Source organism: Paralichthys olivaceus, chromosome 8 (genome assembly GCF_024713975.1).
Source record: "Paralichthys olivaceus isolate ysfri-2021 chromosome 8, ASM2471397v2, whole genome shotgun sequence".
Classification (NCBI taxonomy): domain Eukaryota; kingdom Metazoa; phylum Chordata; class Actinopteri; order Pleuronectiformes; family Paralichthyidae; genus Paralichthys; species Paralichthys olivaceus.
This window is the reverse complement of record NC_091100.1, coordinates 16,450,001-16,685,886: the sequence shown is the minus strand read 5'-3', so window position 1 is coordinate 16,685,886 and position 235,886 is coordinate 16,450,001. Positions and strand designations below refer to the sequence as shown.

Sequence of the window (235,886 nt, the reverse complement as noted above, 5' to 3'; positions counted from 1 at the left end):
CATCAAGGTTGAAAATGGGTGTGGCTGCATAGAATAGGAAACTCCCACCCTGGGTTCTCACCACGATTGGCTGATAAGAGGCAGTGGAAGTTAAAGAGAGTGAGTGAGATATAGAGACAAACCTGATTAAAGTTAATTTAATACCGTATGGCTTAAATATTAATTAGACAGAGATTTGGACACCGACATAAGTCCAGTCTCTACCTTCACCAAGGACAGATTTGGTGAGAGATTTCAAAGCATGCAAATCCAGATTTTATTTTTGTGTCGGTGAACTAGGGGCCAGACTTGTCAGAGGTATGTGTTCTTTGTGCACTTTTAAATGAATATTTTATGATTTAAATATTAAGCGCTTTCCTTTGACCCAAATATGTTGTTTCCGTGTGTCTCCATCCCTGTAAACTTGTGCTGCAAATAGTTAATAGCTTCCAGCTGAATATAAACTTAATAAAACTTAAAACAGTAGGATATTATTAACACTCGCCTCGTTGCGAGTATGTAACTTTTCTTGCAGAGTGTGAGAAGCAGAGGTCATTTAGAGAATATATACATTTCTAATTCTTTCACCTGTGGGCTGCCCACTGACACATTGCGTGGGCCGGAGCGTCAAAACCATTTATGTAACCTGCTGTGTGTGTGTGTGTGTGTGTGTGTGTGTGTGTGTGTGTGTGTGTGTGTGTGTGTGTGTGTGTGTGTGTGTGTGTGTGTGTGTGTGTGGGCAGACACAGGAATGGTGCTTCACACTTGGACAAATGTGATAAAAATATTCCCTCTCAGACTTCCCCATTCTTTTTCTATTTTTGTCTGACATTGTAGAAAAAGGCATTTTCTGTGTATGTGCAAGATAAATATATTTCCAGGACTGAAGCTCTCAATAAGTAAATGTATTGATGCTGCACCTCACTTTCAGATTTTCTTCCTTCCCCTTATTTTTCTGTATAGTCAGTATGAGAAGTATATAACTTCTATAGAATGAGTAGAATAAGCGCAGTAATAACCAGAGTTTTCATGGAGGTAAGGTTATTTTTTGTGGCTTGTGCTGAGAGATTCTTAATTGTAACAGTGGAACAATGTTGGTTGTCAGAGAACAGAATTTATCTTTCTGAATTGTGTTTCTCCTCAACTGTTGGCCTTTACGTTGTGGAAATAAGCCGAGGAAATGTCACCTTCATGGGGGGTGTAAGTATTGGCCAATGGAGCGAAATCAATGTGGGTATTAGACAGAGGGCAGTTGTAGAACAAATAATATAATTACGTATATAGAACAATTTCTCCCCTGTAGTCTCCACACAGCCTTCTAAAATTAGCCATAAATCCTTGACAATTATCTTTAATTTTCTGAATTTGAATTAAAGTCTTTTCACTGCTAATGTGCAAATTGTAAAAGATCAGGTCAGTCAAACTTTGTCCTGTGTGATCTGAGAAACTGAAGATGGATCCCATAGGATGAAGTTACAGAAATAATCACATCCACAGTCTGAGAAAATCATTGTTTGCTGGTTATGTAATAAGCATAATGTACTTGTACTGAAATGTACAATATACATGCACCAGATCTGTGACTTGAGATCATGAATTCTTACCCTAATGTGGCTTAATTACGTAATTAATATTAATTTAAAAGGGAAACCAAGTGGCTCGTATATTGTTACTTTATTGAAAAGTTGCACAAGTGTTGTACAAAGTGAAGTGGGTTTGACAGAGGGTTGAACTTCACTCAAACAAACCTGAGGCTTATTTCTCACCAAACAAAAAACAGACAAGCTTCATTTTTAGTTCAACTTTTGACATTTTTACCTCTTGAAACAAAACTGAAGATGATGGAAGTTTAACCCCAGATAAATTCCCTGTTTTAGCTTCTCTGAATAAACTGTTAGACAAGTCAAATAACATAAACCCAAAATAGACTGATCTGAGGTGTGGAGGTGTAGTTCTCTCTAAATATTACTGTCAGATCATATTACAGAGAGCGTATGTAAACCCACTGTGTGTAGCTCTGTTTTCGTCTGTGTTCGGTATTTAGCGGGATTATGCAAAAAAACACTCATCTGATTTCCATGAAATGGTGAGGAGGGGTGCGCTTGGTGCGGATCCAGCATTTCTTTTTTCACTTTCTTCAACTTCTCCTTGATTTCTCATAAAAACAATTCATGGATCTTGATAAAAGAAATCCAACATGTTTAGGGGACTGATGTTTATGTGTGAGTGATATGGTTGTGCACATCAAAATAAAAATCAGGATCTAGTGAATTTGAATGTGGTTTCATAAGGGGACTGTATGCGCTCCATGTTTTACAGCTGGAGACAAACAAAAGTAAGGTGTTATCTTCCTAGCAGACACATGGACGATAACATCAGTTCAAAATCTTATTAATATAGTATTTAATTCTCATTAGGGACAAATGGATGAGGTTTCCAGAACTTGAACTAGAGGGTTAACCAAATTCTAAAAAGGAAAATGCTACAAGATAAGAATATTACTGAAATAGGTGAGAAGGAATGATTGTTGGTGCACTGGTGACACTGAGGAAGCAGTTGTTTCCAGGTTTTAAATGATGAAATGGCATGTCATCAGGTGGGTTTCTCAGTAGGTGTGAGTAAGCAGGATTGCTTGTCTCATTCCCTGTGATGTTCTCGCAGCCCACTCAGTGTACATTTCGGCCCAGTGCATGCTGGGATTGGCTTCTGCCGCCGCTGCTAGAGATTGTACATACATTTAATGGAAATGTGCTGTATGATTCAAAGGCTTCACATGTCCCGCAGCACAATAATATCCTCGGGATAAATTGGTTTTCTGAACACATTGATTTGAAAAGCCCTTTTAAAAATACATGTATTTACATATTGTTGTGGTGTTGATTCTCCTGGATAAAAAAAATCCAAGAATTGCATCCATAGCAACAAGACAGATGCAGGTTGGTTCTTTAAAACAGGCAGATAGCTCGGGCACGTATATAAATCAACATAGTGCAAAGCATCTCAATAAAATATGAGGCACAAGGCATGAATACAAAATAAAAGCAAATCTTAAATGATGTTCAGCCCTGACATAAAACCAAAGGACATTTTACAGATTGAATAAAAACCATATTAGACTTTTGTCGTGAAAAGGTTTAAAGTTCTGCAGAAAGTCCATTAACTGACTGAAAGGTCTCTCCTGTCTTCTGCAGACTTAGTAAAAGTCATCCACGCCTCCATTTCTTCCAGGCTCAACTATTGCATTGCACTTAATTCTGGTATCAGTGAGCGAAACATTAAACGAGTTTTAGATTTTACTGGTTGTTTTCAAAGCCTTGCTTCAGTCTATATATGTCATTTGCTAACTATCTTTGAGTCTGAACGCTGCCGACAGGGCCCCACTAACGGTTCCAAAATCTCAACTGATCATTAAAGGGGACCAGGCCTCTGCTCTCTGGGCCCCACAACCTTTCCTCACCTGGAGGTCTCAGTATCTTCTCTCATTAAGACTTACTTTTATTCCCTGGCCTATTTCTAACTTTTGGTATATGCCTTTAATTTTAAATGATCTTATCTTGCTTATTATGTTAAAAATCTAAATTTGGATCTGTTTTATTGAAAGGTGCTATATAAATAAAGTAGCTACTATTAGTTCAGCACAAGAAATGAACAATAAAGACTAAGTAATGCTGATGTCAATACAACATTTTAATCATTTGTGATCTTTTTATCTGTTACACACCAAGTTCTGATTTGTCATTTCAACCTTACACCAAATGAATCATTTGTTTTTTGGATTATTTACTCTGAGGAATGTAGCTTGAGAATTATTTATCTATGTATCAAGAACTCACAGCATTTACAGCAAGGATGGCGAGGATTTGAAATTTACGGCAGGCATTATGGACTAATTCATCTTTTTTTAATTCGCTTCCATGTCAGTTTTCATCTTTGACACTTCCTCCTGCAGAGGCAGACTGCTCTGTCACAGCATCTGTTCACCACCTCTTTATTGTTGCCCTAAGCAGAGTATCTCGGTGCACTCGGCAATTTGCAACCTTGACAAGCTCTACAAAGCATCACTTGTTCTTGAGTTCTGCCATTCACCACTTGAGTTGTAGTCACTCAACCAAACCTCACACAACTTTTCTTTCTTTCTTTGTCTGAAGCTTTCTTCTGCAGTTTCGTTCAACTGTTCCGTTTCCTATCAGCTTCTCTAACTTTATATATTACAATTAGGTCTAAATAAATTCACAGGTCACGGTGTGTGTGTGACTATCGGCGGCCGTGCTGAAACCCGCCGTCTGATTCCTCTCTCTGTTGTGTACCGGCCTTGTCTGACCTCTGCGCCACAGCAAACTTTGAAGAAACTTTATTGCTCCTCGTCTGTTCAGGGGATGATGCCACCTTGCTGCGGACCAACCTCTCCTCTCATCTGCAGTCCACAAACACTTTCTCCAGGCGTCCACACCACAGCCACAGTAATTATCATCAGAGCTGGGCTTCAGTTATTGCTGTTTTGTTGCATCAGGATCTGTGTTTGTGTGTGTGTGTGTGTGTGTGTGTGTGTGTGTGTGAGAGAGAGAGTATGGACATGCTGTTTTTGAATTAGTTGTTTAAGTTGGTTTGTGATAAGGAAGAAGTCTGAGGATTTTAGAGGGAGGAGTCTAAGAACAGAACCATGGTTGAATATCTGTGTCTCATCTCAGTTTGAAGAAGTTCTCTGAAAAATACTCTGCATGTTTTTTCAAGACAGGAAGAGACAGAAAATGACAGAGTGGAATATATTGAAAACAACTCAAATAGTATCGTCCCTAAAATAAATGATATATAAAATATTGCTGTTTTATTTCTCTTCTTTTCTGATGATGCCTCCACTCAACTGTTACGTGTATAGAGTTGTGTGTGTGGGTCACTCTCTCTCTCTCTCTCTCGCTCTCTCATCCCTTTGTCCTGCAGATGAGAAGTGGAAGATGGGCTGCCACCTGTGAGCTCCACAAGAGCTGTGGATTGGCTCACACTCCAGCCAATTAGCCAATTAGCTTTGTTCTGCCCCTCTATGTTGCTTTGCCCCTCTAGGTTTGTGGTGTGGAGGTAGAACTGAGGTAAGGCTGGGGTACCCTATACATTCACGCACTTATGAAGAAATTGTTATTACACCAGGTTCTGGGTTGTTGCCACTGTTGTACTTTGTTTATTTTGTTCGGCACAAACCCCACAGTTCCTCCTTCCCCCACATTTTTCAAACCTACGTTTGTTGTTTACCTTCGTTTAAATATTGTAAACAAACCTTATTTCTTTGACCGCCTCACGTCCGCTCTGAGTTCTTTCTTTGTTGGTTGTCAGCGTTATTGTTTCTATCAACCTGAACACAAGAGGGGTTAGTTGTTTTGTTTTCTTTGTGTTTTTTGAGCAACGCTTTAAAAGCCTTGCAAGAACAAGTCAAAGAAATCTCTAAAAGTGTCCTCACATTTCTTCCATAAATTATGTTTCAAAAAATACTTCACATGAAATTCTCCATTAGCCTTTAACAAATGAAGATCTGTATTTGTTTCCAGCACGAGGCTTTGCACAAACTTACTATCGTTATGCATCATGTATGACATTAATCCCCCAACGTGTGCGAAAACTCATTTATTTTCATTTGGCTCAATCTCTGCAACGTCTTCGAGGGCCTGCGAACACCCTCTACCACTTCCTGCAGTAATCGCTCCTCTGATGAGAAAAAATACTTCAAGAAACTCATTGCAGGGAAGATAATTCAGCAAAATGTTGCGTGATTCCGCCCCCAAATCTATACCCACCTCTGGCGGCGTCATCGCCATCACTGCTCCCAGCAGCTCCTGCCCGGAGATAAGCCTGGATCTGCCTCAAAACATAATCACTGAGATTTACAGCAATTACAGCAGCATTATCTAAGAGAGAGATACAGAGAAAGAGAAAAGATGAAGTCTGATGAGGGAGCAAAGAAAAAGCATAAATAAAATGAAGTTTAGATAAGGTCTACTGATGATACTGGTTGATACTGTGATGTGACAGCGTCTGAGGTGTAAGATTCAGAAGGACCAAACACCACATATGATATTAGCTCCTCTGTTTGCAGGGGAACTCATTTTGAGGAGAGATTTCACCTCTGATCTATTTTCTGATGAAAAACAGATAATCACAAACAGTAAGAAAAAATCTGTAAGTGCACAGTACGTGTGTGTGTGTGTGTGTGTGTGTGTAGGAAGAGATGTAACGTTATCTTTTTTGTGAAAGCTCTTATCTTTCTTTGCTAAACATCTCCTCGTTGCATTGAAACTTACCAAAACAAACTTCTTCTGAAAAAGTTCTTGTACAACTCACTTTAACTTTTGTCAGGTAAAAGTAACATTTATTTACTTTTATGCTTAACTTATAATGTATAATATCAATTTACAATGTCTTTATCGTTTCTGCCTCTAAATATATCTCAAGGAATTTTTTTTATCTTCTATGCTGGAGATATCTAGTCTTTTACTTTTTGTCAAAAAGACTAAAATTTACTATGTGCTCATCTGAGCTGCAATACTTTCTAACCTCCCTCTGTTTCTCCGGAGCCTTTTCACTCTTTCTAAAGAATATGATCCTTAAAGTTATTAATTATTAAGTCAAACTTCCTTTATGTGCCGTAATTCAATCTTCTGTAGTGTTTTTGGTATTTGGTCTTTACGTGTGTTAAAATCTGTGCGTGTGCATCTACCACTGTGAAACCACAGCTGCTTTTATAAAGAGACAATGACAGTGACTTTTTACACACCTTGAAAGTGAGATGGCAAAGTGCATCAAGAAGCATTCAGGTGTTGGGACCAGAGTTAATACTGGCCTGGCTTTTTCTGTTAACTGCTTTTCTAGTGTGTTGTGAAGGTACTTCCTGTCAGTTCTCCCTCCAGTTTGCTGTTACACCTGTGTCTCACTCAGCCTTCACTGTATTTATACCTTTGTGTTTCCACCTCTCACTTGTTGAGTTGTTGCTCATCTGTTTCCTCCACATGTTTTCCTACTGCTCCCTCGACTTCTGGGCTGTTTCTTTGGACTTTCTTCTTTGGTTTCTGCTCACTCCATTTTGGATTTGTTTGGTTACTGTTTCCTGCCTCCATCGACCGTAAGAGTCGGTGGAATTGAATAAATTCTGTGGAAAACTCTGGCAGTACTTGTCATTTCTAATTCAAGCATCATCATATCCTCTTGTTACGATATCCTATTGTTAGTTCTTTATAATGAATGTTAGCTTGAAGCAGGTGTGGGTGACACATCATTTGTTTTGGTTTGAGATGCTTAATACTTAATGCTTCAGAGTCATGCTGGCACAATGGCTCTTTGGATGGCAATCTCACACTGTTGGTCAATTCAGCACTTGCATCCAGACCCTAACATGCATCAAATATTGATTGTGGTAAAGTTGTACAGACATTACTGCAAAGGATTAATCTTTTTAACTTTGGTTATACTCATCTAGCAACCAAAATTCACATTAGTGGTTTTTACTAATGCCAGTTGGATATGCCATTTACTTGGGTTCAGACATCCATCAGGTAATATTGTAGTCATGTTTAAGGCTTGGTATTTTCCAGGAACATCTGTGGATTCGAACAACACTCAAACAGGGGCAATTGCTAAAGGGACCATTTTAATTGTGAGTTTATATTCCATCGTTTGTTGCGTAAAATTAGAATTCTTGGAAATTAAAGGTCAAAAAACATTGCACAGCATCTGCCAGAGTTCAGTTTAGCAGAGGAACATTCATTCATTAGAGATTCTAAAAAAGGAAAAAAAGGGGAGGGTAAAACATGAGTCAGTAAGCTGGCAACACTCACTGTTGTTGTAGAGAATTACATTCTTGGGTTTCCTGCCTAATAGAGAATTAAGGCAGACTGGGGCATAAATAGGGGTTTGAATTAGAAATTACTTGCACTATTGCTATGCATTTCCTATTCCTACTATATATGGGACACAGGTTGAAGACAAAGTAGAGCACAGAACATGCATTGGGCCCGAGCTCGTCCATTTTATGCTGATCTGAAACCAGCTTTTCTCTGGATTTCTTCACCAAACACCATCCAGAGTCTGTCCAGAGGCTGCAGTCAACTTCGTCAACAAGTCCGAATTTTCCTCTCTCAGAGATAAAAAAAAAACAGTCAGCTGTGATCCTCCATCCTACAACACCACAACACTGTCTCCATGGCAACCGGTGCCCTCAGACCTATATGAAGTGCACTTACACCAGAGTAAGAGAGTATTTCTGGTATTATTAAGTGAGGGACTCAGAGAGAAAGTTAGAGGGAAGACAAAGTAGTTACACAAGCTGCCCGACCAAAACACGATTAGCAATTTCTTTTCATGGCCGTTTATTACAACTTTTACAACTTTTAATTATGTTGCATTTAAACTGGATTTTTCTGTATTTTTTCTGTTTATTTGTTGTCTTTTTTTTGTTCTCTTTTATTAAATTGTTTTCCCCTTGACATTTTTAAAAAGCTAGGAAGCTGTTGGCCTGCAGAGGGTAAATGCAAGATTTTCTTTCTCTGGCAGTAAAGCTGTAATTTGTAACACACATACAGACACCTACATAGTTATTTTCACACACACTGCACCATTCAGACTCTAATTACATGCTGTTACCATGATGTCCCCTTGCCGTTTGCTTCAATACCTTAAGTAGGTTCACTTTATTGCTGAGAAATACAGTCTCACACACACACACACTCACACACACACACACACACACACACACCCACCCACACAGACAGGCTCAGTGATCCAGCTGTTGCAGGAAAGTTTCTAACTGGTGGCTCTTGACAGATCCGATTTATTCTTTCTGAAGTGCACTTGTTGTACAGCAACATGTAATATGCAGCAATTGTCACTCTACCCCTCTTCAATTTCCGTTTCCCACTGTATCATCACGGTCTCCCTCACTTTGTCTTTCAATCTACTTGTGTGGAGAAAGACATCAATCCCAACTCATCAAGTCACCATCAGCTCACAATTAAGGATTTAAATGTGCCTAATTGATGAATCTATCAAAGAGCGTTGGCAGAAGCAGACCCAACCCTTTGTCTAATAGAGGGCTGTCAGTGGTGAAACCTCCCTCCCCAACCCGACACACAAACAAACGCCTCCCGCCATGACTTCAAAGGCAGGAATTAGATAAGTCAGTGGCCGTCCTGCGAGGGAGCAGCGAGCTAATTTTCTTCACAAACAAACTGTCAAAACACACGAATCAAATGACGACCGGAGGGCCTGAGATCATCATCGATGTAACAACTTTGAAGAGACTTGTTATGTTTTATTTGGGGGCTGTGCAGTGGTTGGGTGTTGAGAAAAGACCCCTTCAAAGGGAAGCCTTCAAAGAGGGTTTTAATTATTACATGGAGATTCTAGGTCTCTGTTGTCATCTCCCTCTCTTTTGCTCTCGCTCTCTCTTTATATATATATTTTCCTGTCTCTCACCCAGCAACAACCTGCCAACTTTTGATGAAATCAGGTGAAAAGTAATAACCCTCAGAATTAGTTTTTAATTATATCAACACTCTAACTCTTGTCAGCCGCCACAACCGACTTCTCCAAAACCTGCCACATTCACTAACAAGGTGGAGAAAGTATAGTGACACTTAGTTAAATATATCAACACACACACACACACACACACACACACACACACACACACACACTCACAGTCTCTCTTGTTCAGAACCAACCCTGTGCAATAACTGCTGTTCTGCTGAATCATCCTCCAGAAAAAGGACCATAGTGGTTATTTGTCTTTTGAGAGCGTCTTCTTAGGGGCAAACACCCAAAGTCTTCCTGTTGTCATCAAGCATGATCCATCCATTCCCACCTCTTCAAGATCAGCTCATGTTTGCAGCAGGCTAAGCAGGCACCTAGCACTCCAGCAAGGCTTTCCAGGTCTTCCTGATCCCAAGGTGTTTTGAGGGTAGAATATAAAAGTAAAACATAGAAAGCAGATGTAAAGCATCTCATTAATGTTGATGTATAGGAGTTCTCCTGCTGATCAATGATTCTTTATGATGAATTATGGAAACATATAGAAATAGAAATTGAGGTTTTGGATTGTGCAAGATCTGTCATCTGCTTTATTTCCAAACTTTGCTAATTTACACAATCTTTATGTGGAGGAGGTGAGGATGTGCCAGGTGAGGTGACTGCAGGTGGCTGAGTGTCTCCAGTTTGCTCCCTGAACCTGACAGCACAGGTATGCTCACTGCAGCAGTTTGACAAATTGCAACATATAGTTTTACCCCAAAATATATGGAAATTAAATATGTATTTTATAAGATATTATGACAAACAACAGTGAAACTCTGTTCTGCAAGTTTTAAATGCTATTTAATGCCATCTTCAACCAATACTGATCATTTGATCAGGTAGCCTACTGTATATGGTGAAGGGGAAAAAAGACCATTCTCACTCGATGTCAGAGAAAGGCTGAAGCTAGACTCTCCTGAATCTAAAGTAGACAGTGTGTGTTGTTATTATACTTCATTCATCTTTCAATGCAAAACAGTTTACGGATGTGGATAGTTAAATGGAAATATAGATGATGAATGTCACCATGTTCCAAGAATTAATTTCAGAACTACCAATTAACAATCATGGCCACACTCAAGAAGATAAACTTACTAATTAACTATGTGATTTGTTGACTTGTGTCAATTCCTTTATGGCACAAAGCAGGAGCAAGAAGCTCTGCTGGTTTTCCCCATCTAACTTTCATTGACTGATAGAACATTTCATATGCCCTTTTTGTATTTTTCCCATTTCTATATAAATATTTATAAATAACACCAAACAATGTATCGTTTTTGCCTCTGTACTGTCTACCTGAGCTTTTCGCCTCATCTGATTCACTTTTAGAAAACATCTCTGAACTCTCAAGGACCCCGCTCTCACTCTTCCCCAGCTCCCTCCTTCCGTTTCCTTAGAGATGCTTCCTTAACAATCCTTTGAGGCGCTGGTAACTGAGTGGTTACAGTGACAGAGACAGACAGACAAAATACACAAGGTAGCACTTATGGTGTGTTTTTCCAAATCAACAAAAAACACACAGACTAACCCATAACCAATGTGGAGGTGGGCAGCGTTTAATCTAAACTGAAACAGATAGAAACTAAAGCTGCACAGTGACCAGTGTTTCAAAAAGAAAGTTGTCTGGGTTACCATAGTTACAGAAGTGTCAGGCATAATTTACATATTTGTAATTTTCATATCCCCTCATTTGAAACTGTCTCCATGGCTTTTAACTGCTTGAAACACACACACAGTCGATGTGTATTTCAATCAGAAAAGAGGAACCAATAAGAATATTTTAAGTAAAATTTGATTTATTGATAACATGACAAATAGACTTTGGCTCTTGCACAAACACGCAAACATCCACAAAATAAACACTGGCTGACAACATCACACTAAAAACCTAAAGATAAAAAAATAAAACGTACTGTAGCTTTGCACACACACACACTGGCATACGTACACGCAGACTCATTACAGAGTGAATACAGCCTCATCTTCCGACTTTATCTTCTGACTATATCGTCCTCATTAGTTCAAATATCAGCTCGGTGAACAGAATGGTAATGGAGGAGCAAGCGAGGAGGTGAATGTCAGATGAGAGGGAAGTGGGAGTGAGGATAGAAAGTAATGGGTGATGGGGCCTCGAGAGGAGGGGAAAGGGTGGCAGATGACTGCCCCAAATGGTGATTCAACAACTGTAGTCAGCCATGTTCCTAAAGGAACGGGTGGCTGAGAAGGGCTGGTTCTATTGCTCCTGCATGTGCATGGAGCTGAACAATACAGCAACATTTCAACTTCTGCATGGTATTAATCCTATTTTAGACATAATCAACAAAATGATGTCTTTCATCTCACACTTTTTATCCATCCATCCATCTGTCTGTCTATTTATTCTTCATTCATTTTCACATTTATTCAGTCATTCATTCTTTCAGCTACCGGGTTTCCAATGGGGTGATTACTTGTATACCCTGTTTTCCAAAAATCTAAAATTATTGCCATGTTTCTCAGTAAATTCCTAAATGAAATAACTCATTTTTCATCTGTGGCCTGAAATAATCTCTAAAGCTGTGGTGAATTTCTTTGAAATTCTCTTCAGAAGCCTGAAGCAGGCAACAGTGTCTGGTATTTGAATGAGTTATGGGATTTTCTGTCTTAATCAGGTTGGGCAGGTTGTCTCTCTGCGGTAAGATTCTGTGATTTTACTGAAACTCTCATATACAGTCAAGTATTTAAACCTGTCGAGAGATCATTTTACTTAAGAGAACGCCTGAAGAAAGAAGAATGAACTGGCTTGGTTGAGATGTTATGTTTGTTTGTGTGGAAGCAAAATAGCATAAAAAACCACTGAACAGATTGCAGTGAAACCTGGTGGAAGGATGTGGTTTGTGTCAGGGAAGAATCATTAAATTCTGATGAGGATCCAAATCAGGGGGTAGATCCAGAAAGATTTTATCACTTTCCTTAACATTATGTGTGTTTTTCAAAACCATTTCCCAGAGAATAATTCATGGATCTTGCAAATTTAAAAGACTGATGTCTATGACTGTGCGAAATGTGGTGCAGCTTGATTGAATTTAAGTGGACAATTGGGCCTTGGTGGAGGTATGTGCTCTACTGAGTGCATATTTTTGTTTTCCACTATTCCACCAAAGTCATATTATTTTATGTAGCTAATGTGTCATTATGTAATTATTGATTAAAATAATAAATCTACATTTTACATTTTTAATTTTTTTCTTTTGCTTATTAACTCAACTGCTCTGTCAGTAAACACAAACAGTATTATCTATGCTGGTATGAGTTTTCATATTACGAGTGACTTACAGCTCAGTGTGGTTTTAAAATGGATCGCTATTGCTTTCAAATTAACTTTAGATAACAGATGAACAATCATTTCATACATTTGATAAATATTCTGATAAATATTAATAAACACTGTTTTCATTCAAGCTACATTTGAATCTGTCTTTTTTAATATTTTCATTTCACTGAATTCCATTTGACACCACAGCCAACCCTGCTCTCCAGTCACCTCTGAACTTTGGTAATAATGGACTTCCCATTTGGAATTCCCATTTCTAAGTGTCAGTGTTTTTATTCCTCTCACTTATCCTTCTCAAATATTTTTCTTTTCTTCTGTTTGGTCTTCCTCACCTCTCGTCCAGCCCTGTGGCCTCTGTGGTCATGGTCTCTCTTTGTTAATATTCTGAGGATCCCATCAGGTTTGACCTCAGGGCAGCCCTTTGAAAAGATCTCATTTTGACTGGAAGCTACCAATAATGCCACAATAAAGTTGTAAAGTAGGGCCAGTAATAAAACAGTGGCGCACACAATATCTGCACACAGTGCAAGAAAACATCTTTACATATACATTTTGCGTGTGCACACACATTCATATACTGATCCTGTGAAATTGAATGATTATTCTTAATCTCAGGAACAGTAAATGCAATATGCTGGGCTATTTACAGGAAATGCAATGCAAACTGAGCTATTTGCAGTAAATGCAATGCATGGTTGCGAGCACAGTTTATTCAACAATATAGCTGAACCATTATCCCTTTCTGTTTCTTGCTGTCTTGGTTTGGTCTGCATGAGGAATGAAGACCAATGACTTCAAACAAGATGAATGATTCCCTCTGAGTTCCTGTGGTTATTGCTCTGCTCAAATACAAACAGGAAGCTCTCTACAAATATTTATAGACACACAGTACAAATATCTTTAGTATTCAAAATACGATATGCGAAAACTGATGCAAGACATTTGTGGATCAGATTGCACAATATTTTCAATTATGATTTGACAGCTACAATCAATTATGTCTCGTGTACTCAATATGTGTCTGTGATGATACTGCATGTGTGTGGGTGGATGCAGGTTGTTGTAATTATAGGAGCTGTAAGCTTCAGTACCCTACATTATCAAGCTGTGGTGTTGCCAGGTTACGAAGCCTGACGTTTAAGCCTGCAGGTTTTGTTATTGGTAGTTATCAAAGTGATTTTTACCACCTCCTCCTGAACTGGACAGAACCATACACTGGACTTGTAAATGAAAGTGTCTCTTCTTTTAGTTTATAGAAAATTGATTATTTCACAATCTTGTCAGCCACAGTTTAAATGATGTCAATCTTGTCTGCAACATCCAATGCTGCGTAATCTGGAGCGAGGCGACATTGATGTCTTACATCTTCTTGACATCATGTCTGATCTGGTGTCTGTTTGATTTGAAGTCCACAATGAACACAAGTGTGTTTTTGTCTTCAGTCTTTTTCATGGCGGACTCTGTCGTCAAGGGCAACTTGATGATGGCATAGTGATCTAAGTTGTTCCTGCGAGGTGCATACCGAGGATACTTGGGCCGACTGCTACTTTTCTTTCTTCTTTTTCTGCCTTCAGAGCTTTTAACCTCAGTCTTGTCAGAGACTTCTTCCTTCATCTTCGGTGCCATGACGAGGGTTGAAAGTGTTGAAATGACAAGTATAAAAGGGACGGATTGATTTTTCCGTGGATTTAGTGGTCGTGCTTATTTCTCAAATTACTTTAATTTCTCCCACTATATTTGGGCAGCCAAGCAAGCTGGTTTTAGTTTAAATATCAGGTTTTTTTGTATAGTCCCTTATTTTACTTAATTAATCTGTGAAATTCCAGATTTGAATATTAATTAAATGTTTTTGCTAAATTTCATTTTCTCTCTGTGAATTTAAGATTATTCATTGATATTAATGTGATCACACCATATTCAAGCAATGATTAGATTTCATGTTCATATCTTGATGTTTAATTTATTTCTTTTGTATTACTTACAAGGGGGAAACTGAATCACGGTTGAAAGGTTGTTAGGTTCAGAGCTGGGACCTTCTGCTCAGAGTTTGAAGGGGGGTCTCCTTGCTCTTCTAAGATAGCCCTTTTTATTTGCATTTACAAGTTGGGCTTGTCTTGCTCTCACTTTTCTGCTTTTAACTTATTGACCATATATTGGCGCTTAGCAATGGTAGCTTGATTCTTAGAGATGATAAAATCTTTCTGTGACATGTTTCCTTTCCCCTCTGCATCTGATGAGGCTGGTTTTTGCCTCACAAATCTTTTAAATAGGTGCATGTTATCGGCTTTCTCCTTGTTCACTTCTTCTGCAAGTCTGCTGCTAGCTTCTCTATCTCTCCGGCTCTGCCTTCGAGTAAGGTCTTTCTGAAGTATAGCATTCTGAAGTTAACTCTGCAGCCTCTTGTTCTCAGGAACCAGTTCTTGACTTTGTAAAACAGATGGTGCAGTTTACATGAGTCCTTCTGCTGCTGGGAGATGGCAGCCTGATGAGCAAGGTCTTTCTCATGTAGAGCATCCTCAAGTTTATCTTGTTGCTCCTGGTTCTCAGAAGCCAGTTGGTTATTTCCCAGAGTCAGATTGTCAGATTCTGTTTCCTTCTGCTGCTGGGAGATGGTAGTCTCTTTAGCAAGCTCTAGAGCGTCCTCAAGTTCACCTTGTAGCCTCTCATTCTCAGAAGCCGGTTGGTGATTTTCCAGAGTCAGATTGTCAGATTCTGTTTCCTTCACTGTCATGATGATGGTAGCCTCTCTAGCAAGCTCTGGAGCATCATCAACTTCATCTTGTAGCCCCTTGTTCTTAGAAACCAGTTTGAGATTATCCTGAGTCAGCTGGTCCAGTTTTTCTGTGTCCCTATGCTGCTGGAAGATGACAGCCTGATGAGCAAGGTCTTTCTCACGTAGAATATCCTCAAGTTCATCTTGTAGCCTCTTGTTCTCAGAAGCCAGCTGGTGATTTTCCAGAGTCAGATTGTCAGATTCTGTTTCCTTCACTGTCATGACCATGGTAGCCTCTTTAGCAAGCTCTAGAGCATCCTCAAGTTCATCTTGTCGCTTCTTGTTCTCACAAGTCAGTTTGAGATTTTCCGAGTCAGAGAGTCCTGTTTATATGTGTCCTTATGATGCTGGGACATGACAACGTAACGTGCAAGGTCTTTCTCATGTAGAGCTTTCAAGGCAGTAGTGATAGATGGAGCAGCAGTAACAAGGTCACACCCAGTACACCTGACCGATCATAAGTCATCGATCTACCAAGTTTTATAAAATCAAATAACTTATTAAAACACTTCCATACATACGTGTGATATGAACTATATGAAATGATAGGGACTATCTATGAGATGAACATTTGTGACGTTTTAGTTTGGTCTCAGTCCAAAATGTATGATCTATACTGCAGCCACCCACCTGGTGGCTATCTAGACGCTTTATTTTTGGGGAGCTGTCATGTGGTCATCTCGATATATAGTCCTCGCTCATGACTGACCCGGTGGCTGGGTCGGTCAATGACTCATTTCGGACCCCAGCAGCCCTCAGGGTGTAAAAAAGCATTCCTGGACTCCCCACCAGTCATTTAGAAATGAAGCTAGCATCTTTGGATGAGGGGTCTTTAAAAATCCTCAGGCAGGTCCAGTTGCCTGCTGGAGCACTTATAAATACAATGACCGGGATGACTGAGAATCTTCACAGACTCGAGTCTCAGTTTAATGGTCACAGATGCAATGGCAAGATGGAATGTGTGTCTGTGTGTGTATGTGGGCGTTCAGTATCACTGTAGGCTATGAAGGCTGTGGCCGTTTATTTAAACTGCCTCTATAAATGTTGAAGCAGTGATAATGGCCGCGGGGCCTAGGGATGACATTTTGACAAACACGGCTTATTATATGAATGGTTTTATCAATGTGTTTATAGCACCATCCAAGTTGCAGATTGTGGGGTTGTGTACGTGTGAAAATGTATGTCCTGAAGTGTGTATCTCTGTGTGTGTGTGTGTGTGTGTGTGTGTGTGTGTGTGTGTGTGTGTGTGTAGCCCGTTGAATTGCTGCAACTCGAGAGTGCCACTAAAAGCCAGGCCAAAATGTGCTTGTTTTCTCTCATTTATTTTCCGAAGTGGGAAGATGGAGGGGGAGGAGATGGAGAGAATAATCTAACAGCTAAAAAACAAAAGATCAGAGGAGGGAGGGTCGGAGGAACAGAGGAGGAGGGAAGGCCAATTGAAGTATAATAACTTTTATACATCTTGTTTTCCTTCCTACTGGCAACATTTAAAGTCTTGGTTTTGTGAACGAGGAGGCATCGATTGCTCAGACACAGTCCTCCACATCACACAAACCCTGCTTGGCAACTTAGCTACAGTTAGCAAGTGTCTCATCAGTTTAATATCGTCTGCACTCTGTGTGTGTTTATGGGTGGTGAGGCAGCATTAGTATTATTATAGTCACATTACTGAGGCATCATTGCCAATTATAACACTGCCATGTCCAGGCTTTGCACACTGTGTTTGTGTGTGTGTGAGTGCACACGCTTGAATTAGTCTCCATCCCTGTGGAATAGCTGATCGTTCATTTGTGTTGTTACTGTCACGATGTCCCCTGTTGGCCTGTCAAATAATGTCAGACACAGTCAGTCACAGGTGTTTGGGTTCCTAACGCTGACAGTGTTCGGTGTCGGGCCTTTCGTGGGCCATTAATCTGTCTGGATCTCTGTTGATCTCTCTCTGTCACGGTTTCCCCTCCATCTGCATTCACTCCTGATGCGTCCTCAGAAAAAGAGGTTTAATCCTTAGTCAACACTCACTGGGTAAGTTCATTATTGAATGAGTGGTGGCAGACAGACACATTTCAGCAATTTAGAAAAAGGCCATTCTGCAGTGTCAGGGGTTTGATGAGAGCAACCAAAACTATCGGCCCGGAGAGCTTAAGTGCATCATCAACACAAATATGCGCACAGCCCCTTTTATACACCAGTGATTCCTTGAGGGCTATCTCAAACTACATAATTCACCCAGCCTTGAAGGAAATGGAATAGTGTGCCGCTTTGATTATAAAGAAAAGTCATCGGTATCATTTCCTTTCAACACCTTGATTGTGGTCCCATGACCTTTTCCATTCCATTTGTAGTTGTGCAACAAATCTTTTTGGGTATGAAATTTCATTACCAATGAAAATTAAATAGGGGAAGCTTGACAACTACATCAATTTGGCTTATCCGCCCTTTGAGATAAGACTGTCAGAGTGTGCAGAAGATGTGGCAGCAAATTGATGTTGAAAGAACAATACACAGACATTAAGGGTTGTGTGATGCAGCAAAGAATGAGGTGTCTTAAAGGGATAGTTCCCCCAAAATAGAAAATCCCCTCATTATCTACTTCCCACTATGCTGAGGGAGGGGGATGAAGTGTTTGAGTCCACAAAACACTTTTGGAGTTTCAGGAATAAACAGCGTTGCAGCCAAATCCAATACAATTGAAGTAAAGGGTGACTACTTATTCAAGCGTAAAAAAAACATTTAGTGCCTCCATACTGCTCCTTGGGTGTCATCCAAGTGTCTGTAAGCTCTGACATTCAAATTCGACTTGAAAATTGCATCAGTTACTTCATGTTATTAGCCTAAATGTCCTCTAGGGAGGGGCCTGCTCATGCCTGGATTGAAGTCATTGAAAAAAATCAATTCTTAATATAAACAGACAGCCAGTGCACGGATGCTCAAAGAGGGATGAGATGTTTACATTTGTTGAGACCTCACAAGACGTCTAAATATTTATTATGCCTCACAAATGTTTGAGGATTGGTGGAAAGAATATACTATGTACTTAATAATGATTTTAACATTACTTAAAACCTCAACCTGATACTGATGATTTATAAGTAAAGTCCATGTTGAGAGATTCGCCAATGCAAACTAAGTAATGTCATTGATTCACTGAAGTCATTGAACATTTTTAGAAAGTTACATTCTTATATAGACAATTGTTAGCAGTTTACATTGAAATATATACCTATCAACCATAACACATGCATGTAACTTACCACCGTACTCCAATAATAAATTATGACATCTTATTAAAGCAGTATTACTCAATAGTAAGCTGGTATGCATTGTATTTTATCTTCAGGGGACCATGGATAGGCTCATTACATTTGACATAAATGTTAGTTTTACTAGGTTCTGCTAGAAAAGTGTCAGGGATTCCCAAAACTAATTTGAACCATTCTATGGATAACAAATGCGATCAGTTCTTCCTGAGATATCCTCTTGAGAACCTGCATTGGCTTTAATGGGTGTTGTTAAACATTTATTTTGAGATCATCTCTGAATGTATGTCTCACTGCCTCTCTCCTCCTCTACCTTCCAATCTGTCATGCAAATACAAACAGTAGAGGAACGATTACCTGTCAATTCTTCTTCTCCCATAAGATTATTCAAAATGCCTTCCCTGCAGACCACTTCCTGTCATGCTATCCCACTGCAGTAACAAGACAGTGGTTTGATCTGAATCGACTGTACCTTACAATAGCTCTTTTGGCATATGTGCTTGACATCAGTGCGTCGCGCTTCTGTTTGACATGTCGCTTTTTCTGGCAGGGTCTCACCTCATCAACGTACCCATGGTTCTCCAGTGCCTTTGCCAGATGCGACATGAAAAGTATCCCCAGTACAGCAAAATCACAGCTTCATATATTTGTCACAGCTGGAGGCACAAATGTTGTTTAACTAAAAACTAGAAATATGCCACTCATGTGAGAAAATAATTCAGTTATTTGCCTTGTTCTGTGGAAACACAAAAATGAATCACTACATTGGCCTTTCAGAAGAAGGGGGAAACAAAATGATATTTTTTTTTTAATGAGACGCACAAATGCAGAATGACACATCATTGGTCAACAGCAAGCTTTAATTTGACTGTTTAATGCTGCATTGGCCACTGATATTTAAAAGTAAAATACGACTGACTGTGCTGCTTTATTCGTCTGTAGGTTCAATTATAAGATAGTTAGGGAGCTGCAAGGTAAGATGGTCAATTCAATTATGCTGCAATTATACCCTGTTAATTACTGCAGGATATTAGTGATAATCAGATTCATTTTACAGATGTCTTACTTTTGGGAGACAGCCTCTGTTTTCCACTTACCTCCCTTCACAAACACCACGTTGACTCAGTGATTAAACTCAGGTTGTTGAAGGGCTCTGGATAATTATAGAAAATCCATGGACAACATGTATTTAATTGGAGAAAACAAGGTTGTGTTATGAATGCATTAAGCCAATGGCAATCAAGCCGGGGAAACATTTGGGTTGTTTCAGGATTTAATGCTGTGAAAAACAACTTTAAAGACCACAGTAAAGCTATAAGCTTTTACTAAAAGAGTGTGTATTTTGTGTTGTCTGCCAGCACTGGTTGCAATGTGGGCCAGTTAGCTACACAAACATCTGGATCTGTTGTGGGACTGATCTGCCAACGTGGTCCCACAGTGACCCAGTAGTAGTAACAAGATGGCAGAACAAAGCTTGCAGGCCTGAAGAGGTCCATAGTGGTAATCTACTTGGATAAAACTAAGACGTCTGGATCCAAGTTTCCAATTCTGCACGGTACTTTGAAGCAAACTAAATCCTTTGCTGGGTAAAATTTAGCTGAAGAGGATTTAGTGTTTATGCTGAATCAAAGTGTGTTTACCCATTTGTGTCGTTGCAAGCCTGCAACCCGCCTGTTTGCCTGAAAAAATAGTGCACTTGCTAATGCATTTTCTTTTAAACTAAGTATATCTAAGTGCTCTGTGTTAAATCTGACTATTCACTGAGCTCCACTGTGAGGTTGAAATTTGTGGTTTGGAATAAAATGGGACTGGGGACTGATTACCATTAACTTTGGTACACACATCTATGCCACTTTCAGATTGTACAATTATATGATCCATTGATCAGCAGACCTTTCATCTGTAATGGGGGGGCTGTGGCTGATGGGGTAGAGCAGTTGTCCTCCAACCAGCAGCTCGAATCCCAGCACATGCCGAAGTGTCCTTGAGCAAGATGCTGTACCCCAAAAAATGGCCCCTCATAGATGCTGAATGCGCTAATTGTAATTGTAAGTAATAAAATCGTCAGCTAAATGACATGTAATGTAATAGTGCCACCATGAGCTGTACTTTGTATGTATGGCTAATATGCTAAACTAAGACACAACCTGGTAAACACCCGCATATTAGAATTGTTATTGTAAGCTCAACATAGACTGTAAATAAAGATGGATGATATCACGGCTCCCGCGGAGTTGAATCCAAAGTGCTTTGATCATCACCTTGTGGCTGGTTGCAGTATATGTCATATATCCTGCCTACTCCATGTTAGTGGATGGGACATGGACTAAACTAAATAGTCAAAGTAAAGTATGCAGCACACTAGCCTCCTGATATTACCTCAATACAACACCAAGCCTAAGCACAGCCTCGCACAGCTGTGTGTAGTGTGTCTAGTGTATATGGAAGTATTTTTGATCAAGAGCTTACCTTGACACTCACTTTGCCGTTAATGAATAGTGTTTGAGTTCCATCAGACACAAAACACTGAAATGTTCATTTCAACAACTCTACAAAACTATAATTATATCACTGACAGTTATTCATCTTTTTTCTTTACTTTCCAGTGCAGCAGCAATTGCCAGTCAAAAGATTCTTCTGGAAAAAAAAAAAAACGTATAAAAGCATTGCGTTAGTGACTGATCAATTCAGCATTTGTTGTTTAGGAGTCCCATTATCGAACATGTGCACTCTAATCCCAGACAAGGCAATGGATCACTGTCTTTAGCAAATAGCAGCAAGGTGGAGAAACAGATAGAGCGAGAGAATAGAGAGAGAGAGAAAGAAAGTGTCTGTTTTGTTTCACGGGTGACTGCGGTTCCCCTCTTTGTTTCCTGCTTAAAGCCTGGTGGACCGGAAACACATTTTTACCCAAAGTCAGCCTCCAGTCCCTGAAGGCTCACACACAAACACACCCACTCACTTGCATGCTCACATGCACAGGCTGAGACACACACGTACACACACAATAGGAAAACAGAGAGAAATTCACTTGACACTTTTCCTTACTCTCACTCACACACACACACTTCCTACTTGTCCTTCCTGTTCCACACAAACAGTAAAGGCCAGTGGTAAACATCCATTTGCATTGGCTGGTCGTCCTGATAATCAACCTCTAATCAAGGGCTTATAGGATCATTAAGGCTCGTCAGGGCTCGTTAAGTGCTGATTTATACCCTGTGTATGGATCATTCAAACCCACTGCCTTATATTCATGATGACATTAAGAGACGGACATTGGCATTTACATTGATATATTGGTCTTGAATCCTCTAACCCCTTCATTTGGTCTGTATTTTAAATCCGTGTGTGTGTTTCTGTCTTTTTTTCCTCAACAGCTGTGTGTGAAATAGTTATCTTGATCTTATCATGTAATTTGCTAATTACCATAATCATGCATGACATTGTGAGGGTAATCAGACACACTCAACTTCTAACACTCTCACATAAAGACGTGCGCACACTGTGAAATGTCAACACTTTCACAGAGGTGTACCTGTCTCCAGCCAGTTGATGGGAGTCATCAAAACTTAATATCCCTTTGAGATCTGAGATCACACACTTATACTTATACTCATACTTGAGTGCATGTACATGAACAGGTGAATTAACTACATATGTTTGGCGAATTAACAACATCGACCTCTCATCCAATGTCTCCTGATGTTGGCTCTAAACTCAACCATTTTGCTGATTACAGCCACATGAAGTGTAAAACATGAAGCAGATAGCGGGACCCCAAACCTGAGCCCAAATATCATTTTACATTTTTTTTCCGTACAACACTCTAGTATGTCTATCATTGAATACCTGAGACTTAATTACAGCTGAACATGAAGTTATAGCAAATGCATTTTTTAACAAATCAAATTTTATTGAAGCATAAGAGATAAAAATAAATAAATAGATGTTGTGGCTTTGACTTAAAGTCTTGAGCCATTGATTGATAACAATTTTGCATGGTAATTCATTTGCATCTTACGGTGTTCACCTTCACATCACATATATGACAAGTGTCAAAAAGCAGAGGTCAACCAACAAACAGAGGTCGGTGAAGGACATGATGATAAACATTATGGCGTAAAATAAATAGCAATAAAAAGACAATAATTAAATAATAAATAGAGATTTGTTACATGTGTTATCATGTTAAAAAGCACAGTCATAAAAGATGTCATTTAAAATCACTACTGTCTGAGATTAGTAGCCTGACAGCAGAATTAGTGCAGTTTTAAGGTCAAACTCTACAAGATATTATGGCAACCACAATCTTTGTCACTGTTAAACATCTACAGAACTGTAGCACACAGGTTATATACCTGTACCAGTGAAACCTTAAAGTATTAAAAGTTTAAGCTTACATGTAATTCCATGTGTGACTAAACACCTTTTTCAAGGTTTGAACAAAATTAAGCAGAGGCACTTGCTTTGGTCCCTAAACATCAACTCTTGGTTCACTTCAGGATTCCACGTTACCTTGAACTGAAATTAAGCCTGTAAGTGCATTTTGCTTGTGTTCTCAGTCAACACCATTAGTGAGTCAGACAAATGCACTTAATGCAATCACACAAACTCTCTCATTAAAATCAATTTGTTAATTTGATCACTGTGAGTAACAATAGTGTTTCCCCCATCCTGAACCATGTGATGCAACAGACAGTCAATTAAATCATTATGCTAAATACAGATGCATATTAACCTATGTGCAACCTTCAACAATCTGGAAAGAGACAGAGCTTTAAAGAGTCCAGATGTTGTAGCCCATAGGACAACAAGGTTCAATCATGCATCAATGGCAAAAAAATAAATCATGCACATAAATACAAATATACATTCTTACATGCACACATATACAGTACTGTATATTGTTGTAGTGCTGCATATATATGCTTTTATGAATCTCTTTTATACATGCTAGTTGAAATTGGTGTAAAATAAAACATAAAGCACTTCTTTTTGATTATTACTGTGACCCAAACATTAAACAACTGCTTTTTGTGAACTTTACGAAAATCCTTGTTGGCTCTTTATTAGGATTAGCCCACCCAGACTTAATGTTACCTGATGTGTATCACATTGAGGCCTGGGCAGTGCACTCAGGGGTGTTGGACTAATGGCCTTTTAAGCTTAATGACCTAAGCCAATGATAACTGAATGTTTTTATAAACCTCTCATTTATCAGTTGAGCTTATTCAGGCGATCCTAATGGCTGTCTTCTAAAGCCATGCTAAATGAGGTGGTTGTTGCTTCAATCTAGTGAGGGGGGGGGGGGGTTTAATTTGTTCTGTTTGTTTCTCGCCCGTTCATTTATCAGCGTATTAAGGTTGTGAGTAAACGGGAGATAATATTATATAACAGTGCTGTGACAGCCATGAAAATAAACTTTTTAGGTGTGAAAGAGCCCCAACTCTGCATGCTTGCAATCGTTATATCATTTCTGAGTGGGCAATGCAAATCGTACCCAACTCTCTCCCTAAGGACCAGATCACCTGTTCATTCATCAAGAAAAATAGAAAAGAACACAATGTTTTAATATAACAAAAAGAAGAACAGCCTTTTATTCCCAAAAGTTTCATGGTGACAGACTTAACAGGATTGCATTGATTTCGGGCCACTCTCTGTGAGGTGCAGTCACGGCAATGAGCTACACACAAGTTACTTTCTTTCTTTTCTTTTTAATAGAGGTTCTAAGGGTAAACAGGTAAATCAAATGGGGGGAAAAAACTATCGAATAAATAAAGCATTTGGGGAAAAATAGCAAGCTTAATTGGCTGGAAGATTCATTTTTCGTTTTGTAAGCCGATATTTCACTTTTTGTTGCTCTCTGTTTCTTTCTGTCTCCCATACAGGATAAACAGAAACAGAGCTGCAGACACATGTATGGGGAGTTATGTAAGAAAAACTGTAGGACTCCAGCCTGTAATGAGCTGTAAAAGCTCCCTGACTGTGCCGTCTCTGTCTCCATCTCTGCCGCTGTCAAAGTGTTACAGTCAATCAGTTGGTGAAAGATTGTTCTCTTTTTGCTAAGGGTTGGACAGAGAAGACTATTCACTATAGAAAAGATAATATGGCTTATGATGCAGATCAAAAGATGGAAGCTTAATAAAAATAGGTTATCCATTGTTTGAAATCCCATGTAGTGTGATAAATAGGCCATTGAGGTAATTTCAGGAAATATAAATGCTAAGAGTTGAGACATCAGTTTTAAATCAATTTTAATTTAATATTGGTGGTACAAAAACCTCTAATGGGGAGAATGTGATATTGGCCATTGCCACAATGCTCCTGGAACACCTGAAATTGCACAATACAACCTTGCACTACTGTGCTGGAACATTTGCAATATGCTTAACAGTAAACGTTACACAACAACATTTGCAAAAACCCGACCCAGCGATATGAGCATGGTACTCAGTATGTGCATCATGGCAGAGCCAGCAAAGACACAGATAATGCATTGCTGGAGGAAAGGAAGATAACGAAAAGGGGAAGTGACTAAGAAAGTAGACCATGAAAACCGAAAAGGGCATTTCTTGTTGGTTAGCGCTAGAAGGATGTATGACAGATATTGACTTGGGTGATCATTTTGAGCTGATCGTGCCAAGAGAAGACACAAATGTCCAGAATCCTGACTGCTTGCAGATGCAGAGGAGAAAAAACATTATGAATGTTTAATGGACAGACCTCACGTGTCCTAGTACCTGATATTTTTCTATGTTATCAAGTACACTCGTACCTTTGTCCATAGTGAGGCTCTAACTGAGAGTAGGCTATGTATTAACGACATAGATAAAAACGTGAACTATGCCTCCCACCTGTAGGGGGACCCAGGTTGGACCCAAGAGAAATTCTTACGTGATGTGTCACTCCTGTTTTTACCAAGCCAATAGATTTTCTTAGAAAAGCCTCTAAAAAAGACATTGCATAGATGTTCTGGATGTATTCATTGACATCTGTGATGTGGTGGCTGAAACTGCCATTGTAATGTTGTGTGGTGCTAAAGTACTTTAAAGCCTCAGCGTGCATTGCCTTCCCTCTGACGCTGTCTGGGGAGTGTGCTCTCTCTCTCTATAGGTGCACTAATGATGAGGTTCTGAGGTCAAGCTTGGACTGCAGCATCCCATGAAGTGGGTAATGGTGGAGTTCATATTTTCTATGAAGTATTGCAGGAATGACAGTGTTTGTGAGAGATGTGTTTGGCTCGACCAGTAGAACATAAACAAGCTGTTTATTTTGTCACATCTTGTTCACTACAAGCTGTTATGTACAATGTGTTTTTTCCCTCAGTGAAAGACGCTGAGTTTATGTGGGTGTATTTCACTGTGAGCTTCATGAATATTTTCAACAGCTCCTCAAACATTTTCATAGATCACTGGTCTCTCAACCTTGGAGGCTTGCGACCCTTAAAATAAAACGATAGTCACTTATACACACACCATCACCCATGCCATATGTCTGTTGGTTATAACCAATTAATACTTTTTTTCCTGTTTTATGTGAATAAATCTAGAGGCCTGAAAAACTACTGAACAATACAGGGCTGTTCTGCAAAAGTCATTTATTTATACATTGAAATTTAAAGTACCAACTGTGAATTAATGCAATTAGTAATGCATGTTTCCTGCATTTTCAATTACAAGATTAGTCAGCCGGTCAATATCAGTATGTGCCTCATGATATTTATTTGAATGATATCGTCTAACTGCTCCATCACTATTGATATACAGCAGTTTAGCTAGTTGCTCTGTCATTGCAGGCAACATGTCAAGTAAGAACCGTGTCTTGCTTTAATCCCATGTTACACACTGTCTTTCAATAATTAGCTAATGATTGAATACCAGTAAAACAGGGTTCCAGGCTATTGCCTAGGCTGCCATTAAAAAAAACCTTTCAGTTGAACACAAGTTACAAAATACCTTCCATTTATTTGACAAGAAAAAAACATTGTGGGCACTTGCACTGACAAATATAACACACTCTTTTACGGTTTGTTTTTCTACTTTGGTCCTTCACAGTTCAGTGACGATGGTGGTGTATGTGTCACCATAAGAGCATGAACACACCACACAAGTGTTCAACAAACATCTGAACATTAGGACTGACACATCTTTTAGTGCAATCGTGTAACATGTTCTAGTTCACAGCACCACTAGAAATATATTAGATTTTTTTACCCACGTTGATCCTATTTCTAGAAACATGAGTCTACAATGCCAGTCTGCACCTCCGTCCTATGGAAATGGTCCTTAAAGCACCTAAGGGTCTCGTAGTTTCAGACCTTAAGCAGCGACCCATTTAAACTAGTCTTTGACCTGACAATATATCATGGTATAGCCATATGAAGAGATCGTACTTTCAATGGATGTTGCCAAATGTTAGTTTATTGCAGGAACTGTAAGGTTTCTTTTTTTCAAATGTTAAGGTCTCTTAAAGTGCCTTGAGATGCATTATTGCTATACAAATAGAACGAAATTTAAATCAGTCAGTTTTATGCGATTTCTGCGTTTCCAAAAGTGTCGGCTTTAGGAGCTTGATAGCTCTGCTGACACATGTGTAAATGTAACAAATGTGATGCCTTTTAAAACTAAAACATATTAGTGTGGGTGTAGCCAGAGAGTCTGTCACACTGAGGGAGAAGAGGCACTTTATACTCAGCTGTCAGCTCCAGACCTGACTGTGATGAAGGAGGTAGATGCACCTAGGACGGCCTTTCTCTCTTGCTGATTCTCTGCACCTCTTTCCCCTGTATTAAATCAGAAGCTATAACATTCTCTAGATAATCCTGAAAAATGCTCTACATGGCTTAGCAACACCTCAGGTATCTGCCACGGACCAGCTCCGAGCCATCCATTCACAACACGGGGTGTGAGGCAGAGAAGCAATAGGATTTATTATCATTCAACTGTTTAACAGCCTGGAAACACTGTAATAGTTGTGTTTGTGTGTGTGTGTTACAGCTGGATATGGGCCATAAAAATCTAATCTCAATTTTAAGAGAAAGCTTTTTTTTAATTTGAAACTTCATCTGTAAGAGGTTGAAAATCTCAAAATCACTGATGACCAGACAGACACTCCTCCATCTTATGAAATGGTCAAAAATATCCACAGCCGCAGTCTTCACATCATCACTCCCCCTGTATGACTGAAAAGCAAACGGTGAGATGAAACATGTTCTGAATGACATTGGGGTCATTGGTCATGTTTATGTACTTTGGGTTAGAATCTGTGTTGAAGTCCCGAAGGAGACTGAAATGGCTATCTTCAGCCAAAACCAACTACACTTCCACCCCATAAAACTAGGGTCCCCCTTAAATTCAATCAAGCTGCACCAAATTTCACACATTAATCAAAATTCCATGAATTACTCCCCGGCAAATTGGTAAAAATGTCCAGATCTACCTCAAATTATGCATTACGTCCTTTCACTAAGTTTCGTTAAAATCATAACCCTGCAGAGAAACAAACAACAAACGGACAAATGTAACCTCCTTGGTGATGGAAATTAAACCACTGAAGAGATACATATTTTCTTCAGGAGCTGGTGCGGACCAAAGTGGAGCAAAAAATGTGAAATATAATAAGAGTTCAATTTAGTTAGATGAAAAAAACTACAGCTTCAATTGTATTGTATTGTTGTGTACCTGCTGAATGTATAAATTGACCAGGTTTTGGACACAATGACCCATTCAGGTCATAAAGTTATAATATCACTTGCTTACTTGGTTAATTCTACAGAATGAACACCAAAGATTTATTTGAGACGTGTTTCTCTGGGAGCTGAAATCTCGTTTGTTGAAGTGAAAGCTGGTAAGTTGACCTGACAGGTTCACATGTGTCACACAGAAGTGTACGTGAGGTAGCTCCCCCCTTGATCCTCTGAGAATGAAAAATAGAAGTCATCAGCACTGGAAACCTCAGGCAAATGAAATGCTATATGTAGGTTAATAATGCAGTGAACTCTGTTGGCCAATTACAACATGTCAGTAGTGTGAAAAATTGTGTCTTTCTCCTGATCCATTGAGGCTAAATCCAATGACTGACATTAATTCTGTCTCCAGAGCAGCTCTGCCTCCAAAATAGTGAAATTAGTATATGAGGTACGATGCAGCAAAAATGAACAGCTCCACGTCTTCTCCCTTGGTGAGGCAGACGAGTCAGCACTAGAGCTCAAATCCAAAATGTGCTAAAACACCCTCAGCAAAAAGTATCTGCTGTAACCAGAGAGAGAAGTGGGGATGTGATATCGTTATCACTGGAGATGTGAATGAGAGCCTGATATTAAAGGAACCCTAAAGGAGAATGGACAAGTGCAGGAATTTAGCAGGCATGCAGGTAGAGAGGTATCTACTTGGTGATATGTGAAAGGAAATGATGTGGTGATTGGCTGTTTCCTGTCCGGGGAATGAAAAAGGTTTGGAGTTGTGCGCGCACGACTGTGCGGTGAGTAGATAAGTCGAATATCAGAATCTGTCATCCTGCACTTTTGTCAAGAACACATAGTAGCAAGAGTCTGCTTTTTCACCTTGCATACACACAAACACACAAAATCACACATTGTACCACACCAAAGTTTACCTAGATTTTCAAATACAGTAGATACAGAGATTGCTCACACATACTGACACGTTTCACACATGTACACATGCACATTTTTTGTTGCCAAAGTCCCAGCATGTTTTCATACTGAAGAAAACACTTCCAACAAATTAATACAATAATGGTAATGGTAAAACATTAACTGTGGTTTGGACTGACTTGCGTACCCATTGTGATCGATCACAATGTTCTGTCATGCCGCTATCTGCCATTCTCTGTGTTATCAGAGAAGTCATACATTTTCTCCCTGAGCCAGAAGTGGAGAAAAATGGAGTGGTATATTGAAACATATGAGTAAGAAGGGATGTGAGGGGGGTGCTGGGTAAACAAGTGAACTTGGACAAGAGGATGAGCTGTTTGTTGTCACTGAAAATTTTAGGGAAATTAGCATTTAATTTCAGACGCTACATTGGAACAATTACTCATTGAGTATGAAGGATGTAGGTATTTGGCAAATGGTGAACATATTGTAGGCTTCATCGAAGGCTAAGCAGGATGGCTTGTAGGGAAAGGTACGCAGAAATCACATTGTCCACATTGTTTGCAGAGAGTCACCCTGCCTGTACTGACAATGTCACCCACTGTGGAGAACACTCACGCTAGGGACACCTATGTGATGTATGGGTAGCGGCCATCTAGCCCTTCAAACATGCCTTCAGCTGTACTCCAGCAATGGGCGCTTCATATCTAGGGTGGGGCCAAGGGAGAGGAATTGGGACGTGGCCTTAAAGATACCGAACTTCAACCCGAGGACCCACAGGTATCGGCCAACATCCATTCAGCGCTGCAGATCATTGTCACAGATGGGAGCTGTGACATCAAGTTATTATAAATTGGGAAAGTAGGTCTGAGAGTCAAAAGAGCTGCATGTTATTTTCTAAGAATCCTTCAACCCTCTGCTCCAACACACACTGACAAGCCAAAGACTGGAAACCGCTCAGTGATGAAAGAGGCAAAAGCAAGCTGGCTCAAATTGTGCCAAGCAACAGATGTCAGCTGGCAGGTCACCACAACAGTGATTATAAAACAGCCATGGAGGAATCCGTGGCATGCCCTGACAGAAATGTGGTCGGCCACCAGGATTCTTGCTGAACTTCCAGTTCACTCAGCAAAAACACACGGCTACAGTGGGTAAAAGGAGTAAAACATCAGGTAATGGAGGATCCCATGGCATTCTGTATCCAGGTCTTTGGTGACTTGTGTTTGGTGTATGCTACACTGCTACACTTCACTTATCTGAGGTTGTGTCACAGGGGCAACACACAGATCAGATCTCAACAGCAAAACAAAGAATGTTAAAGCTGCTCTCAGTGAGATTTTCACCAACAATGGATTTCAATAAAAAAAAGTGTGATTATAACTATAAGAACTATTATAACTATTATGAACTTATAGTTAGAGCAATGAGAATGATCACTGACATCTGCAGTTTTATCCTCTTACTGCTCTACTGTTTCCAGCAAACAGTATTTCCCCCAAGGATTAGAAAGGTTCTTCCCTTGGAGCAGAAGTGCTTTGTTCCAGGAATTACTTTAGTGAATGTCGAAACTCACTGGTAATATTTCAAGCAACACTACACGCAACAAGGAGAAATATGCATAAACCTGTGGAGACCTATCCTACCACTTGTGAGTGTTATCTGGTGGTGACATCATTATTAAGGTAAATAAAACACAATTACGTTAACAGATATTAAAAAGAACATGGCATGCTGCTCAAACTTCGCTACAGCTGCAAGGGGGAATATGGAAATCATGATCTTCAGTGCTGCTCTGTGATGTATTATATAAGCTATGAATCCAGTGTTCTTTCTCACTTTGGTGATCTTTCACCTTCAGCAATTTAGTCTGGACGGGATGAGACGCAGATGTTAGAAAACGATAACATAGACACTCACAACTGCTTCTTGATTGGCTCTTTTCAGCCTCCACGTAACTTTCACTGATTCACCAGGCTCCAGTCACATGACCCTCCTCTAGAAGAAAACAACCAGCATTAGCCTGGGCTAACAGTGTAGAAAGCAACATGGACAATCAATTAGCAGCATTGCTGACCCTGTTGTCTTTAATAACAGCTGTTGTGCAGTTATATTCTGCATTTTCACTGCTTACGAGACAAGCTTGGAGCAATCTGCAACAATTCTGAAACCAGCAACCAAATGCTTATGGCTTTGGTTGCGATTTTAGCGGTCGCTTAATATGCATTTTCACGCGTGTTTGTATCGACATGGGTTAAAACTTAACGGGAGCCAAAACGTTTGTGTGGACAGAGATTGTTTCAGATCAAGATTAATGCGTAATGTAATTTGGGTTTATCAGTCCATCTGGAGTGTAACTATTTTTTTTGTGCCAGTTTCCAGGTTTACCTTTCTTGTGAAACAGGAAATAGGTTGGGCGTGGATTTCTGGTGAATACTGTTTACTGGGTTCAAACACAGTCAGAGAGAATGTTGTTGTTGATCCGTTTCTGCTGGATGTGAAGATAAGCAGCAGTTCACACAACAACGTCATAAGGCGATGACATCACAGTGTTGTGTGGGCAGCTTGTTCAACTGCCTGTGAGTGGCCAGAGATCAATAAACACACTTCTAATTTTGTTCTTGATTAATACTCTGAAAGTTAATGTTATTCTGCTACTTTATGATTTAATCCTTACCCACTGCAGCTATTAGTGTTACCTATTGATTCAGTTTTATAATGTCACATATTGTGTTCTTAACTCTATACAGAGTGATGATTGTGCTCATGTGCTGCACAGTGCAGCAGGACATACTTGTAATTGCAAGACAACCCATAGTTAGCCTCTGGCCATCTCTCCCCTCCCTGCCTCTCAGGGCGGAGAGAGGATTTATCAAATGGTGTCATCTACAGAAGCACTGTGGTGCTGTGTTTATTCGTGTGTTTGTGGGTCTGAGACATGTTTACTTTCCGCCAGGCAGACAGAGCAGAACCCCTGCAGACCCATATGGTCTGGCATATGGCTCACCCTCTGAACCACCCCTTTACATGCAATACACACACACACACGCACAGTTTGCAGAGAAATTACGCAGTCGTAATGTCGCCTCACAGCACACCAGGGCATGATGCAAACAGGTTGGGTCTGCCTCTAAAACCTGCCCTGAATCCACCTGCAGTATCTTAGTAGGTGTTCAGAACAGAATCAGACACAAGTTCATTCCTTCTCCCTGTTTTTCTGTCAGAGATGAAACATTCATCCATTTCATCCCTCTCATTGATTCAGGTAGATCTATCACTCACTCCGGTTTGATCTCCGCAGTTGCCTTTTCTTCTAGTTCTGTATAAACAGTGAGTCTGCCGGACTTTGATGAATCTTTGGCTGCCTTGTAGGCATCGTAACTACTATGAGTTTTACTTGGAGGGAAAGTACTGACACACACACACATATATATATATAAAGTTCACATACACAAATGTGTTCAGATAAGATGTTTTGCCTCATTAGGACCACGTTTTAGCTTGGTACTTTTACCAGAAAACGTCCCAAGGAGGTACCAAAAAAGCTCACACGCACACACACACAAACTCATACATGAACACTTAAAACTTTCTCACTTCAATCCATTACTCTGCAGGGGGTAAATGCTTTCTCAGCTGCAGTTTGCTAAATGTGTGAAATGTATGTGTGTGACAGAGAGTGTGTCTGTGTGCTTCTAAATACACGTTTTGTTACCTCGTTGGGACCTTATCTGTTCGAAAAAATAATATTAACTAACAACACTAATTAATATGCAGCTATCTAGCCGTCAACACTAAGCCCTCAATCACACTCAGGTTTGCACAGCTATCCATATTATGATATTGACTTCCATTCATTGTTGACAGCCTAACCAAACTGCACACATACACACACAGTGATCTTTCATTTGGCTTCTTTTTAACTGTGAATGAGCATAATTACTGAGTAACACATTAATTACAATGCACCTTGCAGGTACCTTCTATTCATCATAAATGGCTCATAGGGAGAGAGCCCTTCAGCTGAGCTGTATCACCTGAATCCTGTGAGAATGACTAATAATTAGAACAAGTCAGTGATGCTCTTTAGTGTCTGATGTGTTCTCTTCCAGCCCGCTCATCCTTGATGTCACTCTGTTACTGGTTGATACTGTTTGCTGCCTCATGCTGCTGTTACTGATTATCCTGATGTCTCCCTCCACGTTCGCAGCTTCCTCTCGTTTTGGGCCATCATTAATCATACTTGATGACATTTCTTGCCTTGAGCACAGTGTATTTTTCACATCTCAGGAATAAGTGTTTGCTGTTTTTCTGTTCTCAACACCTCTGTGTGGTCTCCACCTCTCTCCCTGCTGAATCTCACTCTGATGCTTCGATTCCTCTGATGTAGCAGCGTCTTTTCCAGCTGTTTAATGATTAGTAGATGTGAAAGGTTGGATCTCCTTTAAGGTAGCTTTCACACCCACCTTGTTTGATCCATACAAGACCTCTCAGCTTCATTTGAACCAAAATAGCATATATGAAAGGTGTCCCCAGATCAATGGACCAAACTTAAGTCCCTCCGAAAGAGGAAGTCTCTGTCTGGATCAAACTGAACCATGGTTTGGTTCATTTGCAGTTGGGTAGTTTGGATTCTTTGCCTCCAATGATAATGCCTTTCACAATATGCTTGAATGACAAGGATTTTGATTAAATGCTTGAACTTGTAGATGCTCGTAGTAATACCATAATTATATTACAGTGGCAATCAAATGAGGGAAATGAATGAGTTCATTCACTTTCTCCATTTAAACAGAAAGATGACAACACTCCATAGTCAAACACACGCCTGTCTTCAAACCAGTCAACGTCTGTAGGTGGACACAGCCCACGTAGATGAAGATAACAGGACATAATTATGCAAACAAAATCCATGGAAATTGAAATATTTAGCATGAATTGTATTTGTGATATCAGATCAAGGCAAACATATGCAGCCTGTTAAAGATGTGGATCACACAGTACTGGGCTGTACTTTCTGTCCATCCTCTGAACTCCGCAGCATGGGCTTCATCCTGGACTCCACGCTCTTGTTTAAATACCACATCAAGTCTGTGACCATAAACAGCCTTCCATCACCTCAAAAACATCTCCAGACTCTAACCCACACCCTCAGACTCTGTTGCTGAGACAATCATCCATGTCTTCATCACCTCCTGCCTTGAGAAAACCAATGGATTCCTGTCCGGGGTGCCTAACAAAGCTGTGGACTAGCCCCAGCATGGTCAGATCTCAGCAGCAAGGCTTCTAAGCCCTGGCAGCACTTTATCCAGACCCTCATCCATCTTCACTGGCTCCCTGTTAAATATCAGATCACCCACAAACTCCTTCTCGCCTACAAATTCCTCATGGCCTCGCTCCACAGTACATATCCCATCTACTTTGACATTACATCCCATCCAGGAATCTGCCATCCACCACCCGGAGTCTTCTCACCATCCCCAACACCAGATTGCAGACCTTTGGGGACAGAGCGTGGCGGCCCTACCTTCTGGAATGCTCAGCCAACAGATATTTGCAGAGCCACATCCATCTGGACATTCAAAACTCCCAATTCTGTGCACTACCTCGTCTTTGTCTCCTTGAATATGCCCTTGTCCCCTAAATATGAAAAGTGTCCTTTGGTCCCTTGAAAGAATCCATAAAAATGTTATTATTAGTAGTATTATTATTGCATCACTGCTATAAACCCTCATGAAGGAATTAGTTGTATGAGGTGTGCATTAGGGCAGAAAGGGAAACAATTATAATTATTACACATTATGATGAAAATCATTGTCTGATAAAGACCTGCAGGGAACCATATGTTACTTTGATATGCTGATACACTACATAACTTGATAGTAACTTCAGTGTGCGTGTGTTGGAATCTCTCTTCCCTACAAGGTGAAAAAAATGTCTCGATGGTAGTGGTGGTAAAATGTCTTACTTATAATACAGCAAACTATATATTATATAATACTGAAAGTATTATAAAAATAGACTTAAAATATTAAAAGTACTTGTCATGCAGATCATGTGATCAAATGATGTTCAATGATAAATGTCAAGAATGGATTAATGGGGTCGTGGTTTTACAAATTGGAATTGTTCTTAACAACTATATAATTAACTAAAATAACATTCACTAGTGTTGTGGATATTCAATCAGTTATTTTTGAGTACAGGTAGAACAAGAGCAGTTATGTAAATATATACATCAGCAAAAAGACATGGTTCCTTCTGTGTAGAGGGGTTAAAATATACAGTAGTACAAAATGGAAATACTTAAGATGTTCAAATACCTCAAAATTGTACATAAGCACAGTACACAAGTAAATGTACTTTCCCACCTCATCAATCATCAGGAATCATCAGGAAGTACGAGGTGATTATTTTAATGTCCTTGATGTCCTTGATTGATACTAAAACTTTTGCTCGGGTTATATCTTCTTCATTATCTTCTTAATTAAGAAGAAGAAGTAGGCAATATTATTCAAGATATAAATCAAGAGGTACAATGCTGAACTTTATTCAAGATTAAAGAATTAAAGAAGTCTTACACATTTTGACTTGGACCCAGATGAGGGAATAGAGAAAACGTTGAGGAACACATTGAATAAAACAGAGCACAGTGTTACATAAAGGGTGGTCTAGGTGTTGTATCCGGGAGATTTGCCAAACTAAACAAGCACCGACATGACATGTATTTTTACAAATTTCAAAAATCTTTAAATAATGTTGCATCAATCACAGTGTACCTGCAGACGGAGAGAGTGGGAGGATGAGGAGTGAAGGAAGAAGAAGACAGAGAGTGATTGGTGAGAAATTGAGTTGGTTTGGCAAGTGAGCAGCTGTGATGCATGTCATTATTGGGTATTGGAGGTTTTTTTTATTGTTAATGAACTGGCCCCACATATTCGACTTGCTATAACGATTGGAGACGGACTGAGTCACAGAAGAGCTTCTACCAAGGAAGCATCAAATTAGCTTCTGTGGCTGCAGAGCAGAATGGAGAGATGATGCATCAGTGGGTCATCAGGGTAAAAAAGAAAGTTAAACAGTTTGATTTCCATTGTTTGCTCTTGTTTCACTAATACTGAAGGAAACATACTTTGTACAATGACTTTCTGCTGATCGATGGATGTTTTTATAAATACATGACCGCCAAACAGAAATGACTATTTTCTGTTGCCATGGTAAAATGAACATCAAATATATGGTTGTGTTGAGTGCAAAATCAAGGACTGCGGGTAAATAAGTTATACATCTACTCCAAATTAATTGAAGTTAAAAAAAACACACACAATAATTATATTCATCAAGCCTTTCAAAATAATTCTAGTGATGTTTTCATTTGTGTGTTTCATCTAAATTGTACAAATTGTAGTTTTCTTTATACTTAAATATTTTATATTTACATTGGGAGGGGGTCCTCTCTGGAGACATTAGTCTAAACTGGAACACCTAAACCCCTTTTGAGTTTTTATGGCTCTCATATTTGGAAGAGGAGGATGAGGTGAGGAGTATTCAGCTGCAACATGCATCCTCACAACTAGATGTCAGTGAATTCTACACACTGAACCTTTATGGTAACTGTCTGGCCTTGGTAAATGGATGTGCTCTACTGGGTTCCATTCTAGATCTCTGTTTTAGAAGTTAAAGAATCACATTAAGTATGTGTTTCAAAGTCCAACCCGCCTGGACTGAGTATTTGTAGAGTAGGTCTCACTCATTAGTGGTCACACACTATCAACACATCATCATTTTCCAGGCCAGTTGGCTGCAGGGTCAACAATAATTCCCCCTACTTCACCATACGGGCCCAGTCACACAAATTGTGAATTGTGAAGTGAAAATCACAGGTCAAAATCCATCGAAGTAGAAGCTTCATTGCGATTTGTCTTGGCAGGAAGCAAACGTTTCATCCGCCCTCTCGCTTGCACTGATTGGAAGTGAACCAGGGGGCAAAAGTTTGAAATTGATACATTAACCTATGTGTGACCGGGATTTCACAGGACGCTGCAATGCCACATACTAGAATTTTTAGAATTTTTTTATTATTCCAACAAACTTGCTTCTGACTTACAAATGAAAAACTACCTTCTTTAAAAGAGAATCTGCAAATCATGTGGACTTGTCAATATGAATAATTGCTTTCAAGAATTGATATTAGCTGAAATAACCTTTTGATAAACACATAGTGACTAGAGAGTATTATTACAGCAGAGAGGTGTACAGTATAGTGTGAATAATCCCATCGGTGGGTGAGTTGACCTTTAAGTGGCCTTTTATAATGACAGGATCATATACTGTATATGACTCAGGTAATGGGTGTTCTCAACTATGCTCTGGGTCTTCTTGTCCTGTCATCACATCCAGTTCTCTTCATCTTTCTTTTTTTCTCTGTGCTGGGGTGTTGTTACTGAGAGCAATCGTATGGAATTTTCTTTTTGCAGACACATTAATAAGCTTTCTGGCATCATCACATCATAAAATGGTTGGTTATTCTCTAACAGTTGATTTTATCAGTTTCTCTTCAGAATATCGTAGTTCGGCTTATTCAGGAGATTCTTTTATGGGTCATACTTTATCGTGACAAATGAGCTATATGATCATTTGGGTTGATTCAGAAACACCCTCCAGCTTATTGGCTTCATTAGAATGTCCCACCTTTCACCAAGAGTTAGATTTACTGATTTTTCCAGAGCTCGGGTAGTTTATACCAGGGGCGAACTCCACCTTTTTTCTGCCGACCTGTCAAAGTTCCACTTAAAGCTCAGACTTACTTTCTGCATCAGTGGACAGCTGCAGTCTTGTCTTCAGTCACACAGATGTGCACACGGGTCCATTGCTGCTACAACTGAGGGTCTCCGACATCTGTCCACTGAACAAACAACACAGGCTGCAGCCAACAACCTCCCCAACCTCACTTATTTTCATTCAGCCAACTGTGGGACGTGTACCATGGGCAAGAGGCAACAGTCAGCAGAGGTCAGAGAAACGAATGAACCATATTAACATCAAAACAAGAATCCGTATTGTTATCTGAAGAATTAACAGCCTGCCCGTTTGTTATGCTTACAGTTTCCACTGCCGCAAATCTTTGGACTGCACCAAGACGTCCACATAGGGATCCATGCAGACCGTCATGGACACAATAACGACATTCACGTCAAACATGTCGCCTCATTTCATTCTGGGTTCGAACCTGATGGCCTCTCTGTATGCAGTTTGCATGTTCTCACTGTGTCTGTGTGGGTTTTATCTGAGGGACTCCTCCAACAGTGCAAGTACATGTAGCTTAGGTCACTTGAAGAATCTGAATTGCCTGTAAGTGTTAATCTGACTGTGAGTGGTTTTTGTCCAGCCCTGTGATACAACCTGTCCATTGCACCCCCACCTGCCTCTTGCCCAGTGTCAGCTCTAACCCCCCTTGACCCTCAAGGGTATGCAGTATAGATAATGGATGGATGGATGGATAGATGTCACACAGACACAGAGAGAATCGCCACATGAATGACTCAGACTATATTTGCTTGTTTTTCACAAACAACCCTGCCTTAATAAAAAAATGCTTCAATTACCATAGTTTATATTTAGCGAGTGCTGTAAGTCGTGACTCAGATATTGCTCAGTATGAGTAAGAGTACACTGCATGTAGCTAAGGAGCATTGATAACATTGTGCTTCTTAACTCAGAATAACTGTTAACACTTTGGATGGCCTTCATAATCCTGTGTAACTATCCAGAATTGGATTGACTTTAACTGTTGTATGAAAGTAAGAGGTTTAATTCAATATTGAACTATTTTCAAAACTGTGTTGAAGATCCTTTGGTCACTGTCACCGTATCAACTTTTCACCTATTATTCCAGGGTAGATTTAAAATGTTTTAAAAAATGAATATGAAGCCAATATAATTTCAGGGCCCTGACTGAGTGACATGTTTCAATTGGCATCAATTTGATGAATACTTGACAGAGAAAATGTAATGCATATGAAATGAATTGACCAAGGAACAAAGTACACTCAAAGCAAAATTACTAACTTCATCCTTGATGGAAAAAAGAATTTATTCCATCATTTCTTATGCAGATTGCATTTATATGAAAATGTCCTCAAAATATTGGACTCGCAGTTAATGGCACTTAAACACCATGGGCCCTCTTTCTTACTTCGCAATTTCAGAAATGTAAGAGTCATTTCTTTAATTAATGACAATCCCTTCATGAAGAGGCTGTTGGTGGCGTTCAGTGTTTTGCTTAGTGTCAAGCATTTCTTCTTCCATCCTACAATTTTGCCTCTTTTCTTGCAGCTTTTCGAGTGGCAAATTAATGCAACTCTTATGAGCAAGGTGATAAAAATGTATTATGAATGGCCTGCACTTTTGAACCTCACAGTGTGTGAAAATGCATTACATTTACCAGGATTAGAAGAAGATTGACTGAAAGAAAGAGGAGGTAAAATAGGAGGAAACTTCATAATAGCGCGTCGTCAGCAAAAGAACTGTTGTAATTTATACTGATGTGTGTGTGTGTGTGTGTTTATGAAAGCTATATATCAGGTACAAGGTTGACTAGCAGGGGAGAAGATGATGAGAGGATACACATGCAGCAGGTAATAACATTCAGGACACTGTTAGTGTCAGTGTGTGTATAATATAATGATATAGGCTATTCACACACACACACACGCACACTCTCAAACACTTTGTTTCTATGTTGGTCCCACAAACATATCTAAAATAAGCACATTTATACTATTAACACACACACTGAATGTAACTATAATTTAGTGTTGGTCATCACTTCAACGCCGTCTTCACTTCTACTGTGACGAGCTACTTCATCCTTTGCTCTTTCTCTCCCCAAACTCATCTTCCACACCTGATTTTCACCATTGATTCCCCACGTCTTTCATTTCGTCACTCTCTAAAATGTTTTATCAAGGTGCTGCTGCTCTCCTTCACTCTGCTCTTTCATTTAACTTCATCAGGCATCAATCCCAACTGATAAATTCTTCAGTTAATTGCTTGAAAGACTCATCACGGGGCAAACAGTGAAATAGTTTCAGTTGTATCAGTAGTAAAGGGTTATTGTGATTCCTCAGAATAAGAAAATAATTGCATTATTAATATATTTATTAATACATATTTCCCCTGCAAAATGTGTTTTGCAATGTCCATCTCCTTTTCCATTTCTCTGCTTTTGTCCCACAGTTTGGCAGTTTTCATTTATATTTCAATTCATGTACATTCTTCAGAAATTAATAAAATGACAATTTTCTGTCAAATGAAATGGTTGATTTGTGCTGATATTTACCAGTTATGTGAAAATGCAGAAACCACCAGAGAGGCCTGACATTAATCTGTATTTAAGACAAATTTATTATGGAAAAAAAAGTTTCCTTGAATAACATTCTGTTTTGTGCCTCTGTCCCTGATCTTTGATGATAGAAAATGTTACACAAGCACTGAATAACTCAATAAAAAATTCAAGACATACAGTTTTTCTGGAGTTTGGTAAAAAAAATTTAAATACTAATTATGTCATCAACCTTGAAGCCCCCTTATTCCCCCATTTAACCATTTCACCATTTAACCATGTTAATAGTTAAAGAGAAAAACGGCTTCTTTCTCACACTGTCCTGGGATAAAGCCATTTGTTGTTGTGTAATACATTTTTACAAATATCAATCGGCAGTCCTTCACATATGAATATCATTAATTCACATTACTTATGCAAATGTGTGTTTGTGTTTGTGTGAGCAGGCTTACCACAATAGGTTTGTGAGTGGGTGCATGTTGGTATGCAAGGGCATTTGTGGGTGATTTCTGGGTAATGTTTATGAATAAATGCACTCATGTGTGAGTATCGCTTTTCAAAAGTGATGCTCCGCAGGCCCATAATCAAAATTCATCCTCCCGGAGATTTGAGCACGGAGTGGTGGAGTCATCTCAAAGACAATTAGAGAGAGAGTGAGCCTGTGCTCAGGTCTGTGCATTAATGTTTGTTACTGTGTGTTATTGTTTCTCTGACACTGCTGGTATGTGCTTGAGGGTCGGGTATGGATTTGGGGTATGAGGCAGCAGATTAGTGGAGGCTTTGCAGTTTCTTATCGTCTATCTCTTTAGACCAGCTTCTTCATCAGCTCTTGTTCCAAAGTGAGAGTCATGCAACATACTGCTCTTCGATGAAAATCAATACTCCATTTTCTGAACTTGGTAACTCCATTCAGTTTCCTGCCGTTTATCCAGAGTTGGGTCACTGTGGCAGCAGGTTGAATGAGGTGGTTCAGACGCCCTGCTCAACTGAAAACTCTTTCCAGTTCCAATACAGGGAACCACGAGGTGTCCCCAGGTCAGCTGTGACATGTAGGCCTCTGTTTCAATGAAAGTGCATGAGATTAAGTGCATAACACAAGTATAACACTCTGTAACCTTGTTTAAATAAGTGCTATGCAAATAAAGTTATTATTATTATTACGACAAGTATATTAAGAGCATGTTCAAATGGACTTTTTCTAGTTTAATGGAAAAAGTAGAGGCTCATTGTTCAACAGGTTGTACAAATTGCATTGCATCTCCCATTCTCTTTAAAAGTCACATGTATTTGCACCTTGGTGGATTGCTATTATAAGAGTGTATCTACCAGGTAGTAAAAGAGAATGCTGCAGAGGAAAAGTTTTGTGTGTGTGTGTGTGTGTTGTTCAACCGCCTGTGTAGGTGCATAATACTGTCTTGATAATCTGCCCTTAAACTAGCAGAGAAATACTGCGCCTCTGACTTTAGACCAGGTTTTTGTTTGTCAGAAGTGCATTGATTTTTCTCTGCCTTACGATAGCAATACACCAACAATGCGCCTGAGTCCTCCTCATGCTGGAGGTCACAGTTTGATGACACCAACAGAACAGGACCACATCGTCTGCAATTGCAAAAGCTGCTGCGCCAGTTATGTGTAGTAAAAAAAACAAGACAACTCACATGATTGCACACCATTAAGAATGAAATAACAAAACAATGATATTCTAGTCTCAGAACTCAGTGGCAAGCAGAAAGAACATATTACTCCTTCCTCCGCTACCACTGGAATATCCAATCTGCCTGCTGAGAATACAGCCTGACTGCTTGTGACAGGGAATGACCTGGAAAGCTTGCTCCTCTGCTCAATGTCCAGTGATTTTCCTTCACTCCTCATTGTTCAAGCTACACAAGTTCACTTCCAACACACACACACACACACACACACAAACACACACACACATACACATCAAAACAAGACTTAGCTCGCAGTGGTGTATAAATGCCATTATTCACATGTACTTTCCAAGTCTCCCTTCATTACTTGCTACTCTCAAAGTTACAGATGGACATGTTATTTCTCTGCCATCTCATCGCACAATGTAGACATTTCTTTTTACCATTTGAAGATTCTGAAGTTGGAACTATGAATATATATAAAGTGCAAACATGGAGTGTTCTCTGGTATGAGCACTACACGACCTGTGTGTGTGTGTGTGTGTGTCACACTCCATGACGTGACAGGTTGCAGTACAGCGAACATATCCCTGCTGAGCCATGAGCCCCTGTCATTTAGTTGTGTAGATGTGTACTTGGGTGCATGCAGGTGTCTATCTGTGAGTGTGGTCTGGCAGCGCTACATCTCCGTGACGACTGTTACCGTGGGCTGCTTGATTGACAGCAGCAACGCCTCAGCAATGTGAAATCAATCACAGTATGAGAGTACAGCATGTCTGATAAAAGGGAACATGGAGAGAGCGTGCAGTTACAGTTCGACTGGAACCGGCTCCGTCTTCTTACCTCAACACAATGTCATCATTTTTAATTAGTATATTGTTTTCAGACCAAGCAGCAAAAGCTTTTCTGTTTCCACTGGTTGTTTTTCCTTTTTCCAATATGTGTTAATGACTCTGCTCTGGGGCCACATTTATAAAACTCTCTCTGTGTGTGTGTGTGTGTGTGTGTGTGTGTGTGTGTGTGTGTGTGTGTGTGTGTGTGTGATGAGATCACTCTGGTGCAACAAATTTGATTTCTGTATAAAATATCCAGATTAGATTCAGAGGCGCTCTCTGTCATGTATTCTTGAACTCACTCATCACTACCAACACCTTGGGTCAGCTACTAATGCCCTATTATGGAGCGCCCTCTGCTGACACTTCTCTGTAGGAGCCTCATCTCTGTTGAAGACCTAATAACAGACCAAGATACATTCTTTCTTTACTGTAGGGAAATTGATTTGCAGCAGAGATCACTGTGACATTTCCCACACACCAGCATAACAAAAAACACCAACAGACGCACCACTGACACTGCTCCTTCAGCATCTCTTGATTGACATGGGTAGACAATATTTAAAAACTTAACAGCTTGTGGAATAAAGGACATACAGTGTATCTGTAAACACAGGAGGAGCAATAACGGGGTCCAGAGGGGAGCAGATGAAATGAGGAGGTGAGGGGATGCCTCTCATCACGCACAATGATCCTTACCCTATTTGTAATGTTTCAGATGTTAACTTCATAGAATCAAAAATAAATTATAGGTGAGCTCTCATTTCCACCACACAGTGCCACGTATGCACACAGCTAAGGTTGCACATGCACTCTTTGCATCAGATTCATGATAGTGTGTGCACAAGCCTCATTACTGCTCCTGCAGTCGACCCCACATTGATGTAGGCGCGCCGTTTGTCGGCTGTTTGCATATTAATACCTTGTGTGCTCCACTAGAAAGCAAGAAAGCTGGTAGAGTCCTTCACTAATGCTGGAGCAGTGCTGTGGCTGTCAATAATAATAAGAAAATAAAAATGATTTTTTATTATGGGCATATAGGAATGTGTGTGCATATGCATGTGTAAACAGATAATACTGTCTGTATGTATATGTATGGGTTGTGTATGTGTCTGAATATCAGCATATATAGGCTTTTTAACTTTTGAAGCATTTTCTTATGTAATGAAAGGATCTGTGTATCTAATAACACCAGTGTTCATGTAAACCATCATCATGTCGTCCTTATCAAACCGACATTTCAATAAAAGATAAAGTCTATAAAAGTGCCTTTCATCAGAATTATCAATCATATGAATCAAACATCATTACTGAAGGACGTTTTATTAGGGTTTTCATTTTGTTTTTAATTTCTATCTATCTATCTAAATATCTAGTTTTTTGTATGTGTGTTTTGTAATCATGTCATTTTGGTCCCTGGTCTCAGGACTGATGTTTCTCTGCAGGATGGCTGCCCTCACTCTCTCTCACATGGGAGAGAGACTCTGGGAGGCCTCTGAAGTGAAAGGTACCACAGTTCCTGCAGAAAACATCTTTATCAGCCATCTGAACCACCTTTGGATTCACACGTCCTCTTTGAGGATGTGCTGGACAGAGTCACAGAATAGAACACAAACCATCTGATGTGTCTGGCCTGCCACCCTGAATATCTGAGAATGACCAGTCAATACCGGTGTCCCTCTGAAGAATGAGCTTCAGACAGAAAACAAACAAGTGAATTCGTTGAGATACATGTTTTTCTTCAGTCTGAACTGGGCCCTGAGTTGATTGCTTGCTCCATCAGCTAAAGGTGAGAACCAAGTATTAATTTTACCATCTGCTCAGCTGGCTGTTGACTATTGTTCACACAGCTCTGTGTCCTGTGCTGTGGTCTGCGGCGTGCCCCTGTCTCTGTAACAATCCTGACTTTATAAGTTCATATTCCTAGTTACTTAACAGGAGCTGACAGGAAGGATGAAGGTTGCAGGACAGATTCAAGCCAATTATGTTGTCAGCATTTTCTTTTCTCTGATCTTTTATTCACGATGAAAGACTGTGAAATGACTGTACTTTGTTTGACATTTCCCAACGTCCAACACTGAGCTCGCCCACGGAGACGAAAGACACTCCAAGGTTGTCACAGAGAGGGGCCGAAAGTTCAAAAGGGGAAATGAGGGAGAGAGCGACAGGGACAGAAAAACAGAGGGAAGGGCAGATGTCCACCACGTTGGAGCCACTCAGCAGTCGCTCTCATTAACACACAGTAAGCTGAAAACAAGGCACATATGGACGCTCACCCACTCACACACAGCATCTTGCTGACCTGCAGCTGCGATGATTGCTGGTCATCTTTGTTATTGTGTAATTACGCCTGTAAGGAAATACTACCCGCTATAATCGAGCAGTAATTAGTTTTTTTTTTACCATGTTAAACCCTTAACATCTATAAATATGTCAATCTTAATGGCAACTTTTGTTCTTATTTTAACTTTTTTATGATGATTAGGGCCAAACTTAAGAAAAAACTATTGAGAATTTGTGAATGATGTTGTAATACTATGACAATAAAGTCATACTTAAATAACAAAAAAGTCTTATTATATATTATCCATAATAATAAAGAAGAAAACATTTTACTGCCACGTAATAAGCAGGAAGGAGAACCTGTGCTTGCCAGAGTTCCACTTTTTCTAGATCTGTTTGAATATCATGCAGATGGAATAGCGTCAGTGTCTGTGTGATTCTTTCTTCAGAATTGACAGTTTCTTACTCAGTCTGTTCAAGGTCCCAATACTTATGATAACATGGTGCTGAGGAGCCAAAAGATGAACCATGTTATTACTTTTTAAACCTTTACAAAAGCCTGGTTCAACAAGATGCCCCACACTTATTTTCTCTTCGGATATTCCCTTTCTTAAATGACAAGACTTAATTCTTATATTACAACTTTATTATTGTAAATGTTTGACTTTTTCTCACAATATTAAGACTGATTTCTTGTAATATTACAACTTATTTCTCTTAAATTTAGACTTTATCTCATAAAATTACAACTTAACTCTTGAAATATCAAGACTTTTATCTAATAATATTATGATTTTATTCTTGTATTATGACTTTTTTTGTGAAATCTCTAATTTTTTCCTTGAAGTACCATTATACTTTGTTGTATAAAATGACCATTTTTACATTTATTGTACTTTAACTTAACCTTTTTAACTTGTTTTAAACTGAAAACTCATCCAGGTGAAGGGGAAATAATTAAACATTAGCTCACAACATGCTGAGCTGCATTAATTCATCATTTACAAAGGATCCCTCTCTCTGTCTCGCTCACTCTACCTGGTGTGATGAACGCACAAAGTAATTAACTCAACAAGAAGTGAGCTGACGAGAGGTGAAGGAACAAGGGATCAGGTAAACGAGCAAACCTTACAAATGAGCATGTCTGAGGTTTTATTTTTTATGTATGACTTAATGTTCTCATTTGGCTTTAATGGACAGCTGCATCATTATGTGCATGACAAACTTAGTCAGGAGTTTGCTCGTCTCTCTCCTGGACAGAATTCCCTTCAGTCCCGTCCTCCCACACATCAGCCAAATCTGGGGCAGAGAGAGGAGCCAGCTCTAATGTTCTTATAATGTGATGAGCATTGACTAGTAAAGACCCTGAGAAGTGAAAAATGATTTCTGTAGGAGTTAAACCACTCACATCACCCTAATCATCACCAAGGAGATGGTACAGGGTGAAAGTTTCACTAAAAGTTTACCTGTTAGAAATTTGCACTAAAAGAAAATCATATTCTTCAGCAGTCTGGGAAATGTAGTGTAAAGGTCTGATGTGATGAGCTCTGCTGCTCATCAACTTGCAAAACCCCAACCTATTTCCTTTTCTTTTATCAGGTCCGCTTGTCACAAAGTCAGTTCCAATCTCCATTTCATGGGTTCTTTAACAAGGCATATTGTTTTGAATTCTTCCCGAGCCACTGGAAAGTCATTTTTTATTCATGTGTTCCCAACTTCAACTCAATTTCAGTCTCCAGACGTCCCCACTATCCACATTAGATTAGGATGCTTCATATTTTAGAATAGATACATTATTTAGTAATTACAACATTTCAATACAAACTTCAAAGATCACATTTAAACACAGACTTGGGGATGGGAACGGTTTTGCAATTTGATTGGCAGATGATGCAAAATCCTCAAATTTAACCAGGCAATGCAAAGTCTGAGTTGATGGGATGATCCACTGATGGCTGACTGCAAACTCTGCTACTGACCCCAGTCGAGGGAAGGCCCCTGTGGAAGATGATTCTTACCAGTACTACCAAGGATCCAACCAGCCTCCACCTCACTGTTGTACTGGAATGCTTAAGAAAACAGAAAGCAGTTTGTTGACATAAAACAGACTTTGTTTTTGATGTTTTTGTTAAAGCTAGGGTTGGTAATCCTGGAACAAGCAGTAAGAGCAGGCTTCACCTTGGACAAATGCAACTGATCCATCCCGCCCCCTCCAGTCAGCCCTTGTGTGTGGATCTGTATCTGGGGGCAGATTTTAGCACTTTAGCATTAAGAGATATGCATTTTGCAACATTTTCCTTGATTTCTTTGACAATACATCATGGATCTTGATGAAAAAAAACCTGACATGTTTAGAGGACTGATATTGATATTTGTCCATTTTGGTGCAGATCCAAATGTAAATCTGGATCAAGTTAATTTGAATGTTTCTTCATAATGACTCTAGATAGGTAGTCTCTGACATTCTGGTTTTCTATTGTATTTGACTGAATTGGTCTTGTGGCTCATTACTGTTTGGTCAATGGGATCAATGTTGTTAAGATTTTCGAGCTCATGCAGAATCAGAGTGATGAAGAGGAGGAGGAGGTTTGTTTTTGACACTCATGGGAGCACAACAAACACAATCACCCAAAGACAAGTGTGTTTTTTTTTCTGCTATTGAAGAACAGAACAGAACATGACAATCTGTGGCCTTCATATATTAACATCTTTGGGAGATCAGTTAATTATTTTATATGTATGCCACGTTTTGATCTTTCATTTATTCTCAATTTGGCAATTTCAGGGAAGTTGTCAGGGAATATCAAAATGTTAATTCTTAACATGTGTCATTCTTAAATTAACATGTTCTTCAATGCAGTTATGAGACATGTACTGCTGAATATGTCCGTATGTCACGATATCCAGAAACATCTACTCAAGGATTTCTGCTTTTCATGAAAACAGCTACAGTCATGCTTCTCTTACTGTGTTGCCCTATAATGGAATTAGCATTTCCTGGAAGCCAAGCATCTGGGCTTTGTGCATACCCAGTGCTTCTATTTTTACATGCTGCTTATTATGAGCCTGTCTACACTAGTGTTGCTTTGTCAGAAATTAGAAGCAGCGAAATGAGCACAAGCGAATGTGGTTGCGTGCATGTGTAGGAAAATGTGAGTATCTGCAGTGTTATTACTCATCCCCGACTGAATTTACATTGTCCTCTAAGTCAGCAGGATAGCGCAATAAAGGTATGTATGTGTGTGTATGTGTGTGTGGGTATATGTGGAAACACACAGTGTGTTTGCACATGCTGTATTATGCAGATTGACCATACGCTTTCTCGCTGCTGTGTGTCAGTGTGTGTGCTTCGCTGTGGTCTACTTGACCTCTTCTCCACCTCTTCCCTGGTCCTACCGCCTTCATTACCATAAGCACGCTTCACACTGCTGCTGTCTGCCCACACAATGATGCATCTACAGGATACACACACACAGACACACAAACACACAGACACACACAGTGGAACGTCAAAGGACACCTCTTTCCTACTGATCACATTGTCCTCTGAGGATAGTCAGACCAATAGCCTGCAGGGCTGCTGTCTAAATAATCACCCACAAACTGAGAACAAGGGAAGGAGTGAAGATAAGCAGCAGAGAGAGGAGATGCAATGAGACAGTATGAAAAAGGATGGAGGGATAAGCTTCTTTCAGTCATGCAATAAACTCTGGAGATCCTCCAGACCTTCTCCAGAGGAGGTGTATGCGGGAAGGCAAATGTCCGAGTGAGAGCCTGCAGACTTACTTCGGCCGTTCCTCCAAAGGACTCACAGTGAGCGAATGGGGTATTTGATGATGTTTCTAACAGAACAATTTAGATAAATCCAAAAATACAGAGTTATATGATATCACTGGATGAAAAAGTAGTGCCATACACATAAAACATACAGAGGAAGAGAGAGAGTTTTTGCAACAAGGGCAGAGGTCAGTGTCAATATGAAAAACATGCCCAGACATAAATTATACATGAATATCCTAGTATTCAAAAATGTTCTGATGTGTTGACTTAATAATTTTCAGTCAGAAACTGGTACACAGGAACAGACACATGTTAAGTCTGAATATACTGGTCTTTTTGATACCTGTGTATAGCAATAGACCTTGATAACTAAATGTGAAATGTACATACAAGTGCATTGCCCTGAGCATATTTTGTAACCTTTATTTAATTAAGTACTCTAGTCCATGTATGAGATCAAGGGTGTTTTTAGAAATAGAGATCTAAAGTGGAAGCAAAATAAATAGTAATTAAAAATTAAAAATACAGCCAGTGACACACAAAGGTGTATAAGACTGTTGACGAATCTATGGAGAAGTGTTCAAAATTATCCCTAAGCCATTTCATCTTACTGCTAAGCTTAGAGGTGAGTAGAACTCTTTACTGTAAGTGAGTGGATTTTTTTGTTATTTTTTAAAATGACTATTCAAGCCTTATTTATCACTGCAGCACTAACACAAATCAGCTGCACACATAAAAACATTCCATTAAAGATTATCTGACAAACTCATTCCCCATCAAGAGCCTAAAGATTCAATTCAAAACACAACATATATCATCTTCAGGCATTTCTCATATCAAGGTCGAGCCCTTACAAAATTATAGAGAAACCCAACAGTTCCCACAATAAGCAAACATTTGGCGACTGTGGAAATAAAATTTAAAAAAGACTTCTCTGTCAGAATCATAATGACGTTGGGCGGCCTCGACCTGACTCACCGGCTGTCATGGGAAGAAAGAGGGAGGAGAGGGGGAGAAAAGGAACAGATGTATCACTGTATTTAAATACTGTCAGATAATAATAATAATATTTATATATTTATTATATTCTCCCTTTCAGTGTGCTGACTGTATTATCATATGCTGCAAACTAGCTAGTAACAGATACCAGCTGTTTCACATATCTCTTCATGAATATGTGTGTGTGTGTGTGTGTGTGTGTGTGTGTGTGTGTGTGTGTGTGTGTGTGTGTGTGTGTGTCTGTGTGTGTGTGTGTGTGTGTGTGTGTGTGTGTGTCTGTGTGTGTGTGTGTGTGTGTCTGTGTGTAATTGTGGGTGAAGAGATCCTTGACGTTATTGTCCCAAAATAGTTACTGAAAGCAATAGTCTGTTAAAAGGGTCTCACTGTGTTGAACCCTTTATAAAAACTGGACCTTAGACCCTGAACTCGTCCTCATCCATCACATGAGTGTGTGATGTGTGTAGTTGTGTGTTTTCCTTTTGTCCCTTCATTATGAAAACTCTTTTAAAGGTCCAGGGTGTAAGATTAAGGTGAAAGGGAACTATTGGCAGAAATTGAATGTAGAATAATCCTCATGATGTTCTCACTGGTTCTTTCATCTAAATTGTATGAATTGTAGTTTTCTTTACCCCAGAAAAGGCCCTTTATATTTAAATATTTTATATTTACATTGAGGGGGTCCTCTCTATGGAGGCCGCCATGTGTTTTACATTAGTCCAGACTGGACAAAATAAACACCTTTTGAGTTTTTATGACAACTGAAGCTACCACAGGTTCATGTTCGGAAGGAGAGGGTGAGGTGAGGGGTGTTCAGCTGTAACATGCAATTTCAACACTAAATATCACAGAATTCTGCCTTTAATTCTAATCCTTATTTGCCTTGTCTATGTGTGAGTGTATGTGTGCTACTGATTATTGCACTTTGTGGACTGTGAAACGACAGGTTAATGGAAGACTCTGTCCCCACCTCATCTATTCGCATTAAAACAATGTGTGCGTGCACACACAAACACACACGCACATGCTTTGAACACATTGGAAAAGTGTAGGAGGTGATTGCTGTGACTACACCTGTAATCAAACCACTTTAAAGGGCTGCAAAGGCCTTACCCACGCACACACAGTGAAAACCACATAATCTTTCCCTCTGGATGGTGTCAATATGTCACATTAGTCTGTTGCCAGAATGTAGTGAGCAAGAAAAGTGTGTTAGTCCATTTTTAAATGATTGACAAACATGCTGTACATGCAGGAAGTGAGCAGACATGCAGCAGCCATCCTGCGTAAAAAGCCTGTTATTCAAAACTCTACTCTCAGTTCAGTCACTGGACACAAAATAATGATGCTCATGTAGGACATTGGAAACCAATTGGCAAGACTTCTGAATGATTATTCCAGTCCAGCACTGCCAACCCTATTATGCCATATTAATTAATTACAACTGTAGTCTTCCCTCGATGGTTGGAAACTCTGTGACTCCAAAGCAGCCGTCGTCCACCAGTGTAGGTGCAGTCAACAACTTATATAGATGTCAATATAGTTACTTTGACAATTGCATTTGTTTTATTGTCTCTCTTGTATATTACACAAGCTTTAGGTGTTCAACAATTTTATCTGAATTATGAGAATAACCTTTCTTGAATTCCTTACTTGAAGAAAAAAATGACAAGATTAACTAAAAAACATTTACGTTCAAAACCTTGTCATGTCCACATAGAGTAAAAGGAAAAGATGTTTATTTTCTTTTGACCAAGGTTTCCCTCATTACACAAATATCTTAGCAGACTTTTTGCTTTTCTCAGATGACAGAGCAGCAGTTTATGTTTCAACCTTCTTCATCTTATGGAGCAGCAGTTCAGCAATTTTTTATTATTTTTTAAAAATCAGTATAAATAAAACAATGATCAATTTGACTCAGTCAAATCACTCTGAGTTTCTGGGTCAACGTTCATGCATATAGCCTGCACTTCCTCCTACTTTTCGCCTTCAGTGGAGAACTGTGCTGGTATTAATTGCCCTTTCGTGGCTAAAGGATTTCCCCGACCCCTTTACTTGTGTGAAAGAAAGCGAGAGAGATAGAAAGAGAAAGACTGTGTAAGAAAGAGAAGACGAATTAACAAAAAAAGGATGAAAAAGAGAGCGTCAGTCGTTGGAGAAAATAGAGAAAGATGTGCTGGCTGAGAGCGATGAGAGGTGATGTCAGGGATTCTGCTGGAAGCCAACGCCTCAGCACTATACAAGATATCTGTCAGCAAATTTTACACACATTGGGACACGTTCCAGACCCAGCATTACACTCTCTCTCAAGGGAGACACCACAAACATTACAGATCATGTTCCAACATGGCCGAGATGTACACTTCAATATTTTTTTTCTTTTGCCTGCATCCAGCAGACACATTACATTATTTATAACTGGTTTTGGCAGAGATTAAACCTTTTTATGACAATCAAACCAGAATTTTTTTCCCTAATTAGATAACCATGTAAATGTTAGAGACGTTATATGTCCCTGTGAATAAATAATTGAAAGCATTCTGGAACATGTCCCACTCCCTCCGCCTCCACAAGAACAACAAGCAGATACAACCTGCCACTCACGAGTCCATTTTAATGATGTGGAAACAAACACCACTGGTAGATATAGCAGAAATAACACATGACAACTGCTACCCAGACTGATGGGGCACTTATATTATAAAATATAAAAATACACATGTTTACCTTTGCTCCGTTGAAGGGTAGTCTGTTCACTATTGCACTTCCATAAAGTTGGAGTGGCTTGTGAGATGCATCAGCACAGTCCAGTGGAGGATATGGGCTGTGAAGCTAAACACAAAACCAATTCAAAGTCAATCCTCTGGACTCTTTAAATGAAACTACAAATCCCAGTGGAAGTCACTGTTGAGAAAAGTGTGCCGACAGTGGGACCGATTTCAAATTAAAAATAAGTCGATAAAACTAAATTGTTAAAAAAAAAAAACCTTTACCTCTTGTGAGCAGATTTTCCAGCCTCCTCTCCGCCTCACTGTGCTGCCTCTCTCAGAATTCAGAAGAATTACATGATGAACTTTATGGTTTTAATTGTTATTGAGTAAAGCACATCACTTTACATAACAGCACCTGCCAAATGTAAATTTAAATGCAAGCCAGTGGATCAGCAGCAGACCAACATCACTTGAGCTGGTTGACATGCCCACATACTGGTGGATTGATGGCACTTAGGTGGTCTGCTCCTCTTTGCCAGATATGTGCCACAAGCCATAACAATACTGCATGTCAACCCAAGGTGGCCAGAATTTGTTTTGTATTATTTGAGCCATATTCATCATTTTCCATGTGGGCAACTTAAGATTCATATTCAGATTACACCTCACTTAGAGCACCATGTTTACCCAATTTTGTTTAAGGATGTTTGGGCCACATTTGATATTTTACAAGTGAGCAATTTTAGGCTCACATCCAATTTCTCCAGGCCACAAGATAGCCAGAAGTGCTGCATCATTGCCGTAAGTGGGCCACATCTGTATGCTGCACACTTTACCAGAAACCACTGGTTTAAAGCAAAGAGGCCATGAGAAGAATTAGTTATAGCTTTTTTTAATAGCACATATGCTTTAAGCTCTTTATTAGATCTACTGTATCTATGAACAAAAACATAGTTTTGTAATTACAGGAACTCATTTTGTAGTAAAACTAAAAGATTTAATCAGACAGCAATAAGGAACATAAAGATTTTGGCTGTGTTGTCGTACGTGGTCAGAATCTACCTCCAGCTGGGAACGAGCCTGTAACACACTGGGGGCAGCTTCCAGTTTAATACAAAACTAAAGCATATCACAGTGTATGTACACACATATAAGCACATTTATAATGTATGCATACATGCAAACACACACATGTAAAAAACTGTGGTATAGAAAGGTCAGTGCCAGTTTCAGAAAGTAGAGTAGCTCTGTACTGTCATAACCTGAGGACTTTTTATAAATCAAAATAAAGAGAAAGAGTTGACAAAACCAATGTAATTTAGATTAATTACGGCAGATTAAAGATATGAAACCATAAACAAGCACAAAGAGTTAGGAAGTAATGTACTGTAACAGGCCCATAATGTTCAAATGGGTTTAGTTGATTTGCTAATGATGGAAATAAAAAAAAACATAATTGAAAAAGTTATTTCATAGTTTTGAAGATCTGAAATGTAGATATGAGGGTGTATGATCTGTGGAGCATTTCAGAAAGTACTCTACGTGGATGAGACTCAACTCCCAAAACAAAACACTGGCAACATTTCAACCTCTGTGCTTTAGTCAGTGCTATTATCTTCCTCAAACACAAGCACTGGTCAGAGGGTTTGGGTCCTGTTCAATAATTATGAATTGATGGGTTTGAAAAGTTTTTTTCAGTTGTTGTGAATTTTTTTTTTTCCAGCTCCAGCCCTGATGTATAGAGTAAGGGCTTATTTTTGCTGCCTATAGTACAAAAAGAGAGCAATGCACTCACTAAAGGGCAGTACAGAGTCAAGGTATATTGACAACAACATGATGATGGTGGAGAACTTGAACTATGGGCTACACTGCCTCCCCATGATTTCCTGTGGTGCTCCTTCTTTTTGTTTTCATCTATACGTCAGCTTTCAGTTTGGACTCAAGGCTCAGTCCATATCCATATGTATCTAACATTAAGGCAGAGTGGATCAAGGGGCAGACCCCCAGCTAAAATCTAATAGGCCCCGATAGTTCCCCTGTCCTGTCAGTGGTCTTGATAAATTATAACAATAATAGTTTTCCAAGCTTTTTTTAAGTACACAAGGAACAACTTTCAAAATATATTCAGTGATGTGTGGTTTTGCTCGATACAGAGCCAACAGTAAACAAGGAATGACTTCAATCTGCACCTTACTGAATCATGAATCATGTGTGCATGTTGGACACATAATGGGCCCCTCTGTGTGAATTGTGGCCTCTTTATGGCACCTGATTTAGAAAAATCTCTGCACTGAAGTACATTGTGCCTTAAGATATGTGGAAATGATGAAGCAACAAATCCTTACAAAGAAAACATCAATATCACATCAATAATAATTTCACTGGCACAACTCTCCACTCTATTTTTTCTGTTTTCCTTTATACTTAAGTCAAAAAGACACCCATATAATCACAAATGTGTGATAAATTTAAAGAGGCACCAGGAAGAAGGTGAGCTCATTGCAACACCCAAATACTATATGCCAGCCTGATGATTTACTGAATACCAAGGGGAAGAGAGACCCGGGGTTTATGTATATTGAGTCCATGCTTTCCCTGGACAGAGTGCTCACAAACAATTTTAGGAGTCAGGACTGTTCAGTAAGATTTGCCACTTCCTGCTGGTTCAGAATATCTCCCCACAGAGTCTGTACCCAGCAGAGAAATTTCATTTGGGTAAATAGGCCAAATCTACTGGGTCTGCATTACTGGAGATGGGATGCTGTTTTCTGCTGAATCTCACCTTCAAGATTATAAAATGTATTCCTGTTTTTTTTTTACACTCTTGCCTATTGCAGTTAGAACCATGGCTTATGTCATATGTCAGCATCCACCACGCTTTTATTGGTGGGAGCAAAACACCTCATGCTTTTTCAGGAGTTTTGAAATTATTGTAACCACGTCTCATCTATTTGTTCTGTCAATCATCATCTGTCTGTGGCATGTCCTGGTGTCATTTTTCATCAGCCTCAAAACCTGTATTTTTCTGTTTGCACTTGCTGTTCTATCAATCTGTACCTGTGTGTTTGGAAAAATGAACCAGCATGACCACACACCACATACACACTCCAGTGTCTTGATTATTATTTCGGGAAACTTCCGTCAGACTGCTGACTCCCGACCACTGCTACCTTCAGAGCAGTTCATTTGAAGTGCAGCAGGAAGTGAGAGTGATAGCACGGCACTGGGGACTCCTGCCGCTGCCGCTGTGTCCAACCTCATAGTAGTGAGAGTAAAAGAATGGCAAAGAGACAGAGGGACAGAAGTCAAAAAGCAGACGAGGAAAAGGGTTAATGTGATGCAAGCGTCCCAATTACTCTCACCTTGGATGTCAAAGTCTTCAAGGTGCTTTGTATGGGGGGGGGGTAGGTTTTACAGGAGGAGGTCAACTACTTTTAACTTTAATTTAAAGGGTGCATGATGATTAGCCCTGCCAAGGAGGCGATCCATCTGTGTTTGTTTGTTAGCAGCACTACACTGAACTTGATGGGTGGATGGTATGTGTCAGGGAAGAACCTGTTAAATGTTGATGCTTGTCCAGATAATGAGACAGATTAGTAATACAATTTTTTTATGTTTGAATAAAAGTCATTGATTAAAAACGGATTGACCTCAGCCCTGAATGGAAAAAATGCATCCTCATTCTTTTAAATGTATGCGACTAAGGGCTTGGCATTGCACAGTTGTATTCATGATAATAAATATGTGCATTTATAATTTAGGGTTAATTCAGTTTCCTTAATGTTGCAAAATAGCATGAGTCATATTCCAAAAGAGCATGAAAAAGTGTGGGTGGGAGGAGAAGATAGAGGGAAGTGTTTGCACTGATGAAAAAAAAAGAATTAGAGAAGGAGAAGGAACAATCTGTCCTCACCTGCTGCAGCATCTGTGTCCTGTCAATGCTGCTTGACTTAGTATAATATGCACACACACACACACACACACACACACACACACACACACACACACACACACACACGTTCAAACTATGTAAAAGAGAGAGAAACAATGGAAAGTAATGTACACACTCACACACATATACGATGCCGTGCTGCCAGGTATGATTAATGTCTGTTTTTACAGCCCTCTGTGACCCACTTGACGAGGATCCTTTCTGCTGCACTAACTCACTGACACATATTACCTATAGGCCTCTTTCATTGCCCTCTTTCTCCACTGCCCTTTCTCCCCACCCATTCATCCCTCTATTCTCAGTTCATCTGCTGGATCTGATCCACTGACAGAAAAACACTTGCTTCCACTATTTTTTCATTTTTCCTCCCTCCATCCTTAGATCTCCTGTCCATCCCAACATCCTTTTTTACTTCTCTCCTGACCTTATTTTGGCTCCAGCCCCATGCCTCTTATTGCATTGCCATGATGATGTCTTCAGGGAAGTCACTGAAACTCTCAATCTAACTACAGCTACATCAAAATCTAATCACAATGCACTGCAACTTTAATATACACAGCAAACATGTTATAGATTTTCAAAAAAATGAAATACAGCACTGCAGTGGAATGCTTCCACCAACCACTGCAGTTTTCCATCTATACTTTTTTTTTCTTATTCATTTAAGGTCACGTCACCTTGACCTTTGACTGTCAAATTCTTATCAGGTCATCCTGAAGACCAAGTGAGTGTTTGTGCCTGATGTGATGAAATTCCCTTTGGGCATTCCTGATATATTGCAATCTCAAAAACATGAGGTCACATGACCTTGACCTTTGGACCTTCAACCACCAAAATCAGTTCATCTTTGAGTCCTAGTGAATCTCTTTATATAATTTGAAAACAATCTCTCAGCCTGATCTTGAGATATCATGTTCAAGAACAACAAAGACATATTTAGAGAGGTCACCTTGACCTTTGGCTATCAAAATCAAATCAGTTATTTCTTGAATCCAAGTGAATGTTTATACCGAATGTGAAAGGATTCCCTCAAGCTGTTTCGGACTATCACAGTCAGACGTCAAAGAAATGTACTTTTTGAGTTCAAAGTGATCTCGACCTTTGAACGACAAACTCTCATCGGTTCTTCTTTGAGTTCACGTGAATCTTTGAACCAAATTTGAAGAAATTATCTTAAGTCGCTCTTGAGATATCACATTCACAAGAATGAGATGGACGGACAAACGTACGTACCTATTGACGGATGGCTGTACGTACAGATGGGCTGACAATCTGAAAACATAGTGGCTCTGGCCACCAGCTGTTAACCAGCAGAGGGATAAAGAACAACAGTTTATCTAAAAACTGAATGCTGCCTTCTCACATCAGCATGTCTGCATCTTTCTTTCTCCACTATACGTCTCCCTGTGCTCCCTTCCTTTTAATCCTTGCTGATATCATCTGGGGCACATCCATTCCAGATATATTTAAAAATATTCATCTTCCAGCCCCATCCAGCCATCCTCAGCAGATGGCGACTCACAGTCATCTCTTTCATACACATCTCCTATGTAATGCGTTGGTTTGTTTGCACCCTTCTTTATTCACCCAGCACTGCATTCCTTCCACATTACCTGCCCCTCCTCCTCAACCATCATCTCTTTCAGTTTGTTCATGCTTCCGATCAGAGGTGAAAACAATCAGTAAACCACTTTGTTTCAGTTATGATTCTGAAGCTGCAGATATCTTATCACTAGCCATAGTTTTCCTAGTGTGTGTCCGGCTTTGACCTTGACTGTGACTTTCTATGACAGGATGTCCTTTCCCATCCCGGCTTTATCCACCAGAGCTAACTCAGTGAAATACCTCCTCCAGAGAAAGTGAAATCTGTGAATTGTATTACTTCTAATTATACAAAACTCTCTGATTGGAATTTCAGTCCAGTATTTTAGGATTAGTGACCATATTGGATGATTTCACACTATGTGATTTTGGTCTAAAGCCAAAATTCAGTGCGTATGCTGGACAGGAGTTTGCAACCTGCTGCAGTCCCTTTTATGCAAAGTATAACCACAATCTTTTCATAATTTCACAAACCTATATAACATCAAACTGAGAAAAAGAATAAGTAACAAGTTGTAAAAAGGTTGCCATTGGACTCCAATAATCGAATTCCACTTTCCTGTATGTCATGTACATTTTCTTTTCTTTACCCTGGTGTAACCCTTTCTAATGTTTATCATCTTTTTCCCATCCCCATTACACCTCATCCTGATGTCTTCAATCACCTGTCCTTTCCTTTCTTCTTTTCTTTGCAGTCTCCATCCCTCCAACTCTAATTTTCCCTGAAACACGATTTATTCACCTCCCTTTATAACTCCTCTTCATCTTTTACACTTTTTCCTCATTACTCACACCAAATCCTCATTAGTCCTCCCCTTTCTCACACATTTCTTTTCCTCCCCCTTGATTTTCTTTATCTTTCTTCTTTCTCCTTTCCAAACAATTTCTCTTACTCTCTCTCTTAAAGGTGGGGTAAGCAATTTTTTTTCAAATTCTCGCCTCGAGGTCCACTACCTGTATGATTTGTGAGTGCATTGGAAAATATTTTTGAATCCAAAGCCCTGGCTCTGTACACACAGAGAGTTGAAAAGTAGTAAATGAAGAGGCTGTTGTCTAAGAGAACCAACGTACGTCAGTATTATATGCGGGGGCTAATTACAACTTTTTGAGATTAACAAAGGATCTTGTCTGTGTTTAGCAAGTTGTGCTCTAGACGCTGCCTTCGGACTGACCTTTGGGCCTCGGTAACCACACACTGATAACGCCCCCTGAGCCGGCAGCAGCCATTCATGTGACACCAATAGTAGCTTCACTTTTTGTTTTTTAGCTGCATTCTTTTCTTTTCTTTCGTCAACTGAACACTACACCAGCGCACACATATACACACACACTCCTACCTTGCTGTGTTTGCACAGCTCCCATTCTCCCTGCTGGGTCTTCTCTTATTCTACCTCTCTCTCTCTTTGCTGCAGACCTGTGTTCCTCTCATGCTCTCCAAGGTATGCTACAGCTAAGCCAAATATCTATACTCAGTCGATCCCTCATCCTCTCACAAGCTTCACATTCCCTGTTTGCTTGCACTCTTCTCTCTCTGCTCCTGTCTTCTCACAAACCCCAAACTTGGCTCTCATCTGTCCACTGGGTCTGCAGGAGACTGATAGCTATTGTCTGTTCCTTCCGATCTCTGTTTATTTTTCTATCCTGACGTCCTGAAAGATCAACCTCTGCCCCCTGTCTTTAATCAGCTCACAAAGCACTGTCTCCACTCCCTTCTTTTCATACACACATACACGTACACACACAAACACACACACACACACACACAGCACGATTCAAAGACAGGGGCCAAACGGTTGCATAATGCTGCCATCTGCTGGGGAGCTATTGAATCATCATCAATCAAAGTGGGAAAAGTGCAGTTATAAATAGCTAAATAAATGGAGATTTTCAGGGTTGTGGGTTGACTCTTTCACTCTGTGGCTCTCTTGAAAAGAACAGAGCCTTTGTTAATGATGTTTGTGATACCTGTGCTTTTCCCTGCAGAGATAAAGATGGACAACATGACAGATCCCCCAAAGTGAGGCGAAAGCTTTACGATAGCCATCTATAGCATAGGTCATAAACCCTGCCTCCACCATGTTGGTGTATTTGACATGCACCAAAACTAAACATTCAAAATTCTTAAAGATGGTTTCTAACCCACAGCAATGTTTGTTCAAGTGCATATTTTTCTTACAAATGGGGTGAGATGTAATGATTGACAGCGGGACCTCGCCACCATGGCTCCACCCACTGATTGCTACTGTACAACATTAAGGTGGGGAGGCATCATCCATCTTTACTTACAGTCGATGACACTAACTAACTGAATCCCTAGAATTACCCTTCCAAGCAAGATAAGCTTTGTTGGCCTTCAGGTTATGTCTGAACCAGAACCTAGACATCAAATATAAATGCTGTGCATCTTCTTTTCTTGATGAATGAATGATGATCCCTTACTTTATCACATATGCTGCTGGTCAACGTTACATGTTCCACAGTTTTACCTGGAGGAACTTTTGGATCCCTTGTTCCTTTTGTTAATGACAGAAACAAATTAACTTGAATAAACAAATGTTGCATTGTTGAAATTTTTACAAACTGTTTGAAAACACAAAAAGGAAACTGGCATTAAAATGAACATGGATTACAGGCTGTCTGATTTTCCTCTGATCAAACTGATCTAATTGATTGATACACTGCTGTTGATCAGTGTTATGTTCACAAACTGAGTTTCGGTTCACTTGAGCAGGTCTGTCCTTTGTATGTGAAAATAAAAAACCACACGTCCCTTGAGACAAGCAGACATGCATTTCTAAAACCAAAAACCGACCATCACAATAACACCACAAACGTGTGTGACGTGTGAGAGGGGGTTTTCGTATGTGTATCCAGGAAATCTCAAAGCATTGTGCATTGTTCCCTCATAACTTTGATCAGACACATTCTCCTCTGAAAGGTGAGTTGATTACATTTTTTTTCTCGATCATATATAAATATTTAATACAACCCCTGTCCAGACACATTATGTATTAGCCTGTACCTGTACATTATCAAATTTTGTCTGATTGCAGTGATGGCGAGTAAAATGCTTATTTCTGTTCCACTGCATTTGCTCCTTTGCTGGATGCTCCTTGTAGCCTCCAAGACGGTAAGTGGTTCATACCACAGTTTGGCTGGCAACATATTGTGAGTGGGGTTAAATTACTATTTATTGTAACAGAATGTACAGAGATTATGTACTTTAATACATCTTCATCATTAAAAGTTTTAAATTAGGCCAGATTTTGAGACACTTGTCCACAAAGCTGGAGATGATACTTTACTTTTACACTTGTTTGACTGAACTTTATTGTTGTAACTGAGGAAATCTTATTTCCCCTTAAGTAAGCTATCTGAAGACTTCTTACACCACAGCACAATGGTTTGTATTACATCTAACTCGTAACTTTTCTTCTCATCTTTTTCTTTCCCCTGAAGATCACCATCATCACTTTACAAGATGCCATCCTGTCCATTCCATTGAACATGTCTCCAGATTCTGTTGATGACATGTACTCTGGCTGCAGGTCGAGGATGGAGCGAATCGTCAACACCAAATACTTTGAAAAAGAGAACAAGGGGATATTTGCAGATGTCTGGGAAAAAGCAAATGAATGTGCAACTGTTAAATTCCGAGCTAAAAATAACAAATATGGGAATTTGACCAAGAATCACATTCAAGCAATCTGTGTTTTTACATCTAATTATGAAAAGTTTTACATGACATTCAACGATGCAGTCCGAACAAACAGAGCAATATATGGCACCTCCTTTCCGTTTCACTTTTTACATTTCTGGCTGACAACTGCCGTACAGATCCTTGGTGAAAGAACAGGCTGTAAGACCACTTACCGCAAAACTACGGCTGTGTTCACTGGGGAAGTCAAACAGAAAATTCGCTTTGGTTCTTTTAGCTCCACCTCCGCAAGTCCAAACCTGAAAGTTTTTGGAAACAAGACATGCTTTCAAATCAGGACCTGTTATGGTGCTCCCTTGAAGAAGTATTCAGTCTTTAGTTTTGAGGAAGAGGTGCTTATCCCCCCTTATGAGATCTTTCAAATAACCAAGAAAATTAAGAAAAATTATAGAAAGCTGCCTGACTGTGAGAACGTGTATATCCTAAAGAGTGTACGATTTCACAGCAATCTGAACTGCAAAAATGCATAGGCAAGAAAGACCAGGTGGAGCAAAGTGAGCATTTAGTCTTGTGTAGCAAACCGAATGATTCTTCAAAAATCCAAGCTCATTACAGTATGTCTATGCATTCACCTCAACCGCTCACCTTATGCTGGAGTCCGCATGCTTCTGCAACAATTTGTTCAACCACATGCATGTGCTTAAACGTGTTTGCTTTCATCAGCTTTTCAACATTAGTATTTTTCTACTTGGATTCAATAAATTGGTGAAACAGCATTGGGTGTTTTGTTTTTTTTTCCTTTGTGAACAGCAGAGCTTTATCCACCATTATGTTGTTTGAGGTGGTTTTCATATAATGTCTTTGGGGCTTTTTCAGTATAATAGTGAGGTAGATAACAATCTTGGTTTGTCTTAATCAAAATGAATGAGTGCACTTATATTATATTGGGTGTCAATGCCACTTACCAAGGGATACATGAGAAACTAACATATAACACAAGTGGATCAACCATTACTGACTTATAACATTTAATCAAACTTGGAATACTAAAACGATGAATGAACAGATGTTGGTCTATTATCTTTGCATATCCAGTTAAAAAGCTACGCTTTTCTTTTTTGTCCACCGTGACACTACATCCTCCACAATGATCGTACAAATCGTGATTATTCTTCTTTAAAATGATATGGTGGATATCAGAGTATCTAAGTCTAGACTGTGATAAAGTCTGGGACATTGGTCTTTGTTAAATGTCGCCTAAATTCAGGCTCATGCAGCAAAATCCACAGTTCAGACTGTCCTACCCGGTCAAAGATTTACAAACATTGCTCGCTGGCATTAAACATTTTAGTTTTGTTTTCTTTGTTTGTGTTTAAAAAAAACTGGCATGTGTTGGAGTGGTGGCAAATATTTCAACTTTACAAAAACTATTGTATGTATCAGCTTTAATGTTGAGAGTCAAAGATGTAAGCTTGACATATTGTAATAGAAGTAGTCGTAGAGTGCGTGTGTATGAATATTTTTGCAGCTGCTCTCTGGCTGTATGCACACTGCATCAACAGGGGAATGGTCAGCACATTGTGGTCAATGAGTGCATTCGAGCTGAAAGATAAACCCACTGAAGAAAGAGGAGGTGTTGTTCTGGTAAAAAACATATTTCCAACCACATTGAACAGCCACAGAGCACTCATAGTGTTGATGAAACAGCCGACTAGCACTCTGTAGCAGACAGTGGGGGCGGGGAGTGTCAGTATGCAGCCTGAGTTGGGTCTTCTTCTACTTCTTCAGATAAACTAAAGCAACATTTCACTGTATTGGACTGACATAGACATTAATTTGTGTTGGGGTGCTGATATTCGTCATGACAACAATACTCAGATAATCCTTTCACTTTAAAGAAAGTTTTGTGAGTGTAATCTTTTATATCGAGCTGAATTACACAGCTTTTATTTTGAAAGATTCTGCTGAACAGACAAGCTATGTATGAAAAAATAACACCAGTTTAGTAAAGTACTCAGACTTATATAAAAACAACACACATGAACAGACATAAAAAACATACAGTTTCATTTTATGAAAAACATTCACAACTAAATCTTAATTGCAGATAAACCAGAGAGGATGAATACAAGGTTTTCTAACTTCATTCTGCACTATAGACTGTTACATTAAACTATAATGCTTGCAGATTACACTGTGAAAAGTGATGTATATTTTTTGACTTCATTTGCAAAGTCTCATTCTACACAATCAAGTATGGCAAAAAAGACAAACTTTCCCTTTGCAAAGTGGGATAAACTTTCTTCTCTCATTGCTTTGTTCTTTCAAATTCTTAATCAACTAATTAAACTTTGGGACAGTTGACTTTGAATTCATCTTATACTCTCAAGATATTATGAATTTGATCCTCTGTAGTTTAGACACTCAGTGTTACCTCGACAATAAGTACACAGTAAGTGCATGTAGGAAATGCACAGTTGGCTTTGAAAGGAAAATGTTCTCACGCAGAAGACAGATAAAAAGAGCAGACATGTTGCACACTATCTTTTGTGACCACAAAGGGCGACGCCAAGCTGAAGAAACCTGTTGGTGTGGTCAGGGTATGTGAGAGACTGAAAATGTGTGAAGCTGTTTGTGGAGGACAGGTTGATTCAGCAAATCCATGTGATCATGCAGAGCAGACATTCTGAATTAACTGCTTATGAAAAACATCTGAGTGTGACTTACAGAATCAAACATTTTTCCCCCTTTTCACTATTATGAAATAAAATGACATATTGAAGCATACAACAAAGTATCTGCTTTAAAAATAATTTGTGGATGATTGTGTTATTTGTCTTCATCTTTCAGGCTGTGGTTTTTTTAACACTAACTAAAAAATGTTTCGCTTATCAGGTAAATACACAAAACCACAAACACTTATTCATCCTTTTCACCCACAAACTTAACACATGTAGATCTGGGAGGGGTCTAATGATATGTTTCACCATAAGGACAACGCAAATATAAAGTGGAACATGGGCACCTGGAGCACAAGCTTTGGGCTGCTTGACACATCTTTGACCTGAGGGGCTCACATAGTGCTCAACATTCAAAAGACTGGTGAGTTGAAATCAACTTCTGAGAACACTTACTTTGTTAATTGCAGAAAGATTTTCAATGTCTTTCCATTTACCATTTCAATTAATTTATAACTATAATACAACTTAATGGCTTTTCCTTCGCTCCTACCACACCGTTTTACTAAGTTTCAATAATATCAATTTTGTTATTTCTGCATAATCCTGCTAACAGAAAAACAGCAGGAAAAAACTTCCTTGGCAGAAGTAAATATACAGTTGCTGTGATAATGGTATACAATGTGATCCAGTTGATTGTTGTTGACTTGTTTTGTGTCTGTCTGTAATTTAGAAATACTTGTTCTGACCACAATGATGAAGTGTAACATGCTGATCTTTGCGTCACTGTGTGGGTTGCTTTACTGGAACCATGTAGACTCCATGAGGGTGAGTGGAACCCATGTTATCTCATAGAATTTACATTTATATACAACTGACATGCAACACTAAATATGGTCAGGAGAAAACAATGTCATAAAATATTTACATGCATAGACATAGGTAGTTCATTGGTTAAAGTTTGTCAAAGACTGTGGTCTGGTTTCATACAGAAAGATTTCTTAGGGGTTTCAGACAACATTTCTTTTGTTAACCAAAACTACAATCTTTACATAACAGAACCCAAGTGCTTTTAGTCGTCTAAACCTAACACACAGTTGGGAATCAGGATGCAAACCCAAGGCTCTGCTGCTACAACTGGCTGATTTATATACTGAAGTTCACAGTGTTAAAGTTATTAAAACATATATTGCATATGAAAATGATCCAACCAGTGATTGTTGCCACAAATTAAGAAAAATAAATAGTTGCATTGTGCAAATTTTAGCTTACATACTAGAGCTTCAGTGTTTTTTACTAAACAAGTGATATGGACACTCAAAATAATTATGAAAATATGGAAATAATAAGTACATTTCTACTCTGTTAAATCACCTTTCCCTTTTTCACTTGTTTTACTTTAGATCCGTATCAAGTCTGTACCAATGGAGGTCAACCAGGGCCGTGACAACATCATACTGAAGGATGTTGACCTGGGCAATGACAGAAGCATCCCATTGAACATGGTTGAAGAGTCGGTTGATGACATGTACTTTGGCTGCAGTGAAGTAATGATGAAAATTGCCAAGAGCAAATTCCCTGAAGAAAACTATGTGAACAAAACATTTGCAAATGCCTGGAAGAACACAGAAGAGTGTGCAGAGGAGAAACTAGCTCTTCTAGAGGATGAGGGTCTAACCAAAGATCATCTGCATGCCATCTGTCTTTACACATCTGATGAGATTTACTCATTGTTCAATGATGATGTCCGTAACCAAAAGAGCATCTATAGATCCTCATTTAAGTTCCACTATTTACATTTCATGCTGACATCCGCTGTACAGATTCTGAATAACAACCATTACTGCCACACTGCTTATAGACGAACCCAAACAACATTTACTGGTGAAATAAACCAAATAATTCGATTTGGGGGCTTTGCCTCTAGCTCCTACAGGCCAAACCTGGTACAATTTGGTAATGGCACCTGCTTCAAAATCAAGACCTGCTCAGGTGCTTTTTTGAAACATTATACATTTTTTGATTATGAGGTAGAACTAGAGGTGCTCATCCCTCCTTATGAAATGTTCAACATAACTGGGATAGTTAAAGATGATACTGAAATAGAATATATGGGTCTAACGTCATGTAAAGTTGTGTACGTCTTGAAGAGTGCAGGGATTAAGAGCAATCTGAACTGCAAGGTTTTGTATGAATAAAAGTACAGTAGTTGTAGTTTTTTGATTGAGAAATAAAACCTGAAACTATCAGTTAACAAGTATTTTCATGTGTTACGTGCTGTGTTTTGTCTTCTCTCTCTCTCTCTGTTTCAGTTTCCTGTCATGGGGAGATTGTTTTTCAGTTAGTTGGTCGATGGTGATTTATATTCCTCTTCAGTTTATTAAAAGCTTTGTTTTGTGTAGATCCTACGTTCAGTAATAAATATCTTGTGCATTTCTTTAACGCATCCTGGTTGGTCAATTGTTTGTTTTTTTTCGCCCAGTTTATTCATAATTGTTGGTCCCACATCCGCTAGGCGTCTTAGGGACGTAACAGATGCTTTTTATTTTAGACAGTCATTTGTCACTTTAATAACTGCACAGTGAAAGTATTTCATATTTTCTTACGTGGAAGACGGATTAAAAGAATACCAACATGTTCCAGATCATCCTTTGTGACAGCAAAGGAGGAAGTTGAGTGGAAAAACATTGACCTTGTCTTCAGGGTGTTAAAATGTTTGAATTTAAAAAATTTGAATGTTCAGAGCATTGTAGTGGTTTATACTTTCTTTCTTAACTTTGACAAAGCTTTTGTTTTTTGCCTTCTGAAAACACACATCAATAAACGTTTCTGAACATCCTTTGTATGAGATATACTTCAAGCATTAAAGAAGAATCTTGTCATGAATGATACGAATATAAAAAGATAGAGGCCTTTATTTACAGGATCTCTGCTTTCCATATGCATCTCAAAAAATAGAAAACCAGAGTAGTCAAAAGTAGATAATTTCACAGACATCTCAGTCTCAGCCTGGTACTGGAACAAATTATATATTTTGAATCTTCCAATTTTAATCTATCTCTATTTTTAAGGAGCTACAATTTACATGACAGACCTACATAATAAATGACTTAAAAATACCAAACGTCTCATCCAACATTTCAAATTAATGTTAATACGTAGGGAATGAGTTCTCTGATAACATAACAGAAACAGGATTGGCTTTTATCCTCAATTTCCCCTTCCTTTTGAACCAAAAGGTCCCAAAAAGCAATAATTAAATCGTCATAAAACATACTTATTACCAACAATATGCTTTTGTTCCCACTGTTTCAGCAATCATCAATTCTGGTTTGTTCAAAGTTTGATGCTTTTGGCAAGCATGACGTAGAGGGGCTCTCTCTGGTAAAAGAAGGAAAAGGATCATAAAAAAAAAAAAAGGTCTACCCAATCTTCTGCTGGCTTACATTAACTTTGCTTTGAAATTCAACACACAATGACTGCTTTTATGGTGAAAAGAGAATTCCCATTTAGTAATTACATGCAAATCCTGGATTGTCAAATTACGTAACATCAGGTGGTGGTCTCGCAAGAATGCTAACTAATAACAGTAGTTTCATCAAAATGCTGCTCATAAACACTGATCCGTATTTTTCCAAGTTTAAACTTTGGTCAAAATCCAATGCAACAATTATTGAACTGACACAGCCCAGCATCCGGGCCACCCTGCCTGAGTGAGGTCTCGTCTATTTTGTCTGGGTACCAGGCACCGGTTCACAGCGAGTTTTAAAATGCTCCGTTACTAAAAGATTCACCAGCGCAGGATGTGTCTATAGATCCTCATTCCAGTTCCACTATTTACATTTCATACTGACATCTGCTGTACAGATTCTGAATAACAACAACAACTGCCACACTGCTTATAGACGAACCCAAACAAGATTTACTGGTCAAATAAACCAAATAATTAGATTTGGGTCCTTTACCTCTAGCTCCTAGTCATAGATAGTCATGCATAGGTCATGGATATCTTGGAGAGTGCAGGGTTTAAGAGCAATTTAACCTGCAAATTTGTGTACACAGTTCTGTAGTCTTGTTCTGTCAACCCACTTCATATCTTATCACAACTGACATTTGCTATGTGTTGTTGGCTTTTCATAAAAATCCCCACCCTGGAAAAAAATTACACAATTTCCTGCTTTTGCTATTTGAATGGTTTGCTATCAAAATGGTCCAATATACTAAATAGTTTTTGTGTAACCTCAAATAATAGTAAGTAGCATTACTATATGATTACTTCGCCACTGTTTCATGTTTTTGTGCAGCCTGAAGAAATGTTAAAGACTGCATTACTTCCTGTTTTATATTCTACGTACTAAACTACAGCAGTGGCCAGAAACTGGGTATAACCGTGGGTCAAAATCACTGCCATTTTTATTATTTCTTCAACATATTTTTTTATTTCACCATATTGGACGGAGACAGGAATTTATGGAAACTGATCTCCAAAATGACAACATTTATAGAATCACTTCCTGTTTGGCAATTGTTCAAGGAGTATTCCTGCATAGCTGCAGAGCAATAACACGCCAAGAGAAGAGAACATTCCAAACGAGGACTGCACTAGCACCATATCATTTTAATGAAGATTTAAGTTTTAACTGTGGATCTGTGTGGAAAGGTGAACAAACTAAAAGAACATCTTCTGAACCTATTTTTTATTTAAGCTCTAAACAAAATGCCCACACTGCAATGAAACAGTGTTACATGCTCCTCCCTTTTTTTGTTTTCTCCTCCTCTTTTCTCACTCTCTCCTCTCAGGTGCCTGTGATGAGTGTGATTAGTGGAGGGGGTTTAAGAGAAGCTCTGTCAGCAGCCTGTGTCATTGTGGCACTGTGTTAATTGTTTGTTTTCTTTGTGAGTTGGGGGTCTGGTCGTCCTCTCTTTGCTTGTTGTTTTATTTAGATACTGTTTCTTAGGTAGGCAGGTGGGGAAGTATCTGGATCTGACGGCCCATTGTGTGGCTGGTCCAGATCTTCCTGTGTTTTCTGTTCTTTTTGGTCAGGCCTTCACACTCCTCAGATTAATTTAACATTTGTTTATTCTTTGGCTTTGTGAATAAAATATTTGTTTAATCGTGACTGTGGAGCGGTGTCCTCTTTATAGGTTGCAGTCATTGGCTTGAGCCAATTTAAAATGTATGTTCTTATAACCATAACACACAGGATTAATTAAATTATACAGTTTGCATTAGTCTTTATTTTCATGTGATATTTTCCTCTTTACTGAGAAAATAATAAATCAACCCACAGTGATATAATTCAGGCCTGAGTGGGATAAATCAAGGAGCCAGAGAAGGTGTTGAGGCCCATGACGTTCCCACACAGCTGCCGGCCGCTCTGTAGCTCCACGTAGACCTGGTCTCCCTGCTGCAGTGGCAGCAGCACTGTCTGGGAGCTGCTGTCTTCTGAGTCCTCCCTGTTGTCTTCCCAGGTGGCAGCCACCGCCTCACTGTTTCTCATGAGCTGCACCCTGTAGTACAGCCGCTTCCCTGCCATGCCCACATTGCAGTAGACGGAAAACGAGAAGGAGTACACTCCGGGACGATGTGCAGTGAATACACCTGAAAGATTACAGGAACCTTTTTTTCATTCCGTTTGCATGCGGCGCTGCTGCAGTTGCATGGTCTCAAGGGTTTGGTAGAAGTAAACTGAATATCAAACAAGAAATAATACATTTTTATTTATTTTTATTTTTTAATGTGTTTAAAGGTTTTGTTGGATGTTTATATGGGAAAGAAGCATGATGACATCACGCTCTGTGCTTTTGAAAAACATTTGAAAGAGTATAAACTGAATATCATTTAAAAAATGTTTCTCAAACCACATTCACATGATACAAGCAGTTGCAGAAGTCCAACCTTTACTGGCTGAACCCACAGTTGAATCTGATTATTACTGGATGGGTTCTCACCCTGTTCAATCTCCTGCCAAATACTAAAGCTGCATGTTTCAACGTTAGTCTTTGCTTTAAATTTCTCTCGGATCACTCGGACAGAAATCACATGAGTCATGTTGAAATTGCTGCTTTCGAGCACTCACCCAGAGCTGGGTTGTATCCACTTCCTTGGTTGAGGGTGATGACATCATAAGGAATGGGCGTATTTCTGGTGAAAGGTCCAAAGCAGTTTTCTCTGGGGCTCATGTAGGCAGTGAACGCAATCTGTAGCCCTCCTGAAAAAGCAAGCACATCCTTATAAAACTTAGGGAGACGTATTCTGCTCATCAGGTTAAAATTTTAAATTTGGGTATGAAGCCCAGTCTCCTCTGATTGGACAACTGCTTGCAGTTTATAGGAAAAGTTTGCCTCCACTCTCGCTTTACCTGGCTTTGTTAGGGGGCGTCAGACTAGATGCTAGGAGTGCATCATATATTGTGTATCATGACAATAACTTTAGTTAACTGTCTTCATTGCAGTCTTTGAATGTTTCTCCTTCCCTTTTCACGGAGTGCAGTGGAGAGGGCTCATGATGGGCTTTTTAACTTTGCAGACCTTTCACCTACACAAACAACTTACTGAAAATAAAGCATGATTTGTCTTCCTGAAAAAAGTAATTAATTATTTTCATTTTGTAACATTGGTGAACATTTTTCAGGTTCAAAGTTTATTCTTGTCCTTGAACACATTACAGGATCTTTAGTTGTAATGGTATTGCAGATCCTATCTCAGCACTTCGAAGGACTTCCAGATGTGAAATGGATAAAAAAAGGCATCACCTCACCTTTATAGTCATGAAAAATAATGTCAGAGAAATGATGAGATTTACAATTCTAAAATTAAGTCAACTGATAAAGGTAACAACTCTTAAATCAATACATTTCTTTAAACACTGTGGAAAAACTAAATTAAATTATCTTATACTGTCTAACTATCTTCTGCTGATAAGTGAGAGCAAATCAAAAATAAATAATTACCCCTCTTAACCAGAATTAGAGAAATATGAAGAAAGTATCTGGACTCAAATGAGCCATATATCAATGTAGTGAGGCTGTTTTTCCAAGATCACAATCTGCTTCAGTCTGGAGTAAAAACAGCTAGAGACTCAAAACACTATACATAGTTTTATCAACACCAAATTATGAGTGTATATATGGACTTTTCTACAAGTGATCACGCTTCAGAGTACCGATGGCTTCAAGTGCGCTGTCACTCAGCTGGGACACTCTCATCCACAAGTCCTTTACTGTCACATAAAGTTGGTCCTCTGCCTCCTGGAGCTCATGGGTGGCACAGCAGCAGCCCCGATGGTGCCTGAGCGCACACTCGCAGTCCCACTTTCTGCACGGCAGGTCCCCTGTCCACGCAACTACAAATGCAAAAGGAGAGAAAGAGAAAGAGTGGCATCTTATTTTGAAATCAGCTGATGTTCTGTAAGCGCCTGTTTAAAATCCGGTCCACAAACACTCCACAGAGAGGGTTAAATATGCAATGTTAAATATACAAACATTTTAATTAAACAAACATTTATACAACACATGCGTGAAACACATTATTGAAATAGTCAGACAGTAAAAAATTAACCTGCTGCCGCTTTCAGGCTGTTAATGGGGATCTCTGCTCTCACACTGTCCCACAGCAGGCCCAAGACAATCAGAGTGCAGACTGTAGCTCTCATCTCTCAAGGAAATACCTGCAGACAGAAAAGAGTGTGGGAATAAATTGATGATTACAGACCATGTTCTTCAGTTTTTTGGGCTGTAAATGAAAAATGCCAAATACAATTAAAAGTTTTCAATTAGCACATATGTTTCTGATTCATAATAACATGTATAAAAATAAAAAAAACACTATTTTGTATTCATCCTTTTTTAGTTTATGCCAGAAATGTACTTTTCCTGGACAAAGCTTTGCCAAATTATGTAAAGAAAGCTGAAAAAAGAGCAAAGTTTAGTTGGTTTTAATACAACAATAAAAGCACAACACGACTGCCATAGGAAACATCAAGAGAGATGAGATTTGGCCTAATAATTTTGTGAAAAAAAATACTTAACTCACTTAAGTCCAGCAGGGAATCTCCTCTCAAATGTGTTTTTAAGGTATAATCTTACAGTCCAGAATTTAAAACCAAAGTATTCCTGGTAACCAATAACACTGGAATATTTTTTTTTAATGAAGCTGTCCTGTTAAGTGCACAAAGATGCATTTCTTTGCAACACTATCTTGTCACGTCTGTTTTATTTCCAGATTGGTGGATCTCTGTGACAACTCAACTGGCCGCCCACGCTCTCCAGTAAACGGTCCCTATAACATCCCCCACCCACTGGTTCCACATTCCTCACCCTGAGCTGTTCAGGCTATAGGTGTGACCCATGGGAGCAGGTTCCAGTGGGATCATCCTGATCAGCTCCCCAGTGTATATCATAATTTCCTGGATTGCATCTCAAAGTGTGTAGGAACGCAGGGTCAGAGGTGTCTGGTTTCACTGATATGATCTCTCAGTTTGTTGTTTATGAAAACCCTGCTGCATTATCCCTCTGCACCTGTCACTCTGTTGGAAACTGATGATCAAAGAATGGCCTAGTTTAGCCAAGACTGTTGTTCATGGTCGGACCATGAGGGAGCAGTTTGAAATGGAAAGTGTGGACCTGAACATTGACACTAATGTTATTTAACTAACTCCAACAACTGTTTTAATGATCAACCAAGACTTTAATGTTTAAAACCTTGTTGGTCAAAGAATGATCCTTCCTTTCAACAATGAGCTCATACAGTTCTGTCATATCAAAGTGTTAAGCGTGAGATCTGTGAAGCTGCACATTAACCTCACCTGTTTCACAACGTGTATAGCTGGTTAGAATTATGGTTTCCAAAGGTAAGTCTACCACATAAAGATTTTCCTTGTTAATGAAGAGTAATGATCCTAACAATGCAAAAACCATTCTTCTCTATAATTTGAATTGTACTGAACATTTTGTCCAACTTGTCCTTTGTCAAAGTACAAAATGAATCTATAAATCTATATGTTTATAAATGTCGGCAAATCAATATTTTATAATAGCAACATCTTAAATTATTGTAAAAGTTGCTCACCCTCAGTCTTTACTGTGCAGATTATCATCTTTTATTTCAGAAAGTCAGTATTACATCACTCGACATGAATAAATGTGTCTCTTTGAATCTGTTGGATTCCTACCTAAATAATTTGCCATATTAAATTCATGAGGCGATTCCATGGTAGTGTTGTTGTGCATGTCTTTGTTTCAGGTCCAGTAATGGGCTTTAAACATTATTCCTCTACAAACGGTTTGGTTCCTATGTGTTGACAGGTCAGTGATAATAGTGATTCATGACTCGAGCATTATATTACACAGAACACAGGGTCTGCACGATGAAATTCAACTCTAGTATTCACACAAAACCCAACTGATGCTTATCAGGTTCTGCATGTAATGGTTTAGGAGAGTTATCTTTAAACATAATCACCACATGATAATCTACGTTCAATGCTTCAGATGAACCCTCCCTAAATACCTCCGGCATCACGTTGCAAGGAAGGTCCAGGTTAGCTGGATGTGTGTTAAATGTTCTCCATGAACTCTTTATGTTGTGAAATTGTATCCGGGCTATTTCTGGAAATCAAATGTAATGTGTATCTTTCTTTTGAGTGGCTATAAATTGAAAATACAAACTTGAGATATTTATTGGGAATACTGAGAATTTTTACGTAGCCTTTTACAGTATAATCTTATTCAGCAAAAAGTCTGCATATATCACATACAGTTATGGATAGCATTGCTGTTAAACAGAATATATATATATTTATAAATATATATCCCTAACTACTGTTTATTCTGAAAGGATTTTCTTCTTTCATCTCACATTGCAATATGCCTCCACTATTACTAAAATCTGAAATAAATCAGTAAAGCAAATTATGATAAAAGATATAAGGATGCAAATATATGGATGTGTATATAAGACAATTGTGTAGATGCATTTTCAAATATTTATTCAAGCTTTTACATGTATTCACCTTAGCCTTTCATTCAGGCAGTGAAGGAATGATCTTTATTCATTTAAACAAAATTACATGATTTTATCAATAGGGAAAAGACAGGATACTCTTATACCATTTTTATTTCTTATCTTAAATTTTTTCCAGTAGAGTCAAAATCTGTCTTCTTCACTTCTTGTTACATTTGTTCACAAAACATAGTTTGATTCACTTATATGAATGAATCCAGTAACTAGAACAATAAAGGGCTCTGATTGGCAATGTAGCAAAAGGCACTGAGACATAAAGCTTAGCAAGTGAAGCACTGAGTACAGACAGCATCATTTCTTGAAACCAGCTACATTTTCACCCATTGCATCGATTTAGCTGAGAAAAGCAGCTCATTATATTAATGCATTCACACGCATATAAATCAATATATAGGGATAGTGTTAAGCTACGGTGTAAAGCATTTAGAAGATTGCTCAGCCACAAGTGCAGTTTTATCTCTTGGTAAAATAACTGAAAATATTTTCAGAACACTCTCAGTTGTTATTGTCGGTCAATATATTAATTTCTTTTAAATATAAATTTAGGAAATATTGTCTCCAGGTTTCCCATCCTGGTTGTAACTTAAGAAAACCTTGAAGCTCCAATTGTATTTTCTTTTTTGTGTTGAGTGTTATGAATCCGCCCATAGTACATTCAATATGTATATTTCTTTCATCTTTAAAAATACAATTGCCAATTATTTATTTTACCCCTGATTCAAGTTTTCCTAAACTTTCAGAATTATGCGTCTTTAACTTTGTCATCATAAGTGCCGCTGCCCTTGTACGCGGACACGTAGCCACTCGTGTCCGGGATGTCCTCGCGCCCGGACTTCCCTTTTCCTTTGCCGGAATCATCGAACCGGCCCTTGTGCGATCCAGTGTACTTGGTGCTATCAGTCAGTCTGTCCACTGCTGCTGCCTTTGCTACTTTCTAAATCCAATGAAAGATTAAAAAAAATACAGTGAAAACTGAAATAAACAAACATGTTCAGGTACAGATAAGAGCACACACACACACACAAAAAGCTTTCTCCGATCATAACTTACATTACTTTCAAACCTTTAACCTAACCTTCAGCTCCCTAACCTTAAACTAAGTCTTCACTCTGACTTATCTTCTGCGGACGCACAATCATTGTGGGTCAAGTCCCCACAATGTGACTGTTGAAACAGGTTGAGGTCCCTACAACACAATGAGTACTTCTCTGAATACTTTGATTAGATGTGTCACTATCAAGCTATAGGATATGAAACTTCTTTGTTGCCATCTGGTGGTATAATCAAAAATGACACTACAGCTGACAAAAACTCACAGTCAAATATTTGGGCTAAACAGTATCTGTGAACAAAATATTATGACTCTCACTCAAACAGAGATTAAAGTGCCTCCAGATTCCTCCTTAACCCATTTCAACTTTGATATATTAACACAATCTGATGCATGTTCTTCACTTCATACCAAAGCTTATCCAATTAGACGTGTAACATGATGAATTATCAGTTGTGTTGTGGTGGTTTAATCCAAAAACTTTGTTTTAATTTGAAGGAACCCGTAAATACAGTCTCTGGATGTTACCTTGTTGAGGAGGGGTGAAGGATGAAGCTGTTATGATTCATGAAACACTCACAGTGATTCCGACATTGGTCGGCTCCCTCCCAACAATGAGACCATAGAGCTGTTGCTGCGCCTCCTCCTTGCTTTTGCCTTTAAAACGCTTGGGAGCCAGTTCCGTCAGGGCCTGGTTGAATTGCTCAAATGTGATTACACGAGCTGACTTCGCCCTGAGGAAACAGAGTATGTTGACCAATAAGGAAAATAAGAAGGGATGACTCTTTATTGGTATAACTTTGGGATTATTAGATTTGCTAGGGAGTAAAAAGTGAACACTGAAAAAATGCAATAAGCTGTGATTACATTTACAACAATTAATTCATCTAGAAAAAGGTGAAATAAACATGTGAAACCTAATGTCACAGTAATGCACACAGTTAAATACAGTCCGGGTCATGGACTTCCTCCATGTGGTCCAGACTTAATATATCATATGAACTATTACATCCACCTCTATCTACAACTGTAACTGAACATTTGTACTGTACATTAGAACTTCTTGGATATTAATACCAATTACAGACTAAATGAATAACCCAACTCTCCATGGACTGGACTGCTAATATATATGTTTGTACCAGCTGGGTGTATGACTGTGATAGGGTTGCTGTGGAAGGTGGAGCCTGAGTGAACTCTTACTTGACTTTGCTGAAAACTATGTCCACGTCTATGGTGGTGACGTTCTTTCCGTCGATGACGTGGCAGTCTTTGCAGAGCTTTGCAAAGTTCTTGCCGTTCATCTCCTTCCCCGTGGCCTTGGTGTCCCCGTGGACTGCAAACTTCTGGAAGGCGGTCTCCACCTCCGCTGCACTCACTGAGCCCTCGGCCATGCTGACAGATGCACGTGCAGTAAACATGCATTTACCATCAGTGTGCAGTCACACACAGAGATTTTGTTGACAGACTCACACACACAGACAAATTGATGATGTTAATAAAGAAGCATAACGGCTGCATTCCGTTCCATTGTCCTTACCCTAAAACTAAAGTGATGACGTCCTTATTGGACTTTGGGTGATGTTCCTTTACTCTCTATCCCTGTGAGGACACTTTGTGGAATGGAAGAACATTCTAATTCATGACTCCATTAGCTGATTAATGTCCTGTCTGCCAAGAAATGACTGTCCTGGTCAGCGTAAGTGGAGGTGCACACACACACACACACACAGGCATATAGATCATACAGATACACACTTATACACACTTTCACATCCATCTCTGTTGTGTTAGTGTTACTCAAGCTATTCTGAGGCCAATGTAATTCAATCAACTCAAATTACAAATGGCTGCACTGCTGTTCAGTGAATGAAGAAACAGGCTCCTTCTCTCCTCCTTCTCTCTCTCTCTCTCTCTGGGCATGATCATTCAGTAAGGCTGGTAAATAAATTGTGAATTAAGAATGTGATTTATGCAGAGAAATTCAAATGTAAGCCTCCAAGTTGTTTCATAGTTAAAATATTGTGCTCTTCTTAATTCCACAGAGAGCTTCTAAATACAGTTTTCTTGCTCGCTGCAACTACCAGCGTATTAAGTTTTATGGGTGAGAACCGTCAAATGCATCAAACCATAGAAAACAAATAGTAAAGCAGATAAAAGCATGCGACAGTGTTGCAATAATACTGAATCTGTTTAAGATATTAAAGTGTACTGGTGAATTAAAAAATGTCCTCATAAATATTTCAAATTAGTCGTCATTATTGGAGCATAAACAGATATGCCTGTATTGTCTATTTGCTGTATCACTTTAGCTCCTGCTACATGAACAGCGATGCCGAAAATCCCCAGAAAGTAAAATGTACCTGCTGCTGTAAATGGAAGGATGCTCTGGCGATAATGAGGAAAATCCTGATTCGTGTAGAGCTGGTCGACCTCTTTGTCCTACTCCTCCTCCTCTTTCTTCTTTGCTCTCCTCTGGCTCTCCTCCTTCCGGCCACTCCCAGGCTTTCTCCCTCTGATGACGAAGAGACACAGAGAGGCAGGAGGAGAGAGAGGACCAGGGAGGGAGGAGGGAGAGGGTACCAACTGGCACAGTCAATGACATCATGGCTATACTCAGCCTCTCATGTGTTTTTCCAGCTTCTTGCCTGTACATATTCACTTCTGTGGAAACATTATTTATGTCATATTGGTATTGTTTTATTTCAGTTCATTTATTTTCAGTTTCTCATCTTTTTTTTCTCTTAAACACTAAACTCAGCTCACAGCGGTTTGCCATTCCTCCTCTCCTTCACTCTCCTTCACTCTCCCAGCCACTCGCTTTCTCTCTTTATCTCTCTGAGTGTCATTGTCACAAGAGCACTGTTGTCTGGACAAAGAGGAGAGTGGGTCCTTCAGAGTACAAAGAGAGTTAACAATACAAGGCTGACACATTACTGGAAACATAATCCCATGTCCCAGCTTCATATTCAAGCTGAATATCATGGAACAAGCTATATAATCACACTTTAAACTCTGATGAGATCATCTTTGTGGATCATCCACGTGCAACCACAGGGGTCAAACATTTATCTTCTGCTGGGGTTAGGTACTGTATCATATCAAAGCTAATTGTGTAGCAAATTCAACACTGGCTGAAATTTGTTAAAGTCACAAATTGAGAATTTCATTATTTTCACAGTTTTTCAAATTTGCACATTTGGGGAACTGATATGTTAAAGTATGTGGAATTTGACTGTTGGGCCCTTTGACCAATGAAATCTAATCAATGAGTACAAGTGAGCAGGAGTACAAATTTGAAAAAAATCCCTTTGAGGATTACATTCACATAAATGTATGTTTTGAGAAGTCACAGTGACTTTGACCTTTGACCATGAAATTCCCTACAGGCAGTCCTGCAATATCATATTAACAGGAACATGAGATAACTCTATACATTTTTGTGCCAAATGTACATGTCTGTGGAATGCCATTCCAGAGATATCACATACACAAGGCTTCATTTACTAGGCGCCTTTTGTATTTGTTATATTACCTATGTGTGCAACCACTTTTGAGCTTCTGCAAATAAAACTAAGAAAATGATATTCATGACTTCTATTAGTTACTTTTTCCAAATCAATTTTAGTTTTGTCGCTGCAAACTACAAATTTGCTAATTCCGACTTTCTTTTGCCTTAAATACTGTACTTAAACTTAAGCTACAAACGGTGATAAAACATTTTACAGAAAAAGCCTCCTCAGATTTAATAACTGGGATATAGTATGTTTGTAATGTTATTGTTTGATGAACAACATGTCAATAAATTAATCTGAGTACTGACAAATCCAAAACTTTTTTTTAATTTAATCATTTAACAGCATATTTGTGTTACATCGAATTAAATGCTTTTATAAATGGTCCACTGCATTCCTTTTACTTTTTATTGTTTTCAGGTGTCAAATGTTCTCCTGTGGGAACCCACATGCTGTAACTGATGCGCTGCATTTTGTTCACAGGATAAACAGAAGTTGTTTTGACACCATGCACCATCATGAAACTCACTGCTCAGTCAAATGGAAAGCTACAGCACTTCATGTAATTAACTGCTCTGCCATGATAAGTGAAGGTTTGAGGTTGATATCAATGGAAAGCAACGTCAGACAGCTCTGACGGATTTCTGAGTCCTGCGTGTTGTTAACATTACACATCATGGTGAAACATGTTCTGTGCTAAAATACAATAATGCAAACAAAGACAGCAAACAGTATCAACACAGTATCAGCCGCATCAAGTGGATACTTCTTTGAATGAGACTCATTCATCTGTTGTTCTCGGTCATTAACATCGGCTGTTATTAAACAACTTGACCTTGCATTGTGAGATGAGCTGAATTTCCTGCTTTGTAAGCAGACTGGTTGCAGACGTCAGTACTTTCACTCAGGCGTGGGGAAAAGGAGCTCTGTGGAAACACATCACCTGTTTGCTTACAGTAGAAACAAACTTTCCTTTAAATGTCAACAGAAAACAGGGTTGTGTCTGGTTTGACAAGAAGGTGCAGGATCAGGACCCAGTGGTTGGGCTCTCTCTGGACAGACAGGCAGCACTTGACTTATCATTGGGTCTATTTCAGAGACTTTCTTCGATAAGTAGCACGAAGGAACTAGAGTCTGTTCTGATTCAGAGTTTTTCTGATATTTGTATCATCCAGCAACATCATGGCCGACTCTGATTTCCCTTTACCACCTGAGGCCTACTGTCCACTGTGTGTGAATGTGATGACAGACCCAGTCACCATCCCCTGTGGTGACACCTATTGCCTGGAGTGCATCAAAATCTACTGGGACCAGTTCGACCACATGGGTGTATACAGCTGCCTGCAGTGCCGTGCAACCTTCACGCCGCGGCCCGTGCTGAGACGTAACCTCCCGGACGTCAGTAACGAGCCCCGGCGCCAGCTCCCGGAGCTCACGCCATTCCCTTACATGCACCGCGAATCTTTCTGCGATTTCTGCGTGGGCCGCCGCAGCAAGGCTGTCAAGTCGTGCCTCATGTGCCTGGCTTACTACTGCGAAACCCACGTCAAGCCTCATTATGAGTCATCCACGTTCAAGAGACACAAGCTGGTGGACGAGACGGGCCACCTGGACAGGAAGATCTGCCCCCAGCATGAGAAGGGCCTGGAGCTGTTCTGTCGCACCGACCAGATGTGTATCTGCGTGCTGTGTACTGTCAGAGAACACCGCAGCCACAACATCACCTCAGCAGAAGAAGAGCGCATAGAGAAACAAGTGAGTCTGACCCCAAGTGATAGATTTCCTTTTGCAATGAAATCCTGTCAGTTCAGTTTTGAATTCAGTTCTGATTTTAGGCCTCTAGACTTTGAGTCTAATGCAGAAGCTGCAGCTTCTCCTGCGTGATTTTATGAAGGCCTGTCTTGTTACCTCTGTGTTCCTCCATCAGAAAGTCCTGGTGGTCACTCAGTCTGAAGTCCAGTACATCATTCAGGAGAGGATGAAGGAGCTGCAGGAGCTCAAGCATAATACGGATGTTCTCAAAGTAAGATCCGACAAACACATATGCATGGATTTTTGCTTGTTAAGATGCTGTTGACATTGTCTGTATGTGACAAGATACAGTCTAGTGGTATAGTATGATGGAGTATTAAGGCCACATTGAAGGAAAAAAACTATTCAGATATTTAGAGAATTAAGTCATAATATTATGAGAATAAAGTTGTAATTTTTCAAGAAAAAATATCAATATTATGAGGATAAAGCTGTAATGTTATGTAAATAATCATAATATTATGAGTGTGAAATTGTAGATTTCAATATTGGAAATATTATGACTTTATTCTCATAATAAAATGACTATATTTTCAAAATGTCAGATTACTTCTTTCTTCAATGTGGCCCTAATATGCCGTTGCAGGGCTCAGAGTGGGTCTTATTGTATATAAAAGTTCTGCATAAACTGACTTTGCATTTTAGAGCTGTGCCCAGCGAGCACAGGCAGAAAGCGACAAGACCTTTCACGAAATGCTCCAGGCAGTGGAGCGCTGGAAGGCTGAAATTAACCAGATGATAACGGCCAACATGCAGTCAGCCATGTCGCAGGCTGAGGGCTACTTGGATCGTCTGGAGCAGGAGATTCTGGAGCTGCAGCGCAGAGACGCAGAGCTGCGGCAGATCCTCGAGACGGAGGACAACATTCACTTTCTGCAGGTGCTGATCGCACAGAGATAAATCTGCATAATATCTAAATACTAAAATAATCTTCCTGAAAATTAGCTCAAACCATGCGTGTCTGTTGCAAATTAAAACATGTTAGCAGAAGCAACAGATCTTATTAAAGGTTACTCAAGTTTTTTCATGCAGAATATTATTTATTTATGTTTTTACATATAACAGAGGGATGTTTACAGTTAATTTGACTTGTTATAAAGCTAAAGACAGAGGCGTTCACACATGACACAAGATCTATGAGGCTGACTTTACATACACTGGAACATTAGCCTTAGTTATCTCAAATTGAAGACCAGACACATTATAATTATTCAATTCATTTATTAGATTTTTAAAGTCATGAATATAATGTTTGCAGCAAAATTTACAATGCAAAAAATATTTTCTAAATTCAAGTACTATGTTTGGTTCTTTTCTGTTTACTTTTAATACAAATTCATGATAAAGTCGGTTTCTTTTTGATTATATATACATATGTAGAATTGTTATTGGTCCACAAAAATCCATATTGGTGGGGCATAAAACCAACTGTTCAACAATTCTTGATGATTATTAAATTCATATCTTGTTGTCGGACAGAATTTCCCAACCCTATGCGTTCCCCCTGAGGCCATGGTGCCCAAAGTGCTCATCAACCCTCAGTTCTCCTTTGGGGAGATGAGCAAGTCAGCCACAGAGATGAAGGAACATCTGGATGACATCTGCAAGAAGGAATTAAGCAAAATATCCAAGACAGGTTTGCTCTCATTGATAATATTCACTGAATATCTTTTCGATTTGAAAATCTGAAAGTTGGCCAGTAACTCGTCAACCCAACGCTGCATCATCTTTACAGTTAGCGAGACTCCTGTGTACATTCTTTTACCAAGAAATGGAGAAAAACGACTGAAAGGTACGTGTCTATCAACTGGAATGAACGTACTTTAACTGTCATGTACCTGTGAATATTGATGAGATGGATTGATTTTATCTTTTGGAAGAGAACAAGGAACAAAAAGTAACGTGGATATTTCTAAATCCAAACAGTTCCAGGAAGAGTAGATTTTCAGGAGCCAAAAGCAAGATCGGACTTCTTGAGATGTGAGTGAACCTTTTATGAGTAAATCATTGTGAATACTTGCATATTTATTAATAACCTGCAGTGAGATGAATAAATGTATGACCTTTTCTCCCTGGATGCTCATCGTCTAAACATAAATAATGAAATATGAACTGTGGCTGTTTTTTCTCAGATTTCTGTAAGATGTCCTTCGATCCCAATACAGTCTATAAAGAGTTGGTTTTGTCCGACGGGAATCAGAGAGTCACACGGAAGAAAACAGTTCAGTTTCACCAGGATCACCCAGAGCGCTTTGATGGCTTCTCCCAGGTGATGTGCAAGGAGCCTCTGACCGGTTTCAGATTTTACTGGGAGGCGGAGTGGAGCGGAGAGTTTTCCATCGGGGTGGCCTACAAGAGCATCAGTCGCAAAGGGAAGAACTCACACAGCCTGCTTGGCTACAACGACAAGTCCTGGAGTCTCCTGTGCTCAGACTCGGGCTACTCCGCCTGGCACAACAAAACAGACCGAGACCTTCCTGAAGCTCCACGAGCTTCAAGGATCGGTGTCTACCTGGACTACGCAGGCCACACTCTGGCCTTTTACTCTGTGTCAGAGACCATGGAGCTGATCCACCGTTTCAAAGCTCAGTTCAGTGAACCTCTGTATGCTGGCTTTGGTGTGGGCTCCTCAGTGACTCTCTGCCAACTCAGGCAAAATCCCACATCTTATTAAGAATTAGAAACTAGAGAAGTCTTAGAAGCCCATGGTGAGCTCTGTTTGTTGTAAATATCTACTGTACAATTCAGGTTAAAGTTGTTTTCTGCACTGATTTTCATTGTTGTGTCAATACTCTGCATAGTCTTGATAGATAGATAGATAGATAGATAGATCAGCAATATGTCAAAAATATAAAAATAACAACAATTACTGTAACTGAACATATATATGTATGTATGTATGTGTGTGTGTTTGTGTGTGAATGACTACAACACATGTATTATTGTTACAACATTATTTTGGAGCTACATGCTGATGTCTTTCTTTCAAGCAGGTTTGTGTTTGGAAAAATATAAAATGATTTAATACTTAGCTAAAAAGTTAATTTAAATTAATATTCTGTTGATGATACATGTGGATGTATAAAACAATAAAAGCTACATGCTCTTTTAAAGTTGTTAAGCTTTTGTTTTATGAATTTATATGAAAAACAGATTTAAAACATGTTGTTTTAGTATGCATTACTTTCATAGTGACCATTAGTTTTCCCCATTACTCATTCTTCTCTGAGTTCACACGATTTGCAAAAGAAATGACTCAGAGGTACAACACTGATTTACATGATTTTCCCTTGACAGACAGAGCACAGCCATTGCTGGAAATGCAAATGTGCAGGTGTTGGGTGGGTCAACCAGCTACAATACAGAAATATAAGCTACTGCTATGTTGTAGTTTAATAGAGAATAGTACAATGACATTTGTATCCATTACTACCATCCTATGTGTTTTGTAAATTAAACACATACTTTATACTTTTCAACATAAAAATATCCCATATAAGGTGAAGAAAATATTAATTTGTGCTTCTCTGAGGCTGAATATTTATTACCAATGCAATGAATTTTAAACAAAAAGGAATATCAATAAATGGCCATCAACTATATGTAAATGTTCTGTTTCATCATATTCATCATAATTTGAATTAAAATACGATAAGAACCATTTCTTTTGAAAAACTTCTAAAGAGCCATTTAAAAGACGTTCCTCATTGAACCACTTGGGTCCACAAAGGACCTTCTTTAAATGGTTCATTAAACAACCAATTTTTGCTCATGTTCTTTGGAGCGTCCACTATGGTGCCTCAAAGAGCCATCAAGTAATGGTTCTTTGAGATCTTCATCTTACTAGATAATCCTTGTGGAATTAAAAATTCTTCTTCTATGGCATCACTCCAAAGAACCATGTTTGGTTCCAGTTAGCACCTTGATGTTTCTGTGTGTATCCCAGTAAACAGATGTTAAAAGGCAGGACATATCTTGGAAACACATATATTCATGTCAATGGGCCCTATTTGAGACCTCCCTTTGTTATTTGATAACACGTCCACCACCGCTGCTTGTTGTTTTTGGAGCGTGTCTATTTCAACAGTAATCAGGTATTTGCATCTCCACTCAAATCATCACTTCACTGCTGCTGGACCAGAACTGTAGAGGATCACCAGTGAGCGTCACACCAGGTTTGATTCCACAACTGTAGCTTTAGATTTAAAGTGTTTTTATGATTTTATATGTTTACTTGTGTTTCCTCCTTCTTTGCAGACACAAAATGAACACCACCTTCAATGGTCCCTCCATTGCTCAATCGCATCATGTGGGTTTAACCATGTCCTCTATTTCTGTCAACATCATCCTGGGTCTTCCTCTGAATGGTTACATCATGTGGTTGATTTTGGCAGGAGACTCAGGCACTTTGACCTCAGACTTCTTTTCTCTCAACCTGGCTATATCTGAGATTCTTTTCTCCTTATTCAGTGTGTGCTATATTGTTTATGTCCAGCTGGATTATTTTCTCTGTTTTGAAGTCTTCATGTTTTCATGCGGTCTTCTCCTCACTGCCCGACCTCTCTTCCTGTGCTGCATCTGTGCCGAGTGCTACATTGGTGTCGTCCACCCTGTGTTTTTTCTCCGGTATAAACCCCTGAGGTACAGGGTGGCCTGTGGTTGTGTTGCCTGGACTTTTACCTTAATTTCCTGTATCTACACCAAGTACACATATTCAAACACTCTGTATCTGTATGGGTTTTTCATCCAGAATTTGCTCACCTTCTTTGTGATGCTCTTCTGCTGTCTCTCAGTGCTCCGGGCTCTAAAATGCCCTGGGCCTGGGGAAGAAGGCACAGGGAGGAAGAAGAAGATCAATCCAATGAAGAGAAGGGCCTTTAAAATCATTTTGATTATCACTACTGTCCATGTTGTTAATTTCTTTCTCTATACGACTGCTGTTCCACTGCAGTGTTGCCTCAGTTCTGTGGATTTTTTCACTGCCTTAACCATCTCCAAAAGCTTAGCTTTAACAACTGGGTTTGTGCAACCCCTCCTCTACCTCCATAGGGCTGGAAAACTGGTGTACTGAGGAGATTTCTGATCATCACCATCATTGTCAATAAACCATGTGTATATGTTTATGTGTACTTTATATTGTGTTATAGAGTAGACCAGAGTAGAGATGTTGCATTGTTTTCTAGTTGCATGTGATTCATATTTACATTACAAAGCAGAGGTTTTTGTTTTATTCTGTTCTTTCTGCTGGATTAAAACTGCTGTAATGTCAATCAGCAATTCATCATGTTTCTTTTTTTCTCTTGTGGTACATGAATTTAATTTCTTTAACAACATTGCACTACTTTGATATTTAAATGTTATTTAATGTATTTGCTAGCCAATGCGTTGACCATAACAGCAAAACCCCATTTTATTCAAGTTTAATTAGTGTTAGGGATTATTCACAATGGATGGTTCTCACTGAGTTTTTAAACCTGGGGTCATTACAATAGTCCTGTTGCAAAAACTACCCTTTGTAATTTTAAGTTTACACTTAAAACTTTTCTCTCTGATAAAGCTTAAAGGTCTGTTAGTGTTAGTTGGCTGAGATGAGTTCTGAATCAATTTGTCACATATATATATATTATCATCATTATTACCACTTGTATTATTCGGTGCTCATGTCATTGCTGCTGTTATTGATAACATAACATCTATAAGTAAACTTGAGTGAAATCAAAAAATGACATTCCACAACACGTTCTTTTTATTTCCTTCACTTCTCCCCCGCCACCACAGATCAGATGTAAATAATAGTGTAAACATGCACTGATCAGCCACAATGATAAGAATTAGCTGGTGTTAATGTTGTGGCTGATGTGGCAACAGATTTCCTGCCTGTTACGTATGTATGTCTGACATCAGCCACAGGTTTCTGTCAGAAAGTCGTCCTCTAAATATCTGTGAATATCCCTTTTAATTTGTTACTCAAAATCCCCATGAAGATACACAGTAAATGAAATAATAACACTCTTATTATTAAATATATTATTTGTAAGAGGTAGGTTGGATGACTGAGTTTAGTTTCATTGACTTCCACACACAGTTATGATGGCCACAACAAATATACAAACTACTAAGAATATATATAACATACAAAGTAACTTTTGAATATTTTTATACTTTCAAAGTCATTTAAAATCAGTGTTGAATCAAAAGATTGAATTTAATCTTATGAAAGAATAGAACCTTACTCTGGATGTTTGGGATTGATGCTTATTTAATTTTTTGGGAGTAAAGAAATGTGGATATCAATATAAATGTTAGAGGTCAATTAACCTGACTGACTGATATATTGTCAGGGTTATATTAAAGAGTATTGGCTATTTATTACTTCCAAAGGAGAGAAACTGCAGCAGTGAGCCATAGACAACGAGACATGCTCAAAGTGTGCCCCCCTGTGGATGTTGTGTTAACTGCAGCTGTGGTTACAGGTGCGGCTGTGGTTGATTCCCGAGCCTGGCCGACACAGGTGCCCACATTCCCCACGTTGTCCACAGCGGTCAGCTCCACGTTCTGTGCACAGCAGGAGGCGCTGTAGTTAATCACCGTAATGTTTTCACCCCCCACTCCAGCCACTGTGCTGGTGTTGAGGGTACCGTTCCCCTGGCGGACAGTGATGCTGTCAATGCCGGTTCCGTTGACACCGTCTGTGAAATTAGCGACGAATTCCCACTTGGAAGAAGAACAGAGCGGGGAAGAGGACGAACAGTTGGTCGATGTGCTGATGACCTGGCACACAGGGCGGGTAGTATCTGTCACCTGGACACAACAAGAAAATTGTACAAATCATGAAGAAAACGTTGATTTCAGACAGAAGCTAAACCCAACATCTCTCCTCTGATGTCGAATTTGTATTTGACAATAATATATTAATGTTCTCTCATACCTTGGCAATTACAGACAGCCTGAGGACAGCGTAGTTGACGTCGCTGGCGGCTGCGTTTTCTGCCTCGATGGTGAGGGTCACATCTGTTCCTGACACGGCGCTGCCCGGTACTGTCAAGGTCACGGTACCGTTGGCTGTGCCTCCGCTTCCTGCCGCTGCGGTGACCGTGCTCGGTGAAGAGGAAGTGTAGTCGCGGTCGTTGTTGGCACGGACCGTGAAGGTCCCAGTTGCAGAGGTGTTAACAAACCCGCTGGTGGTGGTGGCGACCGTGAAGGGGATGGAGATGGTGGAGCCCGGCTCTACGTTGGTGTTGTTGGCTTGAGCCTGGAAAAGTGGAGGAGGAGGAATATAAAACAGAAGCAAGTTATACAGTATAGAATTTATTTTTTGTATCTATAATGATTTAACTATATGTGTTTTATGGAAATTTTCTGCGTAATTGCCTAAATTAAGGCTTGGTGTCATGAAAACCCATTCAACCTTTCACTTTATAAATGTGCACAGCGCTCACAGTAACAGAGATGCTGGAGGTCCTGATCTGAGTGGAGGCCTGTCTCTGGAAACTGCTATGTGAGGACCTGGAGGTGGCACTGCTGTCCTCTCCTTTCAGACGAACCACGAAGTTCCCTGCTGGGACTCCGCTGAACGTCACCAGGAAGTTACCACTTCCAATCGACTGTGGGGGACAGAAAGAGAAGAAACACTTTGTCACAGAGAAGATCGTAGCCAATCCAGCACTGCGTTGTTAACTAGGGAATAAAACAATTAATGTTCCATAATTCCTAACTTCTTGCATCATTACACAGCACATATAACAACATCCTCTGAAATCAGTTTAAATAAATAGCTATATTTTAGGTTTTGTGGTTTCTCATTAATAACATATTCTCGATTATCCAAAACATACTCAAAGTCAAAATAAATTGAAAACATCCCAAAAAAAATTCCAAACCTTTTGATGCTGCCTGAGAATCAGTGTTTGGACTTTAATTGTGTAAAGTAAATACATATCAGTATATCTGACGTGCCTGTACTGATCCATTGACCTCTGTCGGCCCTGAGCTGTCAAACAGAGTGACCTCTGACACTGTCAACGTGTTGCTTCCTGTCACAGAGACCAAGAGGCTGACGTTGCCACCTGCAGGTTGTGACAAGACAGAGGAAAATTAGATGTGTGTTATTGGGACATGGGACATTATATAGAGTGAGGGGCTCCGACATGCACAGAAGAGGTCTGACCTGAAAGAGGACGTCCCTCCTTGAGGCTGAAATCTCCGTGGGCTCCTTCATGTGCTTCCACGAGGTTGAAAATGAAGTTCACTGAACTCTGACCTGATGTTCACACACAGAGAGAGCAGATTTACAAATGCAAACACAGTGATAGACAAAGACCCAAAATAACCTCTCCACAGGTCTTCCTCTCATTCCCTATAGGTGAGCTACTATTCTGTATAAACCTCCTTGATCATATTACTGACCTGTGACCTTAACAGAATAAGGACTGTTAGAGTCAACACTGATTTGCCATGATCCTGTTTGATTGTCAGTGTTGAGGCTTAAGCGACGTAGGTTTCCTGCTGTAGTGGAAGATGCCAGAGGACCACTGGACTGACTGGAGCTCTGAGATAAACCTGGAGGAGACAGACACGTGTTTAAATCACCGCAACCATAAGATAAGATATCTGTGATGGAACAATCATGAACTGAATTTAGACACCTGAGGAGCTGGTGAGATTGAAGGTGAGAGATGAGGCTCCTGTGACGTATGCAGTCATGTTCCTCAAAGAACCATCAACAGTGAATGTAAAATTATCAGGTCTTCCAGGATTCCTCACCACCTGAAAAACTGTCACCTCAAAGAGAAAGGAACAGAAACCTTTTATAGACACATTGTACACATTTACTCAAAACACTGTACACACTGTAAACATTTACACATGTACTGTACATATTTATACTGGTACTACATGCATTTATACAAATGTACACACATACTGTACACATTTACACACATCCTGTACATATTCACATATTGCACACATTTATACAAACTTCAAAACATTATAAACAAATACTGTGCATATTTATTCACATACTGCACATATTATATGCACATGTTGAACACATTTTAACCCAGTGATACACATGGTTTTCTGGTTGAATGTCTTACCACAGCACTGGCTGATGAATCCTCTATAACACTTGTAGCCACAGAGAGGTCTGACTTCGTGACTTCAATGGCCTGACCTCCAGAGGCTTGGGCTAGGTCACGGTACAGCTGAGCATCCATTTGATTCATTGCACGTGAACTCAGGCGGTCACTATTTCTACGTCGCCGTCGACTGGCCAGGACATCTGTCAACATGAAAGTAACCTAAAAAAAAAGGTTACATTAGACCTTCACACATACACTCACACTTACACAATATTTGATTATTTTCTAATTGATTTGGTTCAAAACATTGTTTAAACAACACATCAGTGAACACTAGATTGCAATACGCAGAAATGACCTGGATCTTCCTGTTGCTGTGAACTTTAATGCACAGAAACACAACATTTCTTCTATACATTTCTATGGTATAGAGAGGGTTAAGACAGCACCTAAAGGTGGGGACCACGATATATTACTTAAGAGACGTGAAGCCTTTTGGATTCTCACATTACAGACACCATCTCCAAAAGGCCTTAATGATGAATTGTTACTTGATGTTATGAATAGCATCTTTGTATAGGATCAGTCAGGACCTTTGATTCTTAGACATATCTATTAATGTCAATTGTTCCACTGTCCATTCATTAAAGGTTTTATTGTAAGACTTTTTCCCCATTAGGTAAATTTTTTTCTTATTATGTAGATCTAATGGATTTTATAGTGACACTATATCTCTCTAAAATGTATTTACCTTATTTCTAATTGTGTTTTTTACACATTATAGTGGGATAACTTCCAACATTGTTGATTATCTTCTCAGAGTCATCCACTAATGTTTTCATGTTTCTACTCACCCAGGTATTGAAGCCTTGAGTTAATTACCTTTGGGGGCGTTTAGTCTTTTCTAATCAGTTAAATGGAAACAGACAGTGGGTCTGAGAGCCTGATAATTTCTTCTCTCTGATTGGTCATTCTCAAGGAGGTGTAGTCTATATATGTGTTTGAATGTCTTTTGTCCCACCGTTTACCTCAAGGACCCAAATGTTGTACACTTAAAGGTTCAGTGTGTAAGATTTAGGTGAAAGGGATCTATTGACAGAAATTTAATACACAATAATCCTATTGATGTTTTCACAAGTGTGTATTAATCATCTAAATTGTATGAATTGTTTTCTTTACCCACAAATGGACACCGTATATTTTAATACTTTACATTAACATTGGGAGCAGGTCCTCTCTACTGAGGCCGCCATGTTTTTTACGTTTGCCCAGACTGGACAAACTGAACACATTTTGAGTTTTTATGACAACAGAAGGCTGCAGGTTCTTTTTTATGTTTAGAAGGGGAGGGTGAGGGGTTTTCAGCTGCAACATGCAACTTCCCCACTAGATTTCACTAAATTCTACACACTGAACCTTTAATAAAGTTTTTTAGTAAGTACAGGACAGTGTGCAGGATTCCTCTATTGGATTGAGTTGGTGTTTAAAGAGTGAGGCTGATAAAGGTGGACTCCTACCACAGACTTGGTGCTCTCGATAAGAGCAGTGATGGTGCTTTTCAGATGAGCATCTTTAGCTGGAGCATCAGTGAAGACAAAGATCTCCGAGGAGGGCGGAGCCGCAGTCAGGGCGAGCTGTCAGTTATATACAGTGTTATTCATGAGAGACCAAAAATAATCAAGAATGAAAACTTTTCAATTTGGATTTAGAGGAGACATTGTGAATTAATTGTTAAGAATGAAGTCTGGTTAGGCAATGACTATATTTTATTGACTATAATTGAATGGGATGATATTGTGTTGATGCTTTACAAAACAAATAAAAGGCTTTAATTGCAATTATTGCTTAACAACAGACAAATGCTCATTGTCAGCACCTGAAGTCCAGACAAACACTTCTCTGGGATGTCTCCTCCTCCACTTGCAGACAGCTTGTTGATGTTGTCTTTAAATACATCTGCATTGGTTGTAATGATCAGAGGTCCAAATCCTGGATATACAATAGACGACTGGATTCAATCACTTGTTTACTTTACACACAGTTTACAAACTCGGATGAGCAGGTAATGAACTACTAATTCCTCCTTGTGTGTTACCCACCTGGGTCATTGAAGGGCACCAGTATGTAGGCAGAGGGCTCCTGCTGGGTTCCCCTCTTACTATCGATGATGTTGAAGGAAACTCTCTTTGCCTCGGCGATGTCATCACTCATACTGCCTGTGGTGTCGATGACAAAACACAGCACAGAGGACTGAGAGAGGCCCATCAGTCTGTAGGAACAAGAAGGACAAAGGACACATCCACATGCTTATAGTGTTACTTGCATGGGTTATGTTGGCAATCATCGGTAATTTATTCAATTTGTTTCCTGTTTCATTTGGAAATCACTCATCTTTTGGTGTAGATGGTTGTTTTACGTTTCATGTCTAAGCTTTGTTTTTGTTTATATATGCCTGGTTATATTGAAAGTTTCCACTCTACATCAACCTCTGTCTATGTGAATCCAGATTTGGGTCATTTCCCTGCAAAGGTTCAGTGTGTAGGATTTAGGTGAAATGGATCCATTGGCAGAAATTAAATATAAAATAGTCCCTGGGATGTTTTCACTAGTGTGTATTAATCATCTAAACTGTACAAAATGTTGTTTTCTATACCCTAGAATGGGCCCTTTATATTTAAATACTTTAAATTTACATCGGTACTTGGTCCTCTCAATGAAGGCTGCCATGTTTTTTACAGTAGACCCTCTTTATCTATGCTTTTATTTGGTGTTTCAGCTCCACCCACTAAACATCTAAAAGTGGTCATGTTTTTATTCCTCTGGCTGAGGGTCCCAGAGTGGCTCAGATAAAGACGTCTCCTACCGCAGGAAGTTCTTGTCCCCGACAGCTGCTCTGATGTCCTCCAGTAGCTCCATTGTGGCATTCACAGCCAAATCGGCCGCTGTGTGGTGAAGTGAGCCGTGACTGGACCCAATGTCATCCTTACTGATGCCCCCCACTGGATCCTGTCTGCTTGTCTGGTCAAATGAACCACCATGGCTGCATTTACCTGAGCAGAGAGAAATGTTGTCTGTTACTCATAGAAATGCTCACAGAATACCAACAGTGCAACATGTAAATATGTAGATGTAAAGTTACCAGCAGGTTTTGCTGAGGAGAAGATGTTGAAGTAGCCTGAGGTGAGAAGCCCCTGCTGCAGCAGATCAGGCAGCAGGTTGTTATCACAGTTCCCTCCTGTACAGTTTCTACAGGTTGGCGTACTCACGTCTGCAATACATTTAATAAATAAAGTAGAAATAATAAATAATAGAACAGGGGATTCATTTACAAATATATTTTAACACATCTGATATAAAATAAAATGAAATGCTCACATTAATTTACACATTACTCTACTTTAAGCAAGAGTGAAATATGTGTATAATATATATATATACATATATATATATACTATATAAATATAATTTAATGATGAATGATTTTAATCAGTGATACATTATGTTTGAAATGGAAATGTGCAATGCATGTATTGACTTATGCCATTGACATTGTGCAACAATGCAACATAGCTCTTCAAGTAACAGCAGGGTGGGTGTTTGTCCACTGACTGCTGACAGATAAGATGACAATAGGACTTGTTATTTCTCAGTGATGTGCATGACTGAACATCCAGTTTGCCATTGAGTAGTTGCTGTTAAAAAAGACACCCTGTCAGCAGTGTCCTACCTGCCAGGTTCTCAAGAGGCTGGTCTGGTCTGATCAGAGCACTGTAAGGAGCTTTGTTCCCCAGCTCCACCCAGTTACTGTGGCTGTAGAAGTCCTGAATACAGAACACATTACGAAACATTACGCACAGATTAATAAACACTACACAAATTATTAACTCCGCAAACAAGGTTATGTTTTTGTTTGCTATTGTTAGTTTTCTTTTAGTTTTTTTTGCAGAATTATGCAAAAACTATAGATTTCTATGAAACTTTGGGGCAGATCTAACAATTAGTTTCTATTTTCTTTAACGTTTTTATTTTTCTGTATTTCTAGTGATTTCTCCTAATGATAAAAATCCATGGATCTTCATGAAAAACATCAGTCATACTAAGGGGACTTATATTCATGAAATTCAGGGACGATCCAAGTAATCTAAATTTAACCATGGATTTATAATGGGACTGTTGGGCCCTGGCGAAGTTATCCGCTCTACTGAGTTGTTTTAATTGTTCTTTCCAAAGGGCACAATCCACACTAAACATTAATGACAAAGTCATCATAGAACTCACCTGTAGGGTGTGACAGACTCGTCCGAGAGTCCATCTCCCTGCAACAAAGTTCTCCAGCTTCACACTGGCCTTAACAGCAGCCACACCTCGACAGCAGAACGACACAAACAGAGTTCAGTGCAAACTGAGGCTGTAGTTGGCAAAATACAAATTTTTTTGTTGCTTATGATACTGGTGTCACAGGGGGTGGGGGGTCCGAGTCAATCCCCGGTGACATATGGGGCGAGAGGCGGAGTACACTTTCAATCATACATACAGAGACAAGCAACCATTCCACTCACATTCACACCTGAGGTCAATGTAAAGTGCCTCATCTACCTAACCCCAATATGCATGTCTTTGGACTGTGGCAGGAAGCAGAGCAGCTGGAGAACACCCACACAGACTATGTTAATTAATAACCTTTCCTTCCTCCTGAGCCGCAGCTGCCCAATTCTGTCTTTCACAGTTTGAATATTCTGACAATAAATTCAAATGTCTAATCTTTTGCTTGATGTGAGTTCATTTGAACCATATAAACATTTTATTCATGAAGATATTTACTGTATATTTTTAAAAGGTATATTTGATGTGAACCTGCAGTGATTACATCACGTCCTCCCTGGAAGGTTTCATCGTCAAAATGGTGCTCCTCACTCAGGGCAAACACCACGTCCACCTTTGCGTTGCTGAAGTACATGTTGGCGATGGACGTTTGGAATATGACACTGGAGAGGAGAGATGTTGAAGTTCCAGTGGAGGAACAGGCCTCTTGCACCTTGCCAGCTGACAGGCTGTCGTCAATCTGGGAAGGAGGACATGACAATTAAGCAACTGTGTGATAAGAAGAATATGAATTTCAAACACAAACAGCTATCATGTCCTCAACTAAATACAAAACATATTAAGTGTAATAGATACATCAATGCACCACAGTCTCTCTGCTTCAGTGTAGCTTCTCAACTCACAGTCAGGCTGAAGTCCCGTCCCTCAGAGGCAGCGATATCTCGACAGACCTCAGCCGTCTTTCTAAGAACCGCCCTTTGTGTGATGTCACGGTGAGTGGTGGAATTCCCATTGAATGAGAAGAGAGGTTGGAAGCAGTGAACGAGGCCTGGTAGGGAGAGTCCCGCCGCCATCATGAGCACGACTGTCATCCCGGCAGTCATGACGGAGGAGGACGTTGAGGAGGGTGAAGTTCAAAGAGGAAGAAATGTGGATGGATGCTGTCTTCAAACTTGTTTCTAGTAATTTAAATTGGCACAAACCAGATGAGCAGAATTTAGTTTATGTGTTCCGCTGTGTGCAGGAATTCCACAGAGGGTTTCTACGAGCAGAAAACCATGTGGTCAAACAGAGAGAGAGGTGAAGCTGGTGTGACGAGACAACAAGTGGCAAATGAAAACACCTGAGGACAAAAAGTGAAGAGCAAAATAACCACAGACACGAAAGCAGAGAAAAATAATAACATTAAACAAATTTTTTTTTTAAAGGTGCTACAGGACCATTAGACTGAAGGATTTTAAATGCAATACACATTTTAGTTGGAAAAAACACGATGATCTTTATAATATAATTAACCCAATAAAAAAACCTTGGTTCAGAATAAATGCCCACTTTCAGATGAACATTTAGCATAAATTGATAAATGGAAAAACTCTCTATTAGAATATAAAATGCCAATATTACCACAAAAACATATCCCACTAGTTTCAACCAATATTCTCAAAAATGGCCAGAGATGTGTAGTATTACTACTCATACATTTCAATATAAACCAAAGATATTACTCATTTTTGAGCTTCTTAATATTAAGATATGATTTGCAGGCTCTTACCTTGGTGAGCTCTTTAACTTTCCAGTCGCATTCAGGTGTTTTCCATTGCTTCAGTCTCACTATGTCAGATTTCCAGGTTTACCACACGTCGATAAAATTGTGTGTAGATCAACTGTGTGTTAACTCTTCACTCTTGGAGAGTGTGTGTGTCTGAGTGTGTGCTCTCATTCCTTTCCTTTTATACTTAACGTCCGTCTCGAATGACTGAGCTTATGAAACGAATTCCACGGAATGCACTCCACACACCCTTCTTCTTGATTGAGTGGGATCATGGGTGTGAGGCTCTGATGTATCTTTTCCAGTTAAAAGGATAGATGCAACATATCTGTGTCTGTACACGTTTGTAAATCTTTGGTCTACAATGGCCTCCATTTGAGACATAATGGAAATAGTTAGAGCTCATAACCTTCTTCAAAACCAAAAATGGTTTTCTTTACATTTGCGTTGTTGGTACCTTGGAGTACCAAGGTAGAGGGGCTGAGCAACCCCGAGGGCTATTTTTTATTAACGCACAGACATGAGATCAAAAAGAGATTTCCCACAATGCTGAGCATCTGCCTTGAAACTGTCCTGCAAGTGACCTTTGTCCTCCTGCAGCCTCAGACACTCCCTTTCTGACTTGAGGATGTGATGAGGAAACACATGTCTTTGAGCAGCAACACAAGATTTCACAATAAGCTACAGCACAATGGAGAAACATTTTTTTCCACCCACATATGAATAATGTAACTCTGCACATCACAAATTAACCTGCTGGTCCAATTTTACCTCTTTGTTTAAAGCCATTGTTTATATTTTGGGGTGTTTGAACAATTATTGGTGCAGATTAATGTCACTGCCAGTGGCTGCTCTTAACAGTTGGATGCCAGACTAAACCCAGTCTACATGAACCCTAACCCACAGGACAAAAACGAAATTGGATTTGTTTTCGCCCACCATTGTCATTACTTCTTCATGGTTGTAGATTGGACAGCAAAATAAATAAAATTCAAAAGCATAGTCCCTCCAGTTGATCCAGTCCAGCACCAACCATGAAGTTGATATCAAATCCATGTAAAAGTAGCTCATACTATATGCAAGCAGTGATAGTTGTTCTCTGTAAAATGCAAAATAGGCACCTACTGTATGCATAAAATCTTTCAAATTGATCTGAAGGTATAAGTTTTCTTTTTTTAAACACAAAAAAAATAAAGTTGATGTAATATTACATCAATGTTCTGTCTCATGATGGTGCTAAACAGATTAGAACATAACATCTTACATTAAAGACCCGGGAAAATTCATGTCATTAGAGACTCAGCATTTCTGTATAGTAGCACCACTGTTTTTTCCAGGTGAGGACGTTGTGGGTGAGGTGTCCCAATGCAAACCTCCATAATCTTGCTCAGCGGCATATTTTCTGTGAAAGCTTTGCTTGACATATATTCAGTGTGTGTGAGTCACTGTGCACTAAGTAAGACAACACAGTTAAGAAAACAATCCCAACTGAGTGGCGGACATACTTTCACCTCTTCACTCCCTCAGTAAGCTTGTTAACACTTTACAAGGGCTGGAATTTCTCAGCAGTGTCACAGTACATCAATGGGCGATTGTAACATTTCAGAGAAGAATCTGTGAGTATGATTAAATTGTACTGTGACATACCTACATTATCAACACACAGTGAAATGTGCCACAAGCTGAATGAGCATCAGAAGCCCAGTATTCAAGGTAAATGATACTTTATGTGTCATTAGGCTTTGCAGTGAGGTTGTATCAATATAAAGCATTTGCGCCCTCTGACAAGCTGCCTTTAAATCCCACTGTCCTCAGCTTATCTGATGGCTTATCTGATGGCTTGGTGAATTTTAATATTTCGCCATGAAAAGGGACATTTTTGTCACATATAAATTGTCCAATCATACCACCCCAGCTTTTTATTCTGAAGGAGTGAGTCTTTTCATGTGCGCACAGAAGCCTAGCTTTCAATAATAAAATGAATTACAGTTTGATTCTGTTTAGTTGCAAGGTCCTGTCTCATGTTACATGTCATATCACATGTTAAAATGTCACCAGTTATTGTTCAGTCAAATGCTGCTCTCCAAAGGGAGGAGTATAAACACATCTGAATCAGATACACGTTGCACAACATCAGGAGAATACCTCTCCTTCTCACTCAGAAGGCGGCACAGGTTCTGGTCCAGGCTCTGGTCATCTCTTACCAGTGGCTGCCAGAATCCGTTTCAAAACACTAATACTTTCATACCGTGCTGTGAATGGATTGGGTCCAGTCTACATCCAGGACATGGTCAAACCTTACACCCCAGCCCTTCCATTCCGCTCTGCATCTGCCAATCAGCTTGCTGCTCCCTCACTGCGAACTAACCACTTAACAAAATCATGACTGCTGGCTCCCCATTGACCCCAGGACAGCAGGAAGCCTACATACCGTGCATATTCCGCCGCAGACTAAAGACACAACTCTTCTGATTACAACTTGGCTAAAAAAAATTGATAAATAAATAAAAAAAGTGTTGCATCTATATGGCACTTACATGTAGCTCTTTGTAGTTTGGCTTTTTTTTTAAAGCAGATTGTACTTACTTGATTCTTGCTGTTCTGGGTTTGTACCCTCATGGTTAATGCACTTATTGTACGTCGCTTTGGATAAAAGCGTCAGCTAAATGAAATGTGATGTAATGTAACCAAGTTCACACCTGATGATACATGTGAATCACACATGGACACAGTTTTTATTGGACATTTACTGATCAACTGTTAAAAAAATTACTCTAGCTTAATCATATGTTCTATTACTTATGTAAGGATTCTCAAGTGTGTTTTCCAAAAACCTTGTGTAAAATAAAGCACTGTATATGTGTTTATTTTCACTAATATTTTGATATGAAAATATGAAATCTGAAACTAATGAAAACAAGACCTCAATATCAAAATATGTATGAAAGTAAAAAATGAAAATAATAGTTTAATAATTGAATCCAAAATAAAATCTAAATAAAAATTTTAAAAAAACTTTTCCTACACTGTTTTTTTCTAATTTTAAAATTAACAGATTTATTGACCCTGATTTGGCTCCATGGTTGTGGTGTCATTCATCTTTATGTAAAGTCATATCTGTTGGTATTCAGTAAAGAGTTACAGTTCAGTCCCCCTGGTGGCCAGCCTGCGGCTCAGCATGTGGGCAGCTGGCTCGTCTGGCCTTCTTGTTACTCTAGATATGTGACTCAATGACTCACCTTTATGTTCGACTGAGAATCTGAGAAAGCTGCCAAACAGGATCTACAAGTTACGAGCATGTGTAAAATCTCACTCAAATACCTACACACAACATCCGAAAAAGCTTTAAACTACAAAACTACACAAACTTTATTAGTAAAAGATATTTTTTTATCAGTTAAACAGTTTCTTATCCAACATTTAATTCAGTTTAAACAATACATGCAAAATCAGATCTGGATTCCCTTGTGGCATTTTTGAGTGAAAGTGCAGAGCAACGTCTGCGCTGTGTGGTTGTACCTGTAAATCCTGTGAGAGGAGACTTTCCTGCTGACACTGCATCCGCACTCTCCCTGTTATTAGTCAGAACATCATGCTGCTATTGAGAGCACTTTGCAGAGGAGAGGTAAGAGAAAACAGATATCATGTGTTGTTAGAGGAGATTAGGAAGGATCGGAGTTATGTATTTTAAATTTCAGCCACAAGGAATTGATTCTTACTTGCAGATTTAATCATACAAATTGTGCATGTAAATCAAAGTAAAGTTGATTCTTTTGTTTCCCAGATTGTAAGATGAAATCACTGAGAAAGTGGGCTCCTCTCTGTGTGTTGTTGGCGCTGCTGCTCATGTTGTATCATGACCCATATCTGATTCTCTGGTGGCCTCAGCAACCTGCCGAGGTGGGATGACATTATTTATGATTTTATCTATGTTTAAGAGCAGAAATCTCACATCACAAACCGTCTGTAGCTTTCCATTGTGCTCATGCAGTTATTTCTTATCAGGCCCTGCAGAAAACCAAGACTTTACCTCTGGATATGGCAACAGATTCTATTGACGACATGTCACCGACACGGCTGCCGATCTGAAGCGGCCTCCCTGGTCAACCTGTTCCACTCGTTTGAGCGAGACTCCAACAGTAAGTTCAGTGTTGCCAGGGCCTCAGCTGAAAGACATGCAGAGAAACCTGCGCACGAGGGCCTGAAGAAAGACCACGCGCTCACCCTGTACATGTACACGGAAGGGAAACACATACAGCAGGACTTCAACACACCTGTGAGAACAGAGAAACTGAAGTACAGCACGCATGGATTCAAGTACCAATACTTCTACTTTTACCTGACTGACGCCATCCAAGTGCTGCATCACAATCAAACATTGTGCAGAAGCGCCTTTCACAGGACATGGAAGCAGTTCAACCATGATGTCATCAACACGAACATGCGTTTTGGTGCTTTCACTTTGGCAGCTTCAGCGAAGTCATTTGGTGCTAATGGCAACGTGTCTTGTTTTGAGATCTTTACATGCTTCTGTGCTGATGTGACATATTACTCAGCAAGATCAAGCTCACCGACGTCCTGACGGATGACCCGAGGTGCACCTGTCTACAAGCTCGTCAGCACCAAAACGCCAAGGAGAGAGCTCAACTGCAAACTTAATCAAAGACAACAGAGACGTATTTTGATTCAACACACTGGTACACAAGCAGAGCTGCAATGATGTTAGCGTGTGTAATACTGATGGTTATTATTTCTTCAGGCCTTATGAAATGCAGGCACAAGGGTTTTGTGGTTGCAGCGCTCTGCTGGAGCTGATGGTTATCACAGGGATGCTGAGAATAGTCAGTGAAACAATGTCAGTGCTGATGTGAGACGTTCCCCAAAAAATCCCACAAAGCAATAATACTGCCAGTTTATTATTTTAATTATTATTAATGATAAGAGTAATATTAATAAGAACTGTTTCAATCTCTTTGAAGAGTGTTTTTAGTTGAGTCAAGTCGAGTCAAAAGCTCATTTAAAACAACCAGACTTCCAGAGCTGGAGAATGAATAAAAACAAAGAGAAGAAAAAGTAGAATACAAAAAATAAAGTAGAACAGATAAGATTGTTTATTTTTAAAAATAAGGAACTGAAAGTGCAGTTTTAATACATACATTATATGAACCAGGGTTTTTTTCTGTATATGTGACATATAAAGATATTTTCGTATATTCAGGGATGCAGAAAGGCTTGTTAAAGGTTACATATCCATCTGTAGAGAAATGATCCTGTGACCTCTCTTGTGCTGTCTGGCCACACTGTAAATCTGTAGCTCTTTGTACTGCATATATATATATATATATATATATATATATATATTTGTATTTTTAGTATATTTTGTTGTGTTTTCTTCTTTAGCTCTTTTGAATGTCTTCTTTGCTGTTGAAATATTTCGTACAGCAAATTTCCCTGTAGTGGGACTAATAAAGGATTGTCTCATCTCATCTTATTCTTATCTTATCTTATCTTATCTTAGACTAATGTTATGCCTTTAAACACTTAAACCTAAAATTCACAGTCTCTGAAAACTTCTCTACCTGATATTCTTAACACTCTTCACAGACTTTGGCTACTGTTTCTCTATCAAACGCACAGACCTTTATTTTCCATGACAATGAAAAGGGAGTGTCTTGAATGTGTCTCACCCTGATTGGAATGAGCTGCAGCAGGTGAGAGAGACGTCTCCAAGTGTCACTACAGCATGTGAGTAGTGAACTGTGTTAAGTGAACAGAAGTCTTTATTTCTGTCCTTGATATTATTAAAACCAAGCCTGTGAAATATTTGCCTCGACCCTATTTAGCTATCAACAACAAAAACAGGTATTTTGTATGTGCAGATTTCTTTGCTGGAGGGAGATAAACGACCATGATGGGAGTTTGGGCTTCTTTACTAATGATGTATGGATTCTCTATAGCTTTTTCAAAGGTAGTGTATATATAGTCTGGTGCCTTGCTTTAGTGTGGTTGCTGTGTCCGGACCCTCATTATGTGTTTTTGCAGAACTCTGCAGAATTTGGATTAAAAGGACAACCTCCACTGGATCTGGCTCCGAACGCTGTTGACGACATGTACGCAGGTTGCAGAGACAAGATGGAGAACAGAGTAAAGAAGCAGTATCTGGCAAAAGAGAAAAACAAAGACAAAAATTTCATGCTGGCCTGGGGTGAAGCAGAGAAATATTACAACAAGAAATGGAAGCGTAAGGGGAAGAGGCCGTCCACGGTACTGGGCAAAGAACAGATCATGGCTCTTTATGTTTACAGCCTCGACAAGCCGAATGTTTATCTGGAATTTAACAATGCAGTTCGAACTAATAAATCTGTGTACATGACCACATTCAAGTATCACGCACTTCACTTTTTCCTGACCGATGCTCTTCAGACGCTCAGTGCTCGTAAACCTGAAGTGGAAAGATGTCTGACTGGCTACAGGAGAGTCAACAGCTACTTCAGTCAGGACGTCCTAAACAAGCTGATTCGCTTTGGCTCTTTCACCTCCAGCTCAATGGGATGGTACCCCAGCTCTGAGAGGTTTGGTGACAAGTCGTGCTTTGAGATTGTGACGTGCTCCGGAGTGGACATCTCGCTGTACTCGAAGCTCGGGGAGGCAGAGAGAGAAGCGCTCATTCCTCCCTATGAGGTCTTTAAAGTGGCAAAGATAGAGAGGAGATCTGACCTCAAGAGTCTGCCCTGTGAGGTGGTGTATAAACTGAAGAGTGCACGCAAACCTCTCTCCAGATTGAACTGTTCTCTTTTTAAAAATCATCAACCCCACATGTTCTCTTTTCTGCGTGTGAAGGGATCCACAAAGCAATGACGACTATTATTTAAGTTGGTTCTTGGGTAACACATCACTTTTTAAATCAACAGTTTGGGAGCCTGGTGAAGCACCTGCAAAACACATAACCCACTTTTCTAGTTGCATAAAAAATGTAATGAATATTAAAAGCATGTGGTTGTATACAGTCATTAATACAATAATTGTACAGAGTTGCATTAAATTGAATTGTATCCAAAGTAATAAAACTAATTGTTTATTTCAAAATTGTGCATTTATGTCTGTGTTTATATTGTTTGTTTTCAGAATGTTCTTTTGTCTTATTAGCACGGCTGAAGAAGCCACATAACAAATGTTTTTTGCAGTAATCAGGGGCATTTCTCTTTTGGTGATGGATCTAAGATTTTTCTAAATCAGGGGCCATAAACATCCATGCACAATTCCGGATTCAGTAAGGTGCCTATTTAAGTCATTCCTTGTTTACTGCTGGCTCTATAGCTTTGTGCAAATTTATTTTGAAAATTGTGGACTTCAAAAAAGCTTAAACTGCTCACAGGACAGGAGCACTTCAAGGGCCAATCAGATGGGGCCACTGCCCCCTGGATCCACTCCTCCCTTTCCAAAACCAATTGTGATTTTTCACAGTTCCAGTGTGACACATTTACTGAATAAACCCCTCACTGTTCAATCGTCAGTTCAAATGAGATAAGATCTGTGTTAATAGTTTATTTTGAGTCACATCAAGTTTTAGAGTAGTAGCAAGTTATTCCCAGAGGCTTTTTGTTTGTTTAGGCCCTGAGCATCACTGCTGAGGCCTCATAGCTGCTGCCTCAGGCTCCTGGAGGAATTCATTGGTGCAGTGTGCTGCCTTTTGAGGAAGATTCCACACTGAAAAAACTCCTTCCACCCTGTTTACAGTGCATGTTTGCCTATTTAGAATTTGTCATGCTGTACAATGTCTTACTTGAAGTTCAGTACCACCACGTGATGTTGGTTAATGGAGAAAGGAATGTAAATGGGTGGGAATCTGAATAATGCTTGTTTGAGTTAAATCATGTATCTGTTTGCAGCGGTCAGTGTTTTTAATGATCTGGTTGGCTTCACAGGCCCAATGCAACATTTATCTGGTAAATGTGTGTCCACAGGAGGATCCCCTTTGAGTCTGTCACAATGTCTCTGGATCAGTGTTGTGGTTTCGCTGCTGTGGAAGTTACACAGTTAATGTGAGAAGCATTGTAACACATGGATCAAGTGTAATTTGAAAAAATAGCATATTTAATTTTCTTGAATGAAATCATTAACTCGAGCATCTCTTATCTTCTCATTGCAGAAGAGCTGTTTCTTTCAACTTGCCTTGATGTTTACATGTTCACAAGAATGGCTCAACAACACACCAGAGAAAGTACCTTGGTACTATATGTAGGTGGAGAGTGAAATAATTAACACTAGTAGACACTGTGGCAACGATAGAGCAAAATGTTCTCCATCTACTATCTGGGTATTTTGATTTGAGAGAAAAATATTCATCTTATTCCACTTCTTTAAATCTGTAATTTTAAGAACTTTGTTCTTTGTGTATAATCAGCTTCTGAAATATGATTGTATTGTATGAATATTTTCCTTGTTAAATAATAAACTACCAAACAGTACAAGTGGTTGTAATTAGCTTCACCGTGGGCAGCTGCCTGCATATAATAATAATATCTCTCCAAGAGGCTTTAATCTGCTACAAAATGACTGCTTTTAATTTTAAACACAGGGTTCTTTCATAAAAATGTCAGGCTAGGGCCAGTTATGCTTTAGCAATATACTGTTGTAAGCTGCCGTTTTCTGAAATACGACATGCATATGAGATTATATGAAACATGTGGTGAGAAGATCAACAAAGAAAGAATAACACAGTTGCAATAGCTAGTAAAGTTTATTTGTCTATTTCAGAAAAAAAGTAAAACGATAATTACAACAAAGAACTGAATGAACCTCAAAGGGCAGTAAAAATATACCAAATACAATAATAGTAGAAGAGGAAGAACTACGAGCGACTTCCAGCAGCCGATCAACAATGGCACTTCTGGGGACTGTTTCACAAAACAGGATTAATGAAGACGGCTGGATGATTCTCCAGCTAACTCAGTGACCCTGGATGGTGAGACAGGTCCCAGTTATCAGAAGACAGCACAACAGCCTGGCCGAATGCAAAGAGCATCAGGGGGAGGAGGAGTGAAGAGCTTGGTCCTTTTATAAAAAAAAGAATTAAAAAAAAAGATAAACTAATTAAGATTTTTCCTTCATATGATACAGCAACCACAAAATCAAAGTACAGCAGGTTTACTACAAACAAAAAGAAACAACAAAATAGCCAGTCACCTCTTAATCAATATGGCAACTAAACGTCAAAGCTGCCACCCCACTAAAGAAAAGGAAATGCTTCAATTGGTTTTACAACTTGCACAAATAATTTTGCCCAGCAGGGGGCATTGAAAAGCAACCGCAGCCAAAAGTACTCCACTACGATGAGGAGCCTCGACACTCGGTGGAGGAGAGTAAAGTTATCCTCAATAATGACACTGACTTCATAGATACAGACACATCACTCCTAGATAAAACAAAGCTTTAACTCATGTTGCGCTAAATAACATCCTTCATCATTCATCTCCCATCATCAGCGATGCAACAGACTAAATGTAAGAAACCTACTCCATAAGTCATTGACAACTGTATTTACAATAACTACTATGTTACTCTTTTAAACAGAGCAGAGCTTAATGGTGCACGATTGGATATTTTGCATTATCTTTAATAGCCCGTGGGAGATCACACGTATTCCTGGATCTCTGTGTTCCTGACAAGAGAGATGAGCAATACCAGAGTCATCAGTGTGTGTATAATCTATAAGTTATAGATCAATACAGACGGGCCATTGACTGGTGTATAATAACATTTGTATGCTCAAAAGGCAAAGACAAAAGCTACAGTTACAGATAAATGGCTACAGTTTGTTTTGTTTCATTTTTTTTTTTAACAAAAGCGAGTGAGAAACTGTACACAATATTAACAACATTTTTATGGCAAGACCACTGAGGCCACTCTCTGACCTTCTCTCTTCAAAGTCACTTTACGCTGTATTACAGGACTTTGGTCCGACAAACCCAACAAGACTGTATTGTAACACATTCCTTCATTGTCAAATAAGGTGTCAAAGACTGGAAAGTGCAAAATGCGTTTGCGCTGTGAAGGTAGAAGTAATGGGCATGAACAGGGAAAATAGTTTTACTTCTTTCCAAAAAAACTAAAACTAACAACAACTTAGTCCCGTTACAATAAAGTCTGACGATGTTTGATATGATTTGATCTGATTGTGTTGTTCAGATGAGTGTGTGCGGCTGGAGCCTATTTTTATTCCAGGTTAAATTTGAAATAGAAAACAGGCAAAGAAATTAAATTTAAGTTTTCTCTAGACATGAAATATAGAAGAGATTTTGGTTTGCACGAATGGAGGTGACGTTACAACTGTTGCATGCAGAGGCACTGAGTTGAGAGAGTTTGTAGTCCTACGGATTTTTCTCTGGACATGCTTACATTTCCACCCATAATCTGCTTTTTTTCTATTATACAAAAATTAGTACAGAGCTTCCAAAGTTAGCATTCACTTTTTTCATACTGTTGCATTGACAAATGTACTGAACCAATCCAGCCATCTACAGTATATACACATATACTGTATACTTGACTTTGTGTGTATACATGTTGTGATCATTCCATGCAGCATATAAAAACCTTTCTTTGAATTATATCGTTGAATAGAAAGAGTTTTTTCCCTCAAAGAATAGCTTCACCGTTCTTTCTGTGTAGGTGTTTCTCCTTTATTGTTCAGATGGAAATTACAGGCCCAGCCAAACAATGGGTCACTGCAAAGGACGTTCCCGTTCTTACAATCGCTTTTAATAGCACAGCCAGCGATGGTCTGGGCAAAAGCATCAATACTTCTGCAAATGCTATGCTGCTAAAGCACATACTCAAGTCAGCTTGACGCACGTGCCCCTTTTCTCGAATCAACCTTTGGGTTCTCATTACCTCCACTGTGCACAGAGATCTGTCACTGCTTTGAAAAAACTCCTCAAGATGGCCTTGTTCCTACATGTGACATCAAAGTAACTTTCTGATTTGACAAAAGTTGATTACATTTATGTCACATGAGATTTCCAGCATTATTATCAGGCAACATTTGACTTGTAAGTTTTTTTTGTTATATATATACTGACCTCTCAGTCAACTTAAGTAAGATATATGCAGTAATAAACTTGAACAAACTCGATTTAAGTGTCATGCTAAAACCACAAGTGCATATATAACAACAGCTTAACCTAAAATACGCGAACGCTCCGAGGTTTCTGATGTGTAAACAATCTAAGGGTTAAGTAGGCGGGTATAGTACATACAATAGTTGTATTGTAAGTTCTGTGGAGGTATAAAATGTGGCTGTTTGGCAATAAGCAGGGAGAGAAAGGTTCAGTAATATCCCTGCCTTTGGAGTGTGAGTCAGGTAGAGTCAGGGAGACCTGAGGTGTAAACTCTATGATTGTACGGATCCTGCATCTGTCGTTTATTCGAGTCTGGGATGGAAAAGGATGAAATCTGATCCACGCTCTGGACACAGTTTCCATGTGGTAGTTTCATGAGGGTACTTTGCTTTCGTTCTCTGTGTGTGTTAGTCTAACATATTAGGTCTACTGTGCTACTCCACTTTGTGTCATTGATTGTATTCCTAACGGGATAATATATGTCATTCATTTGCACATGTCAAAACTCATAAACACCACTGGCTCTGTGGTGCTAAGGCAACTACTTGATAGTTCAATAGTTTGAAAGCACTCAGCTCGTCTGATTGAAGAAAACATAACTGAGGAAACAATGAGAATATTTTATTCATATAACATAAGGACCTGCTGCTCAACTGAAGCAATTATGGATTCTCTCTGTTTTCATTCAACATCACCGGTGATTGTTGTAATAGCTGAGACGTGTAGTTGACTCGACTCAGAGCAAGAGGAAGTCAGCCACCTCAGGGTGGCTGAGCCAACAGCTGCTCGGGTGGTAGCAGTGATACTGATGAAGACTTCGAGAGCGATTGCTGCATGTCCAGGGTTATGGAAATTTGTTGGATATGGCTTGAGAACTTGGATGTCTGGGCACTGGTGTTTAGAGTTTAGGCTATTTTCATTGGGCTACTAAGACAATGGGGTTGTAGGAACAAGTTAATAAAGGGGTATGACATCCCAAGTTCCCACTACTATTTGTTCATCTCCGCAAGATCAGAGTTGGAGGTGGGCGGTGTGGATGACTGGAGGTGGTTCGAAATGGGAAGTGGGCTCAAAGTAGAGCCCTGGGGGACGCCACTCTGGACAGGGTCTGGAAGGGTCAGGGTTTCCGGAGCAGACTTTTTGCGGGGTCGGTCCTTTGGGACAGAGAGGGACTCTGGCGCATCAGTGCACATGGGTGTGGAGGGGGCGCTGGCAGGGCCGTTGAGGGCACAGGAGGACAGGGGTGTCTCGCTGATTGAGATGGACGGGGGAAACATTCCGATCTTCTCATTGGTGGCCTCCTGAATGGCTCGCTCAAACTCTCTCACCTCATCCATTGTCATGTCTGGATTGGAAAAGAGATCGATTAAAACAGTCAGAGCAGGAATTAAGAGAAGTGGCTTTGACAGTTAAAGAGAAAAAAGGCTGGAACTGAAGATTTCTGTCATTATTACAGTAACAAGCACACACAGAAAGACACATATCATAGTCAGTACAATGCTGTAAATATAACAGATTCAAAAACCAAGAACAAGTATTATTTATACATGTTATCTTTGTGAGAAAGTTACTCTTTCACATCCTCACAAGTAAAATGTGATACAGAGGAGGGACAATGGCGTAAAGAAACAATGAAAAAGACACATACACTTGCTTTGTCATGGATCTCTATGTCATCCAGTGAAGATGGGTTTGTTGTGGAATGTTCTTGCTGCTCATGGCAAACTTTAATGTTGGTTTGCTCATGCATTTGACTCTCGTAATCCCGCACGTCATCCAAAGTCATATCTGGAAGAAGGGGTGGAACGAGGGTCGAAATGTTGGTAACTACTCTACAATGGCACTCCAGTTGAGAGACAGGTTAGGGGGGAGGAGGATTAGGCAGCAAAACGTGCATTCCGTGGGTGAATATAGAGGGATTTCTTTAAGTCCAAGCTTTATAGAATTACGCTTCCCATGACTCTGAGAATTTACAGCAGACAACTAGAAAAATCTGAGCCACAGCAGGAGGGAGGAAGGGAGGGATGAGGTCAGAGATTGAGAAAAATCACCCGAAGAAGAGGTTGGATCATTGGATGTGCGAGAGAGCAAGGTTTCGCTCACTAAGCGGATTGAATCATGTCACAGGTGAGAAGATTTAGGAAGAACTTCAAAAAGCATCCAGGTTGTAGGGCGTTGTGGTAAAGAGGTTAGAGAGGAGAGGAAGATGTTTCATGACAAAGATAATGGGTTTGTTATCTGTGAGCCCAACAGCTATGGGGAAAAACTCAACAGGGCATAGTGAGTAAATGTGTTGCAGCCACTTGTCAATGCTGCCTTTTGTGCAAACAGCCTCTCAGAGAGACAGACAGAGGCAGCTTTCATGTTTCAGTGAGTCCAATATTCTTTGCAGATGTAAATTTCCTTCATGTAATTGGCTGTACCATACAAACAGTTCTGATTAACATGTTCCCTGCTATTATATTTAACTTCAATATGATTCAATATGAAAAATATTGAAAAATCAACACAAATATCAGCCCTGTGTCTACCTTTAATGATATGTAAGAATTTCTCTATCATGAAACATGAAAGGTTACAGTTTAAGAGTTGTTTTTATCGTGCAGGTTACATTTGAAACAAACAGTGACCATGACTGGAAACTAGAGCAGAGTGTTATTAGTGGGTTAGTGCCGACACCAAGAGGAGGATCCATGCTGCAGGACTTAGATGCAGGTAGAGTGATTTTGCATGCACAGTTGCACACTGGTAAATAGACAGTAATCACACAATAGCAATTTATATAATCAGTGAAGCTATGTAGCTATTTAAATATTAAATTGTGACAGTAATATAACAGTGGGCTTATAAAGTACAGTTTTATGAACTATGCTTGTGAACATTTATGTTAGAAACAATTCCCAATAATAATAATAATTCATTTGAATAAGTGTCTATGGTTTAATTTAATTGAAAGATAAAAATCTGCCATTAGCTGTGAGGTAGTAGTGTGTAGACAGCAGGTCTGTAGACAGTCTTACCAATCCACTCATCCACCCAGGCAAACGCCTGTCTGTGTCCCAGCAGCAGCACATCACGGACCACCTGTAACACAAAGATGAAGAGTTACTCATGTGTCCTCTTCTATGCTTCTTGTTCTTGACCTGTGGGTCACAGGGGGAGCTGGAGTCAATCCCAGCTGACGTAGGGCGAGAGGTGGGGTAAACCCCTGATAGGTCAGCAGCGTATCGCAGGACCAACATACAGAGACAAACAACCATTCACACTCGCATTCACACCTTCAGTCAAATTAGAGTTTCCCATTAACCTCACTCCAACCTGCATGCCTTTGGTTGGAGAAACAGAGAGAAGCCCATGCAAACACGGACAGAACATGTAAACTCCACACAGAAAAGTGCAAATGCTAACCACCACACCACCATGCTGCCCACTGTTATTACGTGTAAAAGATTCATCAATAGATTCACCCTTTGTAAAATACTGATGTCTTTGGTAATATCATGTGTGTCAAACAGCGCAAGGAAGACAGAAACGTTTTGAGAGTCAAACTAACAAATTGTTGATATTGGTCTTTTGAACTAAACAGAATATTGCATAACTTATCTTTTGAATATAAGTTCAATAACTGTTTGAAAAGGAATGAACTCAGCCATACAAAGCAGGAAAAGCTAGAGCGTTCATCCCGTCGTTGACCTCTCACCTTGTGTACGAACTGCTCCACTCGTGTCTGCAGACCCCACACCTCAAACTTGACAGTGACCAGTTTGTACGAGCACATGATGGGATCCTGGGTGTCCCTCCAGCCCTCCTGCAGCATCCCCCGCGATGTCTTCTCCGATTTGAAATATCGCAAGTCCTGCAACACGGGAGCATGAACACACACACACGCACACACACGCACACACACGCACGCACGCACACACACATTCAATATTACCATAATTAATCCCAACCTTCAGGCATCAATGTTTCTGCACCCAAGTGGAGACAGACTTAAGGGACTGTCTAAAATTAGGTGCATGACTGAACACCACTATTAAATACCATTTGCATTTACCCCTCTGGTCCTCGGAGAATCTCTATCCAAGCTCATTAGATCCCAGGCAATCTGTTATCAAACAGCTATGAAGACAATTACCAGCTCCCTCACTTCACAGACTCTTAGGTATGAAAAGGCTTTCAGACTGCAGATGAACGCTGGATGAGATGGGAGAGGCATATTAAGCGAGCGCAGCTGCAACACGAGTGGCACTGAGGATTTCAAGTCCCTGAAGCTTGTGTAAGAGCAATTGATTGGGCTTCAACACCAAATTCAACAGATGATGATGATGATGATGATAATAATAATAATAATAATAATACAAGTGCATTATTATTACCTCCACCAGGGAGGTTATGTTTTCATTGCAGTTTCATCTGTTCACAGGTAACGCAAAATTACTCAAACAATTTATTGAAACTTGGTAGAAGGGTGGGATATGGGCTGAGGAAGAACAGTTTAACTTTCGGAGTGGACTTGATTAAGCTGGCAGATCCAGGATTTTTTTTATTTATTTGCTTTAATATTGCATTAATTTTGTAAAATATGGTGTGGATACAGATCATTTTGTGAATAAAACCAAGTATTTTCAAGGTGTGATCTCTATCATTTACCGTTACAAATAGAGCAAGGAACCTGTCTGTTAATTCCAGTTTTCAATATTTTCTAATGTGTCATTTACTCGTTTTTTTCATTTTCAAGTTAGTTGTTTGATATTTTGAGATAAATAAACTAAATCAATGTTCTTGTTATCTGGTCATATATTATTATTATATCATATACTGGTTACATCTCAGAGTTTAATCTGAGCAGCTTGCAGAATACATCTGTGTCCATGGTCTATGTCTCTCAATACATGAGATATGGTAATGAAATAAATAAATAAAGACAGAGGAACTTCCTCACATTTCTGTCTGTGCTGTTAAGTAATTATCCAGTGATGAAGACCATGACATGCCAGAAACTGACATCATACTGTTTCTTCAATCACATCGTTTCACAGCAGCATTCACAGATTCAACAATCCTGTTTGAACAACTTTCTGGTGTAGCATCTTTCCCCACATGCACACACAAGCTGACCTCAGAGTCTTTATAGTAGCGCTCAGGGATCTCATCGTAGGCGATGTCGACGAAGCACACCTCCCTCTCCTGCTCCTTCAGCTCGGTGTCGAAGATCTGAAAGCAAAACAGAGAGTTGGTTTGCCAGCACTCACATAAAATATACTTTCAGGGATACATCATTAGATGTGCTGAGAAAATTTACTATTAGTGACTAATAGTGATTGTTACTAAGAGTCCATCATCTGCTATAAAAACATATACTGTAATTATTTACACTAACATTAGGAGGCGCTCCATGCCATGTCTTCAGTTGGTTACTGTGCCAAATGATATACAGTAGTGCTGAATGCTATTACTACTTCACACATGTTGTAAAACCCTCGACTGCAATAAATCCAGTATGAGTGTATATACTTATACACTACTGCATCTATTAATTAATCCATTCATAGTCATGCATGTATTTATAAGAACGAACACACACATACTCACACACTATCTCTCCACAGTGGACCAGTACAGTACCTGCCATATCGATGCAGGGGAATCTTTTTGATGTGGAAGGTTAAAAGCCATGTGCTTCATTTAAAAGATTTATTTTCAATTAAACTATAGGCCTGTTACTGGAAGAATAAACGTGGTGATAAAAAAATGGGAAAAAAAGCTTGCTCGTGCAAGGTGTTGCTTAACATTTTTTTTTTATGGACCTAATGTTGTTTTATTGAAATCTAACTAATCATATTACCTCGTCAGAGGAGGTTATGTTTTTATTCCCTCCATTTGTCTGTTGGTTGGTTTGTTTGGTTCTAAACGAAATTACACAAAAAATTACAGAGCGGATTTACACAAAATTTGATGGAAGGATGTGGTATGAGTCTGGTAGAACTATTACAACTATTACTATTACATTTACGACACAACATAAATGGATCTGTATTAGGTGCAATCCTGATCCAGATTTTCTTTCCACATTTTCACCGTTTTCCTTGGGAATAATTAATGGATTCCCCAAAAAAGTGGGGAACTGATATCTATGAGTGTGCGTAATATAGTACAGATTTATTGAATTAAAGGAGATGTTCTAGTTTTATCTATTTAATCTGATTATTAATCCCTGGGAGAGGGGCTTTTCTATTTTAGCCTTTTCTATTCTATTCTTCTCTTTGGTAAAATCCTCTTCAGGTCCCAAATGCCATTAATTAATAAGGTCATCTATGACCCTCGCAGGTCTGTAATAAACACGACCAAAGAAGTTAGCCAGCAGTTAGCGAGTGGGTCACAGTTGTCAGTCAGCGCACATTTATGTGGGCATAGCTTTGACGAGAGAGCCAATAGGAGGAGGTGGGATGTATCTGTTGTAGGCTGCTTTTTCTTGCTTTTCCAGGATTACCAACCCTGGCTTTAAGTTGAAGGGTTCAGCTGTCATCGGTGAGACCACTTTTTCTTTCTTGCTTTTCAAAATCCAAAATGAAAATGTAATTCCCCAGCAGGCAGGAGCCGCTCTCCAGCAGCTGACAGCTAGTTGAAGTAATTATGTGACTCTACAGGGTGTCATTCTTTTCTCTGCAAGTATTTCACATGAACATCCTGACTATAATGCAGCCTCCATTTTTATCATTTATCGCATCACCATTACTTGCCATCATTTTAGAGCTTTGCCACTCAACTGCACGTGAACTTTCCCTCTTTGCAGATAAACACAACTTTTTTTTTAATCCACTCTCTGTTTTTCTCTTCCTTTCCCTCTCTCTCAGTACATTCTGTCTTTGTGGATGAACACTGCTGGCACAAACAGGGCGATATGTCAGCGTGCATGAGTGCAACCGAGCGACAGGAGATGGGGACTGGGATAGAGAGAGGCAGAGATGGATGAAAGGAGAAATGAATGAGGTAAACAATGAAAAAGAGATGGGGGTAGGAGAAAAGGAGAGAGACATGGAAACGCATGTGAGGGAGAGGGAGGACAGGAGATAAAATGTGTAATCAGAGAATGAGAAGGAAAAGTACAAATGTCTGCATCAATTTTTAAATTTGACTACATGAGTGCACTAATTAATTAGAAGGATTATTGGTCAGTTTCATTAATTTTCAAACAGTCAAAATGGAAAAAGCTGGAAATAAAAGGTGCAAAACTATTTTGTGTGTGTCAGAGCTGAGGAAACATTCTTTAATGATTTTTCCAATGATATTTATAGGCTCCCTAATGATGTTAACAGTGGCTGGCAGAGTGACAGAGTGGAAAATAGATGTGATAAAAAAGAGAAGAAAAAAAAGTCAATTCCACAGCTGGTCAGACTGGCGGGTGCACTTGCATGGCAACGTGACAGTTTTTTTGGGTTGGGGTAAGGCCAAGTTAACAAGAACATAAAGGAAATTAATAAATGGTGTGAAAGAGTAGAGACTGACTGAAAAGAGGTAAATAGATGCTCCTCATCCTGCCTGTGTAGTTCACAAGTCCTTGGAGATTAGTAGAGCAACATATGCCTCAGGACACGTTAAAGCTTAATATGTGAGTATGAGTAAGTGTACACTGGTGTGTGTGTGTTTCTGAGCAGTGTAGTATGAGCATCAGTACATTCACTGATGCAAATGTGTGATTTTTGGCAGCACAAATACACATCTACTGTCATGACATAACACATCTGTGCTGTTTCTGAACTTCAGTTTCTTGTTCCCTAGGAGAAGAAATGTACGAATACATATGCATATACATGTTATTAAGCTCAGAGTATAACAGCTTGTAGTTCCAGTCAGTGAATCAGTCAGGCTGTGACTAGTTCACTGACTCCCACACATCTCTCTTAATTTAACGTATCACTGCTGCCTGCCCCCTCTCCTACTTGTACAGAATTATATATATCTAACGCAAAACAGGCCAATTAAAAGCACAAAGTATCACATAGCAGACATATGATGGGAAACAAGCCCTCTGCAAACACCACATGACTAACGTCCTCTAGGCACATTTGGCAACTCAGACTCTTGCATGCAATCCCAACATATCAATCAATCAAATTATATTTGTATAGCCCATATTCACAAATAACAATGTGTCTCATAGGGCTCAACAAAGTGTGACATCATCTGTCCTTAACCCTCAGCAAGAGTGAGGAAAACTACCAAAAGAAACATAGAAACCTGAGAGAGAGCCGCATGTGAGGGATCCCTCTGGACAAAAGTACAATAGATGCCACGTGTGAACTGAACGCATCGAAATAACAACATTGATTAAAAGACACAGTTTGTAATATAATGCAGAAGTCTGTCAATGTCTTTATGCGAGTACTGAGTAGGCGTATTGTATATCAAGCAGTGTTGTTGTAACCATGATCAGCTCAATGCTGATCTCAATGCCAGCTACACATGAGCCTTGAGAGTCTGCCAAAAAGTGCTCCACTCGTTAGATAGCAAGCTCTGTTTGGGCCGTTGCTCTATACTTGCTGTTTTTCTCTCTGTAGTTTACTCCACTCTCCAGATTGCGCAGATCAAATGAAAGGCTGCCAGTGAAGAAATGATGAAGAAATATGGCAGAGTGGTGTGCGACAGACAATTGCATGAAATACATAACGGTGGTGATCATGATCTTATCATAATTTGAATCATATTTTGTTTCAGATTGTCAGGAAGTTAGTTAGTGGTTGTATATTGGAGGCTGTGGTCGGCTTTAGTGGCTTTTTGATGTCAGAGAAGTTTACGTTGACCCATTAAGTGCAGAGGCAGACAGAAATGGACAGACTGTCAGTGTGCATTAAGCGTGTTGTGACATTTCAGACTGATGCTTCTTTGGTTTGACAAGACGAGGCGACAGATCAGAGACGTTGTTATCAAATTTAGAGAACAGAAATCTCCTTCAGCGACCACGCCTCAGAGATGACAACAGAAAGATGAAGCGTGTGTTTGTATGCATTTGATTGCACACACACACACACACACACACACACACACACACACACACACACACACACACTGTACTCACATTGTCGTTGCATCCTTTATTGTCTTCATATTTTGTCTCTATGTGGATGGAGAACTTCGGCAGGAATGAGCACTGTGGATAAAGATGAGGAAACTAAACATTTTAAGCGACCAGGCTGTGACAGCATTTCAATCTCTTTGTCAAACAGTGACAAATGCCGAAACTGGCTAAAAACAACTATTCTTGACATGAGTGTATCGACCCTGAATCATACATGAACGGAAAACGCTCCCACACATAAACAGGAACAATATTAAGCATTCTTCTCTTGTCACAACATCTTGTCCTTGTTCCCCACTTATCCCCTCACCCTAAAGCGGCGTGACTCACATAACTGGCATTTCTCACTCTGCTCAACAGAAGCCCTGCAGCTAAGCCTCATTTTAAAAAATGTGTCAGCTAGTTCTGCTAAAGCTTGATGTGTATGCTGGGGTTAATCTGGTGTCATGAAGGCAGTTCTGCTCATTAACAAAGACCACACCCACCAGTGTGTGTGTGTGTGTGTGTGTGTGTGTGTGTGTGTGTGTGTGTGTGTGTGTGTGTGTGTGTGTGTGTGTGTGTGTGTGTGTGTGTGTGAGTTTAAGGGCTTGACAGAGTTATATTGATCATTACAGACATGAAATCCTGCCGCTTTACTTCAAGAATACAAACAGCGGCACACTGCATGAAGTCACTTCTGTAAACAGACATTAATGCTTCTAAATGGAGTCAGTGAACAGTACAAATTTAAAACTCAAAAATGTTGGTTCTTACAGCTGCACTCATCAGTGTTTTTCTATATGAATATAGTTTATTATTATTATTTTACCTCCACCAATGAGATCATGTTTTTTCCCCCTCTGTTGTTTCTTTCTTACACAAAAGCAAGATTTCACACAGATTTCCATGAATTGTTTTTTGACATTTCCCAGAGAATAATTCATGAATCTTGATGAAAAAAAATCAGGCACATTTACAGGAATGATTACGTCAAGTGTTTGCAATCTGTTGCAGCGTGATTGAATATAAGGGGACTGTTGGGTCTTGGCGGGGGTGTGCGCTCTACTGAGTGCCATTCGAGTTACATTTGCAGTGCCTACATGTAAAGGATTCCCTCACTGTGACAAACCCACAGGGAGCTAACTCAAATGTATTTTCCAAGAAGCACAAATGCAGTGAAATAGTGTGTATGTAGAGGATACTTACAGTATATTCTATAGGCAGAGGCGTATGGTGACACAGACATCAGGTCGGAGCAGAGAGAGAACACAAAAGAGACAAGGTTAGAATAAAAGGAAACAACGGGGCCACAATGTAGAACATGTGTGAGACATATAGGACCTGTTTGCATAAAATCGTGACTCTCACATCCTCCTCCTCCTCCTCTGCTTTCTCTAATTTGCTCTCATCAAAAAGAAATTCTCTTTTATCTGTGTTCCTCTGCTTGTAACACTTCTCCCTCAGATCAGCATCATTAGAGCATCACAGAAGCATGTCGTGGCCACTGCAGCTCTGATCGCCCCACTCCCGACTTCAGTGGTCTGGAACGTTGGCAGTTTACAAAGTGAGGCTGACTCAAGTCCAGCCCCCACAGTGAGTCAGTGTGGATAAAAAAAAAAAAAGGTAAACATGTAGAAAAATACATGTCAATAACATGCTTTCTCACGTCGCGTGGTCCTGGCTAACAGACACAGTGACAGACAGAAAGCTGTAGATGAAGTGTTATCAGTTTGTCATCATCGCATTCGAACTGAGATCTATTTGAATAATGTGTGTTAGTGTTGAGAGTGTGAATCTGTGGCTCCATCCACACGCATTGAAAAATCGGTTTGTCTTCAGAGGTCCCTGACATTTTGCTAAAAAGCTCATAAAGCTGCCTCGTTCCAATGTTTCTGCGTCAACATCCCCGTCTCCATTCTAAGCATGTATGTGGCATTAGTATGTCCTTCACAGTATCTGAAAAAAACTCGGCATCAGAGCTTCCTGAATTATGCAACACATGTTTGAAGTTGTACAGTGACATATGTTGGAAAAATACTTTCCTGGAGGCGTGTTTCTTTAATATATTAAAAAGGAAGTGGAGATAAGCAACCTTGTGTAAGAAAGAGCTTTTTTCTTTTCAGTGCTCTTGGAAAACCCATCCTATGTTTTCACACTTCCCCAACTCCCTTCAACAGCCAGTAAAAATAGCAAATGGCGAGAGCTTTAATTTATATTTTAACAACAAGACAACTTTATGTGAAAACAAATTGAGAAGCTGACCTTTAATAAAAAGGTATTCTGCTTAATGTGACTGCAGCGCAAATTTACTCAGGTCTCAGGCTCAATTGCTACACCAGGGAAACATTAGAGTTACAGCTCTTACTGTTACAGCAGCTAAAGCCTAGTTCACACTTCATGATTATCATTCTGACTTGCTAATCACCAACGAGTTTTGAAAGTGGCTGTCAAAAGCCCCCGACTGGTGCTCGGTCGGCAGTCACCAATCGTTCACCGTCAACTATGAAAATGTAGTTACGTCAGTGACAACTCCAACCAATCAGAGCACAGGACAGGGAGGAGGTGGTGAAGGTAGATGTAGTGGTGTGGTGCCCCCACATTTGTAATCGGGTAAATGATGGTATAGCCATGTGTGACAGAGTAACACATTTAGTGCAGCTTTATATCAGGTCAGCGCAGGGGCCGGATTAAACAGAATGCAGTTAGCTTTCTGTCAGACTCGGACAGGTTTGGGCAGAAAAAGAACTGTGATGTCCACTGAAGTGTTTCACCTCCTCCAGCCCGATGTAGCAGGAGACACAGAGGACGAGGAGGATCACTCGGTTCACTGTGTCAGTTCTCGCATGCATGTTTCCGTGATTAAATGTAGTTTGGAGACCAGTTGGGGGTTTCTCCTGAGCTGCTTTCAGACATGCCCTGACATCCTGAGAACCAGCAGACATGCTATGGAGGGGCTGTATGTGTGAACTCAAATCTCACAAGTGAGGGAAAAGTAATTCCCCGGCAAGTCCCCTGATAAAGTCCTCCCGATAAAGTCCTTCCAAAGTCCGGACGAGCTCATGTGAGAACACAGCAGGAGATCCTCTGCATACTCCACCGTGAGCGTATAGAGCCATACATGTAGAGGACACCGATGACAAGGTCAAGAGAGCTTCTGGTGATAAGGACTGAGTGCAAATGTGTGATTTGATCTGAGTTGTCAATGTGTGCAAACAAGGGATCATCGCAGCAGGAATTATATGTTACGTCCTGCCTCTGCTGATGAATCTCCCGCTGCATTGTTCATATGTGAAAGTCCAGACCCAATTCTCTGGACATCCTCCGGAGTCCACGTCTGAAAACTGCTTTCATGAGATCATGTTGTCTGTGACCCCCCCATCACCAGTCAGACGTGTAGTATGAACAACTGAAAGACTCCTGATCACAAGACAGCAAGCTGTGTGGTGTGAAGTGCACAACAAATCCACAGACATGTCGTGCGAACTTGGCTTAACTGAATTGGACAATAATTGTGTGTATGTGTGTGGAACTGGCTAATACCTGGTCATATAGAGATCATTAAACTACATAAGACAAATTTGGCTGACTTCTCAGGAAACACATTTACTCAGCGAGCTTACCTGTTATGGTGTAAGGGTAGTAATTCCATGCTTTCTCCGTCACATAGAAGATTTTGGGAACCACTGCTCGAGCCCAGCTGGGTAATTTACTGCAGAGACACATTGAGGGGGGAAGAAACAGAAGAGGAGAGACACTGTGAGGATTAAGTAGCAAAGCAGGGGTGGAGGGTGAAATTGCTTCCGTTATCGCAGCAATCATCAAAAACTTGTTCCATTTGAGAAAGATAGAAACTGAGGGATGTTGTAAAAGGAAATCTGCTCCAAAAAGCTTTAATTCAGGGAAGATGATACAGAAGCCCAATCACATAGGGTTACTACTGTGCATCCATAAAGGCTTTTTAAACCTTCCACGAACTACAGACCAAAACCCAACAGGAGGACACAAATCCTATAATCATACATTTTGTTTGTCTCAGTGTTAAATGTAATTTATCCAGGATGTGTTGGCTAAGAGTGATGACATCTTTCAAGAACACCCTGGTCACATACAGGAAGTTTCCCATGCAGTTCAACCACAGACTGTTCTGTTGGCCACTGAGCAGCCTCACTACAGTGGTTGCAGGTTCTGGCTTTTGCTCAAGTGTACTTCAGTGGCAGTAACGAGGGAGAGAGGCACATGGTACTTTTTCACTTTCCCCATCCATTAGCGCTTTGTATTGATTCGACAGTGCCAGTAATACGTGGAAAACATATTCATTTAAACTTGGTTTCAGCAAGTTGAAATTAATATTTTGTTTAAGACCATGATGAGTGAATTCTAAGACCTATATGTCAAGAACAACAGAAATGAAGGAATACTGGAGTCACCCTCGAAATGCCACGTTATCCCATAAACCACAGACAGAAACAGTGGGTATCCATAGTCTTTCCCACAGCCAAGACAAGTGTACTGAGATAAAATTCAGGTGACAGTTGGTCTTGTAGTTTTATTACAGCGTGCTAATATCAGTATTGTCGAAAAAGAACAACACACAGATATTACATACTATTTATCTTTAAAAAAGAAAGAGAACTTTTTTTTTTTTTACAGTGCACCGGTAGTTGTGTAAAATAAACGTTCACGTAATCAAGACCTACATACACTTGTTTAAGACCTCTGAAATATTTTCTATTTTCAATCCATCAAGTAAATAAAAATTGGATTCATTTGGTAGTTTTTCCTCAGACTAGTCCAGGATTAAGGGGTAATTGTGATTTGTGAATGTGGGCTATAGAAATAAGATTTTATTGTTTGATTGATTGATCCTCTGGCTTCAATATGAAACTTCAGTATGAAGTTACAGTCAGTGGTGGGTTAGCTCAAGTTTGGCTTAGCACAAAGACTGGAAACAGGGGGAGGCAGCTAGCCTCAGTCCAAAGGTGACCAAAAACACCAACCAGTGCATCTAATGTTCGACAATGAACTTGTTTTAACTTGTTCCTTTAATCTGGACAGAAATAAGAGTGAAAATGTCTCACTGTGGTTTCAGGGGGGTGTAAAATGAAACTGTTCTGTCATATTATCCACCATATCTGTTGATAGAATTGAAGCTCGCTGTGCACCCAGGGGGCTTAGTGTGCGAGAATGAATGCTTGACCTTCTCTGATGGTGACCTCTGATCTTTGGTTAGACAGTGATTGAGGCTGCTTTGAGAATGTATTTATGAGTCAAATGTGCAGCAGCTTTAATGAGGCTGCCTTCAGCTCCACTTGCTTTGATTGACATGTAAACAGTTTTTTAAAGGAGGACAAAAAAAATGGCGCCCACTGCATCGTGACGGCTTTGAATAAAAACAGCCTTCGCCTCTCAAATTGTATGAATGTTGGCAGGCTCGCTCATACTCTCTCCCTCTCTTTCTTTCGTTCCCCATTTCGCTCTCCCAACAAAAGAGACTGACACTCCCACACCTCCATCTGTTGATTTCTCCCATTCCCTCCTTCTTTTAAAAGATCTTTGCCAAAAGCTGCTGTGACGGAGCCCACATCGCCAAGCCTGCATGCTCGGTGGGTGGCTGCTCAGAGTTTTCACGCCAAAGCCGCCATTTGCACGTAGAAGAGAAAAAGAAAATACTTGTTTCATTGAACATATCCCCTTCATAAAATCAACAATTACCCCCCTCTGCTTTTAAGGAAGGTTTATTGATGGAACAAGCATGGAGTCAGTAGCCAGGTCGGAGAGGGTGGTGCCAAGTCATGGGGTACAGTGCGAGGCAGATTTTGAGAGTTAATGGGGCGGTTGAAGCTTGACAGATTGAGTCCAGATTGAATTCCCTGCTGCTCGGTGAGAGCTAAATGTTTAGTTGTTGCAGAGACAACTATGGAAAGCCATTTGAATGGGGGGAAACGAGTGGTTAGTTATGGTAAAATAAGATTTCATATTTCAACATAACATTTCGTCATATAACATTACTCGATGTACCATTACAAATATTAGTTCAATTTACTGAACCTCTGTGACCTGAAGTCACTTAGCGTTTGCTTATTCTCTCGTCGTACACTGCAGATGTTTGCCTTTTTCTGTTTCTTTTGTTTATGTGTTTTTCTTCCTTTTTCATTCAGGAGGGAGTACTTTTGATTTACAGCACAGATGGATAAACAAAGATCTCATTAGACTGTCTCATTACATGTTTATCAGCGGTAACATCAGATAGGGAAGCAGAGTAATCTATAATAAATCCCCTTTTCATGACCCAACTTAAAACGTACTGTCAGCAAGTGTGTGTGTGTGTGTGTGTGTGTGTGCATGTGTTCCTGTGTGTGAGAATGAGAGAGCCAAAACAGGCTTGTGATTTTATATCAGGTACTCTGGAAAGGTCATTGCTTTGTTTTTTTTTTCTTCATCTGAGCTGCAGATGTAAATGGACGTTAACGCTGAGCATTTGGTTTCATTAAATTCTCTCCTGAGCCTGGCAGAGCCAGCCTGAGCCTCCTCCATTAAAAAAACAACTTAGCAATTCAAACACTTATTTCCTCAGTCCAAACAAAGTTTAGAGCAAGCAAAAAAATGCTTTTGTGAATAACAGCAACTTCTTAATAATAGGCTCTGTTTTAGTAACTTGACTCATTTATTACAGAGCAACAAGAATGTAAAATACCTGCTTGGAAGCCCAACTATCTCTGTCTGCTTCCTCCGCCTCTTTTCTCGTTCTCCTCTGCAGAGCAGAGCAGTGCTGACTCGACATAATTAGTTCCCCAGCATAGCAAAATGCTGACACAGGTATTTGTGTTCAAACAAATGGCACACAGAAACCCCCACCCTTTTCTCTCCCTCTCTTTCTTGCCCTTATTCTCTTTCTTTCCTTTTTCACGTATTCTCCATCCTGTTATCTGGGGTCACACATGACAACATTCACAGATAGGTGCACAAAGACGATCACATGACACAGTGAGATGCATCAGTGAGTAACTCAATGGGAATATTGCAGTCGGTGGTGTGTGTGAGTATATCTGTGTGTGTCTCATCAAATTACTGAGAGTAATTTTAACCAATTAATAATATATATACACACATTTAAAGCAGTAAATATTACTCAGCTAATTACTGCAGAGCTTCCGTTCTGCACAACCTGTCAGCCAACCAGTGTGGGCGAATTTATAGTTTCTGTGGGTTGTACGTTTCATAAACTGTTCAACCATAGAAGCTAATGTTGATTTTTCTACCTCCTCAGTCCGTCCTCTATTATTTCTACAAACAAAACACGTCCTGTGGGCCGGAGGAGTCTGCCTAAGAAAAACTTTCAACTTCAATGGAAATACTACAGCCTCACTCAACTGGCAGCAGAGCGAAATAGGAACTCATAGGGAATATAATTGGTGTTAACAGGAGCCAAACAATATATACAATCAGAGACATCTTTCACTGACCTGTTGAGGTAGACTCGTTTCTCTGTGAACTGTCCTTGGCCGTGCGCCGGGTCCTCATATGGTTCGTTCTGGACGACCTCCACCCCTTCCCCTCGATCACTCTGCTCATGGCTGTGTTTGCTGATCATGTACAGCTGCCCAATCCGGTACTGGAAGATAAAACATGGAGAGAGGAGAAGTTAACACACCACTTAAGAAACCTGAGCTTAAAACATTAGTACATAGTGTATCAACTAGGGTAGTGGTTCCCAATTGCGCTACATCATAGGATGATAGCAAAATGGTTTCCAGAAGTTAAATATAATTCAAAAACAATTCTCAATGTCATATTGTATCCATATTTATTTCAAAAGTTAAAAAGTAATAGTCATGGTGTAAATAAAACGATGTAAGTATTGATCATTTGTCTTGGGGCGGCTGTGACTGAGGGGTTGTCCTCTAACCAGAAGGTCAGTGGTTTGATCCCTGTCTTCCCCATGCCGCATGTCATAGTGTCCTTGGGCAAGATACTGAGCCCCATTCACTTCTGATTTCCTATGTCTCTGGATTGACGGATGGATGGATAAAATACCCATCTAACTACAAGCACCTACATTTTCTCACTCCTTTATTATCATCAAAATGTGACTTTCTTCATACTTTTGCCATGAAACAGTGTGAACATTTTGTGTGTGACCATAATTATGGTGGTTATCAGTATTATTGTGGCATTGCAAGTTTTACATAGCTACTAGCTAACTGTAAGTTTACATGCTGTCAGAGTCATGTAGTCAGGGTGTATTCATCAGGGTTAAGTCCTGTGGTGATGTTTAAGTTGACTGTAAGCAGATCATTTCAGTACAGAGCTCAAACACTAAAAAGAGGCACCAAAATCTACGTCGTGATTCGGTCTGGATGGAGCAGGCCTGTTAAGGCTACCAGATTTCGTTCACCCAACCCTTGTTACAGTATCACCATGGTAATCATGGCAATTAAAGATTGAAATGGTACAACTAATCATCAGAACATCTACCACGGTTTACCGGTAACTATTTCATCCCTAATCTTCTCCATCACTCTAGAGCCTGAGTTAAGCCTTATGAGCAGAGCCCCAGTAATGAAGGGGAGCAAATTCTACTGTGTTCCCCTGGATTCCCACACACTCTCTCTGACCTTTACCTGTCACTGAGCTGGGCTGGGCTGAGCTGTGAAACACTGTCAGAGAACAAATGTAAGGTGCTCATCCAAAACAGCTCCCAGGGAGGCTGAAAATGGTGTCAGGACCTCACTGCTGTTGCAAATCTCTGGTGGTGACATGTTTGGGGTATTTCTTTTACAGGCGTGTGATAAAATGAACAAAACAATTATGTAAAGGCTCATAAGTCAATAGACCAGGCAGGGATTTGCATCTTTAGGGCATCTGCGGCTTCCAGAAAATACATTTTAACACTTGAAACATCCAAAATGAAGGAACTACTAAAGATAAAAACAGATTATTTTAAAATGTATTATTATTATTGAAAAAAATTATGAGAGTATAATGTTGAGCAACATTTTTGAAGCCATACTCCAAAAGCAACTTATCTGGTCTTCTTATAGCATGTGAATACTATACTTATTTCACAGTGTGAAATGGGTCCAGTGGGCTGATGGTGAATGGTCTGTATTGATATATCATATTTCTAGTCTCTAATCGATCATCCAAAGCGTTTTACACAACAAAAGTCACATCCATCCATTCACACATGCATTTATACAGCAGTTTATATATGTAGTTTATACAACTATACCCAACAATTTTCCTATCAAAGAGTCAAGGACAGATTGGAGGTACCATGGATCAAACCACTGACCTTCTGGTTGGTAGATGACCTGCTGAGGCACAGCTGCCCAAGATCCATACACCAACATAAGAACATTACATTTAAAATCATCTCTTGGATAAATCTCTGTATCAAATAGTCTTAGTTTAGTTGAGGTGTGGAGATGCTCAATGTTTTCAGTGGCCAATTCTACGCCAGGGACAAGAGTCTAATCTGAAAGACATTCTCACCAGCGTAAAGAGGTTTTAACAAACTGTGGGACCAGGGTGATGATTTATATTGATTTGATTAATTCTGATTTAGTGCCCTCCTTTGCATTATGATTGATGTCTGCTCATTTAATGAATGGAAGATTCTGCAGATAAAATTTTTTGTGGAAATTAGAAACAACAGTTAATCATGGATACACAAAACCTGGGTCAGGAGGTAGTTGGAAATACTTTTGTCATCATAGACTGTATATAAAGATATTCATATTCATACAGTAACCAACTGGTGGTGTGGTATATTTATGGTAAACAAAAGGGATGACTTCTGGGGGCGGCTGTGGCTGAGGGGTAGAGTAGTCGTCCTCCACCCAGAAGGTCCACAGTCTTCCCCATCTGCATGCCAAAATGTCCTTGGGCAAGATGCTGAACCCCGAATTGCCCCTCATAGAACAAAAAGAAAAGTGCTGCTTCATCAAGACTAGAAAAGCACTGTATATTTACCAACCATTTACCCAGATGTAACTTGCATGTATGTAATGTATCCATCCATCCATAAGCTATCGTGTACAACCCATCCTGTGAGGGTGAGAGGCAGGGAACATTCTGCTCGTCAGTCTGTCTGACAAATAAGCTGCTCTCACATACAAATAGGATGAAAACGAGGTACTAAACACAGAGGACGCCGACAAAGATGTCCACTTGAAAAGACAATGAGGGTGTTAAGGGCAGACACGGGTGTCTATGTGCTGTACATAAAAACATGTGATTTCTGAAGTGGAATTTTTATGTCATGTCCTGCCTCCTGCATGCTCTACCCAGGGGACACGCTTCACCTGAAATGAGGACATTTTCCTGTTGTTCTGAACATGTCTGACCCGGACAATCTCCTGCTGCGTTCTTCATATGTGAAAGGCAAACACTGGAAAATGTCTGGACCCAATTTTCCAGAGTTCATGTCTAAAATACGACTATGGAGACAATACATTCACGCTCACATTGACACCAACGGATACTCAAGAGCTGTGACGTAACCTGTCTTTGCAGGAAACCAGGGGAGGAAAACACATGCAAACATAGTAACCACTCATCTATGCAGTGCTCCTGTATATTAAAATCAATATGTAGTTGCATCTTGCACAAAATACCACCCTTTAAACTGTGTTTCCATCCCTCAGCTATACAGTACATCATCAAATCTCTTCCTCAGCTCCATTAACAATCTGTGCATTAGAGATCCCACACCCAGCCACTGCAGCACCTTGGCTCTGTGTTCTCTGCGGTGCTGTATAGTGACAGCACACTGCATTACTTTTAAAGGGCGGCAGCACTATGACTCACTTCTTCTATATTAGTTTCACTGCAAGACCCCCAGTCTCTAGAAAATAGTACATATACGAGATTACATGTCAGAAAAGGACACACATAATAATAATTTTAAAAAAAACTTCACACAATATCCAAGTCGTATGAAAACAAAATTCCCCGACTAGTAAGCCAGACATAGCAGCAGGTCACGACCAGAGGCGAACAGTGATTAAGGCACATGGTGTTTGGCCGACCTCTGCCACAGCAAGGATGTGTTATATAAAAAATGTCCTTTCGTTTTCTTTTTAGACAGTTTCTCCACTCTGCAGCATGTTTAGAAAATGTCTACCACGGCAAATTTTTACACAGTGAAAAAGCAACAAAGAGCTACATCACTAAAGAGACATCTAGTTTGTGGGTTTTAGCTTACATGCAAAAAGCAGTTAATTGATTAATCATTTGAGAGAATCCAACAAATGAAATGCTTTTATATAAAATAACTGTATGTCTCTAGCTTTTTGGATGTGAAGATTTGTTGTTTTTTTGTAGTTTCATTTCATGGTAAAGTGATTGTTTTTGATGGATGATGAGACAGAAAAGCAATTTCAAAACACACTGTAACCTTGGGCTGAAATTGTGGCAGACATTTTTCACCACTTTCTTTTGTGTTGTAGATAAAACGATGGACTGAGATAAAATGATCAACAATCATGACTGAATGCCAAACACCTCAATGAACTTTGAAACCCCAAATGTGCAACATCACTCATTAATAAAGGAAGAGTCCAAAAGTTTGGACTGAACCTCCCTTTTCTAAGCAGTATATGAGGAGACTGACACCACCCTCGTGACTGTTGTTAAGTACATCAGTAATTAGTTTGCCATAAGAAGGCGGGAACAGCTAGCTTGGCTCAAGTTAAAAATACATTTAACAAATTAACAACTTCTAAGACCTACTAGATTAATGTCTTATATCTTGTTTACAAAAATGGACAGACAACAATTTGAGGTTTTATCTGATGTAGGTGTACAACGACACCATATGAACTTCTGTTGCCAAATTGGTGCAGCACTCACCCCTAAAATCATTTAGCATTTTTATATTTACAGAACATGTTAATAATGGAACTTATTATTATGTGCCATAGACCTGTTTCTAAACTTAGGCTCAAACCAGGCTAGCTGTTTCCTCTTGCCTCCAATCTCTAAGCTAAACAAAGACAAATCGCCCACCAGCTTTGGTTCCATACTCAAGACACTGTCATGAGAGTGATGTTCTCATCTCACAGTTTGGAAAGAAAGCTAAAACTGCATTTCCCAAAATGCTTCAAATTTCAACTTTTTCAGAGGTCATCAGAAATCAGCTGTGGACATTAGTTCACCATTTACAAAAAGTGAACAGCAGATCTTTGTGGAGTGTTTGTCACGGTGAACAGAATAGAAAATCAAACCATTGACCTGAAAGATGCTCTGTTCAGACCTGGTACTAACATCTGTCTCAAGTGAGCTGATCAAAAGTGGAAAGCCTCAACTTTAAGTGTGAACGTGTCAAAGACGGACTTTAAATTACTCACACCACATTCATAGGTGGTCTTGGATGCATGTAGCCACATTCTTATAGCTGGGAAAACCCAAATGCATACTGGGCCACTTTCAAGCACCGCCTACTCAGCTTGCATCCTCTGAACCACTACAGTTTCATAACAAAACATAAGTTTTTTTTTTTTACATTTCTCAGCATTTCACACACATTGATTTATTTGAGGCCACTGCCACAATATTAACAATGACTGCAACATATTGATTTTCATAGTAGAGCTGCGCACAGCACATTGATTCGCTCAGTCACACTTGGCTTCTCTCTCTCTCCCTCTTACGCTGACACACACACAAACACTCGGCCCATCTGTCATAGTCACACTGGCTAAAACAACATCATTCGGTCTTTGCAAACAGAAATGACGTGTGTGTTTATTTGCATTTGAAGTGAGATTTGATCACAAGTGGTCACAGGAGACATGTGGAGAAGTAAGGTGTGAACTGATGTACTCAGAGCTGTCCACTTATGATCGGATCACTCGAGGACAGGACTGAACAGGGCCTATCAAGTGTTGTAGGGGAAATCGCAGTGTATGGTTATAATTCTCAAAGGTTCATCCATCACTACACGCAACAGAGCCACTCAAAGTTCACTTAAAGTTCAGAAGAGTTTAATTGAAGCGACATGTCACAAGATTATAGAATGCATCATGAATAAGGTCATATCCTGCACTCACAGCTTTGAGACTGTGTGATGTTCTGTGGTACAGCAGTCTGCTCTGAAGAAAATGAGCATGATTAATAACCTTCATGTGTGTTTTATTACTGAGCCCAATCCAACTATATGTATCAGCAGTGGTATGTTTATTTAATATAGATGAGGTCCAGTTGTGTTTCAGTCGTCATGCAGCAACATGTTCATTTCGGAGACAGTTTATAGTCGCTCGCAATAAATTAATTACAGAAAATGTCAAAAAGATCAGCGCCGAAATATGTACGACTCCAAACATGGTGGTGCTGTGTCAGAGAGGCTTATGCAATCCTGTGTTTCAATGTGTTTAAATTGCTCATTTGTGTTCATTTCTTAACACAGCAAATAAGATATTAAATGAAAGATTACCTTTTTATTGCGTTTCTAAAAACAGCTCTCTGGGCTGTGGTGAGCCGGGTTAAGTGCTACTGTAAATAATGCAGGGCACTGTCCATCCTTCTACTACATGTCAGATGCAAAATGACAGAGGTGAGAGGTGTGGATTGAAAGACAGGCAGAGGGAGAAAGGGAAGACTAAGATGAGATGGGAGCTTTTCTAAGTCCTTTGTTTATTAGCGCGAAAAAAGCTGCGAAAAATAAGATGGAGGTGCAGGCGTAGAGAAGTCAAAGCCTGGGGCACAGGATGGCAGTGGCAGTAAAGTCTGATATTAGCCTAATTAATTCCCCGTCTAGACAAGAGATGTCCTTTTCCATTCACTTCATCCTCAGTGAGCTGTCGTGATCATCAACTAATATCAAGGATGTGCAAACGTGAAGTAGGCCTCTTGTGATTTGAATTGTTTGAGGACCCCATGATGAATACGCTTGACCATGGACAGGCCATAACAGACCGTTCCATATTAGGGAAGGTTTGCACAACAACAAATAAAAGCTTGTACTGCCTGGTTGAATAGCTCTATTATTTTCCTCTACTGAAGCACAACAGGCAATCACTTCAGAGAACGCTGCAGCGATGAGGTACGACTTACTCCGTCTCTCATGTCTGGAATCTTCACAGCGTGATCGATCATTTAGCTCCGTGATGCAGCCACCACAAAGAGGCCAGTACTTGGCCCGTCTTTATTCGATTTGCCTGATGACAAGGCACTTTGGTTTGTTGTTGCTCATTAATCAATCCTAAATAAACTACAGTGTGTTGCCATCATCACCGCTTATTGCAGGGCTCTGGTTAAGGTCTTTGAAACCTTAATCCTCAAACTAAAATGGCTGCATTCACACAGGTGGAAAATCACAACCTACCACAGTACCATGTCCTTTTGCCAAAACTCTGGCTGTAGTTTTGTGAATACTGTCCAGACGACACAGGCTTTTAACATACACCTGGGCCTATAAGCTCAGATGCCATTACTAAAACCTTTTTCACTATTTTCTGTGAAGATTTTACACAGCTCAACTACAAAAAATGACATTGGAACGCAGTGCTGGGGAGACAATTTCACATCAATATCTCCTGATACTTTTAAACAAAATAAATAATTACAATTATTCTAGAGAGATGATTGATTGGAGGTTTCTAATCATGGAAATAGTGGAGAAAACCATTCAGCACTTATTTTAATTCAGCATGTCTGGGGTTCATCCTTAGGAAAACATAACACCGCACTCAATTAGTTGCATCCAACTATCCAACTATAAATTCAATTATTCACACCTCAACCATTTTTCAATTCCTCTATCTAATTCATTTCCACCTGAATTGTTTTGGTGCCATTTGTCTCAGCCATCCAGTGATAAAGTGTTTATTTGAATGCATCCTCAATAAAATCATGAAAAAAAATTCTTCCATTCATTACAAGTATAAAACTGTGTTACTACTGCTCACATTTATAGATGCTCCAACAGGTCTAGACTAGCTGTTAGAAGCCCAGACACAACGCTGCACCTGATATACATGGAATGAATAAACAACATAGCTCCATGCGTCACTCAATACAGCACGTGGTCTGTCTGGACTCCCTCAGCATTTCTTGAGCAGTCGATAATGCTACAGCACCATCATCAAGAAAGTGGAGTATGGAAAGCGAGGGAGGAGAAGGACTTGGCAACAGCTAAGGTGTGTTGTGGGGGGTGGAGAAGGTCAGAGGATGAAGGAGAAAAAAAGAGGAAGTGAAAAAAAGAAGGGATAAGGGAAAGATTGGCCAGGAGGAAGATCGGAGGAAGGAAGAGTAGAATGAGAGGAGTAATGATCAGGTCACTGTAGATCAGTGTTTTTTGGTGCATAAGGATGAGGAGAGGGAAATCAAAAGAGTGAGAGCGATAAACCACAACAGGCAACAGAGCATGGAGAAAAGAGAGGAATCTGTTTATTGAGAGATGATCTTCCTCCTCATTCTGATTCTCATTGAGATATGGAGGCTTTTAGTATTCTGACTTCACTGGCACATAAACATTGATGGAAGCTTTTCACCTCGGCTTTAATTGAGTGTGGGACCTTGGCTGGGCAGACACAGTACAGTCCGTAGCCTTGATTTAAATCTATTGTTGCAGAGGATCAGTTTTAATAATACTGCACTATAGGTACAGGCAGGCCCACCATCAGAGGGTACAGCTGACCCCGGTCCAAGGCCCAGGAGGGGCTGATGCAAAGGTCTACGGCTGGCCTTGAAAAAGGATTATATTACTCACAATATAATATATGTGTATTTACCATAGGCTGTATATAAATGTATTTACATGTAAATAATATCTAAATATGTATGGGACTTATATGTATTTGATTTGTCATCCATCCATCTATTCATCCATCTCTCTCTCTCTCTCTCTCTCTCTCTCTCTCTCTCTCTCTACCTCTCCCTCACTCTACCACTTCTGAAAATCTGAAATCATTAACATATCCCCTTTGTGTCTCCAATATGACAAAAGACATTTTGAGCAAAATAAGCAGTTAATGCCATGTCTGAGTATTTTTACTCTAACACTGGAGTCAACAAAAGTCAGTCTGAAAAAAAACATTAAATTAAAAAAACCAGGGTTTGTGATGTCACAAACCTAAGAAACCATTCCTTTAATTCTGGGTGGAGACCATTAGCTGGAAAAGGCTCCTCAACAGTAGGTGGTGCTATGAGGGTGGGAAGACAGGGTGCAGTGGCAGGCCCATATTAGCATATTAACAGATTCCAGTCACCAAATGAGGAAGATGAAGAATTATATTGAAACCATAAGGGGGATTTTTCCATGACAGTCCTTTGGAGAGTGTAGTTTTGATGAACAAAGAACAGTTATGTGGGTGTGATAAGCTGCTGGAGTGGGATTCTAACGTTAATTGTTCAACTCTGATACTGAATGTTTTCTCTCTCAATCCAGACAAGCACAGAAAATAATGGCCCCTAGAAACTTATGAAGACGTTTGGGAAACGTGAACAGTACGACCACTAAGCTACACAACAGGTTCAGAATATTCCCTTTCCATCAGAAGGTATAGCAAAATCTAAGAGATGTATATAAAAAGAGAGATGTAGGAGGAGAGGAGGAGACGAGGACAGTCAGCTTGGTCGGGAGCACCTGGTGAAATTGACACCAAACACAGAGACAGAGTTGAATTATTGTTCACTTATTTGTTTGTCACAAAGTACTATTGCTGGTGTTTGGACTAGAAAAATAAATACTGCATTCAACAAGTTACATTGTTCAGACAATTCAGAATTTTCAACAGTACACTTCACTGATATTCCTTCAGGTATCTAGAATCTACCAGATCCAACTACAGTAACCACACAATTTGGTGGAGGTTAGAGACAATGTAATGTATGCACATTTTACTATTGCTATTTACTATTGCTACTATTGGTATTTTCAATTGCTATTAACATTAAAAGGCGTTATTCAATTAAGCTGCGTGTATTAGTAGCTTGAAGTACAATCGGCTTTAAGAAAATAAGCTAATAGGTTAATTTGAATGGGCGGGAATCAAATTTGCATTTACAAATGAGCCACACTGTGATCCATCATGGGCTGAGGAAGACATCTATTAACGATATGAATATGAAACCATCATGAGCATAAGGTTCTTATCAGAGGAAAGCAAAAAATCCTAAATAAACTAACAAATGAATAACAAAGATTTCTATTCAGTTTGTGTTACTATATTCCAGTAATCTATGATAGATCACCTTGTAAACACGACCAGAACAAATGACCGTCTGCACTCAGAAGTCCTCGACATCAGCCAGAGACTCTGATGGAAAACCAAAGTATCAGTGAGGACATAATTGACCTCCAGTCACACAGCAATGCCAGGTCAGCGCACCTCTCTGTTAAAATGTCAATGGGAAGTAAAAGCTCCACTAATAGCTCCACTAATCACTGTGTTCCACTTGTAGAGGGCCACATTAACGCCCTGAGGGAACCGGCCCAACAGAAACACCATTCTGTGCTTGGCAGGAACTGAAACACTGATGACTTGTATGAGCAGCTTTGGTTGGTGTTACACGCCAGGCTTGTTTATGTGTTTCTCTTGCCTCGCCGATTTTCTCTCCAGGTGTTAACAAGCCTGAATGAAGCCACCTGTTAAGTCTGGCATCTGCTGCCGATTGGCTCCGCAGACTCTCAGCAAGCCAATCAACATCCAGGGCCCTCAATATAAGGAGCACACCACAGTTCGTTCACTTGTAATCTGACTGTTGGTCTGACCTGTTGTATTTTGAAAGAGAATTTGTAAAGTAATTGATAATGCAATTGTGGTGAGAGGTCACTTTTACATTTTGTATTCACATAATTACCTTTTTTTTTTAAAGAAACACTAGGTTTGTTGATTGGTGCCACTCTTTGCCTTTTGTTTGCATTTTGTTTCTAGTGGTAAAATCAGTTATTCTTTCTTTAGTTATATAGATTTCAGTTTATTTGGAATTCAATCACTTTGTCCCTTCCTCACCCACATTCTGAGAACATTTTGTTCTATTCTGTGAGTCATGATAGTAAATAAATCACATCTTCCTCTGACTCATTTACTTCTTGATTGTTGTGTTATTGTCTGTTTAATTTTAACAGTGGACGTAATAGTTAGAGAATAAAGACAAGAGAGGGCTCATGTGAATTTAATTGCTCCATTTCTGTTGAAAAGCATAAAATGGCTCCAGAGATGAAAATGAAGGCAAAGGAATGATCCTGGACACAGCGCTTGTATAATTTAGCTCAGTGTGCTCTCCTTGGTTACCGGGTGCTATGAGCCTGTGTGGGAGACACGTATGTGCATAGTGCTGCACACGCCAAGGACCTGTGAAAGTAGAGAGATGGGCTATTCTTATACTAATCACTATATTAAAAACTTCAGCTGAGAAGAGTTTTCTATAGAAAACCATGTGGTAGCCACCAGAACTTTGAAAGTGCTGCACAAACCCTTTTTCGAAACGTTTTTAATAGTCTCAACTAGGGATGCACCGATCCGATATTTGTATCGGTATCAATATTGAAGAAAATTCTAGATATCGTGACAATGGGCTGATCCATATCGTCCGATCTATTCAGTCTAATTCTATGCTGCACGCAAGCACCACCCCGTGCGGAAGCCCACAGTTTTCAAAATGGAGCGAACGAAAGGATCGGCTATCTGGAGCTATTACACATAACATCAGTCAACAAAATCCACGGCTACGTGCAATATCTGCAAAGTGAATGTTTCGAGGGGCGGTACTAAAATGTCAGGTTATAATACAACAAACCTTATAAAGCACTTACAGAAATTTCACACGAGAGAGCACGCAGAGTTCGTTGAACAGAATAAACAGAAAGGAGGCGGCATGAAGCAGCTAACCTTAAAGGAAATGTAGGAAAGAGGAGACTAATTTCCAATGAATGGTTTGCAGGCAACCAAAATCACCGAAAGGATTTTGAACTTTATCGTAATGGATGGGCAACCGCTGTCAGTTGTTGGGGACAAGGGATTTCGGCTGCTAATTAGCCACCTGGAGCCACGGTATGACATGGTAAGCCGAAAATATTTGTCCGAGACGGCTCTACCTGAACTGCATGGTAAAGTGTACAAACACATATTAGAGAAGATAAAGGATGTCAAAGCTCTGAGTTTCACAACAGATATCTGGAGCTCTGACGTTTCCCCCGTGTCACTTTTAAGTTTAACAGCACACTGGCTGGATTAGAAGTACGTGCCACACAATTTTTATGGTTAAGATTGTTTTACTGGTGCACAATTATTAAATAAATAAGTAATTCAGTACATTTATATCTGTTTATTTGTTTTTTAAAAAATAGGAAAGAAATGTTTAAGTCAAGTCTGATGTTGCCTTGCACAAAAGAATGATCCCAGTCTTTTCCAAACAATGAAACTTATCGTTTGTTACCATAATTCCGCGCTGTTTTTCTGTATCGGTATCGGCCGACACTAAACCTCAGATATCGGTATTGGTATCGGAGGTGAAAAAAGCGGATCAGTGCATCCCTATAGTCTCAACCCAAACAACCTTAATCTTAACAACCCAAAGTTACAAGTGTTTTGGACGGAGGTGAAGAAAGAGCTAGACACTCTGATTGGGCATAACTTGGACTTAACACCTCTTCAGTGTGTTTTAGCAGCCAAAGTGCCGAACGAGAGAAATCATCATAATGCAAAACTCATCGGAATACTCTTGTATATGGCAAGAAAGACTATTCTCAAGTTTTGGATTCATAAGGACATTCCTACACTGGACGATTGGTACAAGGAGGTAATGAGCATAGTCCCTCTGGAAAAACTGACTTATACCCTTCATGACAACATGGGAGCTTTCGCAAGGGTATGGCAACCTGTTTTAGATGTTGTGGACCCCTCTGGTCTGAGCTTTAATGTTCCTCAATAAGTGATGCAACATGGATTTCGCTGACATAGCTTAGAACTGGGTGTCAATCTGGTGGTGTGTTTATGTGTGTGTATGTTTATATGTAAGCTTTCTTTTGTTGTATAAAAAAGTATGGTTCTGCAGGAACTATATGTAAAGGACAATATGTGGACTGCTGAACCTCAATAAAAAAAGATTAAATTTTTTAGACATAAACAATATACACTAAAAATGCATATATGAAAAAGAAATCTGCAGTTTTTCAACACATCCATCCATACACACGAACACAACAAACTTAAATGTATACATACACAGCCACATACTGCTGGGCGCACCACTTAACAATTTCATTACCCATGATGGCAAAGACACACACACACACAATCTTCCTCCCCTGTTCTGTGCACATTTAATCAACTGGGCAGCAGTGTGCAGTGGGCTGCTCTCTCCAGATAAGATTATCCTTCAGCTGTAGGCTTGACAGTCAATAGGTAGAACATGACTGTAATTAGTGTGTGCGCGAAGGCAAAGGAGAGACGGGAGAGAAAGGGCAAATGACAGAGAAAGATAGTTAAGATAGTGATTAAGTTAGTAAGAGAGAGAGAAAAAGACAATAAGCAAGTTATCGATGTTGCCCAATCTATCTAATCACAGCAACATAAATACGAGAAATAGGGTTGCAGCCTTGCAGGATGGAGAATCATCTGCAGTACAACTCTCTCCTTTCCTACACAAGAAGCCGCTCGCTTCTTCCACCTTCCCTGCTGCCTTCCCCATGATGGTTCCCTTTCCCATCAATGCAGGTTGTACAAGATTTAGCCTTTGCTCCAATGTTTGTGTTGAAGGAAAGCTGTTATTTGGGGTTGTCAGAAAATGTGCTCTCCCTGCAGAAATCAGCTTTTATTGTGGTGACTATAAACACAAGACAGCAACTGTCATTCTTTTAATGCTACAATATAATGCAAAATTTACCCCAACCAAAACCCATTTGAATTGCAGACAAACCCAATTATTTGTTTCCTCTTTCTAAACCCATACCCAACTAACCTGATCCTGTAGGGGTTTCTACATCTGTGCCTGCAAGTGTTTGAATATATCATCCCTAAACTTTTGCATCTGTTTAGAGCGAAGAGACACAAACCACTGTCTTGTGTAGTTGCACAGAGGAGAACTATTAAATATTTAATACATACAACACACATATCCATTACTTTGGATACAACAATCTGAATAATGAGCCTTACTCTGGAGTCACTTCAGCCATTTTCAGACATGACCTGCTGGTAATGTCCAGTGAATTGGTTACAGACTTTACCCACCATTTGTCTTTCACACAACATGTTCACAACAGAATCAAATCTCCTGTGTTTCTACACAGATAGCGGTGTCGGCTCTCATCACCCCAAAATTTCTTGACATCTTTCTCAGTGTCCTCTATGTCTCTGTCAAAGCTTTTCACCGGGAGATATTTCTTTTCTTTCAGTTTTTTTTGTTTTTGCATCTGTCACATGTTAGAAACGTCATCAATCCCCCCCACCCATTTGCTCGCAGTGAATCCAGCAGGGGATCCTGACTTTCTATGGACTTTACACTAGGGGGCCAGGTGGAGGAAGTTGGTAGATAATCCAGAGCCTCTCACCTAGATGTTTTGCATTCACACAGGCACCTCCTCTGGATAAAATACCGACAATCTGCAGAGTTCAATGCATACCTGAAAGCAGCTTATGAAAACTGACTGACAAATAATCGCTTGTGCACTATTGGTGAGACATGCCCCCCTCTCATCCATGTTCCTGCAAATGTCCCCACATTAATTATGTCTTTTAGATTTCTACTTCCTATCTGTCTGATATCCTAAAATGTTAGCACTTTGTTTCTGAGCAGATATGATGCAACTCTTGAAAAATAAAATATATTGAGCTCAGTCGAATCTGACAGAATATTGATTACTTGTCAGTGTCAATACAAACATGCACAACTACATTTTAAGGTCAAACTAAGTTGCTGTCTCATTTATTGGGAATTACATTCCAAAATCCAATTTCTGTTGTTGTATATTGATTCTGATGGCGGCTCCCTTGACCTTTAACTGAAACTAAATGTGCTGAGGTGTCCGCCTGTGACTCAACCTGATACCTGTCAGCTCCAAGTTCCTGCTAATGTGGGATAAAGTGCTAGCCAGCTGAGGCATACACCCGGGACACACGCCTCACCTCCGACAGAACTATTAATCACCCAAACTATCATTATTCATCATATCAACATGTGAAGACTGTGCCCACACAGATGATGCACAGTGCACATTTATACATACAAATCCAATGCCACAGATAGATAGATGGCTGTTTTCCTGCTGGTCTTTACATCAGGATAAAAATAAAAACAGTGGAAAGTGTTGTAGTGAGAAATGTTTAAGCTTTGAATTAGGGGGCATTCACAACTTCCTTTGCTCTGGAACTTCAGACTTTTCAGTTTAGTCCAGAGTCCACAGCAATGGACCAAAATTTAGCCGGACGGTCAAAGTGCATTCAAAGTGTGGAGTACTGTGCATGATGTTGATGATGCTGCTGGTAGTAATACCATAATGATATCAAGTGGTAAAGAAATTAACATAAAAAAAAGTATAAATATTCACAGCCATCAAAATCTGTTGTATGTGAAAGTGTTGGATTCTTGCAGCCAGGTGTGTGCCTATTTTTCAGGTGCACATCATCCCTCTAAATTAACATGCACGGGCAAAAACAAATCTGTTACTGGAAACCTGCCATCCCAGGAGCAGAACCTGGAGTCTTAAAGGTGTGCCAGACAACTTTGGCTGATATTTCCATGTTAAAATTTCCCTTGTCGCCAAATGTAAATGCCGGCTCATCAGAATAATGTCACACCTGCCTGGAATGAAACATTCTCGTAGCGGCAGAGAAGAGTCGAACCATGAGGCTGGACGGAGCTGTGCCATAGCCCAGTTAGCTGTTGGCATTGAGGTGAAGGTCACGGTCGAGTGCTATGAATTGCAGATCGGCGCTCACAGCTGCTGCAGCTTGTGTGTGTCACAAGAGTATGTAACATGCCACCATGGAGTATGTGTGTGTGTGTGTGTGTGTGTGTGTGTGTGTGTGTGTGTGTGCGTACACCAAGAGGCCAGAAAATATGCTTAATGCTCTGTGTGTCATTGGCTTTGTCTCATAAATTGGGAAGAGGTATATATTGTAAACCAAATGACAGGATGTGTACTTACTTTATAACCGATATCCTGATGTTCCATTGTGTGCCATCTCTCTCTCACACACACAGACACACAGACACACACACACACACACACACACACACACACACACACACACACACACACACACACACACACACACACACACACACACACACACACACACACACACACACACACACACACACCCCAAACCCTAGCACTGGCTGAAGTGGTATTTTTTCCTTCCTGGGTCAAAAGCAGCCTTATTAATAACCCACTTCTATATTCAATTTCATGTGGTTTAAACTCCATTACAGCAGTGGGAATTAAAGGTAAATGACATTCTTAACAGTTTTTAAGTTTTGATGTCAGAAAATCCAGTGATGCTGACACTGATACATTTTAGCAATGAAAAAGAAGGAAAGGGAGAGCTGGAAACACTTGTTATCCATGTTGCTGGTGGTCAAGTCATGACGCATAACACCCGATAAGGAATCTGGATTTTTCACTTTGCTTCACAGCCCTGATCCCCACATCTTACTTTCCTAAGCACGAAAATACAATGATAAAACTATAACATCTGCTGAAAAGCAAAGACATTCACACATGATCCCCGATACTGTACTGTCAAAGGGTACATATTATATAATATTATTTTATTTAGTTGAGCTGGATAAAAAAGACCTTTGCAGCTAGTGGCTATGGAGTCAAACAACTTGTGTTTTGAGTTGACCCAACATTTGTAACCACTGCTCAACATTATGTATTACAATATAGTGTATATGCTGAACTCATAGACAAAATTAGAAAAACTTTTAAGCCAGGGTTCATTTTACTAATTTGTAATTAAGTTTGATTTTCAATATCACAGGGAGACTTGAAGATTGAAAAAGAAAATTGGATTCAAATATGTAGGGATATGAGCGGGGATATTAAGACAAAGGCAGGACAGAGGATAAGAGGAGAGGGAGACAGTGGACGAGGGAGTGAGTAAGAGAAAGGGCCAAGGCCAAGACAAATGGCAGCAGTGAGGAAGACAAATTTGAAAGACAGCCAGGGAAAGAGAAGGTTTGTTAATGAATGTGGGGAGAATAATGAAGACGGGTTACTCTACATGAAGCTGGCAAACATAGTGAACAAGAAAGTATTTCAAGAAGAGAGATTGAGGAGGTGAAAAAGGAGAGACAGTGAATGATGAGCAGCAAAGGGTGGGAAGTGAGTGGATAAATCATGAGGAGGATGTCACAGCGGAGAACATGAACCGAGATGGAGGAAGAGGATGCAGAGGAAGAGGAGTGTTCCTCCTGACACAGTAGATCCTCCCTCCACGTCCTCGCTGGCCGACACAGGGACTGTAAATCCCCCTCCGAAACTTGAGAGGATGTAAACAAACCATTAGCCCTGTTCTACCGAAGGGAAAGGCTTCCTACACACACACACACACACACACACACACACACACACACACACACACACACACACACACACACACACAGTACACTGAAACACAGGTGCGAACCATAGACTGTATGGTGCGAACATGCAAAAATGCTCACCTTGGTGGCACACACACATGCAGACGTGGGCACAAGAGCAAAGATACTCAAGAACACAGTGCATGTACGCACACAACCTAAACTGCTACTAAGTTACACAGAGCTCATCTTCACCGCCACTCTCTCTGGTCTTTGGAAATGGGACAGAGGCCATTTTCCTGGAAGGACACTATATGAAACCTTCTCATGTTCGATCTCCTCTGGAGCAAATGACTCATGACTTGTCCTGTTGTCACCAGCTCAGGACACTGAGTATACCCGTCAGCCAACAACACACACAGCAGGCACTCTTTCCTTCTTCATCCACTCTCCTACAATATTTCCCGTTGAGTCCCATTTAAGTCATTTTCTACCGTTTTTCCATGTTTGAGTCCTGTAATGTCCAAGACTCTGATTGGCTTCATTTTCCACAAGAAAATGGTCAATTTTAACTTTTGGCTTCATTTCCTTTGTGTTATACGGCTTGTGAAACACATGAGGTCACTTTCTTCAAAAGACATTAAACCTTCAACAGCCCTGTTTGAAATAAATCTCATGTCTTATATGAAAATCATTAGTTGTCTTCATTTTGTTGGTTCATTCCATAGACTTTATAAATGTCGGCATCCCAAAAGTGAAGCCAAAACACCTCTGTGGCCACTTGGTGGCTGGTTGCAATATAGGTCATAAACCCTGCCTCCTCCATGTTTGTGGATGGGATAAAATACAAACTGAAAAAGTCAAAATACAAGTCAAATAAGTCATTTTAGGTAGTTATTGGTGTATCATATTTAATATTTCCATCAAGTTTGGTTAAAATGTTTTATTTGATGCAATAATAATGGTATGAACCGTCATGATTGACAGCTGAGACTGACACGCGATTGATCAAGCATGTGTATCCCCTGACCTCCCCGTGGTGTGTCGTCCATCTTTATATATTGTCTGTGTTTTTTTAGAATAACCATCAAATGTCCAGGAAAACTCAAGTAAATAAGGAATGAATCTCAAGTTAAATAATTCTATCACGATGAGGAAAAACAAGATTAGAATGGAGATCACCAATAATGGGAGTAAGGAAAATTTAGACATGAGCTTTGCCAACAACAATGTTTACAATCAAATCGTCATGAAATGCTTCACATACACAGCCTTAATGCCCAGTGATGAAGATGAGGAGGAAGAGTGACGCCACTGATCGGAGTGCCCTCAGTGTCATCAGTGCACTCAGGCAGCTTCGCTTGCTGAAGGCTTTTATGAGCTATCAGACATATTATGTTCACTTCTTTTCATGTGTGCATCTCATGGTCATGTCATCTTTGTCGGCCTTCCTTCACTTCTCTGATGCGTCCTTTCACTTTCCCCCTATCATATCATGTCATTTTCCTTTCACCTCCATGCCATTCTCCTTTTGTTCTTGAACTTTCAATCGGTCTTTCATTGTCAGCCTGAAATTTCTCTTCCCACTCTCCCTGTTACCACAGATGGGCAGGCTCCTTTGAGTTGTGATCAGTCATGGATAAGACAAATGAACATTTTACCACATTTTTATTTTTTCTGTTAGTTTGGTTGTTGTAAAAACTAAAGACACAGGTATGTGGTGTGAAAGCATTTGGTTACATTGATACTACTACGTTTTCCTTTAAAAACATATAAACTCAGCTACGGATACACTTTGTATCCACATTACCCTGGAGTTGTAGAGCTGCTAAAATGGAGAAGATTGGCAAAGGCAGCGTTGGTGCACTGGGGCCACAGCAAGCAGGAAACAAAGACAATGCACAGTGACAGCTTGGAGACAGAGACGCAGGACTACGCACCAGTTTCACCCGTGTACATCTGCATCCGTCTCCACCACCTTTCCTCCCTTTGAAATACTAACAAACACTGTTCTTTTCCTACCTCATTACCTTTCGGACTGTTGACATGTTAGCTTAGCATGAAGACTGTAACAAGCAAGTTACCCGAAGGTAATAAAATGCCCCCCCTCACTAATGAACTTGTTTTATACATTTTATACAACCTCATGGTGACAACAAAACTATACTTTTAGAAATATTATTGATTCTCTCGCAAGAAATCAAATGAGCACATTTAAAAAAATGTTGAACCGCGATACCTTTGATAAACTCATGCTGCATCTAAGACCAGTTCTTCGCTCTGAAAACATAAACACGATTGGGCTTGATCAGGCAGAGAGCTCACTGACAAGCACACGCAAGTGGAAGCACACGCATCCTCAGGGAGGCACACAAACAGACTTTATGTGTAACATCATCCTTTTAAGGTTTAAATAATAATCAAAAGCAGCAATTAAATTGAGCAACTACTTGAGGTGAGCCTGTTTTGTCAACTGCTTTTCACAAGGTCAAGAGTAAACTTTAAAAAAGGTTAATTAGAAAAGGTTAAAGCTTGTCTATTTATTCTTGTATCATGGGTTTTTTGGCCATTTAGTCTAAAATGAAGGAAAACTGTCAATGGAGCTCTTCATTCCTGCAGGTTCCTCTGTCTGTGCTGTGTGAGCTTACATAAAACCGTTCATGTGTCCTTTTCTACTGAGCCTTTTCTAGACTTGTTGTTGTTGTTGCTGTTGAAGTATAATACATAGAAGGGAAATTCACTTAAAACTCTACTGTGCAACACACAGTAAATCATAGACAAGTGGTAAAAAGACAGGTTATCTTTACTGAATGTGTGCGGGGAAGGGAAATGAATAGAATTGTGTGTGTGCGTGCATGTGTGTGTGTGTGTGTGTGTGTGTGTGTTGTTAGTGTTCATGAATGTAGGAGGAGAGGTGAATGGGTTGCAGGGAGGTGAATGACTATAAGTCAGAGTGAGTGAACATACCTTAAATGAAAAGGTCAGGATGGGTGAAGGCAGCTTTGATGTGTGTGTGTGTGTGTGTGTGTGTGTGTGTGTGTGTGTGTGTGTGTGTGTGTGTGTGTGTGTGTGTGTGTGTGTGTGTGTTAGCAGCAGGGTTGTTCTATTTTTAGCCATGCAGGTTGTCTCTATCAAGGACAGTCAATTTCCCTGCTTCCTTTCGTCCTCCTCCACTCTTGTCCTTTTTCTCTCCGTTTATTTTCCTACATCTCACACGTATGCTTCTTTTTTTAGGTTGCAACCTGATGACTCAAGTTTTTAAATGTTACCTTCATGGAAGGGGTATAAGACCAAGGGGGTCAGTGGGTTTCAAACAAATTCTTCAGATACGGCAGCAGGCTGCATGGACAGACTTTGATTTACACGATAGAAGAGAAAAAGTCTTATGATTGCTACGACTTTCTCTCACAAGTGATCAGTGTCAGCTCATCATATTCGCAGAGTACTCTTTTGATAAAAAAAAGCTGCTCATTACATGAACTTAAGACCAAAAGTGGAAGTGGCAAAAAAAAAAGAAAGAAACAATGAGAAGTGTCAAAACATTTGAAACGTTACAAAACTGTAGCAGGTCGGAGGAAAACCACTTCTGTGACCTCAGGCGCAGTCTGAGAGTGGCCATGTGTCCCAGACCAAATCTGAGAATGGTATGAATGATCACATTTGAAATGTGTCCTCAGGTGCATTCACATCAGATCACATGAGAAGAATGTAAAATTCAGACACTGTTGAATACAGCATATGATAACACAATTATGATAAAAACACCTTTTCCATCCATCTCTCCTCACCCTTAATTCCCTTTTGCCTCGATCTATATGTCCCTTGTTAAATAATGAACACACAGGTGTGCAGAACATAAACCTCTCCTTCTTCCCTCTATCTCCTATTTATCTTCCTTCCCCTCCCCATCTCTTTCCCTCTTACTTTAATTATCCACTGACGTCTCTGTCGTCCTTTCATGACCTGTGCATTGCAGGTGCAAATATGTTTGTGAGTAACACGCTGCATGGGCTATTGCATAATGACAGTTGAGATAGTGTTACTGTCCATGCCGGTGTAATTCTACACACACTAATGATGACCGCACCGGCCGGTCAGCTGAGCTTGGTTTTCTCACCAGCCATGTTCACGGTCTTCACACTCTTGTGCATCACGCACATGATTGTAGTAAAAGAGTTTGAGCAAAGAAAAGACCATTTTCATGTAAATGAATGGAAAGGTGGTTTGAACCTCTTCACTGTGTATTTGATTATAAACCTCTGGGGGGGGGGGGGCCTATGTCCATGGTGAATGCAGATCAGCACCAATATTGGGACGTATTGATATCCGATAAATGATTTGTTTCAGATGGTGAACTTCATGAACCCGGTGTGACAAAGGTCTGTTCAGCTGTCTAATTGACAAGTTGAGAGCAATCAATAGTGTATTAACAAAAACAGGCAATTAAAAAAAAAACTGTACTGCTCCACAGAAAAATAGCTTTTTTTCAACACACAGTTAGGAAAAACACAAGTTAAAACAGTACTTTAGAATTAAACAGTAACCTTATAAATTCACAGTATTAGGTGAAATAAAAATATGAATGTGACTTATTCCTTAACTAGAAAAGCGCTCAGTAGAGTCCATCCCTCCACCAAGGACCTAACAGTGTCTTTATGAAACCACATTTAAATTCACTACATCCAGATTTTTTAGTTGGATCTGCACCAAGTTGCACAAACTCATAAATATCAGTTGCCTAAATGTTTTAGATTTTATTCATTAAGATCTACGAATTATTCTCTGAGAGAGTAAACAAAATATTGAAAACAATGTTGCTGGATTCCGCTGCCTAATCCAGATCCACACTAATCCTTTTGAGTTCTTGTTGTTGTTGTTGTTGTTTGCTAATGTGAAAAAAAACCATCAGTAACAATGATTATTTATCTTTATCACAGCAAGCAGCAGTTTGATGCCAAGGCAAAATAGATCCAGCTGCCTGCTGCACACACAGACTTCAAAGTTCCTTAAACTGGACAGTGTTAGATGAGCTGAGGGCACACGTGAAGATGATTGAAACGCATCTGAACGAGGAGGAACAGATTCCAGTCCTGTATACTTCAGATAGGAATCTATTTCTCGAATGCTCCACTGCGGCTGCTGAGTGATGAGGGAGACTATGGGCTCAATTTTCACAGCAGGACAAAGACGAGTGTAGGTCATAGCTAAGACGTTGGTATGTTCCTGACTTTGAAATGCACTTCTCCATGTCCATGTGACACTGTACGTCTGTACCCAGCAGAGCACACAAACACACAAACACGCTTAGATAAGAGGTGTTGGTATTTTAATAGGAATTCTGACACGGTTCCGAGAAGATGACTGAGGGCCTTGTATGTGTAATATGTCACAACAATATTTTGACTGTTAATTTTTTTTTAAATCAGTGTGGCTCAAAAACAATTAACATTTTTGAAGCATCTGAAGCCAGTGGAGATAATTGAACCAACGATTTTGTTTTAATTCTCTCAAAGAAGTCTCCAATCTTTAACATGGCCACTGCCTTTGTTTTCATCTACAAGACATTTAAACTGTGTAAAATGGCCAATGAAAATAAGTTATTTTGCATAAAAATCCCCCAAATCTTTGAGAATCACCTTCCACAGGTTTCCAAGTTCACCGGCCTTTCTTACCTCTGCCAGGGAGGTTATGTTTTCCACCATGTCCATTTGTTTATTGGTTGTTTGGTTTGTTTGTTTGTTAGTTTGTACACAAACCTACTGGACAGATTACCACAAAACTCAGTGGGAGGATGCAGGATGGGTCAGGAAAGATAATGTTGAAATTTGGTGCAGATCAGGAGATTGATCCAAGAATAGTTTATTACTTTCTTTAGTACTACAAGATATGGTGTTTCTGTACATTTTAATCATGAATTCTGATGACAGAAATCAGGCACATTCAGGAAACTATGAATGTGTATAATGTGGTGCGCCTGAATTTAAGGAGACTGTTCGGCCTTGGCGGATGTTTTCGTGCTTTCCTGAATGCCGATGGCAGCTGTATTTCTTGTTTTATCATATCCCACCAAAATCTGCACACATGTGGCACTAAAACACAGACTCATGGTGACGGCCTTCTCTTCCTGCCAATGGACAAAAGCCAGATTTTAGAAATCTGCAGTTTGAAAACAAATCAATCAAAATTTGTGAGAAATGGGATTAAAATGCTGAGCAGTAGGACAACTAATCAGCCTATTTCAATTTAATGTGCATAGACGACATGAGTCTTATTTGTGTGTTACCCTGCTGAACCTACTGGACAACATTATTTTGCGCGTCTCAACCGACTCAGTTTCTGGTGCACTCTCTTAACTGGCACAGATGTTTAAAAGGCATGAGACTGGCTGAGAGCAAAACTATTAATCACCACCCAATTTATATTCCACTTGCACTGACGCTTTACACTTTACCTGGTGCTCAGTGGAGGACTCTGCCCACCACCATGGGAGACTGATGGAACTGTTTGTGGAGGGTTTAGTCGCCTGAGGTTCAATTTAGTTCATCCTGGCTTTGACAACAGAGGAATTTCACTTTATAGGGACACTGCCTGGTTAATGCAACCAAGCATTTATACATAATGTCACATAAACTCACAAGGGGTGAATTTATAGGACAGAAATTTGGCAGTGTGTTGTTCTAATAGGCTGGAGAGTCTGGCAGCAGAAGAAGGGATTAATAAATCTGACCTCAGTTGCTGCAACTTAAACTAAACACACTGAACTGTTTTGTCTGCACATTGTTATTTATATTATATCAGTGCTAATGTCAGGTAGGAACGCAAAGACATAGACAGACATCTGTCCAAGGAGCAACGTGCCCACATTTTTATTGTGCTAAGCTTTCTAAGCCTGGGGAACACGCTGCAACATTGGTGCTCATAAATCCCAGTGTTTTGGATTGAATAGGGTTTTACACTTAATGAAAGCACTGCGGCGTTCTTGAACGAGGACTTAGAGTCACACTGTCAGGCACCATATTGCCATGGATGTGACAAACCGCAGGTACAATGGCACCATTCCAGCTGAACTAAAGCACGAACAGTGTTTTAAATAAATTGCATGAATGAATTGAATGATTCCTGATTTTTACAACTCTACTGATTTAGCTCTGCTGGAAACAACTCTTCTTGGATCTGGTACTTTTACTGTTCTTCAGATAAACGGATGATAAATTTGCTGATCTAAGAGCAGCTGTCTGAGCATTTCGCATCTGCATGTAACTTGTCCCAGATGCCACATCTGTGGAACAATGCAGTTGACAGATAAGGAAAAAATGCCACTGTGCACTTTATAAGGCAATTTCACTCACACAGAGTCACAGTCACAAGGACTTTGTGGCGCTACCAAGGCAACCAAAACACAGGAGCTAATTATAGTTGTAGCTGTAGACGACTCTGGGCCACAAACTCACACTCCGGCACACTCACATGGACAAACACACAGAGCAGCGGGGTAATTTATCTTCAGTGAGCTGTCAATGAATTCACATCCACAAGGGGTTCATCTCAATGGGCGTCATGTTTAGGTAAAAAGTAACAAACAATCGATGTGATGCTACGAGAAGAGGGTGTGTACGTGTTTGTGTATGTGTGTATTGGGGGAGGTTTTAATGAATGCATGAACGGAGGAGTGAAAGTGTGCCACACCGTATGTTTTTGTTTTCTTGTTGGTGACACTCCTGATTCACCCACATCTGTTTCCATCATGAAACGTGCACAAATGGGACAATGAGATATGAAAATAAAATCACTCTGAGCCCACGGCCCCTCCCAGAGTCACGCTTCTGCTCGGTTGGTCTCTTTTCTAAGTTCATGTTTAGTTTAAGTCCGCCAATAACCTGGAAGCAAGGGGAGATATAAAGTTTCCCATATGGCTGGGTGACAAGGCCAAAAAAAGTAATCGAGATAAAAAGTTTCATATTAGTCCATATTGATGATGATCATGATAAATTGCATGTTATTTCTAAGACAGATTTTTCTTCTTGAGTGAAGGTTGTGGGTTTAAACACAGGGAATGTCTACTTATTTCTCAAACTTAATTAACAAGCGTCCTTTATTGTTGTGTAATCAGTGTAACCTGCTTTTTAAAACATCATTATAGGACTTTGAATATCTAAGTAGTGCTTTTTCTACTGAACAAACACAGATCAAGACTTTGTTCAGACTTCAGTTTGTAAGGAAGCTTATGTAAAAAATATCCTGGAGGATATGCAATGCCCAATAAACCACAGAACTGCCATTAAAAACATTAATCATGAGAGAATATTTCAACAACAAGTCATTTACTACTGAACTCCACAGAAGTATTCCCTCAGGTACTGCACCGACATCACACTGATCTGTGGTTTGTGGTCTGAAGCTCGCCACAGAGCAGAGAGAAAAAGAAGAAGCTGAAAGCACTGATCAAGTTATTTTCTTGCAAAAAGACAAAGACAAGTGTTTTGCAAGACTTAGGCTTACATCATTGGCAGACAGATCGAAAGCATATTTCTCACTTAAATGTAAATATTAAGACCCAACTATGCTAAACGTTACGTTTAGGGAACAAATGAAGCTGAACAGTAAGTCGGTTGCTGTTTCGAGCTGTTAATAAAGTAGAGGCATCTATGATATGATGTTCTTCAACCGGTCACATGGACAAACATAAACATTATCACAACCTCCCCTACTAACGGCTTGTTTATGGTTGTCAGAAACTCTTGACTCTGCGCTGCCCTCTAGTGGATGGATGTTTGAAGCGGACAAATCTCTTCGAACGTAAAGGCAGCATAGATGTGTCTTTAAAGGGTTTGATTAGTCTTTAGAAAAGGATCTCATATTATTATAAACAGTATATTTCTGGTTATTCTGTGGACAGTGGATATATCAGCTTGCTTATGAGGTTTGTTGGGAGTGTTTTTTATGAAAGTAAAGTAACATTAACACAACTGATAAGGCAGTGGTGGATCATCATCTACTTGCATCTCAAATATTTTTCTGCAGATTATTTAGTCTCTCCTAGTTAGTCACCCAGTTGGCCACTGTTTTGCTAAAGACAAGATTGTTGTTTGTCTTATTTTGATGTATTGAATATGCTATGTATGTTTGTACATGCAACGTCATTTCCATTCATACTTCTGGGATTCTTCATTTAGCCATTTCTCTATTTATGACTTGCATTGGTTATTAAAATGCACCGGTGCTTGAATAAAATCTCCACGGCAGCAGTAATCTTTCTAGTACTCAGCTTGCTTTGTGTGGAGAGAGGTTCCAAATATTTATTTAAAGGGTAGTGTGCAATCTATTACAAACACTGTTTAAACAATATATTATAAGTCTATTACAAAGGCCGAAACATTACAGAATAAAATCAACAACTTTCGGGCTCAGTCATGACTAAACTGAACATTATAATGGGAAGATTTATTTTAGGGCTGGGGGGTTTTTCCCGTAACTTTATGATTTAACTCTATAAACATGTGATTAAGTGAAAATACATGTAAATATGTAGAATCTGTAGTTGAGGTACAAGATTTTGAGACCTCAAGCTTTCAGGTTCTAGTTTGACCCATCATGCTTGAGCAGGGTGAGATTGCCCATAAGTATACAGTCAGTGTGAAGAGAAAAAGAGGTGGAATACATTGGCTGGAATGCATCTGCTGTTAGACTTTTGTACGACAAATGGAGTCTTTGCCAGGATAACCACTATCGACACCAGGAGCCACAAAATATTCATATTGCATTGGATTTGCAAATGTTTAAGAATCTTTCTTTATTCAAGTTCATGCAAGTTGGATCTAATTTAAAAGCAGTTTGACAAAAACTAGGATGGCTTTTTTTCTGTCAGCATTTCTTTCGCTGCATGTATGTGTGTGTGTAAGGGCGCACGCCGAGGCCAACCACTTGGGCAATAATCACACTTTCAGTACCTTGGACAGCTACAGTTTCCTCAGAAATATAAAGTGGGTGCGGTCGTTTACAACCTGCGTCAAACTGCATCACCTTCTCATCATCAGTCTGATTGCCTCGCTATTCGAAGGCGTGAACCTCAGGGCTCAACAAAAAAAAACCAGCAGGTGATTTGTTTCAGATTTGACATGGCAGATGCATAGTGGATTGCAACTGTGGATGGATTGATAATTAAAATTACAGAGCCTGCCACTGTGAATCAAATCCTGTTTAAATTGGACTCAGGCCTGACGGTCTCCTGATGGGCACAGAGTGCAGCTAAACAGCTGGTGGCATAAAAAACCCTGAATCATGGTTGCATAAGGATCACCAGTGTGCTGGGTGAAGTGCAGCTATGCAGTTTAAATAACGGATTAACCGAGTACATGAATGGTAATCTTCAATATGCATAAATAGATATATTAGATTTCCCCCAAATGCAATGTGGTCATGAGATACTTTGATAAATGCAACAAGTCCCTGGATTTTTTTACGCATTAGTGCTTTAATGTGGCAACTTTCCCAACTGACAGGATCTATAAGTGTGTGAGTATGTGTGTGCGTATTGGTGGGGAAGCTAAACTATAGTCGAGCCTCTGTGTGTAATCACAGCACACACAATTTTTAAAATAATCTTTAATCCTGCGTGTGCATCTATGTGAATGTGGGCACAAAATCTGGCTTGTGCGTAAAGAGCAGAAACACAGGGATGTCTTTCTTTAGCTACGGGTTCTTATATGCTTCGATGTTTCCCGTGGAATTTAACAAGGAGATGTCAGTAGTCATCGGCATTGAGAGGATGAGAAAAGTGTCTTTAAAAAATGTGGGACTGGTGGGGTCTCGGGGAGGCAGTTGGTCAAATGGAGAAAAGGTTTACGCTAACTGTTACACAAAGACCAACGGGCGTCATGTTTAGGTAAAAGAAATTGTGTGGAAATGGTCGACACATGCTCACACACACATGCATTTTGTAAAATAACTTAAGGTTCAAAACCATCTCTTCTCTAATCCACACTGACTTATCTGTAAAGAGTTATGATAAACTGGAATAACAACCCTGCAGACCTGTTATCTTATCACATGCACTCCATTATAAAATGCTTCTGGGGTGGAAATAATACATTTACTACATTTACAGCTACATTTACTCTCCTAACTTTAATAGACTTGTTTTTGTACTACTAAAAATCTTTTCATGCTAACTGGAGTTTTCTTTTACTCAAAATCATTAGTAAAAAGAAAACTCACATGGTGAAGGTTTGTTGAGCTGTGAGAATGCAACATGAGTTTATGACATGAGTAAATTGCCTTATTGCAAATACAATATTCAACGATGACAAATATGATGAGAAAAATGAATACCTCCCTTTTTTTCTGAAATGCACTTCTATAACTTTCAAGCACAACAAACTGGTCCCATTCCAAACTTTTCAGCTCCAAACCCTCTGACTGTTTATGCTGTTTAATGTGTTTGTGTGTCAGAGAGTGAGGAATAAAAGGTCTTAAGTCTCAGGGACAGCAGAAACATTGAAAGGAGTTCAGTTGGCACTGGCAATGCATTAACATGGGAACCAAAGCGCTCCCAAATCTCCCCTCATTCTTTCTTTGGAACACCACAGAGCTTTCTGGAAAGCAAACAAACCCCTTTATTTTCCTGGAACTGGCTTATTGGAGGTTGATGGAGATTGCCATGGTAATGTCCCGGGTAAAGGTTAGTTGATGAGGTTCATGCAGAACGTCAACGTGAGAATGCAGAAACATTTGATAATAGTAAGTAGCTGTTGTTTTATTTTGTGATCACTACCTTAGACACTGACAACCATAAATCAATATTACGGTGAAAAAGTTTGAAGACTACTGCAGGCACATACACAGACAAAGACCTTTCATGAGCCGACATAATGACAGTCAGCAGGGAGACGGGATTTCAGGAATGTTGAGCAACAAGATTATTTAGTGACCTTAACTCACCACTTCTCTTCAGTCACTGTTCTCCACATTACTCAGACCTGACTGGACTTCTTGTTAGTAGCCTCTGCTTTTGTGGGCCACATATAGGTGAGAGTCTGTCTGTGTTTTGAACATGGATCCCATGATCCACATTACATCCAAATCCTCTAGTATAAATGTTTAAAATCCAGGATTTTCATAGTCTTTCCCACATCTGAGATGAATTATACTGTAAAAATAAAAAGACAGTAGTCCTAACTCTCAGAGCATAAACTCACCCTCTCCATGCACAGATAACATTTCAAAATGTACCTGAAAACACCACTGAAAATATGACATGAATGAATCTGCCACTTTCTTTCCAATCATCCATTGGCACTTGAGAGATATTTAATGGATCAGAGTGGCTTAGCAGCTTCCATTCACAATGAGTGAAATTAAAGTCACACAAAGTCTATTTTCATTAAACAAGTGACATTTGAAATGTCAGCAAAAGCAAGAGGGCTTTGTGAATGTCAAGGTGGGATGAAAACAATTGTTTATCATGTTGATATTGATCTCTATTGTTACACCTTGTCGCCATTTTCATGTTCCACATTTAGTGAATAACACAGACAAGGACTTGCCAATATTTTAAGTAGTATAACATTGTGTTATCTCTCATCACCATTTAAAACACCCCCCCCCCCCAAAAAAAGGGGGACCCTACTTTCTAAATCTTCATCTGCTCAAAATGTAGGTATGTCCTGTTGTTGTGAGATGGTAATAGACGATGCTGCACCACTGCCTTTAGTCATTTACGAAAAGAGTCTTTAAAGTAAGGTCATGTTTAATGTGTGGTGTCTCTTCAAGGTCATGGTTTAATCATGGCAGGGTTATTTCCCGACAGAACTACACACTTTTTCTCTCGCCAACATATTTTGTTGTCTTATGTTCATGGTTGTGCTGCTGATGTGCAGAATCGCCAGAAAGATGAATTAAGCCCAAAGGAAGCAAAACGTGCAGTGAAGCCATTCAAAGGACTTTCACATTATGCATTACTATGCACACTGTGAGAAGTTATTTGGGTAAAGTAAATTTTTTACTACAACTTAGAACTACATTCAAGTCGAGTCTTCCTTCGTCATCAACTCTACATGTGAAACAGTCAGTTACTGTTTTAATGACGTCCGTTTGGTCTTGTATTAGTCATGGTAAAGAAAAAGGTAGATCGATAGATTCATCAATGCAGTCGCTCCCTAAAGGGGAGATGACTATATGTGACCGTGAGTGAGTGAGGATGACACAGGGGGGTGTGTGTGTGCATGAGGCATGTTTTGTAAACATTTCACTCAGCTGTCTCAGAGCGAAAACTGATGCAACAGGAATCTCTGACATGAGATCGTGAAGGTACAGGGAGAGATTGCTGAATATAAAGCCCCTCTCACGTACTGCTGAGTAACAGAAAAAATAATCAAATTAAAGTCTGTCCCCATTTCAAGCTGACCAGTTTCTCCCCCAGTGATTCAGGATGAACCGCTGGCACTGCATTTCGACTGAGGATATGCATTGTGTAACAATAGAAAAATGCCTATTGAACAAGAGTACAAAACATCGAATGCAACAACCAAATCAATACATGATTTCAAATCAAAGGCAGCAAATACAATATAAAAAATCTAAAATCAACTTATAATAATACAGACAGCTCTACTGTCCATCTCTCTGTCTATATAAGGGCAGACATCTGCTGCAGTGTAACCCTCCACAAAGAGTGACATTTCACCCACTGAAGGTATGAAGTACTAACAGTCCCGCTGTGATACGGCCCATATAGGAGGCTCACAGACAGAGGAGAGAGAGGGGGAAACAAAAGACTCACTGGAATAAATGGATTGAAGTGGACTGCAATGGACTTACGCAACAAAACATAACTGCATCAAAGGTCTCCTTTCTCTGGAGAAGAGCAATTAGGGGCTTGTGAACCAGTGTGTGTGTGTGTGTGTGTGTGTGTGTGTGTGTGTGTGTGTGTGTGTGTGTGTGTGTGAGTGTGAAAGAGAGAGAGAGAGATGGAGGAATGAGGTGCTGTGGTCAGAAAGCCCGCCAAGACAAGACATTTCAGTCCTTGCAAATCACTTAAGAGACATTTATTGCTTAATGGATAGCTGTGCATTCAAGTCAGCGCTAGCTTGTGATCATTTCTACGAGAGGAAACAGGTGAAAAGTGGGCTTTGAATTCTTTTTTGAACTATATATTTGGAGATGTGGAGCTTTGTATACACAGTTTCAGTGATTATACAGCTGCACACAGGGGTGTTGCAACAGGGTAGGCTATGCTGGCAATTTGCATCGGAGGGGGGGGCCCCCAGCGGAATACGCAACAAAAAAGACATTTGTGTGTGTTTGTGTGATGAGCCTAAAATGGTGAAGGTTTACATTTAAATCTAAACTAAAAACTACTTCACTGTTATTTTTGTGTATGCACAGCTTTGTTTCAAATTTGCATGGCAAAATAATACTTTGAAGATTGGAATGTTGTGGTTTGATGTATTTCTTGGGTCCCCCCAGGTACCTTTTTGTCTGGGGTCCCAAAGTCCCTCGAAACACTGCTACAGAATGAGCCTGTTAAAAGGATGTTAAGCTTGTTCCTTACAATGGTAGAATTTCAACTTTTCACAGTACATGCACTTATTTATCAGGATGAAAATAGTATCTTATGTGATCTACTTGAGCTGCATTGCTCAGGTCTTGGAGGAACTGGCCACAAATACTTCTTAAATAGAAGAGCTGGAAGTTGGCTAGAAATCAAGATATCAGCACTTTAGAGCAAATGTTATGTAACATTACATGTTCTTAAATTTAATATTTCTGCTCAAGCCTGAGGCTGCCCGAGGTTTCTCACCAGCTTGAAAATACTGAAGACACTTTGTCCTTTGCTGCAAAAGCAAAGTGGGTGAACTGTTCAACCATAAAACCCCCCCACCCCAATTCCAACATTGATATTGTGTCTGGAGATGGGGGGGTCTCAGACAGCACTGAACCAAACCATATCTGACAAGTATTTTAGCTGAAACAAACATAACCTTAAAGGTTCAATGTGTAGAATTTAGTGACCTCTAGTGGTGAAGTTTCATGTTGCAGCAGAATACCCCTCACCTCACCCTCCTCTTTCAAACAGCATGGCGGTCTCCTTAGAGAGGACTTGCTCCCGATTTAAATACAACGTTTTTAGATATAAAGAGCCCATTCTATGGTAAAGAAAACAACAATTTGTGCAGTTTAGATGATCCCACACTAGTGAAAACATTACTTGGATTATAACGTACGTCCTCAATGTGTCCTAGGATCTGATCACTCAAACCACATTCAGAGGTGGTCTGGGACTCACGTGACCAAATTCTTTTCACTGTGAGAATTAAAATCCGACCAGGACACATTGTAATGCCAGGTGTAAATACACGTAACTTACAATGTCCAGCTGTGAACGGATCTCTCAGGACAGATGTTAACATCAGGTCTGAACAGGGCTTAAGATTGCTAAGCAATCAGCTGACACTGTTACAGGATCCAGACTGACTAAAAGATTTCTTTCCGTCTGAGTGCCCTTGACCTACTGTCTGTCTGTCCTCTGCGGCTAAAGGAAAACTAACAGTGTTTCCATAACAGTGTCGCTAACAGGGTCCATTGATACAAGGCCAAGAGGACACAGCAGAGAGGAGAAACAGAAACAGGTGAGTAGTCAAAACAATATTAAAAAGAGCAAGAACAGACCGCATTTCAAACTCAACACTTGAAGGCATACACACTTTGCAGTGATGAATTTTGGCCCCGGTATTAACATCTGCCACAAGTGGACAGCGCCAATTGCATCAGTTCAAACTTGGCATTCGAATGCGTCTCCACGTGTACCTCTGTGACCACTTGTGATGGGATTTCACTTCCCCGCTTTAAATGCAAATAAACACACACATCATTACTGTTCACGAACGTGTGACAGATGGGTCTGTTGTCAATGTGTTTGTGTCGCAGTGAGAGGGAGAGAGAAAGAATGGCAAGAAGAGGCTGACCAAATAAATGAAATGGTAAAATTAAAATATTGTGGCTGTGAACCCAAATAAATTAGTTCAAACGTTAGATTTTACTTCTATATATATTTATGTTTTCTTATTATTTAAAGTTATTTATAATTAAGTTTATGCTTAAACTGTAAAATATAAAGCCTCAATTACATTTATTTGTTGTAAGAGTATGATATAAAGATATCTTAGGAATTATTGCTACGTATTTATAATATATATCATCTGTATTGGCACTGGCCACCAACAGTCTATTAGGCTCAGAGTCATACGATTTCAAGTCCAAAATGCATCTTGGGTGCGTTCACACCTGTACGTAGAGCTGTCCACATGTGATTGGATCACCCGAGACAGATGTTAATGCCAGGTCTGAACTTTGTCTCACAAAACACAGGATAGATAATGTTTAGTTTTCAAAGTACATGATGACGATCACTAAACACCCAGCGAGCTCACGTTTTCTACCTTTGACCCAGTCAGGCCAGTCACACACAAACCGCTGTATTCAGAAAACACCCTGTAAACACAATAAGGGCATCTCTATTTGGACTTAAACAAAAGGTGCTGATGTGACAGGAATGCCCTTTTTTACAACAAACACTGTGTCCCATATTTTGCCTCAGCTTTTCTGGACAGTACACACACGCACACACAGACACACTCCAATTTATAAACATTACTGCTTGACAGTGAGATTATTTTTCTGTGTGAGGAAAAGGTGTGTTGCAGGATATGTTATACCTGACGTCCAAATTTAGCATCATCATTCCACTCCGCTTTTAACTGTTAAAAAATAATTAAAAAGTAAGAATATTAACCTTGAATAATTTCTCCTGTCATTCATATGGTAAAAAAGTGTGTAATATTTGTCGAATAGATAAGCCTGTTGTCAAATTATTGTTTGTCATTTAGGTCAATTTAACAGATAATAAAGTCGTAATGTTTGGAGTGAATTAATAAAAAAAGAATATCCTTCACACCCTCTCTCTCGCTCTCATATTAACACACACACACCACATAAAAACACACAGATACAACTGAAGGCAGCTCCATGTGCCCACACCCATATGTTCCGATAACTGAATCTCCGTGACGTTGAACCAATTTGTGGCTTCATAACTCTGATCATAATTACAAACAGAGCCTGAAACCAACAGTTTCAGTCAGATGCCTAATGACTGCAGCCTGATACCTTAAAACAGGCTGTTGTAACTTTGTATTTGCTTCCTTCCCATGATAATTACTTCATAATCCCTTGAAAACAAGGATCTCATTGCTTTCTAGTTTTCTGTACATACCAACATACCAGAGTGGAAATTCCCCTGGACATGTACTAAATTATTTACTGTTTTTGAAGCCAACTTTCTGTTTGGCACCACCTCTGTTTTCTACAAGTTACTTCCCCCCAGCTGTCAACGTCGTCAGGATGGCTAAACTTAATTCCTCTTGTCTTTCTTTTTTTAAGCCCATCTTCCTGTCTCCTTGTGTATTCCTGCCTTCCTTCTTGATGTCTTTCTTTCTTCCCCCTTGTCTCCCCTCAGAACTTAGAAGGCACCCAGTGAAGAAAGGAGGAAGGTAAACAAATAGAGCAGGGAACTCGACGTTCGACCTCAGCACACGGCTCAGCCCTCTGGACTGGTTCCCATTTCCCTGACCAGCTGCTTGCGTCATCTGTCTGTAAACACGCTGCAAATGTGCTTTTCACACACACACCCACTTGTTGCGAAATAATCGTTCAGCACAGCATACACTGCAGGCAAAGGCAAAACTAGAGTCAATGTGGAATGTTATTAACACCACAATACTTTGATCAATTACCTGCTGTAAAATGATCAACTGATATTAAACTAAATGACACGGTGAGTCATTTCTAAATGTTTCAACAGCTGAAAATAAAGAGTAAGAGAAAACTAGGGCAGTTCTATTAAAAGGAACAAAACTCCATGAGAAAAATCTCGTAAATACCATAAACCTTAATGTTTTTACACTTTGGGTTGTACTGATAACAGTATTTGTCAAGCACACACCTATGGTCCCTCGGTTGGAGAGCTGAGTGTTCTCTTCACTGCTCAGCAACATGAGGGAATGCTGAGGGAAGGAATGCTTCATTGCGGCCTCTCGAGTGAAGCTTTCAAAAAAATGCACCTCCGTCCAGTTTCGCCTCCCACTGACGTCAAAGCCCTATTAAGGCCAAATCAGCCCAGAAGCGATGCCTCTCTGCCCCCATTCTTTTTTTAATTTCAAGGAAATCTTTTTCCAAAATATCTGCACTGCTGATTCTGGGTCATCGTTCATATTTGTTTGTGTGATGACATCACTGGGGGTGAAGAGGGCAAGAAAGTTGGAAGGAGAAAATGTTTGGAGTTACACAGACAGGACAGAGACAGATCTTATTAATTACCAAGCCAAACATTCCTGCCTCAGGGAAAGGTTAAATGTTGGTTTGGCTCGGTTCCACTGGTGCTTAATTCTTACTTTCCATTTCAAGGTTTCAGAACATCATTATTATATCCATTAAAGAGAGCCATTTTCTGGACTTTGGCTTTCACATATGAAGAACGCAGCTGGAGATTCTCTGGGGGAGATGTGTTCATCAAAATAGGAAAATGTCCGGAGCATTCAGGCGAGGGGTGGAGCCTGAGAAGAGCCTGCAGGAGGCAGGACATGACGTACAGATACCGCTGCGGAAATCTCATGATTTTGTTTACAACTCATCAACATGCTTTTGGTTCTTATGTTGGTTTATTTTCTTTTTCAGTTTTCGTATCTGTCGTGTTATCTTATCTATGTTCACATACAGCCCCTCCAGATCATTTCAGGAGAATGTGTGTGTTGAGTTGATTGCATGTCTGAAAGCAGTATAAACGTCAGAGGAAGGTTAATGCCATGAAATAGGGTGTTACTCATCATGCTCTTTTGTAGCTGTGAGGCCCCAGTCACGCCTATGACAGCTAGATTACACATTAGTGTAATTCTTATGAAAGGAGTCACAAGTGGTGACAGCGCTCCATTCAAATAGATCATCTCTGACACAGTGAGGGAGGCCTAATAGTGTTTGTTAGTGGTGTTCTCTCTATCTGTATTCTGCCACTGTTGCTGCCTTTCTATATGTTACTTACTTTGTTGTTAATGAGTCTTGCCAAAGCCTTATGTGTGGCAGATAACATAACCATCATGAGCTGTTTGCAGATCCTTATCACTGATCCAGGATAGAGTGTGGATACTTGACACGAGTCCATCAGGACCCATCGGGCTAGGTTTGGAAAAAGAATTCTAAAATATATTCAGGTTCAGGTTGGATTTAGTCACACGGGCTGGACCTTGTGCTTGTGTCTTTGTCTGAAACACAAAGCCCACAGTAACCATTAAAAAGTGTTGTTTCAGAGATTTTGCTCCTGTATTTGTCTCTTGCAACCTTTCCTTATATCACATCTCTATCTTTAGCAAACAGTTGAATAATTGTAAAACACGAACCACACAGACACACACAAGGGAGAGCCTATGCTAATTAAGAGGTCAAGATGAGAGGAAAAGCTAATTACTGCACATGGAGCTGATTTACGATTTTGTGAGTGCGTCTCAATACCTGGAACTGTGGGATTGTGGCACATGGCTTTGAAAAGGGGGGACGTCCTCAGGAGATAATGATTAGGGATCATAGTGATTCATACGCACACAAATACATGCAAGCATGCACGCAGAGAAAAGAAAAATTGTGTGGGAAGTGTTCAGCAGCAAACAAACAGAACGTTTTGGGTCAGATAGCAACAAGCTTAGTGAGTAAAAATAAGTGCGAGGTGATTGATTCGGAATGAATCATGTCACTGTCTCCATGAAGCCTGGAGAAGCTATGACTTCAAGCGGCAAAAGACAGGAGCTGCAAAAACAGACCATTTGATGTGAACCTTTAACTATAACTGATTCTGCCTCATTTTGATTCAGATTCTGAGTCTCCCTCCAGCTTTCAAATGCAACAACAATACTCAATCATTGTTAAATTGCAAACTATTTAACGATTTAAATGTTGGTGTGTAGCCTGAGTCTTACATATAAGTACTGTACGATGGTTTGTGGTCATAACTTTCAGATCTTGCAACAGTGTCCTCTTCAAAAGAACTGTTTCATCTAGTAAAAATGTCTCCACAGTAATGGCAGCAACAGAAATAAACTCATACAAAACGGGACATACAAAAATTGGATGTGGTTTCAGGAATTTGTGAGGGGTTGTGAGGAGCAGCTGGACAATAACTGGAGCTGAGCGGACCGCTTGTCACGGCCTCTTAAGGTCTATTTAAAGAGTGGCACATCTGCCCTCTGTTTGCCTTTCCAGGGCTGTAAAACCTGGAAAGTAAAAGGAGGGTGAACCGTGATGGAAGAGAAGGGAGACGGTCTTTATGAGACGCACACTTAGATTGTTTGCACCTTCAAATGAACACACTGGGACTTGTACATACAAATCAGCTGTTTCAAGTGTTCTTTTTTTTAAACTTTCCACAAGCTGGTACACTTAAGATGGCTTGAAAAAACCTCACACTGTTGTTGTGGAAACTCTATGAAACTGAAGCACACAGTAAGCACCTTAAAGCTGTATTATGCAATTTTCATGTCGGTGGCCTAAAATATCATCTGTTGGATGGACTTTGATCAGTAGAAATCTCCTTTAAGAGGCAACAGCAAACTCATGTGTTTACAAGATGAGCTGCTACAGTAAGCCTACTCTGTTTAGGAAGAAATTAAATAGAAAATATTCAATTATCTTGATACCTTCATATTTCTAAAAACAACTTGACCTTTGTGATATATTTAGTTGACTTGTGTACTAACATTATCCAAAATGTTTCCAACATTGTTCAAACCCAGAGAAATCCAATCCAATTTTATTCAAGGTAACAGGATACTTCATTTTGGTTGCCTTTCCCCTTTAACTTCTATACTGCTAGCCAGTTAACCCATAGGCTGGTTTTCCCTTCCACTGTTTGAAGCTCTCCCAGTAAAGCACTAATGCACATGGGACCCAAGCGACCCAAGAAGATATTTTTGGGGTTGTAATGTAAATGGCAAAGTATGATGCTGTATATTTCTGCTCACTGTATTTCAGTTAGACCATGGTATTGCTGGTCAAAGCCTTTTCTGAGTTTCTCTGGTATAATGTTCAACACATGCTTAGTATTCTGGTCGGGGGGCTGCTTGGTTCTTTTGATGAGGGGATGACAGGAACCCATAACTCAACCACACATATCAAGAATCCCTCGGTAGTTGGTAGTCGGACATTGAGACAGCGCTCCACTCTTCAAGGACAAGTAAACTCTTGCTGCCTCATATCACATACTGCAGTGTCTGCTCAAGTGTTTCGCAACTTCTTCTATTTTATAACTTAAAATTCCTTGGCATCAACCAATGTTGTAGCTTTGAGAATCAAAACTCAAAGATTCTGCAGTGTTCCTTGAGTAGTCAGTAGTAGTTATTTGTTTTTATCTCTGTAATATCTATGTAACAGAGGATTACTATAATTGTGATTGTAAGTGGAGGCCCTTGGGCTAGGGGTGGCCCTTTGGCTCAGCTGGCTGCAAATGTCATGTGCAATCCATGTTACATATAGTCAGGTGATTTTACCATTAAAAAACATGTCTGTCCTAAAGCTGCCATTACATCTTTACTGACCTTAACCCTTATGGATAAAACCCTATGGGAGGAGCTTTTGTATGCTTGATAATCTAAAAAACTGCAATTTTTATTGGTTTCAGTTTCAGCAAAGTATCACCGCAATCTAACACAAACACAGAATTTGACCTAACCAGGATCTCTTATAGTATCATCCTCCTGCAGGACCAGACTCAAAAAGCTTAACTTTTTAAGCTTGGGGGGAGCTTAACTAATTTTTTTAGATGTTGTCGTAATAATGCAATGAAATATATTCTCGAGAGCCAATGGCATCCACAATGATTCAAAATTACAAAAGAAACTTTTACACTGCACCTGCGCATTTATTTATCAAACTCTTTGGTAAATGTGTCTTTTTTCCTTTAATCCTTTTACACAACCCCCTTGAAAACTATCAAAACAGCAAGGCCAATATGCTTTGTCTTAGTCATAAACTAAAGATACTTGGGTACAAAATCAAAAGATGAGACAAAAGGTCAGAATTTCATTTCCTGGTATTTATGTGATAAGCAACGTAGAACAGAGCAACTCTTGAAACAGACGCTCCAATTGTCTTGCTGAGCGTTAAGTTCCGACCGATTAGTTCGGGTTATTTTCTCTGTAAATTAGCAGACAATATTTTTCTTTTTTGACTCTGCTGCTACCATCATGAGTTACAGCCTTGACTCCACCTCCACAGTGTTTCCACTCTGGCCTTCGGATTCAGATTGATGATGAGTGGTCAAAATCATGCATCTTCTGTTCTCAGTCTTCTTATAACAGTGGGTTGTGATACCTTTACCTCCGTCCTGATGTCACTGACTGGTTTTTCTTCAAACATCTCACAATGTTTCTGTCATAAGCTGGTGTTGTTGTCCTTGGTCAGCCTGTTTGATGTTCGTTGTTCACTGTGCCAGTAGTTTCTTTCCTTTTCACAACATCTCAAATTGTTGTATTACGTTCAATGTTTGTGCAAAGACTCAGTTTTGCTGCTTCAAAAAGGCACTCTGGTCTTTGTGTTGGTTTATCTTTGTGAAACCCCAAGCTAAAACCAAGAAACCCCTGAAAGTCACATCTTCCTCTATTTTTGATCACTTGAAAAGGTGGGTTCAAACAAAAGGTCCTATGTACTAATTATTTAAACATACAAAGTTGAAATTCTGAACTCTAGTATCACATTCGTCTTTTGATCTTAAACCCAAATGTCTTCAGTGTATAAAAAAACAATATGTTTGCAGCGTGACTGTATAATCCCACTTCCTGGAAGCCACAATGTGATTAATGCCCCTCTTATCTAAATGAATAGATAAGGACACCGCTCTTGTTTCTCAAAACATAATTTCTCTTGCATCCCCCCGCCCTTCCCTTTGCGGCATATACAGCCACACACACACACTTCCGCCAGTCAATACATCTTAGCAGGCATTTTCGCTCCCTAATCCTCTAAATCACACCACAAATCAGCCGTGGTCAGGGCTGACTCAGTTGAAGAGGACACTAAAATAGGGGGAAATCTACACACACACACACACACACACACACACTTTAAAGTCATGTGAGAGGAAGGTAATCGGTCCTCACACCCCCTTCCTTACACACACACACAGATACACACACTAGTTCTCACTCATCCTATTGCTCTCCTGCCAGAGGCCGAGAGTGACTGAACATCAGCCTTCACAGTGAAGCCATTAAGATAAGAAGGGGAGTTTATTAGCCTAATTTCTGCAGGTACTCAATGAGTTGATGATCTCTGTGTTGTTTCATCACAATTCTCTCGTGTGGAAGTGACTGAGGAGATATTGACCTTAAGTCTTTCCCACTGTTGTCCCTTTGAAAACCATGGATCTGCAAATACCTCTGCTATTCCTGCGATCTATTAATCCACTATTGCCCCAGAATGGCCATCAAGGGAGTTGCTTTGTATTTGTGTGGTTAAAAAAAAGCAATGCATTTGAGCCACTACAATTAGCTACACAGGATGAATAGAGTGGCAATGCACCACAATAAATCTCCACCCTGTTTTTTTCATCTCAAATCCAAATCAAAGCCTTTAACCTCCAAGTGACGACAGCAGAGCAGTGACTAAAAAGATAGTTCCCCGCTGTTTGTTTGTTTCATAAAAGCAACAAATGCATCTAGTTTAAACATCGAGGGCTCCTCTGGAGCAAAATATGACGTCTATCAACTGAAAAATTTCAAATTAAAATAACTCAAACACTATTGCCTGTGCTGCTGGGAGGCTAATTACTATCCAGTGTTGTGAGAGCTGTCAAGGGATAGATAAAAAAAAAAAACATGCTTACCCTTGGTTCTCAACAGATGAGAGAAACATACACAACTACATGTCTTATAACCCAATGTGTTTTTCTAAGTGACTCAGATATGTAATAGTCAATGAAAAAAGCATTTTTGCTACTGACTTGGATCCACTGATGGCAATACAAGTCTGTCTGTCTCTTTGGTCCATATCTGAACATGAAGGACCATCTGAGAGCACATACCTCCACAACAAAGTGGGTGGAAAAAATCCTGTATCTGGCTGTTTTTCCACCAAATTTCATGTAAATAGGTTCAGTAGTTTCTGAATAATCCTGCTGACTGACAGACACCAAGCAATCATAACTTGGTGGAGGTAACAACTCAGCCTACTGGAAAGGAATCTTACACATAAGCAAAGCATCATGCCATGTCTAATACAATGTATCCAAAAAACTTTGGTCATACCTGACCTTTCCACTAGTGCTTCCTTAAGGTTGGCATTTTGCATTTTGTATCTTTTGTTCTTTCTAGCATCAGAAAACAGTGAAAAGGACGTAACCAATATTCTTGACTGATTCTTTTAACCAACCAAGCAACAGTCAAAAACCCTACAAATATTCAATGTACTATAAATAGGACCAAGAAAATCAGCCTGAACTGCACTTTTTGTTTTGTGCTCATGAGCAAATACCATCATTGGAACATGCTAAACTAACATATTGAAGATTGTAGACATTATACAAGATAAATCAGCATGTTGATGTTGGTATTTAGCTCAAAACACCACTGTGTGCCTATAAAGTGCAGTCTCACAGAGCTAACAGCACAGCTATAGATTATTTGTCTTGTTAAAACTACTCCAAACGTATCCCTTAAATTGCTGGAATGCAAAGGCAGCGCTAACTTCTTGAAAAGAAACAGATCCTTAGGGATATTGCTGCTGCATTTGTCAGTTCATGCTATTTCCACAGAATTTAAACCTCAACCTTGTTAACAATAAACCACCTTAAATCACACCCTTGCAAATAAAAGCAACTTTAAACCACCTGAGAGCAACAGATTGGTTACTTTGTTTACCTGGATTATCGGCACAGCCAATTTACCCTCACAGTCATACATCTGAGCTGAATTATAGAAAATGCTTGGAAGTGGATGGAAGTGATTGGGCATGAGGGAAGGTAAGACTCTATCATCTGCCTCTTATTTGACAGTTATCCCAGGGAGGGTCTGAAACTATAATCACTATAATCCACTCTGCTATGGGGGTAATGGTCGGTATGGATAGCAGTGGTTACCATGGAAACAATAGATGATAATGAAGTGTATAAGCATATGGCTATCTATAGTCTGTCTAATTTGTGTGTGTGTGTGTGTGTGTGTGTGTGTGGGCGCTGCTGATTCTTCCATGATGCATTGCACCTGTGTGTGGGCTGGAGGCATATCAGAACAGCATGACCAGTATGCTCAAGTGTATTCTTACCCCAAGTGTAAAAGTACTGCACGCTCAGTAACGCACACACAGCAGAAGCAAATCTTTTATGAGACTTTGTAACACGCGACCAAAAAAGATGCACCTATGAATCATTATCAGTTTTATGTAGGCATTGTCCAAGCCAAGCACCTCAGCCTGAACTGCTTTAAGAGGCAGCACAAAAAAACCTACACATTCATCCTCGTAGCAGAGCTGTTGAAATCAACTAGTAATAAGATTTGAATGCATCTGTAAACAATCCACTGAAGCAATGTTTAACATCTGCACAGAAACAAGTGGTTGCAAAAAAATTGATTTTTTTCTATCTTAACTCTTCCCCTGGTAAATCTCTGAAAAATCTTTCAAGAAAAAAGAAAAGAAGCCAGATAAGAAGGGAGAAAGAGTAGCTAAGCTTTCTTTTCTATTTCTGTGCTCTGCTCTGCCTCCTCTTCTACCACTGCACTCATGCCATCTCCGAGTCTCTCTGTAGAGTTAAAGCAGGGACTGGCAGCTACTGTACAAGTACATGTTGCAGAAAAACATTATCTCTGTGCCTGCGAACACGTGCACATACACACCAACACACACACACTATGCAAGTCAAACTACAGAGGGTAGGAAAGGGCCACCAGAACATTGAATTAAATCTGATCAGATGACAAGTCACGCTTCCTAGCCTCCAGTGGTGAAGGCTGGTCAGAAATAAAGGCAAACAGTTGACGATACAGTCAGAGACCTAATCAGTGTCGGAGCACACAGTACATGGTCGATATCCGGCAACTGATAGTGTAGCCAAATAAACACGAGGCCACTTTAAAGCCACTTTCACGCTCAACCAATAGCATTATCAATGTGACATTTATTGAAGTAATGGAGATATTACAAATCTAAATCAGGCCTCGAGCACCACTTTGTGTTTATGTCCTCAACCTCTTCAAAATGCGATCGCATTCTGAGCTGACCTGAGAATTATAGTGCAGAGGGAAACGTTCAATGAGAAAAGAAAACTCAACACTCTATGGTCTTGTGCATTAACATACATGTTGTGCTGCAATCAAGTTTTTGTTATACACTGTTTAAAGGCAGTGTGTGCTGTTTCTAGTCAGTTGAACAGTAAAAAGCTCATAAAGCTGTCAAGAACAACCAGCTATTTTAAGTCTAGAGCGTTGTCAAAATGTAAGGTGAAAAGACAAAGTCTATATTTGAGTTGGTGGGGTTCTACTTATATTTAGATGACCCTGAACAAATAAAAAATAAAAATGGAGGCCAACGGTCCTGGTTAACCTTCCAAGGTAGCAGTGCATGCAGCCCATAGCTTGAAGGCAAACAGAAAAACAGTGTGAAAAGATTATACCGACAAGATTATGATCCGTTTTGAAATAGAGCACAAATAAGCACTTGTGTCACATATTCAATCACAAAACACTATGTGGCTCTAAAAGACAAAAGCACTGTGTTCACTCAGACAACATTAGTCATCAAGTCATTTCTCTGCTCTTGGTTAATTGAAAGACCAGCAATCTGATATTGATTCAAGGTTTTAAGGCACCATGTCAACAGCTAAGTGTCAGGCAGCGCTAAAAATAAATTACAAATTACATACTGGGGAAAACAAAGCCCCCATTCAATATCATAATGTTGCTCATATTCTCTTTTTAAACTATTTATCTGCATCACAACAAGAATCTGTCTTCACTTACTTACTATGTTTGTTCTATAGTATTCTCCAACACCTTTTTCTCACAACAAAGAAACGTGTGTACTGTTTATCACGTGAACCGCACCCACTCCCAAACCACCTCCTCTGCTTTTAGCCGGGAATCTGCTCAATAATTCATAAAACACATACAAGTTGTGGAAATGTGGTTGTGGCAGGACAACAAAAATAAGCCAGTAGTGGGAACTGCAGAAGTTGTTGTGGAGGTACAGAAACCCAACGATGGCTGTGGAGAAGATGAGTCAGTTATGCAATATGACTTCAACATTGCTGGAGCACTGTCAATTAATTTCAAACATTCATTCAGTCATTCATTTATTCAGTCATTCGCATGTGGGAAACACAGTTGGCTCACTTCTTAATGAATGTGGATGGTGCGTTAGGCCCCACAGTCATAAACTGTGGAAACACACACTCATTAAAAATGTTGTATTTGGGGGTTTTGAAAAACTCACCACTGTACAATGTTGTCTATGGCAGTCATCTTGAGTGAAAATGAAATGGGTATCCTTCATTATTTTCTGGCATTAATCAAAAGGCTAATCAGTAGATTAAATGTAAATAACTACATCCCTAGTTACTAGTTACATCCCAGTTATACACTTCAACAGAATGAAACTAAACTGAAATACATTAGTGTTTTATTCAGTGTTTTAATGGGAACGATCCACTCTGCTGCAGCACAGCTATCATTGACCAAATGGGGAAACAAATCAGCTCTATGTGGGAATCACAACTGTCACTGTATGTATGCACTGCTGAGTACTGCTCAAAAAAGAAAACTTCACAATGATCAATGTAAATATGATATTCCACATGACAAGCTGTTTCCATGTTTCCACAAAGCATACGTCATATCACCAAATCGTCATCATCTTACCTATCCTCCTTAATTCCTTAATTCCTGTGTGCAATACTCCCTACCTGTCATTGACACAGACTTGTGACTCCTTCAAGAAAAGAAACACATCCAACCAAAGAATAAACTATTCCCTGTAATCCCTGTCATCACTCCTGTTAAAGTCACTCAACCACAGCCTGTAAAACCCCTCTGATAAACAACAGAGAAGTGTGTACAAATCTACTTGTAGGTGCTTGGTTTAGAGCAGCAGATGGACGCCTCCAACGTCAAGTACTGTGGAGACACTGTGAAGCTTCAGCTCCCAAATAACTCCATTAACTCGTCTTCTGTCCAGCCACTCAGCCTTTCACCATACTTGTACATATTTGGGTGATTTTAACCACACGTTGATTTACAATTATTTTGAGTACTAAATACAAGAATTTAAAGACTTTAAAATTCCTCATTCTTGTTGCTATTCAACAAGTTGTTATTCTAATCTCAGCCCACTGCTTCAGCTGTTCCTGAGATACAGTTTAAGCAAGTGATCCCACAAAGAACAGAGAAAATGTCAGCATTGAACGCAGCAACAAGAGCAGCTGCTTTCTAAACATTTTCAGCCACAGATTACAGATTTAGGAGCCGCCTTCAGACTGTGGCTGCAGTTTATCCCTCCTGTGATTTGGTTGTGCAGCAGAGAGTCGGTTGAAGAAATCCCCTTTTTCTCTCCATGGTGACAGAAGGCATATAAAAGTGCATAAAACGTCTGCAGTGCGTAAAAATGTAGCGCTTTTCTTCACGACGTATGAACTTGGGTAATGTGGACATCAGGTTAATAGATATTTTATGAGTATGCCTCTGAATAATTAATGTTAGGAATGACATCATACCTGGTGTAGTTTTCTTAACTGTTTTATTTTTATAGTTACAGTCTTGGCAAACTAATGTTTTATTCAGAGGAAAACACACAGAACAGAGCACAATAACCAAGCAACCCTCCCTACTGTTTTCCATTTCATGCCACTTTATTTTTCAAAAACCATCATCGTGTTTTTAATCTCTTTCAGTATGTTAGGAACCAGTCTTACACTTCATCAGCCCGCTGAGCTCATCTAAGCATCCTGGGACTGCGGCGCTGGATGCTGCAGTCCTGAGATGTCGCTGAGCCGCTTACAAGATAAAGACAAGACCACGATGATGTGCACTGTGATGTGTGCACGCCTGTTTCTGTTAAATAATAGAAACATGCACACATCAGCTCAGAGTGTGGGTGCGACGAGAGAGAGACAAACTAAATTCGTTCCTGATAAGCCAAACAGCCCCTCTGACTGTCAGCAAGGCGTGAGGATCTAATGTAACTCTTGTGTTACCAAACAGCCTCTCCACCGAACACATGCACAAACACACAGGGTCATCTAGGAAATGAGACGAGGCCTCATCCATGGATAATGGTCCATCACAACCCATGATGGTTTCCTTTAGGAGAGTAAATGGCAGTTAATGGGATGTTGATTGAATCACAGCATTGTCATGTATACCAGATGGCAAAAAGGCTGTGCACCTTACCTTGACACCAAAGACAACAAGTAGCATTTAACGGACTCTTATTTTCTAAACAATCCCTGGAATGGATGGGAGGGATCCAACCATAAAGTAAGAAAACAATATTCTGAATACATGACTTGGCAGGGTTCGTGCTAAATTACGTTGACGTCATGTTGTTTGCTTGGAAGTGTTTCTTGGCGAGCATCCATCTACTTGACCATTAGCCCTGACCTCCCTGTGTGAATGGGGACAAGAAAGGAGGATTCCCCTACAGTGTAGTCTGACTTTACATATCTTTATATTACATTTCATTACATAACTTTCTGAACACAGCAACCCCCAGCCCTTCAAGGACACTATCTTTTTTAATTACCTAGCCTAAGACAGCAGCTTGATTTGGCTGGAAAGATGCCCCCAAGTCCAAACTGAGCTATTGCTTGTTAGTTCCTGCTGCTTTTCAGTTGTCCCAGCCTGTGGCTACATGAATTTAAATGCAGGCGTCATGGAAACATGCTCTGGGACTTAACAATGGCAACCAATCTTGTCAAAGAGGTCTTATTAGAAAGAGGTTTTTAACTAACTAGGAATCGCAAATTAGTTTTTTTTATACAATGCAAAACAATTAACAAGGAAAAGGAGACACACCAACCTCAATGTGACCTTCTTTAGCCTTTTGTGAAGATTTTCATCCTCTAAATATTGAAATGGGTCAGAGCCGTGTTTAAAGGCTGATACAATGTGTGTCGAACAAACATTTCTATGAACATCATTTGATGATAATCCTTCCTGGGCAAAAACCCAGAAATATGGCATGGCAGTTCTAATCCTATTACAGTACTTTGTGGATCCACTACAACACAATGTGTTGTATCAGGTGTTGACGCCACTTCTGAGTGCAAGCAGCTTTTTGTCTTCAGTACATTCATATTAATATCTCAACATAAGCTGTGCAGATGCAGCTGTGCAGCGTAAACACCACAGTGTGCACCCCAATGACGATTTAGTACGGTGATTCAAGTGTGGTTTTTGGCAAGCGTGGGTTGTTCTACATTGTAGGAAATTAATTTTCTCTAATGAATCCTGGCTAGACTGAGGAGGGATGCTTATGCCTTGAAAATAACAACCCAGGTGTCCTTCCAACCATCCATCCATCTGGCCAACCCCATATCCTCCCATTTGTATAGTCATTCATCCACGAGTAAACAAATCCATCTTCTAAGACGGCAACTAAAAGAACAACCTCCATTTTCAAAAGTCATTACAGGATTACATTTGTTATTAAAGATGCCTACGTGCTACCTGTTCCATCATTTACCCAAAAGCTACATACATGCTTTTGGGTACCATCTTTGATTCTGGGTTTGAACCATAACCCGTATATAAGGATGGAAAAATAACTGTTCCTCAAAAGTGAAGCCAAACCGTCTCGATGGCTATATTAGTGGAAGGAGCATGAACCAAAGTAGAAAGTCAAAATACAAATCAATTTTTCTCAGACTGTTACTGCCATTTTCGGTAGTTCTTATCACACTGTTGTAAGGTTGGTTTTAGTCATTTATTTGATGCATGACGGGTTTAATGTCATGATTGATAGCGGAGACTGAAGTCAGGACCTCAATCCCCTGATCACTACTGTGGAGATTCTGCTCCAAATGGGAAAGAAAGCATTGTTAGTGTCTGGGATATTTTCGCCTCATTTCTAGTAATGGGAGGAAGTCAAGACGCATTGTCCATAATCTGTTGAGAGCTTTGATGAAAAAGCTCCACTGCCAGTGAATAGCAAGTATAGTGGTAAAAAATGGTTACACCTTTGGGTTGACTGTGCATATGCCAGTCTGTGCCCTGAGTCATTAGCCCAGCACATGTTTCTGAGAAGATTAAAGTCTTTCAATATCAGATGGTGCCATATTCCCTCAGTGCTTGCCAAATGACAGCCTATCAATCAGCCGATCAAACCAAAGGGTAAAACCTTATATCAACTACACTGAATAAACTCGAAATGCATAGCTGTTCTGTTTATACAGCTCTGAATGGGTGTCTTTTACACTGGCCTTTACGCTTTGAGTCACTCGAATAACGGGAAAAAAGAATCTCCTCTTCTGCAATGAAGAATTGCTTCAGCTCTGCTCTCCCCTGAAAGTGCACAAGCTCTTGTGAAAGCCTTGAGCAGCCAATGCATTCTGGGCCTTTGAAAGTCTGAGCACAAATCTAAGAAGGTCTCCGAAGGTCTTTTCACTGCACAGACAGACCTATCAGAATGCAGAATTAAAGTTGCAATGAAAACTTCGTATTGATTAACCAAAGCCATGTTATGGGAGAGTACAGGTTTTGAAAGCAGGTGAGCTGCTGGAGGCACACAGTGACTCAGGTCGGCTAAAGGTTGGGCAATGTCAGCATTTTTCTTGTGAGCTTGAAAAGTGGAATGTCAGCCAAAGACAGGGAGGTGTAAGCGAGAGCTGCTGCATCAGAGAAAGACATAATGGTAGACAGGGTAGGAAAGGTAACATCTATCTGAGTCTCCCGTGATGCATCACCTCTCTATCCTTTCAAGAAAAAAAAAAAAAAGGGTGCGGTGGCTGATGAATGGCTCCGCTCACAGGAGAGGAGCAGAGCGGTGCTATCCCCAAGGCACTGGAAAGCGAAAATGATTATTTCTTGGCTAAGTGGTTCTGGTTAGACTTAGATCTAAATCCCTTCTGAGATGTAACCTCAAAACCAATAGCCAAACACAGAAGGTACAGTATCTTGTGACTGAACTCTAAGTTACTGAACTTCTCCAGACCTGTATTTCTTGATTTATACTGAGTCATCCTGGTCCTACGTATAACATAATAAACATCATGGGAGCAAATGTTTTCATATGTGAGGACTATGGAATCAACAATAAGGACTGGGAGCAGTGACTTCCATCACTTTCTTCATAGTAACAACTCCACAAAATCTCACTCAGAACCACAACTTGATCTTACTTCTTGGTTTTGGTAAAGATTTAACAAACAAGATATGAACTAATATGGCTATCGCTTGAAAGTCAACTAACACTTAGCGTGATTCTTCAGGTTGAGCATTCTGGGATGGAATGTCTGTTTTTGTGTACTTCAGTATGTTTCAGTTCACAGAAGAAGCAGCAAATGTGGTTTATTTGCGAACATGTTTCTGCCCATCCATTCTACAATGGATGCCTGGATTGTTCCTGATAAAACAGGAGTGGCAGCATTTCCATTATTATATCTGTTTTAGATGTTTGAAAACGCCATAGTAGTATGAACAGCATGCACAAACATAGCAACAGTGTTAACATTATCACATAGTGTGAATGTAGTCTTAGTGTTAGAACAACCCTATAAACTAATTTGTGAGCTTTAAACATGGTGATAACTTTTCTTCATGCCATGTTAAGGACAAAGTTGAACAATTTTTTTAAGCTAAAAACATTTGCGGTGATTATTTTTATGGTTCTGCCCGGGACTTCAGAGAGAGAGTAGGAAAGCCATTACTTTTGATTCTTTACTAAAGAGGGAATTGAAAAATAGAGGGAAAAGGCGTTAGAGTCATGCTGGGCACGCACCCAGACAGGCGAGAGAGCATTAAGATGACAGAGAGTTGTGGCTCACAGAACAACTCGTACCCTCTGTCGCTGCTAAATTATTTCTTTAGTGTGTGTGGTGTTTGTTAAACTTGTATAAACACTGCTTCAACATCTGCTGTAGTAGGAGTGTAGTGACGCAACACATCCAAGAAGCAGACCATAATCTCTTCCCAGAGACAATACACAGAGAGACGTGACCTTGCGTGTCCCCATGACTTCATATCTAAGTGTACACACACACACACACACACACACACACACACACACACACACACACACAGTGCATGACCGTAGGGAATTTCAAAGAAAAAAGACATCTCCCAGAACTTCCCGCATTATCCCCCACTCCTCCCTCTACTCTTTCCGTCCTCTCTGCCATCCTTTCCCTCCATCTGTGCCTTCTGCTCAGTCCCTACGCAGTCAACCCTAAGTGCTTCATCCTTGCTCACCGTCAAACCCATTCCACCCTTTCTTTTATTTCCGTCAGTCTTTCCAGCCGTTCCCCCTTCCTCTCCCCTTTTGGACAGGCAGGAAACATGGAGTGAACTTTTAGGAGAGACACTCAGCTCAATGTGCGCAGCCACGATAAGAACAAGCAGAGCAAACCACCGCCTCCGCTATGTTTCCCTCTGGACCATGAAGTCGACTTCTTTCTAAGTTAGGACCATGACAATGACACCCTGCTTCCTGAGATTCATCCAAATAGTGCTGTGTCATTGTTTAAAAAAAAAAAAAAAAAAAGAAGCAACATGCAGCTGCCTGAGCAGTAGTGGTCCGACTGCTTGTTTGCTGAAATGCATGATTCTAATGCATCCACCCCTTGTTTTTCCACGTTACATGTTGAATGCAGTGTCACAGCTTGTGGGTGCTTTGTGGTACATAATCCACTGTAATGAAACATGTCCACACTTCTGCACACTTATCTTCTACTTTAAATTGATTTTATTTCATTACATGTGTTCTGAACAATCCTCATCATGGCCTAACAGTTTCATGAATATATATTAAACAAATCTACACAAAGAATTGTTGTGTTTGAAATTGCAGGACCTTCATTGAGCACATCACAGTTAAGATTTGGCCTGAACTGCAAAGGAAGTGTTTTTCTCTGCAGCCACTGACAGTGACAGGAAGTTACAGCAGCAGATGCAGATGGGTTTACTTTTAATGTTCAAAGTGCCATCCATCATTTGTGTATTTAAAAGTAGAACTGAGGAGTGTTTCTAATTATTAGTATTAACTAATTGTTACAAACATGATATTTCGTTGGACTAACAGCAGTTTTCAATGCTGTGTGTTTAAAGCTGTTTTCAGACATTAACTCCAGAAAATAAAGTTTGGACATGTTTCAGAGTTTGTCTTTCACATATGAAGAAAGCAGCAGGAGACTGGAGGTCAGATACAATCACAGGACAGGAACATGTCCCATACATTCAAGTGTTTCTGTTTGTAGCACATCTTTCTAATTTGACATCTTTGTCTGTTTCTTCTGTGTGTATGGCTCCTCTTTTTCATCTTGAGATATTTGTATTCTAGATGTCAGTAACGTCAGCACACCCATTCACTCCCTGCAAATTTTATGGACATGTTCCTGCAGTATTCTCACATGGGACATTTTCCTAGGGAGCTCACGGGAAAAGTTCCAGAAAATGTCAGGAGCAACTAACTCAAACATTTGTGCTCTCACATACAGCCCTTGTCAGTGCATATCTGAAAGCAGCTTCATTTTTTTTGGTTTCACTATTCCTTCTTCTCATAAACAACCATCTGTTAACAAGTTAACCCGACGTGACATAAAGAACTCTCATTACTCCCCTCGGCTCACACCCACACGAGACACATACATGCAATGTCACACAGGCAAACTGTAAAAGTATTTATATGCGAGAACATAATACCCTTGTATTAGAGGATAGAAATTCCCCTCTGACCACAGGTTTCTGCATGAGTCAGTCATGTTACACCTTTCTCGCTGCTTGTGGTGAGAGAATATAGCTGCCTGGTGGCGACCAGGAAGAATGATAAACACATTACATAAATGTGGGGCCCTTTCGTCAGCCTGCAAAACAAAACAGGCAGAGCTCTCATCCCACATCATCCACGGTGATCCTCTTCAGTTCCTCGAAAGCCTTTAAACCAGTCCCGAGAGAACAGCACATAAACTTGATGCGGTTCAGAGGAGGTTACACATGCTGGTGCAGAATATTCACAGCATCAGTGGAGCAAGACATTGCAAGAAAAACATTCGAGAGCAAGCAGTTGTTTATTTTTTTTGCCTGCCTCCATCTCTTCCTCTCTTTCAACTCACGATCTGAAACTCACAAAATGTCAGTCGAGACGTTCCGCTGCAGCGAGACCATAATTCCACCTGACTACCTACCGGCCTTCAGCTATAAGAAAGACCACCAAAACCCACACAACTACAAAAACACAAGCCTTGGAGATGATTAAGAAAACAATGACATGGGTGATAATTGAAAAAGGAGCTATTGTGTTGTATGGCTGTGCATGCCAGGACAAGAGAGCATTCATCTACACCTTCTATTTTTAGACCTGAATTGTAAAAAACCAAATATAGACATATAGGCTGAATGCAGACAATGGCCCTTTCTCTCAGGTAATAATCAGAGCGGCACAAGTGCGGCACGGTTATATAGCACGAAAACACAGCGTGTGGAGGGGCCTCGCTAAGTGTTGTGTTAGTGTCAGTAAGTGCAACCAATGGGGCGGCATTCATTAAATGCAAGGTGATTTGTGTGTGTGTGTGTGTGTGTGTGTGTGTGTGTGTGTGTGTGTGTTTTACCTCCATAGGACCTTTTCCAGCATAATAAACACTTGTCAGGACCGGTTGACCAAAGCCTGGCAAAACTGAATTTCTCCGGCCCTTGGTAAGATGTGACTAGTGGTTTGGTTAAGCTTAGGCATGAATTGGTCATGGTTAAGGATAAGGTTTATGTCAGGCTGTCCACAATGAATGGAACTGGAATGAATGGAAGTACTAGTAAAGATAGCTGCGCAATTCTGTGTGTGTGGAGATCAGAATCAGAATCAGAAGAGATTGAAGCACTTCTATGAAACCAATGGGACAGCATGAATTTAAAGCAAAGTGATTAACATAGGCTTGTGTGTGTGTGTGTGTGTGTGTGTGTGTGTGTGTGTGTAACAATGGTCTTGTAGTGCGTCTTTAAGGAGCCGATCACAATAAAAGTAATGATAATAATAATAATAATCCCAATTTATGTTATTCTAACATCATCTCATCATCAATCTATAGACTATCAACTGATGGAAATGTTTCCTGTGGTGTGAACCGTGCTGTTTGTTTTCCATCTCACTGATCCAGGCTATACTCAGGACCAGCGTAGTTCTTTAATCTGAGTGTGATCGAACAAACAGAAGAGTCAACTTGAGCTCAGCAGGACGGATTGCAGGGACTTCATCTGTTTCTCTCACTCCTCCTGCCACATGTGCGGGTCTGCACATCCCGCGAGGGGGTGAGAGAGGTCCGGGGCAGCGGCTGGACCACAGCCGACAGAAAGAAAAAAAAGAGGAGTAGAAGGGCAGCAGCGGAGAGCAAACTTACCTCCTCCACGGTGAGGGGCATGCATATCCTGTACTCCTTCAGCAACATCTCTTCCGCGCGTCTCTGGAAATGTGTTCACTATGTGTCACACCGGCCAAAGTGGACGCTCCCTGCTGCTGCCGCCCGACGGGATGTGTGTAATACCTGGAGACGTGTCAGCGCATGTGGGAGGAGGAGATACACCCCGAGTTGTGGCTGAGTAGTTTCATCGGTGCCGAGCGGACCCTCTCTGCTGCTGCGGTGGAGGGGGGGGTGGGGGGGTGAGAGGTTCAGGATCGTCCCCTCCTATCACGCTGAGGAGTCAAGTCACATGCAAGTAGCCGGAAAACTAGGGAGTCGTGGCTTCAAAATAAGAGTGTGAAATGTATCCAGCTAGAATTCTGCAGAATATAGTCCTCGTGTCTGCTATTCAGAAACAAAAACCTGAATCAAATTGTGCGTTAAGAAAAGCTGTTTTCAGACCTGACCTCTGGAGGATGTCTGGAGAATTTGGTCCGGAGTTTCTCCAGAGATGAAAGCCTTACACAAATGTTCAAGATTCAACGGCGTAGAAATTGTAACATAGTAATTCCACTGCGGAGATTACCTGATTTCAACACCACGTGAAGCCATGCTGCGATTTGCCTCGCCACAGGGTACAAATATTTAATTCTCCTTCTCCCTCTCTCAGTTTGGATGTAAACAGAAGGCAAGGGTTTGCCTTTGAAATATTCAGCAATGTGTGACCAGGCCCTAAGAAGGGCCCAGGTAGGAGGGTCGTGAGGGCCAGAGCCAGAATTTTGTTGGCCCCTGAAGTGTGGTGAGTCTTAAAGAAATAGTCTCTTACTACCAATACTAACAATAAATCTGACAACTTTTAATTTTCTAAGCTTTTTTGAGGTACACAATGTGCTTAAACGTTTTTCAAAATACATTCAATGATATGCTCAAAGCCATATACAGTAGCTAACAGTAAACTAGCAATGACTTCAATGTGCACGTTACTAAATCAGGAATTGTCCATGAATGTTGGACATATATTGGCCTCTCTGTGTAAATTGTGGCAGCTTTATGACCCCTAAAATTCATAAATCCACCACTGGGTACAAGAATGCAGATTATGTTGATTTCAAAATTGTTACGGACATTTCACCACTAAAAGAGAATACATTTCCCCAAGAAAGGGACCAGGAGGGCCAGACCATCTCACCCACTTCCCCTTGTGACACAAGATACCAAACCACATCATTCCAATCTTCGAATGATTCTCTTACTATAAAAATAAGGACTTTTCATCCGTTATTCTATTAATAAAGTGTAGAGCACTTTTACTTTGAAATGTTTGACCGGATGTGACATTGCCTCATGCTATTACCCTGCACACACAGGTCTACCAGGGTTACTGCTAGAAGTGAAGTGACCACATTGCTGAGAAAGGAAATATGTGTTGTTCGAATATGTGTTGTTCAAAAACATAATCAGATGTTGAACTTCTTGTTGTCAAAGTTTCATGGAGGCAAAAAGTCAGAGAGGGGCAGGAGAAGAAGAAGAAGGAGAAGAAAAAGAAGAAGAAGGAGGAGGAGGAGGAGGAGGTGGAGGAGGAAGAGGAGGAGGAAGAGGATCTCTGCTTTCTGTGGTTTGTCTTCCTCCGGTTGTGAAAGCAGAGGAGTCGGAAAAAGAAGCAGCAGAAGCCCCTGCCCCTGTCCTGCCTCCAGCCAGGGCCCCGCTGACATACATCAGCCACAGTACAGGAAACATCACCTCACTGCTTCACAGAGCACATGCACATCTGTCACTCTCACACACACACACACACACACACACAGTTGGGTCTCCAAGATTTCAGAGGACATTACATTGACCTACATTGATTTCCTGGAGACTTACTCTTTCTCCTTATTCCTTATTACCACTTGCCTAACCTTAACCTAACCTTAACCTAACCTTAACCTAACCTTAACCTAAGTTAACCTTAACCTTAATCTAAACCTAAACTTAAACTCTGACTTAACCTCAACCTACCCTAAACCGCAACTGAAACTAACTCTAACTTCAACGTGATAGTTTACCGAAAGATGAAAATGCACCACTATGCCGATGGAGGGGTGGGTGAAGTGTTTGAGTCCACAAAACACTTTTGGAGTTTCAGTGTAAACAGCATCGCAGCCAAATCCAATACAATTGAAGTAAATGGCGCCCACTTCCTCAAACGTAAAAAAAAAAAAAAAAACACACCCATGTTTTCAAGTTTTGATCCATTTAACCTAAACCCAAATATAAACTTAAACTAATCTCAACTTGAAATTGGTCTTGACCTTCAAATTGACTGACACTTGCTTTTTCCTCGTAGGGAAGACAAGCCCCCCACAATGTGACTGTAAACAGATGTAGGTCCCCACAACATGAGTAACACCTGAACAACACACACAGAATGCCTTTACACACACACACACACACACACTTGTATTTGTCAGTTACACTGAGGGATACAACGTCCTGTACCTCAGCCCAGTGACAAGAAAGCATCTGTGATCACTATCTTCCTGTGAGTAAAATTAGCCACAGTTACCTTGTGTGTCAAAATAGAGAGAACTATGTAACTGTCAGCTTGTATGCCTTTGATATTTTTGGCCGTACTCAGCAAAACTCACATTAATATTTATGTGACGAAGATGCTGACAAACAAGATTTTCCACTGTCAGCAAACATTCAGCACTTCCATACGAAATACTGTATATTCATGCCAACATGTCAAACCCTCTGAGATAGACTTTGAATTTAAAGCTTCCACTTAATCCCCAAACACTATGTGAGCAGCACCATGAAGCAGATCGACTGATCGTATGGGTGCTTTTATATGAGGAAATTATTCACAAAGCATTCACAGGAATAAAATATGCAACACAAGTAAAATTTCATTGCGAATGTGGTGAGTGTGTGTAAGTTTCTTAATGTTAGTAACGGGATGACTAATGGAACCATAACAACAATGCAACATTTTACTTCACATTAAAGGGTTTCTGTAGAGTATTGTCTGACAGCGGTGTCATACACATGCTTTTTTTTAGGTTTCATGATTAAATCAATAATTTGAGTAAAAGTTGTTGGAGTTGTAGTAGCAGATAAGTATATACATCGGAATTACTGTAAATCGTCCATTAAAAAAGCAATCAAGCAACCTTTCTACCAGGGTTCTGAATAGGTTGCCATGACACCGTCCTTGGACATTGTTAGTATTATAAAGACAACTCTTTTTCTTTAAGTTTTATGGACATGTCTTAGAAAAATAAGATTTTCCTCTAGATGCATTGAGACATCTTGATAAGAGATGTCCTAAGACATATCGGTTTTCATAATATGAAGCACCTTTCACATAAATCCAAGATCAGTGATTTGAATCCAGCTGTGGAACATTGCTACCTCCACCAAGGATGTTATGTTTTTTTGTTGGTTTGTCTGTTAGTGAGATTATGCAAAAAACTATTGGAGGTACAAACTCCAAACTTGACAGTAATAAACTTGGTTGTCAATTTGCGTGTAGATCTTTGATTTCTCAGATAACAATTAATAAAATTTGTACAATTTGTATGCAGTGAATTTAGATGTATAGTTTCCTACAGGGTCTGCAGGGCCTTGGTGGAGATATGCCTTTGTCTGAATACCATTCTAGTTGTGTGTTGTATCCCACTCTCTCTCTTCACACAGATCCTGTCTGTCTCCTTAAAATCAGCTGTTCAGTCAAAGCCTCACCCCTACCCAAAAAAGAGAGATATCACCAGGCACGAGGATAGCTGGGTGAGCAATTAAACAAAGTTTTCATCAATTCCCACCCTTGTGTTTAGTAACATGAACCACTTTTGAAAAAATACCAGGTCTGGGGCAGTGACAGGCTTTCATGTGAGTGGTATCTTTGAAACAACTAGCCACAATCTAATGGTGACCCAGCTATTTCAATAAGGTCTGTGTTAGTTAGAAAGCAGATTGGAGCCTGATGTTATCTGAACCAGTGTTTGGCATCAATAATACCAAACAAACCAATGAGCTGAAAATTGCCACAAAGACCTAATTCTGCATGTCCCACTTTTTACAAAGGTGAAACATTGTCTTGTTGTGAGCTATGTCTGTTTTTGCCCTGTTATTGTCATCATATTGAAAAAAATAATGATTGTATTATAATATGGTGATTATGGCCTTTCAAGTCTTCACTTAATCCACAAACTGACTTCTTTCTATTAAGGCTGAATATACTCTATAATATTTTGATTTTGCCTATACAATCAGTGTTCCGGTTCCGTATTGTGGAAGCCTGCACTGGGATCAAACTGAGTTTTAGCTCTGGGCTTAGGGGCTTTCTCTGCCACCAGCAGGAAAATCACTGACCCACATTAGCTTTATTTAGGAGGGCACTGGAGCCTTTCAGAGCACTGAACTGTGTGAAGACTGGAACGCACACATCAAAGGGACATCTACTGGTGGGCTGATGTCATTGCCTTCTGTGTTCATTCATGTGCTCTTGTCCATTCACAAAGTTCCTCATTCATTGCTTTCCTCACTTTTATAGATGAACACAAGTGTAGCACTTTTAATTTCTTTATGTTAATATTGTCTATTCATTGTGTTCTTTGTCCATTTGTATTTTTCCAATAATTGTATTGAAATGTGTCATTCTATGTGCTTTTAAATAGAGCTGTAATGTCAGAGAGAGTGTTTTCTCCTACGGGAAGATAAAAATAAATGAATAGAAAAAAACCTTTCAGACTTGTAAAGCCTGATTGTCGGATAGTACCTCTGGCAAATTTACATTTAGGGCATTTAGCAGACGATTTTGTCCAAAGCGACTTACAATAAGTAAATTAAAAGTAAAGTGCCTAGCAAATAGATTAAATGAGTGAATCCATCAACATTAGCTCACACAATGACAGCCCAAGTAATTCAAGCCTTTCCTCCTGTAAGCATGTCATATATTACATTATATTTTCCTCCACTGAGTTTAAGACAGAGAAATACTGATGTGTTGCATTTTATATGAGGACTTTCTCCACATCAACTAACTGTAATAATTATTATTTCTTATTTCTTTTCAAAACAGTCCTGACTTATTTGAACCAATGTGATTAAACCTTTATCTCTCCACTACTTCTTCTGTAAAAACAATTGTGCTCATATATTCTGCCTTTATGTGTCATGTCCATAATATGACTACAATTAGTTCTCTTGTAGCCATCCTGTCTGTGAGTTCATTATCTTTTAATCCCACCAAACCAAAGATCTGTCCAGAAAGTCCTTATTCTACATTAACATTGAAAACTGGTTCACCATCTGAATATATCTTTATGTCTAGATTCATAAGACTATTAAATTCTTATGATGTTAAATAACACTGGTACCATCATTCAGATGTTTTCCCAGTTCATTTCATGAATTTTCTCATTTGTGTAAAAAATCATATAGCTCTTCTGTAGATACTTTTTAGTTATGCATTTTGAAGTTTTAATACAAATAAAAAAATATGATTTTGACAGGAGCGAATAATCTTTCATTTTTAATAGTTAATCGTTATCACTTTCTTGGAACCAACTTTTGAAGCTGTTCAATCACACATATATATGTATATATATACACACATATATATTATTTGCTGCATTTTCGCACTAAAACTTCCTGTATAATTACATCCTGTAGTTTTGTCTTGTTGGTGAGTACTTGTACTATGTTAACTTCAAAGTTTCATATCTGATGTCTACTGGGTCTTTTGTTTTGTTACAGTTCTGTTATTTTGAAACAGGAGTCCTTCACATGATAAACGATAAACATGTTATTGTGGGTCCTCAGTGGGTCCTTCAGGCGCCTCGGGCAGCTGTTTGGCTCTCTCCTCTGATTGGCCGCCCCTCCCGTCCCGTTCATTTGACAAGCATAATACTGCTCGGCTGAGTTTGGTCGCGAGAAGAGAAAAAGTCCAGTCTCCTGTCTCCTGTGTCTGTACGATGGCTGCAAACGTGACCGAGGAGCGATCCGAGCGATCCGATGGCAAGATCGTGAAGATGGAGATCGACTACAGCGCGACTGTGGACCAGCGTCTCCCGGAGTGCGAGAAAATGGCTAAAGTAAGCGGAGAGTGAAGGAGGCCAGCGCCGGCTGAGTCATGGTGCAGCAGCACCACTGTGTTAGCATCCAAGCTAGCACACACTGGCTCTAGCACTACCTGGAAACGTGTTGTTCCCACTAACCAACGTCTTCAGTGAAGATTACTCATCATTTTAACATGTTTCTTTTGTAATTCACACATTAGTGTCACGCGTTTATTTCCACCTGCTCGTTTGTGTGTGAAGCTAAGATGCTAGCAGTAGTAGCAGTCTTGTCATTGGCAGCATAGCTAACTTGCTAGCCACACGGAGTGCCTGTAATGTTGTGTACTAATAACACAAATCAAAGATATAATAACGTAAGTAATGGATGTAGCTGACGTGAAGTTTGTGTATTTTTCTGCTGCAGGAGGGGAAACTACAGGAGGCCGTTGAGAGCTTGTTGTCATTGGAGAAACAAACCAGAACAGTAAGTTAGCAAATTTATTTGGCACAATTTGTTTACTTTCTCTTTTTTTAGATATATTTAGAGGTGTAGCTCCTAATAAGAATATCATAAATGTGTTAAATACATAAGGTGGCATTATTTGTCAACCCATGACAAGTTTTACATTGCAATTCTCACTCAGCCTCACTCTAATGAAGTTGGTCAAGCAGATTTCAACCTGTGAAATCTTCTCGAACTAAGTAAAGCTGCATAAATGACCTTACACTAGCTCTGATCCCACTTTCATATAATTTAATACAAAATTATCACATCCTTTTAGAACGAGTCCTCTGAGATCTTGTAACAAGTGTTGGCCATAGTACAAAACCACAGTAGCCAACATTCTTAAAAAATGACTCCTCTGGTAAGATTACAGTGGGTGTGCCCCATCATCAAAATTGTACAAGACCATTTTATGCACATTGTGAGTTTAATGTAATATTTGTTTATATTGTAGTCTGTGTGTTTGCTTATCTGCTGTCAACTCTTTCTCAGGCATCAGACATGGTGTCCACCTCCAGAATACTGGTTGCTGTGGTTCAGATGTGTTATGAAGCCAAGGACTGGGACGCACTGAATGAAAACATCATGTTGCTCACCAAAAGGAGGAGTCAGCTCAAACAGGTCAAATACTACTTTTTCCAAAAATCACAAGACTTCAAACACGCAAGATTTACTGCATTGTTTTTTTTTTTTAAATCAGATTTCATTACCATCATCTAAATTATGTTGTGTTCTCTTTCTTATCAGGCTGTTGCAAAAATGGTACAAGAATGTTACAAGTATGTGGATACTGTGACCGATCTGACCATCAAGCTGAGACTCATAGACACACTTCGCACAGTGACAGCTGGCAAGGTCTGGAAAGTGTTTCTGTGTTTTGTTACAGGGTTGTAAACTAAATGCATAAACGAATAAGTATGGACTTGAACTACTCTCCAAATAAGTACTGCAAAACCACTCACTCACACCATTAAAGAGGGTCTCCCTCAGAGGGGTGGATGCGAATGTTGTCAGGTTTATATATATATGTATATATATAGGGTTATTGGTGAAGAACCATTGTACTGTAACATAAGTCCCATCCTCCTCCCTTATACACTGACCATGTCCTCCACAGATCTATGTCGAGATTGAACGGGCCAGGCTGACAAAGACCTTGGCCGGTATCAAGGAGCAGAGCGGTGAGGTGAAAGAAGCTGCTTCCATCCTTCAGGAACTTCAGGTAAGAGACTGGCTACTTTTGTAAAGAAGTAACATTGAGAAAATACTGTAAAGTTGTGTTAAAATGTTTAAAAGAATTGGATTCTTAGGGGAAATGGATTTGGACATGTTGATGTTTTGTGTCATCACATTTATATATTCATAAAATATGCAAATTCACATGGCCTGCTGTACACAGAGTGCTTAGAAAATGTTTTCCCGGCTCAGGTGGAGACATATGGCTCCATGGAGAAAAAGGAGAAGGCAGAGTTTATCTTGGAACAGATGAGGCTCTGCATTGCTGTCAAGGATTACATTCGCACTCAGATCATCAGCAAGAAAATTAACACCAAATTCTTCCAAGAGGAGGGCAGTGAGGTAAGAAAAAGGCCACGAGTAGAACAAAATCCTGCTGTGGTCGCTCACGTTGAGCGACCTCCATTTGAAATACATTCAGTGATTTTCCTGCATGTTTTTTCCCTCGGTTGATCTGAGCAGAGTAGGTTTGTGTATAACTCTTCTTTTTGTCCCTTGGGAAATTTTAGGAGTTGAAGCTCAAGTATTACAACCTGATGATTCAGGTGGACCAGCACGAGGGCTCCTATCTTTCTATCTGCAAACACTACCGGGCCATTTATGACACGCCCTGCATCTTGGAAGACAGCAGCAAGTGGCAGCAGGTACATGGGCTTAGTGTGGATGCAGAACACAGTAAAGTATATTTCTGCTTGTTTACAGTAACATGGCTGCAGAGGAAACATTACATTTGTAATAACAGTAGCTCACATATAACAATAAAATACCTGCTCCAAAACTACTTTACTCGTTGCCTGTTGAAAACAATCAATACATTTGTCTTTCAGGCCCTGAAGAGTGTGGTGCTGTACGTGATTCTTTCTCCTTATGATAATGAGCAGTCAGACCTTGTGCACAGAATCAGTGCAGACAAGAAACTGGAGGAAATCCCCAAATACAAGTAAGACATACTTTCTGCCTCTTGGCCTGTTGGTTTCACTTTAAATTCAGTGAGTAAGTTGCAGAAATCATGTGATTTGGACCAAATTCCTACAATAGTAAATATGCATTAACATTACTATGACAATGTATTGTATGACTTGACATATTTGCCAGTTGGTGGTCTGAAGATTTAATTGTGTGTCCTTGTTTTCTGCTAAGGGGAATTAACCATAGCAACTGTCACAAATGGTGATGTCACGTGCATGCCCTCTGCAAGTTGCGAACGCCAGGGAGTTTTCAACATAGTTCTCCTCTATTCCCAGGGACCTTCTGAAGCAGTTCACCACTATGGAGCTGATGCGCTGGGCTGCCCTGGTAGAGGATTATGGGAAGGAGCTGAGAGAGGGTTCAACTGATAGCCCTGCCACAGACGTCTTTGCTTATGTAGAGGAGGGGGAGAAAAGGTGGAAGGACTTGAAGAACAGAGTGGTGGAGCATGTAAGTCACAAAAGTCTGCTCATCTAAATTTGAAAATACAGCAATAAAATAAGAACTTGTATATTGTGAAAATATGTATTTTTCCACATCCTTTTGGAGGGTTGTCATTTACATTAGTTATAAAAACATAACTCGAGTTGCCTTTTATACAGTACATTTAGACAATAGTAAAGGACAAGTGAAACTAATTTTGTGATTGACTGTGTGACATAATTGTTTAATCCTAAATTACAAGACAACCTGCTATTTTTTGAAAACCTACTTAAAGGTCCAGTGTGTAAGATTTAGGTGAAAGGGATTTTTGGCAGAAATTGAATATAAAATAATCCTAGTGATGTTTTCACTGGTGTGTTTCATCTAAATGGTATGACTTGTTGTTTTCTTTAACATAGAATGGGCTCTTTATATCTAAAAACGTTATATATTTACATGGAGGGAGGTCCTCTCTGAGGAGGCCACCACGTTTTTTACTGTCGTCCAAACTGGACAAACTAAAACCTTTTGAGTTTTCATAACAACTGAAGTTCACCGCAGTTTTTCCTACATGCTGGGAAGGGGAGGGTGAGATGAGGAGTTTTCAGCTGCAATATACAATTTCACCTCTAGTTGTAACTAAATTCTCCACACTGAAGCTTTAAGATACTGTGTTTATTAGGTCCAACCGGTTTGTGTGGTTGTGATCTGAAATCCTCGCTGTTTAACTGCAGATATGTATATTAATATAGTTTCTGCCTTTTCCCCCAGAACATCAGAATAATGGCCAAATATTACACCAGAATCTCAATGAAGAGGATGGCTGGACTCCTTGACCTCTCCATTGATGTAAGCAACAGTTTTACTGAATAGATCGAGCAAAGTGATGCTCCCAATAACAGCACAGAAAAGAACTGATTTTTTTTGATGGATTACATGTATTTTTGTCATGGCTTCACTAAAGTAAAGAAAATATTTATCAGATATTCTGAAATACAGTACGGTGATTGACTACTGCATCATCTACTTGCATGAATCGCAAATGTATGAAATTATCAATTGAGTGGTAATAGTTGAGACAACTAGGTACAACTAACTTGATTTCCAAAAACATTATAAATATTTATATTATATATATTATAAAATAAGTTGTTTCATTGTGAGGTTCTGATTATGTTGACGTAAAAAAGCTTCCTTATTTCAGCCAAAGAAGTACTGTAAATTTGCAGGATTTGGATGAAAAAAGAAAAAAAAGAAAAATCCTAATACAATGTCCTTGTGCTCCAATATTTTATCAGGAATCTGAAGAGTTCCTGTCCAGCCTTGTTGTGAACAAGACCATCTACGCCAAGGTCGACCGGCTGGCCGGCATCATCAACTTTCAGAGGCCAAAAGACCCCAACGACCTGCTCAACGACTGGTCGCACAAACTCAACTCTCTCATGTCTCTGGTCAACAAGACCACTCATCTCATTGCCAAGGAAGAGATGATCCACAACCTGCAGTGAAAAAGGAGAAATATGTTGTTTTTTGTTTTGATCCATATTTTTTGTTAATCCCTCTGTGGAAATGTCTTTGAATATACAATATATTAGCGGACTGTGAATGCAGCATTATTCCGACGTCATAAATGGAGAAAATTGTGCAGCACATACACAGCAACTCAACTGTGTTCATTTTTTACTGTCTGTTAAAACATCGACAATAAACACATGAGCGCCCCTCCTCTTTGCTTCTTTCTGTAAGAGCTCACAGAGACTGGATCTTGGCTAATATCTGTTTTTTTTATGTCTTCTTACCAATGTAAACAATATTGACTCTTGTTTAGTCAATCATTGTATGCAGATTGGCATGCGTTACAATATGTCAAGGATTTTGTCTTTAACACAACTGCAACACAATATATTTTGTAGAAGGTTGCATCATCTGAGTCCATAAAAAATGTTCTATCCAATACAGTTGAATTAATTAATATTAATTATCAAAATTCAGTTCATAGAAATAAACAAACCCTTTAACTGTTGTTACTGATCTGGAAATTCTGGTTATTTTAACCTAGTATTTTTTTATACACTGTGGCTGAGGGGTAGAGCGGTTGTTTTCCAACCAGAAGATCGGAAGTTCAATCCCCAGTCTTCCAATCTGCAAGTGTCATTGGGCAAGATGCTGAAAAGCAATATAGAAATACAACCATTTACACTTATATTTTGATGAATACAGCCTAAAGTCAGTCAGTTAGATGTCCACCACTTACAGACTGGTGACAAATACAGTGAAACATGCACTTTCGCTTTTCTAGATTTCAACACCTTTGTAAGTTAGACAGTTATCATCAAGACATTAAATGAGGGATCACATTTGCTTGAGCAGCACTCATTAATGAAGGTGTTAATGGTGTAAAACAATCACATTTTTAGTTGCAGAAAAATAGTTGCACGTGTTTATCAGTACAACTGAAGTCTGGAAAATATCAATGAAGTTGCAGACTTGTAGAAATGAATTTTTCATTCCTCCAGTTTCACAGTGAAAATGAATCTGTTCTGACCTATTATTCTGACAGCTCAGTGCGGAAGAGGAAGTGATACAGTATGGATCAGGAGGAAATGACATCACTAGTTTTAACTTTCAAACACTCAATTTGATGAAAAGACAAGATGTTATCACAAAAATCTACCTAACGAAAATGTTCTAACATAAATACCCCTCATTTTCAAGCATGACTGGGCAATTTAATTTGATGATGGCGTTTCCTGTTTGGTTTCTTTTTACATCTAACAGTTCAGATTCTTTACAGCTACAACAGCACACAACTGAACAGCACTTCATGCAGGATCTAATCTGTGCTCACTGCTGTAACTGCTAAGTAAGGACTGAGCTCTCCTCACTTTTTGAATTTGTTTCACTGACTTTTTTGTCCTTTAGCTGTTCCCCAGTTTGAGCCGAGTCCTGACTCACTGTTGGATGGTACTTCCTTCTGTCCCCATGTTTTCAGTCACCCTCCATAATCACTTAGGAATTAAAGACAAAATGCTGAAAAAAAAACATCTTAAAAATATATTTTCAAGCGGTGACCTCCACTTACTTTTAGCTATAAATTTGATCAAGACTGCTTCCATTTCATTTTGTCTGGCATATGTCTGTGATATCAAACACACTTTAAGCTCTTTTCAACAGACTGAGAAAAAAACATTTAAACTGCCATCACTTGCTTTTTCCACTCAATAAAGATGCTCAGCTACACCTGCTTCCGTTCACTGAATACATTTCAGCCATCATGGATGTAAATGAAAACACATGCTTTTCCTACCATGATGTGCCAAAATGTCTTCCATAAAAGAGATATATCACTTACATACTGTAGTTTAACCTTGCATAGAGACACCTTACTATTATTCAGTTGTTATAGCTTCACTAACATCAGCCTCTCAGCAATACATTTGTATTGTATCACTGATTTTATTTCTCTCTTTGATATTTTTTTATTTATTTCTGCAAATCATTCTCAACTGTGTCAGTCCTCACACTCCAATCAGCTGATGATCTTTGCTGTTAAGCTTTTTTCTGTCCCCTATCATCCTCAGCAGTTGACTGACCCTCTTGTGCTTAGACACAAACTCATTGACATCCCACCTTGAGTTTAATATAGGTTCAGCCTGGTAAGGGTTTGATAATTGAGAATCCGCTCAATGTTGAAGCAAAGGCAATCAACAGAATCACTGTGTTCGGTTGCTCCACAAGGTTTGGTCACAGGTTATATAAGCTGCAACTGCCCATTTGCCATCTTTGACTAAATTACCCCTCTTTGACTAAATAAAAGGTTTTATTATCATTGTGGCTGCATATTTATGAGTATCCCAACCGTTGCTAACAATTGAACAAACTATATCATTTGGTTATAAAATATATTTGTTTAAAAGGATACAAAGCGATGCCCTGTGCCCCTTATCATCTGACACTTTACAAACAGATGCTTGAATATTGTGGTTTGCAATCAAGATGCAAAATCATATGGCTTCAATTTACACGGGCATGGGACTGTTGGGGATGGTGATGGTTGTCTTTTTTTCAGGTTAGTGCACTGGCCCCTCAAAATGTCTGTGCACGCCCCTGGTCATACGTTCTAATTTAATATTTCATAGATTTTTCTATATTTTTTTCTTTCCAAAAAGCCAAAGTAGCTATTGGACATATATATGTATATATATATATACATATATATATATATATTTCTATATTTTATACAAAGAAGTTAGTGAGTACCAGTTCAGTGATGTTTGTGATCCCAGTTATAGAGAATGTGGGTAAATCCAAGCAGCCATAGAAAGAAATGCACACGCACACACACGCACACGCAGTCCTCTCAACCTTCAGATCAGTACATCCCACTATGCTTTGCGACGGTCTGACAAGTGGATCCAAGATGGCGTAGAAAGTAAAGCTAGGTAAGTGTTGACTTCCCATTTTCAGCCCTTCCAGTTGCCTTTTCCGTCGCAGAGCCCGTGACCAGGATCCCTTGTTCGAATCAGGGGGATACTGACGAACGCTTCGAGTCCGTGCACGGACAACAGCACGATGTCACGTCCCTTATAGGCGCGTAAACACCGTGGCAAAATCGCAGGCCCGAACCCGTTTTGTTACGGCGAACCCTAGCTAGCTAGCTAGCTAGCGTCCACAAGCCAGCCATTCTTGTTGTGAGCCTGTGCCAAGAAAGGCCGTGTTCCGGCTAACGTGCTAACTTTTAGCCACACGCAGCCTGGTTAGTGAGGCTACCGTGTTTACAATGTGCAGACGGGGACGCTAAGTTAACCTACACTGTGCGTGGGGGACATTTTTCTGGGCTTTGTGGCGCTGCCGTCATCGCGCTGACTTGCCACAGTCATGACAAGTTGAGCAGACAAACAACAGCGAGAAGTAGAAACACCAAACAAGTCGATGATTGTGTTCAGTGGCGTGTGCTCGTTTTTACATTGAACTGTTCTGCTTCGAGAAAATCCTCATTTACAGACGTGTTTGCCTCAGATCGGTGCCAGCGACACCTTCGAGCCAAAATAACGTTACGTCCGCTCCACTGTGCTGCAGACGCGGCTGCGGTCACTGTTGTAGGATCCCACGACTGGATCTCACAAAACAGACCCAGTGTCCACCCACTGTATCCCGCCAAACTGTTTGTTGCTTTCCCCCGTGGAGTGGCTGTCTGGCCACACTCACATTAGGTAACAGCTATTCCTGCAGACCTCTCAAACACGGAGTGCGAGACGCTGCATAGGTTTTGAATTGACCTCTTTCTGTCTTAAGATCACTTCCGTTTGGTTTCATACACGAGGCTATTTTCCATTTCTCTGCTTAAGTCCAAGCAACTTCCAGCCCCCATGTGACACACTGCAGATGTTCCAGCTAGAATGTGATGATCTTATGTTGCAAAATGGAAACATCACTGTCATAGTTGCCCCTGTGGCAATAATGTGATGAGATGAGATATTTGTGTGATGCACGTTTATGCTGTCGTATTTTCACAGTCTAAATACACTTCCCTGCATGCACCTGAACTCCCACGAAGTGTGTTTTTCATTTTAAATGCTTAATATGATTCAAATGTGTTATTTCAGGTGCTGCAACATTATTTCTTCTGTCTGGCCACTTGGCAGTGCATCATAAAAAAGGAGACACTGCTGTAGAGCCTTCTCATAAGAGTAAAACTTCATGAACGTTGGAATTTTTCAGAGGAAGTGAAATCAGCAACATTTCACCTTATTTCTAGTGAAAAATATGATGTAATGAAGAACAGCAGAGCTGTAATATTTTTTTAGACACATGCACTTGAAGAATCAAAGTGTTAACAGCTGAGGTCATCCACTCTGTTGCATTTATTCAAACTGTGTCTGTCTGAGGAAATGGGAGATGGGTGTGCTTTCTCTAGCAACACTGGCTATGACGGAAAATAAATTGCATGAGGTGCAAATATTAAATTGTGTTGCATTCATGTTAATACTGGGTGGAATCAAAACCATTAGAACCTATGATGGATGTCATACATCAACACTAACTTGTGATTTGTATGTTAACTCAGAATTTGTCTGTATGTTAATGGTCCAAAAAGACAAGAACACACTGACTAACAAGCAGTGCCAGTTGGGCCAGTGCAGCTGTTACAAGCATAGTTGCCTGTTGCTGGGTACTCAAGAAGTAACTGTCTGAAACACTTAATGCAAGGTTAAAATGCTATTTATTACAAAATTACCCCCCCCCCTTCTCTTCTTGCTAACATCCAATGACTCTTTCAAGATAAGCCAGTATTGAGGCAGCATTTTGTGATAAAAGCTCTGTCTCTGCCACCCTGTGATAAGCTGACATGACAATGGTGAAACCAGAGAGGTGGAAATGGGACCAAAAGTTACTAGGCTGTTGGCCAAGGTTGAGCATTGGGGCCCTGGTGTTCCCCAGCAGGTCACAGTGTACCTTCCCTATCCTGATTTGTGCTGGTTTGTGTGGAGGAGGGTACGCTGCTTCTTGTAATCGCAGACTGAGATTTAGCTTCTCATGCCTTCGCCCTGTTGCTTTTTCTGTTTGACAAGGCATGAATGAAATATCACTGGGGCCATAGAGACTAGGGCATTATACAGCAAATTCAATTTCGCATCAGCTGTTTGTTAGCAGATTGTGAAGCTCATCATTTAGAAAGAAAAGCATCACCTATCTTACCAAACCAGGGACCTGTGAGAAATTAGCTTTTTGCTTAGATTTATTATCTGGAAGGGTAAATTTGAACCTGAGATTTGGGCTAGATTTCTCGACTAGCATATTGAAGACTACTCCAGGACTTGACCAGAAGAAAATGCTATTTATTTGACACTTTGAATCATACTTTGCTTTTGTTCCATATGATTTGATTGCAGTTGCAGTTGAATGTAGAAATACTGTGAGAGCATGAGCCTCTGAGTTTACCCAAATTTCTGACAGTGTTTTGTCTTGTTGCATCATTGTAGAGCTCTGGGTAGCTCATGTATACGCTCACCACCCTCTCTCCCTCTTAGACCATTGGTAACTCCAGGAGAAATCCCACTGAATCACTGAGACTATGGACTGCATCAAATTCTGTTTACGTTTTTACCAGCTCAGCAGGCAGGTAGAAGCTGGTATAACACAGTTTCCCCTTAAGATGTGTGCATCCCCATGGTGCGTATACTTCTCACAGCAGGCAGGCAGAACTTGGTGATACAACAGCCCTCTCTGTGCACCTACTGTCGGAGTGTGCATGAGAGCGTACTGCATGTGTGCGTGTGCTGGCCAATTCTTCATAATGGCAGGTAACACAACAGATAGACTCTGTGTGAACCACATATGCCTGACTCATCAGGGCACATGAGATCGATGCATCATCTAATCTGTGAAGACAGTACAGAGCCTAAAGCAGATGTGCTGAATTTCAATCTTAAGTTGGGATTCAGTATCTATGTATTTCCTTTGACCTTATAGTTCACGCTGATCATTTGGCTCTGTGGTTATCAAGTGTCACAACACAGCAAAATCCTTATTTGTAATGTTTAGCACAAGTTATCAAGTAGTGTCAATTTGTTTGAATAATTTCAAGTGTGATAAACAATAGCTTAGTCTGTATTTGCAATATCTGTAAATATTACACACAATGGACACTCATTACTATATCCACTGCACTTAAAATAGATTAAAAAAATAATTTTACGAGGGAGGTGATGGAGGCATTAATCACTATTTCTGTGTAACATTTTCAAAGAAAGTGTGGCTGCTCTCGAAACACACACATTCATATTACGTATGTATTAATATATATCTCTGCCAAAGAGGTTATACTTTGCCCCTTTGCTAGTTGATTGGCTTGTTGTTTGTCAGCAGGATCATTAACTTTCTTGACTTATTCACAGATTTCCCAGGGAGTAATCATTGATCTTGATGAAAAAAAATCAGGCAAATTTGGTGGATGCTGATATTTATGAGTGTGTCGAATTTGGTGCAGATCCAAATAAAAATCCAGATCTTCTCTTTTTGGTTTGTTTTTTTATGATCATTCTTCTGCAACGGAGATTATGATTTTGTGATTTACATTGTTTTGTTGGCTTAGCTATAAGGCTTGATTGAATTTAAGGGGACTGTCAGGCCTCTGTGCAGGTATGCACTCTTTTTAGAACCCTTCTAGTTTTCTCATGTTTCTATGGACATAACTATTCACACCTAAAAGTTGTCTTATGTTCACATTTACATGAGCATGCAAATCTATAAATTAATGCAGGCAACTGCTCAATTTGAACCAAGAAAGAAGTTTGGTCAAAAGTTCAAAATAAACCAGGCAAAACAAACCACTTTGATCAAAACATTTTTATTTAATTAAATAAGTTTTTTCTTGAGTGGACAGTCTGCAATGAAACTTTTTGACCTCCTACAGAGAGTGAAAGATGGCAGACACTGTGCCTGGAAAGGGATACAAGTGTTCAAAATAGCCACTGCATTCTTTCACCACAACAGCAGAAGGAAAGGAGAACTGGTCAGTGAACACTAAATGCAAAAATCAGGGTTGAATTATAAAATATTGCTTATCCATGCAATGTTAGTAAAAACTCAAAAACTTTTATTTTGAACCCACCCAAGTGATCAAAAAACTGTTGTCGTTTCCTCGGCTGACATGTTTGTCTGTTGCGCTGCACACCAGTAGTTTTTTTCTTTATCACTTTTCCAAATCGTTGTACTGGTTATACCTGATGTTTGTGCAATGACTGATCGATTTCCCTGTTTTCTCTCCTTTAAATTGGTTTGCTTTTCTTGCATAGACATACTGAGGCAACAAGAAGCACCTTTGTCAGATAATCCAAGAGGGTTTTTATAAATAGTTAATTTAGTAGTGAATTGTAAAGTGAAAAGAACAATGTTTACCTCGGAGATGAAAATAAGAATTCTTGAGTAAATGTACTTAGTTACTTCCGACCACTGGAAGCAGACCAGGTATCAGGCCTCAGGTTGAGTCTGTTGTTGCTGAAGTGAACTGGGAGTAGTAAAGAAAGATTAAACCGTGTTAAAGTAAATATATTGAAGGACATAAATTAAATACACACAGAAAACCAATGATACAGGAAGTTGACATTGTCAAAGTGAGAGTACACAGCGACAGTAGGCATTGGCATGATTTCTGTTCTTTTTACTCTGTACCTCAATACATGAATGTAATTCAATTATGATTTTAGTCTTAAATTTGTGGGTCCTGCAGACTGGTGAGACATTTTTCGATCTCCACTACATTAGGACTGTCCCTTGATGCGCACATACACACAGACACACACAAGCACTATACTCTTACAAACACACTCACACACACACACGTGCTCTACACAGGCATGCACATATTCTCGTACTCAAGGTAAAGATCAGTAGCTTAGGCAAATATGTGTAAACGTCCATGTAGGTCAAATAAATATATCTCATGTACAGTATTTACATATTTGCCAAAATATGCAAGAGGGCCTTTCTGGGTAATTGATGCTGGGACATTGGACTCCAATACTGTTAAAATATGTAATTTCCACATGTTTCTAAAGCCTATAAGCATATGTAGAGTTTGGCATTTTATTAGGTACACTAACTATAAATGAAGTCTAACAGTCCCGCAATCAATCTTTCCTCGATGAACATCAAAATGTTCAGTATTTGTTGTCTAGAGGCGCTGATTTAACTAGATTATTTCTGACAATTACATACCTTTTTCCTGTTTTGATCTTTTGTATATAATTGTCTTCCATTAAAGTCAGTCTTGTGAGTTCACATATCAGCAAAAATTTGTGTGAAGTGATTATCTGTCTGCAGTCTTACCTCCTTTTAACTATGATCATCCACATCCATTTATGCTGCTGCTTTATCACCTGTGATGCACTATCTCAACAAATGATGTGTGTAATAACTGAAGTGGATGGAAAGATAGATAGATGGATAGATACTTTATTGATCCCAAGGGAAATTTATGTAAGAAAAGCCTTATTGTCAGAAGGGGGATTCAAACTGTTGTCTCCACCAAAAAACAACCTTGAGAGATACAGTAGAAGCCAGGCATGTGATGTAGTTGAGCAAGCTATCATTCATTTAAATCAGATGCATTTACACAATCCATACAGGAGTTGCTAATTTTTACAGCAAAGCTAACAACCAAAGATTACTGTTATTAATTGGATTTATCTGGAGAGCAGCTGACTGGCAGTTAGTGAAGTGTTGCTCACGTTAGCTAACTGAAATTAGAATCTAACCAGCCATTATTCAGCTAAACATTAAAGCTAACAACAAATAAATTAATTATATTCAAGAGGATTAATTTCATCAACTTACCTGTGAGCGTGCTTTGGGAACACTGAAAATGAATGGTGTTTGATGCTAGAACTATTGAGTCACTTCTGCATTCTCAGAATACAACAGTCAGTGCCAAGTCAATGGTAGTGTCGCAACTCTCTCATTCAAAAGCGGCGGCCTCAATGAAGCCCTTATATTCTGCATTATGATATTGCCATCAGTCTAAGCAGTCAGATGACACCAGACAGTTGACTCCACTGTTGTTGACTTGAGAGCTAAGTTGAGATGATACAAAAGTGTGTTCAACATAATGCTTTAGGCTGCCTATATGACTGCAGTTTTCCCAGCTAGCTGGAGTTATATTTTAATTCACTTTAATTAATTACAGTTATTATAAGGTATGAGGGAGCAAACGTTTAGGAGCTGCATCCCTTTTCCTGTTGAGTGGTGACACAGAGCAGCCAAATGACATGGATCTTGGTGAGCAGACGTCCACATTGTATACTGTTACCTATTAAACACCTCTTCTATTGGGTAGAAAAAAGGCTGGTGAATTCTTCAGATTACCTGTTTGGTCTTCAGATTACCTGTTTGGTCCAACTGACAGGTTCTTATCCTTCAAGTGTTTTTATTGGTTTTATACAACATTGTTTTGGTTCCATTTAAGATAATTAAAAGCAGGATAAATTGTATACCTTCTGAGGTATACAGTTGATTGGTTATCCATTAGTGTGGTGGGGGTTAAATCCCTTCTCAATGTATAATTTGAACAGCAGCTGATTCTGTTCTTGCTCCAATCTGACTTGGTTTCAGCTGACTGACATTTAGAGTGAAGTTTCTGGTGGCATTAGGTTGGCAATTTGTGTGCAGCATAAACATTTTAGTATAAGTCATACAGACAGTCATACTCTGTAAGACGGCAGATGCAGACTACTTTTTGACTTGCATGGCATATGAAGTCTAAAGTAGTTTCTTGCTCTTCCAAGGATGGAATGATGCCTTGCTGCAGCTTCAGGGCCCTCCCATCATCTATATCGTTTACCGTAGTTCATTTTTGAAGGATGGATTTTGAAGTGGATAATTGGTGGGAGAGGAATTGTAAACAAATGACCCACTCCTCCGAAGATAGAAACACAGTGGATCCCTCCAACAATACCCTGCCCTTGTTTATCCTGGTGTGCAGGGTAACAATCCCGGCTTTTGAATAAAATGTGTTTAAACAGAATTTCAGTTCCTGTTGGAAGAAAAACATTCCATATTGGCTCGTGTTCTTTAGTGCACAACCCTGGAGAGTTTTGTGAACAATCTACAGTAAGACGAGCATTGGCATCATTCAAATGGCAATAATCACCTGCATAATATTGTAAAGAGACGCATAAGTAAAAAGACACATTTTTCAACTCTAAGCACCTCTGTGTCAGAGCTCATATCCTGAAACTGCTATGTATTTTTTGTGTGACAAGAAAAGATGTTCATATTGTTTTTCCTCATCTTTTTCTGCTTACAGACGTTTTGTCCCTGAGTCATGGCGGACAGGAGAGCGGAGAAGTCATGTGAAGAAGCCAGCAGATCGTTAGTCAGGCGGGAGTACGAGGCGGCGGTCACCCACAGCACGGACGCCCTGGTGGTCCTTGTACCCCAAGCCCCATCCTCTGGTGCCCCTGTCCCGCCGAGCCCTCCATCCCTTGCCACCACCGGAACACTCCGCAGCCGCGCCCTGCTCTATCGAATTGCTGCCTTCTTGCAGCTGGTGAGCAGCTGTTGTAGCAAGCATGAATTAACTAAGTGGACAGTGTAGCCTAAAACTGGGGCTCTGTTGTAATATTAGCTGCATGTTATGCTGCTGTGTATCTTAGGTGCAACATTTTTCTGGATGAACATCTGCTGAGTTGTGTAGGAGCTTGTAACAGTGACCTCAGATAACTGCCAATGCATCCCAATTTTATATAAGTGACAGTGATGGAAAAGAAAGAGCATTTCATCAGGAAACACATTTTTCCCACATTTAATACTTAATGTTAATGTGAATTTAAATGAAACCATCAAGATACGATTGTGCAGACCTTCAGCTTTAATTCAACTGGTCAATCACATTAGATTAGAAAACAAAATAGCCTGCCCAGTTCTGAACAAGACTCAGTTGACAGATGAAACCAAGATTAACTTGTACCAGAATGATGGGAGGAGAAATGTATGAAGAGGGAGAGGAATGCCTTTAGAGCCAAAGCATACAACATCATCTGTCAAAGACAGTGGAGACGGTGTTATGGCATGGGCTTGTATGGCTGCCAATGGGTCACTGGTGTTAATTGATGATGCGACTGCTTATAGAAGTATAGCAGTGATGAATTCTGAAGTGTATAGAGATACACTGTCTGCTCACATTCAACCAAACACTGTGGAACTGATCGGCCGGTACTTCACAGTACGGATAGATAATGGAAAATATTGCAAAAGCAAACATAGAGGTTCTCAAAGAATTTTGGTCATTTATGAATATTCTTCTGTAGCCAAGTCAGTCACTTGATGCCTAATAAGCATTTTTGGTTTTTACACTTTTCACTGACTGAAGACAAAAGTGTAGCAGAAAAGCACAAACAAGTGGCAATTCAAGTGGTAAAGCAAAACTTCTTAAGGGGGGAAACAGCATGTGATGACATCCATGGCTTCCAAACGTCAAGATTTTCATCCCAGTTTAAAAAAGAATCCTTACGTTTAAAATTAGATGAGATTTCCCAGTTATTTTTGAGCCTCTGAAAATAGAGGGAATCTGTATAATAATGGTTGTAATTTCCAAATGGTTAATGCAAGATTTAAACCATTTAATCAAAGCTCAACGTCTAAACTTGATTCACATCTTGATGGTTTTCTTTTCAAGTCAAGTGGTTATGCTTGGATACCAAATCTTAACCAAATACTCTTGGAGCTGATTGCATTCCAACTTTAATTACAGTCTCTGTTACATTCTTTCATATGGCAAAGTTACCTGTGAAATCTTAGGTAGACCGGTTTTCTCTGAGGGTTATTAACCCTGCAAATCTGAAAAGAACATAAAAGTTAACATGCAGCTGCACATAACACGTTTCTTGGTTTCTGAAGGGTCAGTGTGTCTTTGTAGCATATAGAGAACAAACACCTTTCTTTTTATCATGATGGAATTGTAGGTTGTACATATAGCTCCACATGAATAACCTGAGAATACTATTCATTTTTTCCTCTGTACAGCACACACACACACACACACACACACACACACACACACACACACACACACACACACACACACACACACACACACACACACACACACACACACACACACACACACACACACTTTCCCTTCTCCCATCTTATTTTTTATCCGTCATTTGTTTTCCATTTCTTTTCTACCAGGCATTCACACTTAGGCCGGTGTGCAGAATACATGCAGGGGTGTTCTTTAGGTCGGAGGGGTGGAGACCTTTTGTTTGAAAAATTATAAAATTTTAAGGGGGGACTCTGTGCTGTCAGATAACCGTCATCAAATAGAGGACACTATCTCATATCCCTAAATTACTGCATTACACTGAAATGACGTTGGGTCATTTAAATCTGTGACGTCCATATAATCAGTGGGGTAGAAATAAGAACAATAAACCCTACCTTTCCTCTTTCCATGGTATTGTTATGTTATCTTCCCATACCACAACATTTATACCAGTAATTTAAGCCTTGAGATCATGGAAACTACTTAGGTCTTATAATGATAGTGTGGGGGACTTCATCGTAGCTATTTCTGGAACATATGCAAAGCTGTGACCCTCAAACACCAAGTATTCATATTTGATATGGCTGCCACTTTTCCAACTTTATTTTTGTCCTTCTGCCAACAGAAAAACTATGATGAAGCAGATGAAGACTGCAAACATGGTAAGTAGCAGTTTGAATGGGAACCATCTGCTGATACTATGTACGGTGTAGTGGTAAATAAATTGTAGGAAGGAGAGAGGCAGCAAGTTTTAATGTTCTCTGACATCTGTGTAGTAGAAGAATGTGGGCTTGTTTACTCAGCAGAATTCAGGCAGTCTGGTATTGGATTACTGTCACTGCTTCATGTCAGAGTTGAAAGACAGAGGCTAAGTGAACAAATGCATTGTTCAGTAATGAATTGTCTAGGGTCAAATTATGATTTTGCCCTAGTGACATAGTAACCAGAACTGCGGTAAGCCTGATGTAACCCACTGTACACTGCTTAGTAGAATGAGATCCACAATAATATTTTGACTTTCAGGATGGATAACATTTACTTTTTTTTTTTTTTTACTATTTCATGACACCTTTTTAAGCTGCATTGCAATCTCTTTCATTTATTTTAATTAGCACAGACTTGGAAGCAATACATGCTAACTGAGTGACCTGGATAAATTCTCTGCCTACCTGTTTCTCTGTGTTCTTTGTCCTGTCCTAGTCCTGGTAGAAGAGATTGCCAGGGGAGATGGTTCGCTACAAGTCAGCTTGCGCTCCATGCTGTTGGATGGCAGCCTGCAGGAGGTGGCCAGCATCCTCTCTAAAGCCTTGTATGGAGAGCCAATGGTATGATAAATGAACTGTGTATGCAATATATACACGCAGCCTACATTGTGAGTGCAGTTATGGCAAAGTGCGTATCAGGTTTGAGGTTTAATATTTCACCCTTCATAGGTGATCCACAATATCTAATAGGCCTACAGAGTGCGAAATTTGCAATTTTCCATCGGCAAGACATTGAACCGTGTATTTCTCCTGTCTGCACCATGTGAATGATGTGCATGACTGATAGACAAAGCGCTTCATAAAGAAGTGCTGTTTGAATATGTATGTGAATGGATGAATGTCAACTGCATTGTAAAGCGCTTTGACTGGTCATTAAGACTAGAAAAGTGCTTTATAAATGCAGTCCATTTACTTTTTAAAATGGGCACTCAGGGGAAAAAACACATGGCCTATCAAAAACAAATTAAGAACAACTGTTTTCACATTTATTCAAATGTACACTGCATTTGATGAAGACAAGGGCGACACCAACATCAATGTCTAAGACGTAGCATTCATTTCTGGATGTTAACACACACAGGTCACTTTTTACAAGTTCTTCCTTTTCCCACTTTTTCTTCTCTCTGACATTTGCCTCCCTTTGCTTATCCCAACCACTCTCTTCATACATCAACACACTATTTTGCCAAGGTGCCTCCCTCAGCTCCACACTTGGAACCACTTCCTGCACACTGTAACACACACACACACTAACATGCACACACTCATTTTCAGAGCTTGGCCCAAGGTCATGCAACATTTTATGCAAGCGAGGACAATCCTGTTTACTAGGCAGGCCTCTCTTTCTCCCTCTGTCTCTCTCTTTTAGGGACAAACAATATCTATACACAGCTCAAGCTGAGTGTCTTTCCACGTCTCACTTTCACAAGCTTCCTTTTCTTTGTCTTCCCTGAAATCCTCCTCATCCTCTCGATCTTTGAATTTAAGTTGTAACTTAAGTTATCCTTTCTTGGACTTCAATTTTCTAGTTTCTCTATGTTTTCTAAAATCGTTTGGCAAACCATTGAATTTGCTCTGCAAAATAAGAGGTTTGAGAATCACAATGGAAACACAAGATGAGACTTCATCATGGCCCAATGTTGTGTCCTGTGCGGTGCCATTCAATCATGTTATTTGATACACAGCTATTGGAGTATACCCAGCTGCCAACTGTTTTTCTTAGATTGAATTCAGTCAGCAAGTGGCACTTGTCACTTCAGGTGACAGAAATCAGAACTCTCTAAACTATGATTTCTAAAGAATTTAAAGAGAAGCTCTGCTGGCATCTTTGCTGTGAGAAGTAAGGTTGGAAATTAATTAACATTTTGTCTTATTGGAGACTTATTTTCAATTATAAAATATCCAAAACTATAAAAATGAAGAATAGGATACCCAGTCAGCTCAGAAAAAAGTTGTATTGACATTTCTGCACTATTTGAGTATTTTATTAGTGTGTCATCCAGCTCTGCCCTTGAGAAGGTCACAGGACAAATCAGTAATTACATTTTTTATGGCCTTTGGTGAAGAAAATCCTTGATCTTTGTAGGAAATGAAATAAAGGCTAGTTTGAATCATAAAGTCTACAATAGAAAGCTTGTTAAAAATCACCCTGTAAAATGACCTAATTCATTTACAGGAAATCCACCCACAGAAGTGACTAATTTAAAGAAAAACATACATGATTAAAAGAACGCTACACACACACTTCTCAGTTGATATCTTTCACTTTCGTTTGGAGATACTAAGTTTCATTGTATGCTGTGTAACAACTGAAGGTAATCAATTGTAATCTTGCCTTTAGATTTCTGGAAATAAGCAGTTACAGTTATCATACAACTAATTGCAGTAGTTTTTTGTAATGAAGATCTCTTTTTTCCTCCTTTCATAGAACGGCATTGTTGCAAAAGACCTGACCAGGTTAAAAATGCTCCTTTCAGAAATAGAGGTAAGTGTGTATGGTCCTGGTGCTCTACATTGTACTGTTGTTTCCTGTCCTAATTTGTTTCTGCCTTTTGATGGTGGCTCTGATAGCGTAATGGTTACAGATGCTGGTCATCAAAATGAGTAATGGCCTGATTTCAACACTAACCAAATTTTTTTAGTACTTGCTTGTAGCTGTGGTATATGATATATATGGTATATCTCTGTACATACACAATAATAATAATAATAATAGTAACAATCTTTCTGCACCCACCCCGCCTCTGTCTCTGCCAGGCTATAAATAGGGACATGGCACCAGAATACACAGATGACCAGGAGGAAGGTGAGCAAATCTGTAGCATCAGTTGATTTCAATACTTCCCCCAACTTGTAAAAACAGGAATGACTGTGCTTTGTACCAGAAAAAACACATATTTAAGTACAGTAAATCATATTTATGTTAAGTTGGCAGCCTGAGAACATTCAAAACAGATCAACAGCTGACTGAAACCTCTCATAATGTTTTTATTGGTGTTGTATTGACCACTTTCCTGTTTGTATTGACAGAGGTTCAAGATGGCTGGCAGTTCCGGCCTCCTCCCCGAGGAGTCACCAGCAGTGAGGAGTACACCCTCTGTAAAAGGTAAACCAAACTGCATAGAGGTGCGAGTAATCGATTTATTTTCTCAACCGGAATATTGCAGTAGAAAATGAACACGAGATTGTGTGACTGACAGGTATTTGATTGTAAAGTGATTAATAATGCTGTGAGGAAGTAATATTGTATCAGTGACTCTGAAGCAATAATGCCATAAATTCAAATTTTTAATCTCCTCCACCACCATGAAGGAATCATTTTCAAAGTGTTAGAATTCATAGTAGATATTTATGTAGAGGAGTTATAACACATCTTTTGAACCTTAGACGTACTCTTTGAATTTTAGTTGTCCTCCATAGCCATTGTATTAAACCATGGCAGAAAATTCTTAATGGGAAGTTTTAACTTGTGAATGATTCTTGATATGAATTAATGTATGATGCAAAGCTGCTAGTTTAAGTCGGCATTGATTGTTTTTATTTGAAAAATTGATTAATCATGTACTTGTATTGGCACCACTTCAGCATTGTGTTTGCCTTTTGCTCTAGGTACTTGGAGCAGGGTCTGTGCCGGTATGGGGCCCAGTGTACATCAGCCCACTCGCAGGAGGAGCTGATGGAGTGGCAGAAACGCTATGCGTCACGCCTCATCCGCCTCAAACAGCAGCAGGAGAGCAAACACTTTACTGAAAACTACATGGAGACCCTGATAGAGAAGTGGATGAACTCCCTCTCCCCAGAGAAAGTGGTGAGTGGTTTTGTGGTACATGCTCTGTAAAATAGCAAAAACAGCGTGTGAAGGTGCTGGTGAATTTCCTTGACATTATCCCAGAGCAGTCAGAAGTTTCAAAGTAGCAAAATTCATAAAGTTTCTTTTGGCAACATTGAGGATGACATGTGTATTAGTCTTTGTTAACAAAGGCTTATACAAAGGCTGTGATGTTTGCAGTTACTTACATTATATTTTATGAATCAATGAACTTATTACTCACAACCAGTCCAATTTTTTTTCCCCAGCTAAGTGACTATTTAGAAGGAGTGAATGTAGAAACCAGCTCCTGCCTCTCCGTTACTGTCACCACCAAAAGATCCTCCCACTCGTGGACATTCTCCTTGTTTTGCAAGGTAGGTTAAAGTGTTGTCTAATCAGATGTCAGAATGACACAAAATAAGGTGAAGGTATGTTTACTTAGCATCTCACCCCATCTGTCTTTTACTAGCCGGCAAGAAAGCTATACCGCATCGCCCTGCTCTATGATGCCCACCGACCACATTTCTTCATCACGGGCGTGTCAGCTGGGGAGCGGCTTCAAGCTGTCCCCAAAGGCTGCCAGGAGTGGACTCCGGGAGAGCAGACAGCATGTATGGCTATGTTTATATATATATATATATATATATATATATATATATATATATATCTATTGTGAACAGGAATTACATTTTTTTGGGGGGAAGGGGTTCATTTTTTTTCTCCCTTAGATTTCAGAATATTAGCCAGTCTTCTCTCCACAGCTTGACTTAAGACCTTTCAAAACTGACTGAGAAACTTACATGTAGACGATCTGTCTTGAGTTTTCAGACACAATATAAATTGGTCTCCAGAGATGAATACTGTATGTAATAATGCGGCTGTTCCTGGCACTGACACTGCCCCCCAAAAAACAATAACACATTGTGTAGGCTAACATCTGTTGGCCAGTTGACAAAGAACACATCATACTGTATGTGCTTACATGGTTTGTGCAAAGAGTTTTTGATACTGGATGATGTCAATAGGTTTTCCAAGTCTCTTACTTTTGTTCCATTCAGAATTACTACAGATCCAAGACAAGATTGTAATATATCTTTTAATCATCATTTAATAAATACATTTAATTCTTGTTTACAGAATATTGCAATCTATACATGTTAACTTTTCACGTATTTTTTACATATTCTTTTTTTATTTTAATGTTGTTACAGTATAGTAGAATTTGCAACCTATATTGTTCTCGAGTGCCATTTGCATCTATGTGTAAGTTATAGCGGTCCCGTCTTTTGTCTGCTGTGGTTTGCATGTTATAAATCAACTTTGCTGTTCCGACAGTGGCAGCAGACAATGGCCTGGACAACTGTGTCTACAAGGTAGCAGTGAACTTCAGCACAGAGATCTTTGGTACCTTCAGACAGACAGTTGTTTTTGACTTTGGCTCAGAACCTGTGCTGATGCAGCGGATCATGGTGGATGCTGCCTCAATTGAAGGTATGTTAAAGCAAGGAAATCATCTTTCATACATTTTGTCAATGTATAAAATACTATAAAATCCAGGAATCCATTATTGTTAGTATCTAACACAGTCTTATATTGTGTTTGTGTATTGTTATTGTTTTTGCCTGGAGTTTTTGTAATATTTTTGCTGAAAGTGTCAATGAAAATTGATCAAACAAGAAATTACATCAATTAATGCTTTCACCTGTCCCCTTGCTCTTTGTTCTACAGACCTAGAACACTTGATGGCAGCCAGGCAGCAGCTTTTGATGACTGCAAAGCGCTGGGACTCCTCCTGTAAGACCATTGTAGAATTCACCCCTAATGAGACGATGGCTGAACTCGAGCGCAGCCTCCTTTCCCGCTATCAGATCCCTCTGTCGGCCGACCAGCTCTTCACCCAGTCAGTCCTGGACAAGACTCTGACCAAAGACAACTATCAGGCCCGGCTTCATGACCTGCTCTACATTGAGGAGATTGCACAGTACAAGGAAGTTAGCAAGTGAGTACACAGGTTTTCATGGTCCCTCCCCTCAAGCTAGTACAACATATTTTAAATGGATAAATTCAGAAATCAATTGTTATAAGTTGTTTATAGTCTTATTCCAGTTCCACTTACAAGCTTTTCACTGAACCTTCAACCAGGGCTTTTAAAATTGGAATGTAATTGCACATTCTTCAAACCTGAACAGTCAAACATTTCATTGTGTAATTTTACCACAAAAAACCTTCCTGTCAAGAAATCATTTTAAACAGTTGGCAATGGCTCTAATGTAGTTGTCTTTATATTGTGTTTACATATTGATTATTTGTTATCTGACTCAGAAAAAATTATCATTGATATTATACATGGTCCGAGGTGGAGTTTGTCTGAGGCTGTAAATGTAAATATCACCACAAGGTGTCAGACTCGACCATTGTGAATTTGCTGTGTGAGAGAGTATCTCACACACAGCTTTCCTCACAGTGCCACTGCCATTGATTGAGTTGAGTGCTCTGATGTAGGCGAGGAAAATTATGCTACATTTTTTTTACCTTGTTTTTAAATTCCATACCTCCTGCTCCACTGGTTTCACTAAGCGTGGCGCTGACTACAAGAGAAATCACAGTGAATGCTTAATTTTTTCTGCTCTTCATTTGCTCTTGTCTCATGAGTCACGGTGTCATTTGACTTGGTAAGGAAGTAGATAAAGGATCCCTTTATGTTCTTACTTGAATGATGAAATGTTCTTTTAATCCTCTGCACTTCCAATGTGCATATGAATGATCTCTCCAGGTGTTAAACCCTTAATGGAAGCTTACTCCATACATTTAAATGCAACTATAACTTAACATATATCTCAGAACTATTTCTATTAGATTAACTCTCTGAATAATCTCAGACTACATTAATTACTTGCTTGAGGAAAGAAACGAGTAAGGCACCATTTGACAATCTCGTGATGGTTAAAAGGCACCAGGTGATTATCTGACGTGAGCATGGAGTGAGTCATTGAGAACCAACCCGTGTCTGTTTTTGTCCAAACAGAAAGCTGATGATACACCCTAACCAATCGAGTGTCCCTTTGGTTGTGCATCACCAATGATTTTCAGATAAAAAACGAATTGTAACCTGTCTGCATATGTCAATCATCCATCAGAGTTCATTGACAATATTGCATCCTATTTCATCATATTCAACTCAGCAGAGATCAGAGGGGCAATCTTAAACAGTCTGGAGGAAAGTGAAAGGACATTTTCCTAAAAATCTGCACTAAATATGTGCATGAATGAAGCTTTGCCCATATGGTTATTTTATCTGAATGTCTGACACAACAAAAATGATTTATCTGCCTCACAAATATTTCATTTTATTTAAGTGATCTTACATTTTTTTTAATTAAAAAGATTTTACAAGTTATTTTTATTGGGATATTGGTACTAGTTTATTGATAACAATATCCTCATTGCTACAGTTTCTTGAAATGTTCTAATATTACAACACAGATCTGCGAAAACCAAATGTCCATTATCATCCTCACAGGTTTAACATCAAAGTGAACCTCCAGCTGGTTAACAGCTTTATGCTGACCGGCATTTCAGTTGGAGCCAAGTACGCCCAGAACGGACAGCTCTTTGCACGCTTCAAACTCACTGAAACACTTTCCGAGGTAACTCCATCTGCAGTTACAGTCCACACACATTTATTTACGCCTTTTCTGTTTTAAATACTGTATCTACATCTTAGTTTTCTGCTAGCTAGCTTTCTTGAATATAATTTTTCCCTTTACCTTAGGACACACTGGCTGGTCGGCTCGTGATGACCAAGGTAAACTCAGTCCTCGTGCTCCCCTTGGGCCGTGATGGGGTCAGCTGCCAGCCGCCTCCGGGGGTCAAAGAGCGTGTTTATGAGGCTGTGATTGAGGAGAAGACCAAGGACTACATCTTCCTACGGATCTGCAAAGACTGCTGTGAGGAGTTGGGGCTGCAATCAGACAGAGAACTACAGGTATTGGCTGCACATGTGTCTTTGTCCTGCTGTCACCACCAGATATAATATAAGACAGATGGATTGTCAACGGAGTGTAGAAGACTGCTGAATGATCTTGTAACACAAGCACATTTTTGTACGGCCTAGGAGATGTTAGTTAGCCTCCCACTCATGATTCGTTTTGCTCAGATGTTGTGGCCTTGGAAAACTTTGAAGGTTCATCCATTGATTAGCATTTTAATAAAAAGTAATAGGACAGAAGAAGGTAATCTTTCCAGGAAAACCTGTGTGTGCACTGACTGCACTGTTTTATCTCAGGTTCTCTGGTTCTGAGAAATCTCCCATTATTAAATACTACCTTCAGCAGCCTCAGTTTTATATTCTTTTCTCCCCTTCAGCCATTGGCAGAGGAAACAAGGCTCTGTGTTATCAAAACAACCCTCATCCTATCAATGTGGGAGCATAATCTTCTTCTTCTTGTGCATACGCTGCTCCTATATTATGTGCTACGATTTCATTTCCCTCTCTGGGTTCTTGCAATGTTTCGCACATCTTTGATTTATCATGTCTCTCTCTCTTGTAAATTTTAGATCTTCCTGCTCCTCTATTTGTTGTTTATTTCATTCTTTGGCATGGTCTTTTCACTGCTTTCCTCTTGACAGCCTCCCTCTTGCTTTGCATTATATTTAGTGTCCGACCCATATAATAAAGAAACCAAAGTAAATGGATGCATCAAATTTGGATTTCGAATGTTAATTTTGAAGGGATGTGAGTTATAGATGATTGGGTTGAGGTTTTTCAAACAGACTTCTTTGTAAGCTCAAGGATGTTTCCTCTGTGTCAGGTGGAGCTCCAGTTCCAGCTGAACAGACTGCCGCTCTGTGAGATGCACTATGCCCTGGATCGCATCAAAGATAACACCATCCTTTTCCCTGACATAAGCCTTGTCCCCACCATCCCTTGGAGCCCAAACCGGTGTGTATTCCACCACAACACATACATATAAGCTAATGCATGAATGTTTCAGACTAATCATGAAATTAGTTTTACATTTCAGGCAGCCAACAGAAGTAAATATAGAAGTTAAATATAGATAAATAATCAAATGAAGTCAAGGAAAATATATTTTTACTTTGCACACGTGGCAGAATTCATATAATTCATATTCATATAATTTTGAAATGAAGGAAAGGTGTGTGTGCACAGCATCTACACACTGTTGTGTATGATAAATACTGCTGATCCTCGATTATACAGAAACTCTTTTAATACCTGCACATCACATTAACTTGACAAATACCCTCACAGAGGGGACACCACATCAATTTGAGAGTTACCTGAATATCCCTTGCCTTACTGACTTGGTGGTCAGTTTGAAACGTCGGCAGCTCCTTGCAGCTTTAGATATCTTGCTGAGGGGTCAGGTGAGGGGAGCGAGGTAGTAATCTTTATTGACTAGAGCCAAAGCCAAATATAATCCGCTGTGATTTTCCAGACTGTTGCTTTATCTCTTGCTCCAGAATATGATTGATGCAGACTTTTGTGTTAATTAGATAAGTGAGGACGTTTCATCAAATGTAGACCGAGGAGTGAATTCAGCTGAAGTTTTAAAGTTTGCATTTGCCCCAAGTGGTGATGTCATTAGGATGGCAACACAGAAGAAGTTCTTTTATAAACTCATACCTTCACACTTGAATTACAAAGTTTTCCAAAGTATACTTTGTGGTTTAAAGCTGTGCATCTTGGTTTAGATTTTTTTTGAAGAGCGAAATAAAAAACGTATGAACAGCAGTTAATAACTATGCTATCCTCTCCGATCTACATCATACGCCTCAGAAGTCAATGTACTCGGTTCTCAAAAAATAGATGTAAAAAGAAGATAGATTATTAATGTAAACTGGCCATTTTATTCTTTCATATAAGTCTTACTTGTGGCATTGCATCAAAGGCGGTGATGGTAGCATGGACACCAGTTGGCCATGTTGCACCCCAGTGCAATTGAATTTTTAGATTTGACCTCTATTGTTTTAGTTTTTTATCCACTTGTAATCTGTATTGTATTGTAATAACCCAATAGTCCAGATGTGGTTGCATCACTCTAACAAATGAGCTGCTATGCCTCTTACTCCAGGCAGTGAGTATCAAGATGTCCTAATTAGTTATGTCAGAGTGATGATAGAAACTATACATAAGTGTGACTTCCTTTTTTTCTTAGCGTGGAAGCTCAACACATTACATTCATGTTGTGTACAGAAAAGGTTTATTTGTTAGCAGTTTTCATCTTATCAATCATCTTTCTTCTAAACACACACATGATACTCACACACACGCGAGACAAACACACACACTCACTCACTCAGATTCGAACACTGCAGTATCTTTCAGCCCCCCCAACTATGTCTCAGCTGGTGTTGGTGGATTCACAGCTTTAGAGGACTCAGCCTTCATAATGAGGACAGTGATGCTAAGAGACACATGCGCACTAACATGCATGTAACTCACACTAGACTGTTATTACAAGTTACAAAACAAGTTATTCAATGAAAAAAACCTGACTACAACAGTAAGTCTACAGCAGTGGTCAGTGCTCTCCACGCACAACAATGAATTTTAAACACTGCATTGTGTGATAATCTGTGGGAACACCTTCTCTCCTGTCCATAGCCTGTGTCTGCTAGTCTCTGTCACTCTTCACACACAGACTGATAACCACGTTTATTTAGTTATTAATCAATTATGTCTGATCATGAATCCGGATCGTTCCAGTCACTTCAACATTGATGACCTGGCTGTGCACGTGTGCCAACAGCTTTGACTGTATAACGTATTAATACTGTGTATGTCTCTTGAGTGACAGTCTTATTTGTCATGTGAAGTTTATGTGTGAGCATACATTTCCTCTCATTCTTAGCCATAATTTGTATTTTTTTATCTCTTTCCCACTTAAGTTAATTAAATGAGCAGAATGTCTCATGTTTAAAGGCTATTACTTGATTATGCAGAAATGTTTTACCAAAATGTGTGAAAATAAAATAAAAGTTGCTGTATTAATTCTCTTAATAATTTCCTCATCCTCTCTCAACCCTCAGGCAGTGGGATGAGCAGCTGGACCCCCGTCTGAATGCCAAACAAAAAGAGGCCATACTGGCCATCACCACACCCCTCTCCATCTCTCTACCCCCAATCCTCATCATTGGGCCGTACGGCACCGGCAAGACGTTCACCCTGGCACAGGCTGTCAAACACATCCTCCGCCAGGAACACAGCAGGTGTGTGCATTTTGAATAATTTTGACCTCTGTTGGCATTACAGGGTGGTTTGGAGAGATAGTCTTCTATCTGGGCAAATATATATTTCATACCTCTTCAACACCAAAGTAAGCCAAATTAAACAAGGGTAAACTCGCAAAAAATTGTGAGTAAAGGAATATACCTTTCTGTTTTTTTTTCAACCTTGTTTGACATCACAAACTCACTGAAAACTGTTTTGCAGAATTAGTACATTTCCATTAAAGAGAGACAGAGCCAATAAAAACCTGTATCTACTGCAGAGTCATTTGATATAGGAGTCAATGCCGATGTATCCATTCCCATTGCAGACAAAGGAGCTGGTAGGTATTTGTTGTTTTTTTTTGACCAGTGGAAAAGGGGCATTTAAGTAATGTAGTTGTAAAGCAAAGCACTGTCACTTCACTTTCAGGGTTGTTCTATCAGTGCAGTCTAACACAACATCCCTGCAAAAATTCTACCTCCATTAAGATTATAATGCTCAGTTTTTGCTGATTTAGAGAACTAATGATTCAACTTTATAGTCATTTTGAGGCTGTTGTTTATGAATTTCTTAAAGCAGCGAAGGGGAACCTTTCTCCCATCAAGGGCAATTTCACTTTTTATAACATCCTTCAAGAGCCATACTAGATTATTGAACACATATCGCACTACCTCTGTAATGTGATGGCTGGAAATGCTTCTCTTTGACGAGGCATGTCATGTCAGATGGTAGTGATGAGTACAATGATGATAACATTTGTAACGGATTTTCCAGGTTTAGTTCAGTCAGTCTTTTCTAGAACTGAGTGTTTGCAAGAATCAGTTGTGAAAATAGCAGCAAACAGCAGTAGGTTGTCCCAAACAGAGGCTTTGAGCTTTGAACTTTCAGCTTGACATTCCATCTTGTGCATTGCCTTACACATCAGTGTTATCCACATTACATGGCTTAACAAATATGTTAAGTTTTTTTTTACCTGTTTTATTTCCTTTTGTCTAAAGTAGTTCTTTTCTCACCAGACTTACAGCATGTTGGGATTTAATCAATAACTTTGATTTCTCAAGCTACCCTCTTTGTAATCACTAGCTCGGAGGGTTATATTGCAAATGACCTCTATGGAAATTGACTAAGATTGGTACAATCTCTTTCTAGATTTGTTTAGATGGGTAAACGGTTTGCACCAAGTCATTTTGAAAGTGCATGGCCAACAGGGTACCTCCCCAAACTTGACTGGCTGACCAACAGTGTAACTTCAGTCTGTCACACGGCATTTGGTAGAACAATCACACAATATATCATGCAGTCTTGGTTATTTAGGAAAGCAGCATGTGTGTGGATGTGTGCATGTTTGTGCAAATTTGGCATCATTCACAAAAGCTTCAGATGGCGAGAGGTCAGTCAAAGAGCATGGTGGAGGTGATGGGGGATGCTGGGATGTGCAGTCACCTCAGTTTTTGCCTCGGGCCAATAACATTCTTGGGTTTGACATTTAAAGTTAAGAGAAGACTCAGCTGCAAAGTGTGTGTGTCTGTGTGTGTGTGCATGGTCATTTGGATGAATTTGTGTCATTTGGGGTCAGTGCACATAGATAGTTTGATTATCAACACATTTCCTGGGCTGAAATGAATGTTTGTGCAAACTATAACCTGATTAATCAAGTTATGTCACTTGTATGGTGTTGTGTAACAAAGAAAGATTTATTAGTGAGCTCCTTCACTGTTTACAGATACCCACAGGAAATCATGCATTTCCTTGTGTTAGAAGCAAAGCAATGTTGCACAATCACATAAATGTTTCCCTGGTCCTTATGAAAAATGAATGCCTCGGACAGTGTCCCCTGAACAGAAGCTAACATTGAGTACTTTAATAAGGGAGAGAGGGATGTATATATGTAATGTAAAAAAAGGGCTCTGAAAATGTGTTGCAATGTAATATTCATTTCTCATTTCACTCAGAACACATTTAATATTCTATGTTTAGGATGAATTTTAGATATTTTAAAAGCTAAGACAAGGGGGAGTGACCCCTCTGGACTTGTACTGCCTGCTCATCAAACTGTTAAAAATGGTGAAGAAGATGTCATGAAGACGCTGCTCAGGTTTACCCAGTATATGTTACTGTACAGTTCCACTGCTCAAAGCTCTCTCTTAGTGTCGCTGTAGTGTAGAGTACCTCTGAGTGTGTCACTACAAATGACAGTTTTGTCAGTTTTCAATTTTAATAAGTGAACAAAGCTGCTGTTTCTCTACAACATTGTAAACACTGTCACTGTAAATGAGCATTGTGTCCAATAATTCTGTTCTTCTTAATATTTAAGGTTTGGGGATAATAGGCCTTTTCCCTAAACCTCTTTTAATATGCAGTAATTGTTGATCAAAAAAGCAAATCCATGAAGAATGCATTGATGTTAGAAGAAACTATTGTATTTCAGTTGCAAAAAATTAAAAAGAACCAGCACATTATTTTAGATTAGTCTGTATTATCTCCAAGTTTAATCAGGACTAACCTGGACTAACCTGGACCTGTTAACCTATGACCTGTCACCCGTGATTAAACATACATTCCATATTCACAATCACTCACATCAAATTGATTATAATCTCCTCTGCCTCCTGTTTGGGTGGTTGAGTAGTGTTCTTGGAAAATAATCATCAGAGCATCTGTGCTCCTGCAGCTGTCAAAATCAGCAATGACGTTCCTATCAAAAGCTTATACTATTGGCAATTTTTACAAGCAACAAGGTCACTGAGAATGTATGTACCGGCTATTTTTGTCTCGATCCATTTTGATGCTCTAGCTAGTTCGGTGTCAGTAGTGACAGTTGTTTGATTGAGGTGAAGTGGTCAAAGATGGTGTCATAGGCTTTCACAATAAAATAAATCCCTGCGGCCGACTTGAGGTTTCATATAAGCTGATTTATAAGTTAGAAATACGACACAATCATTTTCATTTTTGTTTACTCCAGAAAAAACATACTTAAGTTCTCACTGGGAACTGCCTGTTATGGTTCATGTCTGACATTCTTTGTCTCTGGCCTTTACAGGGTCTTGATCTGCACCCACTCCAACAGCGCGGCTGACCTTTACATTAAGGACTACCTTCATCCTTACGTTGAAGCAGGCAATCCACATGCCAGACCTCTCAGGTAAGGAATTCACTTGTCAAAAGAAGACTTGATGGCTAAGGGCAGAAACATGCTTCGTATGCTCTTTGTACGTGCATGGTCTGTGTTGAGTTAAAATCTGGAGTAGTGCCCTGAAGGAGCCACTTAGACCCCAGGGCCTGACATTAACCGTTTGTAGTACAGGACAAGTTTATTTTCCTTCCGCTTGTCCTGGAACAAAAGTCACTTGTCTGATTAAAAATTACAATAACTTACTTATTTCATTTTGCAGTTGAAAGCTTCCAAACTGGTGTCAACTTAATCTGAATATTCTCTGATTTATGACTTTTAATTAAAAGTCACTTCTCAGTTTTTAGGACTACAGTCCCCCAAAGCACACAAAGGATTTGGATTTGAACACATACACATGATGGTTTGTCTGCTGAAGGTTAGGTTTTGCCTTCAATAATTGAATTTGAATCAAGTATGGAATAAAGCAACACTGTGGAACTTTTGCTGGGAAACATTGACCTCCGCAGCCACAAGTGGTGATTCATTTGTTTGGGAAGTCCGAGCAGTTAAGCTTTTTTGATGTACTACAAACAAAGCCAATAATCACTTGATTTGAGCTCTGACTGTGTAATCCTATTCACCGAACTGAAACAGTGTATATTCCTCATTGTCCCCTGAATCCAATTTTGAGGACAAATAGTTTCATAATGATTCCTCAATATTGCAGAAAGTTAAATAGGTGTTTTGTGTTTCGTGGTTGTGGTCAGTTTGCTATAGTCCACGTTGCCAGAGAGAATTTGAGAGACTCGCTTTTCAATAATAGTGATGTATATATGATACATCAGTATTATTGAAAAGCCTGCAGCAAGAATGTTTCATCTATAATATACAGAGATTGTTCAATGTCTAGACTGCAGACATCAGGCTGGATTTGGAAATGTATCTTCAGTAACTCCTCTGCTTTAAGGCAATACAGACACACACACACACACACACACACAGATACACACACCTCACGTACGCTGCAGAAGTTTATTCCAGTCACATTTCAAGTGACCCCAGAGGTCATAAAGTACAGGAAAGTAGCGTCTGCCTGATCGGCCAGGACCTAACATGACAGCTTTGTGTTTGTGTGTGTGTGTCTACACACACAAGCCTAGGGACCATATGGGCAATCAAATGGCTTTTTTCACATGAGTGGGCAGGCTGATTTCAATGGGTTCCAGTGAAGTCCTCCGTAATCACTGCAGCAAACTCCTCTCTCAGCTCCCCTTGTCCCTGCTAGGATGAGTGGACTCACTCAAGGATAAAAAGCCAGTATGAATATTTCGGGGTCAGCTGTGGAACTGGACTGACCAACATCCTAAGGAGATAATCTGTTAGGTCTTTACTTCCTGGCTGTCTGACAGTCAGTATTCTCCAGGCCTGGGGTAATCACAGAATATCATGTGCCACTTTTCATATTTATTCCTCGAAGAAAGTAGAATATGTCCTGTAAAAAATTTTAAATTATTTTCAAGCCGCTTTTGAATAAACTTATGGATCAAATGAATTTAACAAGACTATAAATGAAGACCAGTACTATAATTGTGATGAAAAAAAATATTTAAGGAAGACTGCCTGACTACCAAAGTCTACCTAGGTTTATCTCTGCTCATCTTTTTCCTTTCTTCTCCTCGTCTCCAGGGTATACTTCAGGAACCGCTGGGTGAAGACTGTCCACCCAGTGGTCCAGCAGTACTGTCTCATCTCCAACACAGGGGTCAATTTCCAGATGCCCACAAAGGAGGACATCCTCAGGCACCGTGTGGTGGTGGTCACCCTCAGCACCTCCCAGTACCTCTGCCAGCTTGACTTGGAGCCTGGTGAGTCATATGAGGAAATAGCAGTTAGTAGTCTCTAGGATAGTGAGGCTTCTTGGTGACTTGGTGTCTTCAACAGCTTTCATGTCCTTTTGTCAACTTAGAACTTGAGGACTCATGGAGTGCCTTAGAATTATTTTGGTATGGCAGGTTTACTTGTGCAGATCTTACAGTAGATGGTTCTGCAAATGGTATTGATAGTCATCTAAATTATCTAAAATCAATAAAGGGATTATGACAAATGATTAGCCTTGGAAAAAAAATGGATCCTGATGGGAAAAATCTCACATTTTGGGGGACTGATATCTACGTCCATGTAAAATTTGTGTGGCTGAAGCAGCTTGGGCCTTTGTGGAGGAATGTGCTTGTTAGTTGGTTGGTTGTTGTTTTTTTAAGCAGGAATACACAAAAACTAGTGTTGGCATGAATCAAGACAAAGAGGTGGATCAAGGAATAGTTTTCCACCTTCTTTAACATTGCAAGACAGGGCTTTTGTTTTTTTTTCCTTGTGAATAATGGATGAATCATATTTTGGGGACTGATATTTAAAAATATCCGAATCTAGCAGATTTTAATGTTTTTATTAGGAGCTGGACTTTAATTTTGTTTATCTTTATAGCAACCTATCAGTCTTCTGCAATGGAGATCATGATTTCATGATCTGCATTGTTTTGTTGGCTTAGCTATATATTGAATTAAATGGCACTGTTGGGCTGATGTGCTCTGAGTGCCATTCTAGTTTTTTCTGTGTTAGATGAGTTGATTCATCTCTACAGTCACTGACATATGTAAACAAGGTGGAGGAAATACTAGAAATGCTAATACTGTACAATTGCAGTAGAAACCACAGGCTCAAATATTGACATAGAATTGCATTGACACAAAACATAAGGCTGCAACTTCTAGTCAGACAGTATTAACTTTAGGGATGTAACTTTGTATTTTTTATACATGGTACAAAATATTAAAGCTCATAAGTATATGCAGACTTGGCTCTGTGCATTCAGTTTCCTGTTCTGTCATCTCTAGTGACTCTGATACTCAAAGTTGGCAGGGGCTCACCATTTAGAGTGGAATCAAACACATTTAAGTTTGATAAAGACACACAAAAAAAAACAATTTGTCAGTGTATGCTAATAACCGTCTCTAATGTGTCAGCAGAGGGGGCTTTGTGTGTTGCTTGGGAACGCCATCTGCTTCCAATGTACTTTACACCATTAGCCCTCCTCCCAACGTTTCATCTGTAGTGTTCTCCTGGTGTTCAGCACTGATGAAAATCGCCAGGAAAAGAGGCAACTGGGAGTTGGCAAGTCTGCTAAGAACGAATAACAAATCTGCCACCTCAATAAGAGGTCTACCAAAAAAGATGGTTAAGGTGCTTTCTATTTTATGTCTGTTTTTTCATCTTCTTCATGACCTACATATGTGACCTGGCTTTTGGAAAATTTACATGCCTGGTTTTGTTCCTCTAAATGTTTTGCAAATAAGCTAATCTCCTTGTCATGTGCAGGACCAATGATTTTTTTATTGTCTGCTCACCTAAGTGAGCATAGTGACCTGCTGTGAACAGCAGGGTCCCTTCTCAGCGAATCTTATCTCTCAGATTCAATTCCCAGTTCATTTTCTTATCTAAAGCCCCATGCTGATGTAAGTTTCTGCCCAAAAGCCTGGTTTGTACTTCTGCTTAGGATCAACGTTGAGCCTCTGGTGCCGTCCATGCAAGTAGCTCACATCATTGTGAGCATTTTGTGTGAAAGTTCTGCAATTTCACCTCCAAGTATGGTTCAGTGCAGAAGTATAAATTGGACTCAAAGGTCCAGTGTGTAAGATTTAGGTGAAAGGGAACTATTGGCAGAAATTTAATGTAGAATAATCCTCATCATGTTTTCACTAGTTCATTTCATCTAAATTGTATCAATTATAGTTTTCTTTACCCCAGAAAAGACCCTTTATATGTAAATACTGTATATTTACATCGAGGGGACCCTCTCTACGGAGACCGCCATGTTTTTGTTTATATAGTCCAGACTGGACAAACTAAACACCGTTTGAGTTTTTATGACAACTGAACGTTACCACAGGTTCTTTTTCATGTTTGGAAGACGTTTTCTGCTGTTAAAGTGCAAAAAACAGTACAGTACATTCTGTATTCTGTATTTTAAAATATTAGGTGTTTTGTTGAAGTTAAATAAGGCTACTCAGCTTGTCGAGGACATTAAACGTCATCACGAAAAAACTATTTACTCACTTTTTTTCCTTACCACCCTGTTGCCTTTATGTTCACTAAAGGAAAGTGTTTTCACAAGAGGTAAATGAGCCAAATGAAATTAAAAGTTGGAAGCTGTGGTGGTTGTGAAGTCATATGACAACAGTGTATTTAATTTATAACATATATCATAAGTTAACCTTTCGTGATTGTAATTACAAAAAATAGAAAAGTGCTGTTCATGTGCTGAGATTAGATTTCTGGACAAGTATCAGTAATCATCACAAACTTGTTTGGCACAGTTTATTTTCTGTATTAATCCAAAGCCAATGGAAAAATCCCTTCCCTGCTGCACTCTACTGGACACTGGTCACAGGCCAGTAATAAGCACAAGGAAATTTAATTTGTGAAATAAACTTCTCTTGAAACAAAATGCTGTAAAATAAGCAATGTGAAGCTACAGCTGAGACATTTTTAGAGATGATGCTGTATTTTCCCTGTAGAGTAGTAGTGCAGTAGACATGCACCAGGGGTTCAGGTGAATATTGATCTGTTTGGAGGCTACTGGACCTTGCAGCCTGATGAGAAAGACTTTGGCTCATACTGTTGTTCGGGGGTCAGGGACTTTTTTCCTATCAAGACCCATTTCAATTTAACATCCTTTGAGGGCGATACTAAATTATTGAACACACATCACACTAACGCCTCTAATGCTACGGCTGGTAATGCTTCTCTGTGGTGAGGCGTCTCATGTCAGATGGTAGTGATGATGTTCCTGGCTGCTGGTGATCCAGGTTTGGGTCCATGAGGCTCATGCTAGATTTAGAAAACTGCACACAGCACAATGTTGTCCCAAAACAGAAGCATCAGGGAATGTCTCCTCAGAAAAGTCCTAGGGAGAGTTAGCAGAAAGAGGAGGTTAATACTTAGCTTTGAGCTCATTGTTGCTCAATGATTTTATGTTGTAGGTTATTGGGTTAAAATCAGATATTTTTATATTAAACTGCTTAACAAATGTTCAGTTCCTTTGCTAAACATGTCCGTTTACCAAATTCAGGCTCACTAAAACATTCAAATATCATACAGCAGGCTCTATTCGTACCGAGTAGGAAAATGCAGTGTTACCATCTTTCAGTTGCATTTGTCAGATAAAAGCTATTCCTCTTCTTTACCAAACTTGCTGTATTGATGCTGGAGATTTTTTCATTACCATAACCATTTTCCAGCAAACACTGACTCTCTTGTTTGTTCTTTTCTAAAAAATAATAATTTGTCCATTTCAAACGGCATTCTACTTTTACTTCTCTTTGCTTGACAGTCAATAAGATGTATGTCAACAATGACATGTAAGAGCCTCTATGCTTGTTGTGCTCATGCTTAATGTGACCCAGATAAGCATACAGCCAGAAGGGACCACCCTCAAGGAAATGTTTATCTACTGTTTTGTTATCATCTTATGTCAGAGAAAAAATCTTTAGGTTGCTTTCTTTGTATTAATGAATTGCCTCATGGACCGGATCAAAATCTCTCATGGGCCACCTTTTACTGTCATCAGAAGAGAACGTTGTTTTTGAAAATTAAGTTGATTCCTTATGGCTTCACATTTATGGCAGAATGCAGACATCCAAGAAAAATGTAAGAAATTATGTTACTGTCAAGGATAGGAAATATGTTTGACAAAGCCTCCAAACCAAGTCATCGATCCTCTTACTCTCACACATCACAGATTTTTTAGTGTGAAAAGGGTAAAAAGAGACTGCGGGGAAAATGTGAGAGACAGGGTGTGTGAGGTGAAAGGGTTGCCATTTATTGTCAACAGTCATCTCTCTACCAAATCACCTTTACCTCTGCTTATTATCCCCTGACACTCTTTCCCTTGTTTTGTCCAAATTCAAACACGATTATTAGTCCAGTGACAGATAGTAGCCACAGAAATGTAATTTGGATCTCTTGTTTAGAGACAGATTCCCCAGGGCAGCTGTGTCCCAGGTGAAACATTAAGCTCCATTTTCCTTCCTTTACTGTTTGTCTGCTGGGTGCTCATAAAGACCACGTCCGCCTCACTCCTAATCTCCACTTCCCTGCCTGGGGAAACATTCCCATTTGTAATGACCCATGTACATCATTTGCAGTGTTATGTGTTCATGTGGATCGAAGTAAAAGAGCAAGGAGGCAGGATGCAGCAGGGCTCCTGTTGATCACAATTTATTGGAGAGGTCAACAAAATTTCCTGGCCTCAATAATTAACAATGTGATACAAGGATAAGCACATTTACATGATGTCCCCTTGGCTGCATTGTTGAGCAAGACAGGGAAATAAAGAGCTCAGAGCATTGCTTTAATAGCACTGTCTGAAATGATGCTCTGTCAGCAACACAGTGAAACACTGTGCTGCTTATTCATTTATATACAATGTTGAGAGATTACTCAAGTGCATGATTTGAAGTTTATGCCTATTATTGAGATTTTACTCATGCGTGTAATTGCATGCATATTACTCTGCATCATTGCTATAAGTGACCTCTGTGTCATCGAGAGCAGTCCTGACTATCTAACAACCTGCTAGTTTAGAAGAGATCATCACATAATTGAGAAGGATCGACTGTAATTGTATTTAGTCTAAAGATTTCCCGGAGACGTTTTCCCCTGTCTGCGCATGTACACAAATCACAAAGCATTTCTCACTTCATAATTTCTAATAGATAAACACAGTTGTTTACATTCTGAAATCACACACCTAACGGGGCAATACACCCCAAGTGTAGGTACAGGCCTGTGCTTTAATAGTGTGCACATGGTTCAGAGATTACACTGGATTGAGGCTTTTATAGTTCAGGGCAAAAATCAATATATTTGATAGAATAGAATTTTGCCTTAAATCAAATTGTTCTACCTCTTTAATTTTTTTACCAGCCTATGTTTTCAATGTTGGTTTGCTTTTTGACAATCACAGAGTTTATTTAGTTATTTCCGACCGTCACATTTCATATCTGCATAAATGTTCCTGTGGAAATGGCGTTCACTTTTCAGAGGCTGTTTTCTGGTTGTTATTCAGTCTTTCTCTCCTCTGCTCCCTGCTCCAGCACTCATTTACAATGCTGTTTCATCCCCTCCCCTCACACTGTCGAGCACCGTTTGAGCTTTTTAAATCAGGGTTAGCCTACTGTTCCATCCTTTCAAAACGTCCTCAAACCTACCCTACCTTTGGTTTGCTGGTTAAAACAGAGATTGGAAAATGTGCCAAAGCACAGAACATAAGTGACAGTCACAGGGTTTTAATGTTCCAGCTGAACAAAATGATTGCAATTGCTGCAAATGTAACAGTAATAAAAATGTTCACCTTACTCTGGTCTGGTTATTGCTTTGAATCATCTGATTCAAGTATATCACAGGGATTTGTTTATATTTTTTTGTTTTATGTATGAATTTGAAAGTACTATTTTACTAAATAATAATGGCACAAGTAACATCTAAGCAGTATCTTGTAGAAGGATTTCTGAGGTTGTTACTGCAGTATTTGTTGTTAATATAATATATATGAGTATATATTCAAGTAATATTGTTGTAAACTGATGTTGGTGTGCCATTTTTGCAGGGTTGTTCACTCATGTCCTACTGGATGAAGCTGCCCAGGCCATGGAGTGTGAAACCATCATGCCTTTTGCTCTAGCTAGCAAGACCACCCGCATTGTGTTGGCTGGAGACCATATGCAGGTAAATACAAAAACTCAACAGTTAGCCTGCAAATCACCTCATGATGAAAATGCACATTATCATTTCTTGGTTTAATTTCTCAGATGTTTGAAGACTTCTATTTGTATTCCTAAATAAAACCATAATGAAAACATAGAAGTGGTATGCAACAGAGCAGCAAAAATTGGCAACATTTGAGCTTTGTTGTGGATTAGACTTCACTCCTGCTTCAAATACAAAAGAACAGACAGCAGCCACTGTGGCACTGTGGTTCTAGAGACCACCTCAGCCAAAGATAACACAAACATAAACTCGCGTCAGTCAAGCTTTCGGAGCCAACACGAGGAATTAAAAGTGCTGAGGATTACCAGTAAGCAGTGGATGAAGATGAGGCAAGAGTCAACCATGCAGTAATTGCTTCAATTTATACTCTCTTTCATGGAGCAGAGAAAAACAGATTCACCTGTGTATCCATCTCTCTGTTTCCATACATTTTCTCAATCTTTCCTCAATTGAAGGATGTGTCCCTTTACATTTCTTCATCTCCCTTTTGCTCCCATGACAACAGTTACTCATCCATTCTAGAGTCAAGCAGATGCCGAATTATCAATGAAGACCATAGCCTCTATTGATTGTTCTATTATTGACTGCAGCTCCTCATTACGTTAGCTGAGCCTCTCACTTGCCTGTTTGAATTTAGATTCAGGCTCCTGATAAATTGCTGTTTTGTACATGGCAGTGGTCAAAGGGGAAAAGGTAAATTAATTTGCAGGTTTGGTTCGATGTGTGTGATTTAAAAAATGTATAACCTCCTTTGAATAGTCACAAATCAAGCTCACCACTGCGAAGAGAGCAATAAAGGTGTTTGAACATTTTAGATAATTTGATTTGTGCTTGAATTGTTTACATGATGTCCAAGATAAGAGGAATATAATGCTAACATGGTTTGGTGTCAAACCTTCAAGTGCTGCTCTGCTTTGGCAGATTATTGGGGACAGCGTAGTGCATATTTATTCCAAACAAAAATTAATTTTGAATGGAACCACTGTTAAATCCATCAGTCAGTCTGTTCATCCATCCAACCATCTATCCATTCATCCATTCATTAATTTATTCATTCTCAGCTGCCTCTTCAGGGTTGGGTTGCAGTGGCAGCTAGTCAAGCAAAGTAGTGCAGTGTCCCTCTCCCTTGCAATGTTTTCCAGGTGATCCCAAGCCAAGGTGGTCAAAATGGTCAAGTACCTGTGAAATGGTTTGAAACTAACATTGCTTTCTATCTATTTCTCCCTCTCTACTTTTTTCTCTCCCTCCATTCTCTGTCCTTGATATACAGCTCAGTCCATTTGTGTACAGCGAGTTTGCGCGGGAGCGTAACTTGCACGTGTCACTGCTGGACCGACTGTATGAGCACTACCCCCGGGAATTTCCCTGTCGCATCCTCTTGTGCGAGAACTACCGCTCCCACGAAGCTATCATCAAGTAGGTGTGAGCCCCCAACACTGCCTTGTGTTGAAATGGGGCTGAAATTGATGAGATACTCGAGAAAAGATGTGGTGGGAGGAAGGGGGGGATGAGGGGGGCAGTAGCAGTCTGTTAATGCAGGCAATAGTTCTTTGACAAAACAAGGGGCTGTGTTGATGTGAGTGTGTTGCTAAACACATTGATGAGAAGATGAAATATGAACGATGAAGGACTCTCCACCATCTCTATTCTTTGAGGTTAACAATATTTCAGCTTAATACCACAAGCTGCATAATGTATTTGACTGGTTAACACATTTTACTGCTGGGTCCCATTGTGCTACAACAAATGTAGACAATTTAAAAAATAAAATACAAGCATACTTAAAGCAGCAAATTGAGTTAACGGGATTACTGGTGGTTCACGTTTTGTTTCTATACTCTTTGTTGCGAGGTTAAAAATACCTTTGCCTTTATAGTACATTGCTTGTGTTCCTTAAAACCCACAGGTCATTTCAATTACAGGGAAATGTGTGTAAAATGATGTACAGGACATGTCAGACCTATTTGGTTTTCCTCTTTATTTTCAAAGCCACATTTTTCATATTTATTGTCCCTGTCTCTTACCTCTTCCTCTAGCTACACGTCAGAGTTATTCTATGATGGGAAGTTAATGGCAAGTGGAAAGCAGCCCTCCCATAAGGACTTCTACCCTCTGACCTTCTTCACAGCCAGAGGAGAAGATGTCCAGGAGAAGAACAGCACTGCCTACTACAACAATGCTGAGGTATGGGTTAGAAGAATATTCTAAACTTACACAGACCAAGCAGAATGTGATTTCTACCACTCATACTCATACACACAGGTAGCCTGTCAGTGAAGTCTGAGATAGTTGTGGAAATTAGTTTGATGATTATAGAATAAAAGTAATACATTTTGTTGTTCTGAATTTTCACACCTTATGGTCCTTGTATATAACTTGTGAAAATGTCATAAAACCATTCGCAAATTCATCTGGTGATACCAGGCTGGGGTGCCTCATTAAAAATTGATAAAGATTGATCAGACGTATTTCAGATTTTTGTTCTTGGCTAGGAAGGGTGAAACAAGGTGTGGTCTTTTGCTGTCATAGCCCACCCACTTCAAGGTTCAATGGTCTTAGTTACCTTTCTGCTCACCATGGTTATCTGAGTTATCTTAGCATTTATGTTTGCTCCAACCAGTCTGGACATCTTTCTCTGCAACATGCTGAGTTAAAACTGTTGTTTGTGAAAACCCCAGGACCTCGGCAGTTTCAAAAATATTCATATCATCCCATCAGCCACCTCCAGCCACGAGACATGTTTTTCCACATTCTGAGAAAATGTGACCTGTATCTACACTTCTGCAACTTGGTTGGCTGATGAGAGAATTGCACAAATAAGCAGGTGTACCAATGTTCCCAAAATTGATGATTGCTCACTGGTGATCTTTAAAAATGGATGCATTTGAGTAAAATCTGAGTGAAGAATCAAATGTATTTCTAAAAGCAATATAACTTTCTAATTATGCAAAGTCTTTATGCTGTACATTAGTTTGATATTAATAATTCAGGGCTTGATTAAAGTGAAATTGAATTTCTTTCAGGTTTTTCAGTTGTGCTTGATTGACTGAAGACAAAAGCAGAATGATTATGAGTTATTAGCACTCTTTATTTCATTTCATCACGATAGACAGGATAGCCTGCTATCTTTAAATCCTAATTGAAGTTGAAACCCATTAACTTCATTAGGAGCCAACCAAGAGCTTTGACAGTCGTGATGCATGATTCACTGACAGTCCCAGCCTTTGATTGGCCTCTCTGCAGACTAACTTTGTTTTGGTCATTTGCTGTGTCTGACCACCTGCCCTTCTCCTGTCATGTTTTAACCAATTAAAACATGGATGCTTCTTGATTTTGTTCCCAAACTGTCAGCAGTGCTAAACGAATTACCACCCGTCTCTCTGATGCGGCATACATGTCAAACCGTTAACAACAATATCATACTCTTTCGGAATTAAAATGTATTGACAAAAGCGTGTCTGTTTTGTTTATCTTGTGAAAGTGTCTTTGATGGGTTTAGCTTCAATGGAAGACAATATTTCAAAACATTACAATGACAGTTCAAAGCTTCCAGCAGTAAATGGCAGTTCATGGTAAAAACAATAAGGAATGAAAATGCTTTAATACTAATGTCTTTGTTAATAGTGAGACTTTGAAGAACTAATATCAGACCCATTTCAAGTTCACCTATGGAAGCATGTTAACATTAAGTGATGGTTTCTACTTGCTCATTACGGTTGTGATACATCAAGGACTTAATAAGGCTGATGGATTATTCTAGTATTTGTACAGTTACAAAACACAGTGGATTTGACAAAAAACATTTTAAATTGAAGCTCATAATGTTCAAAATTTGTCAGATTAACTCTCAAAATTGAAAACTTGAGATTTTGGATTTGGTGTGTTGTATCTACATCAAGTGATTATTTAAAGTTGAATATCTGAAATATCCTTTAAAGTCTCAGTTAGTCAACTTAAAAAGCCAGTTGAACATGTTTTCTCAGGCCCACATCATTTCCTGCCACCTCAGCCTTCAATCATAAAAAACCTTCAAGTCCACGATCCTTTTATATATAACGAAGTTTATTTATTGCACAACTGGGCAAGAAATAAAGGCTTCATTTACACAGTCTATCCTGCAATTCTACATTTCCTCATCTCCCCCACTTTGACACGAATTTTGATTTCTGCTTTGCCGTTTTTCTCTGCAAAGTAGGCGTTGTTGACGGCCACTGGGGCTGAAGCGTTATTGTTGGCCTCTGATCTGCTCGGCCTCGGTTGTCTTTTATCTTAATATACTTTTGGGCCATATCGCCCAGCCCTATAGTGATCATGGTTTGACTGCACCCTGCATTTGAGCCTCACTGTGTCTTCTCTCCATCATGTTGTTTCTCCATCTCCTCAGGTATTTGAGATCGTGGAGCGAGTCGAGGAGCTGCGCAAGAAGTGGCCGGTGGCCTGGGGGAAGTTGGATGATGGGAGCATAGGAGTGGTGTCACCATATGCTGACCAGGTGTTCCGCATTCGTGCTGAGCTCCGAAAGAAGAGAATGCACGAGGTCAGCGTGGAAAGAGTGCTCAATGTCCAAGGTAAGAAATGGCACAAACCATTTAAAAAATCATTAAATACAGAAACTAAACATGCAATGATATTTTGTTATGTTGATTTATTTATTTAAATGCTTAGTTTTTTTTATTGTAAGCACAATTTATAAACCATGGATTAAGAATTTAGATTTTTTTATTTGTTAAGGTGATGGTGATTATCATAATTATTCGTAGCATGGGAAATGGGAATTGAAAGAAAGTGGCTGTGGTCAGGCATCAAAACACATTAGTGGCAGACAATCAAATTCAAAAACTTTAAATTCCCAAAGGTCTCATTATAATTTCTTTGTGAAGCCTTTGTCACACATCACTGTGAGAAGAAGACTGTGTCTGCAGCGAGAGCTCCGTTCTCTTCCACTGCTGTCATCAGTGTTCATATTGCCCTTCACATCATCAAGTCCCACTATAAGTAGTCAGGGCTTGTTCTTCCAATCTATCCTCTGCTTCAGTCCAATTTAGCTTCAACTTATTGCATTTTCATTAACACATTGTTAATCACACATGAAACATGTGGACACAAACACACACACACACACACACACACACACACACACACACACACACTCACACACACACACTCCGCTTAGCTTCAACTTAATATATTGTTTATTTTATCCACCAGCCTCTGGAAGGAGATGATTAAATTATTACAAGGCTGTTTTCTTCTTTTAAGTTGTAGTGATTTGATGGAATTTGATGGAGAAATAATGTTCGTCACTGCAATTTTGTTGGTTATTTCTTAGTTAAGGGAACTGTGTGCTTGAAACCATGAACTATTCTAAATCTTCATCGGGTTTCTTAACTAGTGAAATAATAATTATAAAGATATAAAGTTAATGTTTCTTTAATGTTTATTGCTTCTAGTAACAACATGTTTGTCTTTGTATAGCACTTCTCAGAGAACTTAATTTATCATTGTATGCAGGTAAACAGTTCCGGGTGCTGTTCCTCAGCACTGTGAGGACGCGGCACACCTGCAAGCACAAACAGACGGCCATCAAGCGTAAAGAACAGTTGGTCGAGGACTCAACTGAGGACCTTGACTATGGCTTTCTCTCCAATTACAAGCTGCTCAACACGGCCATCACCAGAGCCCAGTCCCTGGTTGCAGTTGTGGGAGACCCCATAGCACTGTGCTCTGTTGGGCGCTGCAGGTAAATAGAAGCACTTTTGATGTAAGCCTGAAATTTTATGATCTAACAGATTTCTATGCATAAAGTGTATTTATAATGAAGGGATGTCATTTTATTTAGATTAATTTAAGCACTCGGCCTAGGAGAAACAAAAACATCACAAATGACCTATATTTCTGCTCACATTATTGTTTTGCATATTACTAAATATCTAATGACGTTGGTTTGCATCTAGGCAGTTATTGATGTTCTGACCCTTTTGTTCAGGTTATACATTGACAACTGTTCATTTTAGTTGCAGTCATGTAGTTCCCCATTGGTTGCAGATGCTTTTCTCCATTTAAATCTGCTCACCCCATCTCCCTGGCAACCGTCTGTTTCGTCTCCGCTAGTCATTGGGAGATGCCAAGTCCATGGCTGTTGAGGTTGTGTGCAAATGTCAGCCAGGAGAGACAAAGCAATTAATTTGATATGTTCTGAACAGACGAATTGTTCACCAGGCGTCAAACCTCCTCCCAGGAAAGCAAAAGGTCTTGGGTCAGTGAAATAGCTGCAGGAAGTGTTAAGATGCAGTCAATATGGAGTAGCTTAAGATAGGGTGGGTTAGGCTTCTGCCTTTTCGGTTTTACAAAAAGAACTAGTTATGGGACAAGCTTCACTTTGTACTTAAACCTATCCCTAAGTGAAACAGCAACTACTATGGACAGGATTGTAACTGCATGTTTTTAAATTAAGAGAAAGTGGCATGCAATTGCTATTATTTTCCATTTTAAATGATAGCTTTAGCAAGCACAAATGTTAGTACAACAATATTGTGAGTCTCTGCCCACTCCCACATGAGGACTACTAGAATATATAATACTAAGTAACACTTAAAATATTCATAAACATGAGTTTGCTTGTGATTTTCAAGTGTCAAGATTTAATTGAGAATTATTTGATTGTTCTGATGATTTTATTCATTGTCTCATTTAAAAAACAAATTGTGTTTTCATTCTTGAATTCCTGATCCTTTACTTGCCACTGTTCTACCTCCTAGCTTTAATTTTATTTCCCTTTTTATTTATTTTTGTTGATTTATTTCTATTCCCTCTCTTCTCTCATCTTTATACCTACTTTTGCAAAGAGTGTTTTTAACAGTATATTCAGCCCCACAAAGAGTAATTTGTTATACTGCCAGCAGGACAAAATCAACAAGATGATCCATTAAAAACAATGAGTGCAAACAAGGAGCGATAAAGGAGAACAGAAGTAAAACTTCTCCATCTGTTGTTTCCCCTTTTTTTCATTGCCAGAAAATTCTGGGAGCACTTCATCTCCATCTGCCACGAAAACTCAAGCCTACACGGCATTACCTTTGAGCAGATCAAGGCTCAACTCGAGGCCCTGGAGCTCAAGAAGACTTATGTCCTCAACCCACTGGCCCCAGAGTTCATCCCACGTGCCCTCAGACCCCTGCAGGGGCACCACTCTTCGCAGGCCTTACACCCCCATCATCATCCGCATCCTCAGCACGCACAGCCCGCATCCATCAAGCAGGGTCCGCAGCAGCAGCAGCAGCAGCAGTCACCACCTAAGGTGAGTGTTGATCAAGAAGTGAAAACTGTTGCTTCCTCTTATTTTTTAAATGGGCATTTTCAATTTCCGTCAAAAACAGATTTTTATGACTGAGTTTTCTTCTGCTATATCCTTTATACTTAAAATTATAAATGAGTGTTCTAACGCGGTAGAAGGAGGACAGCATGTGTCAGGATAAATGACTTGAAAAAGACAGGATGGAGTAAAGGATGTTTTCTTAGAGGCTCTAATGTTGTGGGGTTTTCTGTGTGAATAGAATCTGTTGGGTAAGCACTTATTTGTTGCTGGAAATGGCAAACAAATTATCAGGAATAAATTGGTGCTTCTCTTTAGGGAGGAAACAGATGATAAAAGCATTGCACATGCAGGTACAAAGTACATATCTATTAAAATAAATCAGTTTAATTTTCATCACAGGAAATGACTTCATGGTCCTTCATTTCAACCCCAGAAGAACAACGCAGATAAAAAGTTGGCATCGCCAGTTTGTTGGAAGGATGTGTTGCTTGATTGTCTTGCTTGGGTTGAAATGTCTTTGTGTGTCTGTCCTCCCTCCTGCCCTGTGGTAAAGGTTAACGAAATCACCACAGCTGCCGACCTGCTGCCATCACCCACTGGGCCTAATGAGCCGCAGCTCCGCAGCGACAGCTGATTTTAGAGACAGGCACACACACAGAGACTTCCTCTCACTCTCCTCAGTCTTACTATGTACCTCACACAGACCAATATGCTACCTCTACGCAGTGTGCAGAATATTGTTTCCCTCAGCAATTACAGCCTGTTCCTAATTTCTAGGTCAGACCATGCTTGGCATCTATATCTTTGGTTAATACATGATGTGTGCAGCAAAAAATTATCCATTCAAATGTCACTTAATAATAGAATCATTTGCAAACTTAAAAACCTGTAGTGTTGGTGGATGAATTTGCATTCTGTTAATCAAAATTTTCCCATATTCCTCATAACCAGTATTAAACAAATTCCTTGCTTTCTGAATATTTTATCATTCCAAATGATAAGGCCCAGTTATTGATGTTTTACAGCACAACATCATTTCTCTGTCAATTTTGTAATGATGTTGCACCTTTTCTGTTGATCATCATCCGTATTTTGATGTGACAGAAAATCAAGGTTTATTTCCGAGGGAAGAAAAAACTGAAAACACTTCATAGTTATAGATACTTCAACTCAAAGCTTGCAGTATTTTCACTGATTTCATTTCAGTTGACTTCCTATCGAGAAGGTTTGTTTTGGTGCAAGCACCCACAACTGTGACACTGTCTCATGAAGAAGCATTTTAGCAGTTTTACTCTATAATTCTGCCATTTTGTTGAGGGAAAGAAGGTTTAAAACCAACTAACAAACACATTTATTTTCTTGCTTTAATATTATATTGAAGTTGAAACCTATAAACTTGTATTTGGGGTGGCATCAAGAACAACTAAAACAACCAAGCCCCCTGTTTGACAGCCAGTATTCAGTCAAGCCAAGATCCAGTGAGCAATCACTTTCATCCTCACCATATCCCCACTGTTTGAGAAATTTGACAAATTTTAAACAGCTTCCCTTGGGTCCACTAACTTGTACTTTGCAGAGGAAATTTAACGGCTCCTCAGTTGATGTAATTCTAGCTCAAACAACCACAGCTTGAGACAAAGGTCCCAAATTTAAGTCCAGTGTGTCAAGCTTTGGTCAGTTAATATTATGCCCCAAAACGGTAGCCATACAAAGCTGCTTCTGCTACAACATCCCAAACCTATGTAACAACAGTATACATTGGACAAATTTGATATACAATCAATATATTCTATGGAGACATTAGGCAGTTTTTGTATTTGGTTGCCATGTGATGCTTATACCAATGGTGTATATATACATAAATATATATTATAGTAAAATTGCTAACCAAAATATTTAATGTCTACTCTCTGTGACTTTGATTGGTTGCTCCTCAACTCTAGCTTGAGTACTTCACAAGTATTATTTTATGGAACAATAAACATAAGCTGTGCCATGTGTTAGGCTTACAGGAAATTAGGTCTTGGCAAATTTTACTTCATTCAGTATCTTGGTACCTGGGTCCAAATTGTGGTTTCAGGATACTCAGGCTATCTTAAACCTAGATTCCTGCATATTTGTTATCATAGCTGACATTTGCATCACATATTAATATTAATATGCTCCTATAGCTATTGTGACAAATGTGGGATAGTCAGTATCATACTGCAACTGCTGTATGTCCAGTTCCTGTTTTCCTTTACAGTTGCCAGATGTGTTTTTGTCCCACACTTCACACGATAAATGATTCTTTCTTCTTACAGGGGAAACATACAAACCACACAGAGCACCTGCTACCTGAAGCATATGGTGAGTGTAAACATTATGTTGATTATCTATACATTCAAGGCTACCATATTGTGAAAAATGCCTCCTCTTTATCGTTATTTTATACTCTTGATTACATTTTTGTACATGTACAGAAGTGGGAACATAGAAATGCTCAATGAAAACAATTAATTAAGTTAATGAGTTATAGTTGGCTCATTTTAAGGCATCTTCACTTGGCTGAATGTCAGTGATGAAGGCAGAGGAAAGAGGCAGCAGATAACAGACTGCCTCTGTTCAGATGTACAGACAGAGCTTCAGCTGAAAGCCTAGATTTTTAAGTGTGCTACAGAAAATCCATTCCATCATGTCGTCTAATGCCTCTGTGATGTAAGGTTCAACAAGCCTTAACATGACAGTCAGCATACAGTGCAACTGACAAAGGTTTATCAATTATGATGTTTACATATATAACCATGTACAAAGAATTCCATCCTTATTGCACCTTTGTCCTTTTTGTCCAGTTTTACAGCAGAGCTTTTTTCAATGTTTCTGTTTTACTGTCTCACGACATACGTAAAAACAAGCATTTTGACAGCTTGATATGAGGCAGCCTTGAACAAACAGCAAGGATGTAATAGGATGTTCACAAGGGGAATAATATCAGTTTGTTTGTAGCCACTTACAAGTGCAGCTTGTCAGCACTAAACTGAAAAACCTTTAGAGTCACAAAGTATTGTCAACATTCCCAGGCTATCAGCTTGTGATCTGCCTACTTTTACTGCGTCACAACATTATGGTTAAGAACCATATGCATTTTCCTTATATAACCTTGCCACCTTGTGTAAGTGCCACCTTCTCTCATTGCAGTTCAACCCAACCCAGCCGTGCTGATGGGAAACCCTATTCGGGCATTCACACCACCTCTAGGTGGTACACCAGCTGCCATGGGCAAGTCACCCAGTCCTGTGCAGAGGATAGATCCACATACAGGCACCAGTATCCTCTACGTTCCAGCTGTGTATGGTGGAAACATGGTCATGTCCATGCCCCTGCCTGTAAGTTTTCAGCCTCAAGCAACATTCTGACATATATATATTACACAAGCCTGTGTATGGAGCCTGTGTGAGCCCATGTGCAACTTTATCAATACCACAATACTTAACTCATATTATAACCAGTTGAGCCTCACAGTAGATATTCATTTATTTTTGTTAAGGAGTTCAACATTTTATACAATTGCGTCTAATCTCACAGCACCACCTGACGCATGTTACCAGCACCTGGCAGTAGCACATTCTTCTTCTACTGTGCAGCAAGATTAATAATATCATCATGATTGAATGACTATTGGAAATTTTCACCCATTTCTAGTGTTTACCCCCTATTGGTTAACTGATCAATACTGCTTATGCGTTCTTATTTTCACTAGTTGCCTTGGCCAGGTTACCAGAATCGCTTTGCTGTGGACCCTCGCATCATGAGCCACCCTGCAGCCATGGCATACAACTTCAACCTGTTGCAGGCCCAGAATCGAGGCTCCCCCATTCCTTACAGCGGAGTGGCCCACCCCTCTCCTCTAGGCATGGGTCAGCCCAGCCCTGACAAGGAGCTACAGGCAGACCCAATAAGAAATGGTATGCCTTGATTCTAATTGCTACATCAAGCAACCAAAAACCAAAAGCACATAAATGTAATTTAATGACATCAGATAGACCAATGTAATGGTTTAAAATTGATTTTGACCTCCTTGTAGGTAAATTAGAAGCATGTACAAAGGCAGAACAGAGCCGCCTGCTGACACCAGAGAGGAAAACCGCTGACATGAAGGAAAAACAGGCAAGTTATGTCTCTTCTTATATAGACCCACATTAGCAGAGCTCAAAAACTCTTAAGAGCTTTGTGATTGAGCGTTAATTTTAATAGTAATGTATTTGCTAAATGCTGTTTATATTTTTGGTGCAGGGAGATTTAGACACAGGCCAAAGTCGAAGTCTAGACTCTCAGACAGATGGGTTAGTTGGATTTCCCAATGCACTACTCCATCGAAAAGACCCCTCGGCTGCCCAGAGACCCCTCAACTATCACCTGGCACCACCCAACCCAGCCTTCCCTCCCCATCCTGCCAGTGGGAGACCCTTCCCTCCACAGTATCCAGTCTCCAGGCTTCCTTTTCGGGTCAGTCAACCTCAGCACCCAGGGATGGCACAGCAGAGTCAACAGCAGCAGCAACAGCTCAGTCCTGCCTACACTGGTGGTAGCCACAATGCTTCCTTCTTCAGTGGCCCCATACCACCTCACAGGGCTGTCCAGTCTCCCACCATGGATGGCCCAGAGTCTGGAGGGGTGGAGGAGATGGGTAGCTCAATTAGGACTCCAATGGGCCACCCTGGAGGCCACCACCCAGGCCTGTCGCAGCATAACAGGGTCAATAGCTTTGGGGAGGATGGACAAGACGGGAGCTTGGGAGATGGTCTGGGTGAGTGCTAACACTATAACCATAGCACTATAATGCTAAGTATAGATTTTCTGAATTGTTAAATATAAATTATTATTTTGTCAAAAGTGTTACAGAAAGAAAGATTTGAAAGATTGTATACTGGTTGCTATACCAGTTTAACTGCTTTGGACTTGCTCGTCACTTAAAAATACAATTTTCGGTTTCCATCTGAATAATATCCTACATGAAGATTCTCCATCATTTTATTTTTCACATTTACATCTGTCCTGTAGCAGGTCTGCACTGTTGAAATATTTTTCCTAGATACTTTGATGTACTTCACTGTTTTATTGATTGCACAAGTAGTGCATAAGAAATGTAAAAGACATTGTGTATTATGGACAGGCTGATCTGGTTTATTAAGCTAGTCCAGATGCTTTGTCATTTAAATGTTTTCAAATAGCATCAATCTGTGTTTGGTCTGTGGAAACAGACGCAGATTGGATTAAAGTTCCATAAC

The 235,886-nt window shown here is 39.7% G+C and overlaps 10 protein-coding genes and 1 pseudogene across 13 annotated transcripts in view; 6 read left to right on the top strand and 5 right to left on the bottom strand.

Moving 5' to 3' along the window:
* Positions 1-14,200: 14,200 nt before the first annotated feature.
* LOC109627348 (large ribosomal subunit protein uL23-like) lies at positions 14,201-14,467 on the bottom strand. Its single transcript, XM_069529482.1, has one exon. It carries the CDS (start codon positions 14,465-14,467, stop codon positions 14,201-14,203), a length of 267 nt encoding a protein of 88 aa, XP_069385583.1.
* Positions 14,468-61,467: 47,000 nt separating this feature from the next.
* Positions 61,468-63,073, top strand: LOC109627487 (ecto-ADP-ribosyltransferase 5-like). Its single transcript, XM_020084017.2, has 3 exons — positions 61,468-61,577; positions 61,693-61,769; positions 62,099-63,073. Exons 1-3 carry the CDS (start codon positions 61,502-61,504, stop codon positions 62,825-62,827), a joined length of 882 nt encoding a protein of 293 aa, XP_019939576.2. The 5' UTR covers positions 61,468-61,501; the 3' UTR covers positions 62,828-63,073.
* A 4,828-nt stretch (positions 63,074-67,901) lies between these two features.
* LOC109627498 (cerebellin-1-like) lies at positions 67,902-74,796 on the bottom strand. Its single transcript, XM_069530655.1, has 4 exons — positions 72,536-74,796; positions 72,141-72,320; positions 71,056-71,187; positions 67,902-70,577 (listed from the first exon to the last, which is right to left on the bottom strand). The coding sequence occupies exons 1-4, from the start codon at positions 72,627-72,629 to the stop codon at positions 70,276-70,278; spliced, it is 708 nt and encodes a 235-aa protein (XP_069386756.1). The 5' UTR covers positions 72,630-74,796; the 3' UTR covers positions 67,902-70,275.
* Positions 74,797-74,946: 150 nt separating this feature from the next.
* tppp2 (tubulin polymerization-promoting protein family member 2) lies at positions 74,947-78,581 on the bottom strand. Its single transcript, XM_020083966.2, has 4 exons — positions 78,413-78,581; positions 77,253-77,444; positions 76,630-76,783; positions 74,947-75,932 (listed from the first exon to the last, which is right to left on the bottom strand). Exons 2-4 carry the CDS (start codon positions 77,441-77,443, stop codon positions 75,741-75,743), a joined length of 537 nt encoding a protein of 178 aa, XP_019939525.1. The 5' UTR covers position 77,444; positions 78,413-78,581; the 3' UTR covers positions 74,947-75,740.
* Positions 78,582-80,558: 1,977 nt separating this feature from the next.
* ftr84 (finTRIM family, member 84) lies at positions 80,559-84,492 on the top strand. The gene is made up of 7 exons (XM_020083723.2): positions 80,559-81,319; positions 81,492-81,587; positions 82,022-82,255; positions 82,856-83,012; positions 83,112-83,168; positions 83,303-83,356; positions 83,509-84,492. The coding sequence occupies exons 1-7, from the start codon at positions 80,747-80,749 to the stop codon at positions 84,048-84,050; spliced, it is 1,713 nt and encodes a 570-aa protein (XP_019939282.1). The 5' UTR covers positions 80,559-80,746; the 3' UTR covers positions 84,051-84,492.
* A 2,612-nt stretch (positions 84,493-87,104) lies between these two features.
* On the bottom strand, positions 87,105-100,445 carry vwa10.2 (von Willebrand factor A domain containing 10, tandem duplicate 2). 2 transcript variants are annotated; one of them, XM_069530693.1, is made up of 19 exons: positions 100,270-100,445; positions 100,070-100,160; positions 95,685-95,960; positions 95,314-95,521; positions 94,738-94,823; positions 94,187-94,280; positions 93,599-93,727; positions 93,323-93,509; positions 92,559-92,728; positions 92,336-92,448; positions 91,977-92,093; positions 90,475-90,678; positions 90,022-90,157; positions 89,783-89,935; positions 89,544-89,636; positions 89,333-89,442; positions 88,816-88,980; positions 88,305-88,628; positions 87,105-88,177 (listed from the first exon to the last, which is right to left on the bottom strand). In XM_069530693.1, the coding sequence occupies exons 3-19, from the start codon at positions 95,883-95,885 to the stop codon at positions 87,746-87,748; spliced, it is 2,922 nt and encodes a 973-aa protein (XP_069386794.1). In that variant the 5' UTR covers positions 95,886-95,960; positions 100,070-100,160; positions 100,270-100,445; the 3' UTR covers positions 87,105-87,745. The 2 variants fall into 2 exon arrangements, with proteins under 2 accessions (XP_069386794.1, XP_019939289.2); XM_020083730.2 differs by lacking the exons at positions 100,070-100,160; positions 100,270-100,445 and adding an exon at positions 96,554-97,071.
* LOC109627462 (ecto-ADP-ribosyltransferase 4-like) lies at positions 100,143-101,895 on the top strand (annotated as a pseudogene).
* A 193-nt stretch (positions 101,896-102,088) lies between these two features.
* Positions 102,089-103,641, top strand: LOC109627417 (ecto-ADP-ribosyltransferase 5-like). Of its 3 annotated transcripts, XM_020083931.2 has the most exons (3): positions 102,089-102,295; positions 102,430-102,518; positions 102,593-103,641. In XM_020083931.2, the coding sequence occupies exons 2-3, from the start codon at positions 102,459-102,461 to the stop codon at positions 103,406-103,408; spliced, it is 876 nt and encodes a 291-aa protein (XP_019939490.2). In that variant the 5' UTR covers positions 102,089-102,295; positions 102,430-102,458; the 3' UTR covers positions 103,409-103,641. The 3 variants fall into 3 exon arrangements, with proteins under 3 accessions (XP_019939490.2, XP_019939491.2, XP_019939492.2); XM_020083932.2 differs by lacking the exon at positions 102,430-102,518; XM_020083933.2 differs by lacking the exon at positions 102,430-102,518 and having other exon boundaries at positions 102,259-102,412.
* A 4,629-nt stretch (positions 103,642-108,270) lies between these two features.
* Positions 108,271-178,107, bottom strand: LOC109627681 (phosphatidylinositol transfer protein cytoplasmic 1). The gene is made up of 10 exons (XM_020084410.2): positions 177,831-178,107; positions 124,192-124,340; positions 120,349-120,437; positions 117,935-117,942; positions 116,750-116,821; positions 112,792-112,887; positions 111,371-111,526; positions 110,691-110,754; positions 109,319-109,458; positions 108,271-109,015 (listed from the first exon to the last, which is right to left on the bottom strand). The coding sequence occupies exons 1-10, from the start codon at positions 177,876-177,878 to the stop codon at positions 109,010-109,012; spliced, it is 828 nt and encodes a 275-aa protein (XP_019939969.1). The 5' UTR covers positions 177,879-178,107; the 3' UTR covers positions 108,271-109,009.
* A 5,553-nt stretch (positions 178,108-183,660) lies between these two features.
* psmd12 (proteasome 26S subunit, non-ATPase 12) lies at positions 183,661-188,735 on the top strand. Its single transcript, XM_020084498.2, has 11 exons — positions 183,661-183,913; positions 184,302-184,361; positions 184,875-185,003; positions 185,130-185,237; positions 185,500-185,604; positions 185,811-185,960; positions 186,128-186,262; positions 186,446-186,558; positions 186,863-187,037; positions 187,782-187,859; positions 188,309-188,735. Exons 1-11 carry the CDS (start codon positions 183,794-183,796, stop codon positions 188,516-188,518), a joined length of 1,383 nt encoding a protein of 460 aa, XP_019940057.1. The 5' UTR covers positions 183,661-183,793; the 3' UTR covers positions 188,519-188,735.
* Positions 188,736-191,326: 2,591 nt separating this feature from the next.
* The window catches only part of helz (helicase with zinc finger), a 51,180-nt gene continuing 6,620 nt past the window's right edge, over positions 191,327-235,886 (top strand). Inside the window, exons 1-29 of the mRNA XM_069529831.1 lie at positions 191,327-191,452; positions 198,817-199,059; positions 201,182-201,218; positions 201,757-201,881; positions 203,749-203,805; positions 204,078-204,126; positions 204,351-204,426; positions 204,930-205,128; positions 205,398-205,505; positions 205,601-205,742; positions 206,467-206,622; positions 206,860-207,130; positions 208,652-208,778; positions 208,904-209,116; positions 209,943-210,073; positions 212,188-212,367; positions 215,409-215,510; positions 217,167-217,345; positions 223,144-223,262; positions 224,575-224,720; positions 225,341-225,488; positions 227,689-227,872; positions 228,816-229,044; positions 230,319-230,601; positions 232,923-232,968; positions 233,797-233,984; positions 234,359-234,563; positions 234,683-234,765; positions 234,892-235,405. Of these exons, the coding sequence (XP_069385932.1) occupies positions 198,835-199,059; positions 201,182-201,218; positions 201,757-201,881; positions 203,749-203,805; positions 204,078-204,126; positions 204,351-204,426; positions 204,930-205,128; positions 205,398-205,505; positions 205,601-205,742; positions 206,467-206,622; positions 206,860-207,130; positions 208,652-208,778; positions 208,904-209,116; positions 209,943-210,073; positions 212,188-212,367; positions 215,409-215,510; positions 217,167-217,345; positions 223,144-223,262; positions 224,575-224,720; positions 225,341-225,488; positions 227,689-227,872; positions 228,816-229,044; positions 230,319-230,601; positions 232,923-232,968; positions 233,797-233,984; positions 234,359-234,563; positions 234,683-234,765; positions 234,892-235,405 (4,522 nt within the window). The 5' untranslated portion in view covers positions 191,327-191,452; positions 198,817-198,834. The remainder of the gene's footprint in view (positions 191,453-198,816; positions 199,060-201,181; positions 201,219-201,756; positions 201,882-203,748; positions 203,806-204,077; positions 204,127-204,350; positions 204,427-204,929; positions 205,129-205,397; positions 205,506-205,600; positions 205,743-206,466; positions 206,623-206,859; positions 207,131-208,651; positions 208,779-208,903; positions 209,117-209,942; positions 210,074-212,187; positions 212,368-215,408; positions 215,511-217,166; positions 217,346-223,143; positions 223,263-224,574; positions 224,721-225,340; positions 225,489-227,688; positions 227,873-228,815; positions 229,045-230,318; positions 230,602-232,922; positions 232,969-233,796; positions 233,985-234,358; positions 234,564-234,682; positions 234,766-234,891; positions 235,406-235,886) is intronic.

Excerpts from the sequence above, each read along its gene's own strand:
- LOC109627348 (XM_069529482.1), bottom strand. The coding sequence starts at position 14,467 with ATGGCACCGAAGATGAAGGAAGAAGTCTCTGACAAGACTGAGGTTAAA.
- LOC109627487 (XM_020084017.2), top strand. The coding sequence starts at position 61,502 with ATGTGTATCCAGGAAATCTCAAAGCATTGTGCATTGTTCCCTCATAAC. Across the intron at positions 61,578-61,692 it reads GACACATTCTCCTCTGAAAG|TGATGGCGAGTAAAATGCTT; the intron begins GTGAGTTGATTA and ends GTCTGATTGCAG. Across the intron at positions 61,770-62,098 it reads TCCTTGTAGCCTCCAAGACG|ATCACCATCATCACTTTACA; the intron begins GTAAGTGGTTCA and ends TTTCCCCTGAAG.
- LOC109627498 (XM_069530655.1), bottom strand. The coding sequence starts at position 72,629 with ATGAGAGCTACAGTCTGCACTCTGATTGTCTTGGGCCTGCTGTGGGAC. Across the intron at positions 72,321-72,535 it reads CAGCCTGAAAGCGGCAGCAG|TTGCGTGGACAGGGGACCTG; the intron begins GTTAATTTTTTA and ends TTGCATTTGTAG. Across the intron at positions 70,578-71,055 it reads TGGATACAACCCAGCTCTGG|GTGTATTCACTGCACATCGT; the intron begins GTGAGTGCTCGA and ends GTAATCTTTCAG.
- tppp2 (XM_020083966.2), bottom strand. The coding sequence starts at position 77,443 with ATGGCCGAGGGCTCAGTGAGTGCAGCGGAGGTGGAGACCGCCTTCCAG. Across the intron at positions 76,784-77,252 it reads ATAGTTTTCAGCAAAGTCAA|GGCGAAGTCAGCTCGTGTAA; the intron begins GTAAGAGTTCAC and ends CTGTTTCCTCAG. Across the intron at positions 75,933-76,629 it reads CGACCAATGTCGGAATCACT|AAAGTAGCAAAGGCAGCAGC; the intron begins GTGAGTGTTTCA and ends CATTGGATTTAG.
- ftr84 (XM_020083723.2), top strand. The coding sequence starts at position 80,747 with ATGGCCGACTCTGATTTCCCTTTACCACCTGAGGCCTACTGTCCACTG. Across the intron at positions 83,169-83,302 it reads TGGAGAAAAACGACTGAAAG|TTCCAGGAAGAGTAGATTTT; the intron begins GTACGTGTCTAT and ends AAATCCAAACAG. Across the intron at positions 83,357-83,508 it reads AAGATCGGACTTCTTGAGAT|ATTTCTGTAAGATGTCCTTC; the intron begins GTGAGTGAACCT and ends GTTTTTTCTCAG.
- vwa10.2 (XM_069530693.1), bottom strand. The coding sequence starts at position 95,885 with ATGACTGCCGGGATGACAGTCGTGCTCATGATGGCGGCGGGACTCTCC. Across the intron at positions 93,510-93,598 it reads CTCCTCAGCAAAACCTGCTG|GTAAATGCAGCCATGGTGGT; the intron begins GTAACTTTACAT and ends CTCTCTGCTCAG. Across the intron at positions 92,449-92,558 it reads GGTGCCCTTCAATGACCCAG|GATTTGGACCTCTGATCATT; the intron begins GTGGGTAACACA and ends TTGTATATCCAG.
- LOC109627417 (XM_020083931.2), top strand. The coding sequence starts at position 102,459 with ATGATGGGAGTTTGGGCTTCTTTACTAATGATGTATGGATTCTCTATA. Across the intron at positions 102,519-102,592 it reads TCTCTATAGCTTTTTCAAAG|AACTCTGCAGAATTTGGATT; the intron begins GTAGTGTATATA and ends GTGTTTTTGCAG.
- LOC109627681 (XM_020084410.2), bottom strand. The coding sequence starts at position 177,878 with ATGTTGCTGAAGGAGTACAGGATATGCATGCCCCTCACCGTGGAGGAG. Across the intron at positions 124,341-177,830 it reads TGCCCCTCACCGTGGAGGAG|TACCGGATTGGGCAGCTGTA; the intron begins GTAAGTTTGCTC and ends TTTATCTTCCAG. Across the intron at positions 110,755-111,370 it reads TGGAGCAGTTCGTACACAAG|GTGGTCCGTGATGTGCTGCT; the intron begins GTGAGAGGTCAA and ends TTTGTGTTACAG.
- psmd12 (XM_020084498.2), top strand. The coding sequence starts at position 183,794 with ATGGCTGCAAACGTGACCGAGGAGCGATCCGAGCGATCCGATGGCAAG. Across the intron at positions 185,238-185,499 it reads GCACAGTGACAGCTGGCAAG|ATCTATGTCGAGATTGAACG; the intron begins GTCTGGAAAGTG and ends TGTCCTCCACAG. Across the intron at positions 187,860-188,308 it reads TCCTTGACCTCTCCATTGAT|GAATCTGAAGAGTTCCTGTC; the intron begins GTAAGCAACAGT and ends ATATTTTATCAG.